The sequence below is a fragment of the Podarcis cretensis genome, assembly GCF_951804945.1.
Source record: "Podarcis cretensis genome assembly, chromosome: 7".
NCBI classification, from domain to species: domain Eukaryota; kingdom Metazoa; phylum Chordata; class Lepidosauria; order Squamata; family Lacertidae; genus Podarcis; species Podarcis cretensis.
In genome coordinates this window covers 21,116,758-21,405,115 of record NC_137176.1, presented here as the reverse complement: position 1 = coordinate 21,405,115, position 288,358 = coordinate 21,116,758, and the positions used below count along the sequence as shown (strand labels likewise).

The 288,358-nt window shown below is 43.5% G+C and overlaps 1 protein-coding gene and 2 long non-coding RNA genes across 4 annotated transcripts; 1 reads left to right on the top strand and 2 right to left on the bottom strand.

Moving 5' to 3' along the window:
• The first annotated feature begins 93,789 nt into the window (after positions 1 to 93,789).
• CDH9 (cadherin 9) lies at positions 93,790 to 237,213 on the top strand. Of its 2 annotated transcripts, XM_079984954.1 has the most exons (12): positions 93,793 to 94,208; positions 148,550 to 148,877; positions 179,347 to 179,641; positions 194,910 to 195,029; positions 198,359 to 198,526; positions 211,272 to 211,459; positions 216,080 to 216,333; positions 217,224 to 217,360; positions 219,072 to 219,193; positions 227,517 to 227,634; positions 227,731 to 227,982; positions 236,074 to 237,213. In XM_079984954.1, exons 2-12 carry the CDS (start codon positions 148,647 to 148,649, stop codon positions 236,562 to 236,564), a joined length of 2,376 nt encoding a protein of 791 aa, XP_079841080.1. In that variant the 5' UTR covers positions 93,793 to 94,208; positions 148,550 to 148,646; the 3' UTR covers positions 236,565 to 237,213. The 2 variants fall into 2 exon arrangements, with proteins under 2 accessions (XP_079841081.1, XP_079841080.1); XM_079984955.1 differs by lacking the exons at positions 227,517 to 227,634; positions 227,731 to 227,982; positions 236,074 to 237,213 and adding an exon at positions 223,940 to 225,564 and having other exon boundaries at positions 93,790 to 94,208.
• Positions 202,148 to 208,904, bottom strand: LOC307221025. The gene is made up of 2 exons (XR_013841292.1): positions 208,870 to 208,904; positions 202,148 to 202,337 (listed from the first exon to the last, which is right to left on the bottom strand). It is a non-coding gene; the product is annotated as an uncharacterized lncRNA (long non-coding RNA).
• LOC307220935 lies at positions 227,794 to 231,007 on the bottom strand. Its single transcript, XR_013841159.1, has 2 exons — positions 229,670 to 231,007; positions 227,794 to 228,016 (listed from the first exon to the last, which is right to left on the bottom strand). It is a non-coding gene; the product is annotated as an uncharacterized lncRNA (long non-coding RNA).
• Positions 237,214 to 288,358: the final 51,145 nt, after the last annotated feature.

Sequence of the window (288,358 nt, the reverse complement as noted above, 5' to 3'; positions counted from 1 at the left end):
GTTGGTTCAAAGAAAGAGTTTATTCTGCTCTCCGGATAGCAGAAGGCACTTGCGTCATCAAGTCCACAGCAAGTCCAAAGAAATGACAGGTTTCATCCAGTTTATATATCCTCCAGGCACCCTCTCACTCCTCCCCTAGGAGGCTAACCACGTCGGCCTACGTACGCAGGCTGACATCACATATGTTCCTGCTCTGGTACTCTCAACCATAAAAGGATCTTCCTTCCTGTACTTCTGACCATAAAAGGATCTTCCTCTTCTTACTCTTATCTGGGAGGCAGAGGTGACCATTTCCGAGAACACACTCTGGCGTTATTCCCAGACGTGGGTCTGCGCGTCTTTGTGGTCAGCACATAAGATAAGGCACACACGCATCATCCCTGCTGTACTGGAACTTGGCAAGGTCACTCATTGCCGCCACGGACTGATAAAGGAGAGAGCTTTGTTCTTGTTATGGATTTACTCAACGGCTTGAGTTTATGCATTTTAGCTAAGGAAAAATAGGAATTTTGGTGCAGTTTAAAACTGCCTGCACAGTCAGTTTTTGGGTTTTGGAAACCCATTCCTTCAGTCCAAATGGTAAAAAGTTCAATGCACATCTCAGTTGAGATCCCATCCCAAAAGATAAAATCTGAATTCAAAGTTTGGTTAAGAGGACAAAAACCCTGTTCCTCAGGCAGCTGTAATATTTTGTTTGTATGAAGATAGATTATATATAACTTCCCATCACATTAAAGTACTTTCTGTATTTATGTCACTATAAAAGTAATGCATGGCGAAACCTCATCAACTGGAGAGACGACACAGAATGTGACCTTTAGTTAACAGGATGATGTATATGTGTGTCTAAATATGTGACTATAAAATAATCCATAAAGCATATGGTAGAAGCACGGTTTCTGGGCAATGCGGCTGTATTCCACTGTGCTCAATTATATTGGGCCACAAACCACAGCTCATCTGAATGTGAATGATGATGCTACTTCAAATTAACAAATGGCAAACTCCTCACAAAGATCTTCCCAAACAGTTGAAAAGGGGTGTGCGAGATTCTTCTGCCCCTATAGATCAGCATTTAAAAAATCCCCAGGAATGCTAAAATTCCAAAACGCAGACAATGAATGCAGATGAAATGATGATGCTATGTTTTATTGCTATTATACGTCTAGATTCTGTCAAGTAAAATAGATGCAATTGTTATGTATAGTCTTAATTTTGTACAGCCAAAATTAGCATCACATATGGCTTCCAAAGGGCACTCTGGATCAGGAAATAATAATAATAATAATAATAATAATAATAATAATAATAATAATAATAATAATAATTTATTTCTACCCTGCCCATCTTTCTGGGTTTCCCCAGCCACTCTGGGCAGCTTCCAACAAAAGATTAAAAATACAATAAAACACCAGTCATTAAAAACTTCCCTAAACAGGGCTACCTTCAGATGTCTTCTAAATGTCAGATAGTTGTTTATTTCTTTGACATCTAAGGGGAGGGCGTTCCACAGGGTGGGAGCCACTACCAAGAAGGACCTCTACCTGGTTCCCTGTAACTTCACTTCTCGCAGTGAGGAAATTGCCAGAAGGCCCTCGGCACTGGACCTCAGTTTCCGGGCTGGAACAATGGGGTAGAGACGCTCCTTCAGGTATACTGGGAAATGATTTCATGTCACATTGATTTGCTAAACATGCCCCAAAAGAGAGTGACCCATTTGTAGATATCTAAGCAGTTCTCCAGCCTTCTCTTAAGCACCATTCAACAGGTATCACAACTACTTTGCTTATTATTAATGCATATCCGGGCAAGGAGAATTTAGATAGAAATCTCATAAATGATTTTATCATGCAAAAGGGCTCAGAAGCAGTGAGTGTGGATTTTCGAAGAACGATGGTACATAGTGACATTTGTTTATGAAGTTGATGCCATCAGCTGCATGGTCAGCTTTCAAGTGTAGCTGATGGACTAGAGTGAAAGAATCCACGTCACGGTCCACCATGAAGGCTCTGTCCACTCGGGTGCCCATGATTGGGAAATTTGAATTAGTGTATTTGGTGGGCAATTCTGCCCTGCAATAAGGCTGACTGGCTGGTGTTCAATGGCCGGCCGTGTACGAGAGTCCTGGCAGCTGGAAATGGTTGTCAGCCTGTGAGGGGCCACCACCGCTGCCCACTTGGGTAGGGTAAGCGGCCATTCTTTGGAACAGTATCATCTTCATGTTACAATTCATTGGGGGATAATGAATAATAATAATAATAAAATAATAATGCACCCCACCCATCTGACTGGCTTGCTCTAGCCACTCTGGGTAGCTTCCAACAAAACTCTAAACATTTAAAACTTCCCTGTACAGGAACTTCCCTATACCTTCAGAGGCCTTCTAAAAGTTGTGTAGTAATTTATCTCCTTGACATCTGATGGAAGGGCATTCCACAGAGTGGGCACAGCCACCAAGAAGGCCCTGTTCCTGGTTCCCTGTAACTTCACTTCTCACAGTGAGGAAACTGCCCAAAGCCCCTCTCTTCTGCATCTCACGCTCTGGGCAGAACAATGAAGAGTGGAGACGCTCCTTCAGGGATACAGGGCTGAAGCCATTTTGGGCTTTAAAAGTCAGCAGCACCAAAACTTTGAACTGTGCTCAAAAACGTACCGGGAGCCAGTGTACATTTTTTGGGACCGGTGTTATATGGTCCTATAGTTAACCTCTTCTGTGCAAAGAGATTTTTTTTCTGTTGTTCTTTCGTTCATTCTTCAATTTGATCAATCAGAACAATGAATCATTTATGAATCTAATTCAGTTGTGTTTGACTAAGGAATGCCTTTAAATGCCTAAGCTATGCACTCCCGGTAGTGTCTAAAACTCTATAAATAAAAGTGACCCGACACGTTTAATGGACTTCTGGTTGAGTTGCTGTTGGTCAAAAGGTGAGTGGAAGCTGCTGCTTGGCAAGCGGCAAGCCTTGTTTTCACTTCAGTAAAATCTCAAGAGAATTCCGAAAGGAGGACACATGGTTCAATCGAACTTCACTGGAGGGTTATGATCCTGCATAATATTGACACAATACTTGGTGTCTGTACAGAGCTGATCTAAGATGGCATTTGCAGAAACTTTGACCTTGAATCTGTGCAGTGATATTATGAATTCTGTGTACTTAAAAAGTTCGTTATCATTCATCGAGAAGACTGGGACTGTTTTTTACCTCTTGAATCTTTCAGTGTTGCTGGCTATTAACTCGTGCTTTGTTTTGTGTTTAATTAAGTTGTGCACAATATGCCCAAATCCACTGTGTGATGATTCTGAAGCAGCTTTGATGATAATGCAGAAGGATTCAATAATTATTTGAGGGCATATTTGTGTGTGTGTATATACATGCACACATACCCAAGCCTTCACATTTCTTGAGGGGCTGAGGAAAAGGATATTTGAGTATGGTTAAATAAGAAGAGGATCCTCATTAAGCGAGGCAAATGGTAAATGGCCCAAGGGGCTCCATAAATAGGAGGCTTGCTAATAAAAGAGAATACATTGAAGCCAAGGCAAATAACGTTAACAATGCTTTTGCAGATTTACTAATTGCCATCGCTTCCAGCAGTGACATATCAACCCGCAAATAACTTAAACCATCATTTGTTCTCTTTCCAAAAGTGCTTAGGCATAATTATATCATTTTACCATTGAAATTGCTCAACCTGCTTATTAAAGCGAAAATAAGTAGGAGAGCTGGGATCATTTTGCGGATTTCTTGCTGCTGGTGTATCAGACAAGTGGAACGTCCTTTTCTTGAAAGGACAGCACTGCAGCAAAATGAGAAGCATTCATATGCTTATGTTTTCTTCTAATTAACTCTCATTGTTAGCAAGTGCATTATTGTTCCAGCAAGATGGTTTTTATGTTATGAAAGTTGTCATGCAAGGAACAGTAATATTTATCAAGGGTGGTGGAGCCTTTACACTGGCAGTTCTGTTTTCCCCCCTCCCTTTTCTAATCTTTGTTCTGAATTGAATATCTTCATAGCCTCCAGAATTTCAAAGATGAAAACAGAGGCACTCAGAATGACCCCCATTCTTCCACCAAGGAGCGGTGCCTGAGCTCCACCCATTACTCATTGTTAGAGGCTATTTTCCACCGGATATGCAGTATATTTTTCAGTAGCCCGTCTTCTGAAGCAGGATGGTGAGCTAAATCTGAGTGATTTCTTTTTCTACAGAATGCTTAAGAATGTTTAATAGAATGTGTTATCTGCAAAGAGATCTGGCTGCAATAATGATAGCTACGTCTCAAACACATCCAATGATATTTTCTGGCTATTGGTGGCTATTTATAAAAAAAAATGTGGGGAGGGAGTAAACTGAATGGGATGAGAGAAGTGTTCTGACATTTTGTGTTTAGACGCCCAGGTATGAATCAACTGAGGCCACATTCACATCATACATTTAATGCACTCAAATCATTCTGAGTGCTGAGGGTTGTTAAAGGTAAAAAAGGTAAAGGTACCCCTGCCCGTACGGGCCAGTCTTGACAGACTCTGGGGTTGTGCGCCCATCTCACTTAAGAGGCCAGGGGCCAGCGCTGTCCGGAGACACTTCCGGGTCACGTGGCCAGCGTGACATCGCTGCTCTGGCGAGCCAGAGCCGCACACGGAAACGCCGTTTACCTTCCCACTGGTAAGCGGTCCCTATTTATCTACTTGCACCCGGAGGTGCTTTCGAACTGCTAGGTTAGCAGGCGCTGGGACTGAGCAGCGGGAGCGCACCCTGCCGCAGGGATTCGAACCGCCGACCTTTCGATCGGCAAGTCCTAGGCGCTGAGGCTTTAACCCACAGCGCCACCTGCGTCCCCTGAGGGTTGTTAAGGAGATCCCTATTCTCCTCAGAGAGCTATTCCCCTCAGAGAGCTACCATTCACAGACTTCCCTGGGAAGAGGAATTGATGGTCAAACCAATCTAGAAACTGTAGCTCTGGAGGGAAATAGGGTCTCTTAACAACTCTCGATACCCTAAAAAATCTTATACTGGCTCATTCAGGTGTGCCAGGCTTTGCCATTTGTAATTACACTAGAGGCGACAACTGATTTACGCATGTCCAATAGATGTGCAACCACGACTGTATGCTTTGCAGCTATCTGGAAGGAGCTAGAAAAGGGACCAGAACTGGGGTGGGTCAGGAACCAAATGGGGCAGAGTGGGCTGGTGTGTGCTCCACTGTCACACGTGATGACTCAGAGCGCAGCCCTCATGCAAATTGGGGCTTGCCTGTATTTGTAATTTAATTAATACCACTTATTGATTGAAATGTTATACTACCCCTCCTTTGAATGAGTGATAAAAAGGACTGTAATTGGTACTATAATATTCTTCCAAAATATTATATGGATGGATAAATATGGGTGGATAAATGCCAACATTCTCTGTCTTGCTTTTTAGGGTGAGGGTGGGGATTTAACCCCAAATACGTGAACAGTCTCAGCTCAGTGCAGACTGTTTTTCCTTTATATATTTGGTACAATATTCCTACCGAAGAAGGAGTGCTCTGTATAGCCCAATGGATGCTGGACATCTGTATAGCCCAATGGATGCATTTCCATGTACCGTACTTTTTTTTTTTTTTTGGTCACTTCAGTATACAGTGGTACCTTGGTTTAAGAACATCTTAGTTTATGGACAACTTGGATTAAGAATGCTGCAAACCTGGAAGTAGGTGTTTTGGTTTGTGAACTTTGCCTTGGAAGCAGAACATGTTCTGCTACTTGTTGAGGATGTTCCATTTGTAAATTGAATTTCCCGCTGCTATGGGAAAGCACGCCTTGGTTTAAGAATGCTTCAGTTTAAGAACAGACTTCCGGAACGGGTTAAGTTCGTAAACCAAGGTACCCCTGTAATATGAATCATCTTTAAACAAAAAAGATAATATGCATAAATGCAACATGCAATACTAAAATGCTTCTCGGGATTCCAGCAAAAACGGAAATGCCCTGAGATAATTTCCCACCACTGAATCTCTGCTTCATCCTAGCTACTGAGCCCCAGCCAAAACAATTAAGGTCTAACTGAGTCTGGAAAGGTGCTCAGATAACACTCAACAGTTCCTAAGCATGGAACAGCAATTAAAAATGTATATCTGTGTCTCAGTGTGCCGTCTGACATTTTATTAATGTCATTTCCATTCGCTTGACCAAAATTAAAAGGGAACAACTTCCTGGTTCCTGGCGAATTCTGCTCTGTGTAGCTTCCATGTGTCATCATGTGTCATGGGGGTGTTCAGATGCAACGTGTTTGGCCACGGCACATCTTACTTGGAGGAGTAATATCTCGCCAGCCATATCCCTTCTTTCAAAGCACTCTCTGTACACAATTAACTTGAGATACCATACGGACAAGTGAAAGGGCCTGCTATGACTCACTCAGTCGTCACTGGCTTCCAAGAGTTTGCTGTGGACACGTGTGAAATGCTGATAACCATTCTTCTGCTTCAAAACGGTCCAACCAGTCCTCTCAAGCAAGGTTCATGAGGGAACATGCATGCTGAAAAGCAAATAGGCAGGCTGTTTCTGGAGCCAGGCAACAACACAAACACAAAATCAGTTTTTGTTTTTGTTTTTCTGGACCCACCCTCTCAGGGTGTTTGTCCAAAAGCTCAGAGAAAGCCAACTGATGGTCACTAACTGAAATATACTCAGAGTCGCAAAGTGATTTCATGCTCTTTATTCAGCTCATAGTGGTAAGGAGGAATGAATGAAAGTCCCCTCAAAGTATCTGCTTTATATACATTATTTACACAATGGGCTGCACATGATTGGCTAATTCTGGAATTCTATTGTAAGCCAATCAGGTTGTGGAGTCACTTATATCTGGAGCATGATTGGGTGGTTCCTGCCAACCAATCATACTGCTGCATTGTTGTAGGACCAATCAGACTGCTGCATTCTGAATCCTATTGTTCTAGGACCAATCAGACTGCTGCAATTTGGATCCTATTGTTCTAGGACCAATCAGACTGCTGCAGATTGGATCCTATTCAACTCAGTACATAACACTAACTCAGAAAGAGGCCCTTCCATGTATGCTTTAGAGCCTGGCATTTTCCAGGCTATTAATTTCGCTGACCAAAATGTAAATGTTTACGGCTGATTAAAAAACAGCATTTTTAAAATGTTGCTGAAGAAAAGAGCAACAAAAGCCTTATTTAATTGTGAGATATACAGCCCTGCCTTGGTTGTCGAATGCCCTGGAACTCAGACGTTTTGGCTCCTGAACAATTGAAACCCGGAAGTGACTGTTCCGGTGTTCGAATGTTCTTTTAGAAACCGAATGTCCGACAGGGCTTCTGCAGCTTCCAAACTGGCTGCAGCAGCTTCCTGCAGCCAATCAGAAGCCGTGCTTTGGAAGTCACGTTTTGGAAGTCAAATGGACTTCCGGAACGGATTCTGTTCGACTTCCAAGGTACAACTTCCAAGGTACAACTGTACATCAAATCAGAAGGAGGGAAAGCATGGAATGGCTTCCAGGGGCTGTTTCCTATTTTACCTAAGTCCTTATTGACAAATCCACAAAAAATGAATAACAGCCCCACCACTTCTGAGATCCCCATCAAGCTCCCACATGCACTTTCAGAACTGACCTTCTGTCATTTTTGGACATCTGAGAAATAGAAATGCATATGCCTGCTTGCGTTTATCTGAAGGAAATACAAAGAAAGAGCTAATGATGTGGCTCATTCTCATACTGATTCACCTGATTCTCCATTGTCATGCTCTGTACAAATTCCCAAAATAGTGTGGAATTGCACCACTGACAAGTGCTTCCTGCACGTTTTCAGCTAAATGGGCATCAGCCCTCATGTTTTTATTAACATATTTTATATGCAGAACTTTCAAAATCGCTATAGTTTGGGGAACAATGAGATAATTGTATATCTTACCATAAGAAGGTAAAGGTAAAGGACCCCTGGATGATTAAGTCCCGTCAAAGGCGACTATGGGGTTGCAGCGCTCATCTCGCTTTCAGACCAAGGGAGCCAGCGTTTGTCTGTAGGCAGCTTTCCAGGTCATGCGGCCAGCATGACTAAACTGCTTCTGGTGCAATGGGACAGTTTTAATAAAACTGTAGCATCACGCTGGCCTTTCCTTTGAAACAGGTGTCTAAAACTCACAGGTTGGGAACCACTGCTTTTAAAGGAAAGGCCAGAATAAGAAGAATCACAGCCAACTATCTCAATGGGATAGAGTTTATCCCATTGAGATGATTAGCTGTGTGACTCTTTCTTCTTCATCCTCCTCTCAAGGGGAAAATGAGTAGCTTCGAGTTAGGCAATGGGTGCCCAGATCTCTGTGGAGCAGATGATTCATTGTTTAAAGAAAGGAAAGGGGCAACTGGCTGGTGGTGTGTGTGACGAGGAGAAGAAAGAAGTGAATGGGTTTCACTTGCACAAGTGTTCATACCTGTCTTTTGTGGGAATGTTCAAGGATGCAGGAGAGGATATATTGTTTGATTATATCCTTTCCAACTTGTGTGAACAAGTTCTACAATTTAGCAGAGTAACATTCCCCCTTTTAAACTGGCACAGCAGATGCGTTTGCTCAGGCTCGCTAAAGCCTCTAAAATAAGTTACCTGGTTATTTCCCCTTTAGTCCCTCATAAAAGAAATAGACATGACACAGTCTTCTATAAAAGTATAAGAAGAGTTTACTCACTCATTCTGTTCGCAAATGGATCCCAGAAGGCAGACTTAAGTTACAAAATATACCTAGAATCTATCCCATAAAGAGATAGTCCCTTTGTCCTCTCTTGGCTGGAAGCCAAGAGAGCATCTTAGGCTAAGCAGATGTCGCTTCTTCAATGAATGTAGTCAGAGAGAGAGAGAGAGAGAGAGAGAGAGAGAGAGAGAGATATGGTGGCCAGTCTTATGCTTTTGTTACCTGCACAGGTGAGGCCACGCCCACCTCTGGTCACATGCAGAGGAAGTCTGTCACAGCCTAGGAGGAAACAGGAAGTTCCGACTGGCTGGTCCAGACACCCCCTTTTTATGTACACTCTAGGGATGTTGTACTTGACTGCTTTGTGTTTCACATCCCACATCTTTCCCTTTGCCTTCTCCTCCCCATCAAATTGAAAGATGTGACCTCTATATGGTTTTACAACTATCTGACCCAGTGAGTGCCAAAGTTACTGCAGTGCAGGTGGCCATTCACTTTACTGCTATTGCTGTCATCGAAAGAAAGACCTGCACCTCATTTTCAAGAGATGGAGAAAGAGAGAGAAAACTTAGAGAGGGGGGGAGTCATGACCCCCCAATCCAAGTTGAAAAACTGCACGTTGGCCATTTGTTTTACTGTCGAATCTGAGAAAGGACGAGGTTCAAAAAGAGTTGGTTTTCTTCCTTCTCTATGAAAAGAACAAGAATCGTTAGAACACATAACAATGGGGGGAATGCATTAAATGCTAATTAGGAACAAATAACATATGATAGGGCAGAGTTCTACTTGTTTGCCTCCTACCACCAATTCAGAATTTTGAATCCAATCGAAGAGAGACTCCATGTTCTTGAAAGCAGGGATAAAGTCCCAAAGCCTGTCAGAAGGGGACGACACCACGCTCTCTTCATTTCACAGAAAGTCAGATTCAGAGCACGCCAAGAATACTGTGGATACAGCTGTCACAAGGCAGGATCTATTAAATCGTTTAAGAAATAAAAGACAAGGAAAGGCCGGAACATAATAGCTTGCAGTGCACCAAATAAATCCATTTGCTGACTAAAGTTGCAATCCCTATGCACATTTCCCCGAGAATCAAGTAAACCAAAATCAATGGGACTTAACTTCTCAGTTAATGTGCATGAAGGATCTGGCTGCAAAAGCCCTTTGTTGTGGAAATGACACATCCAGTAGTGGCTTCTACCTGGATTTAAGTACAGGAAACAAAAATTATACAGGTGGTGCCCATAAATATTTAGTAACATAATGTACAATTGCACACAGTGATTTAAAGGAGAGTGTCCACAGTTTTGCAGCAATGATAAAAGTTCTCTTAAATTGATCGAGGTTTTAATCTGCTCATGTTCAAGAAAATTGGAAACATTCACATGTAGGGAGTCTGCATTTTATTTTTTAAGGTTAAAAGGGGGTCCCTGGACTTGTACAAGTTGAGAACAGCTGTTTAAAAGGGAGCACAATTCCAAGCAGAACAAATTGCACACCACCATTGGATGAACTACCAATACTTACCAAAGGAGCCTTCATCTTATCTGCATTGGGCTGCAGTTTATTTTCCCTCTTGCAGTTCTTTATTGCATCTAGCCTAAGTCACCAGCTCTACTGCCTCACCTGAATTTGATGCAAAGGAGAAATAGATTTGGGTAAGCATCTCACTACATATCTCTGGAAGACCATCTCACACAACAATTTCATGAAGATATTTAAAAGCATGGGAGAGAAAACAGAACTCTTCAGGATCCAGCTAAATAATATACATGTAATATGGCTGAGGCATTAGTCTCCCAGGTGTGTCTCAGTGATCAGCCATCCTAATAGGAACCGAACCACAAAATACTGACCTCACAATCCAAAAGTAAGTCATGGTCACTAGTATAGAAAGATACCAAGAGATTCCAGGGATGTAGAAGAGTTTCGTGTCTCCTGTCCTTCTCTCCTCATAGGTCATTCATCATGGTGACCAAGGAAGCTTTTGTGTTACAACCAAGGACTCAGCTACATTAGCAACAGCAATTTGAATGCGCTATAAACATGTAACACTAGATGGCGGCAGAGAGGAAAAAATTTTAAAACACAGTTTCCCATAGGGATTTCTTTATTTTGTTATAATGTTGTAATTTCTGACTTACATATAGTGTGTGTTTTTTTCCTGTGTCTAGATCCATACCAAGTCTGAATCCAGAATGGAATGAATCTGGGTATATGGGAGCATAGATTGAATTGAATTTTGTTACTTTTATGTAAGCTTCCTTGACAATTTGTATGGACTAGTAGTTAGATGTCCTGATGCCTGAGAATGGTTTGGTGCGAGACTTCCAAAGAAGGATGTAAAAAATTCCAGAGTGACCAATTCTAGTGCTTTATTATGAAGAGGTAACAATTGACAATGAAATGCCGGAGACCTTGCTGCCTTTACAGACTTGAGGAGAACACCAAAACAGCAAGAGTATTGTCATGAGTGTCTGTGAGGGGTTAATATGTTAAGTGTTACTTAGACAAAAAAAAAATCTTGTATGTCAGCTGGCCAATTAAAGCCCACCTGTTTATGAAGACATAGGTGGCTGGCCTCCAAGTTGCACTGATAACTCTCTTCCCTAGGTCAATAGCCAAGCATACGTATATCAATGTAAGTGGATAAACATATATTAGCTCATACCTGCAGCAAATAACAATTAGTCCCAAGGTTGTCTTGTATCAAGATGGCATTTGCAGGCCTTCCTGGACGTTTGCTCCATTTGGTTCTACACAACGGAACAGAAACAAGTCCATTAAATAAATAATAATAAGTAATAAGTAAATTGCATCATTTAGAAATGTCCGACTTTGCTTGCCCTATGTAAGGTCACTAAAATCTAAACAATTGCTCTAGTGTTGTGTTCCAATTTTCAGAGCAATTATATTAGTCCTTTGATTTCAGAAAATTCTACTTGGGACTGAGCAAATCAAACTAAGTTAATCTCATCAACAACAACAACAATTAAAAAATGCTATTATGAAAAGGGACTGAGACTATCTTCTTTCAGCCCTTAGTTTGGGGCTTTGGTGATGTTGTTGTTTTTAATGAGAGGATAAGACTACACATGTCCTCATATTTGGCAATTGTATGCCCCCCCCATCAGTAGTGATGGCTAAGCTGTAGCTGATGATCATGCCTTTGAGCAGACTTTACAGTGTACTCTTTCTTCTGTACTCTCAGTGTTCATGCATACTTGTCACTGGGCAGAAGAATGACAATTTTGAAGCATAGAATGGTTTCATTTTAAGTTGCCTTTAGCACTCAAACAATCCTAGGAACATAGGAAGTTGGCTTGTACCAAGTCAGACCATTGATCTGCCTAACTCAGTATTGTCTGCACCGCGTGATCTGCCTAGCTCAGCATTGTCTGCACCGCGTGATCTGCCTAGCTCGGTATTGTCTGCGCTGCCTGATCTGCCCAGCTCGGTATTGTCTGCGCTGCCTGATCTGCCTAGCTCGGTATTGTCTGCGCTGCCTGATCTGCCTAGCTCAGTATTGTCTACTCCGCCTGATCTGCCTAGCTCGGTATTGTCTGCGCTGCCTGATCTGCCTAGCTCAGTATTGTCTACTCCGCCTGATCTGCCTAGCTCAGTATTGTCTGCGCTGCCTGATCTGCCTAGCTCGGTATTGTCTGCGCTGCCTGATCTGCCTAGCTCAGTATTGTCTGCGCCACCTGATCTGCCTAGCTCGGTATTGCCTGCGCTGCCTTATCTGCCTAGCTCGGTATTGTCTGCACTGCCTGATCTGCCTAGCTCGGTATTGTCTGCACCGCCTGATCTGCCTAGCTCGGTATTGCCTGCGCCGCCTGATCTGCCTAGCTCGGTATTGCCTGCGCCGCCTTATCTGCCTAGCTCGGTATTGCCTGCGCTGCCTGATCTGCCTAGCTCGGTATTGTCTGCGCTGCCTGATCTGCCTAGCTCGGTATTGTCTGCACCGCCTGATCTGCCTAGCTCGGTATTGCCTGCGCCGCCTGATCTGCCTAGCTCGGTATTGCCTGCGCCGCCTTATCTGCCTAGCTCGGTATTGCCTGCGCCGCCTGATCTGCCTAGCTCGGTATTGTCTGCGCCGCCTGATCTGCCTAGCTCGGTATTGTCTGCGCTGCCTGATCTGCCTAGCTCGGTATTGTCTGTGCTGCCTGATCTGCCTAGCTCGGTATTGTCTGCGCCGCCTGATCTGCCTAGCTCGGTATTGTCTGCGCTGCCTGATCTGCCTAGCTCGGTATTGTCTGCGCCGCCTGATCTGCCTAGCTCAGTATTGTCTACTCCGCCTGATCTGCCTAGCTCGGTATTGCCTGCACTGCCTGATCTGCCTAGCTCAGTATTGTCTACACCGCCTGATCTGCCTAGCTCAGTATTGTCTGCGCTGCCTGATCTGCCTAGCTCGGTATTGTCTGCGCTGCCTGATCTGCCTAGCTCGGTATTGCCTGCGCTGCCTGATCTGCCTAGCTCAGTATTGTCTACTCCGCCTGATCTGCCTAGCTCGGTATTGTCTGCGCTGCCTGATCTGCCTAGCTCAGTATTGTCTACACCGCCTGATCTGCCTAGCTCAGTATTGTCTGCGCTGCCTGATCTGCCTAGCTCGGTATTGCCTGCGCTGCCTGATCTGCCTAGCTCGGTATTGCCTGCACTGCCTGATCTGCCTAGCTCGGTATTGCCTGCGCTGCCTGATCTGCCTAGCTCAGTATTGTCTACACCGCCTGATCTGCCTAGCTCGGTATTGTCTGCCCTGCCTGATCTGCCTAGCTCGGTATTGTCTGCACTGCCTGATCTGCCTAGCTCGGTATTGTCTGCGCCACCTGATCTGCCTAGCTCGGTATTGTCTGCGCTACCTTATCTGCCTAGCTCGGTATTGTCTGCACTGCCTGATCTGCCTAGCTCGGTATTGTCTGCACCGCCTGATCTGCCTAGCTCGGTATTGCCTGCGCCGCCTGATCTGCCTAGCTCGGTATTGTCTGCGCTGCCTTATCTGCCTAGCTCGGTATTGCCTGCGCTGCCTGATCTGCCTAGCTCGGTATTGTCTGCCCTGCCTGATCTGCCTAGCTCGGTATTGTCTGCGCTGCCTGATCTGCCTAGCTCGGTATTGTCTGCGCCACCTGATCTGCCTAGCTCGGTATTGCCTGCGCTGCCTTATCTGCCTAGCTCGGTATTGTCTGCACTGCCTGATCTGCCTAGCTCGGTATTGTCTGCACCGCCTGATCTGCCTAGCTCGGTATTGCCTGCGCCGCCTGATCTGCCTAGCTCGGTATTGCCTGCGCCGCCTTATCTGCCTAGCTCGGTATTGCCTGCGCTGCCTGATCTGCCTAGCTCGGTATTGTCTGCGCTGCCTGATCTGCCTAGCTCGGTATTGTCTGCACCGCCTGATCTGCCTAGCTCGGTATTGCCTGCGCCGCCTGATCTGCCTAGCTCGGTATTGCCTGCGCCGCCTTATCTGCCTAGCTCGGTATTGCCTGCGCCGCCTGATCTGCCTAGCTCGGTATTGTCTGCGCCGCCTGATCTGCCTAGCTCGGTATTGTCTGCGCTGCCTGATCTGCCTAGCTCGGTATTGTCTGTGCTGCCTGATCTGCCTAGCTCGGTATTGTCTGCGCCGCCTGATCTGCCTAGCTCGGTATTGTCTGCGCTGCCTGATCTGCCTAGCTCGGTATTGTCTGCGCCGCCTGATCTGCCTAGCTCAGTATTGTCTACTCCGCCTGATCTGCCTAGCTCGGTATTGCCTGCACTGCCTGATCTGCCTAGCTCAGTATTGTCTACACCGCCTGATCTGCCTAGCTCAGTATTGTCTGCGCTGCCTGATCTGCCTAGCTCGGTATTGTCTGCGCTGCCTGATCTGCCTAGCTCGGTATTGCCTGCGCTGCCTGATCTGCCTAGCTCAGTATTGTCTACTCCGCCTGATCTGCCTAGCTCGGTATTGTCTGCGCTGCCTGATCTGCCTAGCTCAGTATTGTCTACACCGCCTGATCTGCCTAGCTCAGTATTGTCTGCGCTGCCTGATCTGCCTAGCTCGGTATTGCCTGCGCTGCCTGATCTGCCTAGCTCGGTATTGCCTGCACTGCCTGATCTGCCTAGCTCGGTATTGCCTGCGCTGCCTGATCTGCCTAGCTCAGTATTGTCTACACCGCCTGATCTGCCTAGCTCGGTATTGTCTGCCCTGCCTGATCTGCCTAGCTCGGTATTGTCTGCACTGCCTGATCTGCCTAGCTCGGTATTGTCTGCGCCACCTGATCTGCCTAGCTCGGTATTGTCTGCGCTACCTTATCTGCCTAGCTCGGTATTGTCTGCACTGCCTGATCTGCCTAGCTCGGTATTGTCTGCACCGCCTGATCTGCCTAGCTCGGTATTGCCTGCGCCGCCTGATCTGCCTAGCTCGGTATTGTCTGCGCTGCCTTATCTGCCTAGCTCGGTATTGCCTGCGCTGCCTGATCTGCCTAGCTCGGTATTGTCTGCCCTGCCTGATCTGCCTAGCTCGGTATTGTCTGCGCTGCCTGATCTGCCTAGCTCGGTATTGTCTGCGCTGCCTGATCTGCCTAGCTCGGTATTGTCTGCGCTGCCTGATCTGCCTAGCTCGGTATTGTCTGCGCCGCCTGATCTGCCTAGCTCGGTATTGCCTGCACCGCCTGATCTGCCTAGCTCGGTATTGCCTGCGCTGCCTGATCTGCCTAGCTCGGTATTGCCTGCACTGCCTGATCTGCCTAGCTCGGTATTGTCTGCGCTGCCTGATCTGCCTAGCTCAGTATTGTCTACACCGCCTGATCTGCCTAGCTCGGTATTGTCTGCCCTGCCTGATCTGCCTAGCTCGGTATTGTCTGCGCCACCTGATCTGCCTAGCTCGGTATTGCCTGCGCTGCCTTATCTGCCTAGCTCGGTATTGTCTGCACTGCCTGATCTGCCTAGCTCGGTATTGTCTGCACCGCCTGATCTGCCTAGCTCGGTATTGCCTGCGCCGCCTGATCTGCCTAGCTCGGTATTGCCTGCGCCGCCTTATCTGCCTAGCTCGGTATTGCCTGCGCTGCCTGATCTGCCTAGCTCGGTATTGTCTGCGCTGCCTGATCTGCCTAGCTCGGTATTGTCTGCACCGCCTGATCTGCCTAGCTCGGTATTGCCTGCGCCGCCTGATCTGCCTAGCTCGGTATTGCCTGCGCCGCCTTATCTGCCTAGCTCGGTATTGCCTGCGCCGCCTGATCTGCCTAGCTCGGTATTGTCTGCCCTGCCTGATCTGCCTAGCTCGGTATTGTCTGCGCTGCCTGATCTGCCTAGCTCGGTATTGTCTGCGCTGCCTGATCTGCCTAGCTCGGTATTGTCTGCGCCGCCTGATCTGCCTAGCTCGGTATTGCCTGCACCGCCTGATCTGCCTAGCTCGGTATTGCCTGCGCTGCCTGATCTGCCTAGCTCGGTATTGTCTGCACTGTCTGATCTGCCTAGCTCGGTATTGTCTGCACCGCCTGATCTGCCTAGCTCGGTATTGTCTGCGCTGCCTGATCTGCCTAGCTCGGTATTGTCTGCGCTGCCTGATCTGCCTAGCTCAGTATTGTCTCCCAGCCCCAGCTGGAGATGTCTGGGATTGAACCTGGGATCTTCTTCATGCAAAGCAGATACTCTACCACTGACCAACAGCCCTTCTGGTGGGCTAGGAACTATAAAATACTATGATTTGCTATGCAAATAGCCAACCCAGTTAAGAGGCTTACCCTCCCTTCTCTAGCTTAGTCTCAGTCCAAGATAAGAGCTAGCGCTCTGTGTGTTTGTATGGGAGGAGAGGAAGAGGTGATGATAAATGGCGGCAATTTGGAAACTTTTGTCACCCACATTGTTGCATATGGCGGCTGGCTGACAGTGATGAACTGAAGCAATTCCTGTAGTGGATTTATGCACAAAGTGCATCATTCATAAATTCCTGCATGTAAATAATTCTTGGTCTAATTTGCTGTCTTTTGCAAATTATCTTTTCCAATGAACCAGTTGCACAAATGGCAAAAGTGAGTTAACAGAAGGAAATGGCAATAAAGTCACTGACAGGCCTTCCATTTTCAGGTGATAAACTTTAATTTGGGTCTCCCAAGTTTATAAGTGAAATATATAAGTTCTGAGTTCATTATACATTTTATTGTCGTACCAACTGGAAGACTGTAACAAGAGCGCACATGTTCAGTTTATAGTGCTACTGAGCCATTGCTATATGTTATGCTTTGGTGCTGGGAATTTACTCCCAGCCTTGCAGAAAAAGGTAAAATTGGCTTTGTGGGATCTGGCTAATGATCTGCCTGTCTTTGATACCAGCGAGTTCTAAAAGTTCTAAAGGACTGTACAGGAAGTCAATGCACCACAACACTCTGATAACTCATTTCCTATCATTCAGTCTCAGTCTCAAGAACATCAATGCAATTTTCCAGGTCTTTCTTTCTGGTGCCCTTGCTTTCACCAAAGTACAACTTTGCTTTCACTAGAACATCTGGTTGAAACAGTGTCATTGAATCAAATCTATGTGGTTCAAAATATGTATCCTGATACTGCTGTCCAATCTTCTATATATTCATTTAATTGAGAGGAGGAAGGATGGAGGAGGAATTTGATTTTGTTTGCATTTTAACGAGACACTACATAATTTGCATTTCTCAAACCAATAAGTGAACCAAAACACAGCTTTCTTCAAAAGCTGCACTTCTCTGAATTTCTCCTCTCATGCTCTGTAGTGCTAAGGAACTTTCAGATCAAACATGAGCATTTCAGCACTCCAAGAAGATTTCTTAAGCTCAAAACACCAATCCCACAACCCAGTTTCCCTATTTTCCAGGGAGCAGTCCCAGATTTACAGAAGCCATTCCAGTTTCTGATTTGATCTCAGAATGTCCCGCTTTTCCTTAGGACATCCCTATTTTCATTGGAGAAATACTGGAGGCTTTGGAGTTAGGCAAACCCAAAGCCAAGGTTGTAACTATACAACCTTTGGAAGACATCTGAAGGCAATCCTATATAGGAAAGGTTTTTAAATTTTTTTTAAATGTTTTATGTTTTATTATGTTTTTATAAATGCTGGAAGCTGCCCATACTGGCAACCCAGACAGATGGGCAGGGTATTATTATTATTATTATTATTATTGAATAGGGCATCCATATTTTCATTGGAGAAATATTGGAGGGTATGCAGTTCCCCAGAACTCTAATCCTTCTCCCACAGGATACATTTAACTATAAGAAGGTCAATTCCCTTTTACCTTCTGCCCTCCATTTCCCCCTTTTTGTTTTCAGCTAGCCAACCTCACATTTCTTGTCTCAGTTGTTCACCAATAGACCTAAATGACAAAATTGCACAAGCCCTCTTTCACGCATTCTGCAAATGAAGGAACTCCGGGCCATCAAAGGAAGTGAGGTCACAGGTAGGCTTCCTCTCTTCTCATGTCCATGCTCAAGATTGGGGAAGGCGTACGATATCAGCATGGAGCCAGCGGTGCCGTTTCATGATTGTGTCAAAGCCACTGTCTCAGTTTCACTTCCATACCGACCGGCACTCCATCACCTAAGTTCACTCTTAGAGGGAATGATTGGATAAGAGCCTGCAGTCAGCTTGTCCTATGAGGGATGTGACATATGAAGAAATCTATTACTAGCAACCTTCTCTTCTGTTCCCAGGAGCAGCGGAATGGTCCTGCCTGTCACTCTGGAAAAAAGAAGATTTCATAGTCTTCTCTCCCCTCAGTTTCTCCTTTTCATTTCAGTGTCTTTATCTATTAGTGGTACAAGACAAGATTCACCCTGGAGGAAATATTACAGTTTTATCATGAGAAAAGGAAACTTCTCAACTTTAACTGCCTAATGCTTCCTAGCAGTAATGCTTGGTAACAGTAGAAAATTGGATAGAACCTGACCAGCAATGCATCTTGCATATTTAGTTTCAGATTTATACTCTGCTGTTCCTCCCAAAGGAGCTGAGGGTTGCAAACAACAGGTGATCAAACAATTAAAAAAAATTAAACATCTTTAAAAGAATCCCAATACAGATGCAGCCTGGGAAAGAGCTCAACTTTAAAAGACTTGTTGTATTTAGAAGACTTTTTTATTTTTTTAAAGAGGAAACTTAAAGCCTCAGTGACCTAATTTTCTGTCAAATTACATTGGACTTTAAGATACTGTAGAAGCCAATGAAAACAAGCTAATTGCTATTTCATAATTAGATTAAACAGATTAAATTTTATTGACAGTATAACAACATAAAGATGCTTGCTTAGGAATGTTCAGGTAATTAATTATCTGTAAAGAAATTAACGACTGTAAGGAAAGTTTGGAAAGAGGCAAAGTTATTAAACTTTTTTTCTTTTTTAAAGTTCACGAATGACATACCGATTTACAATCCAGACTCATTACAATCCAGATTTCTTAATGGTTGAAATCACAGGCATGCCATCATTTTAAACAGTATTCTGTGAATGTATATAACACAGTATTTTTGTGGCACTACTTTGAAAAATAATAGAGTGGAAGAGCATGATACAAGATCCTCTTATATACAGAAATAATGATTAATTAGAGGTTGCGTTATTAGAGGTTGCGTCATTATAACCTCAAGTGACTTGCTATCCAAAATCTTAACAGACAAAGCAAGCCTTTGTGAGGAAGTAGATGCAATCACATGTGGCTCAGCTATTGTGTAGGCAGATACACAGGCTCTACATATGGTAAACATAGTGTATGAGTGTTCTTGGGAACACAAATTGTACACTCATTGAATGTAACTTGTCAATGCCCAAAAAAGATTTGATTTCTCTCATCTTTATTGCTCCCACTTATTCCAGGAAAAAGTTGAGGGTGAACATTAGCAACTGCAGCTTTCTTCACTAGAGTGGGATCAAACAAAGTTTTCCTTTTGAAATTTAGAAAACACTTGATCTAAATCAGTTTTGGGTCTACAGCTGTTTTTGGACTTCAGTTCCCATAATCCTTGACCACTAGTATCACTAGCTAGGGATGATGGGATTTGTAGTGCAGAAACAGCTGGAGACCCAGGTTTGGGAAAACATTGCTCTAGATTAATGATGATTAGGCTCTCATCACATGGGCAGAACAACCACCATCTTGAGGAATTTGCTATCCTTATAAAAAACTTCAATGTACCTCCTGAACAGGAGCCTCAACAGTTGCCTGAAATGTTTGCTCCAGACATAAATTTATTATAATTGGAATCCAGAATCTTATCAATTTTGTCCACTGTGGGGAAAATTTATCACCAGCCTGAAACTGCCAGCAAGACAGCAAGCATTGCACTATGCATGTCCGTAGGTGGACGGGGAGGACAGGTGTCAAAACAAAACCTAACAACCTGCATTGATGTGTGGAATCCCTCCAAGAAATGTTGCTAGTATTATTTAAAGTCTTTTAATTCCCCTTGAAATTTCTCAGATGTTTCATTCAAACAGACACCCCCAAATTTACCACACACACAAATCACTTTATGGACAATTTTGTGACAGCTCTGTTTTATTTTTAGATGTAAGAGTAGTACTGGCCAGTGACTTGATAGTGGGCTCAATTCTTTCTCTGTTCTCCATCTTACATTCCTTCTACATAACTTGTTTGCACCAGCCAAATGAGATACACGGGGTCAGATTCAACTAGATTGTTCCAGAAAGAGAAGCCAGCACAATGAGTCCTGCTAGTGCAATGGAACTTTCCCTGCCTCTCCTCCCCACTCTGACCCCAAATCTTCCCAAAAGGGTCCGGATAAACCTCAGAACATGGCAGGGAACAGGGATAATTGTTTCATTGAGCAAGTATGAATGCTTGCAGTGATGGAATCATCAGTGCAACATTGAATTTCACCAACTACAGACTCAGCTACATTAGTAAAGAAAAGGCGTTTTATAGGCGTTATAACACTGTGACACCAGATGGCGCTGTGGAGTCCCGTCTTTCACCAACGTGATTTCCCATTATGAAGTTTACAATGCATTTTCCTGGAATGCTTTTCTTTATGTGTCTAAATCCAGTCTACATCTATTTCTACAGCAGGGGTGGAGGACCTGTGGGCCTCTGGATGTTTCTGGATACAGCTCCTATCATGTCAAACCAGTTGAGGTTGATAGAAGCTGGAATTCAACAGCATATGCAGAGCCACAGATTCCTCTTCCACTGCAAAGAAGGGACGTTCAACGTAATTCATGGGCACATCCATGTCTTTTTGTTTCTCTAGCCAGACATACTGGTATGAGCAGAAATGTTTCCCATCCTCCCCCTCATCTGCTTCCTGGTTTCCACTGAGCAATATATATATATATATATATATATATATATATATATATATATTAACATCTCATTCTGCATTATGCTTCCTTAAGGATATTTTGGTGCAATTGAATCACCCCACTTATTCACTGATATCTAATATCTATTTCCTTTTATTCCTGTATTTTATCCCTTGTGTCTGGCTAATGGATGGAATAACACTAATAATAGACATCAGTATAGAAATGGATCCATTATTGCATTTATTGTGGTACGTAAGACATTTGGCTGTGAGTTTCTAATAAATGCTTTTGTATGTTAAGACCAACTCTGCGTTAAAAAGATGTCTGCAAATGTAACATGAAGGCTGGCAGCATCAACCATGCCATGTGGAAATCCGTTGTAGACGACTGCAGTGCCTCGAGACTGACAGTCAGGTCATATATCCATAGCAGTGAGGAGAGGAGGAATGACCACTGGGAGGAGAGCAAGGAGAAGAAATCCCATGATGCATCTGAAGCAGCACAGCCGGATGCCTTCATCTGCCCCAGCTGCAACAAAACATGTCTCTCCTGTATCGATCTCTCCAGCCATAGCAAGCGCTGTAACTTTACAAAGATTTGATTTCACCCCCAAAGGTGCACTCCTCCATTGTCTCCCGAGACAGACAGATGCCTGAAAAATGCTAGATTAACAACTGTCATTTACTATGCCAAAAATGGCAAGGCAGATGGTGCTGTGGTCTAAACCACTGAGCCTCTTGGGCTTGCCGATCAGAAGGTTGGCAGTTCGAATCCCCGTGACGGGGTGAGCTCCCATTGCTCTGTCCCAGCTCCTCCCAACTTAGCAATTTGAAATCAAGCCAGTTCAAGTAGATAAACAGGTACCGCTGTGGTGGGAAGGTAAACAGCATTTCTGTGCACTCTGGTTTTAGTCACAGTGTTCCGTTGAGCCAGAAGCAGTTTAGACAACAGCTCCTGCTGTGGAGAACTGGGAGGCCAAAGTTTGTATGACACTGCAGTGATGTAAAAACAAATTCACTCAAAACCATATTTTTTTAATACAGAGGAAACTGCTCCTTAGTATACATAATAAGATTTTGGTGCGACAGCAGGCAAGCAGCCCAGGCAGGCAAGCAAGTGAGTGAGCAGATCAGGTGAGCCGCAGAGGAATAGACAGTGCAGAAAGGGCATCTCCCCAGGAATAATCTTGCTCTGCCATCAGTGTGCACCTCATACTGATGCTGCTGTTTTTGCCTCAACAATGTAAGAGTCTGAGGAGGAGGGAATACTGTATTGTAAAGTGTTGCAACCAACCCTGTGACCTGAGGTAAACAGCCACAAGGACGACAGATGATGGTCTCATGCCATCAACACGGAGGGGGTGGTAGGTAGTATTTGACCCTTTGTTGCTAAAAACTGGCACCTGAGGCTTGTATCCAGTGTAGCACTAATACGCTTCCTGTCAGTGATTTCCAATGTGCAATGAGACTTCCCCCACCACTTTTGATTCTGCAGCTCTCTAAATCTGCTCTGGGGGTTCTTGTAATCTTGTGTGCATGCAAGAGAAGGGAAAGCGCCCTGTTGCACAACTGGAAATCCTTGTGTTGATGAGACAAGAGAATGGGATACCTCCCTGAGTTTGCTTATTTCCTTGTGTCTCGCAAATGATTTTCCTTTTGTGTCTGTCTATTATTATTATTATTATTTAAAAAAAAAGTTTTGTAAATTTAGCAAGAAAAGGATGGGGAAATGTCTTTTTACATTGTAAGTCTGGCAAAGACTATCTTTTTATTATTGTTATTGATAAGGTGGCTGCCATGGGAGGCCTAAAATGGGTGGGTGGCATTGTGGTCTAAACCACTGAGCCTCTTGGGCTTGCCGATCAGAAGGTTGGTGATTCGAATCCCTGCAATGGGGTGAGCTCCTGTTGCTCTGTCCCAGCTCCTGCCAACCTAGCAGTTTGAAAGCAAGCCAGTGCAAGTAGATAAATAGGTACCACTGTGATGGGAAGGTAAACGGTGTTTCCTTTTTAAAAAATATTCTTTATTATGCATACATAAAGCTTAAACAAAACAATACATACAATATCCGCATACCCAGTATAAACACAACATACATGTTAAACTTCCAACTCTTCTCATTATACTATATTTTGTTCTTTAGCCTTAACGCATTTCATATTAGTTATTTACTTATCTGTTGTTGTTCTTTTTAATCTAGACCAATTTTCCCATATATTTTCTCTGTTTTCAATATTTATTCTATATCTGTCAGGAGATTTATATTATCCATGTAGTTTCCAAGATATTCTTTGAAAATTAACCATTCATTATTGACTTTTTGTGTAGTGTTTCCTCTTATTTCCCTTGTTAATTTTGCAAGATGAAAGTATTCTATCATTTTTCCTAACCAGTCTGTTTTTGTGGGAATTTTATTGCTTTTCCAGTTTTTGGCTATTAAGATCCTCGCCACAGTTGTTGCATACATAAATAAAGGTCTCCAAGTTTTTTTTTTATTTCCATAGACATGATACTGAGCAGGTGTTTCCATGCACTCTGGTTTCTGTCACGGTGTCCTGCTGTGCCAGAAGCGGTTTAGTCCTGCTGGCTACATGATCTGGAAAGCTGTCTGTGGACAAACGCCAGTTCCTTCGGCCTGAAGCGAGATGAGCGCTGAATCCCATAGTCAGCTTTGACTGGACCTAACCACCCAGGGGTCCTTTACCTTTATACCTTTACCATGGGGTGTGTGTGCTTTTGCCTGAAAAGCAGGATAAAAAGTATTTAAATAATAAAACAATGCCTTATGTCTCAGCTACTTATCTCCCACATATCTAGAAACTGAAAACACATAATGTGGTGTGATCACATTGCAAGTTTCCTTCTTTCAGCTGTATTTCATTGACTTCCAACACAATTAGGCCACATGCAGTTTTATTTTTTTAAAAAATACTACATGTTCAACATTTATTTTCTGCCCTTACCATAGAATTGTTGGTGTTTTCTGACCCACTTGTCTATTTTTGAAATGCCCAAGTCCTTTTTTATATTTAATGGCCTATTCTCAATGACCTTAAATAAAGGTGATAACCCTTGGCTGCTCTAGTCTTTAGCCACATGAAGTAGGCTGCAACACCCAAGAAAAATGAGGTCAACCTAAAACCACTGTTTAAAACCCTTTGTCCTTAATTATAACTCAGGAACAGAAAGCATTTGGAGGTCAATGCATTCTTCCCTTTACTACCAGCCCCTCACATTGGTGTTTCAATGTTATTTATTTCCAGTTCAAAATTCTACTACAAAAAAGCCCTCTTCCAAATACTGCTGCTCTAGAATCCACCCCATGCTCAGAATTTATCTTTTGATTTAAGGGGGAGGGATAGCAGAGGTTAATGGCAAAAGGAAATGTTGAACATGTCACATGTGGCTGGAACTCTTTGTGAATCTCTCTGTTGGCAACACTTTGTAATTTGTCCCCATGACTGTGGCAGACATATGCCTAGACAACTATCCTGCTGTGGTGTTAATCAGAAGACCCAGAACCTGCTGAGAGGTAGAGTAATTACACCAGGAGAGCTCATCTCTTCTTGAACTCTCCATGGTCCTTCATTTTTCTTAATAGCAAATGGGATACTATTTTTTTAAAAATAAAACATGCACACTCCCACCTTCAGATGTTACCAGTTTCATCTCCATCCACCTTTGATGTGCAAGTTCCCTGATAATGACCAATGAACGGGAATTCTGTCAGTGTCAAAGAAACTGCAGTTTTGCAACATTTTGCAACTTGCACCTAACTCTTGAAGGCAACCTTGCAGTTATCTCACTGTGATTTGGTGACAAAGAGATAAGCTGAATTATGGGTTCAAAACTATTCGCTCAGCTTGCTCCTATTTAACTCAGGCTTTTAAATAACCACTCACTTGGGGGTCTATGGGGAGCAGAAATTATCTCTAGGCAACCAGAGAGAAAAGTTTTTATAAATTGGTTTTTATCCCCTTTAGGACACCTGTGACCAAGATATTTAAGAACAGGTGAGCTAATATGATCTAATGCATGTTTGGGAACTAGAGTCATGTTTGATAAATTATTAGATTTAGTCTGTAACTCTATGACCCCTGGGAGGGTGTCTTGGGGGTGACAGGTTACATCAGATCTTTCTCCTAGGTTGCAGGGAGAGCCTATGATTCTGGTGAGGGAAAATTGATGTTGGAATTCTACTTCTTGTATACATGGCACCTCCACAGCCCTGGCCCCACTGACATTGGAGTTCTAATATTGGCAGAGGCAAAGGGGCCGTGTTAAAGATTGTTGAAGGTGCATCAGAAATGGACTGGGAAAGTCCAAAAATTACAGTGCCTTCCCCATCCACTATCAATCCCCCAAATGTGGGAGAAACGTATGTCAGCTCAGTTTTTAGCATCAGCGTTACTACTATTGTTCTGCTCAGTATCAAAAAAAAGGCCCCCAGGGTGGTTTACAGATATCAGTGAGAAGATAAATTGTAAGCCTAAAGGCAGGAACTAAGTGACACATTGCAAAAGGAAAGGGGACTGGGAGGGAGAAGGGAGACTGATGCAGCTGGTCTTTTAGCAGAGTTGACGAAGAGCCCCACTGTTATTTCTCTCTATCTTTCTCCTACTGCTTTGAGGATTGGCTTCTGATAACAGTGCGAAATATGCTAAGATGGGGGCAATAAGACTGCACTGGCAAGACTGTTTGTACTCCTGGGCTATCTGAACCGAGGATTTCTACCACTCATATACTTGACCATTATGCTACACCACAAGCTTTGTAGCACTTACTGTGTAGCAAAATGTAGGCAAGTGCGTGAGAGTTTTCTACACATTTTGAACTAGCTTTATAATATTCAAAAATATATTGCTCTCCATCTGTATATATTTGTTCTAAACTGTCATAACACATAACCACAAAATATACTATATGTATGTGTGTGAGAGAGAGATGGTGGATAAACACTGTATTTTCTATAGAAATAATGTGTAGAAATCTAGATAATTGCCTGAATGCAGATCCAAATCTATAAATAAAGGTAAAGTAAAGGTAAAGGTACCCCTGCCCATACGGGCCAGTCTTGACAGACTCTGGGGTTGTGCGCCCATCTCACTTAAGAGGCCAGGGGCCAGCGCTGTCCAGAGACACTTCCGGGTCATGTGGCCAGCGTGACAAAGCTGCATCTGGCGAGCCAGAGCCACACACGGAAACGCCGTTTACCTTCCCGCTGGTAAGCGGTCCCTATTTATCTACTTGCACCCGGAGGTGCTTTCGAACTGCTAGGTTGGCAGGCGCTGGGACCGAGCAGCGGGAGCGCACCCCACCGCAGGGATTCGAACCGCCGACCTTTCAATCGGCAAGTCCTAGGCGCTGAGGCTTTAACCCACAGCGCCACCTGTGTCTATAAATACAGACTCATAATTTGTAGAAATCTCCACAAGTCAGCTGCAACTCAGTGCAGCTAAATATCACATTATTACTGTGTGTCAGCACCTATTCAGTTAACGTGTCAGAGCTGCAAGTAAATCTTTGCCTGTAAAAAAGAGCCCAAACAGAAACCTGGGTTTCCCAGAAAGCGTCTGATCAGCAGCTAGCCACAGACTGTATCTCAGAATTGATTTGGCTGTTCTCTGAGAGAGCAAAAGTCTCATCTTGCTACAGTTTCTGCATGGCCACAAATCCCCGTATTGTCACATGGTAGGTTTCTCAACGTTTGCCAATAACTGGAAATTAAATTCCTCCAGCAAAACAGTACCTTTGTAACCCTTAGGAAGTTTGATTCACCAACTACCCTGTCCCCCTATAGCGACAGAGACAAGGGCTCTTCAGTGTATTCTGTATTATTTTGAAAGCAACTATGCTTGCATGTGTCCATCTCTCCCCTCTGCTAATACCTTGATAAAATGGTTCACCATTTGATTATGTAAGAATGGGGAAAATTGGATATGTCATATGTTTATTCAGTTATCTGGCATTGGTCTCTTCAGAGTGATCTTTACCTTATAGCTCAGTATTTCTTGAACCCAAAGCACAGCCATAGCAACCTAGTTACATATTTCACCTTCAGCTTATCAAAGCATTCCCCAGTTTTAAGGAAATTTATCGCTATGATTCACAGCTTTTGTGAGTCCCACTGTTTAATCAAAGTAAGTCTGATATTTGATCTAGTATTCTTCTTGTAGCCCAGGTGAACAAAGAATTTCTAGAGCCTAGAAGAAATTTGCTAGGTGAGATCTGCACTAAGATATTGTCTGCCCAGGACACTAGCTGTGTCTAAAATTGGATATTTCCCATCATTCATATAAACCTTTAGATGATAATTAAAATTCCCCTAGGTGGACAACTGGAAGATAACTTCCATCACAATCTACATGAGAAATTGACCACGGAAACATACAAAGAGAATGGCTGTCTATCATATTCTTAGAGGGGAAAACGTAGAAGAAAATGAGTTCTCCTTCATTAGACGAGTTACGCTGTTTCAGACCTACTGCAGAAACTGGGAGCTAACCAGAGTGCTGAAAATTCACATTTAACTTTGAGAGTGTTGAAATACGGTTTCAGTGGGTTTAAAGTTGCTTTGACCTATTTAGCAAATTTGCATTGCAAATTTGCTGACAATCAAGGATAGAAATTCATGTTTCCTGCTTCTGTTACCCACTTCTGTTACCCATTTAGTCCCACAAGATTAGCAGAACCTATTATGTTTTATTCTACTTGTTTGGAAACCAAGCCTTATGAGGAACGGTTGCGAGAGTTGAGTATGTTTAGCCTGGGAAAGAGGAGACTGTGACATGCAAGATGGAGAAAACTTGTTTTCTCCTGCTCTTAAGGGTAGGACCCATAACAATGAATTCAAGTTATAAGAAAGGAGATTTTGATAAACACCAGGGATAACTTTGTGGCAATGAGAGCTATTTTGCAGTGGAACAGACTCCCTCAGGAGGTGGTAAAAAAACTCCTTCTGTTGAGTTTTTTAAGCAGAAGTTGGATGGCCATCTGTCATGGATGCTTCCAACTCTACAATTCTATGATTCTTGGAGAGGATTTGAATACTAAGAGTTTGTCCTAGCAACAAGGGGTAGACTCCTTGCCCAAGCTACAAATCTTTACCTGGTTACAAGAAATTTTAGCTAACAAAATATAAGACACTAAAATTGCTTTTTTTCAGAAAATTGCCCTTCCTTTTTTAAATTTAAAAATACAATTTAATTGTATTCTGATCTGGTGAGCACTATCAGGGGGCTTTGGTTGATATTGCATAGGGAGATGCTCAACTAACAAAGAACCTGGTTGGTAACATAGCTATAGTTAAGGGGGGGGATGGGGATGAGGTTGCCACTGTTGTATGATCTAATAACCTCTGCAATGTGCTGGACATTGATTGCTCTTGAAGACAGTCTTGAAGTTTTGTTTTGTGCAGAATGTGGTAGCCAGTTTGGTGCCCTGTATTAAATCATATACTGAAGGTAAACACAGGCATTACAAATCCTACTGGTAACCAGTTTGTTTCCAGCCTAAACTCATGCTGCTGACCTTAGCCTTTAAAAGCCCTATTTGGTCCAGATCTGCGACATCTTGGAATGCACCTTATCTCATACGTATATCACCATTCATTAAGGTCTAGCAATGATGTCCTGTGATGGGTGCCACTTCCCTCAGAGTGATGAGGTTAACATCTATACACAATAGAATTTCTTTGTTTAAATCAATTTATGGGATCTTTACCAGTTGGTTGAGTGATTCAAGAAAGTAGTGAATACATTTTTTTTCCTTTTTTTAGATAGGCATTTCATCGTTAGATTTATAGGCATTTTTTATGGTCTGGTGTTGTTAAAATTTCATTTTTAATGGTTTAATTGTTGTTTTTATCTGTATGCTTTGTTCTTGTTCCCTGTGAAAAATTTGTAAATGGTGAAAAGTGAATTATAAATCTCTAAATAAAAACACCAAGCAAATAACTAAATTATTGTGTTCACCAGCAAAGTGATGACCTTTAAATAGTCAGTGATCTGGCGCTTCCATGAATCAGCATTAAAATTATGTAAGAATGCCACATACATTACTGGTATTAAGGAATCCAATCAAATTGTCAATTGGTCCCAAAGCAAAAACTTTTGCCTAGATTAATCCCAGATGCATTTCTCAATGGGTAAGTAGCATTACAAGACTGCTTAGAAGAATACATGCAGGTCACAAACATGCCTTTTCTATTTTTATGGATCCTTATAAATTTTTCCCATTGATGTCATTTCAGCATGTAGGAGCAGAACCCATGTCCTTTCATATTTCCAGGGACTGGTGACCATGCTTTCATCATTCTAGCCTTTATTATGATGCAGCTGCAGAAATATTTAATGCAAGTGCACCAGCTTTCTATAATTATATTTTCATTAAAGTTGTGAAGGACTATGATAAAAATGTATGATGGAAATTAAATCATAATGACCATACAAAAAACGAGAGAGGCTGATATGGAGCTATGGGTAGTTTTTGAAGAGGACAAGAGAATCCCTTATTCAGTCTATGTGGATAGGTCTTAGGAAACAAAATGGTAGTCTTGATGATGGACAACTGATATGATCCAGCAAAGCAGTCTCCATCCTGTTAGATAAATCAATGAAGTTTGGCTTCAGTATTAGGATAATAAACTTTGCTTCAGCCAACAGTCAAAGTGTGTATGTTTGCAGCCTCCTTTGTGCACACACCCCATGCTGATAAATGTTACTGTATCTTTAATTTGAATAGACTCTTAAGACCAAGCTTCCCAGTTCATTTGTTCAGTTAGAGAAGGTTAAGCTCAGTTGATTGATATTGTACCTATATGGGTGTTTGCTTGTTAATAAAACATCTCTTCTACATTACTACGTTGATTCTGGAACTTCATGTTGGAGACAACACATGGTACCAGAAGAGCAATACACAATTTTGTGAAGGTACTTTGGAATATTTGAAGCTAACACAACAAATCATTTCACAACTCACTACTTGCTGTACTTAAACCTTTTCCCAAACTGCATTTGCCCTCCCTCAGTGTCACCCCCTAATCCCTCTACTCACACATGTGCCATGGTTTGAAATCACCACATTTTCTCTCTGTGTTTATTTTATTCAAACTTCTGCTGTTTTTTTTTTTTTTTTTTAATGAATATCTGTCTCTTTCTTTTGCTCCCCTCCCCCACCCTGACTTCACGTAAATCCAGAATTGTGATGAGAACTGCAAATCCTCCAATGGGAGTCTGACAGTGATGACAGCCTTGCATGTTGATGTATATAGGAAGATAATAAGTGCTGCTCCATTTATTTTCCCTTACTGACATAGAAGTAGGAGATAACACATGCTATCTTGCCCTGAGGAGAAGAAACATATCTTAAAAAAGATTCACTCCAGCTTTTTGAGACGTATTCTTGGACTCCCTCTTATGATCAAATATGAAACAATGTGTGCAGAAATAGGCATACACACAATGGAATACTGGGCATGGTCCACCTCAATAAAGTATTGGTTACGCTGCCATTTTCGCTGCCCTCCATCAAGTCTGCTCGCTGATTTGCTCAAAGACCCTTATAAATCAAGATGGTATCAGCACCTTGAAAAAAAAATTGAATCTTTAGGCATCGAGCTGGAGCTCCTGTACAATTCTAATGAGCAATATATTCTCCATAATATCCTAACTAGACTAAAGGATGTCGAGAGACAAAATATTATGGCAGCTGTAAACAAAATTTGCTCCCCCAGATTCTACGATTTAAATATCTTAGATTGCAGAGCCAATTACGTCTCTAAATTAATAATCCCAGCCCAACGTAGGGCTTTTATGCTGGCCCGTTTGAATGTTTTTCCCTCAGCATTTGTCTGGGGAAGATATCAAAACATTCCCAGAAGCAAGAGATTCTGCAGATGTTCTATGAATGTCCCGGACACTGTAGAGCATATCCTCTTTCATTGCCCATTGTACAGTACGCTCCGTCAACGCGTGCTGTCCCCCCTTTCGGGTGGTCTGGAACCCCAGCAAGCTGAATGTGTGGGACTCTACCTATCCGACGCTGACCAAAGGGTAACGGCGGGGGTAGCCGAGTTTTTGGCAGCAGTCCTCCAAGGAGCAGGTTAACAAGGAAAACCACTGATTCTATATGTATATATTTATATTTGTATGTAGCCAACTCCTGCCTTTTTATATATATCTCAAGGCTTTTATATGTTATTTTCCTTTTATGGTTTTACCTGCATAATGCCTAATAAAGGTTTGATAAGTAAGTAAGAAACATATCTATCTTCTGAAACTGTAAAGATTCAGACCTAGGGAAGCTTTATCTCCCTGATAACTATCTCAACCTCCTTAGGGACAACCACATCATGCTGAGAAAGCTGTGCATCTAGATGATCCTTTAGCAACGCCTTTGCCATCTTGGTTCAACAACTCCCCAGCTGGGCTAGCTGGGGCTGATAAGAGTTGTTGTCCAAAAGATTTGGATGGCACCAGATTGGCAAAGGCTTCTTTATCAAAGAGTCTTTTGGTTTCTGCTTTGAAGAGCAACTGGTATTTATCCTGAATTTCTTAGAGTAAGCACTGTCATGTGTCTTTTAAGCCACTGGTTGCCTCGTCTGTTTATTCATAGCTTTCCATTTAGAACTCCTTTATTATTGCTCTCCATCTTAAAAAAAAGTAGTTTGCTTAATCTCCAAGATTTACAGCTGCTCCACAGTCAGAAGACTCTGCTTGCATCTGCTAATTGCACTGTCATTTCAGAGGCCTGGCAGCACATCTGGCTTGATGGATTGTATCTTCAGAGTCTTTCCCTCTCTTTGTCATTTGATAGAATGCAACCTGATTTCAAGCCAGCTCCCAGTACATGTACCACGTTCAGCTTTGCTTTCTTTTATGTATGACCAAATTTTCTACCGTACTTTGGAAATGATTTTTTTTTTACAGTCGACACAATCATCAGAGTTTTGATTTTGTTAGCTTATCCACAAAAGGAGAAATTTTGCTTTAAGGCTTATTCCTTTTTGAAATCACCAGGAAGCTCCTTAGTTAAGACCAGTAGATCAGCACAGTGGCATAGGAAGGGCGTGGGGGTGGGGTGGTCCACCCCGGGTTCCATCCCTGAGGGGGGGTGACATCGCCATGGCCAGCACCCCCATTGGGATGCTCACACGCGGGTGGCCACCGCCCCCATTGGGACACTTGTGTGGGTGACATCCCCCCCCCTCCAGGTGCCCAAACCTCTAGCTCTGCTACTGGATCAGCATAGCCAGAGAGCTTGTGAGTTCTCTTGGCAGTTGTCATCATATACAGTGTGTGCCTCCAACCCTGATAACCTCAGTGGGACTTCTGAATAAGCATGTATCAGATTGGTCCACAAGTCTCGTTCAGACCCAGAAATCAGTTAGCTGCAGCTAGTTCCAGTCCTCTTGGTTTCAGTAGGACATAGTGATAGCTAACCCTTTTATTCATTGGTTTTGTTAGGAGGTTGGGGGGTAGGTGTCAATCTGGATGGTGTCCTTGAATCTCTCCTAGGCCTGTATCCAGTGAGGACTAGAATCCAATAGAATAGCTTGTCTTTGTAGTTTCTTTGAAGTGACCATCTTGGGTGGCAGATAAGGCACCAAACTGGGTGGAATCCTTAGCTCAATTCTGAAATAAATTTTAATTTGATTTTCAAGAATATAAACATACAACAAAACCAATTCTGCATCCAAATATCAAGATTACTCTGAAGAAGAAGAAGAGTTTGGATTTGATATTCCACTTTATCACTACCCGAAGGAGTCTCAAAGCGGCTAACATTCTCCTTTCCCTTCCTCTCCCACAACAAACACTCTGTGAGGTGAGTGGGGCTGAGAGACTTCAGAGAAGTGTGACTGGCCCAAGGTCACCCAGCAGCTGCATGTGGAGGAGCTGAGACGTGAACCCGGTTCCCCAGATTATGAGTCTACCGCTCTTAACCACTACACCACACTGGCTCTCTGAATCTCCTGACTTCCCCCCATCCCTTCCATGAGCCCTTTTGATCCTATTTTCAACTACATATCAATAATTCTCCAATGTTTTTATCTAAGTTATCCATACATTCTTTTACATTACATGTGTGTTTAAAATCCTTCCAGTGTTTCAAAATGCTTCCAATAATCTTGTGTATACATTATAAACTTTTCCCATTCTTCTTAAAAGTTATTTGCTTCTTGATTTCTGAACTTCCCACTTAATTTTGCCATTTTAGCATAGTCCATCAACTTGGTTTGCCATTCTTCTCTGGTTGGGGTTGTCTCTTCCTTCCATCTCTGGGCTAGTAACGTCCGTGCGGCTGTTGTCGTGTACGTTTTTTTCTGGTCCTTTGGGATCTCGGTGCTTCTGGTTTTTTAACAAAAGTTACTTTGAGTACTCCTTGTCCCCATTTCATTATATATCGAATCCTTAGTCCAATTCTGGTTTGGGGTGAAGTGGTGCATCACTCCAACTTCAAGCAGGTGTGATCTCAGGGTACCCCATTAGAGGGGTCTAAGTGGAAGTCTTTGTCCAGAAGCCAAGTGTGGGGGAGACAGGCTATAGAGCTTTCAGTAACAGTGAAGGGGAGGGTTACCCCTGTAGACTCACATCTTGAGAAGGCCTCAATCCCAGCCACAACTCTGCTTCATCTTCTGCCCTTCATCTGGAGGTTGATAATGGATATACACCCAAGTGCCTAGGGCAAAGCCTACCTATGTCTGTTATCAATAAAAAGATGTGGCCAATTTTAAATCCCAGAACATTGCCTTGCTTAGTTTGCTGACACCTATTGTTGTCCTTGCCTTCACCCACAAGGGTGAGGTGCGCTGAGGGTGGGTCCACAATAGAACTCCTACATTTTTATTCCACTGGGAGCCAGTTCTTTCCCCAAACAAAATGTCACCACTTTGTAATCGGTGTTCTGGCACTTTTCAATTTAACACCAGCATCAGTGGATGCAAAGGCTGCATGATAAATTCTTCCTTCATTTAAATGCCATAATGAAACTAAGCATATATTCTCTTTGTATCTTCTGACACATGATCGAGTATCTCCCATGATTTTTTTATTTTATTTTTTTGGTCTGAAGATTAATAGGAATAAATGCAACTTTTTACAACAGTCAGCATTGTTATTGTCTTCTAATGGTCAAATTTTCCAAGCCACTGGTCCTCTAATCCAGTTTTAGTTGGCATATCCAGGTGAATGAAGCTAGTTGTTTTATGGCATTCCAATTTAATCCGTAATGGATTTTACTCAGAATGATTTCCACTGTGAAATAATTTAATTTCTTTTTTTCACTGTCAGCTACACTGGAGCAAATTCATAGGACGTCCTATGAATTCATTAGTCACAATCATACTGACAGTGATATAAATGAGTGTAGAATTTGAATCCTTGCCTGCGAAAGAAAAATTACATATTTGCACAGATTTGTTTTTCAAAGTCTAATAATAGTTCATTGCCTTTACTGGAAATATCATGTTTTTATTTTGAGCAAGGAAGAATAAATGGAATTCTGACCATCTCATTTCACTTCTGGCAGTTATATTCTGGTTACCTAGTAACTAATCTTGCAATGCCCATGCCTCTGTGTAGCTTTTATCCACTTATTTAGTTATGGTTGCTTCTGTTGCCTCTCCATAAAAGGCGGGGAAAGCTTAGGGTAGGAGACAGTTTCTGATAAAGCAATTAATCATTTGTTTTTGGAAAGGATGTTTTTCTTTGGTGGTGGATTTCAGAATTACTGGGCTGCTGATGCCGAACCTGATTTATAACGAGGGCTGCTTCTCTTGCTGCAAAATGGGACAAGAGACTACAAACTAAATCCACAGCCTCAGTGCAGGAAACATTTTGGGACCATCCTAGCAAGCATCAAACGCAGGTGTTTTAAATCTTCTTCACCCTAATTTAAATCTTTTTCTATCATAGCTGTAATCTCTGTGCCAATAGGTGCTATAAACAGACTAAGGCCATATGTGTGTACAAGCAGGTTTCTGCATGCGTACAGAGGGATTGTGCTCCCCAGACTGAAAAACTGCATCCATATCCTGGATTTCAGGGAAGGATGTTGTAAGGAAGGAAGAAGTCCAGCGGCCCTCTCAGGTGCAAGAGAGGGGAAAGACAGCAGTGCTAGCTGACCACATTTTGAAGTGAAGCATTGCAGGGGGTTGGACTGGATGACCCTCGGGGTCCCTTCCATCTCTACAGTTCTATCATTCTATTAACTCACCTTCCCATTTCTCACAAGCCCCGAGTCCAAGGTTACCTAACATCAGCACTGTTGATTGCACAGTGCCTGACTAGTCAGGTTGTGGTTGAAAGCATTGATCTCTTGGTAAGAGAAGATGACCTGAATCCAGACTTCCTCTACCTCCTACTGTCAAATCCAGATAATCAGAGCTGTTGCTGACATAACTTTATGACCACTGCTCCATAGCAATTGTGTTATACACTTCCATTCACCATATAGATGGGTTTATGAAGCATTTCTGTATCCTTCTGCTGTGCTGAAGAAGAATTTCACGAAACAGTGGGTATATCCGGAATCACTGTTCACTACGTCTGTTTGCGGACCATTTCGGCAGCGTTGGACATCATAAAACAAAGATTTATGGCTTGTTTTCACCAGATAAGAATCTGACCCATTGCTTCTTTCAGAGACTTGTAAGACTTATGTTTATTTGGTTCTATGTTTTCAAGAGAATCCATCAAGAGCGCATATTTTGTGATTTTCAGAGATTTATAAGATTTCTGTTTATTTGGTTTTTCAGAGAGTGCATATTTCAAATATTCATAGCTGTCAACATCTCCCTTTTTTTAAGGGAAATTCCCTTATTCCGAATAGGATTCCTCACAAGAAAAGGGAAAAGTTGACAGCTATGCATATATTTCATACGGTTCAATGTTCTGTATAGATTATATAAAGAGTTTATATTGACATCGCATTGTTGTACTTGGTCATCAAGTTGCCTTGGATATTACTGAGTCTGTCTGCAGCGGCAGAGGAAGCTGCTCGGGTGCCAGGGGTGGAGTGCCCAGGGGCGGAGCGAGCAGCCCATAGGGGCGGGGTGTACCACAGGACCTCCGGAGTCTGCCTGCCTCTTCACACTCAGCCGCCCTACATCTGGGGAGTGGGGAGGCAGTGGGCAAACAGTCTGGGCAGTGTGGAGCCTGCGCACACACAAGCCACCATGTCTCTCCCAGGAGAGATGTGTGGCTTGGGTGCACTGCAGGCCCCGTGGTGTTTGCCACCTGGCATTTTGTCACCTCCTTCAGTGGTGACACCCGAAGTGGCCCACAGCTGTCTGGCTCTGCCCCTGTCTGTCTGGATAATCTATACACATAGAACACAACCTTTCAGCATAAACTAGTGCATAGAAGGCTGATATCTGAATGGGAGCCATCATTCCTTAAAAGATGCAAATGCATGTACATTTCCTCTCACTCTCTTTATGTCTAATTATAATTAAAGTGCTCCTTCATTCTTCTTGCGTGTGCAGGCATTTGTCATAACCACACTATAGCCATTACTCAAGGTCTGTCATCTTCCTACATCTGGCCCACTGCCAGATCTAACAGATAAATTATTGTCATCACTTCTTTACCTCAAAACTACAGAATCCACACATACACTCTTTTTCATTATTCTGGTTTCTCAGCACTTGAGTTTATCTCCATTTTCCTTTGTAGGAAAATTTACTGTTTACTGTGCATCACATATATGTGGTTGGGTTATAAAACTTAACGTGCTGCAGGTGTTTCCAGTCAAACCAGTTTGATCCCTTTAATTAAGAGATTGTCAAAATGTGTTACTATGGCATTGGATCTACCTGCTATCCTGGCAAACATGCTTCCAACCTAGGAAGATGCTTCCAGAATGATCCCCATCTAAATTCCCCTCTAGAGTTTGGAGTTCCAAATCACATGCCATTGCTTCAGAAGTAGAACTCATGCAATAGGAACTCACTATCATTCTAATTTCTTGCTCTCTGTAAGGATGGCTATGGAATCTATCTGCAATCCTTCCTCTATTTTGGATTAACCAGAACCAACCCCCCTGGCAGGTTGCCAGGAATGGATACGACAAGGAAAAGTCCTTACCCAGTGGTGGAGCAAGCCAATTGGGCACCTGGGGCGGCATGTGTGCCCTGCGCCCGGTGGCAGGGCCAGCTGCCTGCGGGGCAGGGTGAACCAGGGCAGGATGCTCTGCAGGGTCTCTGAGAAGTCTGCCTGCCTCCTCCCACTGAGACTCCCTACAGCTGAGGGGGAGGCGGGCAGACTGGGGCAACACGGAGCCTGTGGACACCCAAGCCACGGCATTACTCCCAAGATAAACGCGTGGCTCGGGCACGCTGTAGGCCCCGCAGTGAGTGCCGCCCAGCATTTTGTCACCCCCCTCAGTGGTGACACCTGGGGTGACCCACTCCCACCGCACCCCCTTTCCTCCGCCCCAGTCCTTACCATCTGCTTTTTATTCAATATTCACAGAGAAAGGCTTGGGACTGTAGCCTCTCAGAATAATGGCATTGACCCAAGTAAATCTCCACCCCCTCTTCTGTCCCACTTCCTCATTCATCACTTCTACAGGTGCCGCTAAGTGCCCTCTGTCTTCGATTCCTTTGCTCTCCTACTTTTAAGGCGCGCAGGTTTCTGGGAGATGGTGGGTCTGAAATGCTTTCTAGTGATAACATGTCAGCTAGCTGCTCCAGCTCTGCCTCCTCCTCCTCTTTCCCCGTGATTTCCCAACTTTCCCCCTCATCATCCTCTGAGCTGTCACCTCTTCAAACCCCTGTTGTAATTCTGAACTGTCTTCTCCTCCTCCTCTTGAAGGGTCAGGCTAGGAAGGCGGTCTCCACCATTCTTCTTCTGCCCTGTCCCTGACAGTGTGTGTGTGTGTGTGTGTTTGTGTGTTGCAGAATCACACACACAAACAACAGAAAGGCACTCTAGTCTCTAGAAAAACTCCAGTGGGAGAGAAAATGGTTTCTTTATTTACTACAACAAATTGCACGTCAAAGTGCAAGTAGATAAATAGGTACCACTCCAGCGGGAAGGTAAACAGTGTTTCTGTGTGCTACTCTGGTTTGCAAGAAGCGGCTTAGTCATGCTGGCCACATGATCCAGAAGCTGTACACCGGCTCCCTTGGCTAATAAAGCGAGATGAGCGCCGCAACCCCAGAGTCAGCCACGACTGGACCTAATGGTCAGGGGTCCCTTTACCTTTACCTAGCACTTCAGTCTGTATGCAGTAATATCACAGAACATACAACAGAGATTTTTTTTTTTAATCAATTGAAATTAAACATAAAATCAGAATCTAGCAGCCATGCAGCACCAACATAGTCCATTATTGAAATTGGTAACATTTCAACTAGAGCTTAGGTCGCATTCACACCATGTATTTAATGCACATGGCTTCCCCCAAACGAGCCTGGGAACTGTAGTCTGTTAAGGAAGCAGGGCATTGTAGCTTGGTGAGGGGTAAACTACAGTTCCCATGATTCTTCAGGAAAAGGCATGTGCTTTAAATATGTTTTCTATTCATTGTTTGGAAGTGTACAAAGGAAGCTGACCCCCAGTATGGTTGCACTTTCTCTCGGCAGCCTCAATAAACAATGAAGGTTCCTTGTGTACAGCTGAGATCAGGCTGCCTTTTCTTCACTAAGATGTGTACCACTTATATATACCGTATTTTTCGCTCCATAAGGCACACCTGTCAAAAAGACGCACCTAGTTTTTGGAGGAGGAAAACAAGAAAAAAAATATTCTGAATCTCAGAAGACAGAACAGGAAGAGGGATCGCTGCGCAGTTAAAGCAGCAATCCCTCTTGCTGTTCTGGCTTTTGGGATAGCTGTGCAGCGTGCATTCGCTCCATAAGACGCACACACATTTCCCCTTACTTTTTAGGAGGAAAAAGGGAGTCTTATAGAGCAAAAAAATATGGCAATTGCATGGAAAATATGCACTATGACTGACCCCAAATCCTGTGTTTGTTTGTTTCTTTGTTTTGAGGGGAACCCTGCATTTAACAATGCATGTTAATTCCCCTGATTTCAATATGGCAATGGGTATGCCTAGTTTTTGTTGCATCTCAAATAAAGATAAACACACTGGATATAATGCTCATCCCTTAAATGTGTGTGCGTGTTTTAAAAGGAGAGTATTTACTTCCCCCAGCAACTGCTTGCGTCTCTGTAGGTTAATCCAACTCACATTTTGAGATCCTATGTTTTATTTCAGGAGGGGTAGTGGAATTTTTTTTTAAAAAAAATGCTTAGCTACTGCATGCCTTTGCAATGCCCTTCTACAGGAAATTGAGAACAGCAGAGTGACTGTATTTTCCAGTCAAAATTAAAAACCCATTCGTTCAGCTTGACTTATGCTTAGCAACAGAACTGTGTATTTCTCGCTGTGACATGAATACATGGAAGACCAGCTATGAAGCTATACAAAATTATGTTACATTGTATGGTGAAGTTGTCGTTGTCCACCTTTTTCCCTTAAAGCTATTATTACTCCAGTGGTTTAATGCAATTTTTGTTCAGGGTTATATTCTTAACTAAACATGAATGGCATAATATGAGATGGTAATATCCTAACATAAATAAAACATGAGTGGGTCCCCCCCCCCAACACTACAGGTGTAAAATGTCACTAATGAAGAATTAATGTGATGTTAATTACTTGGATTTGTTTAGGCGTAGAATATAAGAGGAAATGGGGAGGGGGTTTGACAGATGGGGGGGAAGCAATTTGACAATGCAATTGCTTTCGAGGCTATACTGCATCCGTTTCCAACTCTCTCTTTTTGTGCCCTGTAAAAATCGAACAGCATTTGTTGAAACCGTGAATAAAATGTGCAGGTCAAGAGGCAGAATTTCTTTTAAGCTTTTATGGAGTTGTAAAAGAGGTAGTTTAAAATGCATTTGTTTGAACCAAGCACAACCAATTCATGTGTAGTCTTGCTTGTCAGATTTCTGAAATATGCTGTCCTGGTATGTATGTCACCATACCAAAAATGAAATCCATTTTCAGTTCCTATCATAACGCTTCAAAGGTTAGTTTCAGATTTTTTAAAGGGCTGGGTCAGGCCTGGATCAGTAATGCAGTTTTAAAGGCATTGGCATTGGCATCTATCTGTCTCGAGAGACAATGGAGTGTGCCTCTGGGGGTGAAGTCAAACCGTTTGGTTAGCACAGGGGTCAGCAAACTTTTTCAGGAGGGGGCTGGTCCACTGTCCCTCAGACCTTGTGGGGGGCTGGACCCCCCCTCTCCCGAAAGACCCCCCTCCCAAAAGGACCCCCCTCTCCTGAAAGGACCCTTCCGCCGTCACTCATGCTGACGCCACCAACACCGCCTCGCCTTCAGCAGTGTCGTCAACCTGCAGGAGCTTCCTGCAGCCAATCCGAAGCTGCGCCAGTGCTGTGGAAGTCAGTCCCCATGTGGCAAGGCCTCTGCGCCATGCCGGTTTAGCATAGGGACTGACCAAGTGGGCGGCAGGGTCCGCAAGGTTCGCGGGCCAGATTAACGAGCCGGGTGGGCCACAGCCAGCCCCCATGCCTTAGTTTGCCAACCCCTGCATTAGCAGCACCTAAGTGACCTCCCTGGCGTGCAAGCCTGGGCAGCATGTATGGAGGTTCTGGGCTGCCTCAGTGACATGGTCCAAAGGAAAGCAGAACAATATATTTGGCACCAGCTTGGCTGCAGCAGTTGCTGGAAGGAGGCATACAAGGCAACATCCGACCATCTTAAGGACTTCACTCCGGATTTCTGTAGGGTTTACTCCTTAGCCTTTTCTTCTCCCAATGACATCCCTCAAGGCAGTGGAGGTTTACAATCAGACTTTTCCTTCTTCTATATGGCCTCCCTTTCCAGGTTGACAAGCTCCATCTCCCCCTTTAAGGGCTTCTATTGGGATATTAATAAGTAACAGGGCTAAACTGATTCTTCCTCAGGTTTGCTTTTAGGTTGAGAAATGCTATTGGGGGAGCAGAGCTAAAAACCCATTAATCCTGGTTGTCCGACACTGTTCACAGACACTCCCTGCCGACCTTGCTGCTTTGGCACCTTTACATTTACCCTGAATGATCCTAGACAAACAGGGATCATGTACTTGACATGATGATGCCATGACACTCTGCAATCACTCAGATTTGGTTACCTTCCGATGCCATTAACGACAAATGAAGCCCATTTAGAGAGAAGGCATGAGTCCTATTGTGGCTACATGAAGAAGCCTCACTCACTATATCATCACCTTGTCGTGGTGAGTGGGTTTGCATGTTCCCTTTCCCCCGCAATATTTATTAAAAATTTTAAGGTTACAGAAAGAAAAAGTAAAAAGACCACATTAAACAAAAACAAAGCAACACATCACAGTATAAAAAAACAGAAAAATAAAACCCATTAAACAAAAACAAAAATGCAAAGAAAAATACATCAGATCTCCTCATTACTAATCTTTCATTAGCTTATTTCCTGGACCTCCTCACACCTCCCTTTTTTGTATTCTAGGTCAATTATCCATTTCAGCAAATCCTTTCCCTCTTTTAAAATTTTTGTCCTGTAAATTGTCTTAATATAATGTAACTTTACTTTCCTCCTTTCACCAATTAACAGTCAGTTATTCCCAAATCCTTTATATCATTCCTGCTAAAATCATATAATATTATTCCAACATCCTTCTAACAGTTATTAATTTTACAATGTTTCTGTAAATAGTCTTTAAATTTCCTCCAATCTTCCTCCACCGACTCTTCTCCCTGGTCTCGGATTCTGCCAGTCATTTCCGCCAGTTCCATGTAGTCCATCACCTTCATTTGCCATTCTTCCCGGGTGGGTAAATCTTGTGTCTTCCAGTACTTTGCAATAAGTATTCTTGCTACTGTTGTACCATACATAAAGAAAGTTCTGTCCTTCTTTGGCACCAATTGGCCGACCATGCCCAGGAGAAAGACCTCTGGTTTCTTCAGAAAGGTATATTTAAATACCTTTTTCATTTCATTATAGATCATCTCCCAGAAGGTCTTAATCCTTGGGCACGTGGGTTTGCATGTTCCTGTGATCCTTGGGAGCGAAGCTGCTGGGAGTTTCGTACTCCCATCAGGGTCACCCAAGGCGGTAAGGTCAAAGGGGAGGAGCTAGAACAGGTGGAAGATAACATCGGCAGAACAGGTGGAAGATAACAAGTGGTATGTTACAACGGCTGTGAAGGTGGGTGAAGGCTGCATCCTTCATCTACTGGTCTAATCTACTCATGCCTTCAGAACAGAACCTTACTGCGAAGACTGTGCATTGGTCAGCGTGCACTGATCTCCACACATAAAACAAAGTCATGCACAGGCGTCTTCAAAAATGAAATGAAATGAAGAATTATAGACAACTATAAGTCATTCTATCAAAGCCAGCACCTATGCAGCATTTTCACAATATCCCAAAAAGATTACCCAGAGAGGGGGCCTATTTCAATTATGCAGAATATATTTTTTACGGAATAGAAATCCTCCCTTTGGCTCAGCCCTGGGGAAAAGTCCCAGGAGAGGTTTTCATTGAACACAATGCTGTCATGCTCAATAATCTTAATAGCAGCTCCTCTCCCCAAGTGGGGAGAAGTTCATAGCAGAGTTTGCACTGTTCAGAGCTTACATGATGCATGATGATCTTAAGAATCCCCTTAAAGGACCTGACACCTTAACCTGGCATTCAGAGAAACCTGTGGTTGTAGCATGCTAATTAACACTCCGTCAGACTTTGTTTGCATGGGCATTTCCTGCAAAATTTCCTGCAGGAGGCTCCCTTCTTCAGTGCTCGCCTGCACATGTCCTGCAGTGAAGTGCTCTCTGGAGAAAATTAAATGACTGTGGAAACTTCACACAGCAGAGTTTAATGTGCTGGGGCAGAACTTTATTGCAGGTCTTTTGCAGATGCACTTCTTAAGCTAAATAAATCCTGCCAAGGGAAGAGGCAGAAAGAAGGGAGCCTATCCTGGCAATAATTTTCCACCTGTCTTGCCTGCCAGGAGGCTGCAGTGGTTGCTTGGATAGTCCAGCAATGTGTAAAAAACCTCCACAAAAATGTACCTAGTCTTGCTGAATCCCTTTTCACTTCATTTAGGAATCCCTAGGTTAGCTTGCCCACAGAGGAGCCTAAAATTTTGGTTTAAGTAAAACCCAGTGGCAGCTGTGAGATGTGCAATGCTCTCCTAGGCTAGTTTGCTGGCCTTTAAAAAATCGTTTTTACTTCCTTTCAAATTTATCAAGATATTCCACCTGAGAAAAAAACTTAGAGCCAAGCTAACAAGCTAAAATCAGTATGAAACGTGGGGTTTGTGGGACACCAAATGCTCCCAAAATGTAAATGTCTATTTAATTTATTTCTTCTGAGGCTGTTTGCTCACTTTGCAGCTGTGGTGATCTGCCTCTCTGCTGGTACTCTGGGATAATTTGTCTTCGCCATCACTGTATTATCTTAGCTAATCAAAGATCACATAGTGTGCAAAATGATGGTGTGCTGCTATGTAGTCAGTCATCATGGAGAGCAAACATTGATGGCATGCATGGGGAAGTACATGATCCCTTTATTTTCCAGGCAAACAGGCTACATTTTTTATTCTTCCATGCTGTGTTGTGGTCACTGTAGTCCAGAACAGGGGGACAGAATGAGTTCCCCTGTTGCCTAAGAAAACAGGGCTGTTTCCCTGCATTCCAGCGTAGCACTGCAAGGCTTAGAAACTATTCTGCCTTGGTTAGACCACACCTGGAATACTGTGTCCAATTCTGGGCACCACAATTTAAGAAGGATGTTGACAAGCTGGAACATGTGCAGAGGAGGGCAGCCAAGATGATCAAGGGTCTGGAAACCAAGCCTTATGAGGAACAGTTGAAGGATCTGGGTATGCTTAGCCTGGAAATATGGAGACTGAGAAGAGATATGACAGTCATCTTCAAATATCTCATGAGTTGTCACATGCAAGAGGGAACGAGCTTGTTTTTTCCTGCTCAGGAGGGTAGGACTCGAACCAATAATTTCAATTTACAAGAAAGGAGATTCTGATTAAACTTTCTAACAGCTGTTCAACCGTGGAACAGTCTCCCTCGGGAGGTTGTGGGCTCTCCTTCATTGGAAGTTTTTAAGCAGAGGCTGGCTGGCCATCTGTCATGGATGCTTTAGCTGAGATTCCACTCGATGACCCTTGGGGTCCTTTCGAACTCTGCAATTCCACAGTTCTATGCTTTGCATTCTCTAGGCAATTAAACAAGGGTCACATTTCCTCATGAGCAACCTTTCAGGGGGCTCATGCCATTTGTGGGCGGAGTGAGAGGCAAAAATGGATTTGACAGGAGGCTACATTCTGGCCATACAAAAACCGCAGGTTGCTACTTATGCACACAGTTCAAGGGCACATTGTAGCCAAGCAACACAATTTGTTGAAGGCATGGATCAGGGCTGGTGAAGGGTGTGGCCTGGGGAGAGGGACGTGGCCTGAGGATAGTCTTGAGGGCTGTATAGTGAGGCCTAGAGAGTATACAATAAATGAGATGTGCTCTCATCTCCTTGTCCACCACAATGGCCAAACTTCACCAATCTTCCCATGGCTCTCTCCAGTGCATAAACAAAAGGGGAATTGTCTACTTTTGTAGATCCCAAGCAAGGCTGTAAAGTTAAGGTGTCTGTTTCACCTAGATTTAGTTTGTTTCTTTGTTATATTTGCACCATCCATTGAAAGCTGGTGTGGGACAAGGGGGTATCTATGCTGGGGGGACCCAATTTCACATTCCCACTCAGTCATGAAGTTGTGAGGATCAAATAGGATAAGTCTGGTATGATGCCGTGATTTCCTTGGAGGAAGGGGAGAATGACAATGTGATTATTAAAATAATGACAGTTTCCAAATATGAATCAAGTTAAGCATACATTGAATCTAGAAAGGAAAAGCACTCATGCTAGAAGCCTGCAATGTTTCTTTAAAGGGTAAACTTGCAATATAGCTGCATTTTCTTTGGAGTTAGCTTTTTTCTTACTGGAGTCCCTAAGGTAGAAACGTGCCATTGGATGTAAGTACCAAAAGAAAATTACATAGATGGTGGCTCTGAAACAGCTTCAGCTGAGATGATGAGTTGCAGATGCCTGTTCGTTCATTCATGCACTGATTCATAACTTCATCCAAGAGCACTGCCAGGACTTGGAACGATCACTCATCTCAAAAAGCTCTCCAAGGAGCAGAGGATGGTAACAAGCAAACACAATGCATCAAACAGCAATCAAGTACTTTCCACTAACTTGATATGGAGGCCATTCTTCAGTTTCCACTCCATCAAGTTATTTTCTAGTATTTGTATTTCCAGCACTTGCTCTGTTTAAGAAAGCACACAAATACTTCAGATATCATCACATGAATAGGGAGCCGCTTTTCATCCAGATATATTCTGTACTTTCAGCTTACTTTTCCTTCATTTGTTATGCTGGTATCGTGGCTTTCTTTTAGGAGCTCAGAATGGTACAGGAGGAGCTATCCCATGTTACCATCACGAAAACCCTGCAAGGATGGCTAAACTGAGTGACTTCCAAATGACCCAGTGCACAGTTTTCCTAGATAGGTCTTTGAACCCAAGTTGCTCCAGCTGCAGTCTACCTAATGGCAGCACAGGTTAGTTCTTCCTTAGGCAAATGCCCCTCATGATGGATCAGTTAATTGTTGGGATGCACCATTTGAGACAGTGGGGTGGGGTGGAGATAAGGTATCTGAATGCTCCCTCCACAAGGTACTTTCTACATACATGGTTTGCCCTCTCACCATTTGATCCTCACAATACCATTCTGAAGTAGGTTAGGCTTCTAGCTGGTGTATGGCAATAGGTCACCCAGTGAGCTTCATGGCCGAGTAATGATGTATCAGCTCACAGCTCTCATTTGAACCCTAGTCTTCCCATACACCACCCTACGTCTCTGTATGTGTAGGGAATATTTTAATTAAGAGAGCAGTGAAGCTCTCAATCCCAAATTTTCAATCTGAAATGATACAGCATAGCAACTGTCATAGGAATCTGCCCTATACTGCATCAGGTCATTGGTTCATCTACTACAGGGTTTCCCAAACTTGGGTCTCCAGCTGTTTTTGGATGACATTTCCCATCATCCCTGACCACTGGTCTCACTAGCTAGGGATGATGGGAGTTGGAGAAACCTGACTGGCAGCAGATCTCCAAGGTTTTAGGTCTCTCCCGGCCTAACCTGGAGATGCCACTGAGTTTCTACTTATCTGTGCCAACTCTCAGCTACAGCTTATTCTGGAAATCAGCATCTTGAGGTAAATGGTAGGCAGAGGTAGAATGTTACAGCACAAACACATTTTGAAGCCTCCATTACAAATAATCGCACCACACCAGTTTGCTGAGGAGATAAGAAGCTATGTTCTGCTATTGTGTCCATGCTTCTAAATCACAAGAGCCACCAGTAAGTCTTCAGGACAGCACAGAATCCTCTTCTGGGGCAGATGCAAAGGAGCTACATCAACCCCATTGCCCCCAGATTCAGAAAAAGAGGCAAGGACTCTTCCTATTGAAACCTGAAAGTAGGAAGAAATGCAAGCCAGTTGTTTGCATCCATCTTCATTAGCAGCCACAGTGAAGAACAGACTGCATCAGAGGGGCACAAACACCCTTTTCCTGAGACCCTAAAAGTGATGTACTGCAACGTTAACTAAGGGTATTGCTTGTGGGAAGCCATGAGACCATATAACTGCTGTAATAACCGATATTGTCTTTTAGTAGTGTAGTCTGCAACTGAAGAACCTCTCTCTGGAGCTCTTACCCCCAGTTTCTTGCAAATCATTTTAGGTCTTCTCTGGTTAACACCTCCTACCTGATTTTGGCAAACAATATGGGCGTGGGCAAATGTTTTCCATCCTTAATTTAGGCCTGCCATATGGATCAGCATATTGACACACAGTACAAAACAAGTTCATTAGTACTGGGAGATTTTTTTAAGAAAAGCTCCTTAGAATGAAGAAAGTCAAGCTGTAACCCAATTTCTCTATGCCCATGTAATTTTCATATGCACAGAGTTATCACCATAAAACACTTACTTTAATTTTACTTTAATTTACGCTTTGCACAGCTTCACCCTTCTTTCAGGTGCCAGCACAACTTATGGCGTTTAATTTGCTGCTTGCCTCTTGAAGTAAAACTGAGGCTCTAAATGCTGCAATTCTCCTCTCACCATACGACTTAACTATTCCATCTCCTCACCCCACCCCCTTTTTAAACATACTTTGTCAGCCTCGCAGTAAAGTTGGTGAAAGTGAGAGTGAAGGGAGAATTTCGCAGAGCTGTATTGGTACTTTCATGTGCTTCTGGAGAATGTGTGCGCACATTCCCTTAAAAGCTATCTCTCAATGAGCATGGTGGACATGTTGCAGGCGCATTTGGTGATGCATGAGATTGGTGAAATAACTGAGATAGGACTTCAGCGTTGGGTGAGCTCAGGCCAAATCTTTATTGATTACAGCATGTAAGCAGGGAGGGTTAACATGACAGTAGAGCAGGGATCATTTCCTCATTCTACTCAGCCGTTGTCAATGGAATGGCTGTCTGTTGGGGTCAGGAAACACCCCAAACTCCCTCCATAGCAGTTGTCCAGTGTTGAATCATGGCAAACCAGGAATAACAATAATAACAATATTTATACCGCGGCCATCTGGCTGGGTTTCCCCAGCCACTCTGGGAGGCTCCCAGCAGAATATTAAAAACATGATAAAACATCAAACAGTTTCCTAAACAGGGCTGCCTTCAGAAGTCTTCTAAAAATCAGATTGTTGTTTATTTCCTTGAAATCTGAAGGGAGGGCATTCCACAGGGAGGGTGCCACTACCAAGTAGGCCCTCTGCCTGGTTCCCTGTAACTTCACTTCTCGCAGTGAGGGAACCATCAGAAGACCCTCACAGAAGGACCTGAGTGTATGGACTGAATGATGGAAGTGGAGTCACTCCTTCATATCTCACTGGGCATCTGGGACAAGAGATTCCAGCCAGGCAGAGGCCCTAACCAAAACACAGGGTATGTGTTTTAACCAATTCTCTCCACTGAGTGTTTTTGTGGGGGCTCTTAACTATGCTGATCATGCCCAATGACATTGTCATATAATGTCATAGTAAATACTTGCTAATGCAAGAGGGGAAGGTGGGGAAAAAAACACACAACTAAGGGTCCACTTTAGGTTGGGAAGGAGAAAGGTAAATTTCTCCCCAACCCCATTCCAGCACTGGGGTGGATATGGAGCTTAGTGCTACATAACTGCCTGCTTGGACATAACTGCCTGCTCTCTAAGGGCTTATCTTCAATAGAATGATTAGATTCTAATCATTAGAATGTAATAGATGTTTCAATTGGGCCATTAGTCATGGGAAGGTGACGAGTAATGGTAAAGCCATAAAATGACAAAACAAGCAATAAAATAGCATAGGGTAATTGGCAAGTGTGAAGGGGCTCACTGAAACTGGCTTATTTATGTACTGGGGCAGAGACATTTTAATGAAGCAAATATACTGAGGTGCATTTATTTTGAGCACAGAGTTTCTGCTCGTCACACTATTGAGTGGGGCTGTGGGAGAGGCGGTTGGGCTTAAGCATCCCTGGCCAAATCCCAGGGGAAGGCAGAAGATGCTACTGAGTAAGGATTACAGAACACAGGGGGAATTATGCACTGCTTGATTTTCTATCTCAATCTCATGAATAGTATTATTTATTTATTTATTTATTTATTTAATAAGAAGGGGAAGAAATGGAGGCAGTGAGAGATTTTACTTTCTTGGGCTCCATGATCACTGCAGATGGTGACAGCAGCCACAAAATTAAAAGACTCCTGCTTCTTGGGAGAAAAGCAATGACAAACCTAGACAGCATCTTAAAAAGTAGAGACATCACCTTGCCAACAAAAGTCCGTATAGTTAAAGTTATGGTTTTCCCATAACCAGTAGTGATGTATGGAAGTCAGAGCTGGACCATAAAGAAGGCTGATCACCAAATAATTGATGCTTTTGAATTATGGTGCTGGAGGAGACTCTTGAGAGTCCCATGGACTGCAAGAAGATCAAACCTATCCATTCTGACGGAAATCAGCCCTGAGTGCTCACTGGAAGGACAGATCCTGAAGCTGAGGCTCCAATACTTTGGCCACCTCCTGAGAAGAGAAGACTCCCTGGAAAAGACCCTGATGTTGGGAAAGATGGAGGGCACAAGGAGAAGGGGACGACAGAGGATGAGATGGTTGGATAGTGTTCTCGAAGCTACCAGCATGAGTTTGACCAAACTGCAGGAGGCAGTGGAAGACAGGAGTGCCTGGCGTGCTCTGGTCCATGGGGACATGAAGAGTTGGACATGACTAAATGACTAAACAACAGCATTTATTTAATTTCTTAATCACTTCTGAAGAGACATCCCATGAGGCACAAGGGTGAAGTGGGAGCAGCGACAAGGGTGCAAAAAAAGCTGGAAGGGAAACCCTCATTTGTGGAAAGCAACATTGCATTAGAACAATGTGAATCCTATTAAGTATCCTTAGCCTGGAGAAGCAAGAGGAAGAGCTTGTTTTGCACACAGAAGGTGTACGTTCAATCCCCAAGATCTCCAGGGAAGGCTGGGTGGAGCTGTCCATTTTGGTTTCACTCATTTTCTCCCTTCTCCAGACTTCACTCCAGTTCCCTACATTTTCATATCCATTTGTGATTATGATTGGGTTGTTTTTTTGGGGGGGAGAATCCTCATAAGAATTCATCAGCATTTTAGCATACATTGGTTCTAATAGATACATTTCCCCGTGCAATTTTGCTTAATATCCACTTTTTTTTTTTTGCAAACCAATTTTCCTTACATAATACATTCAATCTCTTTATTCAGTCTCCAATATAACACATTTATGTATGTTATTTTCAGTAATTGAGGCATTTTAAAGCACATTTTACCCCATTATTTGCATTTTACTTGGCTGGCGAGCTCCATTGCAAAATCCAGAGATGTGTGGATTTTGAAAGAAGGCTATGTTACAGTTTATGCATTGCTTCAGAAAGTATGAATTAATTAGGTTCACCTTTAAATCAAAATGGAATCAAATTTCTCCCCTAGCTAGGAGACACACCTGCCTGAAATATTTGGAAACTGCTGCCATTCCGTGTAGACAGTACAGAGATAGTTGGGACAGGGCTGGTTCAATATATTTTGCTGCCTGAGGCAGAACTGCAGTTTCTTCCTCCTGCAAGTCAAGATGCAGAGAACCCTTGGCACCTGTGGCAGCCGCTCTAGCAGGAAAAATACATCAGATGACTAGCAATTTGCTGCCTTTACATGGAACTCAAAATGTGTTGCCTCTCCCTAATGCTAAAGCCAACCTTGAGTTGGTACAAGGGTTTGCATAAGGAAGCTTCCTCTGCATAAGGCATGGCTGGGATTTGTCTGTCAAAAAAGGCATCCAGAAGGAATTTTCAGAAATTGTTTAAAATGTCTGGGGAAACCTCGGCATATGTGGCAGCCCATATCAGAAGTGTTGTTTTTTTTTTGGGGGGGTGAATTTTCTAAAAATAATAAATACATAAAAATAAGCTGAAAAACTGTTTTGTGTCTGTATTTTCAGTTTTTGAAATATGGCAACAATATTCTATGTACCCTGCTCAAATCAATGGGATCATGGTTGTCTCAGTTTAGCAATTGTGAAGGGAAATCTTTTTTTCAAGAAGCGGAATGCAGCGGTTTACACCTCTTTATTAATTCCACATCAGAACAGAAGAGCCCTGCAGTACTTCTGTTTCTTTTTCATGATCCATCCATGGCCAGCTGGTATGCAAAGCATCATTAATGAAGCATGAGATTCGAGGCCGCTTGATCATCCAACTGGAGATATGAGATTCTGGTTCTTCCTGTTCCCCAGAGCCAGGAGCCTCTACATCAGAGCTTTCCAAACTTTTCATGACAGTGACACACTTTTTAGACATGCATTGTTTTGTATACAGTGGTACCTCTGGTTACGAACTTTATTTATTCCAGAGGTATGTTCTTAATCTGAAAATGTTCTTAACCTGAGGTACCACTTTAGCTAATGGGGCCTCCTGCTGCCGCCACGCTGCTGCCACGTGGTTTCTGTTCTCATCCTGAGGTAAAGTTCTTAACCTGAGGTACTACTTCCGGGTTAGCAGAGTCTGTAACCCGAAGTGTTTGTAACCCAAGGTGTTTGTAACCCAAGGTACCACTGTACTAGCAAACTGGAGGTTAAACTAACCCCTTTCCAGTTCCCAGAGGAGCTCAGAGAGCATTTGTGCAACACACTCTACACACTGCAGCCAACACAATAATGTGTTGCCACAGACAGTTTGGAAAGCTCTGCTCTACACGCGGGAAGCACATGAAATGTATGATATGGATATGACATTCTGTCTCCTTTGAATATCAAGCCAAATATACCGTATTAGCCCGAATATAAGCCGCACCCAAATATGAGCCACACCTTTAAAATTGGAGGGGGGGGGAGGAGAAAAAAGAAAGAAAAAGTACCCAAATATAAGCCGCTCCATTCCTCGCTGCTCCTGGCGCTGGTCGCGAATATAAGCCGAGTTTTAACTTTTCACGGTTGGAATTTGGGGGGAAAGCGAGGCTTATATTCAGGCCAATATGGTGTGTGTGTGTGTGTGTGTGTGTGTGTGTGTGTGTGTGTGTGTGTTACAGTTTGCAAGAGTGACAGTTTCCAGTGGAGCATTACCTTGTGAAATGGAGAACAAAGCCACACACTGTGAAGGGGAGGGGAGGAAATAATGTGAAATCAAGAGGTGTTTTTTTAAAAAAAACAACAACTATTATTCAGAAGGATTATAGACATTAGTAATAGCTAACCAGAATTTTCTCTCTCCCTCTCCGAAGAAGTCAACAGTGCAAACAATTATATTTTGTAACAAATTAGTGCCAGATGGCTTCATAAAGCATTATTTAAAAAATATCATGATACAGATTTATACATGAATATAGATGCACATGTTTGTTTGGTTTTTTTTTAAAAAAAGTTTTCAAGGGGGGCATGAATTGCATACATTTCAGCAAATAATCTAATTCCCTTTATTAGTAAGTACCTCTTGTTATTGTCCTACAGATATAATGTGATGATCAAGGCACTTTTATAGATGTTAACGTCTGACCAACAGCATTGTTGCTAGCCACAGTACTTCACTAGGGCAGAGTAAAGACTGAGCCTCAGCTTCAAATGAAAGGCACAACTGAGGGTTTCAGAGAATGGAATTCCAAAGCGAACAATGGAACCACTGCCCTATCCCTTTTGTTATTCAATTTGGCATTGATTCCTTCTTCTATACACTGCCTGCAAACTTACATTTTCATGGCAATGTGGAAATCACAATGGAAACTTTGTAACTGTGTAGCAAGAAGCAGAAAATGGAAATTGAGAGGGTTGGATAGTTAAGTAGCCCAACACAGCTGTCCATCAACTTGGAGCAGGGAGTCAGGATAGCTGTTGAAGGTGACTCGGAAACGGAAACTAATCCAGAATGTGACTGCCAGACTAGTGACTGGGAGTAGCTGCCAGGACCATATAACACCGGTCCTAAAAGAACTGCATCAGCTCCCGGTATGTTTCTGAGCACAATTCAAAGTGATGGTGCTGACCTTTAAAGCCCTAAACAGCTCCAGCCCCATATACCTGAGGGAGCATTTCCACCCCGAAGCCATGAAATAAATGCAGATACAAAGAAATAATTTGATTCCAGAGACACACAGATTTTTTTCAGTAGTCTTTTTTTAAAAAAATGGCATTATTGAAACATGGCGTAGACATAGTATGGGATACTCCACATTTTTTTCGGTCTCTCACCCATACATCTTTAAATTAGTTTTTCTACCTGGGGGTTAAAGCATTATCGAATTAAACAGAGAATAATTTATTAATTCCTTAATCACACTTTTAAGATGTACATTTTTAATCAGCTTTTAATCTAGGCTGTCCTCTGTGAAAAAGTGTACCATGATGATGACATTTGTTATGCATCAGGGTCCCCGCACGTCTAATGATTGTTTGCCACAGAAGATCACCTGCATTAAGGCTTATTTTAAATCAGATAACAGAAAAGCTAGTTGATCAATTAAATTCTGCTTAATTGGTTGGTTTTAATTTCGTCCAGCCTCACCACATTGCAGTGGTTTTAAACATCCTGTCTTCAAGGGAACCCATTTCTCATTGACTTGGGAAAGCTGGTATAGTGCAAAAGATTATTGGATGTGGACTCAGTTCATATGAGTCATTCACTGGCCAAGTCTGTTGAGTCTGCGTAATTTAGGCTGAAAATCACGCTCTTCGCAACTAGCTTTATGTCGCTGGGTGAAACTGACAGCATCTTTCAAGGAACTGTGAACACCATTATGGGTCTGTTCATGGAGAAGCCCCTGATACATTTTTTGGAGTAGCCCAGGATTCTTTTGAATACAATTTGAAACCAGTAAAATAGTGTATGATGTATAGTGTGAATGAGGAAGTGTGTGTGTGTTTTTTTGTGTGGAGAGGACTCTCACAGGAACTAAACACCTATGGGGGGAAATTGGAAATTGTAAGAGTTAGGTCCATTTAATCAGTTGTCTTTAGGGATGTGGGTGGTGCTGTGGTCTCAACCACTGAGCCTCTTGGGCTTGCCAGTCAGAAGGTCAGCGATTTGAATCCCCACGATGGGGTGAGCTCCTCTTACTTGGTCCCAGCTCCTGCCAACCTAGCAGTTTGAAAGCATGCCAAAAAGTGCAAGTAGATAAATAGGTACTGCTCCAGCAGGAAGGTAAATGGTGTTTCTGTGCGCTGCTCTGGTTTCGGTGTTCCGTTGTGCCGGGGGCAGCTTCGTCATGCTGGCCACATAACCCAGAAAATCTGTCTGTGGACAAAACACTGGCTCCCTCGGCCTGTAAAGCGAGATGAGTGCCACAATCCCAGAGTCGTCTGTGACTGGACTTAACTGCCAGGGGACCCATTACCTTTTTTTTAATCAGTTGTCATGCCAGCAGGGACCTCCACTTTGGTGCCATCCAAACCAATTCTGCACTAAATGGCAATTTGGTATGTAGTTGCTTCTAATACCAGCATTGTCCCTTCTTCAGGGCTGGCACCACTTGTGTGGGAAGTAACTGTGTCATGTACTCAGCCAGTATGGTTTCTATTTATAGGCATGTCAATACAGTGTAAGACTAGACCATGCAGAAGTAATGACAACACGTGAATCATACCTAAAAATATGTCTGTTGATATTCACTGAGTGCCACAAAGTGCTTTGTGTTCTTCACCATTTTTCTCTCCAAACAAATCTACGAGGAAAATCAACAGGCACCCTCAAGGAGTTGTGTCAATACAGAGGAGTCAGGAGAGCAAATTCTAGTGTTCTCACTAGAACAATTCAAAAGAATCAAGTTGTTTTTAAATAAAAATCAGGGTATCAGAGTGCTGAATAGCTTCTTTACCAGCAGTTTCAGTTGGAAAAACATTTAGAGGAAATGTCACCCACATCCATAGTTTCTCTCTCTCTCTGTGTGACCTCGGATAAGGCTATGCTGTAAGTTTCATGACTGCCAGCTGTGTGAAGCTGAATCTCCTTCAACCAACACCATACACAGAACTATATCCACAGTGTCTGCCCATTCCCTTAACAATGTTTACCATTATTATTATTATTGCATGTGTTTGCGGGAGATGAACATAGAAGGTAGCAGGGAAGGCATTCTTTCAAGCAGCTGGGTTCCATTATTCAGGACATCAAGTAATAATAGCAAACTTTGTATTATGTTTAGGTTAGGTCTGTGTGTGTGTGTGTGAGAGAGAGAGAGAGAGAGACAGAATTGTGGAGCTGGAGGGGACCCTTTGCATCATCTAGTCCAACAACTGCAATGCATAGAGGGATCAAACCTGCAATGTTGGCATTTTCAGCACCACTGTCCAGCCAATGGAGTTATCCTTATCCTTAAGTAATTTATAACCAAGTAGAAGGGACACAGGTGGCGCTGTGGGTTAAAGCCTCAGCGCCTAGGACTTGCCGATCGAAAGGTCGGCGGTTCGAATCCCTGCGGCGGGGTGCGCTCCCACTGCTCGGTCCCAGCGCCTGCCAACCTAGCAGTTCGAAAGCACCTCCAGGTGCAAGTAGATAAATAGGGACCGCTTACCAGCAGGAAGGTAAACGGCATTTCCGTGTGCGGCTCTGGCTCACCAGAGCAGCGATGTCACGCTGGCCACGTGACCCGGAAGTGTCTCCGGACAGCGCTGGCCCTTGGCCTCTTAAGTGAGATGGGCGCACAACCCCAGAGTCTGTCAAGACTGGCCCGTATGGGCAGGGGTACCTTTACCTTTACCTTTAGAAGGATGCAATGATCAAACCATATAAATGTTTTTTTTTTAAAAAAAAAAAAAAAAAACAGCTTCAACAATAGAATACCATATCCTGCTGCTGGCCATATGCTCAAGAAAAGAAAGAAAGAAAGAAAGAAAGAAAGAAAGAAAGAAAGAAAGAAAGAAAGAAAGAAAAGTAAAGTATTTAGCTGGCACCCAAAGGATTACAAAAAGTGGGTCCAGTAACACATCATCAGTGAATGCAGAACCTTCAGGAGTGGGGTGATATGATACCTCCTTGTTACGCACACACACACAAGGGGAGGGAGAGAGAGAGAGAGGGAGAGAGTGCAACCAGACTATGATATTCTACATGCTGATAAGGTGGCATTTGTGTATCACCACTTTAGCATAATTCAAGTTCTTCTCAATAACACAGTGTCTCAGAAATCCTTATAGCAACCCTAGACTGTGCTCCCGTTTAACAGATTGGGACAGAGCCAGAGGTAGGGTAAAGGGAAAGGTAAAAAAGGTAAAGGACCACTATACAGTTAAATCCAGTCAACAGTGACTATGGTGTTGCGGTGCTCGTCTCTCTTCAGGCCGAGGAAGCTGACGTTTGTCCACAGACAGCTCTCCGGGTCATGTGGTCATGTGACTAAACCGTTACAGGTGCACAGAGGACCAGGCCAAAGCACACGGAAATGCTATTTACCTTCCCGCCGCAGCGGTACCTATTTATCTACTTGCGCTGGCATGCTTTTGAACTGCTAGGTTGGCAGAAGCTGGGACAGAGCAACAGGAGCGCAACCTGTCATGGGGATTCGAACTGCCGACCTTCTGATCATCAAGCCCAACAGGCTCAGTGGTTTAGACCACAGCGCCACTCATTTCCCAGAGGCAGAGGACTAATGCGTTGTCAAAAAGCAGTGGGATTTCTTCCACAAATTCAACTGAAGGGGAAACAGGATCACACTTGCAGGTCTCCCCTTCATTCAAAAGGTGGGAGGGAGGTTGCATCTGTATTCTTGAATTTAGACCGTTTATGTGTGGGAAGGCACTTTCACAGCTTCTCCTGAATATGTGCACACAATGGAGGCGAGGCCAGTGATCTGGAGTAAGAGCAGTCCTATTCCCCGTGCACATACATTTAGCTGAACATGTGAAAGAAGCTCTAGCGAGTTCATCCATGCGGAGGCAAGATTTGAACCAGTAACTTCATTTCCCCATGTGCCAGAACTTGGACTGTTGCGCACTGCATGGCACCAGCTCTCTTTATACTAAATGAAATTTCTCCTGTAATAACTATGTTGCATCTAGAAATCCAGTTTGCAGAATTCCATTTGATGGGGCTTATAGGACTTCCCCCTGTAATACCATCTTTGAGGGAAGATAACATTAACACAACTGCCTTTGTATTATTTTCTCTGTCTATTAAGAAATCCTGAAAGACAGCATAAAATGAAGACTGGACAACACCTGCTTCACTATTCAGTTTAAGCGGTGCTTAAAATCTCAGGAGGTCTATTTCCACATTTCTTATATATTGTAACATTAGCCAAAATGCCATAGTGTATACTTTTGCTATCGCCCAGGAATGCAGTATTTATGAAAGCCACCGAAGTCATGGGACTTTTGCAAAGTCCTCAGTCTGTCACAATATTGATTTTGAAATATCATGGCTTTTGTATGTTCAGTCGAAGTAGTAAGTCTTGCCGCAGCAATTTCATTTTGTGATCCAGACATCAAGACTGTGAGGATGTGCACATTTGCAAGTACAGCTGATGAAAGGCAGAAGTATGAGAGACAAAACAGACATTTTGAAAAGAAGCTGCCCTTGAAAGATGGGGAGATGGCAGGCAACATATTCAACCTGTGGGTCAAAATGGGAGAATAAATGAGGTCAATGAAGAGGCCAGGAGTGGAAGGAAGTTGTTGGGCTGTGAGAGTCCTAGAAATTTTAGATAGCGGAAATAAATTCAGAAAGCAGAGCTGGCGCACCATGCAGCAGGGTGAAGCAATCTGCTTCAGACACCACAACGGGGTAGACTGAGGTGTGGAACATGTCTTGGCCTTAGGGGTCGCATACTATTCTATGCAACCTTCCAGGGGCCACATGACCACAGTGGACGAGGCCCGAATCAAAAGTGGGCTGAGCAACAAAGGTGAATTTTACCTTTGTACAATAGGATAGTCTCTAAACAAAATTGCATTGCCCTATCCTCCCCCCCCCGCCACCCAGCATGCAATGAGAATTAGCACAGTTGAAGAACACATTCAAGCCAAACAGAAGCAGTGCTGGTCTGGGGGTACGTGTGGATCGGAAGGAGTTGTGGCTCAGGCAGAGTCCCAAGAGCCAGGTAGGGATGTCTAGAAAGTGAAATCTGGGTCTCAGGCATAGCTGAAGTTCAGAATTGTGTTTGTTTGTTTGCTTATTATATCCCAAGAAGCTCAAAGTGACATCTATGCTTCTCCTTCTCCTTGGAAGGTAGATCAGGCTGAAAGATGGTGCCTGGATCAACATCACCCAGGGAACTTCATGGCTGAGTGGGGATTTGAACCCTGGTCCTTGTTCATTACTCTAACCACTACACCACACTAGCTCTCTATGAAGAGTAATGCAAACTACTTTAGGCCAGTGAATGCCTGCAAGTAGATATGCAGGACAGTGAACCCTTCTCCCCTCCCCTTCCCTTCTCTTTCTTTATTGCAATGGTGGTGAGGCTTCTGTGTCTTCCCAGATATTGTTGGACTCCCATCCCCATCAACTACAACTGGTATGGCCAATGGTCAAGGACATGGGTAGGCAAACCAAGGCCTGGGGGCTGGATGCGGCCCAGTTGCCTTCTAAACCCGGCCTGCGGACAATCTGAGAATCAGCGTGTTTTTACATGAGTAGAATGTGTGCTTTTATTTAAAATGCATCTCTGGGTTATTTGTGGGGCATAGGAATTCATTCATCCCCCCAAAAAAAAATAATATAGTCCGACCCCCACAGGGTCTGAAAGACAGTGGACCAGCCCCCTGCTGAAAAAGTGTGTTGACCCCCTGGTCAAGGATGACGGGCCATATAGTTCAACAAATTTTGGAGGCCACTGGTTTCCCTCCCCTTCTTTATTTCCTTCATTATTTCTTTACTAGATTATTTTTTAGTCTAAAATAGGAAGATGGGTGAGTGAAAACCTGGAGGAGAGGGCACTACATAGGCCACAGCTAGAGTATTGATTCAGGAAGCACAAATTAGGCAAAACCACATTAAAATGAAAATGGAACCAAATTTGTCCCTGATCCCTATGTAGCACCATGTCCCCAGGATATGGAATTTCCTGCTATTTAAAAACCACACCTGCTTGCTATTTCCACTCGCAATTCAACCTGGTTAAAAATCAGCTGCTAAATGTGCAGAGAGAGGCGCAACATCATGGAAACTGCTTCCAGATGGCATATATAGGGAGCACCATTCAAAGTAATTCAGTTCTTTGTTAGCTACTCTTGACATGCTGATCTTCTTTCTCCCGGGCTCTGAATCCATGTGCTATTCAAATATTTGGGTCAAAAGCAAAACTGCACCCAGACATGTGGGTTTGATGAAGCATGCAAAAGAAATTTGAGGGATGGAGAGAGATACAACTGGATGAATGGAGCAAAGATGCACAACTGGAATCTACGGAGCCTGAGGATGCTACCCAAAGAAGGAGCAGTAGAAAGATCTTCAGAGAACCCCAAAAAGCCTTGTCAAAGAAAGGAGAATGGAGGAAGGACTGCCATGAAGACCCTTGTTTCCTTTTCACACGTCAGTTTTGATTCCCCACACATCCTGTATTCAGTGACGCAAAGGACGAATCTCCTATAATAACTTTGAAGCTAATTATTAAGAAAACCTAACCTTTGCTTCAAACACTGTCAGAAGAGCAGCTGCTAAGTACTTATTTTGTATGGCACTCTGGGGTTTTCAGGCTAGGATTTTAATAACAAAACGAAGTTAAAAAGCAAAGCAAAGAAAAGAAAACTTCTATTTTAAGGACGGCATGGATTTGCTGTATCTGATTTTACATGCTTGTAACACAAAGGACTTGCCATTATAACAAGTTCTCCTTGTTCTCTGCTATTTCTGCCTGCCTCGCCAGTCTTGACATTGCTTGTTGATCTGCCACTGCTGCTGAGTTCTTGAGGCTGAAGTACATTCCCCCCACCTTCATGATTTGAAAAGGAAGAAAATAGGAAGGAAATAGTGTGCACACAGGTGAGCATGTTGTACGTGTATGAGTCTCCAAAGCTTTCCTCTTACCGGAAACCTTAGCACCCTCACACATTCATGCTTGATGTTTGCACACGACCTGAGGCTCAATTGAATTAATAGAGCAGGCCATGCATTTAATGACAAAAGAATGCGGTGAATAGGAATCTGAGGCCGAAGCTTTTTCTTTTTGTCTTGGAACTGCAGTCTAGTAAAACTTGCAACTGTTTTCAGCCTAACTGGCTGAAATGCTGGTTTTGATTGGTCCTTCCCCACTCCTCACCCTCTCTTGTGTGCTAAGGCCCTGTGACCTGTAGTCCCCTAAATAAAACACACAAACAAGCAGATTTTGGTTTATGGGTTCAAATTGGCCACAACTTTATTGTTTGCAGATGTGAGCAGTTTGGCTTAGTCATTGGGTGAAGCCAGATATCTCGACTCTCACCCATCTGCTGGTAGTCCAGCTAAGGGTAAACCACCAATAGGGGGAGGTCCTAAGACTTGAATCAAATAGGGCACCCCGAGGATTCAGTGTTGTGGTAGTGGCATGGCCCTAGCCCATGTCCATGCATTGGATAGCATCCATACCCCCAGATCCCTTTAACAGGATACCCTTAGTGAGGAGGGGCAGGCAGAGGCTACAACTTCACCTCCATCTAAACAAAGGCTTACCCAATGCCTAACCACATGAGAGGACAGCCTCCCCGCTGCACTGGAATTTATATTCCCTGTGGCACTGAATGGTTGGCAAGGCCCGCTTCTTGAGCGGGGCCCTGCCCAGCGCCGACAGCAATGTCAGTCTCCAGCCCTCAGCTGGGTCATGCAGGGACCAGGGCCTGGCCACAATGCCTCCCACCAGATAATGTAAGTGGATTTACCAGGAGTGGCCAGCAGTGATGGAGATGCAGCTTAATTGGCTTGCCAGCAATGGCACCAATGCCAGTTACCAGGAGGGAATAGAGCTGTGGCAACTAGCTAAAGCAGGGGCTGGAAACCTGTGGCCATCCATATGTTGTTAGATTCCCCACCAGCCCCAGCCAAAATTACCAATGGTCGGGGATGGTGGGAGTTGTGATCCAGCAACATCCAGGGACCAAAAGTTGTGGAAGGCTGCATGAACCCACTCTCAGACATTTAAAAGGGGGTGTTAAGCATAAATGACATACAGTGGTACCTCGGTTTACAAACGTAATCCATTCCGGAAGTCCGTTCTTAAACTGAAACCATTCTTAAACCGAGGCACACTTTCCCTAATGAGGCCTCCTGCCACCGGTGCCCTTACACCATTCAGATTCTGTTCTTAGACTGAGGTAAAGTTCGCAAACCGGAACACTACTTCCGGTTTTGCAGAGTTCGTAAACAGGACTGCTCTTAAACTGAGGTACGACTGTACTTTTCTTATGGCACAGAAAGCTAGGGAAATCTGCATTCACTTCCCTTGTAATCTATTTATCTAGCACTAGAAAATGTATGTGCCTTATGCCACCTGAACCATCTAAACTGTGTTTCATTACTGTATTCATGTATCACCAAAAAGCAAACACAAAACCAGAATCACACATCTACTGCTAATGAAACCAAGCTGTGACTCTCTATTTGTCGCCTGTATACTCTGATTCTGGAAACTAGTGGAAGAATAAGCCACAGAAAAGTGTCAGTGACAATCCCCTAATATAAAGCTAATAAAATCCATCTGGCTTCTCAAAGTATCAATTGTTTTGTTATACGTGCACAACCAAATAGATACACTAAAATCCCCAAATTAACATTATTCTACCAACAGTAAAGATATAATCCCCACCCCTAGATACATTAATGTCAATACATTTTCAGACTTGTTTACCTAAACTGGATAATTCTTTCAAATCATCCAGCCATGAGACAGCTAATCACTATTGGGGGGAATGGGGGGAGGGGGGAACTCAAAATACTTTCTAAAATAGGATTACTCTTACCTGGCTGGGTAGATAGATGAATCCATTATTTCATCACCTGGAACTTTATATACACTATTAGGTCAGAATCCTACTATTGTCAGATTTATGTGGCAAGATGTGAGGGGAATGAGGGGCACACTTCAAATAAATAAAAATTTATTTTTTTATAATTCAGTATATTTTTTTATTAAAAAACCCCCATAGTAACTGAGATGCTATTTAGACTACAGTCAAATCCATTTCTCTGATGTACAAATGTTGCTCCCAATTATTTCATTTCCCATTTTCTGTACTGGGTGGAAGGTGAATGTGTGAGGGCAGAGAGGAATCAAAAGCTGGCTTTAGGGATTAGCTCTGTTGAACAAACACACTTAAGACACAAATCCTCAGGCAGCGGGTATAGAGAAGGTTCTGGTTCATGTCAGCAGTAGCTGGAAGAGGGCAAAATCTGGTGCGAGACAATAGAGACAGTTAATAGAGGCTACATGTTGCATGCACAGGCTCCTTGCTGTAAGAAGCCAGTTTCGTGTGCAGAGAAGACTCCAAATTCTATGTCATCCCTTGCTCTGGAACCTTTATATTTTAAAATATAAATATAAATATATTTATAATTGGAATCTATGCCTAATAGGTAAAGGAGTTAGAAGCATAATATGGTAAATCCTATGGAACTAAGCCCTGTGCCAAGCGGTTGTGTCAGGGACTCAGCGGGAGCGCAGGGAGGAGAGGAGATGGAGAGCGAGGGAGAGCAATCTGAGGGCAGCGTAGGAGAATATGACAGCAGCCCGATAGATTCCATGAGCCTCTCCAGCGAATCGGAAGATTCACAGAAGGGGGCGCCGATGGGCAGGGCAAGGGGCGACCCAAGGGGGACACCCCAGAAGCAAGGGGCCAGCGGGGACTCCCAGAGCAGCAGTTGGAAATCAGGACCAGCTTCCCCACCAGAGCGTAGTGGGGGGGAGGAGTCCCAGGTGTCAGAGCCCACATATGCACCACCAGCGAGAGAAGATGAGTCAGGGTTGACCACGCCTCCATCGGAAAGCGAGTTAACGGTCAAGAGGAAAGTTGCAGGCTGGGCGCGCGCGCCAAATTCAAAGGTACAGGCGAGCGGCACAGAAGGTAGCCCGGATAGGGAACCAGGTCCTAAAGCCCGCCGGAAGGAGGGGCAAGAATCGTCAGGGTCAGCGTCAGAGGAGTCCAGGAAGGATGAGACCCTAGCGGGCAGGAGGGCCCAGAGGAGAAAGGAACTTAGGAAGAGGTGGAGCAAGGCGAGGGTCTTAAACTGGTGTGGAAGGGGAGGAGACTCAGACGGGACTTCGCCGGTCTAAGGTCGAGACGTAGAGCTGCACGCTGCGGCTTTAAAATGGAAACTGAATCTCAATAAAGACTTTTGTACATAACTACAGCCTAGCGTTGGTCCTCTGTGAGCTGGGACCTGGAGGCAGCTCTGACAGTAAGTCCCGTCTCTACTCAAAGAACCTTGCAACGTGAGAGGACGCAGCGAGGGGCGAAGATTGGTGCTTCGCGAGCTCACAAAAGCAGCACAAGATGACTACAGAAGAACGACTGGCAGCTTTGCAAGATGCCGTGGTACAATTTAACGCAGAAATACGAGCGGCAAGGAGGAGAGAAGAGGAATCAGATGCTGTCTGCAAGGATCTGCAAACCAGGTTGGAAATGTTGACTAAACAGGGGCCACCGGGAGCCAAATCAGAAGGGATCGGGCTCGGGAAGAGAGGGGGGAGCCTGGTGTCACATTTCGATGGGAGTCTGCAGCAATATCCTAACTTCAGAGCAGACGTAGTTTTTGCGCTAAAGTTGCTGGAGAAGGACTTTAGAGATGAGCAGGAGAAAGTAGGCTTCATACTAACGCATCTCCATGGAGAAGCTAAAGCGTGGTTGCGCAATCTGTGGAGAGATAATGATCCAGCCCTCCAAAACGCAAAAGCCTTCATTAAGGCAATGGACGATTGTTTTTTATCGGAGATAGATGTGGATGTCGCTAGAAAAGAGATTCACGGTTTGAAACAAGGCAGAGCCACTGTAAGGCAATATCATTCCCGCTTTTTTGCATTGGTCAACGCGCTGGGATGGGGAAAAGACTCAGCGTCCGTCAGGGACCTCTTCTGGGAGGGGCTGAACGGGGCTGTGAAAGACGAAATCGCAAGGGGGGAGAGACCACGGAGCACTCAAGAAGTGATCCAGAAGGCGCTGACGATTGGTGTGCGGCTAGAAGAACGTCCCTGGAGCAAAGATGAAGGGCGTTGGGGACGCACGCCAGCAAGGGCACCTCCTTTCTTTCCCAGAGACTCAGCGCGCGCTCAATCCACGCCTCCACTGGGAGGGGGAGAGGAGCCGATGGAGATAGGTGGTGCCAAGGCTCAGTCAGCAACCAGAGCCCTCACACCAGGAGCAGCCAAGGTGAAGCCTCCTAGAGGGAACAGGAAGTGTTACATCTGCGAAAGTGCTCAGCATATGGCAAAAGAGTGCCCCCAGAGGCTCCGCAAGCACAATGCAGCCTCAGCAAAAGTAACAGAAGCAGCTCAGCAGAGGGAACCGCAGCAGGGAAACGACGAAGTCTGGCTGGAAGCAGAGCCGCTGGGTCCCAGCCAGACGAGTCAGTGAAGCAGTCCCCAGGAATCTTACAGCCCACAGACCCCCTCCCGCCCAAACCAGTGGTGCAGCTCACCGCAACACTCCAGCTTCCCAATGGGCTCACCATGGAAGTCCCTATTACCATTGACTCTGGTAGCAATGCAGACTTTATAGGAGTGGATTTCATCAAGCAACATAGCATAGCGCTCCTGCCTGCCACGATGCCCCTGAAAGTAGTGATAGTCGATGGAAGAGAATTGCTGGGGGGACAGGTGGTACAGCAAACGCCGCCAATGGTGATGCGAATTGGAAATCACCGCGAAGTCATCAGCTTCAACGTCACCCAACTGTCAGACACGCCCATAGTGTTGGGTATGAGCTGGTTGGACAGGCACAGCCCGGCATTGGCATGGTACCAGCGTAAATTGACCTTCTGCTCCTCCTACTGCGCAGAACATTGCATCATGACTAACTAGGAGGACGAGGGGCAAGAGGATGACCCACAGCTACAACTGGGCATGCTGCAAGCGGTACCCGACAAGTACAAGGCGTTTTTGGAGGTCTTCTGCGAGAAGGAAGCGGACAAGCTGCCTCCCCACAGACCCTACGACTGCAAGATTGACCTCCTGCCGGGGGCAACGCTGCCGACCGGAAAACTGTACTCCATGTCTGAAGACGAACTGCAAGAGCTCAGGGAGTTCATAGATCACAATTTGAAGCGGGGCTTCATCCGAGAATCCAAAGCAGTGGGGGGCAGTCCTGTGTTCTTTGTGAAGAAAAAAGACACGCCCCAGAAGAGGCTAGTAGTTGATTTCAGAATTTTAAACTCGAAAACCAAGCCCACGGCTTTCCCGATGCCCAAGATCGACGACTTGCTCGCGACGGTGAGGAAGGGACGCATCTTCACCAAGTTGGATCTACGAGGGGCGTACAATCTTATACGCATGCGGGAGGGCGACGAGTGGAAGACGGCCATGTTCACGCCCTTGGGCACCTATGAGTATAGGGTTATGCCTTTCGGTTTACAAAATGGCTCCCACTGCTTCCAAGCCTTCATGCATCACGTGTTAGCGGGGCTCCTCTACAAGAAGTGCGTCTGCTTCCTGGACGACATTCTGATCTTCTCGGAATCGCAGGAGGCTCACGAGAGAGATGTCAAGGAAGTCCTGCAAAGACTACGGGAGCACAGGCTTTACGCCAAGCTGGAGAAATGCCAGTTCGACATGACGGAGGTGGATTTCCTGGGCTACAAGCTGTCCGACAAGGGAATCGCCATGGACAGCGCCAAGGTACGATCAGTACTGGACTGGAAGAGCCCGCGCAATCGGAAGGAGGTCCAGAGGTTTGTCGGCTTTGCTAACTTTTATCGCAAGTTCATCAAGGGTTTCGCTATGCAGACGGCGGCCATCACGGACACCCTCAGCTCCAAGAAGAAGAAGTTCATCTGGACGGAGCAGGCGGAGCAGTCCTTTCAGAAACTCAAGCGTCTTTTCGCTTCCGAGGAACAACTGCTGCATGTGAACCCCAGCAAACCCATGAGGGTGGAGACGGAAGCCTCCGACAGAGCCGTGGGGGCAGTCCTGTTGCAGCAAGACCCGCAAGGGGATTGGAGGCCGTGTGCTTTCTACTCCAGGAAACTCAGCAAGTTGGAGCAGAACTACACCATCTGGGACAGAGAGTTGCTGGCCATTCATGCAGCATTCAAGGCGTGGCGGCACTTCCTCATCGGAGCCAAACACACGGTGCAAGTTCACACGGACCATAAGAACCTGGAGTACTGGCGCACGGCGCGGTTCCTGAACCAGAGACACATCCGCTTGGCGGAGTTCTTTGCGGATTTCGACTTCAGGATAGAATATATCCCCGGAGACAACAACATCATGGCTGATGCGCTATCCAGGAAGCCGCAGTATCTGGAGGAAGCAGCACCGGTAGCGGCCAAACACATTTTCGCACCCAAGGCGTGGGCATGCGCTTCAGCCACCGTAGACCTGGAAGCGATACGGCGCGAGCTGCGAACAGATTCCTTCGCGTGCTCCAAGATGGAGGAGGTGCGCAGCGGCACGGCGAAGGACGACGAGTTCCAGATACGCGACGGACTGCTCCTCCGCAAGGGGGCCATCTACGTACCGGGAGATGAACTCCGCACGACACTACTGCAACAGCTACACGACGCACCCAGCGCCGGACATTTCGGCAAGGACAAGACGGTGGAATTAGTAGCCAGAGACTTTTGGTGGCCCAAGATGCGGGGAGAAGTCGCGGATTACGTCACGAGGTGCGACACCTGCCAAAGGGCCAAGCCAGTACACAGACCGCCGGCGGGACTGTTAGAACCGCTACAGACCCCGTCCGAACCGTGGGAGAGGGTAGCCTTGGACTTTGTCACTGACCTGCCCAGCTCGAGGGGCAAAACAGCAGTACTCGTGGTAGTCGACATGTTCACCAAGATGGCGCACTTCATTCCTTGCGCGAAGGTGGCCACAGCGGAACAGACAGCCAAGCTGTTCATAGACCACGTGTTCAAGGTACACGGCCTGCCACGGTCTATCCTGTCCGACCGGGGGCGCCAGTTCATCTCGAGTTTCTGGCGGAAGCTGATGGGCATCCTGAACGTCAAGGTCAACCTAGCGTCGGCAAGGCACCCGCAGACCAACGGACAAGCGGAGAGGGTCAACGCCGTCATGCAGCAGTACCTGAGATGTTACGCCAACCAGCAGCCCTCGACCTGGGTGGACTACCTGCCCCTGGCCGAGTTTGCCTACAACAACACACAACACGTGTCCACGGGGGTGACACCGTTTTTCGCCAACCACGGGCGACATCCCAGGACCTTCCCGGGCTTAGAGAAAGAGGGGGAAGGGGAGCCACAGGGAGCAGAGGCATTGGCAGAGGAGTTACAGGAGGTCCATGAACAGCTCCGTAGACAGTTAGACCTAGCAAAACACGTATACAAGATGCAAGCAGACAAACACAGAAGAGTGGGGGAGGACATACGGGTAGGGGACTGGGTCTGGTTAGCGGCCCAGGCAGTGCCGGCCAGATCCTTAGCTAAGAAGAAGCTAGGACACAAGCAGCTGGGCCCTTACCTAGTCGAGGCACAGATCAACCCAGTGGCCTTCCGTTTGACACTACCGGAGGGTTCCAGAATGCACCCGGTCTTTCATAGATCGGTGCTAACGCCCTACAAGGCACCTCACAGGTTTCAGGAGCCAGGGACAGCTCCCAGTCCGCTTAGAGACGCACCCGTGACAGGGGGGTCGCCGAGGGCGGGGCCACTCAACGAGGTGACGGAGATTTTGGACTCGAGATGGGGGAAGAGGGAGTCGAATATCTCATCGCAAGGGAAGGTGCCCCGGCCAGCGCCAACAGCTGGGTGCCGTACTATGCGGTGGAGGAGCACTACCTCAAAGACAAGTTCCACGCACTCTTCCCACACAGGCCCATGCCGGAGGATTATTTTGACGAATATCTTTTCACCCCCCCACACACATTTCAGGGGTTCTCCTCGGCTGAGGAGACGGTTCCAGAGACTACCTCGCCGGAGGGGTCAGTCTCAGACTTGGGTGCGGAACGCTCTTATTGGTGGGACACTCAACCCGAGGAGGAGTGGCACAGGAGACTGCTCAGAGGGCCCTGGCACGCAGACTCCCCAGAGGAAATGGGGGAACAAGGGGGCATGGACGGGTTGGGGGAGGATCCTGGGTTCGAGCACGCCGGCAACGAGATGGAAGCGGAGGAGAGCGACGTCGATGTACCCGTCACGGACTGGCAGCATGCCAGGGGGGAAGACCTGTATCCGGCATGCACCCCCACAGCATTGGAGCACCCGGAACCCACGCCAGAAGAGGGGGAGGGGGGAAGGGGGGGCTTCGAGGGGGGGATGGATGTCAGGGACTCAGCGGGAGCGCAGGGAGGAGTGGAGATGGAGAGCGAGGGAGAGCAATCTTAGGGCAGCGTAGGAGAATATGACAGCAGCCCGATAGATTCCATGAGCCTCTCCAGCGAATCGGAAGATTCACAGAAGGGGGCGCCGATGGGCAGGGCAAGGGGCGACCCAAGGGGGACACCCCAGAAGCAAGGGGCCAGCGGGGACTCCCAGAGCAGCAGTTGGAAATCAGGACCAGCTTCCCCACCAGAGCGTAGTGGGGGGGAGGAGTCCCAGGTGTCAGAGCCCACATATGCACCACCAGCGAGAGAAGATGAGTCAGGGTTGACCACGCCTCCATCGGAAAGCGAGTTAACGGTCAAGAGGAAAGTTGCAGGCTGGGCGCGCGCGCCAAATTCAAAGGTACAGGCGAGCGGCACAGAAGGTAGCCCGGATAGGGAACCAGGTCCTAAAGCCCGCCGGAAGGAGGGGCAAGAATCGTCAGGGTCAGCGTCAGAGGAGTCCAGGAAGGATGAGACCCTAGCGGGCAGGAGGGCCCAGAGGAGAAAGGAACTTAGGAAGAGGTGGAGCAAGGCGAGGGTCTTAAACTGGTGTGGAAGGGGAGGAGACTCAGACGGGACTTCGCCGGTCTAAGGTCGAGACGTAGAGCTGCACGCTGCGGCTTTAAAATGGAAACTGAATCTCAATAAAGACTTTTGTACATAACTACAGCCTAGCGTTGGTCCTCTGTGAGCTGGGACCTGGAGGCAGCTCTGACAGGTTGATAAAAGGAATTGTTATTCAGCAGAAATTCCAAAGTACTCACTGCTCAGATAGACTGTGCTATAAGGAGTCAGCTCTGAAGCAATTGCACAAAAGAACCCTGATGGTTGGTGCTGATGTCCAATTGCAAAGCAAATCCATGTGCAATCAGTCCTTCACAGATCGAATAATATGGAAGATCGGGAATGCTTGACTTCTGTATTTGTGTCTGCTTTTCTATTCTACATTATTCCGCAGACTGGAATTGCATTTTTGCCACACAACGGGAGTCTCTGATGCATGGAGAGCTGATCGTTCCTCCATCAACAACCACAAAATTGCAATAAAATTTAAATGAAGCTAACATTGTGACTCACTGCTTTGCCAAGTATCTCTATCAGGCAAGAGATACTTGGCAAAGCATCTCATACAAACACCCCAGAGAGATGTAACGAAGTATCACATAGGTGTCTCACACAAGTACTGAAAACAATATTCTTTTCTGGGCAGATTTTTAATGATGCCCTGATAAAAGTTTGCTACTGGGAGCCGAATGAATTTCTTTCGGAGCCTGATTAACTGGCTGACGGTTGGACAATCCTGAACTAGACCAAATTCAAAATCCTCAATGTATAAAAGATTTTGCCTTTCATGAAAAAAAACCCTTCAGCGCCAAATTGAAAGTCATAGCTCCACAGTGCAATGCTCCAGTTCCCAGGAAGCATTACATTTTATCTACATATTTGGGTCCTCTTCATTTGTTTGGGCTTCTCTCCACATATATCCCAAATGCACAGAATGTCAACAGTGGCAGGCTCTGTCTGTCAACATCTTGAAACACATGTCTGTAATGTGTGTGCATTTGATGGTATGTACTGTGCCATGTGATGATAGCTATATCTGAAATTTCATGCATATCAGTTAATATCTTGATACTCCTCCACAAAAATAGCTGTTTACTTGGCTGTTTTCCTATGTCATGAAGGCTGAAATTTCAATTCAGTGGAGCAGGGTCAAGGTATTAACTGATAAGCATGAAATTTCAGATATAGCTATATAATCCCTAGTTTAGTAAGAGGAGGAGGAGGAGGAGGAGGAGAAGAGGAGGAGGAGGAGGAGGAGGAGGAGGAGTTTGGATTTGATATCCCTCTTTATCACTACCCGAAGGAGTCTCAAAGTGGCTAACATTCTTCTTTCCCTTCCTCCCCCACAACAAACACTCTGTGAGGTGAGTGGGGCTGAGAGACTTCAAAGAAGTGTGACTAGCCCAAGGTCACCCAGCAGCTGCATGTGGAGGAGCGGAGACGCGAACCCGGTTCACCAGATTAGTAAACCAGACTACCACTCTTAACCACTACACCACACTGGCTCATAAGTCCTTTGGAGCAGGCATTTTCAAAAAAAGTTTTTTATGAACTACCCTAATATGATGGGAAATTCTGGGGGCAGGGGAGTCCAGCTACTGTGAATGAAATGGTACGTGTTTCAACACATGGAGAGTGAGGGTGAATATTGCCCGCCACTGCCCATGAATTCATTTCCCCCCCATGTGCAGGAGCATTAATGTCTGAAGAGCATTATGTGAAGTGTATACATCCCCTTTGTTTGAATGAACAAACATAGGAATGCTATAGGTCTTTTGAGGAGGTTGCATTGTCTTGGATGTGCAAGTCATGGCCCTGCTGAAAATGTCATCCATATTGCATCCCAATCTCTGAGCAGTGTGAGATTGCAGGGGTTCCAGATGCTTACCAGGGTTCATGCTTCCTATGGGAATGAGACACAGCAGAGACTGTGGTATATATTGTATATTTGAACATATACACAACCTGAGCCTGCTGGGGTCCGCTTATGATGGAGGAGTTCACAGCATTAACAGCTCAAGAGGGTCTTGCTTCTGCCAAAGCCACAGCTTTGGATCCCAGCAGAAATCAGCCATCTCTGTCTCTCTCTCTCTCTCTCTCTCTCTCTCTCTCTATCTCTCTGCAGTTTTTATTTCAGCTTCTGGCTCGCTTCCTGGGCATCTGCTGTGGAAGAGGGGGTGCAGGAGGAAAGGCCAGCGGAGGAAGAAGAAAATGCCTCAGAGGAAAGGAAATTACAGGTTGGAGGTGAACAACTGCCTTTTATAGAGCTCTTAATGCATGCCAGCAGTACAGGAGGAGATACAAGCGGTGGGTGTGCTTGAGCAAGAACTGGTAAAAGGTAAAGAGAGAGAGAAAGAGAGGTAAAGGACCTCTGGATGGTTAGGTTCAGACAAAGGCGACTATGGAGTTGCAGGACTCATCTTGCTTTCAAGCTGAGGGAGCCAGTGTTTGTTCACAGACAGCTTTCTGGGTCATGTGGCCAACATGACGAAACTGCTTCTGGCACAATGGAACACCACGAGCACATGGAAATGCCCTTTACCTTCCTACCTATTTAACTACTTGCACTGGTGTGCTTTCGAACTCCTAAGTTAGCAGGAGCAGGGACAGAGCAACGGGAGCTCACCCCGTCATGGGGATTCGAACCGCCAACCTTCCGATCGGCAAGCCCAAGAGGCTCAGTGCTTTAGACCACAGCGCCACCTGTGTCCCTGAGGAAGAGCAACCAGTGCCAGAGGAAATGCCAGTGGAAGATGTGCCGCAGGAAGAATTGGAAGTTTGTGTGAACCTGCAGGAGGAGCAGCCACAACCTGAGGAAATGGACTGGAGGAAAATGCATAGGAAAAGCTGGAAAGCTCGCGTGCACATGTGCCAGAGGAGTGGCCAGCCATGGCTGAATTGGGTGAAGTGAAACCATCAAATGGCTTTGTTCCTGGTGTGCCCCAATATGGCCTTGCAGGGGAGGATCAGTCTCTACACTGAATGTGGCCCTTAAGCGGTTCCCTGCAACAAGGGTGACCCAGGGTCCCTTGAGTTTTGAGAGGGTTACCTGCCTTTGTTTGGGCCCATGAGGCATTCAAGAGTCATTAAGAATAAGCAGAGCCCGTAGGGGCCAGACATGATCAGGGGTAACACTGAATTCACCTAGACAGCATCTTAAAAAGCAGATACATCACCTTGCCCAAAAAGGTCTGTATAGTTAAAGCTATGGTTTTCCCAGTAGTGATGTATGGAAGTGAGAGCTGGACCATAAAGAATGCTGATCGCCGAAGAATTGATGCTTTGGAATTATGGTGCTGGAGGAGATTCTTGAGAGTCCCATGGACTACAAGAAGATCAAACCTATCCATTCTGAAGGAAATCAGCCCTGAGTGCTCACTGGAAGGACAGATCCTGAAGCTGAGGCTCCAATACTTTGGCCACCTCATGAGAAGAGAAGACTCCCTGGAAAAGACCCTGATGTTGGGAAAGATGGAGGGCACAAGGGGATGACAGAGGACAAGATGGTTGGACAGTGTTCTCGAAGCTACCAACATGAGTTTGACCAAACTGCGGGAGGCAGTGGAAGACAGGAGTGCCCAGCGTGCTCTGGTCCATGGGGTCACAAAGAGTCGGACACAACTAAATGACTAAACAATAACAACAACACTGAATTGCTTGTTTTGAATTATACGTATGGATATTGCTCATTGCGTTAATGTGTTGCATGTAACCTGAGCATTCTACAGAAGCCTGGAAAGACAACACAGTAGCATTAGGATTTTTTTAATGTCAGGTTTTAGGCGTTTTATATTTGAATAGGTTTCTTTTAAAGTTTTTAAAATACTATCTGCCCCGGGCATGATTTGCGATGCTGATTGTGAAAAATGTTCTCTTAATAAACTATTGTTGCCTTTACTTTGGTATACTGTATCAGGGGGAGGGGAAAACAACTGTCTAAAACTTACAGAATAGCATACCAAATCCAATCCATTTTGTTTGCGCCGGTGAAAGAGAGACTTTTCCTTTGCTTGTTTTTGTTTTGGAAACAGCACTAACTCTACTACTGTCCTCAAGTAATCTGGTTTAATAACATGGTTCTTTTCACTAGGAAAGTTCAGATAAATGGAATTTCACACATTGTTGTGACAGAATGGGGTGAGAAGGAAGCAGAGAAAAGGCTCTTTTAGTGTCCACTGTTGCAATGGTAAGAGAAGGTAAAAGCCTATTATATCAAAGATGATGGTATTCATCAAAGGCCCCTTGCTGCAAAAGAGCAATCTGTTTCTCTCATTTGATCTGTCACCAGCTATCAGTAAACAACAAGGATCTGAGAGAATGACACAGACAGAGGGGGCTGCAGAGGCTTCAGAACACCAATGGCTCTGGACTGCATTTTCTCTGCGTCTCTCATGCTCTTTTCCTCTCTCACACAAGGAGGAGGAAGGCTCAGATCATCAGGCTGCCCACAGTTTTCCTGAGAGGAAGAACTCTCGAATTACGCAGTTGGAGAGAGTTATATAAAATCCCTATGCTTAGAGAGAATGGAAGGGTCTCGCATCCCATGGCATCAGATTATTATTATTTTTTTAAGGAACCTGTGAAGAAATTAGAGTCTAAATTCAAGGCGCTCACATGTGTTTGTAGTTTGTGTAGTTCCTGGCATTGGAGCTAATCCAATCATTTCTCCCCCTTCTCAAGTTGTTAACACATTATTTCGCATTAATCATTATTATTAGCAATAATTGAGCATACTTATGTTCTGAAGAGAGTTGTCACTGGATTTCAGATGGAACAAAAGCGAAGCCAAGTATGAAAAGTTTGGTTTGGGAGAAATAGATGTAGGAATGAAGGGAGATGTGTTTTGAGAGAGAGAAAATGCACTTGAGATCAGCTAAACTTATGAAAGGTTGGGGGGCGCAGGGGAAAGTGCTGTGTGCATATCAGATTCTGAAGATTGCAGTTTTGGCCATTTCCTCTTGTGTCTTAAAAGGAAGACAACCTCAGAACTGGTCCTTGGTCTAGGGCAGTTTCTGCCCACTTGGTGTCCTACAGATGTCGGACTCCAACTTCAGCCAGCAGAGTCACTGATCAGTGATAATGGCAGCTGTAGCTTAACATCTGGAGGCTGGGGGAGGATGGACTACAGCATGTGTGGGGAACCACTAGTCCTCCACATGTTGCTGAACTACAACTCCCATCCACCCCAGCAAGCATGACCAATGGCCAGGGTTGGGGGGAGCTCTAGCTGAGCAACATCTGGAATACCAACATTTCCCCACATGTGGTCAATGGAATCCTCTTTGAGGAAGGATATTACCAACATGTGCTAAACAAATTAGCTCATCAGACCCAAGTTCTACCTACAGACCTCTGATACATCTTTATTACGTTCCCTTTTTGCAAGCCTAACTTTTTTCCTTTTGCACTACTACCACCACACTTTCTCGTTTTCGTAAATCCACAGTCCCTGTACTTTGGACCTAAACAGAATATTTGCACATCCCCTTGGATACCTTCTTAAGGCAAGGACTGCTTATAAAACGTTAGAAGCAAATGAGTGCCTGTTTTCTGCCTGATTATATAGAAATTGATATATTATTTTATAGAATCAGGTTATTTAATATCTTATACTATATAATTTATTTCCAGTTGGTAGAGCATGAGGTTCTTAATCTCAGGATCATGGGTTTGAGCCCCACAGTGAGCAAAAGATTCCTGCATTGCAAAGAGTCGAACTAGATGATCCTTGTGGTCCCTTTCAACTCTGCAACTCTATGATTTATGATTCCATGGTTATTGACGTGCCTCAGATGAGGTGAGTGGATGGAGGTCACAAGAAAGGGGCCATAGCTTGGTGATAATAGCTCATGGGGTTGTTGTTTTTCAGGCAGATGATCCAAGGTTCAACCTCCTGATATATCCAGTAAAAAGAATGAAAGAAAATGACCTGGTTGTAGGTGATGGGAAGGATTTTTCCCCCAGATCCTGGATAGCTGCTGCCAGCCAGAGTAGACAATAAAGGACCAGCTGGACAAGAAGGTCTGATCTTGTTCTATAGCAACTTCCAAGGTGATCTACACACCATGTAACAAAGACTTCATGCAGTGGTCCATACACACAGAAGTATGATTCACACAACCCCCGCTGACCACCCCACTTCCAGGTTTCTGCATGAAGTGTGTGTGATACACACAGTACATAAGGTGTGTGGTAGAGGGAGGAAGCTGTGTACCTGCTTCTCCAACACAGGAATTGGCCCACCACTGGTAAGTATCTGAAGAGGGCCACACAGATTTTCTTTTGCACACAAAGCAAAACTGTAAGAGGGGGTAAAGTTGCGTTTGTGTTAAATTTAAAACTAAATGCTGGCGTCTTAATATAAATATGCATTTAACTGCCATGAAACGAGTGAGAGGAGAACTCCACAGAAAATAGTTCTAAACTCCTTAAGGTCATATTTAACGTCACAGCAGCTAGCTCTCCTTGTTAAGAGAAAAATGAGATTTTATGCCCCATTTTAAGACCCATTTTAGAAAGCTGTCAAGGTGCCCCCAGAATAGGCATTGCATATGTATCACTGAATGGTGGGGAAGGCTTTCATGTGCACCATTTTTTGATGAGATGCATGCAAGGGAAGAAAGAACAAAGTGCCACTTCTGATCTCTGCTAGTTAGATCACCCTATAAGCCAAGTAAATTGTGGAAGGGTAAAAATTAACAGGTAAAACTTCCACATAAATCATCTGATGTGGGATGGCAGGTGACTACAAATGGTCAACCAGCATCTAAACATGCATTAATCACACCCTTGTCTCCCATCAACCTATCTGCAGTGGCTTGGGAACTTGCCTCCATTGGTGCCCCAAAATACGAAGACCACCTGAAGAAGGGAGAATAACACAAGGGGAAGCAAAAACATGCAACTTCATGTGAGCTGTCACCATGTCTACAGCATGGATTGGCAGGTTAAAGGGTGAGCTTTCACCATGTCTACAGCATGGATTGGCAGGTTAAAGGGTGTTTTCCAATTACCAGCACCTATTGGGAAAGCTGGAACTGGAGCAGGAGAAAAGAGCTCTGGAGGAAGTGAGTAGATACTAAGACACTCAAGGATCTATAGGAGACTGGTGTGGCACAAACCTATAATGCTATTCCAAAGTATGTCCTACCAATTTCAATAGGTCTTCTTCAGTATTGGTTAGGTCATTGATTCCAGCTAAGTATTCTCCCAAGTATACCCTTCCTCCAGAGTAGACCCCTGGCTGTAGATCCTTCTGGCAGCCAAACAGTCATGACTATACCAATTTCAAGATTCCTATCACCTTTATTCTTGTGCCTCACGGAGCATAGCAGGAGAACAAGGACAGGGTTCATGATGTTTTCGGAGGGGTTATGAGGGTGACCAGGTGAAATGACCACAAGACAAGGCACTTCTGGGTGCCTTGGTACCACTGCAGGTTCCTCCAGGTCCTTAGTCATATTGGGGTTCTCCACAGAGTCCCACACCTCTTCCTCAGACAAGGTCTCATTGGGTCTGGGGCAGGCAGGATCCTGGCTGTAGCATAATAATGGAGCGCTTGCAATCTTTCAATGCATATGTGCTCATGGTGTAGAGAGTTTAACCTGCTTAGAGAATACAGATTGCATGTGCAAAAAGCACTGGGAAATATTGCTAAGCATATCAAAACTCTCTCCCTCAATATTTGCCTAGGAAAGAAGGAACCTCTAAATAAGCAGGCTTTACTTTTTGCTTAGGGCAAAATTCAGTGGTAACTGAGTGACATGGGTGGTCCACATAGGAAAAAGAAACATTCTTCCTTTTATCAGGAGTCTTTCAAACATCTAACACAATCCTGCAGAGGTTTTGTCCAAGTAGGAACCTCAAAAAACAGTTGTATCAGCGAAATAGTACTTTGTTTAGAAAATACACTGGTCACAATTTTGATCAAGATGCTAAGTTGATAAGCAGCCAGCAACCATCTCCTGCATTTTTGTAACTTCTACCAACAGATTTGTGGTTTGCGTCTTGTAATGTTTCACTGCCTTAGTAAGGCACATTGGTTCCATTTATGAAAGTAAGTTAAGGTATACATTCTAGAAAGAAAGAAAGAAAGAAAGAAAGAAAGAAAGAAAGAAAGAAGGAAGGAAGGAAGGAAGGAAGGAAGGAAGGAAGGAAGGAAGGAAGGGTCTGTTTCTCCAGTGCTTGTATCCCCAATCCTCATCAAAATTCCATTATCCCATTATCAGTCCTGGAATTTTAATAGTTCCCTGAATGGATGGGAAGTTTTCCAGTGACCTACTTTCACTGACCTGCATGAAAGAGTCTCTCTCTCTTTCTCTCCCATCCTCTCCAACTCACACCCATCTGTGTTCACCAGGCTGCTTGTAGTGCGGTAGTGGTATGTCTTCTGACTCATTTCAATTCTTTCATACAAATTTGTCATTCTTGAAGAATAGTGTCTGCCCGAAAGCTAAATCATGTAGCACATATCATACTGTGATGTCTTTGGATACATCCTCATATATGGTTTGAAGGATGCCGTCTGATTTGCAAAATAAAAATAAAAATCCCCCAATAGACTGAATTCTATTATTTATTCTTTTCTTTTTTAAAAAAGGAGGAGATGAATATTTCCAGAAAAAGATCAAGATTTTTGATATGTTAACTGTATCTTCCAGCCTTTCGTCCCTTTTGCTAGGATACAGTATTTCGTCTTTTGATGCTTGCAGCATGTAAAAGAAAAAAGAGGAAAAGGCTACTTTGTGCAAGAAGATATAATCATGTCTAATCTATTCCTGGGTGAGCAGAGGGCAATTGCAAATTAATTTGAATGAGAGATCAGCATGCCAGGCCCAGAAATGGCACCTTGAAGACTGCAGCATATTAAAGTGGTTCAATGAACATGAAGTAGGAGAAAAATCTGTAGATGGGATATTTTTGCGCTTAGCAGTCTAACCCTGTAGGCATTAATTTTACCTCACAATGAGGCCAGCATCCCAGTTCTATCCCAATACACATGGGATAGAAATATTCTGTGAGGTAGTTCCTTTCCTCTTTAGGTTTGGACTGAGGAAGAGATCACGTATGGTAGTTGCACAAAACACAGGATGAGTTTGGTTTTCTTCCTTTGCTTTCAGAAAGCATGTGGGTCACCAACACTGTCTCTTAGAATCCAGAATCCAGGAATGGATGATGGAGATAGAAAAAGAGGTGTGGAACTCACCATAAATGCCTCCCTTGTTCTCTTATAATGGCAATGGTGCACATCTGAGAGGTGCTGGAACTGAGTTCTGGTGACTTCTGGCTGAAAGCCCTGGGAGCAGGGTTGATTTTCAGTAACTGGCTTCACCAAGGTAACAAGGAGGTCTAATACCACCCTAAGAGTGGTGTTCCTGAGTGAATTACTTTATCTTATTTTTTTTTTTATTCTTTTCAGTCTTCAAAGGGAAAGTAGAGGGCTATGTTGTTGTTGTTGTTTAGTCGTTTAGTCATGTCCGACTCTTCGTGACCCCATGGACCAGAGCACACCAGGCACTCCTGTCTTCCACTGCCTCCCGCAGTTTGGTCAAACTCATGCTGGTAGCTTCAAAAACACTGTCCAACCATCTTGTCCTCTGTCGTTCCCTTCTCCTCGTGTCCTCCATCTTTCCCAACATCAGGGTCTTTTCTTTTTTCTTTTTTCTTTTTTTGAAAATATTTTTTATTAATTTTCCAACATACGTTTATAATATCCAATCTAAATTTCTCACATACTTTATCTTTTAGACTTCCATCAGCCTCTCTAACAATCATCCATTATTCAGTTTTTTAATTACGCATTTCCTAATTTTTATATTGCATTTTATATACCTTCACACTCTTATTTTTCTTCCATACAATATTCCTCATACTTTCACAGAACTTCTTGAAATCCCACTAGCGTTATTTGCTCATCACAAATACATTTCAAATAGTCTGAAAATTTTCCCCAATCTTCGATGAACTTTTGGTCTCAACGATATCTGATCTTCCCTGTTAATTTGTCCAATTCTGCATAGTCCATCAGTTTCATTCTCCATTCTTCTAACGTCGGCAATTGTTTCTGTTTCCATTTTTGGGCCAGTAATATTCTCGCTGCTGTTACTGCATATTGGAAAAGTTTACAATCCTTTCTGTTTATTTCATTTCCTACTATTCCTAAAAGAAAAGCCTCTGATTTACATCAGGGTCTTTTCCAGGGAGTCTTCTCTTCTCATGAGGTGGCCAAAGTATTGGAGCCTCAGCTTCAGGATCTGTCCTTCCAGTGAGCACTCAGGGCTGATTTCCTTAAGAATTGATAGGTTTGATCTTCTTGCAGTCCATGGGACTCTCAAGAGTCTCCTCCAGCACCACAATTCAAAAGCATCAATTCTTCGGCGATCAGCCTTCTTTATGGTCCAGCTCTCACTTCGATACATCACTACTGGGAAAACCATAGCTTTAACTATACGGACCTTTGTTGGCAATGTGATGTCTCTGCTTTTTAAGATGCTGTCTAGGTTGTCATTGCTTTTCTTCCAAGAAGCTTACAACAATAGGGGGGTTAACCCAATGTGCTACTCTCCTAACCGTGGGTAGGCTAGCCTTCATAAGTAGAGCACAGGAATATATCTATGAACTCATACTCTCCAACATTTCTCTGATGAAAATAGGAATGTCCCATTCCATAATTATAATTTTACTGTTTATACCCTACACATCTTGCTGGGTTGCCCCAGCCACTCTGGGCAGCTTCCAACATATATAAAAACATAATAAAACATTAAACACTTTTTAAAAATAAATAAATCCCTATACAGGATTGCCTTCAGATGGCTTGGGGGTTGCATAACTCCATACCCTCCCAACATTTCTCCAATGAAAATAGGGACATCCTACCATGCCCTCCAACATTATCCAGTGAAAATAGGGACATCCTAAGGAAAAGTGGGACATTCCTGGATCAATTCAGAAACCGGGATGGCTTCTCTAAATCAGGGACATCCTTGAAAAATTGGGACACTTGGAGGGTCTGTGAAGTGGCACCAGTTTCAAGGAAGAGGAACTGCTGCCCAATCTCTGTTGTCCCCCAGTAGGAGCCTGCTGGCTTCAGGCAGAGCTAGCGCCTCAGCTGAACAACTGGCAACACTAACCTTCCAACTTCCTGCCAGTCAACTTTCCTTCCCTCACTGGTTTTCTGCATCCAGGAAGAAGAGCCAGCAGCACCTTCAAATTCAGCCAGAGAGAAGGGAGAGGTGACTAGGGCTGGCTTTGGAAACAGCTGCAACACCAGTGCCTCTGGTGTGGAGGCAGCAAAGGGACTGGATGACTCTGCTGGTTGGGTGTGGTGGGATGGCATGGGGGCACTACACGAAGCCTTGCCTCCAGCTGCAGAAAAAAGCCTGGCTAAGCTGTGGGGATGAATGAAGGTGAGATATGGAAGTGAAAGGAGTGTCCTGCTAAGGAGCACAACACCTCTCAATCTTCTCCTCAAAGAGGGGAGGAAATCAGTTGTTGTAATAAAATTTCCAGACACATTTGTGATCGATTCTCCACCTCAGCCCTTTCTGGTAGCTGCAGACCCATCTAGCAATCATTTCTCTGTCTGAGATTGTGCATTGGAGGGTCTTGGATGAAATCTGTGTCCCTGCCCCTTGACTGTGGTGCTCACGGCATTCTCTCTGCATACATCCATGCCAACCCAGTGGCATGCCTGACCCTCTGCCAGGGAGGGGTGCCAACTTTAGGGTTGCCATATTTCAAAAAGAGAAAAAATATGGACACCAAAGCTACTGAGCTTATTCTGCTAAATCTCAAAAAAAGAAGTTTTGAGATTTTTTTGAGGAAATTCACCAAAATCTACACTTCTGACATGGGTTGCCATATATCTGGGTTTTCCTGGACATTTGAACAATTCCTATCCAGGCACTGTTTACAAGTGCCAAAGCCCAGCTATGTCTGGGAATTTCCAGATGTATGGCAGCCCTAGGCAGCTTGAATAAAATATTGTGGGTGGGGAGGGGCAAGTAAGCCCCACCCATTGTAATTGATCACAAGACGTGGCACACACACCACTTGAATGGCAATGCCCATCAACTTGTGGGGGAGGGCAGCCCCCTCAAATATTTTATTGCGGGGCCCAAAGGGACCTCAGCCCCTAGGAGTTGGCTCCTATGCCCTGTACAGCGCAAGCCCCCTCTGCAGTCATCACATGAACACATGTGATGCATGAAGATGGGGTTCATACATAATATATACACATGTAAAGGAGTGTGTGTGTGTTTTAACTGCATGCTCAAGTGAGGTTGACCATTTAACGTCAATCACTTTTGACATATTTCTATATTCAGGCTTCATGTGTGCCGGCTCCCAATGTTCTAATGCTCAACTTATTCATCGCAATTCACACTTTGAAAATAGTGATAAGCTCAGAGAGGAACATCTAGCAAAAATGAGCAGAACACTTTCTGCATAAGGACAGCAGGGAAGTAGCATTAAGGTATTTTGACTTCCTGCATCCCTTAAGAAAGACATCAACACATTAAGCACGGTAAGGGTAGGATTAGTTTAAATTTCAAAGTGGCATAAATATGTACTTCAAAAAAAATGACTTAAGTAAGCATTGCTGTTGTAGCTTCACTTTTGATAGAAAGCATAAAAAGATGGAACTTATTTTGAGCCAGAACACAGCCCCAGAACTCTATATGATTGCTAAACATGTGAAGCAAAGCAATAAAGCTTTGTGTGTGTTTGAATACAGATTTTCTCTTTTCACTGCCAATCAGAAGTTGCTGAAGCACTGAGAGAAAACAAGTGATCTGGACTCCTGACAGCCTGGTTTCAGGTTGTGGAACAACAACAAAGCCTTGATCACCTTTCTCCTTGATGACTTACTCTAGGATATAGACAGGGTTCGTGTGATCCTATTGATTCCCCTGGATCTCTCTTTAGCTTTGGTATCATCAAATGTGATGTGATACCGGACGGACTCAGTGGGAGATGGTGGTACCACTCCTTTCTGCAGGATCTATGCCAGAAAGTGGCAATGGGGGACTTCTTCTCTACTTCAGAGCTGCTGTGCTGTTGAATGTCCCCAGGATGTGTGTCCTGTGGGGGTGGAGCGTGGGTTGCCAGTGCCTGGGGCAGGGCATGTGTTGTGCCCCCCTGGTGGACTGGGTAGCGGTCAGTTCCTTCACCAGCTAATCAAACTAGCCATAACCTGGGAGCAAAGATAAAATAGAAGAATGTGAAGCCAGGTGTGGAGCTGTGTTGCTTTGCTCCTCTGTCCTTGCAGCAAGGCACTCTGGGCAACACACATGGCTCTTGCAATGCTTTCCTGTCTTCCTCTTCCTCCTTCCCTCTTCGATGGGTGGTGGCTGAGCCAGGGGCAAGGCATGCATGAGCATCCCTTCGCCGGCCACAAGCAGAAGGTGGCACTGTTGCGCCAGCCCCAAAGGTCCGACCTGGGCATGGCTTGCCTCCCCATGGCTCAGGCCTCAGTGAGGAAGCCTGTCATGCGGGCGCCTGGTTGTGCCCTGTCATACTACTACTAATAATAATAATTTTTTATTTGTACCCCGCCCTCCCCGGCCAGAGCCGGGCTTAGGGCGGCTAACATCATAAAACTAACACAGTATACAAAGAACATAAGAACATAAAAACAGGCACTCAAATAATTAAAATACATCTTAAAATTAGTTCAGAGCAAATTAAAATCTGGACATACATTTGCACCCAGGGCCATGGCCCCCAGCCCCCCACGCTACGCCACTGAGGTAAAGTCCTCTGCCCCCACAATAGGGTCCTATTCTACCTCAGCTCCCCCATTGCTAGCTATATTGTTGTTTTTAAGTCTGAACTTAAGGGCAGAGTTATGGGACTGATGATATATATAGTTTGGCTTTCTCTAGCATCATGCTGCGTCTGGAAACAAGGAAGTCCCATGAATAAGTGACCTTTATTTCCAGGAAAATGTGGTTAGGATACGGATGCAAATATATATACTAAAGCAGAAGAAGCCAATACAGTGGTACCTTGGGTTAAGCACTTAATTTGTTCCGGAGGTCCGTTCTTAACCTGAAACTGTCCTTAACCTGAAGCACCACTTTAGCTAATGGGGCCTTCCGCTGCTGCCGCGTCGCTAGAGCATGATTTCTGTTCTCGTCCTGAAGCAAAGTTCTTAACCCGAGGTACTATTTCTGGGTTAGTGGGGTCTGTAACCTGAAGCGTATGTAACCTGAAGCATATGTAACCCGAGGTACCACTGTATTCAGTCTTCCAAATGTTGTTGGGCTACAACTCACACTGTCTTTTACCACTGACCATGCAGGCTAGGGCTGATGGAAGTTGTAGTCTAACAACACATGGAGGGTCACAGATTATAGTCACCCCCATGCTAAAGTACACACAGATACATTAGCATTTCTTTATTTTTTCACTTTTTACTCAGGCTTTGCTTGCCAAATTAATCCAGATACAAATTCTGACATCTTAATAATCAAGAAAACCTTTCAGAAAGGAATCATGGAATGGACATTTTGATGAGGCTTTTTGTGATGGGAGTTCAAGTGACATCACCAAATGATCAGTTCTGATTGCTTTGTTTTCTGCAGGCCACTCGACTGCAGTATTACTGGGAAACTTCTTTTTGTGCAGCGGTTTTAGCTCTACGGTCGACTTGGCTTGAGTGGAGACAATAGAAAAGAAATCAGAGTATTAACAATCAGCGCACTAAATGGCTAAGTTTATGCCTGAGGCAATGGAACCATTCTTACATCCACATAATGAAGATGGTCTCCTGGTAACAAGCAAATTGGACAAAAGTCTCACACAAGCCTGGTGGCAAAACACCATTATTCAAATTTGGGAACCCCAAACTCCCTGTTGAAATATTTAGTATTTGTAACTATTTTCTTTGTTTTGGAAAGTATATGGTCTTAGTGGAAAGAAATGGGCAGGTCTGTTATGAGGTTGTGGAAACACTTGCCTCACTCTTTCTGGAAAATGCACAATAATAGCTGAGGAAATGTGGAAAATATTAATGGGGAGAGAATTGTAGCTAATTATTTCACCACTCAAGCACATCTTTGTAGGGCAGCAATATCTTAATAATGAAGATTGTTTTGCCGGGTGACTTGGGTTTTTAATTTGCCCTACAGCTCCAGCAGTTAGAACAGTAATTTAGCTATCTTCTTGCCAAATGTTTTTTGCCTTATTTTTCCTCTGATAATCACAACTTCTTTTCTTTTTGTTAAGGGTTGTTTACTGACACTGCAGGCTTATAGGGCCTGCAAACTAAATTATTATTATTATTAATAATAATAATAATAGAATGTAGAAAGCTTTGTAAAAGTGGCATATATTTTGGCTCTAAAGCAAAGCAAATACCACCAAAGCCTAGTATAGTTCCTGTTTCTTCATATACACTGCTTCTACTTCTCCATTTTCCAGTCTTCCTCAATAACTTAAACCATTCACCCACATTTCCCTTATTCTGGTGTTCATTTGGAACAGCAGCACAACTCTGTTGTTTTACTTCTTCTTTTTGTTGCCTTGATCCATGCTTATTGCCTTCATGGCATGTTGTTGTTGTTGTTTAGTCGTTTAGTCGTGTCTGACTCTTCGTGACCCCATGGACCAGAGAACGCCAGGCACTCCTGTCCTCCACTGCCTCCCGCAGCTTGGTCAGACTCATGCTGGTAACCTCGAAAACACTATCCAACCATCTCGTCCTCTGTCGCCCCCTTCTCCTTGTGCCCTCCATCTTTCCCAACATCAGGGTCTGCTCCAGGGAGTCTTCTCTTCTCATGAGGTGGCCAAAGTACTGGAGCCTCAGCTTCACAATCTGTCCTTCCAGTGAGCACTCAGGGCTGATTTCCTTCAGAATGGAGAGGTTGTATCTTCTTGCAGTCCATGGGACTCTCAAGAGTCTCCTCCAGCACCATAATTCAAAAGCATCAATTCTTCGGCGATCAGCCTTCTTTATGGTCCAGCTCTCACTTCCATACATCACTACTGGGAAAACCATAGCTTTAACTATACGGACCTTTGTTGGCAAGGTGATGTCTCTACTTCTCAAGATGCTGTCTAGGCCTGTCATTGCCCTTCTCCCAAGAAGCAGGTGTCTTTTAATTTCGTGGCTGCTGTCACCATCTGCAGTGATCATGGAGCCCAAGAAAGTAAAATCTCTCACTGCCTCCATTTCTTCCCCTTCTATTTGCTAGGAGGTGATGGGACCAGTAGCCATGATCTTCGTTTTTTTGATGTTGAGCTTCAGACCATATTTTGCACTCTCCTCTTTCACCCTCAATAAAAGGTTCTTTAATTCCTCCTCACTTTCTGCCATCAAGGTTGTGTCATCTGCATATCTGAGGTTGTTGATATTTCTTCCGGCAATCTTAATTCCGGCTAGGGATTCATCCAGCCCAGCCTTTCGCATGATGAATTCTGCATATAAGTTAAATAAGCAGGGAGACAAAATGCAGCCTTGTCGTACTCCTTTCCCAATTTTGAACCAGTCAGTTGTTCCATATCCAGTTCTAACTGTAGCTTCTTGTCCCACATAGAGATTTCTCAGGAGACAGATGAGGTGATCAGGCACTCCCATTTCTTTAAGAACTTGCCATAGTTTGCCATGGTCGACACAGTCAAAGGCTTTTGCATAGTCAATGAAGCAGAAGTAAATGTCTTTCTGGAACTCTCTAGCTTTCTCCATAATCCAGCGCATGTTTGCAATTTGGTCTCTGGTTCCTCTGCCTCTTCTAAATCCAGCTTGCACTTCTGGGAGTTCTCGGTCCACATACTGCTTGAGCCTTCCTTGTAGAATTTTAAGCATAACCTTGCTAGCGTGAGAAATTAGTGCAATTGTGCGATAGTTGGAGCATTCTTTGGCACTGCCCTTCTTTGGGATTGGGATGTAGACTGATCTTCTCCAATCTTCTGGCCACTGCTGAGTTTTCCAAACTTGCTGGCATATTGAGTGTAGCACCTTAACAGCATCATCTTTTAAAATTTTAAATAGTTCAGCTGGAATACCATCACTTCCACTGGCCTTGTTATTTGCAGTGCTTTCTAAGGCCCATTTGACTTCACTCTCCAGGATGTCTGGCTCAAGGTCAGCAACCACACTACCTGGGGTATATGAGACATCCGTTTCTTTCTGGTATAATTCCTCTGTGTATTCTTGCCACCTCTTCTTGATGTCTTCTGCTTCTGTTAGGTCCTTTCCACTTTTGTCCTTTATTATGGAAATCTTTGTACGAAATGTTCCTTTCATATTTCCAATTTTCTTGAACAGATTTCTGGTTCTTCCCATTCTATTGCTTTCCTCTATTTCTTTGCATTGCTTGTTTAAGAAGGTCTTCTTGTCTCTCCTTGCTATTCTTTGGAAATCTGCATTCAATTTCCTGTATGTTTCACGATCTCCCTTGCATTTTGCTTGCCTTCTCTCCCCCGCTATTTGTAAGGCCTCATTGGACAGCCACTTTGCTTTCTTGCATTTCCTTTTCATTGGGATGGTTTTCGTTGCTGCCTCCTGTATAATGTTACGAGCCTCCATCCATAGTTCTTCAGGCACTCTGTCCACCAAATCTAAATCCTTAAACCTGTTCCTCACTTCCACTGTGTATTCATAAGGGATTTGACTTAGATTGTATCTTACCGGCCCAGTGGTTTTTCCTACTTTCTTCAGTTTAAGCTTGAATTTTGCTATAAGAAGCTGATGATCTGAGCCACAGTCAGCTCCAGGTCTTGTTTTTGCTGACTGTATAGAGCTTCTCCATCTTTGGCTGCAGAGAATATAATCAATCTGATTTTGATGCTGCCCATCTGGTGATGTCCATGTGTAGAGTCGTCTCTTGTGTTGTTGGAAAAGCGTGTTTGTGATGACCAGCTTGTTCTCTTGACAGAACTCTATTAGCCTTTGCCCTGCTTCGTTTTGATCTCCAAGGCCAAACTTGCCAGTCGTTTCTTTTATCTCTTGACTCCCTACTTTAGCATTCCAATCCCCTATAATGAGAAGAACATCCTTCTTTGGTGTCACTTCTATAAGGTGTTGTAAGTCTTCATAGAATTGGTCAATTTCAGTTTCTTCAGCACCAGTAGTTGGTGCATAAACTTGGATTACTGTGATGTTAAAAGGTCTGCCTTGGATTCGTATCGAGATCATTCTATCATTTTTGAGATTGCATCCCAGTACAGCTTTTGCCACTCTTTTGTTGACTATGAGGGCCACTCCATTTCTTTTACGGGTTTCTTGCCCACAGTAGTAGATATGATGGTCATCCAAACTGAATTCACCCATTCCCGTCCATTTTAGTTCACTGATGCCCAGGATGTCAATATTTATTCTTGCCATCTCATTTTTGACCACCTCCAACTTACCCATGTTCATGGTTCTTACATTCCAGGTTCCTATGCAATATTTTTCTTTACAGCATTGGACTTTCCTTTCGTTTCCAGGCATATCCACAACTGAGCGTCCTTTCGGCTTTGGCCCAGCCGCTTCATCAGCTCTGGATCTACTTGTACTTGCCCTCTGCTCTTCCCCAGTAGCATGTTGGACGCCTTCCGACCTGAGGGGCTCATCTTCCAGCGTCATAACTTTTATATGCCTGTTGTCTTTGTCCATGGAGTTTTCTTGGCAGGGATACTGGAGTGGCTTGCTGGTTCCTCCTCCAGGTGGATCACGTTTGGTCAAAACTCTCCACTATGACCTGTTCATCTTGGGTGCCCTGCTCGGCATAGTTCATAGCTTCTCTGAGTTCTTCAAGCCCCTTCGCCACGGCAAGGCAGTGATCCATGAAGTGATCTTCATGGCATACAGAGTATCTTTTTTTAGACATCAAAGGAGGAGATATGCCATAAAATTGCCCTTATTTCCACAGGAGTAAAATACAACGTACAAGGCAATTTTTTTCCTTTCTCCCTATACAGTGGTTATTGTGATGTATATTTTAAAATACCATTATATATATATGAGAAGAAGCGGGCATGCTGACATCTAATACAAACACTATTTGTTTTACTCTTAAGATTTGTAAATCTCACCAATAGCCCTGACTGCTTTCTCCTGTTTATATGGTTCCTGTGCAACTTCATCTCGGGTCTTGGCTGAAAGCAGTGACTAATTTTAAAAGTAAGAGGTGTCAAGGTTTAAATCTGCCTGGAAGTCATGCATGCATCCTTACTACTCACCCACAATATGTGCTTCTACAGTAGTCAAATCTTAAATTAAAAATTTCTCATATCTTGGCAGGGAAGAACCTCAAATAGGTCCTAAGGTAGCCAAATGTTACAGGGTAGAGGTCCTGCACCTTTGATACTACATCATAGCTGTCAACTTTTCCCTTTTCTTGCGAGGAATCCTATTCAGAATAAGGGAATTTCCCCTAAAAAAAAAAAAGGAAAAAGTTGGCAGCTATGCACTACATTGCTACATGATACAGCACAACCAGATGTCTTCACTTGCCCCAGCTGCAACTAAACATATCTCTCCCATATCAGTCTCTACAACTGCAACAGGCACTGTAACCTTCCAACAATTTGACTTCACCCCCCAAAGACACACTCCTCCCTTTTCTCCTGAAACAGGTGGATGCCAACATTACTATTAAATGTGCAGAAGCTCAACCCTCTTTTGCACCTAGCTAGCAAAGCCAGTCTCTGTCATTTCAGACCTTGATTATTATCTACTGTTAGTTGGAGAAGACAGCACTGGGCACGATAAGCTAATGGGCTGATGCACTATGGCAGGTTAATAAGAACCCTTTGGATTGCATCAAAGAATACCTGTGCCATCATCAGGTTCCCATAGATGTCAACCAAATGCTTATGGGGAAATCTCATATGAACTTAACAGTGAATGAAACATATCCCTATGTTTTGAACCTGTTGTTTGTTCAACAGGTTCAAAACATTCACAGGCAAATGTGTTTTCCCCAGCAGTCACTTTATCTTTTTTAGGGTGTGTGTGAGAGAAGGGGTGTTTTAGAAGTACAGTGGTACCTCAGGTTACAGACGCTTCAGGTTACAGATGCTTCATGTTACAGACTCCGCTAACCCAGAAATAGTACCTCGGGTTAAGAACTTTGCTTCAGGATGAGAACAGAAATCGCGCAGCAGCAGGAGGCCCCATTAGCTAAAGTGATGCTTCAGATTAAGAACAGTTTCAGGTTAAGAACAGACCTCCAGAACGAATTAAGTTCTTAACCTGTGGTACCACTGTATGTAGTGAGAATCACCAAAAAGTCAGTATCATGTAGTGACACGATTCACAGGCTAACTGCCTAGTGAAATCAGGGAAGCAGAGAGCGTCTTTCAGTTCTTTTGTTTAAATCAACAGAATACACAGAGAGACCATGAATTATGCTCCCTCAGACATTGCTCAGAGTCTCTGCTACTTCCCCTTGCAGCACTTTCTAACTTCCAAACCCCTCCTTACTGCCTATGATGGCCAGCAAATGAATCTTTCTGTCTCTCTTTGGCTCTCTGCTCTAAGATACAAAGGGAGCGCCTGGTTCTCAGGGGAGGAGGAGGTCCTACCAGGCTTTCAAGTGATGTAGTGTCCACTGTCTGCTGTACTGTTTCTCCCATTTCTGAGTCCTGTCTCTGTTCGGGACTAGAACATCTGCTAGCTTGCTGTTGTTCCTCATCCTCCATTATTTCCCAGCTCTTGGTCAAAGGCCTGGAAACGATGCCTTATGAGGAACGGCTAAGGGAGCTGGGCATGTTTAGCCTGGAGAAGAGGAGGTTAAGGGGTGATATGATAGCCATGTTCAAATATATAAAAGGATGTCACATAGAGGAGGGAGAAAGGTTGTTTTCTGCTGCTCCAGAGAAGCGGACACGAAGCAATGGTTCCAAGCTACAAGAAAGAAGATTCCACCTAAACATTAGGAAGAACTTCCTGACAGTAAGAGCTGTTCGACAGTGGAATTTGCTGCCAAGGTGTGTGGTGGAGTCTCCTTCTTTGGAGGTCTTTAAGCAGAGGCTTGACAACCATATGTCAGGAGTGCTCTGATGGTGTTTCCTGCTTGGTAGGGGGTTGGACTCGATGGCCCTTGTGGTCTCCTACAACTCTATGATTCTATGATTCTTCTGGGGTGTGTCCTGTTCACCACCACCACCACCATGAACCTGGGTCCATACTATCATCATCTTCATCACATCCAGAAGCCTCTTGGGGTAAAGGTCTCCCACACTCCTCCTCATCTGCCCAGTCCATTTGAACCATGTAGTGGTTCAAATGACCCCATATCTATGAACCAATCACTATCTCCCAGCCTATTCTACCTGACCAGGGTGGAGGACTATGCCTTGAACTCCTCAGAAGAAGGTATGGTGGCCTGGTAGAAAAGAGGACAAGGTTCCTGCATCTTTAATAGATGCATGGTAAGTTATACTTCACAAAAGTCCTTCTTCTACACAAAGTTGTAGGATCATTAGCTTCTTTTGCATCTGGCAAAACAGTGACCATCACAAACAGTGGTTACTCCATCCATGACATGTTAGCCTTTATCTCCTCCAACTGTCATCGAGTGTAATGGCAGCCCTGCTTTTGTGATTGCCTTGAATACATCTCTGGGGGATTATCTTGCATTCTGACACAGTTTCAGGTGGCTTTTAAAGAGCCCTACGGCACAACTGACAACTAATAGGTTCTCCCTCATTTGAAAACACAATGAATGCCAGGCCCCCTTTTAACTGCTTCAGGTTTTAGCAGAAGTGCAATTATTTGTTTTTATTCCATGCCTCCCTAACTGCAGATTCTTAAATGAGAAACCAATACGTACTCTGCCTTACATATCAGCTGCAGAGGATTAAACAGAGTTGCACACAAGACCGGCTTCAAATGATTTGGAACTTCAAGCAAAACCAATGTTTCAATTGCAGGGAGAATAAAGGGAATTTGGCCCCTTACTTTCTGCACTGGTCCCCTAGGTTACTATGTTTAGAAAGCAATGGAGACATGATTTGGCAAAAACTGGGGTTGGAGGCTTGTGGGGGGCTCCCCAACCTTTCCCTGCATGAATCAAGAATCAGGCAAAATAGTAACATGACATTCTCCACCCAGTGAATGATATTGGAGCTATAGACCCTATTAGTAGGTACTTTGCTACTACATTGCCCTGTGCAGTTTTTGGTTCCCAAAGGATATCCTGCATTTGTCCAAAGTTCCATCACCACATCAGTCACCTCCCCCTGCTCTTTTCTCCCAAAGAAGCTCTGCTCAGATTGTGTGCATAATATTACAGGCAAAGTCAGGCAATTAGGCATGAATTATGCTTCTTTTGTATAATATCCATAGCTTTTACTGGTCTACCAGGACCAATAAAGCAACAAACTTCTAGGATGTTGTAAAGCAGTAGCTTTCAGAGTATGTTCTGGGGAACTCTCAGGTTCATTGCAGGTATATAATGACTTTTTGTGTGTGTGCTTAGATGATCAACAAGGGTGGGCAAGCTTCTCTGAGAGCAGCTTGCCTGTCATTATCTTATTTTACTTTGTTTTATGAAAATATTTGTACTCCAGGGAAAATATGTGCAGCTCCAGGGAAACTTTGGATGAAGAGAAGAAGAAGAAGAGTTTGGATTTGATATCCCGCCTTTCACTCCCCTTCAGGAGTCTCAAAATGGCTAACAATCTCCTTTCCCTTCCTCCCCCACAACAAACACTCTGTGAAGTGAGTGGGGCTGAGAGACTTCAAAGAAGTGTGACTAGCCCAAGGTCACCCAGCAGCTGCATGTGGAGGAGCAGAGACACAAACCCAGTTCCCCAGATTACGAGACTACCGCTCTTAACCACTACACCACACTGGCTCTCCACTTAGAACACACTGGATGTGTTCTAAGGTGTGCTTTTAGTTGAAGCAACACAATGATAGTACAACAGGCTGTGCTGAGTGGAATGAGTGCTCACCAAAGAACGTTCCAGAATCCTTTGCAATGTGCATGTAGTCGCCCGGGAATGGGAAGGCTCTTAAGCAGGTAAATTGATGGGGAAAGGGCTCCTGAAAGGTAGACACCATGCCAACAATCTGTATAATATCCTGCATTATCCTGTTATCACATACTGTCACTCAGACATTTACACACAAGCTTTGAAATGGACTCTTCACCCACATCTCTGAAATCTCAGGGGTCTCTTTGGGAACACACAGTACTCTAAAAACCTGTTGCAGTGGTAATATACCTTCAGTATCACTGTATGTTTAGAAAGAAATGCCAATAGTTTGTGGGTACAAGGGACGCAGGTGGCGCTGTGGGTTAAAGCCTCAGCGCCTAGGACTTGCCGATCGAAAGGTCGGCGGTTCGAATCCCTGCGGCGGGGTGTGCTCCCGCTGCTCAGTCCCAGCGCCTGCCAACCTAGCAGTTCGAAAGCACCTCCAGGTGCAAGTAGATAAATAGGGACCGCTTACCAGCGGGAAGGTAAACGGCGTTTCCGTGTGCGACTCTGGCTCGCCAGAGCAGCGATGTCACGCTGGCCACGTGACCCGGAAGTGTCTCCAGACAGCGCTGGCCCCTGGCCTCTTAAGTGAGATGGGCGCACAACCCCAGAGTCTGTCAAGACTGGCCCGTATGGGCAGGGGTACCTTTACCTTTACCTTTACAAGGAGAAAACTATAATATAGAAACGAAAATTCTCAAGATCCAAGTTTGGGGCAAGCACCCTCTGGTGAAAGAACCCCAGCACAGATTTAAAATAATAAAATATATGGCAAAGTAAAGCATGAAAATATAGGCTGTTAGAGCTTTAAAATATGCCCTTGTGAGTTCCAAAACTCCACCTAGCATAGGAAAAGATTGCACATTTGGTCAGCTAAAAATCAGTTTACTTACAAATTCTTCAAAGATCAGGTTCAAGATCAACTTGAAATTTCTTCACAGCCTGAGTTCATCAGGTAAACTGCAATACAGCAATAGGCTCAATAACCTTCTTCCCAAGGTGAGATTGAGTGACCTAGGCTAAGCCTAGCAGGACAGCTTACTTTATGGTCTTAACCCCTTCAAGTGTTAATTAGACTTAAGCATGTTAGCTATGTGAGACGGCTTGTCCTATGAAACTTTGTTGCAGATGAGGACTACACTTTGTATCTCCTTGATACATGGGATTCTGCTGCTGAGATAGGACGGGAGAAGAATAAAAAAGATAGGAAATGCTTGCCTATTTCTGGCCTAAAAGATCATAAAATTGTAGTGGTTGTGACTCGTACAGCATTCTTAATTAGGGGTGGAAGGATCTGTCAATTTGAACTCTCTCAGTTTCTCATTTTTCCGATCTTAAATTCAGTTATCCACATTTCTGTAGCTGTTTGCCATTTAAGTGCGGATTTCTCCTAATAAACACATTTTTATGAAGGGTTCTTTGTGTGTGCTAATGCACATGCTTTTTCAAGCTGGCTTCCCTAATGTAATGCCCTTTATATGCCAATTTCACTAATGTATGTGTTTTATACACATTGCCCCCTAATGCATGTATCTTTGTTAATGTTAGTTTATGGGACAACTGCATTGCAAAATTCAGGTAAGTGTGTTCCAGTTCTCATACTTTTCCAGAAATTGTGAGTTTGTTAGATTTGACTTTAAATGTGGACCAAATTGAATTTTCCCCTACCTCTACTCTTAATGGGCCACTTAGGATTAACTTAGCAGGAAGTTGTGGTAAGCAGACCAGGGTCACTGCCTACAAAAGCCTGTCTCAGCTCTAATGCCTGTCAGATGCCCCATGCAAAATTTGTGAACTGACCATACAAAACAGATGTATATGTGTTGGCTAGGACTAGGTACTACACAAAAGAAAGCCTCATGTACAGATGTAGAGCAGGACAAGTGAGTCACGGTTAGAGCCATAAGCCACAAATAGTGTCAAGACCACCCCGATCACTTGCCCCCGAGAGCATCTTTGGGAAGGATTTCCCCTCAGAAGCGCATGTCCATGTTGTCAAGTCTAATGCCTTTTTTAAGGTGGTGGTGGTGGTAGGAGCTAGGGTAAGTGAGGAGCCTCAACTTTACTTTTATGAAATGTGGAGGTCTCTCAACCCATCGGTTGCATAGGGCAATTCCAAGTTCCCACTTGGCACTAAATTGCAATGCAAGGTGGCCAGGGTAATAAAAATCTTGTGTCTGGCTGATTTACAGGCTGCAGACATGACTGCCTCTTGTTTCCCGGAAGAGGGCTGAACATACAAATTGGGACTGGGTGAGTGAGGCTTGAAGCACAGAGGCGCTTTCTTCTGTAAGGGGAGTCCTTGTCAGAGTTCTCCTCTCTGTGCCCTCCTCCTCCATTCACTTGCAAATCACTGTGTTTGGCACATCCAAATTTCACCCTCCCTCTCCAAACACTCGCATCTCGCCTCCACACCTTCCTGACTCGTTCACAAAGCCTTCTCACATTGAGCACTGGCTGCAGCCTCATCAGCAGCAATCTGCTCTCCATGTGTGAGGGACGTTTCTTATTAATCAGGGGGTGCTGAAAGGAAACCAATCAGATAGAGGGTACCTTTGGCTTCGGTTTCCAAGCTGCCTAAGTTAAAAGTGATGCAGAGGGAGAGAAAGCCCTGAGTACAGAGAGAGATCACTGGAGCTAACTGCTAACGTGCAGCAGAGACGAAGAAGGCACCAGAGAGGCTGCGGACCAGCACAGCGCTAAGCAAAGCTGCCGTCACTTTCACTGGAGAGAGAAAGGTGAGTTGTTTTGCTTCTATGATCTCTGGATTCACAAACATACTTTCACTGCAAGGGAGATTAGAGGGTATGTTTATAAATATAATGCTTGATTTCACCTTCCTCTTTTTGGGGGGAGTAGGGGGGGCAGGAGAGAAATAAAGATATATGAGTGAGAGACGCGAAGTAGATGGCAAACAGATATGTTGCTGAAAGTTGAAGTCAAAGGTGTGTTTCTATTCTCCCTCCCCCCCCCCCATGCTCGGGGTTCATTTGAATAGTAAGTTTGCAAACAGGAAGGTTGCTGTATTCAGAGTAGTTCTGCACAGCAGGGTACCCCCGCCCCCGCTTTCAATTAATTCACACACTTTATTTCTTGCATTCAGTATTTCTACATCAGAAACATTTGCTCTCCTCTTCAGGGAAGGAGAATTAAATCCCCATTCAGTGAAGCCTGTGTTGTTGTTTTTATCCCCTCTCCATTTTAAAAAGATCTGTGCAGAACTCAGGGAAAATGGATAGACAGTGAGTGGGTTGAAATCATTAATTTGTACAGCAGATGAATGCATTTCAAAGGGCAAAAAAGGAAAATCAGTATTTCACGCAATGTTGGAAGCATAGAGGTGAAACTGACACCCAGCTGATTTGCCTGCGAGGATTCTCATCTTGGTCACATAACAGAAAAGGCAAAATGCCTTTTATCAGCTTGAGTTGCATTGTTGATCAGGGTTGAAGCTTTCAAGCATCACAGAGCTCTTCTGCAGCCTTTCTGAGCATGGATAGGGTTATGTGCATTAAAGGTAAAGCCACAAAAGCTGGTGTGGGTGGAATACCCAGCCACAGTTCCCCAGCAAACTCCAACCTCATCCTTTTTCTGAACTGCAAAACAATTGAAAAGAATCAAGGATGCATGGGGACAATCTTAGTTATCTGAAAAGGCAATTAGTTGACCATTCTCCCACCAGCAGTTTTCATTTTCCTTTCCTTTTTTTATTTTCAATTACACATGCAAGAAACTACATGATGGCATCTCTCCAATTTCACAAAACATCCAGGTCTTGGGCAAAGAATGATGGATGTGAACTGTAAAGGAAATCAATATCCTCTGCAATTGTATGGGCAGTCTGTGTACCGTAGTCATTCATCCCCTGGCAGGCAGTTTTAAATAATGGCTCAGGATAGAATTGAACAAGGGACTCGGTTGGGATAATTTTCATTTGTGCCAGCAAAGTTTGGACAACAAGGGAAGGACCAGACTGCTGATGAAGTTGAGGAATGGGCTAAGATCACATCCCAAAGGTTTTTTTGCGCAGGATACAGGAATTTCAGGTCTTCATAACAGAACTTGGGAGGGGGAGGAGGAGCATAACTTATGCTGAAAGTTTAGGTGTATGATTCTAATAATATTTGCTAATTATTATTGACTGGCAAGGGTGGCAGATTTTGTGAGATGTCTTTGTGGAACGGGGGTTACAGGTTTGTTTTGTTGCTGCTCTTGTTTTTATTATGTATTTTGTGTTCTTGTTTTGTATTTTGGTGCTGTGAACCACCCCAAGATCTCCAGATGAGGAGTGGTATACAGGTCCAATAAATAAATTTTGCAACTTTATAAAACCTAAGCTAGTAAAATTATTAAGCATTCATGTAAATACAAATCTAACACATCACTTCCCAAGTCCACAGCTATGGCAAGATCTGCAAGTGTAGATCAGATGTGCATCTGAATATGGATGGTCTATATACACACTGCATTACTTTCAATTGGGTTCACATACTAAGGTATATTCTGTTCCACAGACAGATGATGATGGCCATTCCATTGAATAGACAACTTCTTCGTGATTTCTAAAGGTGATTTCTAAAGCAGATCACTTTCTCAGGATGTGGATGATATCCTACAGAAAGTTTTCTTTTCGTAGGTTGGGGGTTGGGAGGATACCCCCCCCCTTAAATAAGGAATTTTGTAATGATTCTGGAAAATACTCCTGTAGAGGTATGCACTGGGTTCGTATTGGAATTGACAACCAACCAATGTGGATTCAAGGATGAGACTGGTTACTGCTAAGTTTTGTTAGGAATAATCTGAAACTTTATATAGAAGTATGCATGCCATTTAGTCAGATGGCCATAATAACAGCAGCAAATTAGTCAAGGCTAGAATAAGCAGTCTTAATTTTAAAGAAGGCAGAATACATTAGAACAATGTGGCAACAGTATACAGAAAACAAGGTGTTGATGTTTTCCCCCTTCTCCCCTAGATATGTGTGCATCAAGGTAGTAAATCCGAATTTAGCCAAAGTGACAAAAGAGAGTGTAGAATTGTTTTATGTTGGCAAGAAGAGATGGTAGCCTGCACAAATTTAAGGAGGAGATAAAAGCAGAATAAATCCTCGATAGTTCTCATTTTAAGCCATATTTTCAAGGCAGAAAGTATGTATATTTCTTGCCAGCTTCATTGACCAATAAAATGCCAATGATTTCAGGATAACAGCTGGGTTACAGGGATTTGGATGCCCTCATCAGACTAAGTTACCAAAAGCAATGTAACATACTTAATTGGTTACTCAGGGAGGTGAGGAGGCAGAAATACAGGAGTAAATTAGATCAGCTTGTGGGTGAGAGAGAAAGAAATTTAGCATAATCTGGCATAGGAATGAAGAGTACACATCACTCATCCACCTAGTAGCTTGGTACGGAAAGCTATTCAGTTGCATCATGTATACCTGTACCCCGTAAGAATGTCTAGGGATGAATGGATCTGTCAATTTCAGATTCTTTCAGTTTCTCATTTTGCTGGTATTGAGTTCAGCTCCCTGCATTTTTGTGTCAGTTAAAAAAAATAAAGTTCTCATGAAAAAACATCAGCATGTTTGTGTGCACTTCTCCCAAGAGACACATTTTTGCAAGCAATTTTGCCCAATTTGCATCTTTGAATGTTAGGTCTACTAATATATGCATTTCTGTGCACTCTTCTCCCCAGTATGCACACATTTTTCTACACTTCTTTAAATTGGAGATCTGCATGACAAAATCTGAAGTAACTATTGAAGGTCAGCTGTGTTTTAGTTCACATACTATTTTGAGAAGTGCAAATTCACATTGATACTGAACCAAGCTGAACCCAAGACAGAATACTGACTATTCTATATTTAACAAATCTGTGGCAGATACCTGCCTAAAATTCTCCAAAAGAGATCCCACCATATCTCATTTTAGCATATTCTAAGTCATATTTGAAAGTACCCCATTTGCTATGTAGTATCATTATCATTTAAAATATTGTACTTTATGCCAGACAGTGAAACTTTGTGTTGAAAGTGGGCTGCATCCCTTGAAACAGACCAGATTGTTACCTTGGCTGGCCCTTCCAGTTCATATAAAGATAGCTTTGTGGTCACAAATGCTAATATCGCTATGAACTCAGGACGGTATTGATGCCGAGTATAATAAAATGAGATTCACCAACATTAATCAAAGCAATTAAGATCCGCTAGTCATGCTTCTTGATTCTCAGATTCTGCCAGATAAGAAGATTAATTAATTCATGAACATTAGATGCTTCTATATTGCAAATTTACCACCATTTTAGTGGTGAGCTATATCTGCCATAGAATTGTCTGTCATTCTTCTTACTCCTTTTCTGGATTTTTCAGAAAGCTTGACGGCGGAGATCACTTATTAGTATTCTGGTCCTCCCACTTTTGACCTGACTTATATGAAATAACTGAATAATATATAACCATTTAAATCATTTTGCATACGTTGGGTTGTTTCCAGTGCTAGTCATACACAGAACAGTCCCACTGAAATTAATGAGCATGATTAACATAGGTTAACATAAGTCCAATAAGTAGCACTTAGTTGGGTACAATCCATAGTCAGTAAGCTTTCAGACAACCTCTTTCAGGTTGCTCGGGACTATTCTCACATCATAGGCACATAACCTGAAGGCAGGGGTAGCCAACACTATACCATCAATATATTGTTGGACTACATATTCTATCATTCCTGACCATCAGCTGTGCTGGCTGGAGATGGTTGGAGTTGTACTGCAGTAGTATCTTGAAGGAATCAGATTACCTATGCCTGTCCTAAGACAATCTAAGGAAATCACAGCTGAAAAGAAAATTAACCCTGAGATTTCCTGGGTCATATCTCACATTGCTATTGTTAGTTGCCACACTTCAATAAACCAATAATTTCCTTTGTGGAGGGTGTAGGAAATGAGTAACTAATGAAAATCATATTACCTTTTAAGCTTTCCTACAAGTAACCTGGCATGGCCCATAACACATTTGACTACTGACATACTAAAACATAGGCTATTTGCTTTCATTGGTACATTATTTTATGTTCATATTTCTTTCTGATGAATTCCCCCAACCCCCATAAGTGGTGTTATACACTGGCAACATCTCAGTGGAAGGGAAAACATGGTTAGAGACATACACAAAAGGCAGAATATCAGAATTATCCCAGAACATGCAGGGCTAGGAGGAACTGGAGCTAACAGAAAATCAAGCTCTAATAAGCATAGAGGGGGATGCAATGCTACTGTCCTGACATTTATGAAAATGTGCACAGAGGAAGAAATACAGAAGGGAGAACTGCAGAGATGAACTATTGAAATCCACATGTGGGGTTTTTCTACCTATTCAAGAGCTTCTTTTGAAGTTATGTGACTTACAGCAGGTGCTTGGTGTAAATGCTGCCTAGAGATACACAAATATTTGATCATGAATAATGATATCTGGTGCTCACAAGTCATTTTTAGGAGACTAATGTTCAGATTCTTGCAAAAGGGGAATAGAAAAGGAAGCAAGGGGGAAATGACTCATAAATTTGAACAGACGGAACACTGGAATAATCAGTGGTTTAACAACATGTCAGCTTATGCTTCCACTTTTAAAACGAATGCCAATTTGAGAGCAAAATTGTGCTGTCTCATTGGATCTTTAAGATCTTCCCCTCTCCATGAAGTGGAAAATTCTAGGTAGCTTTTTACAGGATCCATCCAAACAGGATCCATCCAAACAGGCACACGGCACACCTATAACACAGCCTTAAAGTCCTTTGATAGACATTATTTCACCAAAGGAATGTTGGGAATCATTAGTGGAGCTAAGGATCTTCAACAGAAATCTCAACACCCATATCAAACCACTTGCCAGTTAATGACCCTCAAGCAAATTAGGTAGGCTCTTAAGGCGACTTTTCTAATATCCTACCCATGTGGAGGAAGTGCTGCAGAGATGCAAAGGCAAGCCTGGAGGGTAATACCCAACACATGACAATATCAATTATATATAAATTTTGCTTCTTCCCAGAAAACCCGAAGTTATTCTAAGTGACAACACCAATGACATGCTAATGGCACATACATAGGGCGGAATTCAATGAAGTCCCTAAGTGGGGTAGGTGTGCAAGAAATGAGGTATGAATGTGCAATGAGACTTCCCCCTCTATCTCCCCCACTATGTGGCCCTTACTTGTTCTGGAGGTGTGACCAGCCCTCCTGAACAGATTTTGGGAGTGTGTGGGGAGGTGAGGGAGGAAGTTCTGTTTTCTGAGTGGACCTCGCTCCACACAACTTAGTTGAATTCTGTCCTTAAGGTTTTTTCTTCTTGAAAGCTGTGTGAGAGAGAGAGTGTGTGCATGTGCATGCAGTCTTCTTCTTCTCTGTCAGACACACACACAGAGAGAGAAGCAAGCAGGTGTTACTTGCTACATGGCAAATTAGTTGTCAGGATGCTGTCAGCAGCCCCTGGCTGGTTGCCCAGGAAAGTATAAAGACAAGGAAAAGTTTCTTACAGTCCTTTTTTATTTCAGTCTTTACAGAGAGAGGCTATAGAACCCAGCCTCTTGGATAATGGTGTTGTCCCAAGTGAATCGCCACCACCTTTCTCCCCCACTTCCTCATTCACCATTATCATCATCTCCTCTACATGTGCTGCTACCTGTCCTCTGTCTTTGAGCTCTTTGCTCTCCTACCTTTAAGGCTTGCCAGGTTCTGGGAGATGGAGAGTCTGGAATGCTTTGTAGTGACAGCGTGTCAGCCAGCTGCTGCTCCATCTCTGCTTGCTCCTCCTTTCCCATTATTTCTCAACTTTTCCCATTTGTCTGCCTCTGAGCTGTGACCTCTCACTGTTGTAAGTTTATGCTGTCTTCCACTTCCTCTTCCCTGGAAGAGTCAGGATGGGAAGGTGGTCTCCATCATTCCTCCTTCTCTGCCCAGCCCCTGACAATAGTTGATCAGCCAAAGAGCCTATACTCATATGCCACATTGACTGTCTGTGGCTAAGCCACACCAATGTGACAGCTTGGTATAGGGCTGCATCATTACCACACAGCTTCCACTGCCATATTTCATTCATCTTTCAGGAATGGCCTCATAAATGGATTGATTTAAGGACCTCTGAAGACCAAAACAATGTTAGCTCAAGACAGACAAGAATTTGACGAGATTGCAGTTGAGCAGTAGTAAACAAAGTGGAGGCATTCTGTTAAATTAAAAGCTTGGGTCAAAAATACATACTTTTTAAAATATGTGTTCAGTGCCAAGATTTTAACAACTAACTGACCATCTAGCCATTTAAACAGCAACAATTTTTAAATATGCTTAAATTTGCTTTGGTCATTCAATCCAGCTACCACTAGACTTGTCAGAACCATTGGGAGGCCTTCAGAGAAATCAGTAAAGGTCCTGGTATCCTCTTCAGGGAAATAAGCAATTCACCACAGTTGCTAAGGTTATGGAAGTTCTTGCCTGCTGGATAGTGTATTCTGTGCTTCTGCCTTTTGGGTGGGAAGTTCACAGGCAGCACACAACAGCAACCCTTTTTACCCACCAGTATGCTGCCTGTAAATGTGAAGGTTTTGTTCAGCTATTAGTTATTGCTGTGACAGAAATTACTCATTTTTTTTTTGTTAATCAATCTCCATTAATTAATTGCGGGGGGGGGGAGAGAAATTACATTCAAAAATTATCCAAGAAGAGGAGATCATTTTTTTTAAAAAAAATGAAATTCTCGTGGGATGGGTGAAAGGGTTTGCCATCCCGACCTTACTTTTGTGCTGGATGATTGGCACTTGTGAGTGTCCTTTCTTTCGTTCTACAAATTGTCTCATCAGTGGTCTGAACAGTGCAGACTTTCTGGGTACCTTTGCTTTAATCAAAGTCCAGGGGAAGACATACTGAGGCAACTCATCCCACAGTGTGTGTCTGTGTTTAGATTAGTAAGCGTGAGCAGCCAGGGAGGCTGCAGAGTGTTTGAGGGATGTTTACTGGAAAGAAAAAAAACATGCATGCCATGTTCAGCTACCATCCCACATCCAACAAAATTCTAAAGTGCCCTGAGAACAAGGCATTAAGCAGAAGCCTGTTTTGCAAGGGAAGGAAAATGGAGGGCAAATGTTGGCACAGCACTCTCAGCTATCAAGACTAATAGCATTCCTCATTCAGAAATACTTTCAGTGAACATGTGAGAACCTTAATGTTTGAAGCAGCTCAAAGAAAAGAGTAGGAGAAACAAACGAACAAGGTAAGCCTTCAAGACTCCAACCATTTGCTATTTGTTTATTTATTTATTTATTTTTAAAAAAACTCACAAGAAACCAGATGTCATCGTTATATTATTAGCATTAGTATCATCACCATCAACAACAACTTTGAGAGTCACCTACACAACACAAGGCACTGAGTGACTTCAGATTCAAAGCTATAATTAATATAGGTTTGTTTACATGTTCAGATTATGATGGTGAGTACTATAGTCATTATTATTAACAACATTTATGATTCACCTACACATGGCAAGTCTCTAGGCAACTTAACCTAAAAAAATTATAGACAACATAGGTTTGCTTGCATGCTCAAAAGAGAAATGTATGAATTGATTTCTTCTGAGTCTGGCCATTGATCCATCTACAGTATTTAGAATCATAGAATCATAGAATCATAGAGTTGGAAGAGACCACAAGGGCCATCGAGTCCAACCCCCTGCCAAGCAGGAAACACCATCAGAGCACTCCTGACATATGGTTGTCATTTACTCTGTTTAACAGGTACTTCCCAAAGATCTCAAGCTGAGATCTTTCCCAACCCTACTACCTGAGATGCCTTTAATTAGAAATGCCAGGGATTGAGAATGAACCCTACAGCCAAGCTACTGGTCCAATGTTTCCAACACTCACAAGGCCTTCAGAAATGCTATAAAACACGTGCATTTTGGAGTGTTAAGACCAATTATTGAGGGTCCCTTTAACATGAAATTTGCAGTTTTGAGAGTAGAGCTGTTCCCTGTGGGAATCATTTATATTCTTCCTATTTGTCGCCATTGTTTCCCATACTGCTCAAAGACATGAGCCTCTAAGACGCATTTCAACTTGAACACCCTTCCATGTGGGGGGAATATTCCCTTCAGGAACTACCGATGACCCTAGTATTTAGGGAAACTCTTTCATCTGCAGCCCCTAGCTAATTTCAGTAAAGTGGAGCTGGCTCAGGAACTAAAAGAATTGCCAAATGAATGGGAGCACAGCGTGTATAACCTGGCATCCAGATACTGGAGCATTTCTGTAAGATTCCCAGGAATGGGAGGCTGAGCTGAGATTTGGGAACTTAACAACAATAAAAAGGAATTTAATAAGAGAAAATAACACATGACTTTACAGTCAATTTACTGTAGTCTGTTCAAGAGGAGAAGGGGGGAACTACTCATATTCAAGGGCACCTAAATAAGAGAGACTGCAGAGTGAAGGGAAAGGAGAAACAGTGGAGAGCAGTGAACAACAACAACAACAACCCAGAAATGATGAAAGAAGGCATGAGATATATACTTACTTAGCTTTAGTTTGCTAAAATGAAAGAAGAGGGGGGAGGGGGGAGATAAATAGTACAATGGTACTATTGTACTATTGTATAGAACTAGATGTACTATTGTACCCTGGTACAATGGGTCGGTATCTGGCTATTAACCAGAGGTTGGTGGTTCAAGCTGTGGGCAGGATTTCTGCATTGCAAGGTGAACAAGATGTCCCTCAGAGCCCCTTCCAACTCGACAATTCTATGAATCTATGAAATCTTCAATGGTAAATAATAAATAAATAAATAAATAAATAAATAAATAAATAAATAAATATTTTTTTATTTATATCCCGCCCTCCTCAGCTGAGGCCAGGCTCAGAGTGGCTAACAACAATAAAATAATACAACATTCTAAAATCATTTCATTAAAAAATTACTTCAAATCAAATTGATAGCAACCATTGGGCTAGAGTTCTGTGAAGATTACCAAAGGAGGGAGTCAGGCTGTGCCCTGGCCAAAGGCTTGGCGGAACCGCTCTGTCTTGCAGGCCCTGCGGAAAGATATCAATCCCACAGGGCCCTAATCTTTTGTGGCAGAGCATTCCACCAAATCGGAGCCACAGCCGAAAAAGCCCTGGCTCTGGTTGAGGCCAGCCGAACCTCTCTGTGGCCTGGGACCTCCATGATGTTTTTGTTTGAAGACCGTAAGTTCCTCTGTGGGACATACCCAGAGAAGTGGTCCCGTAGGTACAAGGGTCCTAGGCCGTATAGGGCTTTAAAGGTTAAAAACAGCACCTTAAACCTGATCCTGTACTCCGCCAGGAGCCAGTGCAGCTGGTATAGCACCGGGTGAATGTGATCTCGCAGCGAGGACCCCGTAAGGTAAATTAAACCAGAGTGAGAGAATAGGTATCCCAGGCCATGGTAGGACATCCACCAGGCAACAATAGAGGGACTTAGGAGTATAAAATATTCCAAGGCCACAGTAGAGCTTCTGCTGGGCAGGAACATACAATATGCAAAGACAAGCCAGCAGCCGAGAGACAGAGTGGTGAGCAACATAAACAAGACATTACAAAGAAGCAATTTGTTATTTTATTTTTAGAAAACAAACAAAAAAAAAATCTTTTTTTTTAAGAATTAAAAGAAAGATGCCTGCTGTTCAGGAACACAAATTGAGTGGTGAAACCAGTTAGAAGTTTCTGTGAAAACCGGTGTAGTAAACATTGGATGAATGTTTTTGGTATTGTTTCTGGAGTGCACCAAATCCTTAGAACTTTCAGTGTTGATAGATCAAGGGACTGGAATTTAATTTTTCTGCTACTAAGAGTGCAATTTTCTTAAACTCTTCAGCAAATGTTAAGGTGGGGAGTTAACTCTTCACCCTTCAAAGTTTATAATTGACTGCAATGGAGTGGGGAGAAGTTTCAACTTCACTCTTTTGCATGCCTATCAGATTTCCTATAGAAGACATTGCCTGAGTCATTTGGGCCCAATTTTCCAAAACTAAACCTACAACGTATTTCCCAAATCAAATTCAACCTCTAGATTCTGAGGATGTGGTAAGCCTCCTGCAACACAGGCTCACAGGAGCTATGTTAGGGGTGGGGAAAACAAAGAAAGGCCACCAACATTGTCTCATTTCCTTTTCCCCACTCCTAAACATAGCTTCTAGTTTGGGGAGAAAGGAAGTTCAGACCTAGTCACAACCCACCGACCCCAACCCGTAGTTGTCATAAGGAGAGGAAGGGACATGCTAAGCCTCTTATGGGATCTCCTCAGCCAAGTCACACTAGCTGGTGAACAGGTTTTCATCTGTGGTGACATCCCCCTAAAGTCATTGGTTCCCCAAAAAACAAGGAATGAAAACCTTTCACTCATTTGGGAGAAAGTAAAAAAAAAAAAAAAAAAAAAGATGTTATGGACACCATGGGAGGGGACATAAGGGTGGCAATTCAACTAATTTTTACTCAGCTTAAACCCAATGAAATTAATGAACTTAACTAAGTTAGGGCTGGGACGCGGGTGGCGCTGTGGTCTAAACCACTGAGCCTCTTGGGCTTGCAGATCAGAAGGTTGGCGGTTCGAATCCCCGTGGCGGGGTGAGCTCCCATTGTTCGGTCCCAGCTCCTGCCCACCTAGCAGTTAGAAAGTATGTCAAAGTGCAAGTAGATAAATAGGTACCACTCCGGCGGGAAGGTAAACGGTGTTTCCATGTGCTGCTCTGGTTCGCCAGAAGCAGTTTAGTCATGCTTGCTGCATGACCCGAAAGCTGTCTGTGGACAAACGCCGGCTCCCTCGGCCTATAGAGTGAGATGAGTGCACAACCCCAGAGTCGTCTGCGACTGGACCTAACGGTCAGGGGTACCTTTACCTTTAAGTTAGGGCTATTAATTTCAGTGGACCTAGTTGAGTACCACTCTAAATGTTCTTTCTTCCAACAGTCAGCCATCGATTGACAGTGTAGTCTACTCCTTTTTACATAGTTTCATTCTGAGTTCTATTACTTTGTTGCATTACAATATTATGGAAACTTGGGAAAGTAGGATGTTATGTTGGAACATTAAGATGTTATTGTATATCAAACCATCTTTGATGAGAGAAAAAGTCTAAGTATCCTATTATGATTAACAGGAAAAGCACTCCTCATTATGTATGCTACCAGACTTTCTGGCATTTCTATCGGTGATAAACAACAAATATGCATTTCTATTCATTTTGAAAATGGAAATCAATTGCACAGGTAACAAACCGCCAACAAGCCTGCATTTCCTACTCATGAATAATGCATCTTGTCATTCCGTGTCAATCTATGAGACGTAAATGTGCCTGATTGCTTTATTAGCGTTTGAAAATGAAAATAAAGTGACATTCATGTTGTCCTGTGCTCTAAAACCTGATGAGTATGGTTAATTCATTTCCTTAGTCCCTTCTGTACTCTACATGTGACAAATGGTAAATGTCTTAGACGAGGAAGACATGAGTTTAAAAAGAAGTAGTAAGAACAGGAAAAACAACAGCAAACATGGCAGTAAATTCTGCATTTTGGGGAAGATGGAAAAAAACTTCTTATAGAGCAAAAAACCATTGCAAGCATTATTTAAAAGCACACTAGTGAAATCATGGTTAAATTTAAATATTTTCCACCACTTTATGTAAACTGCTTGTAGATTTTTTATTTTTATTGTATTTATCACTCTATACATTTTGTTAAATAAATAACTTCTGAAATATTTCACTAAACCTTTGGGGGATGTTAATAAGGGCCTATTATTATTATTTTCATACACAGAATAATACCTATCAAGACCCCCAGCCTATTTACACCTGCCCAAAATTACTTCACCCACACCAATAATCCTACCTGTTTATCAGCATCCAGAGTCTACAACATATAGTTCAACCACACATACAGATTTTCAGCAAACAAAATATAATTCACAAGAATAAGCAAAAAGCAAAACAGAAAACCCTCATTCTCCACTACACATACACAGGAAAGGATACAAACAAATGCATGGATGTTGGAGAGAAGAAGGAAAGCCCACCTGTTTCTGAAACAGGGAGAACAGACTTCTCCCCCTTGGTTCACCAATTGACACTGACTGTGGATGTGTATTTACATCAAGCTAAAACATCATGAATGGATAACCTCCGTATGTATACATCCAAATATCATTGGTGCAATGCTTCTAATGGGATGAGCATGCATACTCCATGTATGTACATTCCATCCCATGTAAAGGTAAAGGTAAAGGGACCCCTGACCATTAGGTCTAGTTGTGACCGACTCTGGGGTTGTGGCGCTCATCTCATTTTACTGGCCAAGGGAGCCGGCGTACAGCTTTCGGGTCATGTGGCCAGCATGACTAAGCCGCTTCTGGCGAACCAGAGCAGTGCACGGAGCACCGTTTACCTTCCCAGTGGAGCGGTACCTATTTATCTACTTGCACTTTGACGTGCTTTCAAACTGCTAGGTGGGCAGGAGCAGGGACCAAGCAACGGGAGCTCACCCCGTCGCGGGGATTCGAATCGCTGACCTTCTGATCGGCAAGTCCTAGGCTCTGTGGTTTAACCCACAGCGCCACCCACATCCCTTCCATCCCATGTAGTCATGTGCAATTATGCATCCTGAGAGCTGGATTGGCATGAATATGCTGTTACACTGCACTGGCAGGCAGCAAAACCAGCAGTGTAGCAAAGCATGGGAGCCTGCTGCCTGGTCAACAAGGAGTTTTATTTATATTTATTTATTGTAAGATCCATTTCCAGTCCTTTCTTGTCCTTCACCCTGAAGATCCCAGGGTGGGTTGCAGCAATTTAACATACAATATATAAAAACCAGGAACATAGTTATCAAAAGCCAGTAGAACTGTGTCAGCCAGCTCAGAACAGTGTAGATTAGGAGTAGGCAAACTACGCCGCCTGGGCCGGATCAGGCCCGCCATGGTTCTAAATCCAGCCTGCCCGGCCATTTAAGAACCCGCCGTGAAGCCAAGACTCCTGGCGATGGCAACGGGGGGAGGAGGCTGAGCTCTGCCAATCAAACACCATGCCTGGTTTACCTCAGCGTGGGGATGTCTCTGCCAATCAAACACCACGCCTGGTTTACCTCAGCGTGGCACGGGGACATCTCTGCCAGCCAATCAAATGCTGTGCTGCACTGAGGTGAAGCAGGCGCGGTGTTTGATTGGCAGAGCTGCCACTGCTTGGCCTCTTCCTCCCGCCGCCGCCGCCCTGGTGCTCCTGTGGCTGCTGCCACTCTGTGTCCCCATGAGGGGGGCGGCAGCAGTATTCCTGGAAGAGGGCAGCTGGCCCAGGCTAGAGCTCAGCGGGGCTGCTGCCGTGCTTCCATTGGCGGCCAACGTGATGGTGGAGGACGATGAGGCCAGTGGCCAAGTGGCCCAGGCAGCATCCTTCACCTCCAGGGAGCAGGAGGACGAAGGGGCAGAAACACCTGCACAGGGTGGCAGCCGCAGGTGAGGCACCAGCTTGTCCTTGTCTCTGTCTCTGTACTCTTGAAGAGGTGCACAGGACAGTGTGTGCTGCTCTCGGCCAGCTCCTGCAGGGTCCTGGCTTCCAAGGTGCCTAGCTCCCACAAGCACGCCAGCCCACTCTCCAAAACTTCCCGTCCGGCCCCCGACAGTGTCTGAGGGACAGTGAACCGGCCCCCTGTTTAAAAAGTTTGAGGACACCTGGTATATATTCGCCAAAAGAGATAAGTCCCTGAGTGAGAGCAAAGGGAGGAAATAGCTTGGCCTCAGTGACATAATCATATAGCCAACTCTGATGTGGCACCATAAGAGCTTTGTGTTCACTATTTGACCCTGGGCTGGTTGGAATGACACACTGAAGAAGGCTTAAAGAGGCAGAATCATATCAGGTCATTTAATAGTAAAATTTCAAAATGAAAGACCTCAAAAATAGAGGGTGGGTTTTCAAACAGCCTTGAAAGCCTACTTTTTTGCATAGAGAAGCAAATCTTGTGAACATTTGGTGCAGCTCAAGTAAAATTGGTTCCTCCCCAAACTGGGGTTTCTTTTAGCTTTAGATAGCAGTACTTACTTCCTTAGAAAGATAATACATGATTCAATTTAGGGCTTATTTCCAGCAGCAAATAAAGAAAAGGAGTTCAGTGCTTATAAAATATGCTACACTACTTAATAATGTAGAGATTGTGTTATGGACTCCCTGTGCTAACATTTAAACCCCATGAACTATCCTTCCCTTTTCATGTTATAATCTCAAAACCGTGTGAGTTACTGTAATGCTATAAACTCCTCTCTGCTATTCACACCGTTTCATAACAATGGAACCTTTGGAGACATTGAAAATGAATCCAAAACCACACACAACCAAAAACCCAAATGAAAATAAGAAAGAAAGAAAAAACCCACATTGTTTCGAAATATATAGGCCACCTCTGGGAATACAACATTAGAATTACATCCCAGTATACTGTTCCCCCAAGGGACGCAGGTGGCGCTGTGGGTTAAAGCCTCAGCGCCTAGGGCTTGCCGATCGAAAGGTCGGCGGTTCGAATCCCTGCGATGGGGTGCGCTCCCGCTGCTCGGTCCCAGCGCCTGCCAACCTAGCAGTTCGAAAGCACCTCCGGGTGCAAGTAGATAAATAGGAACCGCTTACCAGCGGGAAGGTAAACGGCGTTTCCGTGTGCGGCTCTGGCTCTGGCTCTGGCTCTGGCCAGAGCAGCGATGTCACGCTGGCCACGTGACCCGGAAGTGTCTCCGGACAGCGCTGGCCCCTGGCCTCTTAAGTGAGATGGGCGCACAACCCCAGAGTCTGTCAAGACTGGCCCGTACGGGCAGGGGTACCTTTACCTATACTGTTCCCCCACCTTGCCCCATAATTATTGTAACAGACCAGATAAACCTTAGGTTTAGGAGCACATATATTAAAATAAAATCAAAGTATGTATGGAATGGATGACGGCATTTTCCCTAAATTCTACCTGTAGGAGAATGTGCCAGAACTATTCAGTTAGTTGCCCACCTTTCTGTGATAGGGTTTATTTATGTCCTGGTTTTTACTTTTAGAGATATGGCAACCCTAGATTTCTCAACCCTGATTTGATTCATCTCTAGCAGTGCACACACAATGTCTTGTCCATATATAACCTGGTGTCAACCTTCAGATCCTTCAGACCTTGGCTGTCCTTGCATTCTGCCCTTTAGCATCTTCTCCACTGTTTGCCTTTGGGACCTTCCTGCTATACCTTGATTTCCCATCACACCAGCTTTCTGACTTCATTTATTTTAATGTCAGAACACCTCAAACCTGCCATTGATGAAGTTCTCACTCCTGATGCCTCCAGACTTCTGATGTCAGCTTCATTTAAACATGGCAGCATTATGAAAATTGGTGGTGGTAAGGTTGCTAAGTTTCTGACCTCACTAAATTTAAACCCTGGTGACTTGGAACAGCTTTCAAAACTGTGAAGGGGAGACCCCTAATAAATAAACTGAGAAGGGGAAGAAATGGAGGCAGTGAGAGGTTTTACTTTCTTGGGCTCCATGATCACTACAGATGGTGACAACAGTCACAAAATTAAAAGACCCCTGCTTCTTGGGAGAAAAGAAGGCTGATCGCCAAAGAATTGATGCTTTTGAATTATGGTGCTGGAGGAGATTCTTAAGAGTCCCATGGACTGCAAGAAGATCAAACCTATCCATTCTTAAGGAAATCAGCCCTGAGTGCTCACTGGAAGGACAGATCCTGAAGCTGAGGCTCCAATACTTTGGCCATCTCATGAGAAGAGAAGACTCCCTGGAAAAGACCCTGATGTTAGGAAAGATTGAGGGCACAAGGAGAAGGGGATGTCAGAGGATGAGATGGTTGGACAGCGTTCTCAAAACTACTAACATGAGTTTGACCAAACTGTGGGAGGCAGTGGAAGACAGGAGTGCCTAGTGTGCTCTGGTCCTTGGGGTCACGAAGAGTCAGACACAGCTAAACGACTAAACAACAACAATCTTATGCACACTAAACAATGTGTGACTTACTCTAAAGTGAAAATGCATAAAATTGGATCTACTTTTGTGTGGATTTACACATTACTGCTATGTGCAAGATTTCTGGCACAGAAAACATGTGTATGTTTCAAAATGTGTATTTAAAAACAAAAACAAAAAAAATGGCAATAATTATGTTAATTCTATTTGGGCTACAGTTTGTGCACACAATTTATTCTTTTATGTTGGGCAGTATGGAGCTATCTAATCCCTGAGCCATCTGAAGACAATCCTGTATAGGGAAGGTTTTTAATGTTTTATTATCAAAACAAAATAAAAAGAAAAGAAAAGAAAAGAAAAGAAAAAAATTCCTTCCAGTAGCACCTTAAAGACCAACTAAGTTAGTTCTAGGTATGAGCTTTCGTGTGCATGCTCATACCTAGAACTAACTTAGTTGGTCTTTAAGGTGCTACTGGAAGGAATTTCTTTTCTTTTCTTTTCTTTTCTTTTCTTTTCTTTTCTTTTCTTTTCTTTTCTTTTCTTTTCTTTTTATTTTGTTTTGACTATGGCAGACCAACATGGCTACCTATCTGTAAATGTTTTATTATGTTTTTATATATGTTGGAAGCTGCCCAGAGTGGCTGAGGCAACCCAGTCAGATGGGTGGGGTATAAATAATAAAATTATTATTATTATTATTATTATTATTATTATTATTATTATTATTATTGAATAAGTCATCCCTATTTTCATTGGATAAATGTTGCCTACAACACTGACAGATTGTTACTTCCTGCAAGGCAAACCACAGATCAGAAATAATATGTTGTGGGATGACAGGCTAGCCTTCCAAGTGTTGTAATACAGTGCACAATTGTATACAACAATGCACAAAAAGGGAAGACATGGACCTGAGCTTTTATTCTTGCTGTTTCAGACTTGCCCTTTCCCATGTTAATGAGCACAATGGGGTCAGGGAAGTGCAATGGTCCTGCTGCATCTGTTAATGAAAACAGTTTGTGGTGCTTAGGGTAGAATTGAAAGGCGACATTGTTTTCAACTCAGCAGGGTGTACAAAAGATGACCCACACTTTCCCTGAATGTGCGGCCCTAATAAGGAAGACTCAGCCCCTTCCTTCTTCGTTTGAGGACATTCCTGCTGCAACTGGGCACCAAGGCTTGCTTTTCACTAAAGGACCAAGTAGGAGGGAGAACAGTTACAGAGTTCACAGGAAAGATACCGTCAATTCCAGATACAAAGAAATCGTCAGTGCTAGTCCTCCTCAGAGTTCATAGACAGGACTGAGGGAGCAATCCTGGGTGTCGCACAAATTTGGCCTACTTAAAGAGGACACAATGGACAATGCCCTCTTACTGTATGGTACCATGTAGCCATAGTGGGGGTGAGCACATGCAATTGCTATGCAAGCCAGGATCAACAGCCAAATTAGTGTATGACAGTCAGGACACAGAAAACAAAGTTTTCCCTCACAAAACACATGATAAAGTTCTGGAACCCACCGCCACAAAAGCAGACCCTCCAAGTGTCCCTATTTTCAAGGGATAGTCCCGGATTTACAGAAGACATTTCTGATTTGATCCCCTAATATCCCAGCTTTTCCTTAGGACATCCCAATGTTCACCAGAGAAATGTTGGAGGGTATGTTAGGACTAGTGGCGTAGCTAGCCGCTTGGGCACCTGGGACAGGGAGAGAAACAGTAGATCAGGTGTGCTGCGGGCCCAGCTCAGATTGTAGGGCCAGCGAGTGCCAGCTGCATCCTTTTCAGCTGCCCTCTGGCAGCTGGGGACGACGCAGCAGCTCAGTGCCCTGTAAGCACAGCCCCAGGTCGTGCTGCTTTGGGGAACAACATGCCATGTTCTGGGGCACCTGGACTTGGGCATCACCTTGGGCTCTGGCATGCTGCCCCCAAGGTAAGTGCAACCCCCCAGGTACACAACTGGATAGGACGTCCTTATTTCCGTCAGAAAATTTTTGGAGGGCATGCCATGGTGACTAACTCAGATACAGTGGTACCTCAGGTTAAGTACTTAATTCATTCTGGAGGTCCGTTCTTAACCTGAAACTGTTCTTAACCTGAAGCACCACTTTAGCTAATGGGGCCTCCTGCTGCTGCCGCGCCACCAGAGCCCAATTTCTGTTCTTATCCTGAAGCAAAGTTCTTAACCTGGAGCAATATTTTTGGGTTAGCAGAGTGTGTAACCTGAAGTGTATGTAACCTGAAGCATATGTAGCCCGAGGTACCACTGTAGTTTCTAAGCCATCTCTCTAAAAAAATAATATTTCTTTTAGAAGGGATATAGTAATAGGTTTTAGTTTTCGTAGTTGAATGCTCCTCCCTGTTCAGTGGTAATATAACCTGGACTTTGAAAGTCATCTAATCTTCCTTGCTGTATTATACGATATTGTTTTAATTAGTGTTTTTATAGTTGTTCTGATTTTGAGTGGAGTGCCCTACCTGGGTGGATGGAGCAGCCAAGTAATTTCGTTGTCCCCGAGAGGGGGCAATGACAATAAAGATATTATTATTATTATTATTATTATTATTATTATTATTATTATTATTATATACATTTGAATATCAGATGCAGGAGGAGACAAGCAACAGAAAAAGATTTTTGCTTCCATGTTCTGCTTGCTAGTTTCCCAAAGGTATTGAACTGCTAGCTGCTTGCGATGTAGTGATGAGCCAGAGGCAGTTTTGGTTTCATTTAGTAGGATTCTTTATGGTGTTTTTATTATTATTTAAAAAAGCAGGAACCAGGAGCATTTGAGGATGTTCCCTCCCACCAGTAAACACCTACAACTTTATGAGGTAAACAATGCTATAAATGCACTTGCAGCCGACTTAGGAAACAGAGCACTTCTCTCAGAGCTATCACTGGGAAGTGCAACAGCTATGTGGCTTTCTCCTCCACCGCACAATTAGTGTTTAAATTATGGGTTTGTGAAGTATAGAAAGGCTCCAATACAAAACATATTCTGTTTTATTAAGGGAAATAATTGGGGAGAGGTTGCTGTAAAAATGTAACATAAAATGAGACCCATTAATTTTCTGCTCCCCTCACCTCAAGTTGATTAGCACAAATTAAATTTCATGCTAGTCAGCCTGGGCACTTAGCAGGCAGTAAAAGGAATCCTGAATTTCAAAAGAGATTGTAGCAAAGCACACACATTGGAAGTGCTCGTTGTGACGGCATAAGAAATGTGCACATCTTAGCAACAATCAATGAAATGAGGGATTCGTTCCAGTGAGTATCCTATAATGGGCCAACCTTATTATTCTTTTCAATCAATACACCTATCACTTAATGGCAGAGAAGGCTGACGTTACACCCTGAGCACGATGTTCATATTTACTCACATTTTGATGTGCCTTTGAAAGATGGCATCACTCAGCTTAAGGATAGCACTCACTGCAGGGGGCTGGACTAGATGACTCTAGGAATCCCTTCCCTTCCAACTCTAATATTCTATGATTCTTTGAAACTACAAGAACTGTGATTCTCTCTCTCTCTCTCTCTCACACACACACACACACAACACAGAGAGTGATATCTACAAAACATTCCATATACCAGGGTGGCTAGTATATTTTAGCTTAACGGCTGCACCACATATACAGCACACAAATCTACACAAACATTTTATACACTCGTCAAGCATGCAGCCACACAACTTTCTCTTTCGCTCTCTCACACACAAATATGTTCCTAAGTCAGGAGAAATGGCAGGATATAAACTGAATCAATCAATCAATCAATCAATCAAATGCATGCATGCAGTTATATACTTGTATTCACTCACACTGTAGTGTGATACATATACCTCCCAAAGGGGGAGTGCATAGTGCTGTGGTCTAAACCACTGAGCCTCTCAGGCTTGCTGACTGGAAGGTTGACGGTTCAAATCCATGTGACAGGTTGAACTCCCGTTGCTCTGGCCCAGCTTCTGCCAACCTAGCAGTTCGAAAGCACACCAGTGCAAGTAGATAAATAGGTACTGCTACAGGGCAGAGGTAAATGGCGCTTCCTTGCGCTCTGGCAATCAGCATGGTGTCCTGTTGCGCCAGAAGCAGTTTAGTCATGCTGGCCACATGACCTGGAGAGCTGTCTGTGAACAAACACCGGCTCCCTCGGCCTGAAGTGAGATGGGTGTTGTAACCCCATTGTCACCGTTGACTGGACATAACAGTTCAGGGGTCCGTTACCTTTACCTTTTACCTATAACTTCCAAAGGTGCCACTTCCTGACCTTGTGCTCCTTTCTCTTCCTGGGCACCTCTGAACTAGCAGTGGCAATGCACAAGAAGAAAAGGAGCTTTTGCAAGGTCAGGAAGAGGTGCCTTTGGAAAGTACCAAATTGGCTCGGGGCTTCACAGATCACCTGAAAAAGCTTGGTAGGCCTGATCCAGTCTGTTGCCCACAGAGTCACCACCTTGCCATATAATTTTGCCTGCCAAACAACGGTAATAGAAGTATGTTTAAAAGCCACATGCACTGTCTGCATTTTGTTTAAAAGTGATGCTCATATTTTCATTTCTTTTCCAATGAATGGGCTCAGTTATCTTTATCTGCAAAAATGTATACAGGAAGAGTTTCAAGGAATTAATGGGTACTGACATACCTGTACAACACTTGTTTCAGTATTATTGTGGTAACTCTCACTGTTTGTCTATATTTCCTTCAGTAAACATGATGCCCATCAGTTGATAGGGCTAGTGATAGTTTCTGTGGATAGTGTTTTTGACACAGGACATGAACGACAAGGTTATAATAATTTACATAACAATGAGGGGTGGCTATTCCCTCTGATAAAATTTCTTAGCATGTAGCAAAGGAATCTGGAGAAAAGCTGCTCCAAAATTAAGCCGGAGAAAAAAATGTGCTTAAAGAATGGCAGAAGAGTATCATGTTTCATTCATTGGAACACACATGGAAAACATGGTGAATTAAATATCAGCGTATCTACTGATAGAGATATACACATCAATACTCTTTTAGCTCCATCTACTGTCAATATCAGTCTAGCCATCAATGGTGCTGACTTGCCTCCCACATTGCAGGTGCATCATGTGATGTGTCATGTTACATGTCACATGATGCGTCCCGTCCCCCACGAAGTGCACAAGTGTTCATGCACCAGGCCAGGGTGTGCAGGTGTCCTGCAGCCATGATGCTGTCACTCGTGCACAGGCTGGGGAATGGGAAACACGGAGGGCCTCCTTCTCCCCTTGTCACATTGGGAGGGAAGAAGGAGGCAGAGCGGAGCCCCAGGATTTGGGGGGTGCCCAGCCCCCCACTGAAAAATATGGTGTGTGTGTGTGTGAAGACTCTTAAGCCCCCGCCACTTGGCATGCCTGCTAGCCATTAATATTTGCACTGGGTTCTTGCATTCCACATTCGTAGCACAAAAAAATCTATGGCTGCATTGATCTTGACACTAAACATGACAAGGCCCATTTGCAAATGGGGAGAAGGGGAGGAACAAATTCTTTCATAATCAATCAATCAATCTGTAAAGGGGTGTGGATATATGTACACCACTGATGCAGAAAGCTAATAAAGATTAGATCTCCAGCAAAGTGAGTGTAGCTGGCAGCAAAACAGGACATAATCAGTGCATCCCAGACAAGTGTGGAATTGGTTGCTGTTATCACAAAATCAGTGTTGAGGGAGGGAGGAGCCAATAGGACGGCCTAAAATGGAGACTGTCACCATGGATTAGAAGCTGGAGTAATTGCATTTTGCAGCATTTTGCTTTCTTGAGCATTGTTACTCAAACAAACAAACAAACCTGATCTTTACTGAGAGCTAGCTGGTTGGTCACTGTGAGAAATGAAATGGTGAGCTTGAGATAGCTGATTCAGTGCAGCAAAACATGTTCTGTTGTGAGAACTGGGGGCATGGCTATGTTGGTCACCACTATATAGAGAACATCCTGGAGACATGAAAATAGAAGTCTGATGTTGCTACAGCAGCTATCTTCAAACTGAGCCTTAAATGGCAGCAAGCTCCACCTCCACTAAGAGTTACTACTGCATTTAGAAGGGCGCAGCCAGTTTTTAGTGGTTGTTAGCTCTGAAGGAGGAGGGGAACTGTCCTGGGTGTCAAATGTGGGAGAACATTATGTTCTTGAGCCAGAGGGGTACTCACCCCACAAACTCTTATTCCTGTCGGTTGGGTGTTGTGAGGGCCATTCCCTCTCCCACTCTGAATTGCCAGCTTCACCCTCTTTGGAAAGGGGGCATTTGACTTCAGAGTCAACACAAAACCACCACCAGCAGCATCACATGCAGGGCTTTTTTTCAGCTGGAATTCAGCTGGAACCAACATCTCAGTTGCTTGCCATTGCCATTATAAAAGAACAAGGGTTTATGGTGAGTTCTGGCACATCTTTTTCTAGAAAAATAGCACGGATCATATGTTCAGGGAAGTTTTTAATGTGTGACATTTTGATGTGTTTTTAATCTTTGTTGGAAGCTGCCCAGAGTGGCTGGGGGACAAATAATAATAATAATAATAATAATAATAATAATAATAATAATAATAATATTGCACCTACTCCAAGGGGCTAAGAGCAGCATATATGGATTGTTCCACTTTTTCCACACAACAATAACAGCCACTACTTCTGAGGAAGATTTTCAGGGTCTGACTTGATGTTGATAATGAAGGATAAATTGGATCAGTAGGCTTGCTTCTTCTGCAATTCATCTCTCTCTCTCTCTCTCTCTCTCTCTCACTTGACTTGGTCAGATTCTGACAACAACTTTGGAACTCTACTACCAGAATCTGTTTGGAAGATGTTCCACACTTTAGATCCCCACAAAAGAGCCTATTTACTGCAGCATGCTGAACAATTCAGAATGGTACAATAAACCAAAGTTAGATGATACCCATACTGATCTGTTCTGCGTAGCCTGCAGGAGTTTATAATCCGTAAGCAATATGTTAAGCAATAATGATATCCTGCACAAACATGCTTTTCTTAAACGGCACATTAAAAATATATGCTGAGGGAGTAGATTAAGGCAAAGAAAAGAAGAAAAACTGAAAATGACTGATCTGCATTAGATGCTGTGAACTCAATGGGAATCTTTCTAATAAGCCCACCTGGTGTTCCATGAATGCCTAAGGACTGGTTTTCAAAGGTGTCATAAGCATAAATAAAACAGTGCTGCTCCTATTTACCAGCCAACCGAACTGTTCTGTAAATGCGAGCAAAGGTGATTCAATTAAAACAACACTCACTGCTCAGCACTTTTGAGAGTCCAGCTCTCATATTGGATGCCAAAAACCTGGTCGTTTGCTCCAAGTCTTCTGATGTTGGAAAACATCAAAATACATCACAAGAAGAAGCCATAGCAAACCCTGGGAAAAACAAAGTCCAAAAACAACACAATGAGAGACAGTTTTGGCATTACTCATTCCAAATACTACCTGCAAGGAGGCCCTTACTTGCGGCTATACAGTCAGGGCCGTCTTTACCTGGGGGTGCAAGGGATGCGGGGCACCCGGGCGCCGAATTCTGGGGGGTGCCAGTCGCCTGCCGCTGAAGCCCCCTAAGCTCTTAACTATCTACCTCTTATGAAGTAATAAATAATTCTGATCAAGCTAGAAAAACAAAATACATATATATCTAGGTATTACCAAAATGTATACCTACTGTTTCACTAAAGGACTTTGTGAGCTCATGTACCAAAGATGTGCCATGCCAGCGGTAGCACTTGCCATTCACAGTGGTTGCACTTGTCAGACTCAACAACGGCGCTTGTCATTCACAATGGCACTGTGTATGCAAAATTAATTCTTACATCAAAATTTGTGGCGCTGGGTGGATCTTTGCTAAAGACAGTGCTGTATACAGTCCACATGGTCGGGATGAGAAGAAACATTTCAGAGATCTGAATCACATGCGCAGTCCCCAAGACTATGCATCCCACCAAGAACTGTGTGCAAATGGCGCCTCTAAATTCTCTACCTTATTTGTGGCCAGAGAAATTGGGGAAAACATTTCCTCTAATTTCTCCAGGGAGAGCAGCATTTCTCCAACAGTTTCTTCCAGAGAGGCTTGTAATTAGCAGTGGCACAGCAGTCCTTTCTTTCCTGCTGCTGCAAGAAACCTTTTTTGGGCATTGTGAGTAGGACTTATTTAACCCTGTGAGGAGTGGGGAGCATGCCCAAGTAGAATAACTCAACTCCCATCCCCGTAGCTCACTGCATGGTTCAGCTGAGAAGACTCCTGTACCTGTGAAAGCTTTTGCATGTTTGGGTTTTCCAGGATTTTGAAACACAAGGATCTTTCCCAGCCTTCCCCATTGCAGTGAGTCAGGGAATCATAGATTTGTAGAGTTGGAAGGGATCCCAAGGATCATCTAGTCCAACTCCCTGAAATGCAGGAATCTCAGCTAAATCATCCATGATGGAGGGCCATCCAACCTCTGCTTAAAAACCTCCAAGGAAGGAGAGTCCTCAATATAGGCCATCATTTTGCAATTTCCATAAGGTCTCAAATCTAGCATCATTCTGGAACATTGCGTGACCAGGTGTGACAGCCCCAGTCCCCAGGGATCACAAGAAAGCAATAAAGACTCTGACACGTGTTATGGAATTAAAATTTGGCCACAACTTTATTTAAACTTCCGAATGTAGGAAGACCTTGGCTTAGGCCTTGGGCATGTTTCCCTCCCAGCCCCCCAGCTGGGGGATCTGGGGCTCATCAGGGTAAATGGGATATGGGGGTGCTCTGCGAGACATTAGTGTAGCAGGCAGCCAAGCCCATATCCTCACACCCAGGGTAGTTCACTGACGACCTTTCAGTGTGTGGTCAGTGACACCCATATATATAACCCCTTTAAGAGGGGGACCCTGGAATCGCCGCAGCAGGGGGGTGAGTCACCACTTCATGCGCCTGCGCCTCCCCCCCCCCACACACACATAGGGAAGAAAAGACTAAAGGATTCCACTCAAAGCCATAACCGCCAAAGTTGTGATGAACTGCTATGGGGAAGACAAAACCTGCCAATGCAGGAAAATTTCTTCCCGGACCTTCAACAGCAACCAGTCAAAGACTGCAGCAGCACCCGCTAAACAGGAAGAAAAAAGTTAACCTGCAAACAAGAAACATTAAACAAAGGGAGAGTAGGGAGGGTGAATCTCCAGAGTCGACCCTCAGCCCCTAGCCAGCATTACCAATTGCCAATTCTAGAAGGAGGTGGAGGTCCCATGTTCCCCAGGCCTATTTAAGATTCTCTGCCACTCATCTTGAAGGTTGCTCCAGAGGTTGAGGAAGATAGGCATTTGGCCTTTCAGTTTCTTCTGCTTGCCTCATGTTGTGGTCTTTTTAGGCTATAAACCTGAAAACAAACTGCTAAAACTGCTCCCCCCCCAAAAAAAATAATAATTATATTTATAGCACCAAGCTGCTAAGCTGCTTTTTTATTGCCCGGGGTGGGGGTGGTTAAAAGTAGCAAAGGATCTACCACCCCAACATCACTGCTGCTTTCTGTTTTTGCACCACCCACCCATGGGATTTTAGAAGCACTGTAAGGGAATTCTCAATTCAATATCCTTGAGTTTTGGAAGGTAGCGGAGCCCGAAACCCCTTGCAAAGCTTTTGTGGTTTTATGCTTGATTTGAACTGATTTTATCTTTTGCATCTCTTTTGCAACTTTATGTGCTTCTTTATTTTTATTATTACAAATATAAAAAATGTAACAAACATATATATATATATAAGTTTCAGGAACCACGAGAAAAGCAACTGATGGTTCATTCTGTTAAGAGAATTAGAGCAGACAAGCTGGTATCTGCTTAGACCAGACCCTCCAAGTGTCCCTATTTTCCAGGGACGTCCCTGATTTACAGAAGGCATCCTGGTTTTTCATTTGATCCCAGAATGCCCTGCTTTTTCTTAGGACATTCCTATTTGCATTAGATAAATGTTGGAGGATATGGTAGAATGTCCCTATCTTCATCAGAGACATGCTGGAGGGTATGGAGTTATCTAACTCCCATATTGGGAAGGATTTTTAAAAAAATGTTTAATGTTTTACTAGGTTTTTCTAGATGCTGGAAGCCACCCAGAGTGGCAACCCAGTCATATGGGTGGGGTATAAATAGTGAAGTCCTTATTATTATTATGGAATAGGATGTCCCTATTTTCATCAGAGGGACGTGGGTGGCGCTGTGGGTGAAACCACAGAGCCTAGGACTTGCCGATCAGAAGGTCGGCAGTTCGAATCCCTGTGACGGGGTGAGCTCCCGTTGCTCAGTCCCTGCTCCTGCCAACCTACCAGTTCGAAAGCACGTCGAAGTTCAAGTAGATAAATAGGTACCACTCTGGTGGGAAGGTAAATGGTGTTTCCGTACGCTGCTCTGGTTCGCCAGAAGCGGCTTAGTCATCCTGGCCACATGACCCGGAAGCTGTACGCCGGCTTCCTCGGCCAATAAAGCGAGATGAGTGCCGCAACCCCAGAGTTGGCCACGACTGGACCTAATGGTCAGGGGTCCTTTACCTTTATTTTTATCAGAGATACCCTTATGGAGGGTATGATCAACATGTGAAATTCAGACACAAGAATAACTTGAGTCCTTAAACCAGTAGGTCTCTCCACAAGTTTACATGAGTTTGAAGTGGCCTTCTGATTTGGTCTTTGTGACACATAAATGAAACAAGTGGTTGCCATACAAGATCTTTTTGTAACTTTATTGTACACCTCATAGAAACCACAGGGTTGTGCATTGCTGAAATAAATGGAGCCTGGAGCCTTGCACTTATGCCAGCTTGGCACACTGCCACTTCGTTCTGCTGTATATGTAGATCCAGCTTTGATTCCTTGTAGGGACTGCAGCCGTAAGACAAATACAAGGTCAAAATCATGGCCTCTTAAAGCAAAGGCGGGAATGTGTACATTGCCCAAGCCTATAAATACAGGGAGAATCAGAAAGGGAAGGGATTCAGCCTCTCTTAAATGGGCTCTGTATTATTCAAAGGGAGATCAGAGAAAATTTATCGTTAAGCTAATATGAACATATGGATTATAGAATTATTTATGAAAAACATTCAGTCAGATGTATTGATCAGAGCAGCTTAAAGAACCACTGCCTTTTCAGCAAGCACTACAAAGCCCTGTGGTTTATGTTCTACAAGATTCCATCGGTAAACAATGATTTGTTGCAAATGTGAACATTTGCAACATGGAATGCCTAATCAAGTGTCTTCAGAATATTGGCTCTTTAGACGAACGTTGACACTTCAGAAGCAAATGACTACAAAGCAAAACAGCAATGCCGTTTCTCTTTCTGAATATTAATACCCAAGCGAGAATGTGGTGGGAGCAACAGAGAAATATATGAAAGGAAAATCCTCATAAGTCCTGATCAGAAAAAGCAGCCTCCCAAGACATACTAAACAGCCGCGTCAAATTTTAAGGAAGACAGAGAAATGTTCACTTGCCGTTGGTCTCCAAATTGAAGAATGAAAAGTAAGAACTTTATATTGCATACCCTCCAACATTTCTCTGATGAAAATAGGGACATCCTATTCCATGGGTGGTGATGATGATGATGAAAATAATAATAATAATAATAATAACAACAACAACAACAACAACAACAACAACAACAACAACATTACCCCATCTGACTGGGTTGCCCCAGCCAATCTAGTTAGCTTCCAACATATATAAAAAACACAATAAAACATTAAACATTTTTTAAAAAATAAAAATCCCTATACAGGTCTGCCTTCAGTTCTCTTCTAAAAGTTTTTTAGTTACTTATCTCCTTGGCTTGCGGGAGGGGGTGTCACATAATTCCATACCCTCCAACATTTTTCCAATGAAAATAGGGATGCCCCCAAGGAAAACAGAAAATTCCAGGATCAAATCAGAAATTGGGATGGTTTCTGTAAATCCGGGACTGTCCCTGGAAAATAGGGGCACTTTCAGGTTTAATGTTAGATGTAGATTGTTTGGCTTGGGCCTGAATGGGTTTTTATGCAGTTAGACTCCTTGCAAACATTCCACCAGCATGTGGGCTTTGCTGAGTTACCGGGGGGCGACAAGGATCTCTTATAGAGCACATAAAGGTAAAGGGACCCCTGACCATTAGGTCCAGTCGCAGATGACTCTGGGGTTGCGGCGCTCATCTCGCTTTATTGGCCGAGGGAGCCGGCATACAGCTTCTGGGTCATGTGGCCAGCATGACTAAGCCGCTTCTGGCGAACCAGAGCAGCGCACAGAAACGCTGTTTACCTTCCCGTTGGAGCGGTACCTATTTATCTACTTGCACTTTGACGTGCTTTCAAACTGCTAGGTTGGCAGGAGCAGGGACCGAGCAACAGGAGCTCACACTGTTGCGGGGATTCGAACCGCTGACCTTCTGACCAGCAACCCCTAGGCTCTGTGGTTTAACTCACAGTGCCACCCGCATCCCTTATGAGCACATAGGGACATCCTAAGGAAAAGCAGAAACTGGGATGGGTTCTGTAGATCCAGATTGTCCCTGGGAAATAGAGACACTTGGAGGGTCTGATCCTGCAATATGCATTCTCTTTATGTGGCTAAAATCAACTTGGGCCAGGTAGACATATCAAGCTGTTTTATGCTGACCACCTTACTGACAGAGGTTCTCCAAGACCTCAGAAAAAGGTCTGTCCATCTCTGCTAACTAAAAATGTGATGGATTCAGTCTGGGACTTTGCATGCAGAGATATCCCTCACTCCTGAACTGTGAGCCCTGTATGGTGCTCCTCCATGAGGCACCCCACAGGATTTGAATCCGTGCCTCATCACAAGGCACTGAGGCATGCCTTCATTCTGTCCCTTGCTGCCCAATTTTATACTGTCACTTTCTGTTCCACATCCATTTATTTATGTGTGATGCCGCAGGAGCAGCCACATATATGCCCAGTGTGTTCCTATTTCTCATGCCGTTAATTCTCAGCTTACAAGGGCAAGTGACACAAATGCAGGTCTGTGCACTAAAGATGGAGCAGAAATATTGGTTCATCTGGCTCTTGAATGATGTGGTCTACTTCATACCCCACAAGCTACTACACAGATTGGAATTTAATTATCCATCAGATTCTGAATTTCGTAATATAGTTCTTGGCTCAAAAAAGTATAACAACAACAACAACATGTTTATTTATTCCTCCCAATCTGGCTGGGTTCCCCCAGGCACTCTGAGCACCTTTGAATACATACAAAAACATAATAAAACATCAAACATTAATAGTAACAATCTGATCCAATGTAAAAAAATTCACAATAACTTTAAAATAAACAACTTATATAAAATAAAGCAATACCCAGTAATCGATTAAAATCCAACCGTGAACAGTAAAATTAAACAACAGCAAATGATAAAAAGTTTACAATTACAATAAAGAATTGCTAATCTGCTCTGGTTCGCCAGAAGCGGCTTAGTCCTGCTGGCCACATGACCCGGAAACTGTGCGCTGGCTCCCTCGGCCAATAAAGCGAGATGAGCGCCGCAACCCCAGAGTCGGTCACGACTGGACCTAATGGTCAGGGGTCCCTTCACCTTTACCTTTAATCAATAAAAATAGTAGCAAATGCATAAAATGTGGGGGCAGGGGGAGAGACACCACAATATATTAGTGTAAAATGCATTAATCAATGCATAACTCTGGTTGCCCAACAACAGTGGCCATTTTTTTGTTTTTCTCTTTCAAAGAAATATTTCTGTTTAGCTTAGTTTTTGCTCTGCTGCCACAGGCAGCTGTAGAATTCTCCTCAACAATTGTCTTAAAAAACACGCAAAAGCAAGCAAGGAAGCAAGCAAGCAAACAAACAAACAAACAAACAAACCAGAATGCCCTGGATGCAGAGAGAGAGAGAGAGAGAGAGAGAGAGAGAGAGAGAGAGAGAGAGAGAGAGAGAGAGACTGTCACTGCTTCCATCCATAAACTTTTAAGGAATTTTATCTCCCCCACCAAAAAAAGATTAAAAAATCACTCTAGACTGGAGAGACTTTAGCAATGCCAGACCCCACCTTTTTGAGCTGAAAATCCTCATTTGAGACCTCTCAACAATATATGGCTTAATATTGGAGCAAAGGCCAATTAAGGGTTTCAAAAAAACCCACCCCATTTTATTCACCTTCACTCCTAATTCCAACCTTAATATTTTTTCCCTCCAGTGTACAAACTAGGTTAAGGTTACTTACCTTTAACAGAAGGTTAAATATCTTCATACCAGCTCAGCACAATAATAAATAACAAAGTGCCCCAAACATTGGTTTTAGACATACGTCATTTTGCTCCTTCTTGCAGCAGAGCAATAGAAAACTCAACTGCATGTTCTTACAGTTACAAAGGGCATGGGATTAAAAAAGAAAATAAGTTATGGAAAGTAACCTAAAATGCAAGGTCTAGCAAAGTCCTGTGGCTCCCTCTTTTGGATTGCACATATTTTGAATCTAGCAAGAAAAAAAGAAAAGAAAAAAAGAAAAAAACCCCCGCACAAAAGTGACATATCCTTAGCATCGCAAAATGAGCTTCTGTTTGTCTAAAGTGGTAAACAGAGTGAATAAAACATGTTTTTCTATAACAGATTCTTGTAAAGTATAATCATTCTGTACACAGAAAATCTGTAGCCTGTATAAAAATAGACATTATTTTGCCATTTACTGTTGTGACAAGATTTTCCCAGGCAGGCAGGGTCTTGCGAGAGGAGTTCATTCCACATAAAGAACGCAGGATGCAGGGAGAAAGTAAAAGGGAGATTGTATTGGCTGACACCTTGTTTTTAAGCGGATCAGCACTAGCTTTTTTTAAAATGAGGCCGAAAGAAATTGCATATGCCCGGCACAAATTAAAAGCCACTTGAGTGTGGGCTGCTTTTCACACCTATCAAAAGAGGCATATTCTGGTCTCCCGATTGACTCATTCTGCATCTGTAAGGGGGGGGGGAGGGAGCTAAAATGGCCAAACTACTTTTGGAAAAGGAATGGAGGAAAGAGGATCAAAGGATTTCAGTGCATTCCTTTTGAAAAGCTATTAATAAATATTTGCATTCAGTACACAAGGATGGGTAGATCTGTCTATTTCAAGCTTGTGCTGGTTTCACAGGCATTCGTTTGTTTGGAAGTCTGTTCCATTCATTCCTGCATTAACTTGTGTTTTAAAAAATCCATGTGAAAATTCATATTTATGTACTGCTTTCAATACATATTTAATTGTGTGAAGCTTTTAGTACGCTCTTTTCAGCGAAGAACCGTAGTGCAAAAAGCAGATAAGTGTGAAATGTGAAGGGTAACATGCATTGTAATCTGTGCATTAGTCCAGGAGGTGCTGATCAGATCAGTGCACACGAATTCACAAAGGGGGCAGAACACATCTCTAGCATCTCTTAGACTTGCCTGCTACCCAATCTATTTGAATCTTGTTGTCTACTCTGACTCTCCAGAACCTACCCAGAGATGGGTTCCTTCCCATCACCTGCTACTTTTAAGCGAGGATGGCTTTAAAAGAGGATTAGACAAATTCAAGGAGGACAAGGATATGACTACTAGCCATAATGACTATCCCCTGCCTCCACAGTCTGGAGGCCACAATGCTTCTGAGTAGCAGCTGCTGGAAGCCATAGGAAGGGAGAATGCTCTTGTGCTCAGGTCCTGGCCTGATCCAGGGGTTTGGGGATTGAACCTAGGAGGAAGAAGAAGAAGAAGAAGAAGAAGAAGAAGAAGAAGAAGAAGAAGAAGCGGAGGAGGAGGAGGAGTTGGAGTTTGGATTTGATACCCCGCCTTTCACTCCCCTTAAGGAGTCTCAAAATGGCTAACAATCTCCTTTCCCTTCCTCCACCACAACAAACACTCTGTGAGGTGAGTGGGGCTGAGAGACTTCAGAGAAGTGTGACTAGCCAAGGGTCACCCAGCAGCTGCATGTGGAGGAACAGCGAAGCGAACCCGGCTCACCAGATTACAAGTCCACCACTCTTAGCCACTACAACACACTGCAGGACCTTCTAACTCCAAAGTGATTGATCTGCCCATCCTATAAACAGATAAATCATTTCACATTTCAGTGGGTGAGTGGAAAGAAAGTCTGCAGCAGTGCCCAAAGGTCTACGTATACATTCAAGCTTAAATGCCAATGCACTGATGCCTTTTAAGAGCCTTTGTTTTCATAGCTCTTTATATTTCATGATAATGATATGCTTACCAATAAACAACAAAGGCAATAGAAGGACTAGCTCTAAATGAAATTCAAAATCTGAATCTACAGTGATTCCTCTGAAGATCAAAAGCCCATGCCACAATAAATCTGTAGGTTCTTCAGATTGCATGACTCTTTTTTTTTTACTCTAGAGTCTAGACTAATGGATGTCAAAGAAACAAACTCCAAATGATATCCAACTGAGATTCACTTTGAGCTTTTATATACGGTAGTACTCTGTAATAATACAGAATGGTGGAATACTGGAGCCAAGGCTATAATTCACCGATGAACAACGAGCAATGCACACACAGAAAATATATAACCTTTGCTCATAAACCAAAAAGAAAAAAAATTCCACCCACAATAGAGAGAAGAGAAGCACTTGACATGATTGTCTTGAGATAAATGAGAGCACATCCTTAGAGGCAGATGACTTGCAGAACAAAGGTTTGGATGTGCTCTGAAAAGTTGATTTAAAACCCGCTCTTGTAAACTCAGCACGCTTCCGTAGCTTCTGTGCAGGATTAATTATTGAAAGGGATATTAGAACACACCAACAGGGCCAAATAAGATCAGTTAAGTTGACCAGTGTGATTGATAGTTCCAGCATTCAAAGTACCAAGGAGGTCTTAGCAACACTGAAATAATGCAGGTGTGCTGTTTAGGGAAGTTTTTAATGTTTGATGTTTTATTCTGTTTTTAATCTGTTGGGAGCTGCCCCGAGTGGCTGGGGAAACCCAGCTGGATGGGCGGCGTATAAATAATAAATTATTATTACTATTATTATTATTACCCTAGATAAATTGGGACTTCTTTCTGATTTTGCTTTAAGCAAGGCTGCCATGGGAAGCTCATTTGGGACTCCTCATATGTCACCTTCGACTCTTAGTGTTTGGGACTCATTGTAGCAGTCCCCATGTAACTAGAAGTAGCATTGGAAGGAGTTCTGCAAACTGCTCATTTCTCCCACAGTTCCCCACACTGCTGCTTGAACTGTTCTATTCATGGAAGCCACTGCTAGATCATAGACCCTTCTATGAACAGAAGGGCAACCCGGGTTACAGCCCAATGTCTTTCATATTTTGCTCTGTGTAAAGTTTACTCACAATTTCAACACTCCTGTGGTAGTAATGGCTTTGCATATTTTGAATAATTTCCCATTTGCTTTTCCTTCCAGCATCCTTCATTTTGCCTTTATGGGAATAAAGGAGAATGGAGAAGGATCCATTTGGTCCTATCCAATAAAGTTCATAGCACTTATGTAAGATTCTACATTTTGCACTGATTTCTTAATTTTAAGCACTGCCCTTTCCCCATTACAAAATCATCAGGGTGCCATTCAAGGACCAATCATTCAGAACATATCATCTGGTTAATTTAGCGGGGGGGGGGAATACTAGGTAAAATAAAATACGAGTTCTCTGGATGCCTAGATCCTGGTTTGAGCAAGTAATCTTTTGTGAGAAAGCCCAGCAGAGATTTAAAATCACAAAGCATGCAGCAAAGTAAAGCATGGAAATATAGGCTGTTAGGCTTTTACAATATCCCATTCGATGTTGCTTGCAAAGCTCCCCACTTCCCTTAGCAGAGAAAGAGACCACACATTTGGTAAGATAAAAATATGGTTTGCTTGCAAACTCTTCAAAGCTCAGGTTCATGTACTTTTCCATACAGCAGCAAGAAAAAACAGACAATGTAGCTTAGGATTCAAAATGGTAAATGCTTTTAAATTATTTGTATAGAAACACAAAGATGGCTTGCTTATGCCACGTGGTCTAAGCTGGGAAAATCCAGCTTAGACCTTCTTACTGGTAGGGTTCACATGTTGACTTGGAAGAACAAAAGCTTGATGGCTCTTCCTACCAAGGTGAGGGGGAGTGACCTAGCTAAGCCAGGCAGAACAGCTTACTCTAAGGTATTAACCCCTCCAAGCAATGCTGGTTTTATGAAGCTGGATATTCCACATATTCTTCATTACTAGCAAAATGTTGGTAATTAGGTGAATGTGGAACGACGACTTGTATATGGAGGGCTTATATATGGAGGAAGGGACTATAAATGGGACCCAGATTCAGTTTGTCTTTCACTTTCTCTACAGACAGACATTATTCCCCATTTATGCTAGACCCTTGCTTTCAGGAACAGACCATCAAACTGCTCTCACATCAGTGTTCTTCTCAGGTGCACTTATTTCATGGCTGTGGGAGAAATGTAATGGAAAATACTCGCTTTTAAGGACAGAATGGATGGGCTAAGGAAAAGGGATGTTAAATTTGTTACCAGCCCCTAGCAAAGCTAAGGATCAAGACATGAAAAGTTCCATCTCAGTTTCTCCATCTTGATCTCACTAGTGTGATGAAGGACATACACACATACACATTCCAAGCCCACTTAGACTCGGGGACAGATTATATGCATCAGAAGACATGAGGTTGTTACAACAATCTAAATTTCCCCAATGGTATTATTTCCCCACACACCCCAGCTCAAAGAAGACAAAATAAGCAACAAAGATCTATTATCTAGGAGAAGACACAGTGTTTTCCCTCTGGAGGAATTTCTTTGAACTATTCCTACTGCCATGTTGAACAGCAGATACAGACAGATACTGGTTTCCCAACGGATTTGCACCTGTAATTTAAAACAGTTGGAGAATGCATCCCACTTTGTATTGCAATGTTCTTTGTATGATGTCCCAAGGGAAAAATGCTTGAGAAATATTTTTTTTTTCTAGTTACCAACCTATTCTGACCAAGAAATTGTCTGTTTGTCTTAAAATATGTTTATTCATAGACTGGTTGTTCACATCCTTCTGTCTTAATAGACAATGGAGTGCGCCTCCAGAGGTGGACACTTGTACTGCATGCTTTAGGGACAAAGTAACTCCAAGCAGAAGTGAACTAGTGCAAAGTAGGCGGTTTTAAGAGTGTGCTCAGTTTAATTTTACTTTAAATTGGGTTTTACTCCATGGTATTACACGCGGGTGGCGCTGTGGGTAAAACCTCAGCTCCTAGGGCTTGCTGATCGCATGGTCGGCGGTTCAAATCCCCGCGGTGGGGTGAGCTCCCGTCTTTCAGTCCCAGCTCCTGCCCACCTAGCAGTTCGAAAGCACCCTTAAGTGCAAGTAGATAAATAGGTACCGCTTTACAGTGGGAAGATAAACGGCGTTTCCGTGTGCTGCGCTGGTGCTGGCTCGCCAGAGCAGCTTCGTCACGCTGGCCACGTGACCCAGAAGTGTCTGTGGACAGCGCTGGCTCCTGGCCTCTAGAGTGAGATGAGCGCACAACCCTAGAGTCTTGCAAGACTGGCCCGTACGGGCAGGGGTACCTTTACCTTTACCTATTACATGTTTCATATAATCATCTTATTGTTTATTCTTTAATGTATTGTGCTGTTTACTTCTATTGTCTTCTCTATATATTAGTAATTTTCAGATTGTGTACTAAAGGTACCACGGCCAATGGCTAGTACAAGAAAAATGATGATGATGAATAGAGAATGTGCAAAAATACCAGCCATCCTGTACATTCACTGGGAATTGCAGGGAATGTGCACAAATTAACAGCATCAATGGAGGGTTTTGCATTTTGCCAGTCAGGATGCATAGTCCCCATGTAATGTTTAGGAAAGATACACAATCTGACAGATGAATAAGGTTATTCTTGCATTGCACGGTCACTATTCATATTGTCTGTCAGGACATTTTGCACATGTGCTGGTCAGTGCATATATCCTACAGCCATAGCTGTCAACTTACAGATTTGAAAATAAGGGACCAGCAGCCTTGAAAATAAGGGACCAGCAGCCAAAATAAGGGACCTGCAGCCTCACCTGTTCCAGGCACTCCAGTCTTCCTGTCCTCCTGCAGTCTGGTCAAACTCATGCTGGGCAGCTTCGAGAACACTGTCCAACCAACTTTGTAACCAGAGGTTCAACTGAATAGAATCTGAATCACATGCACCACAAGGCCTATGCAGCCTCAACTTAAGATGGCTCCCTGGCCTGGCTTTGCACTGCAAAGTTTGCAGCAGCACGTGCAACAAAATGGCGTCCAGCATTCAAAAACCTCCTCAGCTTGCATTAACTAGCCACACACAAGGCATGCAAGCTCCACCCCCAGTCGTTCTTAGACTTATTATTGGGTGAGCAACACAGCCAAGCAACACAGTTGGAGCCTCCCTCCTCCCTGGCCGGCAGGGAGGGAGGGAGAGGAGCTGCTTCCTTTGAAATTTAAGGGACATCATTTAAGGGACATTTAAGGGACATCCATCAATAAGGGACAGCAGTGGGACATGGCGCTGGAATAAGGGACTGTCCCTTCAAATAAGGGACACTTGACAGCTATGCCTACAGCATTGCTTGGAGATTATTCACACTGACAAGGCAATGTGCAAAATCATGTCTTTGCTCTAAACTTGCGCACACTCAAATGTTGTCTCAAATGTAGTCAACAACCAGTTTTTTTATGCACAAGCTCTTTTCAACTCACATTAAAGCCAACATGTACTTATATTATATTGAGTGTGGCCCAGTCAAATTGTTCAAAGGGAGAGTTAAGCACCTCCCTTTTTAATTTAAATGATCTGCCACCGCAGTGTTATTGTATTTTTCTCCATTTTAAATTGATCAGCTTCCATCTGTTATTATTTTGGCATCATAATACTTTTAGAATGGTTGTCCTCAGATTACTGGCTGTCTGCAACAGTAACTGGTCAAGACAGCATTTGAGCATTCATAAAGAATTGAGGAATAAAGAAATTTAGTATCACCACCATGAGGCCTGATAAATTATATGTCACAATGTTGCTGGAGGTGACCCCCATCCATTTCATGGAGAGATGCTCATAATATCAGACAGTTGTGGAAAATAATGTTGCACACCCCTCTGTGCGGTTCTGTTTAGCATTTGGCAGACAGAAGGTTACAGCGTTTGTGAAACACCAAAATGCCTTAAATAATGCTGAGTATCAATATCGTACTTTAGACAAGCTGTTTATGAGTCAGAGGGCTTGTCACATTGGATAAAAGCAGCATTTCTACAAGGGAAATAAAAACATGCAGGAAGAAGAGGTGATACTCTTGTTGTTTATGAGCCAATTTGTTTTTTTTCCTCCCTCAGCCTCTTTTGGGAGCTTTGAGGAACTGAAAACCTCAACCAAGGGTAGGCAGAACTTCTAATGTATGCACAGTTCAGGCAATGGAAGAGCAACTATCCAGTTTGGGCAACTGAGCCAACCACTGCCAAATATCCCATCAGTCCCTGCCCCCCAAATACCATTACTGCTTCTGCTTTCTGCTCAAGATTTTGAGACAGGTGGTCTAGAAATGCAAAACAAGTAACTTTAGACAAACAAAACAAAACAAAAAACTACTCAGTTACCGTACATTATAATATAGCCCATTCACTGTTGCCAGTAAAAGGATTGGCTCACATCTGCAAGGCATCTCTATTCAATCTGCTTAAGAGCTTAGTTGTTTTTGGTTTTTTTTGTATATATCTTAAATAGCTGTTGCAGCAAAATCAACGGTTTCAAGTGGAACCCTTAAATTAATCTTTAAGGGCCTCAAGAAAATGTTTTGTTTTGTTTTGTTTTGCTTTGTTTTGTTTGAGAGTCTTTAGGGCACCACTGTCCTCTATAAGCTTATCCCCTTTCCTCAGTCCTATGGAGTAGTTTTTATTCTTTTCTTTTTATTCTTTTTTATTATTCTTTTAGCATGGCTTGATGGAAATTGAGTTCTTGAACCTAAGGTTTTTGTCAGTACTGAATAAAATAGATTCCTAGCTATATTGACTACCTCCCCCTTCCCAACCCCTCCTGATTTGCCAGCAGGCTACACCCAGAATCATAGAAGCATGGAATAGTAGAGTTGGAAAGGGCTCAGAGGGACAACTAGTCCAACCCACTACAATGCAGGAATCTCAACTAAAGCATCCATGACAGACAACCATCCAACGTCTGCTTAAAACTACCAAAAACTACCACCTTCTGAGGGAGTTTGTCCACTGTCAAAGTTCCCCCCCTGATGTTTAGTTAGAATCTCCCTTCTTGTAACTTGAACCCATTGTTTCAGGTCCTTGCCTGTGGAACAGGAGAAAACAAGTTTGCTCCATCTTACATGTGACAGCTCTTAAGATTTTTGGGAACCTAACTTCCTCAAATGCTGAGGAAGGGTTAAGGGAGTTGGGTATGTTTAGCCTGCAAAAGAGGCTTATGAGGATAAGACTTGGTTTCCAGACCCTTGGTTATTTTGGTCACCCTCATCTTAGTGTGCTCATCTTGGTAAGCTTCTTCTTAAATTCTGGTGCCCAGATTTGGACATAGTACTCTAACCAAGACAGAATAGAGAATTCCTATTACTTCCCTTGATTGGGACACCAAACTTCTGTTGATGCAGCCTAGAATACCATTAGCCACCCCCCCTTTTTTTTTGCTGCTGCTGCTGCTGCTGCATCACACTGTTGATTCATGTTAAACTTGTGCTCTGCTAAGATACCTAGATCTTTCTCACTTGTATTACTGGTAAGCCAGGTGTCCCCCATCTTATGTTTGTGCAGCTGGTCATTCCTGTCTAAGTGACTAACCCACAATGATAAATTCCCTTTCTCTACCTTAGAAGGCAGCAAGTGGGTTATCAGCAGGGCTTTTTTTCAGCCAGAACTCACCAGAACTCAGTTCTGGCACGTCTCAGGTGGGCCACATTGTCATTATAAGAGAACAAAAAGGTAAAGGTAAAGGACCCTTGACAGTTACGTCCAGTCGCACATGACTCTGGGGTTGCGGCACTCATCTCACTTTACTGGCCGAGGGAGCTGATGTTTGTCCGCAGACAGTTTTTCCGGGTCATGTGGCTGGCAATGACTAAGCCACTTCTGGCGAAACCAGAGCAGCGCACAGAAATGCCGTTTACCTTCCTGCCGGAGTGGTATCTATTTTTCTACTTGCACTTTGATGTGCTTTCGAACTGCTAGGTTGGCAGGAGCTGGGACCAAGTAACGGGAGCTCACCCCATCGTGGGGATTCGAACCTCCGACCTTCCAATCGGCAAGTCCTAGGCTCAGTGGTTTAGACCACACCACCACCTGCGTCACTCTATAAGAGAACAAGGAAGGTGTTAATGGCAATTCTGGCACCTCTTTGCCTAGAAAAATTGCACTGGTTATCAGCATACTCATTCACTATCAGTAGCCTTGGCTCTGAAGGGATTAGAGATTAGGATGGAAAACCACTCCTCCAAGTCCATCTCCTGAAGAGTCATATTGGAGTAAAGGCAGGTCAGTTCCAATCTTGATATGTGTCATTTAATTGTTTAGTTATTGAATTTAATAGAAAATTAGTGAGCTCTTGAAAAAGAACATTCTGGCATTGAAGCCTAGTTCCAGAGGTGGTTTTAGGGCATTGTCACCTGTGCAACCACTACACACTGGGCATTGCCCTGCAGGGGACACCAAAACAATGGAGTGGAAGAGGCTGAGGGGGCAGGGACATGACTGAATTTCATTTTTTTTTTTTTTTTTAGGACAGCAACTTTTATTTTTTATTTTTTTTATAATAATTTTTATTCGTTTTTCAAACAGATAACAAAAGTACCACAAAACAACATAATTTCCAACTGATCGTTTCATACCCTTCTTTCTTTTGACTTCCCCATACCTCCCCATCCCTGCATTCTTGTTTAGTGATTCTTTAGCAACCCTTAGGTCCATTATCTTAATTCCCTTTCATAAAAGTTCCTTTAGTTTTTTTTGATTACTGCTGCAATTTCTTTACCTCTTACCCCCTGACATCTTAACATTCGTCAATTTTACAATTGTTCTTGAGATATATTTTAAATTTCTTCCAGTCCTCTTCCACTGTCTCTTTCCCCTGGTCACGGATTCTGCCCGTCATCTCGGCCAGTCCCATAAAGTCAATCACCTTTGTTTGCCATTCTTCCAGAGTAGGTAGTTCTTGCGTCTTCCAATACTTTGCCAGTAGAATTCTTGCTGCTGTGGTGGCATACATAAAGAAAATCCTATCCTTCTTTAACACCAATTGGCCAACCATGCCCAAGAGAAAAGCCTCTGGTTTCTTAGGAAAAGTCCACCTAAGGACCTTCTTAATTTCATTATAGATCATTTCCCAGAAAGCTTTAATCTTTGGGCAGGTCCACCAAAGGTGGTAAAAAGTGCCTTCAGTCTCATTACATTTCCAACACTTATTGTTAGGCAAATGATAAATTTTTGCAAGCTTGACTGGGGTCATGTACCACCGATAGATCATTTTCATAATATTTTCTTTTAAAGCATTACATGCAGTAAATTTGATACCGGTGGTCCATAACTGTTCCCAGTCAGCAAACATAATATCATGACCGATATCTTGTGCCCATTTAATCATAGCTGATTTCACCGTTTCATCCTGTGTATTCCATTTCAACAGCAAGTTATACATTTTTGATAAATTCTTAGTATTGGGTTCCAACAGTTCTGTTTCTAATTTTGACTTCTCTTTCTGAAATCCTATTTTTCTGTCCTGTTTAAATGTCTCATTTATCTGATGATAATGCAACCAATCTCGAACCTTAGGCTTTAGTTTCTCATAACTCTGAAGTTTCACCCTTTCACCATCATATTCTAAAATTTCATGATATTTTGGCCATTTAGAGTCCATATTAAGCTTTTTTACTTCCCTAGCTTCCATTGGTGACACCCACCTAGGGGTTTTACTTTCCAGCAGATCTTTATATCTAATCCAAACGTTATACAATGCTTTCCTCACAATATGGTTTTTAAAACTTTTGTACACCTTTACCTTGTCATACCATAAATATGCATGCCAACCAAAACTATTATCGTACCCTTCCAGGTCCAAAATGTCAGTGTTCTCAAGAAGTAGCCAGTGTTTCAACCAGCAGAAAGCTGCCGATTCATAGTAAAGTCTTAAGTCCGGCAGGGCAAACCCCCCTCTATCCTTTGCATCAGTTAAAATCTTAAATTTAATTCTGGGCTTTTTGCCCTGCCAGACAAATTTTGATATGTCTTTCTGCCACTTCTTGAAACAATCCATCCTGTCCAAAATCTGTAACGTCTGAAATAAAAACAGCATTCTAGGCAATACATTCATCTTAATAGTAGCAATTCGGCCTAACAAGGAAAGTTTCAACCTTGACCATATTTCCAGATCTTTCTTAACCTCTGCCCAAGTTTTTTCATAATTATCCTTAAATAAATTCACATTCTTGGATGTTAAGTTTAACCCCAGGTATTTTACCCTTTTTGTTATTTCCAGGCCTGTTTCATTCTGAAAACTTTCTCTTTCTTCCATTGTTAAGTTTTTTTCCAACACTTTCGTTTTTTGTTTGTTCAATTTAAAACCTGCTACTCGACCAAATATTTCAATTAATTCTAATACTCTTTTAGTACTAGTGTCTGGCTGTTGCAAAGTCAATACTAGGTCATCTGCAAATGCTCTTAACTTGTAATGTCTAACTCCGACCTGAACTCCTTTAACCAACTGGTCCTTTCTAATCATGTTTAACAAAACCTCCAGGACTGATATAAAAAGCAAAGGGGATATTGGGCATCCCTGCCGTGTACCTTTTTCTATGGGTATTTCTTCTGTAACCACATTGTTTACAATTAGCTTGGCCTTTTGTTGAGAATATATTGCACCTATACCGTTTTCAAAACCTTGGCCTACCCCCATCCCTTGGAGATTTTTTTTCATAAAAGTCCAGCAGATATTGTCAAAGGCTTTCTCCGCGTCTACAAAAATCAGGACTGCTTTCCTGTTAATGTCAACATCTAGCAATTCTAAAATGTCTATAATGTTCCTCACATTGTCTGACATATATCTCCCTGGGAGAAAGCCTGTTTGGTCCTTATGAATCTCCTCTATCAACACTCTTTTCAATCTTTTTGCCAAAATGTCTGCAAAAATTTTGTAATCCACATTGAGCAAAGATATAGGGCGGTAGTTTCTAACCTGGTTCTTCTCAGCTTCTGTCTTCGGTATAAGTGAGATAAAAGCCTCTTTCCATGATTCAGGTGCCTTTTTCCCCTTCAGGATTTCATTGCAAACTTCCTTCAATGGTTGTATTAAACATTCTTTCAGCATCTTGTAGTATTTAGCCGTCAGGCCATCTGGTCCTGGTGATTTTCCCAATTTCATATTTTGAATGGCACCCTCTATTTCTTGTTCTGTTATTTCCTCATTTAGAGTCCTTTTACTTTGTTCTGGAATTTTTGGTAAGCCGTATTTTCTGATGAATTCTTCTATTTCTTGTTCATTAATTGGCCCTTGTGCATACAATTTCTTAAAAAAGCTTTGAAAGCAATTGTTTATCTCATTAGGTTTGTGGATAATTTTCCCATCCATTTCTAAACTGGTTACCGTGTTCATTTTCTGCCTTTTCTTCAATTGCCATGACAGAAGTTTCCCACACTTGTCCGCTGATTCGAAAGTTCTTTGTCTCATTTGCTTTATCTTCCATTCTATTTGTTGGTTCATGAGCTCCATGTACTGCATCTGATAAAACTTTATTTCTCTCAGAATCTCATGAGACTTTGGTTTGGACCTCAATTTCTTCTCTCCTTCTTTTATTTTTTCTAGGATTTTTTCCTTCCTCTCATTTTGTTGCTTCCTCTTTATAGAGTTCTGTTGAATTAGGAAACCTCGCATCACGGCTTTGCTTGCGTCCCAAATTATTCTTTTCTCCACATCTGTTTTCCTGTTAATCTCGAAATAATCTTTTAATGTTTTAAGGGCCTTCTTATGGATCTCTTCATCCTTAAATAGGGTGTCATTCATTCTCCATCTAAAGGATCCAGTTGTTGTTAGTTTCATCTCCATCTTCACCGCATTATGGTCGGAGCAAGTTTTTGGGCATATTTCTACTTTTTTTGTTCTTGACGCCAGACTACTAGAAATCCAAATTTGGTCTATTCTTGTCCATGTCATTTTTGCCTCAGAGAAGAAAGTTCCCTCTCTCTCTAGAGGATTCCTTGTTCTCCAAATATCAATCAAGTCCAGAGTTTCAGTCATTTCAAAAAAGATCTTTGGTAGTCTCCCTTCTTTTGAGATCACTTGTCTCTGTGCCTTATCCATGTTTGTTGAGACAACTCCATTCATATCCCCCATCATTACGATTTTATAGTCTATGAAATCAACTAGTGTCTCATGCAACTTCTTAAAGAATTCGGCCTTCCCCTCATTTGGGGCATATACTCCAACAATCAGGATTTTTTCTCCTTGAATTTGTATTTCAATTGCCAGGTATCTTCCTTGTTCATCTTTAAATATCAATTTTGGGGCCAATTTTTCCTTTGCATAGATCACCACACCTCTTTTCTTCACTTTGTCTGATGAAATAAATTCTTGACCAAGTCTCTTATTTGTCAATAATTTCCTGTTTATCCTGGCAATATGGGTTTCTTGCAAACATATTATATCTAATTGTTCTCTCTTCAAGATGTGAAAAACTTGTCGTCTTTTTCGAGGAAGGTTCAAGCCATTACAGTTCCAACTAAGAAGTTGCAGAGACATTTTGTGTTTAGGTAGCTGTTCCTCCAACTGCTCCAAGCTTCTGTTCTTCCTCCGATGGTGGTGGTAAAAGTCCAAATGATAGATTTGCTATATCAGGTGGTTCTTTCTCCTCCGCAGTTCCTTTCTGCAAATCCTCCAGGTATTTCTCCAGAAATTGTTCTTTGTCCTGAATTGTTTTTATTTTGATCTTTCTTCCTTTAAAGTTAAAGTGGGAACTCCCATCTGAATGGTATGGTATTTTTCTTCAGCAGGTCTGCTAGGTTCTTATAGTAGGTCCTCACCTCTAAAATATATTTGGGGATGTCCCTAAAAATCTGTATCTGACAGTTTTGGATCACCAGTGCCTTTTGATAATGCAAGTTCAATATTCTATCTCTTTCTTCTTTTGATCTCAGTGTAATTAGACAATCCCTTGGTTTCTTGTCCTGCCTCCTGCCCAGCCGAAAGGCTGTAGTTATCTCAAATTCTTCATCTTCCGCCCATTCCTCATGCCAAAAGGCTGCAAAATTCTCTGTAAGGAATTCCACAAGATTTTCCCCTTCCCCTTCAGGAACCAATCTAAGTTTTAGATTCTTCTCTTTCCTCTGGAGTTCCAATAAGGAGAGGGCTGCATCATGCTCATTAACTTTCTTAATAATAGGCCCAAACTTTTCCCTTGTCTCTTCAGCCGTAGTTTTTGCACTTTCTGCAATCTTTCGTGTTTCAGCACTCTCCTGGATTAATCTATTTATAGAATCTGTGTTAGATTTTACACTAGCTGTATTTAGCATCTAGTCTTGTTGTCAATTCTGTTAATTTTTTGGAGTTCTCTGTCGATAGCTTTGTCAGTGCTTCCAGAGATTGATTTATTTTAAGGAGTGCCTGTGTCATAGGATCCATAGAAGCTGCTGTTTTTTCCTGTGCAGCTGGTGCAGTTCCTGATATAGAGCCCCTTTTCTTCTGGAATTGTTTTGCTTTCTGCCTTGTTACTATCTCTTCTGTAGGGCCACTCATATCCTCAAGGTCGTTTTCACAGAGTTAGTTTCCAAGTGGAAAATCCCACTGTTGCTTCTCCTGATGCAACAGTTTCACTTAAGACCCTCTAGAGGGAGCATTCAATTGTATCCAAATGGCAGGGAAAAGAGAAAGAAGCAGGAAAGTATAACAGTAGCCATTAAACTCCAATGTCCAAACCACAAAGTCTCTGTCTTCTATGCAACCAAAATGCAACAGGGTGAAATCTAAGTTCCAGTAACTTTGTTACAAACAAGCCCCCACTTTAGAAAGTTTGACAGTTTGACAGTTCATCCCGGTGTCTTGTTTGGGCAGCCCGTCCTGGGGGGGGGGGGGGGTTTGACAGTGGAGGGTCTTATTTTCCCAGTAATTTTACAGCAGGTTAAGAATGTCTCAATCCCTTCCCCCCTTCTCCTGCCTGTCGGGGGGGAAATTTAGTCCGATGTCAGTTTGACAGCTTAAAAAAAAGGAAAGTTCCCTTCAAATGCAGCTTGATTTTTCGTTGCTTTGTTTCTCCTGCAGCTCCGGGGAGGCAGACTTCCTTAATTTATGCCTTTCCCATTTTCAGCCAAATTTCTTATTTTAATGTCCCGTCAATTTCCGATCTTACTCACGGGTGTTGTAGTCAATTTCCAGTTACAGGAAGGAATCGGCGCTCTCCGTTAATGGCGACGCGGCTTCACTCCGCTAGCTGGGTGACGACTCTCAGCACCGCGCTTACCCCGATGCCGCTCAGAAGCCTTTAAAAAGGCTCCTTCACAGTGCCGGGGGGCGCAAAAGGTGCCCACCGAATCTCCTTTGTTCACAGGCTCCGCGCCTGTGATTTTAGGGGTCCCCCGCTTGCCGTAGCGGGTAAGACCCGAACTAGCGAAGCAGTCCTGCCTCGGAGCTTGAGGCTCGGACCGCCATTAAGCGCTGGCGCCGACCGGAAGTCGGGACATGACTGAATTTCAGCACCATACAGGGCACCACTGAAATTTGAGAGCCCCAAGTTTGCCGCTACTAGTTCTCACTAAAGAGGTATTGTCTGGGTATAATTCATGCCCAGATAGATGGAGAAAGAGTCTTTTTTTAAAAAAAAACCAGATGTTTCAATGTCAGATATAACTTTGCAAAGCACATGTACCTAAACACAACCTACTGGGTGATCTTGAATGTCAACATCCCTCAGTCCTCTTTCCTTCAGCGGAATGCTTATGGTATAACAGCATTTTACAACGTGCAGTGAGCCCACAAAATGAAATAATCGAAACATCCAAATTAATAAATGGTATTTTTGTGGGGGATTTTGCTGTTTTCTAATAAAGTGTGGGCTGAGTTTTATTTTTTGCCAGCCTCATTAGAAAAGCAAGAGAACAGTTCAGCAAAATATAGGGAAACAGCTCAGTGGCTTCCCACAGTGACAAGATGCTGAGCTCTAAAGCATGCTGTAGAGTTAAACAACAGGAAGTAGAATGTGGTTCGTTTTCATTGTCAGCTGACTGTGAGGGCGACAAGGGATTGTGCATGCTCTGTTTTAAAGTTGCTAGAGGTTAGAGTGAACTCTGTATCATGCTTGTGTATGACTCTGCATAACAAATTAAACACATTACCCTGGTGATTGCTATAGTAACATTTAAACTGGCATAATTGCTAACAAATCCCCACCACTGATCTCAGCAGGGCTTGCTACATCTTGGTGCACCTCCAGAATCTGAAGAGAACCTTTTGCACTAAAATACCTTTGAAAGATGTAGCACAACAAATATTTACATATGCCTGACCCTAAGCAATCTTACTAGGCTGAAATCCACTCTTCCCTACTCAGAAAATAAATGATGAACTTATTCATTGTTAACATAATTACCCAATTTAAATCATCACTCCAGAATGACTGACACGTTAGAGTGATGGCTGATCTCCCAAAATTAAAGCAAAGCTTTACTCCTGCTATGACCCCTGGCAGTTGCCATCTTAGTTTCCTAAAAAATTCCATGACCTGGAAGTTTCATCATTCCATGATTGTGAGTTAAAATTTAAAATCCTTTCAAATGATTCTTGCCAGTAACACTTCTTCAAATAATCTCAATGACTAAACTGGGATTTAAGGCTTCAGGTAGCCCCAAAGGTACCATGAACCTAAATTGTTCAGGCTTTTGTAAATTAAAACAAGGACATTGAAACTGGCTCAGTAGTATATGGGCAGCCAGTGCAATATGCTGTTGGCCTTGTTCCCCCATCAGCAGTGTAGCTGCTACATTCTGCACCAGTGGAATAGCATGGACTGCCAATGCCTGGGGCCGTGCAGAGGGGGCGGGTTGGAGGGAGGGAAATGGACAGAGTACACATGAGCATCCAACTGTCTAATGACATCCATGTCACCCAGGAGATTGCAGCCACAGAAATAAGAAAATAAGAGTCATTCTGTTCTCTGGAGAGGTCACTTTCTGGTTTGCATGGAGAATCTGTTTTCAATAGAGCCCAGTGTCAGAAGCATGCAGCTGTATTGAGGCAGCACTGAGTGTTGAAATTTTGTGCCCCCTAACAATTTTGCGCCCGGGGCAACTGCCCCATGCCCCCCATGCTATGCCACTGTTCTGAACCAGCTGGAGCTTCTGAGCTAGGCCAAAATACAGCCCCATATAGAGTGCATTGTAGTAATCCAGCCTCAAGGTCTATTATGGTCAGACTGTCCCTGTTTAGGAATGATTGAAGTTTTTGGACCAGGCAAAGCTTGTAAAAGGCACTCCTAGCCAAAGAGAAAACATGGGTTTCTTGTGAGAAACATGAACTACACAATTATTTCTTTAAAGGGTACACAACCTCATCCAGAGCAGGTGACTTGCGTATTTTCTGGACATGAGAAACACCCACCGAAAGAGCCCCTGTCTTCCCAGATTGATTAAGCACGAGTTGGCCCTCCTTCAGTTCCCCACTGCATTCTTCATCCTCATTCTCAGGTGACATTAACAGTGCATGTAACCATTACACTCAAACATCATTTCTCTGATTAAAATAGGGATGTCCTATTCCATTCTTCTTCTTCTTCTTCTTCTTCTTCTTCTTCTTCTTCTTCTTCTTCTTCTTCTTCTTCTTCTTCCCCCCCACCCAACTGACTGGGTTGTCCCAGCTTCCAACATATATAAAAACACAATAAAGCATTGACATAAAAAACCCTTCTCTATACAGGGCTGCCTTCAGATGTCTTCTAAAGGTTGTATGCTTACTCATCTCCTTGGCTCAGGGGTCACATAACTCCATACCCTCCAACATTCCTCCGATGAAAACAGCAACATCCTAAGAAAAAACAGGACATTCCAGGATCAAATCAGAAACCAGAACAGCTTTTGTAAATCCAGGACTGTCCCTGGAAAAGAGGGAAACTTGTGTCTGGAAACCTGTCCAACTACAGTGTTTATGAAACCAAAGTTTACAATGGCTTGCTTGAGTGGATGCATTCAGAACATTTTCCTTTTTTCTTTTTTCCAGTTGTGTGCATTAAAATGCCTGTTCATGCTTGATATGAACTGAATGCACTATTGATAAACAGCGAAGAGGTAAAAAAAAAAAAATTGCCGTTGTAATGCTAAAACTTACGGATGGAAAAGAGAGATAAGAAAGCAAGCATGATGGCTTGACTATATCCTGCAGGATGGAATTTGATCCAGAGATTAAGAAGAAAAACACAAGACATCCACTATAAAAGTCTATTTCTTTTTAAGATTCACTAGGCCCAAGTTAAGTTGCATTAAGGATAAGTTGCTTGTATAATGCAGGTGACCTACATGTGGTGGGGTGAGGATGGAGTCTGAAGACTAGGATTATACTATTGCATTAAGTCCAGATACAATGGCTTCTAAAACAAAATAACAACAACAACAACAACAACAACAATTTATTATCTGTACCCCGCCCATCTGGCTGAGTTTCCCCAGCCACTCTGGGTGGCTTCCAACAAAGATTAAAAATACATTAAAATGTCACACATTACAAACTTCCCTGAACAGGGCTGCCTTTAGATGTCTTCTAAAAGTCTGGTAGTTGTTTATCTCTTTGACATCTGATGGGAGGGCGTTCCACAGGGTGGGCGCCACTACCGAGAAGGCCATCTGTCTGGTTCCCTGCAACCTCACTTCTCACAGTGAGGCAACCACCAAGAAGGCCCTCAGAGCTGGACCTCAGCGTCCGGGCTGAACAGTGGGGGTGGAGATGCTCCTTCAGGTATACTGGGCTGAGGCCATTTAGGGCTTTAAAGGTCAACACCAACACTTTGAATTGTGCTCGGAAACAAGGTTTAAACGGTCAATGAAACCCACTTCCCACTGCAGAATTTCTCCACATGATCAAATTAAGAGCCCTATTGGATGGGACCAAGACTCCATCCAGTTCAGCGTCCAGCATCCTGCATCCTACAGTGACCATTCAGGTGGCGCCTCCGAGAAATCCACTGGCAGGGCATGCAGGTGGCAGCCTACCCTACTGTTGCCGACAAGCAACTTGTAATCAGTGGCATGATATCTATTGTGAGTTGGAGAAAATACCAATCAGGTATTGCAGATTGACATTTGTTCCTATTCAGGGGTAAGCAGAGGGTTTTCCTAGGGAAAGCAGTGGCACAAAACCTATTAGAACCTACTGGACGAACGAGGAACCTATTGAAGTTGAGCCTAGAAGTCACAGACCTGTGATTGCAGGACAGAGAGAAGCATAGGTGAGCCCTTAGTCTCTCTGACTTTAGCCTCATCCAGGCATTCTTAAATTGCATCCATTGAAGGGTCTGCAGGGTTCCTTACAGCCCTTTGGTAGACCTAAAGGAAATACGGATGCTAGGCAGGAGGAAGAATCTGAATGGGATTGAAAAACTTTATGGGGCTGAATATGGGTGGCTGTTTCTTGTTTTCCTAAGAGCTGGAAGCGATATGATAGAGGTATTCTTTACTCTTCTTGAGCTCACTCATTCTGTTGTCTTCTTTTAAGTAAAACAGTTTTTTCAAGGCTGGGTAGTACTTTGATCAGGAACAACAGTGGGAGAAATTCTCCTTCTAATTTGAGTTCTTTGTTTATAGCTTTTTATATAGTAAAATAAGGTGCTGTTTGAAACTGCTATTTTATAGCCATAGATCTTTGTGTGTCATATATGTTCTTTTGGCCACGAAAAGGAAACTAGCATCTCTCAAATACTGCCGTCATGTAGAGGCACCGGTTGACGTACATTGCACTTCCTTTTTAAAAATAAATTAAAATAAAGCTGCAGCATGAACAGCCTTCACCTTACTGGCAGCTTCATACACTCTCAAGACACCAGCAAGCACCAGCTGGCTCCTTGACCATTATCACTGTTATTCCAGCAGTGACATAGAATGGTCACAGTCATCTATGGAAACGAACAAAACAAAGGACTTGGTATCATTTGATTCTGAAATGAAAGTTCCCTGAGTGAACTGTGCTCCCAACAAGTAAATAAAGAAAAAGGTCAGGAGATGGGTTGAGACTAGCAGTGCAATCCTAACCATGCCTAATGGAGGGGGGTGAGAGAGATTTATTTGATTCAATAGCATGGAGTGCTGTAGGCAACACTGTTTTTACAGCCTTGATGCTTGCACACATAGGGTGGAATGTGGGAACAGTGGCGGAGCTTCATACTCTGACACTGGGGGGCAGAGAGCATGCGGGGGAGGGGCTGGCATGCATCCTGGAGGCATAGTGTGCCTCCCGCAGGGGTGTGGCACATGTCCTGGGGGTGTGGATCTCCGCCTGCGGGGGCATGGTGCCCAGCGCCGGCAGGGGGGCAGCTGCAATGGCACCCCACCGGGATCACACTGCCGGGGTCCGTGCGCTCCCCCCGCATTCCTCTTCCTCCGTCACTGTGTGGGAATTGAGATTAGAATGCCTGTACACTGTGCCAGAGTTAGCAATTTCACACCTTCAATGCTGTATTTGTGATTGGTGTAAATTGCACGCCTTTCTGAGAAGAGTGTGGGAAACAGAAGACAGACATATCTCTTCCGCTGTATGTACTTTGTACAGTGGTACCTCGGGTTAAGTACTTAATTTGTTCCGGAGGTCCGTTCTTAACCTGAAATTGTTCTTAACCTGAAGCTCCACTTTAGCTAATGGGGCCTCCTGCTGCTGCCATGCCGCTGGAGCACAATTTCTGTTCTCATCCTGAAGCAAAGTTCTTAACCCAAGGTACCATTTCTGGGTTAGCGGAGTCTGTAACCTAAAGTGTCTGTAACCTGAAGCATCTGTAACCCGAGGTACAACTGTAATGTACTTGTGCCTGTTGTTCTCTCAGAGCTGGAGAGAAGGGACGCCATTAGCCTTTGGTCTGTACGTAGTGTGTAAATAAATAGTAGATTAGCTCTATGATGTCTCACTCTTCTTGCTGTGTTCTGCCAGAAGCTTAATGTGCATATATCATTATGATGTATGTCGCTAGAAGCACACTGGAAAAGAAGGGAGAGGCCTTTTCCAGAGCTGCGCATACTGGAGGATGCTTGCAGGCACCCCCAGGGCGTTTTCCAACAGCCAGTTCCTAAGCTATTTACACCAGGGTGGCACAACCGAAAAGACTTGGATTGGGCTCATTGCAATCATGTGCTGGCTTGACCCAACCATGCCTTCCAAACAACCCATTTTGGCAGTTTCTGTTGGCACCATTTGCAGAGGTGCATTGAGGTGTTCCTCTGCTGACAACTGAGCTCCCTAAATGATAGACGCCAGCAGAGCTGTCACCCCAGGCAAACCCCTTCCAGCATGGCAGGTCAAAGGTCTGGCTTACTCTGCATCAATCCATCCCCGATAATTATTCCTTGTTCAACCTTTAAGTCTCTTCCTCCATCTTTACCAAACCCTCATCCCGCACAATGTGTTTTCATCTGCTGGCATTGCTCATGTCAGACAAAAGCACATGAATTTACACCTGCAATCAGATGCACTGCTATCCAATACAATCTTTGCCTGTTGTACAGATTCTTTAGGGAGGAGTTTGAGCCACACATGGTCAAAATGTTGGAGACGGATATCTAGCAACCATCAAAGGAGGGATCCCCCCCCCCTCAATCTAAGTCATTTTGATTTAGCCCTGCACGGAAGACTTTTCTAGCTGTCACTCCTACAGAAGATAACACCCACGTTTAGGAAAAATAACTGCCTAACAGTTCAAGCCGGATAAGCAAACACAATCAGCATATGTTACGCTGTGTGGATTGTATAATACTGTAAAGTATGCAAACATGACTAAATTAATACTCTTCAGTGATCTCTAATTAAAGTCTTTGTGGTCTTTTTCTTTAACTCTGTGTATACATCCACATTCTTGTTTGCTATTGTCCCAACCTGCATTCTTTTACACAAAACATAACAGGATGCACAGATTTTGACATTTTCAGCAAACCATAAAATTCAACATGCAGAGAACCTTATTATAAGTGTTGTTGTTTTTTACCTCTCCATAGCACATTGTACTTTGATTTCTAAACAGGAATGCTAGTAGTATAACATCATTTACAGTGTAGCTTCTTATGTGCAAGAATCAATATGCATATTTATTTTTAAATAGTCCCCATGAGATTGTGGATTCATCGAGAACATGAACCGTTAGACTACACAATCTTCTTTTAATAACAAGAGGATTAACAACAGAAGGGCTACCTGGTTGAAATCGCAATTCTCTGAAGCAGGAAACACAACAGCTACTGGTTATTTAGTATAAAGCATCTAATATCTATGATTGCTAGGGTTTCCTAAACTTGGGTCTCCAGCTGTTTTTGGACCACAATTCCCATCATCCCTAGCTAGCAGAACCAATGGTCAGGGATGATGGGAACTGTAGTCCAAAAACAACTGGAGACCCACCATTGCTGTCCAAACTTGTGAGAGAAGACTGTGCTTAAGTTAGGAAACAGTCCATTGAGGTAGCATTATTATAGAATATCTCTGTGCATGTTAATTCTCAAAAGAATATACTTCTCAAAATAATTAACCATGTGCTCACGCTACAGTAATCAAACACAGCTTCTCTCTGTGCTACAGTTTTGAAGACTCATGTAGGCAATGCTTTTTTCCTGTGGGGATGCAGGGGTACGCCTACCCCTAAACATTTTGTGAATCTAAGTTTGACCTCACTGAGGAGCAGTATTTCAATATGAGTAGGAAAACGAGAGTACTCCTAAACATTTTTTTAGAAAAAGGCACAGCATGTAGGTATCTTTTCCTTCAAACAAGCCAGGAAATCACAATGCACACACCTACAACGTATTCACATCAGTTAATTAAATCAAAAATCAGCTTCCAGCAGAATATAAAAACATAATAAAACATCAAATGTTAAAAACTTTCCAACACAGGGCTACCTTCTGATGTCCTCTAAAAATTGTGTAGTTATTTATCTCCTTGGCGTCTGATAGGAGACATTCTACAGGGAGGCTGCTACAGCTGAGAAGGCCCTCTGCCTGGTTCCCTGTAACTTCACTTCTCACAGTGAGGGAACCACCAGAAGACCCTTAGAAGTGGACCTCAGTGTCCGGGCTGAATGATGGGGTGTGTGTGTGTGTGGAGATGCTCCTTTAGATATACTGGGCCTAGGATGTTTAGGGCTTTAAAGGTCAGCACCAACACTTTGAATTTCCATGAGGACCCTAGTTAATAGTGGTGGAAAGACATTATCGTTCCCTCCCCACCTGTGATCCTGATGAGAAGGGTTAAATCTTCCTCATACTACAGTCCCAATGGAAAATGGGGTGGGGGTGGGGCACACATATTTTTTAAAAATCCCCTGACATGGATGCCATCCATGCTAGGTACGGCTAACCTGTGGGCCTCTAAATGCTATTGGTCTACAACATCCATCAAAACCTGCCAGCATGGCCAATGGTCAAGGGTGATAGAAGCTGCCGTCCAGCATAATCTGTAGGTTAGCTACCCATGCCCTCGGCAACTGTATTACAAAGAGTTGTCATGCACAGACATCTTTATTTTGATTAGACTATATTTGTAAGACAGTGTTTTCCAAGCACTGATCTGTGAAACACAGGGATTTGGTGGAAACTTATTAGGAGCTTCTGTGTGAGAGAATCATTAACTGGTCCAGAAAGAACAAACTTGCCCTGCAAACTGAGCCACAGGAAAATGTTGCATTTTCATTCACTTTGTTCAATGGTGAGGCCTACATTTTGTATAAGAAGTTGCAGCATTGAAGATGAATCAGAATCCTCAGCAGCTCATTACATTTCTGGGGCAGATGCACTTTGGCCCATAAATCAATTTAGGAATGGTTCCCCGAAGAGAGACAAGTCTGAAAACAACTTAGGTTGTACATTTGGACTATTTCTTTTAAAAGTTGATCTTAAATTCACTCAAACTTTTTATCTATTTCACAGATCGTTTGAAAAAGGAATACAACATTATTTGCTCGGGGTTTTTCTGGCTAAAGCAAGAGACGTATTGAGCCTAGCGGACTCTTTGCAGAAGGAGCAAATGATGAGAACTAGCTACTGCTTGTCATTTCTAATCTGGACTTGTATGATTCACGAAGTCCACACTTCACCATCGCCGAAAAGGACTAACATGTATTTGCAAACTGAACGGATAATGGGCTTGTCTAAAGACCACGGAAAAGCACTTCATCGAACCAAGCGAGGATGGATGTGGAATCAGTTTTTTTTACTGGAAGAATACACCGGTCCAGATACTCAGTATGTAGGCAAGGTAAGCACTGTGATCAAAAAACGATTTGATGAGATGACAGAATTCTAGAATAAATGTAATAGATTTTTTGTTTCTCAGCAGCAGCATTGAAGCAAGGCACATTGAATGTAGCATTCTAGCGGAGGGAGAAAAGGAATTTACACCTCTGTTTATGGAATGTGCCTGATTTTTGGAAGAAGACAGATAACTTAGAGGCATTCCCCACAGAGGAGGGGGAAATGCTCCTCTGCGAAAGGTAAAGGTCCAGTCGTGACTGACTCTAGGGTTGCAGCACTCATCTTGCTTTATTAGCTGAGGGAGCCGGCGTACAGCTTCCAGGTCATGTGGCCAGCATGACTAAGCCGCTTCTGGCAAACCAGAGCAGCGCACAGAAACACCGTTTACCTTGCCACCAGAGCGGTACCTATTTATCTACTTGCACTTTGACATGCTTTCAAACTGCTAGGTTGGCAGGAGCAGGGACCGAGCAATGGGAGCTCACCCCGTCACAGGGATTCGAACTGCCGACCTAGGCTCTGTGGTTTAACCCACAGCGACATATTTGTAGGAGAGGACTATAACAGTCACATAACTTTTCCATCATTATAAAGAACAATCACACCAATTAGATTCTGAGCAAGCGGATGCTTAATTGAAGCACAGTATAGAATAAATCCTTCTCCATGCAAAAAGAGAGAGAGAGAGAAATCGTTTTACAAAAAACAGGAAAAGCTTAATCATGTTTTGAGAAAAGGAAAAGGATAGGTAGAAAATTTAATTGTGTATGGAATGATAATTGAGTATCCATGAGATAAGTGACAAATAGTAATTAACAACAGTATAATTTGAACACAATTATGAACAAGATGATAAACAATGTAACAAGATATAAAATAATGCCAAGATATAAATCCTTCTCCGTCAGGAGGATGGCTCACATGATCTTCCTGAGTTGGTGCTACATGTAGCATGGGGGGGCGGGGTTTGCAATGGATCTTCCTACAGTTCGCATAAGAAATCTCTGTCCTCCCTTGTAACTCAGCAAAGCCCACATGTTGGTGCAATGTTTGCAAAGAGCCTAACTGCATAAAACCCCATGCAGCCCCAAACCAAACAATCAACATCCAGCATTAAACCTGCCTGAGAAACAATTGCTGTGTTTGCAGACCTTCCAAGTGCCCCCGTTTCCCAGGGACAGTCCCAGATTTACAGAAGCTATCCCAGTTTTTGGTTTGATCCTGGAATGCCCTGCTTTTCCTTAGGGCATATCTATTTTCATTGGGGAAATGTTGGATGGTATGTCCCTATTTTCATGAGGAAATGAGCCAAGGAGATAAGTACTTATCCAACCTTTAGAAGACATCTGAAGGCAGCCCTGTATAGGGAAGGTTTAATGTTTAATGTTTTATTATGTTTTTATATATGTTGGAAGCCACCTAGAGTGGCTGGGCCAACCCAGTCAAATGGGTGGGGTATAAATAAAATCATTGTTATTTTTAAAGAATAGAATGTCCCTATTTTCATCGGAGAAATGTTGGAGGGTATGTGTTTGGTCCTATATGAAGTGAAATTTACATCTGTGGACATCCAGTAGCCTCAGGGATGTGATACATATATGTGGTGGGTGGGGCAGGAAAATATGATCTTGCCTTCACTCCAAGTAGTAGCCTCTACCAGTGGCATCTGCTGCCCACTGGGAATGGTAGGGAGAGACAGAACCAATGACAGGGAGAGCCAACTACTTCTACTTTTGTCCCCATCCTCGCTGAGTTCTACAAGGGCAATATTGAGGCCAAGGAGGAGAAGGGTTGCCATATGTCCTCTTTTTCCAGGACACGTCCTCTTTTTCATAGATAGATTCGTCATAGTTATCCATAGTCAAAAGCAGAAGTTTTTTGCTCTTCAAAATATGGCAAGCCTAAGAAAGAAAGCAGGGCAGGTTGTGAGATATGAGCTTCCAAAATGCTAAGTAAAAGGGTAATACACACAGGGGCTGCATCATTCTAAGAAATAATATTTTGAGGTAATATACATTGCTCCTGAAGCAGTTGTGTAAGTTGGCACAGTTAATAGCAGTCTTTTTGTACTTTAGTCTGTTTGGAGTAAGCTCAGCAGTTATAGTTTATAGCGAGAAGAATTTAAATTTTAAAATAGTTAGAAAAAAATAGAATATGCAGCCGGAATGGGAAACTTTAGGGAAGCATGGAAGGCTGGAGGCGAAGTTGATGGAATAGGATTATGGATTGATGTAATCAATGTATCTTTTTTATTTTGTTTCTTCCTTTTCTTTCACTTTCTTCTTTTATTTTTCAGTTCTGTATATTGTACGCTTATAAATTTATAAATATTTTTTTTAAAGAGTCTTTTTGTGTTGTCAGAGCAGCTGAGCGTAGGTCTGTTCAGTTCTGCTGCTGCCTGCCTCATAGAGTCTGTAAGAGTTTTAGTCTTAATGATAAATTTATGTAATACATTAGTAAGCTAAGTAATATCTGCCTGCCTTGTACATATATATTTAATCAAACAAGTGCAAGGGCGCTGTGAGTTAAAGTTATTCTTATTTAAACTTTAAAATGGTTTTTATAGGAGGGGAAAGGGCTCAAATAGAAGGGTTAAACAACCCAGCCTCAAGTTTCCGCATAAGCTCTGTTAATGGGAATTAAATATAATTGCTAAATAAACTAATATATATTAAGCTTTGCAAGTGTGAAACAGGAAAGATAATATTAAGCTAATTTATTTTCCCTAATTAAAACCTATGTCCCACACAGGTAAGGGCAGAGTGAGGTTGGTGGGGCAGAGTCTGTATTCTTCTCTGTGAGAAAATATTACAAACCAGTTGCATATGAACAAACTGGGGCAAATGACAGTATCGTCATACAGAAACTGTGCTCATCATACAATGTAGCCTTTTGCACAGACCAAGAGTCAGGTTTGGTTCTAAAGCAAATGGTTGTTGTTTTTTTGCCACTCTTGGTAAATGTATGGAGGAACATGGGCAGGGACAGCAGCAAAGGTATTTTCCACTAAGGAAGGACAACACTGGGGGGGGGGGAGTTACTGAAACACGAATATTGAGGGGTCCCTTCAAGGGTTTCAGCTTCTTAAGGAAGACTGGACCTTTGGAGCGAGCGTCCCTTTAAGGCTCAAACTGATCAGGAAATGAACAGAGACCATATAAAAGCAAAGCGGTTATAAGTCTGATCTTTATTAACTGTTGCAACAGGGTGCTCATGCCACACGCAGGAGGCAGGAGGGACCCAGGACAAAGGTGTGCAAGCCCTTATATAGACTTTTGAATTGCCCACCTTGGAGCCCAAGACCACCCTTCCATACATCATATGTACATCAGAGAAGGGGCGGACTACAACAGAAATCTGAGTGCATTGTTTTTATCCTGTCTGCCAGGTTACCTGATTGGATTACCTGGGCATCCTGGCCACTCTTTTGTTATGATAACTACTTGATTCCTGAATCCAGGTCACAGGTCACAGGCTCACACCCTATTCATATCTTAACTGTACCCCTGAGACAGGATTTGTGAGCAAAGAGACAATGGGGAGGCTCCCCATTTCCTTCGACCTCGCAGAGAAATATTTGAGGTCAATTTGGAAGAGACAAATGGTCTCAGGACTTTTTCTGTGGGTCTCAGACATGTGGTCTATACATTTATGTATGTGCTTGCTTGGTACAGTTATGAACGTCTACTTTATATATATAAGACCTTAAAATTCTTATTACATTACCATATTATTGGCCCAGTTCATGTCTCCTTCAGATATTACCCACCGTGCTGGGAGAAGGTACACCAACCATGTAGGAATCAGACCTTGAGGGGCATGTAAGAAGTATCCCAACCTCAAAGCCTTTAAGGAAAACAAGATATTTGAAAAAATAATAATTTGAAAACCAAGTCCAGGCACTGTAATTCATAGTTGTTCACCTTTCCGTTAATCAGCCTGGGGAGACAGAAAATGGGTTTTCCATTTTCCACCTAAAAAATATTGCATGCATTACATTTTTGCTTTTGCCGTTGTTGTTGTTGTTTGCTTTTCATTCTCCAAAGCACACATTTCCTTCTAGACCTCAGTGCTTGGTCCCTTTGATTAAGCTGTAGTTCAAGTTAGGGATGTTTTCAAAATTCCTCCCTGACCTTGGAATTACAAACCACATGGTCTTGTTTCCAAGTGTAAACGATGCATTCGGAATCACCCAGTGTGGGCTGATGTATCGTGAACCCCTTTTTACCCAGCTTTTGTTTACACATTATCTACAAAGAGCTGTGTGCATACAAACTTTCGCACATCTTTCAGTTCATTGGCATCTTCCCCTCCTACACACACATTGCCAAAGTGCACATGTGCATTGACAAAAAAAAAGTGATATTGATGAGATCACATTATTAGTTGCATCAATGCACTTTTTTCTTGGTGCTTTACTAATGTGCAGGAGTGCATGGGTACACTAGTGAAACATCACAAACACACAAACACACACTAGGACTTTGTGATAAATTGCCATATTGTTGAATACCGGTAGTATTGAAATAACATTGTGATAAGCGTTTCAACAAGGCAATATACCGGTGAACAAAAGGTGGAGACTTAACAGCTTCCCGAGGGGTAGCTCAGCTGAACGGATAATTTGCAGATAATTTGCAGATAATTTGCAGGCACCCTGTCTCCTGTTTTGTTTGTTCTCTTCCTCCTCCCTCCTAACCCATAAGAAATGATGATAAGCCCTCACACAAACCAGCAAACTCTTTCAGCTTCACGGATATCTTTCCACTTAGAGCACAGCTAACACTTATAGCCTGCTAACGATCCAGGAGGGACCCCCCCCTCCCCCAATATGGCAAGACAATCAAAGATCCAGTGGCAAAGTAAACAAAGAACAAAATCAAAGAATTGGAAAGTAATTCATTCTTCCCTCACACTGGTGTTTGTTGGTTCCCCCTAAATAGTTTTCCTCCATACTAAAAAGGAAGGTTATATATATATAAATAAATAAATAAATAAATAAATAAATAAATAAATAAATAAATAAAACATTTTTGCTTGCTTGTCCTCCCTCCTGCCCTGGTGATATATTGTGATGTTGAAAATCAGATATCACCCAGCCATAACACACGCACACTCATATCCTGATGCAACCATATGTATAAGCACATTATGCATGTGATTCCACCAGAATTTATTTCATATAGTATTTTACCAATACACCCATGCACTTCTACACATTTACTAAAATGTGAAGCAAAAATAATCTTGAAGCAACTATATGATTATGTGAACACTGAAAGCTATGGAAAATTGTACAAACCCCAGTTCTGAGATTAAATTTTCATTTTAGAAAATTTGCTAATTAACCCAGAATTCGGGGACTGTGGGATGCAGAGTGACCCACAGAACAATAGAGAAATGGATTGGGCTGGTGTAAATGGCAGGCACTGATGATGACTGTCACTCACATCAGAGAACAATGAATGATCAACTGACCTCTATTTTGCAGGCTGTTTCTAATAGATGTTCCCAAATGCCAATCTTTTATTAAATGGGAAGTACCAAAGAGTCATTTATTGAGTTCCTTTGGTTTAGGTAGTACTAGAGCAAAGGTTGTTCAGACACCTCTTCTGTAGTTTTAGCTCGTGGACCATTTTTGTTTTAATGATATTTTACTTTTGCTCTCTGGAAGGAGAAAGCTGTTTTCTAGGTATCTTGCTATTGAATAACTGTTTCATATGTGCCCATTTTATTTGCCTCCCCCCCCCCCAGTTTCAAATGTGTGATATTTTGCTAATTTAACTTTCTGCAATGGTATGTGACTAATAGTAATAAAAGTGAACTGCATTTACTTTCCTGGAAGGGAATTTTGAAGAGACAGTGAGAGTTATACACCTGAGGCCAATTGTCAGGGCTGGTGGGCATTGCAATCCGACAACATTGGAAGGCAACCAGGTCATCCATCCCTATGCTAGATCAAGACTCCTCAAATATCCACAAGTATTTCTTAATGCAATGCAGGGAAGCAAGGAACACAGAAATGCATGACTTATCCCCACTCCCAGGATTATGCAATGCCTTTTTGCTCTTCCACTTCATTGCAACAAATTGTATTTTGCTTGTAGAGGAAATAAAGAAAGCCCAACAACTTTTATGTGCTATAATACTGTTGAAAGTTTGGTTGGCTTCATCCGTGTAAATAAATGGTGATAGAAGAATGGCAATGTTCCTTAATGACTGCTGATGATTCACCCAAATCGGCAATTTAGCAGCAGGGTTTTTCTCTCAGACCAATGGTGAACATCACATGCGGTAGTGTGAGAGAGGAAAACATCAGCTTGAATGGAGAGAAATGAGAGTGTGTGTTGTGTGTGCACACACAGTGTCTCTAGCAATATAGGTGCAGTATAGGTGAGAGTGACTGCAAACGTTGTTCTCTTGGCTGAAGGAGTGCCTACTTTCAGTTCATTCTGCTTTTATATTTGTAAATAGAGCAAACGTTGCAAAGATGCCGTATGATTCCAGTCATGGGAGCCAGCTATAGGGGGCGGAAGGTGCTTCAGTCCCCTTAATATAGGTGGGCAGAGGGGTGAGCCCCCCCAATATTGAGGGGGCCAAAATCCCATGACACTGGTCACCTCCATGTGCCCCAGCCCAGGAGCCCAAGAGCAGGACAGGGGCTGGGACGAATGAGGACAGAGATGGACCTCCAGGTGTCCTGTCCCCACCCAGCACATGCTGGGTGCACACTGAGTGGCGTCACATGATGTGTCACGTTACATGGCTGGGCCCCCTCAATGTGGGACGCAAGTTTGTGCCCCTGACTCCAGTGTTGTCTAATCCAAAAGAAATCTAAAAACGATGGTCATGACCCTGGATCTTCTTGCTGTGCGGCAGCACATAACAGTATATACCATACTTTTCTGTGTATGACTAGATTTCTTTTACTCAAAAATAAGGTTTAAAATAAATTTAAGGTTAAAAATAAGGGACGCGGGTGGCGCTGTGGGTTAAACCACAGAGCCTAGGACTTGCCGATCAGAAGGTCGGAGGTTCAAATCCCTGCGACAGGGTGAGCTCCCGTTGCTCGGTCCCTGCTCCTGCCAACCTAGCAGTTCGAAAGCATGTCAAAGTGCAAGTAGATAAATACCTTCCAGAAGGAAGGTAAACGGTGTTTCCGTGCGCTGCTCTGGTTCGCCAGAAGTGGCTTAGTCATGCTGGCCACATCACCCGGAAGCTGTACGCTGGCTCCCTTGGCCAATAAAGCGAGATGAGCGCCGCAACCCCAGAGTCGTCTGCGACTGGACGTAATGGTCAGGGGTCCCTTTACCTTTACCTTTAAGGTTTAAAAACTGGGGGTGTCTTATACATGGGTAGTGGGTAGGGTGACAGGTGACTGGTTGCAGCCGCAAGCTGCAGATTGTCATTGGTGATAGGTAGTGTGATTGGTGGCTGTGGCAAGGGTTACTTTGTATTGGCTGTGGGAAATGGGTGTGTGATTGGTAGCTGAGTCAATAGCTACTGAGGATTGGCTGCTACCGTGGCAATTGTGCTTGCTGTTTACTTCTGCTGTTGGCAACCGGGCAGACGCTTGTAGCAGACACGAGCGATTGCAACCATCGGGTTAGTGATTAACTGCATTGGGCCATTTACTGAAATAGGAGTCCCCCAAAATAGGGGGCATCTTATTCAAGGGGGCGTGTTACACATGAAAAAGTACGGTACTTCTGCCTCCTGTATGTGTTTGCTGCACCAGCAGCACTGAAGTGACCTCTCCAGGGCACAAGCCTGGGCAGTTTTTATCAAAGTCCTAGCTGTCCAGAAAACAAGACCCTGCTCTTGGTCTCTCTGATTTGGAAAACAAAACAATATATCTGGCACCAACTTGGCTGCAGGAGTTGCTGGAAAGAAGCATACAAGATGCAGTCCAACTCTGGATTTGTGTAGGGCTTTCGCCTTGGCTTCTGCTGCTCCCGAAGATGTCCTGCAAGGCAACGGATAGATATTTCCCCTCAGGTTTTACTCCTGAAGCCTTTCCCATGAATGAGCATAGCTGCAAAGCAGTGGAGGTTTAAGGTCAGAGTTTTTGCTTCTCCTAGACGGGCTGCCTTTCCAGGTTAACAAGCCCCATCTGCCTCTCATTTCCCTCCACAGCATGTGTAGAAACTGCCTTCTTGGCTGTTGGACCCACTATTGGTCTCGTCTGCTCAGTGTACTGGACCCTGTCTTTGTGTGCAAGTGGTAGACAAATCCCTAACTCACTGAAGATTTAAGGCTCATCAGTTACCCTCACCTGCTTTAGCCAGCCACTCAAAGCCATTTCCTGCAGTGCCGACATGGTTGCATGGTGTCAGGGACCATGCTGAGGAGGGCTGCACTGAGGAAGAATGGTGGGAGCCACCCCTTCCCCCTGATCCTGAATCTTCCCAGGAACAGGAAGACAGTATAGATTTGGAAGAGGGGTTTGCAGAGGGGCATAGTTCAGAAAGGAAAAGCTGGGAAATACTGGATGGGGAACAGCTAGGAGAAGAAAGACTGGAAGAGAGAGGGTTTACAGATTCACTGTCTCTGGAAAGCATTAATCCGCTCTCCCCAAGGTCAAGAAGAGCTGAGAAAGTGGCAGAACAGAAAGCACAATGGGTACAAGCTCAGGTTACAAGACGTAGAAATGACATAGATTTAATAGGGAAGGAGGGAGGGAGCTATTATGGTGGCATATTATTTGCCAGTCCAATGCAAATCAGCTAATGGGAAGCTTGCAAGAGCAAATACATAACTGCCTTTGCAGAACCTTCTTCAGATGGTGCTTATTTTTTTTCCAGTGACTTGCTTGTCTAAGTAAGGCCTTCTGTTTCATCACCTTGAAGAGGAAAAAGAAACACTGTCAACAAGCAATTGTTACAAACATCTTTACAAATGCCTGGTACTTCTGATGTTGCTCTTTTACTGAGGACGGTTTTCATAAGAAATGCTATGGCAAAACTGAAAGACAAGTGCAGTTCATTCTCAATAGTAAAGAGCAAAATGCTATTATGTGTTTATCCATCTGTGTGTGTTGATCTGAGTCACTTTCACATACACTAAGTCCCTAAGCCTATTCCACTCCTTTTCTATAGTTCTCTCTCTCTCTCCCTCTCTCTCTCTCTTATATGAACATGCATACATATATACAAACTCCAAAATGTGCATTTAAATACCTATTTCATCACATGCTTTAAATAGATTCTCTCTTAAAACATGCATTTCCTTTTAAAATGCACATTTTTAAATGTTTTTGATGGGTTTTTTTTATAAAAACCCCAAACTGCACTGAAATGTTTGGGAACTGCTGACCCTCCAAGTGTCCCTATTTTCCAGGGACAGTCCCAGATTTACAGAAGTTGTCCCGGTTTCTGATTTGATCCTGGAATATCCCACTTTTCCTTAGGATGTCACTATTTTCTTCAGATAAATGTTGGAGGGTATGGAGTTATCTGACCTCTGAGTCATATGAAGGCATTCCTCTATAGGGAAGGTTTTCTTTAATGTTTATTGATGCTTTTGTGTATGCTGGAAGCAGCCAGAGTGGCTGGGGCAACCCAATTAGATGGACAGGTAATAATAATAATAATAATAATAATAATAATTGACTAGGACGTCCCTAATTGACTAGGATCGCTGAAGAGTTGATGCTTTTGAATTATGTTGCTAGAGGAGACTCTTGAGAGTCCCATGGACTGCAAGAAGATCAAACCTATCCATTCTTAAGGAAATGGAGCCCTGAGTGCTCACTGGAAGGACAGATCCACAGATCCTGAAGCTGAGGCTCCAATACTTTGGCCACCTCATGAGAAGAGAAGACTCCCTGGAAAAGACCCTGATGTTGGGAAAGATTGAAGGCACAAGGAAAAGGGGATGATAGAGGATGAGATGGTTGGACAATGTTCTCAAAGCTACTGACATGAGTTTGACCAAACTGCGGGAGGCAGTGGAAGACAGGAGTGCCTGGCATGCTCTGGTCCATGGGGTCAAAAAGAGTCGGACACGACTAAACAACTAAACAACAACAACAAAGGGCATACCTATTTTCATCAAAAAATATTGGAGGGTATGAAACTGCAAAAGACTATGGATTAGTTCCAACCTGCACATTAGTCCAGGAAGGATCAGGTCAGCTCATCTCAGAATTCACAAAGATTAAATTCCTCAGACATTCCAACTATGTTCATGAGCACATGCATGTGCCGGTTTTTAAGACTAAAAAAGATATTCTATTAAACACCTCATTGCAACAAATGTATCTTACAATGTATTGTACCAGAATTATTGCAACGATTGCATTGACCACCTTAAGTATGTTGTCATGCAGTTAAACAGATGGCCAAATCCTGACTTCAGTTGCACTTTTTAGACCAAAGATTTTGGCAATGGAGCCAGAACAAGAGCATTTCAAACATTTCAGAAGTTTTATTTCCAAAAATTTCCTTGGGCAGATGAGATGAAACAAAATCTACACGAAAAATTGGACTTAATTGGAGGGGAAATAAATTTAGGTGTCATTTTGAGGAGGGAGCTTGCTTCTTACCTAACCATGTGGCCAAATGTTTTGCACTTCTTTTTCAACTTCAGAAAAGCCCTATGCTTGGGATGGCTCCACAAATTCTTCCAGCTGTATTTCCTTATGAGAGTAAGTAAGCCAAGTGCCAATATTAGCGCCCTGCTCCAGATAGGTGATTAAGTTAGAGCAGAGGTGCCCAAACTTATTTGGCCTACCACCCCCTTTTTAGGGGCGGGGGAATTACTCAGCACCCCCCTGAAAATCTATCTTCTTAAAGCAAACAAACAGAAAAATGCAGTGACAAACTTGCTTTATGTATCTGTTATTTCTACATAAGTCCTACAACATAGTAAAGAAAGATTTTGCAAATAAGACAGCTTGAAGCTTGAAATTATAGAAAATTTATTAAAATAATTTCATACATATTGCCTGTTTATAATATTGTATTGTAAGCATGAATTTTCCTTCTGATGCATGCTAGCCTTCCCCACAATGCATGACATGCTCGCCTCCCAACACTTGCTTGTTAAGACCCGTCAGCGGACTTGACCACTGATCAATTATAACTTGCAGTTTGTGCATCTATTTGGAAAATAAGCACTATGACTTTAACTCTGTTACATTGTCAAGCGTCATTACACAACAGATGCAACATGTACAAATGGTTCTTATTAAAAAAAAATTCTTCTTTATGCTTCCACCACCACCACTGGATCGTTCCAGTGCCCCCCAGGGAAATTCTGAGAGCGATAGTGGCTGCCCCAAGGCCACCCAGTGACTTTTTGATAGTGGCAAGAATCCTTTCTCCCTGGCTCACAGTTCCAAGACCAGCTCCAAATTTGAGATACTCTTGGTGTCAGGATGCTGTCTGTGGCTCCCAGCTGGTTGCCCAGGAAAGTATAAAGACAAGGAAAAGCTTCTTACTGTCCTTTTTCATTTCAATCTTTACACAGAGAGGCTATAGAACCCAGCCTCTTGGAGAATGGTGTTGCCTCCACCCCACGTCCTCATTCGTCATTCTCATCATCTCCTCTACAGGTGCCCTCTGTCTTTGAGCTCTTTGCTCTCCTACTTTTAAGGCTCACCGGGTTCTGAGAGATGGAGGGCCTGGAATGCTTTCTAATGGCAACGTGTCAGCCAGATGTTGTTCTGACTCTCCCATGATTTCCCAGCTTTCCCCCTCATCTGCCTCTGAGCTGCTACCTCCTTCAAACCCCTGTTGTAAATCTATACTGTCTTCCTGTTCCTTCTCCCTGGAAGGGTCAGGATGGGGAGGAGGTATCCACGGTTCCTCCTCTGCCCAGTACCTGACAATTAGTTTTCTTTAATAGTGGAAGCAGATTTTCAGAATATACACAGCTTTTCTTCAGGCTTTGATTATGAGAGCAAAAAATGAACATCCAATAGTCTAGATAGAAACAACTCGGTAGTCAGGCTGATGGTTACTTGGTTGCAGAAGTTTACTGGCCATTGCTGTTGGCATGGAGATAGTCTAGGTTGAATGCAAACATGCCATTCTGATGTCATGTGTGATGTCACAAAGGGGATATGCTTTAAGTCTTGGTAAAGCCAAAAGCAGTTAACAGTCAGAATGCATCTCAGCACTGTCAAGATGGATCTCCATAACAGGTGATGAATAGTTTTATTTGAGGGATATATTAACTTTTACTATTGGGGAAAAGTTTTAGATTGCCAGTTTGTTAACCCATCAAGTTGAGGCCAATAGATATACATTCACAACCCTGTACCCATCAAATTATCGACTTTATGTGTGACTTTGGGACTGATTCATACAACCACATTTCCTTTCTCCACTCTATAGCATCTTTTTCTCTGTATTTGAAAAAACAACCAAGAAGTAGAAGATAAGGATCCAGGAATACATGCCCTCTGTCTTTGAGCTCTTTGCTCTCCTATTTTTAAGGCTCTCTGGGTTCTGGGAGATGGAGGGTCTGGAATGCTTTCTAATGACAATGTGTCAGCCAGGTGTTGTTCTGTCTCTCCCATGATTTCCCAACTTTCCCCCTCATCTGCCTCTGAGCTGCTACCTCCCTCAATCCCCTGTTGTAAATCTATACTGTCGTCTTCTTCTTCCTCCTCCCTGGAAGGATCAGGATGGGGAGGTGGTCTCTACCATTCCTCATCTGCCCAGTCCCTGACAATTAGTTTCCTTTAAAAGTGGAAGCAGATTTTCAGATTATACACAGTTCTTCAGACTTTGATTATGAGAGCAACAAATCCAGTAATCTAGATAGAAACAACTGGGTAGTCAGGTTGATGGTTACTTGGCTGCAGAAGTTTACTGGCCATTGCTGTTGGCATGGAAATAGTTTAAGTTGAATGCAAACATGCCATTCTGATGTCATGTGTGATGTCACAAAGGGGATATGCTTTAAGTCTTGGTAAAGTCAAAAACAGTTAAGAGTCAGACTGCATCTCAGTATTGTCAAGATGGATCTCCATAACAGGTGATGAATAGTTTTATTTGGGGGATATATTAACTTTTACGCAGGTGGCGCTGTGGGTAAAACCTCAGCACCTAGGACTTGCCGATCGCATGGTCGGCGGTTTGAATCCCCGCAGCGGGGTGAGCTCCCATCGTTCGGTCCCAGCACCTGCCAACCTAGCAGTTCGAAAGCACCTCTGGGTGCAAGTAGATAAATAGGGACCGCTTACCAACGGGAAGGTAAACGGCGTTCTGTGTGCTGCGCTGGCTTGCCAGATGCAGCTTGTCATGCTGGCCACGTGACCCAGAAGTGTCTGCGGACAGCGCTGGCTCCCGGCCTATAGAGTGAGATGAGCGCACAACCCTGGAGTCTGGCAAGACTGGCCCGTATGGGCAGGGGTACCTTTACCTTTTTTTATTAACTTTGACTATTGGGAAAAAGTTTTAGATTGCCAGTTTGTAATGCATCAAGTTGAGGCCAATAGATATACATTCACAACCCTGTACCCATCAAATTATCGACTTTATGTGTGATTTTGGGACTGATTCATACAACCACATTTCCTTTCTCCACTCTATAGCATATTTTTCTCTGTATTTGAAAAAAACAACCAAGAAGTAGAAGATAAGGATCCAGGAATATGTGCCCTCTGCCTTTGAGCTCTTTGCTCTCCTATTTTTAAGGCTCTCTGGGTTCTGGGAGATGGAGGGTCTGGAATGCTTTCTAATGACAATGTGTCAGCCAGGTGTTGTTCTGTCTCTCCCATGATTTCCCAGCTTTCCCCCTCAACTACCTCTAAGCTGTCACCTCCCGCAAACCACTGGTGAAAATCCATACTGTCTTCTTCTTCCACCCTGGAAGGGTCAGGATGGGGAGGGGGTCTCCACCATTCATCCTCTGCTCAGTCCCTGACACTTGGCAAAGTATCCTCTCATGGGACTCTTCCTCTTTTGGTTGGCCCCAGCCTGTCTCCCTTGAGAAGCAACAGCACTTCAATCAAGCATGAGGTGATACAGAACTGTATTTTATTTTATTTTTTACTTCTCAGTATGATACTACATCAGAGGCAGTGTAGGAAATTAAAATGGTATCTCTAAACCACCCAGAATGGAGGCGGGCAGGGCTGGCAGCAGTGCAACAGTGGGGTCCCAGCTGAGGAACTAGGGTCACAGGTCATGGTGTTAACCACTATGCTGCAACAGCTTTACAAAGTCAGCCTATGAATAAGGCCAAAGGCAATTCTAGTGTGGAGCAGTCAAATTAAGATATCTCGGGATCTTTATGGTTTTATATGTTGAACTTGGTGAGCATGAAATATTATTATTTATTTTTATTTATTTATTTATTTATTTATTTATACCCCGCCCATATGGCTGAGTTTCCCCAGCCACTCTGGGCGGCTCCCAATCAAAAGTTAAAAACAATACAGCATTAAATATTAAAAACTTCCCTGAACTGGGCTGCCTTAAGATGTCTTTTAAAGATAGGATAGCTGCTTATTTCCTTCACATCTGAAGGGAGGGTGTTCCACAGAGTGGGCGCCACTACCGAGAAGGCCCTCTGTCTGGTTCCCTGTAACCTCACTTCTCGCAATGAGGGAACTGCCAGAAGGCCCTCAGCGCTGGATCTCAGTGTCTGGGCTGAACGATGGTGGAAACGCTCCTTCAGGTATACTGGCCCGAGGCTGTTTAGGGTTTTAAAGGTCAGCACCAACACTTTGAACTGTGCTCGGAAATATACTGAATTACCAAAGCTGAATGCAGGACCTTTTCAAATACATTATGTGGAAGAAAATGGAGTGGCTGTTTTTTATTAATGCTGTAGCTTTCTACATTTTTATTTACTGACCTCAGCAAGCAATCCCATTTGAAACAGCTTCCAACTATATTGCGCCTGGAAGACTTTATCAGTTAAAAGAATTATCTTTCAGAACTTCATCAGTGCAACGATTAGTATTGGAACCATCCTACGGAGCTATTTAAAATGTTTCATACACAGGAGTAAGTCATAAAAATGATGCCTTACTGATAACAGCTATTTGATTCCTTTGACAGTTTACAAATGAATGTGGATTTTCTCCTGTTTCAAATTAGCATTTGTGATGGATAAACACTATAGAGCACCGGGTGGTAAAATGCCTTTAAAAGCTCTCATTTTCCCTGGGAGGGAACCTGTGATCATATGACCAAATTAGAAACTGAAAGAGAGAAGAAATGTACATGAATTTACCAGGAATGATTTTTATCACATCTTTCATGAAAATTAAAATGCTGGCACATATCAATAGAAGCCACAAGGCACAGAAAATAGACCAAGAGTTGATACCCATGCCTTTAACCATTCTCCAAAACCATGTGAGCATCTCCTATGCAGCTGGGAGAACATTTAAATGACCCAAGCACATGGGCATTTGTTTTACGGGGTTCTTTCGCACTAATGAACTCCTCCTTCATTTCCTAATAATGCAACAGTACCTCTGGATTGGGGTGTTTAGCATGGCCCCCTCTATTGTGAGCCCGGCTTTGGCTGGGGAGGGTGGGATATAAATAAAAAAATATTATTTATTAATTTATTATTGTGTGCTTCAAGCACTGCATCCTACACATGGCAGCTCTGTTTACACTGCAAAACTGAATGTGGGTGAGCAGTGATGCACAAAATCCTTGTTTCCAGAGCAGTCCCACTGACTTGGAAGGAGATTGAGAAGTTAATGGAAGCTTTAGCCTTTAAGGACCAGGGAATTTAATGTGCCCTTGAAAAAGTTATTTGGACATTTAGAATTTAACTTTCTGAAAGGAGAGAAAGGAGAGGCAAAGGTCCGTTAGCTTTAAATCAATGTCAAATAATATGATAGAAACAGACAAAGTAGCAACTCTCTTAAACCTTCTGCCCTTGCACTCCAAATCTGCTCCCAGAAGCTATAATTTTACCAGATGGGCCAACAGCAGATACTAATAGCTTCAAGGCCTAACTTGAAAGGACTGGACTTTTAAGTATTTGGACTAGTTCAGCTCCAGGTTCATTGTCATGCTTGACACCGTTGCCCTTTCCCTCAGATTTCATGAAAACAGTCAAAGGCTATTTAATTTCAGTTTGTTTTATCCCCACAACAACAAACTATTGAATAGTACAAATGCTACTGGTTACTCTTTCAGAAAAATATACTTCTTGCTGTAGGTACTCCATTTGCCAAGAAAGCAAAAAGGAGAGCGAGAGATTTCCATACGTCCTGTTCTAGGTTCCACTCACATGGCAGCTTTCACCACTTCCTGATCCTTATTTTCATGTAAATATTCATTACGTTTTATATCCTAAACCTTCTCCAAGGAGCCTCAGGTGGATATGAATGAAGTTATTTACATTTTCTCCTCGTAATAGCCCTGCAAAGTTCATTAGGCTGAGCTAGGTTATCAGCACTGTGTGGTGCTCTCTGAAAGGGAAAAGGACCTAGATTTCCCTCAGCACTGGGACAACTTCACAGTTTATTGACCTGGGGAAATTTAAAATTGGAAAACATGAGAAGCTGGGCCATAAACAAAAGGTAGTATCTGATAGCATGAGTCTGTGCAGATATCTCTCCCATGACTGGACTGCGCAATCTGCATGTCCCTCAGCAACCCCAAAATTCTGTGAGGAGGGCAGGGGATTGGCATAGGTTGTGTGAAAGTAGCTTGCAAGACCTAATGTACTGAATAAGAGAATGCTTCCCATTCCAAAGAGTGTAGGCACACCTTTTGCTGTTTATGCGGCTAAAAGACCTGTGAGGAGAATGACGCATGAAACAGCATGCCCTCATAAAGGCAACATCCGTTACAAACCCAGATAAACTACTTACTAACTCCTGATTGGAAATTTAATCCTAATCGACCGTTATGCTTTTCTTTAGAGAAATCCTCCCCAACCCCCCGGCCCCTGACAGAATGAAATGCCAATATTCTATGCCTCTGGTGTTATTTCACAGTCAATGTAAGCTTACCCGTCCATTAATAACTTTATACTTGGATAGATCTGAAAGCAAGAGTGGAATGTAAGACGGTCCAATTGTTGTTATCAGGGATGGTCCCTGCTGTTCTTGCCTTCAATCTCTGCTGGAGTTTTATATATATATTAGAAGCATCTTTCAGGTGGGCCACAAGGATTCAATCCATAGAGTGGATGTCTAGAGCAATTCCTAATCTTACGGCTCCTCCACTTCATGAAATTTGTCAGACTCCCCAAAGTGTGCACATGCACAGTATATTACACATTTATTTATTTTTATTGTTTTCATTTAACATGTTATCCTGCTTAATAACATGTCCCTGTTTACTAAGGACAGTCTTTCTTTGCCCCCCCCCTCCATTTTTTTGCCTCCTGAGGATGCATTTCTAAAATGATTTCGGTGAACACATGCTAGAGATGGTTGAGCTTCAAATCCTTCCCTAGGTCTCTGTAACAATAAAAATATCTGAAAGGGGTTGGAGGGCTAGATACATCTTGGCACCTGGCTATTAAATGCCACTGGGACGTCGGTGCTGCTGTGGTCTAAACCACTGAGCCGCTTGGGCTTGCTGATCAGAAGGTCAGTGGTTCGAATCCGCACGGTGGGGTGAGCTCTCATTGCTCCTGCCAACCCAGCAGTTCAAGAGCACGCCAGTGCAAGTAGATTAATAGGTACTGCTGCGGCGGGAAGGTAAACGGCGTTTCTGTGCGCTCTGGTTTCCCTCATGGTGTTCCATTGTGCCAGAAGTGGTTTAGTCATGCTGGCCACATGACCCAGAAAGCTGTCTGTTGACAAACGTCGTCTCCCTCAGCCTGAAAACGAGAAAGTTCTGTTTTTAGCAGCCACAGTGATGGGAGGAGAGCTCAGCTCTGGTTGTTTTTTCTCTCCATGATGGTCTTATCCAGGTTTTCCATCTGTGGAACGAAACTCACTTCACACTACAGATGGCATTTTCGATAACAAAAAAGAGGAGCTCTGTTACCACCACCACAAGCCAAGACCAATTTTGAATCCAAGAGGAAAAGGAAAATTTGCTGCCATTCAGCCAACTATACTTGCCTGTTAACATGCAATGTGGTTAACAATGGAAACTTCCCAATAAGTACTCTAACAGTGAATGGCAGTATAAAGTCAAATGCATTCCCTTACCAAGAATTTTTAAACACACACACATACACACACACACACACAGAGAGAGAGAGAGAGAGAGAGAGAGAGAGAGATGTGTTTGGTTATATTAAGCGGAAGAGAACTGCAGCCTCCAATGAGAAATTGGCAAGCATCCATAGCAAAATCATCTAAGGGCAATGGCAGGTGTATTCCCCTTCCAAACGATTTCCCTCCCTGAGTGCCTGAGTGTGTCTCTCACATTCCTCCCATATAAGTCATCATGGCTATTTATTCACATGGGGGGGGGGGATAACCACAACACTTTGAGGCAACGGTCCATAGCGAGGTAAGCTGCACACTGTCTAGGGCTTTGCTGCAATATACAAATTCTTCCCAACATATATTTTGTCATTTCCTCAATACAGTGGTACCTCGGGTTAAGAACTTAATTCATTCTGGAGGTCCGTTCTTAACATGAAACTGTTCTTAACCCGAGGTACCACTTTAGCTAATGGGGTCTCCCATTGCTGCCGTGCCGCCGCCGTGCGATTTATCTTCTCATCCTTAAGCAAAGTTCTTAACCTGAGGTACTATTTCTGGGTAAGTGGAGTCTGTTACCTGAAGCGTCTGTAACCCAAGGTACCACTGTATTATATAAAACACAAAGTCTACTGCATAGCAATAATGCAGGCTGATAAGTTTGCCTTTAGAACAGGAGTGCTAACTTGAGCCTGTGACCATGGTGCCTGGCCCCTTCTTGCGGAATTTTGTGGGTGCTCAGACACCCAGGACCCCATGGAGTTGGCACCTATGCCTCAGAACTATTCAGTCCAGCAAAGGAGACGCACACATCGAAGCAGATTTCTATGAACAGAACAGCTAAGGATATTTATCTGAATATGGACAGCCATGTGCTTCATGGATGAGTTCAGACATTGAGATGAACCCTTCCAAGACCAAGATTATTACTTTATTGCTAGTATCTATCAACACAGATCTATTCAAGTTAAAACAGCTGATAACTATTTTGCAATATATTTAGATATAAATCACCCCGACTGGTAAGAATCCTTAGCTCCACAATCTTTTAGAAATTTATGAAAATAATGAATGTTGCTATCTGCATAAGAATCCCCAAGTGCATAATTGTTTAGAAACTTATGGAAATAATGAATGTGATCAGTTTAATAAGGGGGAATCCAATGGCAAGGTCCACTGGGATGAGCAGATTAGGATGCAGCAGATCTCTGGCATAGTTGTCTGATTCCTGGTTCAGTCAAAGCTACATTTGCTGAGCCCAGTTTAGCTGGGTCAAGGACAGTGCAAGTCCAAAGAAGGAGCATTATGGAGGTGAGACCAGAGAAGAGGGATTTAAGATGGATCATAAACTCATCTAGCTCAGTCATGTGACCTGGCAATAAAACATAGAACGGTATTGTAAACACTATTACCATGTTCAGACAGAGCAGCAGCAGCCCTAAAGCTGAACAGGGTTTGCATCTGCTGTAACTTTAAAAGGTAAAGGTACCCCTGCCCGTACGGGCCAGTCTTGACAGACTCTGGGGTTGTGCGCCCATCTCACTTAAGAGGCCAGGGGCCAGCGCTGTCCGGAGACACTTCCGGGTCACGTGGCCAGCGTGACATCGCTGCTCTGGCGAGCCAGAGCCGCACACGGAAACGCCGTTTACCTTCCCACTGGTAAGCGGTCCCTATTTATCTACTTGCACCCGGAGGTGCTTTCGAACTGCTAGGTTGGCAGGCGCTGGGACCGAGCAGCGGGAGCGCACCCCGCCGCAGGGATTCGAACCGCCGACCTTTCGATCGGCAAGTCCTAGGCGCTGAGGCTTTAACCCACAGCGCCACCTGCGTCCCATGCTGTAACTTTATGTTGGGTTAATTTACACCTGCTTGCTTTACACCAGCTCCTCGTGCAGAGGATTGCTCCCTGAGCAGATGTCTAACCTGGTAATGGGAAAATGAATGGTGCCATAACTCCAAATGTCACCACCGTATGACCACTTTGCCCACTGTTAAGGACTCTTGCCTGTTGTGGGCCTTTCATTGCTTCCTTAATAACATTCATCCTCATTTGCCAGAAAATGTTCACCTTGAGTCAATTTAAAGTGAACTCTCTCTCTGTGTTAATCTCTTCTCAGGTAAACATCAGAGGAATTTTGAGGAGAGTCAAGAGTTTTGATAAAATTGATCACTTTTCTTACAGGGTGTCTGCAGCTCTCGAAACATGAGAGCCTTTTGTCCTTTCTTCATCCTTTGAGGTAGAATTATGTGCATTACGATGGCTCTGGAAATGGCAATTTCCTTTCATTTGCTGCAGTTGTAGAAATATGGCCCTGCACAAAACATTACCTGGGGCTGGCCTTGAGAGAAGTAAAATGGTATTCTCTGGGACTCGTTTTAGTTTAATGTAGTTTGCCATTTTACTCTCTCCTAAAGTTCATATGAAATAAAATATGGCCATCCTTTCCCGAGCCTGAAATCTGAGCTTTTTTTTCAGATTTGGTTAACAAACTTGAATGGCCCTAGTTATTTTATTTTTATTATGTGGAATGGGGTCTGATTAGGACTAGAAAAACTGTTCCTTGTTATATTATGGGTATTGTAAAGAACAACAAGATAGACTCATAGAGTCATAGAACTATAGAGTTGGAAGGAAAATGCATATAACTTAAGAAGAGTGAGGAAATCACCAAGCAGTCTCTGATGGTGCTCTTTATATAGTTTACTAAGGCTTAAATTATGAAACCACTTACCGACACATGGCTCCCTTGGAGCCAGCCAACTAAAAAAAGAAAGTAGTTAATTTGCAGCCTGCTTTCCAGTCAGTTCTGCTTCATCAAACCCTGACAAATACAGATCTGCAGCAGTATCACTAAAACTCCTTATTTGCCATGCAAGTTATTGCTTGGTGTGCAACAAAATAATTCATTGGGTTCAGCTTTTGGCTCCAGCAGTCTCTGAATTGCTGAATATAAAGTCTGAAAGCTTCATAACCAAAGTTGGATGGGAAGGTAACAACAAGGAGTTTCGACAGCTTGACTTCACACAGAGTGTTTGTTTCCTACATTGGCTTCTCACATACCACGGAACACCGCTTCAGAGCCCAGGTTGTAGTAATGGGCTGAGGTGGGATTTCAGGGCGGGATTAAACATAGGATAAGGTTTCATGCATGGGCACATGCACACATGTTGTCACCAAATGAGTTCATGACCATGAGGTTATTTAAGCTAGCATCTCCTACCTTCTGACCACTTCGTGTTTCTGGCAACAAAATAAAGGCAATGCATTTTGAGTCACACAGAGGGACAGATTTGTGTGTAGCCTGGATACCTGCAATACAATGTCAAGTTATTATGGGTCACAGTGTACATTAGGACAGTTGTTGTGGGAATCAGAATCAGAAAAGAAGAAGAATGGAGGACTCATCTTCATTGAAAGTTTTGATGAACCATCTCCATGAGGGGCCTTTGTACCCCCTTGTGCATTATGGGAATGGATTCATTCATGACAAAGTGTCAGTTGGAAGCAGGCTTCTTGCAACATGTTACTGGTCATAGAATAGGTAAAGGTAAGGGACCCCTGTATGGTTAAGTCCAGTCAAAGGAGACTGTGGGGTTGCAGCACTCATCTCACTTTCAGGCCGAGGGAGCCAGTGTTTGTCCACAGACAGCTTTCTGGGTCATGTGGCCAGCATGACTAAACTGCTTCTGGCACAACAAAACACTGTGGCAGAAACCAGAGTGCACGGAAATGCTGTTTACCTTCCCACTGGAGCGGTACCTATTTATCTACTTGCACTGGCATGCTTTCAAACTGCTAGGCTGGCAGGAGCTGCAACAGAGCAACAGGAGCTCACCCCGTCACAGGGATTCAAACCGCTGACCTTCTGATCAGCAAGCCCAAGAGGCTCAGTGGTTGAGACCACAGTGCCACCCACATCCTGGTTATAGCATACACAGGGATGCCTCCACAGCCAGGCTGATAAATAAGTTTCCCAGTTTCCCTACTGTCCTCTTGTGGACTGGTGTACAAAACACTGTGGAAGTATCCATCAGGACAGCAATAGCAGAACACAAATAAAAGAAGGCATTTCACAATAATTGCATGTACTCTGCAAGAAGGGGGAGAAATCAATTTGTATTAATATGCCATCGTCTCGTCCGTGGTGTGAAGCCTCATTAAACAAGAGTGCCACAAGTAGAACTAGTGACACCCTAGAGCCTGTTACAGTATATATGCAACTCCCCATGCCTTGTGGTAATTTTGCCTTGGAAAGCAATATCACAGCAAAGGGAAATATATGCCTGACTCTGAAACTAACTAGGCTGTGTCTCCTCCAAGTTTCCCCCAGGAAACCTGTGGCATTTGCATCACATTGTATGCTGGTCATCCAGTCTGATTCATTTCACTTTTAATTTGTACGCTACCTTTCTATATAACTATACACAAGCTGAAGAAGCAACAAAATAGACCACACACGTAATAACAATCTGATCCAATACAAAATAAATAAATAAATAAAAATTCACAAGTTGTCAGGGCTTCAGGGAATCCTATCCCTCCCATGGTGGGATGCCAAGAAGCAGAAAAACACGAAGTTCTTACCACGTGTCAAGCTTAGAGATTCCTCCCCTCCCTTTGGTAACTTCACAGGTAATAATTAACAAGCGATTTATAGTCCTTTTATTACAGCTATATGTTGTGATCACAAATGCACAGCTCTCCACAAGGAGGGCAGTTGGCCAGTCTAATCCTCCTTCCGACTTCTGCAGCAAAAAATGAGCCAACGGGGAGTTCCTCCCTCCCTCTGCCTCCTTTGTTCTCTGATACGTTCAGACCTCTGGGTCCAGGGAGAGGGGGGTCCCCCATAATCTCAATTGATGTCTCTTCTAGCTGTCCCCTCCTTTGTGGTTCTCCCATCATTATCTCATAGCTGAGTAACTCCCCTCTAAGCTTTTCAGCTTCTGTGTCTGCCTCCCTAACTGCTTCTGAAAAGGATGGAGGAGGGGGGGGAATTCTGAGAGAGGCTGATCTGCCTGCAACTGCACTCCCCAATCTTCAGATCCAGACCATTCCCTGACACCAAGTAGTTTATTCAATATTCACAGAGAGAGAGAGACGAAGGAATGTGGTCTCTCTTAGATAATGGTGTTGCTCCAAATAAAGTCCCACCCCCTCAGTCCCTCCTATTCTCCGTTGCCTCTGCTAATAAGTTCTTTCTGCCTTTGAGCTTTCTGTTCTACTACTCTCAAGGCATGCCTGGTTCTGGAAGGGGAAGGGAATGCTTTCAAGAGACACCGAGTCTGTTAGCTGTCTCTCCCTTGGTACTTCTTCTTCCTGCTACTCTCCCAATATTCCCCAGCTGCTCCCCTCTGCTGCCTCTGAACTATGACCTTCTGCAAACCACTGTTCTAAATCTATACTGTCTTCCTCTTCTCTAGAAGGTGCAGGAAGAGGGGGGTGGGTTCCCACCATTCCTCCTCAGTCCAGCCCCTGACACAAGAACTTTAAAACAAACAACTTATATATAATAATTAAACAGTTTACACTCCTAGGGATTGCCGATCAAAAGGTCAGCAGTTCGAATCCCCGTGACGCGGTGAGTTCCCATTGCTCGGTCCCTGCTCCTGCCAGCCCAGCAGTTCGAAAGCACGAAGTGCAAGTAGGTAAATAGGTACTGCTCCAGCGAGATGGTAAACAGCATTTCCGTGTGCTGTTCTAGTTCACCAGAAGCGGCTTAGTTATGCTGGCCACATGACCCGGAAGCTGTACTCCGGCTCCCTCGGCCAATAAAGCGAGACGAGCACCACAACCCCAGAGTCTCCTAGGGCTGGAGGGTGGGGCAAGGCAGGTGGAAAAAGTCATTGCCAGATGGACAGCAGAAAGTCTCTCTCCCTTATTCTCTTTTTACTATTTCAAAAGTACAGTGTTTAGAACATATATGAGCTTGACCTCGAGAGCAAAACTAAACTGTGAAATACTGTATGGGTGACCTTGAGGCTCACTAATTTGTTTGAGTGACTTGGGTGGACACTGGAAATTAAGGTTTGCACAATTAGAATGGATTAAAGGGACTCTGTCAACCTAGCACAACAAATCCACTTTCTGAGGTTAGAAAAGTGATGAGGAAACACATGGACAAGTGTGAAATGAAGGACTGACTAGTGGGAAGGTCTATAAATACTGCACAAGCAAATAAGGATGAATGCCGATTGTCATGTAACTGCCGCACAAACAGATCAGAACAAATTCTCAATAAAGACCGAATACACTCTAACCTCTACATGAACTTTGTGCAAATCAGGATGAATGCTGAATAAATAGGTCATCTGGAGAAGTCTTAAATCTGTTATCGCATAATCAATGCAGCTGTAAATACTGCTATAACGGTGTTACACAGAACTAGTTGTGAGCCAAAGTATGTATGTGTGTCATTAAGTAGTTAAGCCTACATCAGAATTGGAAGAAGACTGCTATCTCCCGTATGATTTGGAGGGTGGGGATCACTGCCAAATGGCCGAGATACAGCCCACCTCATCAGTACTGGAAGCATTTCTATCACTCTAACAACTTTAATATGTCCTCAGGATTGAGGCCAGTACATTATCCCTGATTGGCTGGGAACATTAGAAAAAGTAATGAATTAGAGAGCAAGCATCCCCAAACTCAGCCCTCCAGATGTTTTGGGACTACCATTGCCATCATCCTTGACCACTGGTCCTGTTAGCTAGGGTTGATGGGAGTTGTAGTCCCAAAACATCTGGAGGGCTGAGTTTGGAGATGCCTGAATTAGAGGGACAAAGTGATAAAAGCAACCATACATGTGGGAGCAGGAGCACAGTGGCTACTAATAACCACAGGATAGGATTGAGGGAATTTTCCTCAAGGACCGCCTCTTTCCATATGAATTTACTCATATCCTGAAATTATCTTCTGAGGCCCTTCTTTGTGTGCCTTCTTTGTGAGAGGTCTGGAGGGTGGCAACAGAGGAATGGGCCTTTCTGTAGTGGCTCCCGGTCTATGGAATGCTTTCCCCAGGGGAGTTCAGCTGGTGCCTTCATTATACACCTTTAGGCGCCAGGCAAAAAGGCTCCTCTTAACCAGGCCTTTGGCTGATTAACATTAAATGCCCTTTTAAAAATGTGATGAGTGGTTATTGGGTTGTTCTTGTTTTAATTTTGTGTTTTCATATTAAGAGTTTATCCAGTGAACTGCCCTGAGGCCTGCGGGTATAGAGTGCTGTACAAATTTAATGAATAATAATGATAAATAATATCCAGGAGTGTTTTCCTTTCCCAGAAATGAATACTTTTGTGGCAAAAATCAAAGCAGCTCAGCACACCAGCTGTAAATGTAGACAGTTCAGTATTTATTTCATTTACACCAGTCCATCTACCAGAACAAAAATAGCACTGGTGATGTTTTTAAAAATCAGTGTTTTATTTCAAGTAAAGCTGGCAAGATAAATGTATAAATTAAGGAAAATGATCCTGGATGACTGCTCAAACAAAACCAGGGTAGTGATACTTCCTCCTGAAAAACAAAGCTCAGTAAAATATGCTGAATGCTTGGCAGTACAATCACATACTTTAATTCAGGTATTTGTATTTCTAAAGTGAAAGCTGGCGGGGGGGGGATCTCACATCTGGTAGAAAGCAAAGGTATTGTCATATTACTATGATCGATTTTATGTTGAATGATTTTACTGCTACTGGAGGATAGAGATGGCTTGCATGACTAGGATCTCAGTGAAAATGAATGTTCAGATCATGGCATATTTAGAAATTCATACCTTGGATAGCAGGTGGTGCATGCTCTGTGCACTGACAATGCCACTGTTCTCCTTGATAGATGGGCACTGCTAAACCCGAAGCATCACAACTGCAATCCATCTTTTATCTTTGGGTGGAGTTTTAAAAGTGAGCTTAGAGATCACACATGCTTACTGAAGGAAGAACAGAAGGGAATCAGAAGGAATTAGGGTAGAGTGAGCACAGCTTTTCCTTGTAATGGTGTGGACATGACAACCAGACTTCCCCCAATATGGTCTTCTTTCATGAGAGCTGGCAGGGGTTAGGAAGTTCAAGGTGTTGTGTAGATAGGTAGGTAGGTGGATAGAGAGATGATAGATAGATAGATAGATAGATAGATAGATAGATAGATGATAGATAGACAGACACATAGATAGATAGACAGATGATAGATAGATAGATGATAGATAGATGACAGATGATAGATAGATATAGATAGATGATAGATATAGATAGATAGATAGATAGATAGATAGATAGATAGATATAGATGGACAGATGATAGATAGATAGATAGATGATAGATAGATAGATAGATAGATAGATAGATAGATAGATATAGATGGACAGATGATAGATAGAGAGATGATAGATAGATAGATAGATAGATAGATAGATAGATAGATAGATGATAGATAGATAGATAGATAGGCAGACAGATAATTTTTGATGATATGCAATGTCCAGACTCTTTATATTGAAAAGAACTTTGCGTTCATAAACATAACTGAGAAGAACATACCTACAATCTCACACTGATTCACTAGACAGCACAGGTTTCTCCATATTAACTTTTAGGGATCTTCCTCTGTCTGCTTCACCCCAGACAGACCCAACCGACACTGGTCTCAGCAGCATCCAGAGAAACAGAAAAACGGTTAAAAACAACAGTTACTTGACTAACAGTCACAACAGAATGGAAAACCTCTCTCATGTGACTCACAGTCAGCCAATCACATGAGAGAGCTACTGCAAAAAGGGGGGGGACCATACACAGCAGTTCAGCATAAGCAAATATCCCCATTTCAGGAAATCAAACCATTATCCTTAACACAGGGCCATCAGAGACACTGCATACTTTTAATGAGTGGAACAGATCCTTATAACAATCTTGTAAAGTGTATATTTATCCAGTTGAAACACACATTCAAAATGCAGGTGGTGGGGTCATTATGTTTGAATGTTCCTCCACGTGGGGTGGCAGGACTGCTTACACCCAAAATATAAGTTTTATGGAGCAAGTGCTAGGCTAAAGCTGATCTGGCTGTTGTTGTTTTTCCCACCTAGCCCTTCATGGGGTTTTTGATGGAAGTAGTAGTGGTCTGTGTGGTGAGATGGCATTATGGAGCCACATTCTGAACACCAGCATTCCTGCAACCTACCTGGATGGGGCTGGGATGGGACAGGGTGGTGGCAAGGTCAGGACTGCACAGGCACACCAACAAAATTAATCCAGCTTTCCCATCAATGCATCCATACAGCTGCAGTCTGGCTGCTGCCCTCCCTCATGCCAGCCCCACAGCTAAGCTGCAGCGAGGTCAGTCTTGTGAGGGCAACTCCATGACTCCTGCCTACCACATGGGCTGCTACTGGATGCAAACATTAAAGTTAAAAGGATTTTAAATACGCAGTCCCCACTTGCATTCTGAATTTGAGCAGTCCAGGAGGAGCTAAACCAATTGGCAATGCTATTGGTTTTAATGAGTGTATCTTGTGCTATGTGCCACTTAGCATTCTTTCTGACTGTCTCTTAAAAAGCCATATTTAGTTTTCTGCAAAGGGGCACTCCAGTCTGGCTCTCCTGTCAAATGTGGTCCATGGAAAATGGGCCAGTCCTCAATGGTAAACAGAGCAAGCAGTCGGGATAGGAAAAAAGTTGGCTGATGATGAAACCGTGGAGACTGTGTGTGGTTACAGTCCTGATATGGAATTTGGAAAAGGGGAGTAGATGTTCAAATGTAGCCTTTCTGACCTTTCCCATGGGTAGGATGAGCGTTGCTCCCGGCAGGGAGGAAGGAGTCAGTGGACACCGAGGGTTGGTTCAGAGAAAGAGTTTGTTTCTGCTTTCCGGATTAGCAGAAAGGCACTGTGTGATTGGTCACAGCAAGCACACTTAAAGAGTAGAAACATACAGCTTATATTCCCTTTAGGTCCCCTTTCCCCCTCCCCAGGAATCCAGCCTCATGAGTTTGTACACGTAAGTTTGCATCCTTGAGCATGAATAGAAATTGTTTCTGTACTCTTATCTGGCACTCCTGGCGCCATTCCCGGGTTCTGTGCGTCAGCGCGGTCAGGATAGTTACAACCGGTAAGATAAGTTGGATGCGCCATCCCGTCTCTACTCGGAACTGACAAGGCCATCTATTACGCCTTCATGGACTGATAAAGCAGAAGGCTTTGTTTATTCAGCTGGTTTGTGTTATACAGCTCAATCTAATGCATTTTAGATAACGGATCCTCAAAGAAAGAATTTGGGAAGTTTGGGGCCTAGTTGGGGTGACACAGTCAGGTTTGGGTAACCTGTCCCTTCACAAATAAGACTGTTGTATGGACAGGTGGATTCCCCCAAACCCTGGGCGGCCCCTGTGTGGAATAACGGCTCAAGACAATGTGCTATGGGATTAAAATTGGCCACAACTTTATTATGTTTCAGATGTGAGTAGACCTTGGCTCAGGCATTGGGCATTTATCCCTCCCAGTTCTCCTCAAGGGATCTGGGGAACATCAGGGTTATCCAGAGTGTGGAGGGGGGGATGGGCTGGGTCTGGAGAACATATGTTCAAGCAGAGAGAGCCGTCGCAGGGGAGAGCAATGACGCTGCCGTCGCAGGGGAGAGCAATGACAACCTCTAGGCGTACGGCCAAAGCCTCCCCTCAAACAACCCCTTTAACGGGGCACCCTGGGATCGCCACAGCAAAGAGAAAGGGGGTGTGGGTCACTGCTACATGCCCACCCCCATTTAGGGAAGATAGACTAAAGGATTCTGCCCAAGGCCTGATACCGCCAAAGTTGTGACGTTTTGCTATGGGAAAGGCAAACCTGCCAACACAGGAGAATTCCTTTCCGGCCCTTCAACAGTGACCTTCACGTAGCAGCACCTGCGTACCTGTGGAGAAAAGGTTAACCTACAAAAGAAGTCTTAACTGAGGGTGGGTAGGGTGGGAGAAGCTCTGGAGCCAACTGATGATTCCCAGGTGAGATCCTCGCCCTATTGTGTGGGCAGACTGGTCCCTCTCCCTACCTGGCCTGATCACCTGGACAACGCCTCCTCAGGCGGGATTGGGCAACTGGCTGAGGTAGGCGGAGACCTCCAGGTATCCCACCTGGGGAAGGTGAAGCCAGGCCTGTGCTAATGGTGCTGCATAGGGTCAAGGGGGCTGCACGCAACCATGCAAAGAGCGCCCCCCCCCATTTAATGTGGGGAGTGGTCATTGTGTGCTCTGCTGGTTTTGGGTGGCACCTTGCACAAGGGTTGTCACTTACTGCAGAAATAAGGAAAGCTTTTCAGCCTGAAGGTCACATTTCCTCACTGAGGAGGGGGAGGACATTCAAATGGTGGACAGGGATAGACCAGAAAGTGGGTGGAGACTGAGTTTACTATCTGAGAATGAGCATTTAATGCTCACATGGAGGTGACACCTGCACTGCTGGGAGTTGGACTAGATGATCCTCAGAGTATTTTCCAGCACTACAATTCTATTATTATAAAGCAGTTTACTTTTCAACCACACAAATGTCAGGGGTTCTAGGCATGCAGTGTGTTATCCAGGCAAGCAGGAGTTGGGTGGTTCAAGAACATACACCGGTCAGGCAAAAGGAGTCGAGGATGGTGCAGAACAAAGTCAGTGAGATCTGGGAAAAGGGGAGGCCTGGGGAGGGTACTTGAAGAAGGTTGGATAAAGTGGCTTGGATGGCTGAATTTGAATCCCCAACCCCCAGCCGGATCTGCTCACCACAATTTTTACTGTGAACATTCCAATCTGTAAATCGCACCCACTCATTACAATTCTACAGAAATGGGTCTCGGATTGAAAGCAAAACATTTGACTAATTCTGCCTGCCCAAGGGGGCTTTGAATTTGTGACGCTCAAACAGCAGCTTCCACTGTCAAATGACAAAGCCACTTTCCAAATTGAGGGGGAGTTTCGAAAACCCCCAGGTACACCTGAAGTAGCTCTTTGGATCCTGACCTAGATTTCATTTTAGGTTTTTAACTTAGCAAAAGCAAGTTGATAGCTTCCCACTTCCCAGAAGGCAATAGGTTTCAGAAATACTGTTGTGGGGCGGGAGCGTTATATTACAATTGCCATCATATTGTTTAAATGCTGCTGCCTTATCTTCTATATCCTTTTGTGTCCTTTATCAATTTGTTCGAGCTGCTTTGCATGTGTGACCAAAATCTTAGTTTTGTAATTTTTCCCTGCAACAGTGAGGCAAAAGATAACTATTGCTGACCTCAATTGCAGACAAGATTTGTAGAGACTTATTCATATGTGCTGAAAGATTTGGTCTGTAATAACAATGCATATATTTATAGAGTGTTTCTTTCTTTTCCCCATTTTTTTTTTTTAAAACATCCCTGAAGCTGCACACTGACCAAGATATGGGAGATGGAAATTTAAAATACATATTAACAGGAGAAGGAGCTGGCAGTCTATTCGTTATAGATGAAAATACAGGAGATATTCATGCAGCAAAAAAGCTGGACAGAGAAGAAAAGTCCCTGTATGTGCTACGTGCCAAGGCTATAGACCGAAAGACTGGAAGACAAGTGGAGCCTGAATCAGAATTTATCATTAAAATCCATGATATCAATGACAATGAACCTAAATTTACCAAGGACATTTACACGGCCAGTGTTCCTGAGAAGTCCAGCGTTGGTAAGTATAATTTATTATCATATAAAAAAATATTTTTTAAAAAAAAGAAAGAAAAAGATAGAAGGTTAAGCCACTTCACAACTATACTCTAGAGCTTATTTGTGGTTTTTAAGTAGTCATAAAAGCATCTGTAAATATCAGTTCACCAGCTTCTGTCTGCCATCAATATCTGTCTTTTCCCACCCCATAGGTTACCATATGGCTTCCATGAAGCTAGCAGCAGTCAAATGGAAACTTCTAATATGCTGTGTGATCGTAACTATTATTGCCATCCAGTAATGAACCACTGAAAACAATGCTTAACAGGCTCATCTGTGTGCATGATCAGCAATGGCAATTTGTTTGACACCTTTGTACTTTTGCATTCAAAGTTGTGGAATGACAAATTGTTGATTTTTCCCGTCCTTCTAGGTAAAAGAATTGGAAATAGTCTAACCTCTTGCATAATCTAGACTCATGTAGCAATTCATTGTCCTTCTTGAGGACAGTGTGTGAGATGTGTGTCTCAAATGGTGGTAGCAATATATTCTGTCTGGAAACATAAACAAGCTGGGCTTGTAGAATTCATTACTTCCAAGAAACAGTGTGCACCAAGAGGCTCATGAACTCATTCCCCTCCATATGCTTTTGAGTGATGTCACACAAATTCCCTTCTCTCTTCCATGGTTTGCTCTATCCATGGTGTTGTGTCACGTCCACATTGGTATTATGTATTGATAACAGTAGGCAGCTGCATTGCCCTTCTAACTGTACTTTGCAACCATGGTTCTAAGTGAGTTGGCAAACGATGGTTAGAAAGGTGATCTTCATTACAGTTAACCATGGCTACCAACCAACACGAGGGGGGAGTAAATGGAGGGAGTACACAATACATTGCCAGAATGTGTCAATTGGAGAGGATTAGTCCCTTGTCATGGTCAGATCACTTCCTGTTGAGATTTATGCTTTCAGCTCCTTTTGCCCTCTATAAGGATGGTCTGAGGCTGATGGATCCAATGGGTTTCCAGATGGCTCTGGGGGATATTTTGGTTGATATGACTGGAGCTCCTGTGGAAGCCCTATCCAACCTCTGGAACATCCCAATAGCTCAGATTGTTAACATGAGCACCCCTGAGTGTCCCCACTTGCACTCCACTGGGAACGTGTGTCTGATGTTACCGCAGATGAATCTCAAGGGGCACGCCTTGGCCTCGGCCCAGTATACCTAAAGGAGCGTCTCCACCACCGTTGTTCAGCCCAGACGCTAAAGTCCAGCTCTGAGGGCCTTCTGGCAGTTCCCTCACTGTGAGAAGTGAGGTTACAGGGAACCAGGCAGAGGGCCTTCTTGGTAGTGGCACCCGCCCTGTGGAATGTCCTCCCACCAGATGTCAAAGAAATGGACAATTATACCTGTGTGTGTGTGTGTGTTTAGAGGAGGCATGGGCAGGGGTAGAATGGAGAAGATTGAGGGGAGGAGGATCAAAGTCCTGGCAGAGGGCAAAGCCAGCTGCAGAAACTCCCATGTTGTTCAGCACGTGCTGATTAAACACATTCCATGGTGTTTAGGAGGGGGAACGGCATGAATGAATGGGGGAGGCAAAGAGGGAAAGGAACACAGTCGCCGCTCCTCACCTGCTTTGGTGCACAGGTTGAGGAGAATTAACAGGGACACATTTCACCTGCCTCTATCCCGACAGAGGTCATCATTCAGGGTGACCAAAGCTGTTTCTGTGCCAAAACCAGGCTAAACCCAGATTGAAATGAAACAAGAAAATCAGTTTCCTCAAGAGTGTGTGGATCTGGTTTGTGACCAGCCACTCAAGAACCTTGCCAAAGAAGGGCAGATTGGTGAGTGGCCGGGAGTTACTTAGATTTTCCAAATCCAGGGAGGGTTTCTTGAGCAACAGTTTTACCAGTGCATCCTTCATGCTGGAAGGGAGCACCCCTTCTCGCAAGCAGGCATTAATCAGTTCCCTAGCCCAGCCAGCTATCCCCTCCTTACTAGTTTTTATCAGCAAAGAGAGGTCTCTTACTAACTGAAACTCATTCAACACAACAATACAGTTCTCTGAATTATTATTATTATTATTAATAATAATAATAATAATAATAATACCCTGCCCATCTGGCTGGGTTTCGCCAGCCACTCTGGGTGGCTCCCAACAGAAATAATAATAATAATAATAATAATAATAATAATAATAATAAAGTGATAAAACACCAGACATTAAAAACTTCCCTAAACAGGGCTGCCTTCAGATATCTTCTAAAAGTCAGATAGTTGTTTATTTACTTGACATCTGATGGGAGGGCGTTCCACAGGATGGGCGCTACTACTGATAAATATTTGAATCAATAGTTGGGTCTCAAGCCCTGAATTATATTGCTAATGGTCAAGGTTCTACACACTACCTGGCATAGGTTCATACTGGTGATTTTTTTGGTATTGTACTGTAAAGGCAGCATAGCCGTGTATGAAAAGTATAGAGAAAAGCCAACCTCATAAGCATTTCATAAGCAATAGAAATGAGAAGCAAATATGCTACAGGTACCATTAGGCATGCAATTTTCAAGTAAATGCATAGAGTAATTATTTTTTCTCTTGGGTTTGACAATTAGTCTACAGATGCATGAAGGCCTTGGTGCTTTACTTTATATTAACTTGCTAAGTACTGAAATACTAAATACTCTGTGGACTTTAGCTTCAGATCAATGAACACAAGGTGCAGCTGCTGTATAGGGTCACATTAACTAGCATGGGGTAGTTCGATCATTAGGCAGATAGGCTTGAAGCATCTCTATCTCCTTGCAGAGGATGCAGTCCTATGTTAGAAGTGAGTAGTTGCAAAGTAGCTTTTTGACATTTTCGAGTAAGATCCGCTTGTATAACTCCTACTATTTCCATAAATGATATTTTTATAAGACACTTATGTGAATTGCTGAAACAGGCACACAGCCTGAAAGGTAAATATGTATATATTGCCATTTTCAGGGCAATTTCCTGTTTGCTTTGAGCCTTAATTCAAATCTCCGAATAGTTATTCTAAAATTCAGTTTACATTGCTAGACATCATGTGAGAGGAGTTTTTCAAAACTAAAATTAATCAAGAGTAATCTTAGGTCCACTATGAGTCAAGCTCGGCTCTCTGGCTTAGCAATCTTGTCAACTGAAAACAAAGTAGCGAAAGGAATTGATTTTGATAATGTGATTTCAAAATTTGCAGAGAACAAATTTAGGGAAAAAAAAGGTTTCAAGTGCTTATGCTCACAATGTTTAGTAAATAAACCAAAAAATAACACTTGCAACTGTAAGTATCTTATTTTTCCTTCTTTTAATAATTTCAATGGGGGGGGTGATAAGAAATTTTCCACACTGGGTACCACCTGACCTTGCTATGCCACTGCCCACAGGGCTGGGTGTCTGAACTGTTACCACAGCCATGGAGGAACTACTCACAGGAAGACAATTTTGTACACCACCCTAATCTCTGAGCACTGAGAGATTCAAGGGGTTCCAGATGCTTACCCAGGATTTGGTTTCCTTGGAATGGGGGACAGCAGAGACTGTGGTGTCTTTATGATATATGGTTTATTTACACATATATACAACCTGAGCCTAAAATGCAGCGGCTCACAGCATTAACACTCCAGAAAGTCTTGCTTCTCCCATAGTCACAGCCTTGGAATCAAGCAAAAATCAAGCATGGCTCTCTCCATAGGAGCCATCTCCTAGGGATCGATGGGTCTTTGGGCACCCCAATAGAATATTAGAGGGGGCTGAGCCACCGCCCCCAAGTTGATAGGCAATGTCATTCAAATGGCTTGTGTGCACTGCATCATGTGATTGATTATGTGGGGTGGGGCTTACCTGCCCCTCCCCCATGTTTTATTCAGGTTGGCACCCCTGGCTCTCTCCCAACATCTACCTGCTTCTAGCATGCTCTCAACTTGCAAGCTTGCAAGCCTTTCTCCCCACCAGCCAGGTAAGGGATGAGGTCCACCCATTTACCCTTTGGCACAAAACAACCCACTTTGTTATATTAACAACCATACTTAGGGTCATTAACTCACAAAGAAACTTGCTTGAATAGTTCAACAGTAGAATCCTCCACTAGATTTTAACCCATCAATTAACAGATTATCATTTGCATTTTATTTCCCATCATTTTAACATCAAAACTAAGAGAGTTGCCACAGCTGACTAGTTTAAGCTGAGAGTGACCTTTAAATCAACACTAAAAAGTGTTTTTATCATACTTGTGCCCTGCAATTATTTGACAGATCCATTTTCTTACCGATTTTTATTGGAGTATTCCCCCCCCCCATCAACTATAATTCTCTAATCTCTGGACAAAAAGAAGAAGAAGAAACATTACAGGCTCAAAGTCCATACCTCAGCACTTTTCACTCATACCTAATGCTGACACTGCAGTACAGTACTAAGGGATATGTTCTGCACAGTTAGAGATGTCCTTCAGATAAGACATTAAGTCAAGGTCCCTTCCCTTCCGCTCTGATATGGCTGCATAGGATAAAATGAAAAATCCCACTGGCATTCTGTGAAATATGTCAAGAACTGGAGAAACTGCCATGAGAAGAATTCCCTTTCTGAATGTAACAGTTTCTAATGTTAAAGTCTTTATGCATCTAGTGAGAATTAAATGGTGCAGTTCCCCAGCTAATCAATGGACAAATATGTGCAAATGTTTTCATATGGACACTCGTCAGTCTCAAGAGACAATGGAGGGCACCTCTGGGAGTGAAGTCCAACTGCTGGAGAATCACAGTACCTGCAGCAGCTGCAGAGACCAGTAACTCATAACTGCTGCATCCTGCATCATTTTTGCTGCATAGCAGGACTGAAGTGACCTCTCAAGGGGGAAAGCCTGGGCACTTTGTAGGGGTATTCACAGTTCGTATGGGTGCCGCTGATGTGACAACTGTACGGGCTGCTTCTCTCACACGCCGTCTGTATGGGCTGCCTCTCGCATGGCGACTGTATGGGCTGTTGCGCATGAGCAGCCCATACGGGATGCCGCTTGCGCGGCAGTCCATATGGCCACTGTGCATGAGTGGCAGCCTGTACAGACTACGCATGTGCGGCATCCTGTACGGTCGCCGCACATGTGCGGTCCATACGGGATCCTGCTCGTGCAGCAGCCTGTATGGTCACCATGCAAGTGGCAGCCCATACAGCCACCATGTGTAAGCGGCAGCCCATACGGCCGCTGTGCATGAGTGGCAACCTGTACAGACTGCGCATGTGTGGCATCCCGTATGGTCACCGCACATGTGCACTCCGTATGGGATGCTGCTTGTGCAGTAGCCCATACAGTCACCATGCATGCGGCAGCCCGTACGGAGTGCACATATGTGCCATTCCGTATGGAGTGTGCACATGTGGGATACCACACATGTGCAGTCCATACGGGCTGTGCCGCCCCGGGTGCCAGGGAGGGTTCCTCCACCACTGGATATCCTACAAAGTAGAAGATATGTGTTCTTGAGGTTTATTCCCAACACCATTCTCACAAATGAGTATAGCCTCAAGGCAACAGAGGTTTATGATCAGAGTTTTCCTTTTCCTACATGGGCTTCCTTCCCAGGTTGACGAGCTCTCTCTGCCCTCATGTTAGGAAAATAATGTTATATCAGAGCAATTCTCAGATGCTGGGAAATTCTTTCTACTGTACATTGGTTTGTCTGCTAATGAGCATGCACACATTGCTATGAAGATTCTGGATGGTATTTTTGGAGTGCAAACTCAGATCATGCAAGTGACTGGCTCAATATTTGTTGTTGTGTGAGAGCACAACCTACAGTACATACAATGGTTTCCTTCTGCTGAACACAACAGGGGAAGATGAATAATGGCAAGTGGATGAAATTACGAGAAAGCATATTTTCCTTCTCTTTGTGACTGAATAGCATAGTAGAAAGTCAGGGAATGAAGAAAGTAATCAATCAAGACTGGATACATTTTCCTTTCCTTTGCTGGCATTCCTATTTCCCGCTAGCAGTTTAAATTGTAACACTTCATTGCAAGATTCTTCAGATTTCTAATTGAAAGCTAAAGGCTGCATTTCATCTGGTTGAGTATATTTCATAAGAGCTCAGCATTTTATAAGTTGAATTTATACACCTGTTCTGTTAGCTGAATTTTGTGATGCAGCTCTGCGACCGAAACAATGTTACCAAAAAAGCATATAGTAGGAGAAAGTGTGCACAAAGACTTATATATTAGTGAAAATAATACATAGAAATGCATTATGTTAGCAAAAAATTCTTGCAAAAAATGTGCATGTCAAAACTGAACACAACAATGTGTTTTTTAGGAGAAATCCACACCAAAATTGCTGGTTAGTTTTTAGGAGGGTTTGTTTTTTTCCTAATGTAGATTGATTCAGAAATCCAGAAAACTGAATTTAAGATCAGACAAATGAGAAACCAAAACTGGCAGATCCTTCCTGCATGAGACCATTGAGACTAAGGAGGAAGGGGTTGCAGTGACGCCTCTTTGGACTGGTTGTAAGAAGGCAGGGTTGTGGGGACTTCTTACTGAGGTTAGTGGTGCTGTGTCACATTCACCCAAATGGGCCAGCCTCCACTGCCATAATGACTAGTAGTTGTGGGTAGCTCAACCCATATACAGTGGATTTTGGGACCTAGAACCTTTCTCAGAGGTATCATGAGCAGAAAATTTAGTCATTTGGGGCTTCAGAAGAAGGCAGAGAGCATGGTCTTCATATCTAATTATTATTTGGCCTTCAGCTACATCATTTTAATAGGCTTTCATGGAAATGGTGTACCTTTCAATTTTTGTTGGAGCAAGGGGGGAATGTAGAAAACAAAGAAATATATGCTATTACTAGGGGATGAGTCGCTGTTCGCTTCACTCATCAGACTCACCCATCCCATTCCTTTACACCTTGAAAAAACCTTCTCTCCCCTTAGACATTGTCAAACCTCTTTTTTATGGGTTGGGCCACCAGACCATTTGCTTACTTCTTTGGCAGCCACACAAAGTGCAGCTTGATGACATCCTAAGAAAAGTACATATTAGGACAGGCTTTCTCAACCTCGGCCCTCCAGATGTTTTGAGACTACAATTCCCATCATCCCTGACCACTGGTCCTGCTAGCTAGGGATCATGGGAGTTGTAGGCCAAAAACATCTGGAGGGCTGAGGCTGAGGACGCATGTATTAGAAGATACACAGAAACGACATTAAGGTAAAGGTAAAGGGACCCCTGACCATTAGGTCCAGTTATGGCTGACTCTGGGTTGCGGCACTCATCTCGCTCTACTGGTCGATAGAGCCGGCGTACAGCTTCCGGGTCATGTGGCCAGCATGACCAATCTGCTACTGGTGAACCAGAGCAGCACACGGAAACGCTGTTTACGTTTCCGCCGGAGTGGTACCTATTTATCTACTTGCTCTTTGACGTGCTTTCAAACTGCTAGGTTGGCAGGAGCAGGGACCGAGGAGTGGGAGCTCACCCCATCGCGAGGATTCAAACCGCCGACCTTCTGATCAGCAAGTCCTAGGCTCTGTGGTTTAACCCACAGCGCCACCCACATCCCTATAGAAACGACATTACTTATGTTTAAAAAGTAACATTATATATGTCCTTCATGAAGTCTGTAAATCAGGACAAAGTAGCATGGAAAGTTTCTAGAAATTTCCTTCCATCCCTTACCTGGTAGCTAACTTTATGCGTTCAACATTGAAAATGTCAGAAATATTCTCTAACTTGTGAAAAAAATAGAGGCATATCAAATAGGAGCTGTTTTGAAAGTAGAATGCAAAGACAATCTGTATTATGCAGACCCACTTCAGAAGCACAAAATATTTACAAAGTATGCAAATAGGGCTTCAGCATAGTCAGACAATGTGCTTCAGCATTTTATTTAAGACGACATAAATTATTGTGAAGTCTCTTTCACACACGTGGAACACGCAGGCAAAGAGTCTTTGAAAGTGGCTTCCAAAACTTCAAGAAGATAAAGGACACCACAAATAAAGTAATCAGGGCTTGGGAATGAAGGACCACATTCTGACACTCAAAGAAAAGGACAGTATCATCTGCACACAATGGAGCATCTCATTCTTCAATGTTGGGGCAATCTATATTTGTCCAGTACACATAAAATGAGTTGAGTTAGCACATGAGATCAATTTGTCAGCTGCTCAACAATTTGGAAAGCGGGGAGCAGCAATCTCTTGTTGACAAAAGTCTTACTGCTACACATGTATTTTGCTGCAACTGTATGGTTTGAGCTGCACCCAAATGTTTATACAGTCATACCTTGGGTTACAGATGCTTCAGGTTACGTTTTTTTCAGGTTATGGACCCACCGAAACCCAGAAGTATCAGAACAGGTTACTTCCGGGTTTCGGAGGTCGTGCATGCGCAGAAGCGCTAAAACATGCTTTGTGCATGAGCAGAAGTGCCGAATCGCAACCCGCATGTGCGCAGACGCACTGCTGCGGGTTGCGAACGCTGTGGGTTGCGAACCTGCATCCCACACGGATCACGTTCGCAACCCGAGCATCCACTGTAATGTCATGAACCAAGTGTGACATGTGGACTGGGGAGACCTGAATTTGATGCACCACACATCTAGCTCACTGCATGGCCAAGGATACAACAGGCTCTCAGTCTCACCTACTTCATAGGTTGAATGCTATGAAGACAAGATAGCATAAATCCATACCGTACATCACCCCAAGCTCTTCATGGGAAAGGCAGCATGCATATCTAAGATATTAATTGCATAGGAAGAGCCCTGGTGGGTCAGCTTAAAGACCCATCGTCCTGTATCCTATAGTGGCCACCCATATGCTGTTGAGAAGCCCACAAGCTGGACTTGAGGGCAACACCCCTTTCCTACTCTTCTTTCTCAGCAACTGGCATTCAGAGGCATGGTCCCAGTGATTATCTTGGCATTATAAAGTCTTATAGTGCCTGCTCTATAAGGAAACAAGAGCACACCCTACCCCAAAAGCCCACAATCTCAATTGCAGCCACTAGTGCTTATTACCCCAGCAGGAAATGGCATCTGAGACTGGACTAATGCTACTCAGGAAAGCAAAGAAGTTGCAAGCCCTCCAAGATTTTGCAAGTGTAAGTAGACAAAGATGCACTTGTGTGCTTATAACCCATTTAGTCTCACAACAAGGACTGCTGCCTTTACAGTTTGCTCTCCCATTTTGCGTCACATAATGCTCTTCTCCCCTGCTTTATGCTACATTTGTTTAGTCTTCAACGGCTTGTCCTTGAGCGAAGCAGGGTCTGTTAGTAAACTGGCACTTTTGCAGAAAAAAGAGGTTTAATAAAGTGTTTAACATTCACATGGATATGGTTATATTTGTTACAGAATAGCTGCAATGCACACAAATGTACTAACTTACTTCCTGGACAAATGGTTATGGGCTGGAGGAAACAGTGCACTTGAATATGCAGTGTACATGTAGGGATGAGGGTGGTGCTGTGGTCTAAACCACTGAGCCTCTTGGGCTTGCTGATCGGAAGGTCAGCAGTTCAAATCCACTCCATGGGGTGAGCTCCCGTTGCTCTGTCCCAGCTTCTGCCAACCTAGCAGTTCGAAAGCATACCAGTGCAAGTAGATAAATAGATACTGCTGTGACGGGAAGGTAAATGGCATTTCTGTGTGCTCTGGCTTCCGCCATTGTGTCCTATTGCGCTAGAAGTGGTTTAGACATGCTGGCCACATGACCAGGAAAACTGTCTGTGGACAAACAGATGAGCACCACACCCCTTAGTCGACTTTGACTAGACTTCACCACCCAGGGGTTTTTTTTATCTTTTTTTCAAAAATATATGAATGTGCATTTACAACATGGGTGTGGAACTTCTGGTCCTCCATATATTGTTGGACTACAACTCCCATTATCCATGACCATAGGTCACCTACACCTGATTTATACGCTGGTAGAGAATTGGAGTGCATTGGGACTGAAATCTAAAGAATTGAATCCTGCTGGTTTGGAATAAATGGGGTTAAATCCTGACTAAATGAGTCTGGATACAATCTATACAGCCATACAAAACAAACTTGCCTTCAAACACATAGAAAAGTTACTTAACATGGTTAATCCCAAAAAATCTGAACTGTTTCTAAATCCCTGCCTGGTAAACAGGGGACAATTGGAACAGACAATATTTTTTTTGTTGGGTATGAGTAATATAGCTACTGGGAACATAGGAACTTACTAATGCATTAATATATGTAAGTAAACATGTGGGAAAATAGTTAAAAGCAACACAATTTCTTCTATGCATAGGATACCAGCTTGAGAGGTTTTGTTACGATGCTAAATTGTTCATAGTTGGCAATTTCTGAACAAACAAATAATAAAAATCCTCCAAAGTTTATTTGAAAACTGCAACAAGCTTTCACTGGATGAATCCACACAGCAACAAAAAGGTGGCAGAAGGCATGCATTTCTGGGAACATGATGGCTGGGGGGGAGCAAATGGCCACATTTCAAGGTTATGGCTCCTCATTTCTGGAAAACCTTGAACATGGGTGTCGAGCCAGGATTGATAGTTATAGTGTGAATATGTATTCAGGAAATAGATAGGAACAGCCTTGCCCTGGCTTTCAAACTACAGATAGAAAAATAATTACCTCATCCTCCTCAGTTGGATTTTCAAAATGGTAGCATGAATCTCCTTTCCTTGTCCCCTTGTCCCCTCAAAATGGTGATGAGATGCTCTTGTCCAGCTTCATACCACCACACTTCCTTATAATAAAACACACACACACAAACTTCCTCACACACACATATTAGCCATAGTCACAAATATCCAATGCAGGTCAGCCCACTGAACTGAACACCATAGTCTCATGAGCAACTGTACGGGTGGGATGGGGAGGCAGTGAGCATTAAACAGAAAATATAAATTCTCAAAATGTACAAGAATAAGCCTCAAATTGGTTATGCTTCAGACTTCGGGTTTTCTGTTGAACCTACAGTCCTTTATTCTGCTGTCCAGAAACTGAGAGCCATAAAATATCTTAAGCATGAAAGCAGCCAGATGTTTCCGCCATGACTTCCTTGATAAATTACTGGGAGAAAAATCTTCCCCATTTGGAAATAATATCTTAATTTGACTGCAGTCACGACTATTTGGAACACTCATAGTAATGCTTTATCAACGAGCAAGCAGGAGTCCCCTTCACTGACTAAACACACCTCTAAATCAAATGCAATCCACAGCAAGGGCATTTCAGAGTAATAATAGCCCCATGTTGTACTCACGTCACCATGTCAGATCCAATTTTATACAGAGAGCACAAAGCACTGGAAGACTGAAAATATCTGTGCCTCTGTGTGTTGTGCTGTCTTTGTTACAGATTGAGCAATAATGAGCAACGGCTCTTCACGAACGAAACAGGCAAAAGTGAGAGGGGCCTCAGAGGAGATGGTATCCTCAAAACCGACAGGTTAAGAAGGAAGATGCCGAACTCAGAACTCACTTTCTTTTTTTTGGGGGGGGGGAGAGTGTGTCTCATACTCTAAATTGTGTTCATGAAAGTTCAGACACCCACATATCCAGCTGAAGAAAATGCAGACCCAAAGCAATTAAAATAAGAATACTGCTGGAAACTTTGCAAGTCTGAGGACTGGACGTGCATAGGATTTTCCTGTAAGTGCTTGAGGCATTTTGTTTCGGAAGGAGAAGGGTGACTGGAACTGCCATTGTAGAGGTTAATAACATTACTGTGTGGAAAGAATGAAGTGTTTATCTCTCATGACACCCCGTGGAAGCTGCAGTTGCTCTTCATTTAGACAGCACACCATACATTTTTAAAACATTTTCTTGCACTTTCACAGTTACCACCCGCCCCATCCCTTGAATCATGGGGCAATTCCCAACACCCTTAACAAACTACAGCTCCCAGAATTCTTTAGGGGAAGCCATGACTGTTGAAATTGTATAATAGTGCTTTAAGTGTATGGTGTGAGCCAGGGGCGCCAACTACCCCACCCCATTAAAGAGGTCTGGTGTCACGTGGCACATCCGGCCCCCACCTGGGGCATGAGCACTCCCATAGGTGGTGGGGAGAAGGGGGCACTGAGTGTGATCTTCGCCCTCCCTGTGTCCCACCCAGCTTTGGCCCCCTCCATATTTTGGGGCAGGGGGCTGAGCCCCCCCCCCCAAGTGCTTGCCCAGCGGTGTCAGGGGAAGGGGGCACAGAGAGTGATCTTCACCCTCCCTGTATCGCCCCTGCCCGGCACGTGACCGTCTCAATATTGGGGGCTCAGCCTGCCCACAAATATTGAGGAGGCCCAAGCCCCTCCTGCCCCCTATAATTGCTGCCCCTGGTTTGAGCAGAGACCTTTCACTTCATTTTGAGGTGAAACCAGAGATACAAGGAAATAATAAGAACAACCCATCTCTTGGTCTTGGAATGAAAGCTGCCCAAATAAACCAGTGATGACATCCAGGATTTTAGCATAGCTGTGATCTGGAAGCAATGTATCTTCCAACACCCACACCCCAATCCACAAAAAGCAACCCCAAAGACTTCATTGCCTTTCTAACTTGCCTTATTTTTGTGGATTTTTATTTTTAAAAGCTATTTAAACCTGGTTAAAATGGCCCCATCAATATCAACACTGCTGTCATCTTCCTTTGCCTCCTATTTTGAGGAAGGGAGACTTGTGGCTGTGAGGGAATAGCTGACATCAGAACTCTGCAGTGGATTGCTCTGCTACTATGGCAGGCTAGAAGGGGGGCTGAGGTTGGTTTCTGCAAGAAAATACGTCTTGTTATGGTAAATATTATTCTGAAACCTCCCTCACACCCTTTCTCAGTTCAAATCCGGGGCTCCTTCATATGCAGAAGGCTTGCATTCCATTTACATGCGTGTAGATGCCGTGCACATTTATATATTTTCAAAGCAACCCCTCCCTGCAAAAACCCACCCTCTCTTATCCATTTGAAGTAAGACCCAATTTAAAAAACAGTATGAATTCATGTCTTTACTGCTAACTTTGGTTTTGAAGGAGAGGTGTGCTACACAGCCCTATCAGAACTCAGCTAAAATCCTGGATTTCTTCATTAATTTCTATAGGCACTCCTGCCTCAGGGGAGGAAAAAACCCTGAGCAGCTCAGTGGGTGAAGTTGAGCCTTGTGGGTGAGTCTTTATGGGTGGGGCTGTGGAACTTTATTTCCCTGCTCAGTCAAGCCTTCCTACACAGTGCCACTTAGTAATTACAATCAATATTGTAATACAATCAGCTATAACAAAGGCGGCATTTTTTCATCTCCGCCAAGCTAAGCAGTTGGCCCCTTATCTCTCTCGCCCTGACCTAGCCACTGTGATCCATGCGACGGTCACCTCCAGACTGGATTATTGTAACTCGCTCTACGTGGGGCTGCCCTTGAGACTGACCCAGAAACTCCAGCGGGTGCAGAATGCCGTGGCGAGACTCCTTATGGGGTCTTCGCTGCGAGATCACATTCATCCGGTACTATACCAGCTGCACTGGCTCCCGGTGGAGTACAGGATCAGGTTTAAGGTGCTGGTTTTAACCTTTAAAGCCCTATACGGCCTAGGACCCTCGTACCTACGGGACCGCCTCTCCTGGTATGCCCCACAGAGAAACCTACGGTCTGCAAATAATAACATCCTCAAGGTCCCAGGCCTCAGAGAGGTTAGGCTGGCCTCAACTAGAGGCAGGGCCTTATCGGCTGCGGCTCCAATCTGGTGGAACGCTCTGTCACAAGAGACTAGGGCCCTGCAGGACCTGACATCTTTCTGCAAGGCCTGCAAGACAGAGTTGTTCCACCAGGCCTTTGGCCAGGGCACAGTCTGACTCCCTCCTCTGGCAACCTGCACAGAATCTTGCTTAATCAGTTGCCATTAATTTGATTTTAATTGATTTTTATAATGAAATGTTTTTAGAATGTGCGATTATCTGATTGTTTGATTGTTTGATTGTTGTTAGCCGCCCTGAGTCCGGCTTCGGCTGGGGAGGGTGGGATATAAATAAAATTTATTATTATTATTATTATTATTATTATTATTACTGCTCTTGAGAAATGACATACACTCCAACATTTCTCTGAGGAAAATAGGGACGTCCAGTGCTATTTTTCTAGAAAAAAGAAGTGCCACAACTCACCACGAACACCTCCGTCATTCTCTTAGAATGGCAATTACGCCCACCTAAGAGGTGAGTACTGGCTGAAAAAAGCCCTGGGGACGTCTTATTCCATACCCTCCAACATTTCTCCGATGAAAGTAGGGACGACCTAAGGAAAAGCGGGACATTCCAGGATTAAATCAGAAACCGGGACGGTTTCTGTAAATCCAGGCCTGCCCCTGGAAATTAGGGACAATTGGAGGATCTGATATTACTGTGATTTAATTATTCTGTCGATGCTATTAGTCACCTTGAGTTTCCTTTGTGGAGGAAAGGTGGGGGTATATCACTTGATTGAATAATATTAGAACGAAGTTCATTGGCGTGATTGCCAAGCTAAGGCCCAGCTCAAAGATAGGCTGACACTTTCGTTGGCTTCTGTCACTTTTCTCCCTCTTTCCCTTCTCCTCTCCTAGACCTCTTATTATTCTATATTCTCTTTTTCTCTCACACCTGATTTCTTAATATTTCCTCAGTTGCATGCTGTGCTGCGTGTATGTGATCTCTTGTCATACCAGTTTTTCTATTCAGTGATGTTTTAATGATTTGTTTAAATCCCTCTCCTAGTACTTCAGGGCGAGATCAGTGTTTCCTTTCCAACTGACTCTACTGACTAAATTGCAGCCTCTTGATTGTTTCCTTGGTAATTTTTTGAATCTGCAGCATTGACTAGCATCCTTTTGGCTGCTTTTGGGCAGGACAAGGTAGGGCCTACAGGCCTCTGGTGTCACAAAGGTGTCCTTAGAAGACCTGAAACAACATGATTCTGGTTTATTTCGGTTAGCCCAGACTGATGTCCAGCAGGAGCCAAGAACTAAATTCTATCTAATTATCTCACTTCTGATGAGTAAAATAATACCTTTTAAATTGTGTTTTTATGTATCCTACCTGTGCTCCGAGGTGCTCGAAGCAGCTTGCATGGGATTTCACCCTATTTCATCCCCATAGGTAGGTGATTGGACTAAAGCACTCAGTGGATTTTGCTATGGAGCAGGAATTTGTACCTGGGTTTTCCCAGTCGAGTGCTATGCCCAATATACATAACCTAATTTCACATTGTGGATTTTCACCACCCCATTGTTGCTCTTTTGCTCCTTATTTTAGGTACTTCTGTTATCCAAGTGACAGCCACAGATGCTGATGATGCTAACTATGGCAACAGTGCCAAAGTTGTTTACAGCATCCTTCAGGGCCAGCCGTACTTCGCAGTGGATCCAGAAACAGGTGAGCATGTCTATTGACTTGGCTTTCTTTTATTTATGCCAGCTTTGCTTTATTCTAATTATTTGGAGTTGTTGTCAGTCCTTTTAGTATTTCTTTCTAATATTTTCACCCAGTTTTCTTTGGCGTGTCGAGGTCCCCAAGACACCCTCCAAATAAAGCACAATTGACACATAATTTTTGTTTAAGGTTTTTGGCATAATTTTGGCCACAAATTAAAATACAAGCAATGTGAGTGGTTGCTTAGGCATTGGTTGCAATTATCTGACCCCGTACGGGGACAGACTGACATTTGCATGCCTGCGGTCAGAAAGGGAAAACATTTTGGGGAGAGAGACAGAGCTGGGTACTATGCCCTCAACTCTCCCCAAATGCTCTCAGGGGCTCTTGCATGGCCCTAGCCCCTTGACAAGGGTTCGGAGAAAAGCATGGCGAACCCCTGGATTCCATTAATGGAAAACCCTTGCAGCAGCAGCATTTGGAAGGGGAGGCACAGCCAATTCATACCCCTCCACCAACCAATTCATAAAACCAATTCCTAACCGCAACCTTACAAGTTGTGATGAATTGCTACGCAGTAGGCAAAAACCAAATGGCACCAGCCAATCAGCCAGATGGACAAAATTCCTACCAGGCACAACACTGCACACAGGGTATTTAAAGGCTATGGCTGTCAATCACAAAATGGCAACATATAAAACTCCCCAGCAACAAGAAGAGCTCAATGATAATGGTGGCCAACTCTTTTCCCGCCCAGCAACAGTGGGGTGCCTTGCTAGCCCCCACCGCAACACGTGCTCACCATGAGGGAGAACACGCTTTGTTTTTTCAAAGGTTTTTTTATTGATATATTCATATACTATTCATGTTCATCCTTTATTTTGTTGGAGCAGTTACTGCTGACTCCACCTTTGGGGGGGGCAGAGGGGTCCTTGGACAAGGCATGCTCTGTGACCCCTAGTAACCTGGAAGCGGCAGACTGAACAAAAAGAGCAGCACCGGCCCGAATTTAAGCCCTGGGTGTGGACCAGAGTGGAAACCTCAGCAGTGAGGGCCGTTCCCTGGCCTTGCCCCCCTAAGCCACCATGGATTGGCACAATTCAAACCAGAGCTTGGTGGGAACTCTGCAAGCATCGTGGAGGTCAGGGTAAAAGGTCAACAGCCCAAACAAACATGATGTGGCTCTGAGGGAAGGCAGGAGCCATTATGCCAGGTTGCAAGTGCTGCCCACCATTGGACCGGGTAAACGGGCATTCTTTGGTTGGAGAAGTTACTGCTGACTCCATCTTTGCAGGGGCACAGGGGTCCTTGGACAAGACGTGGAAGAGACAGGTTGAACAAACAGCAAATTTCCTCATAATGTCTCTTCTTGTGTGTGTCGCACAAAATAACAACAATGCTTTTTGGTTGGAGGGACATTTGCTGATTTCAATCCCCCATCAAATGCCCAGTTTGCATCCTCTTCTTTAGCTGGCTCTGTGACAAAGCCATACTGCAGCCACGCTGTGAACTATAGAAGGACAGCTGATTCGTAAACCTGGTTGTCTGGCTTCATTTGCATATCATTTACATGAGCGTGGCACATGCCAAGCCACAGCTGCTGGATGCTGCATCGGCTGTGTGATATTTTGGAATAGCTGATGCAAAATGAGAGCAAGAGGCAGGGAGTGGAACCTTCTGAGCCAGCTCAATAAAAAATCATGACCCACTTTCAGAAACCATACAATTTGAAAAGAAAAAAGAGGAAGGGGGAAAAATGCCCTGTGATTTCTAAATTGCGCAGAGCCCAATCAGCACAGAAATGATGAAATTGATAATGGGTGGAAAAAGTGCATTGAAATGAAGGAAGCTGCATGCTGTTTTCCTACCATCCCAAACCTCACCTTCTCATTCCATCCCAGCTGTTCTAAGAACCATCAAGGTTAGGCAGCCATCTTTTGGGGGCGGGGACTATTTCCCCTGGTTAGGTCTTCCCATATGTACTGAAAAATGACAAAGTACAGTGGTATCTCGGGTTAAGTACTTAATTCGTTCCGAAGGTCCTTAATTCGTTCTGAAGGCACCTTCCTGTCTTGCTGTGATCCCTGCCCATCTGTTGTGATGTAGGCCATTGTAGTGCCCAATGCTGTCTATTTCTGACACTGGCCCTGCCCTCACAAGTAGAGTGCAGATAAAGCCTGAGCCGGATGTTATACTGTGGTACCTCAGGTTAAGTACTTAATTCGTTCCGGAGGTCCGTAGTTAACCTGAAACTGTTCTTAACCTGAAGCACCACTTTAGCTAATGGGGCCTCCTGCTGCCGCTGCGCCGCCGGAGCACAATTTCTGTTCTCATCCTGAAGCAAAGTTCTTAACCTGAAGCACTATTTCTGGGCTAGCAGAGTCTGTAACCTGAAGCATATGTAACCTGAAGCATATGTAACCTGAAGCGTATGTAACCCGAGGTACCACTGTACAGCAAAATGGCTGGAAGAATGAACTGTATTGCTTCAGACTGTAGTTGGTGGGTACTGGTTTGGATTGCTGCCCCTCCCTGGTGTAACGATATGGCATGGCTGTGACGCTAATTTGTGTGTAGGAAAGTAGCACAACAAACAAACAAACAAACAAACAAACAAACAAACAAAAGCTTAGCATATCCTTTTCCTTGATGTGTGAATTTCCTATTTACATGCATTTATATATATTTTTTAAAAATGTGGTCCCTCCTTAGCTACAGTCTGAACTGTTGTTATTGTTGTTAGTGCTTTTAAAAAAAAGTTTAGGGGGAACTCTCATTTTCCTACTCCTATTGAAATACTGCCCCTAAGTGAGGCCAAACTTAGATTCACAAAATATTTAGGGGTATGTGTACCTCTGCGTCCCCCCAGAAAAAAGCACTGATTATTATTATTCCTCCACCATATTCAGCTGCATGTATAGTTTCAGTCCCTGCCATGATTTTGGAGAGGGCTGCAAACTCCTGTTCATTGCAGCCTTTCATCCTAAATGGAAAAATAACCACCAGTCAAAGTTGTTGTTGTTTTCAGAAAGCTTTCATTATGACAGATGTAACCATTTTTGTATTTTCCCCCCAGAAGGATAATTACATCAATTTAGTGCCAATTTAAAAACATTGAGTAATGGGAGCTTCTTGTTTCCCTCTTTTCTTGCTGTGACATTAAACTAGTCATGGACTGAAAGCCTTATTTCAGTGCATACACCTTCAATTTTGTTTATTTACTGTGGATTAACTGGCACAGCATATCTGACACAAATCCATTTTAATACTCTCCTTCGACCTACCCCCACCTTCAATCTCATATTTCCTCCCCCTCTTCTCTTCCCTATAAGGCATCATCAAGACTGCTTTGCCCGATATGAGCCGAGAAAACCGAGAGCAGTACCAAGTGGTCATCCAGGCAAAAGACATGGGCGGCCAGATGGGCGGATTATCAGGAACCACAACGGTGAACATCACGCTGACCGACGTCAATGACAATCCACCTCGATTCCCCCAGAGTATGAACCATTTAATACTTCAGATGTGTTCAAAAAGCCTCTTTAAACTCTGTAGTTCAAGCTTCACCATCTGGGGACATAAATGCAGATGCATTTCTGGTGTTGCAGCTATTTAAGGTCACACAGGAACATACATACATACATACATACATACATACATACATATATAATATTTCCAAAGGAAATAAAAAATGTTAACTCCCATAATAGTGTCAGGTCTACAAGCAAAAACAAACAAACCAACAAAAGCTAGAGGTGCACAAAGCTTTGCTGCTTGTAGAATTATAATAACCATCATCATCAGTTTATTATTTATACGCCACCCATCAGATTGGGTTGGCCCAGCCACTCTGAGCGGCTTCTAACAAAATATTAAAAACACAATAGAAAGTCAACTGTTAAAAACTTTCCTGAACATGGCTGCCCTCAGATGTCTTCTAAAAGTCAAATAGTTGTTTATCTGTTTGACATCTGGTGGGAGGGCATTCCACAGGGTGGGTGCCACTACAAAGAAGGCCCTTTGCCTGGTTCTCTGTAACCTTGCTTCTCTCAGTGAGGGAACCACCAGAAGGCCCTCGGAGTGTCTGGGCTGAATGATGGGGGTAGAGACGCCCCTTCAGGTATACTGGGCCAAGGCCATTTAGGGCTTTAAACGTCAGCACCAACACTTTGAACCACTACCAAGAAGGCCCTTTGCCTGGCTCCCTGTAGCTTCACATCTCACAGCGAGGGAATTTCTAGAAAGCCCTTGGAACTGGACCTCAGCGTCCGGACTGGACAATGTAAGAAAAGACACTCCTTCAGGGACACAGGGCTTTGAAGAGTCAGGTGATAGCTTTAAGCCTGATTCTGCACAGCTCATAAACCATGAAACAGAATGCAGCAACTCCAATATATTTTGACCTGCCAAATGTCCAATAATGTCCAGGACTTTTAGCCACTGACGGGCCACCTTACATGGGCAAAGGGTTGCATTCTGCTTGCTGGGAATCTAACTTGCGCACAATCTAGGTCACATCCCAGAGTCACATAACTAAATAGCCACCACTGTCCTTGTCTGTCCTATTGGTTCACAAACTGCACAGCACTTGATGGTGGTGCTGTGACAAAGGGGAAGTTGCTGCAACCGGCATGATGTGCTTGATCACTGCAGCACATGCTGCAACACATGTGCTCATACACACACGTGGATGATGCAAATCACAACAGCTCTCCTATTCGGGCACTTATTCTCACAAATGGAGCCACAGACAGTGTTGTTAGGCTGATCGGAAGGTCAGTGGTTCAAATCTGCGCTACGGAGTGAGCTCCCATTGCTCTGTCCCAGCTTCTGCCAACCCAGCAGTTCGAAAGCATGCCAGTGCAAGTAGATAAATAGGTACCACTGTGGTGGGAAGGTAAACAGAGTTTCTGTGCACTCTGGTTTCCATCACGGTGTTTAGTCCTGTTGGCCACATGACACGGAAAGCTGTCTGTGGACAAATGCCTGCTCCCTCGGCCTGAAAGCGAGATGAGTGTCGCAACCCCATGGTTGCCTTTGGCTGGACTTAACAGTCCAGGGGTCCTTTACCTTTTACCTTTTGCACCCCACCCTGGTGCTCTTCAAAAGCCACAAAGCCCAACTAAATTAAAACTTTGTAACCTATCAGCCGCTCTCTGCTTTCTACTATTTATCGGTTTTGTTCACTTTTTTTATCATGCTTGCAAAATATATGTATTCACTTCTCCTCATGACTTAGCTCAGAGGTCTGCTTAAAATGCAAGGGTGTGATAGAGTAATTAATCACATTGAAGTTGGCGAAGCCAAAGTAGGCTAGTATCACATATATTCTGCCATACTGTATGTCACTCAGTGACAGTCTCATAAAGAGGGTGAAGACTACATATTGGAAGGTACCCATAAAGAAGCTTTGATATCAAGGCTGCTGTTGTTGGGGGGGGGGGGTTTAGCTCTTAGTTTTCCCTGTGGCTTTTTCGTGAGCACAAAAGAAATAAGAGCCTATGGAGATTAGTGTGCCTTCTTTTTAAGGTCTTAGATTATTTTAGTTGCAGCCTCAAATAACAAGTAAGTGTGCCCTTTATTCACTGGCATATCAAATCACTAAGAGTCAACAAACTTATTGTGGCATAAGCTTTTGTGCACCCGACAGAGAGGGGTTTGACTCACGAAGGCTCATGTCATCATACAGTTGTTCCACTATATGAAAACTCATATCCTGACAGCTGCTTTTTTTGTGGAAAAACTGCCTTGGAAAGAGCGAATTTAGAGTGGAGACTGAAAATATGTGTTTTTAACTTTTTCTTGCCCAGCGTTACTGTTGCAAGGCACACATCCCACCCCGCAAGTTGCTGTCCCTACCAAGAGGTTCCAGGTTCTTGTGCACATTCAGATACATATGTTAGATACCCTGCACAAAGAGAAGTGACTCAAGGGAAGGATTTGTAGCAGAAATACTGTGGGTGGAGAAAGGGAAGCATACCCTCCTGCTACCACTTATTTGTCTAAATCACCCTGTACTAAAGTTTATTTTCTGAAAGGAGGGTGGCTCTCTGGATTTTGAATACAGTGGTACCTCGGGTAACATACGCTTCAGGTTACATACGCTTCAGATTACAGACTCCACTAACCCTGAAATTGTGCTTCAGGTTAAGAACTTTGCTTCAGGATGAGAACAGAAATTGTGCTCCGGCAGCGCGGCGGCAGCGGAAGGCCCATTAGCTAAAGTGGTGCTTCAGGTTAAGAACAGTTTCAGGTTAACTACGGACCTCCGGAACGAATTAAGTACTTAACCTGAGGTACCACAGTATAACATCCGGCTCAGGCTTTATCTGCACTCTACTTGTGAGGGCATGGCCAGTGTCAGAAATAGACAGCATTGGGCACTACAATGGCCTACATCACAACAGATGGGCAGGGATCACAGCAAGACAGGAAGGTGCCTTATACCAAGGTCACACACACCATATCTTTAAAGCACTGTTAAATCACTCTAACAGCCATGGCTTTTTGCAAAGAACCCTGGGAAGTGTAGTTTGTTAAGGGTGCCAAGAGTTGTCAGGAGACCACTTGCAGGGCTCCTGCACCCTTAACCAACTACACTTCCCAGGATTCTTTGGGAGAATGTGTGTCAGTTAAAGTGACACAAGGTTGCTTTAAAGTGATGGTGTGCTCTTGGTATAAGTCAGCTTCCTATGTTGCAGTGTATGGTGTGGCCATGACCACAGGCAATTTTTTTGGTCCCTCCAAATTAGTATTGTCGACACTGATCAGCAATGGCTCTCCACGGTTTCAGACAGGGCACATTCCCAGTGAAATCTGGAGCTGCCAGAGATTGGACCTGGGATCTTCTGCATGCAAAGCACATGCAATACCAGTGAGCCCTTAGCCCCTTCATTTTCTCCTCCTCCTCTCCTATCGTTGCTTGTTAACATGTCCTCTTTGAGCATGCCAGCAATGGCAAGACATAAGAGCAAGAGCATGATCTTCCACTTGACTTGAACTCTGTCAGTTATACGGATTGGGCAAAGTGCATGTATTGCATTGGCGGCAGGTGGGCCCATTCAGAGGAGGCGCCTAGCCTACCCCCCTTCCCCCCAAATGACTACACACTTGCACATATGTAACAGATCCAGGGGGTCATTTATCAAGCGCATCTTTGAAGACCTCAGTTCTAATCTTGACTGACCACCGAACAATAAATCTCAAGGGTTATATGTGGACTGCCCATCTTCCTCAGAGACCTATATCCAGGTGTGTTAATTATTTTTGTTGCTGAGTAGGCTAGCTGTACTTCTCCCCATTCTACTCCACCTGAGAAAAGAGAGGAGTAGGGATTATTTTAGAGTCAAGAAATTGGCTATTAAGAGTCAGGTAGGAGTTACTGAACTGGAATAACAATCAGAGTGTTAGTGGCAGATAATAGGCTCTCAGGAAGGACAGCTTTCTTACACATTCTGGAAAATGTGTTTGTACCCATCCCAGAAACACATCCCCCTATCATCATTACATATATCCGGGAGAAGAGTCAATTCCACCATTACTGTTCTTCCCGCACATTATAAAGCAGGTGAAAATTGTGGAAGTCAAAGGAATTCGTAACATCCAGCTATTCTGATACCGGTCCAATATTAGGGATTTGTGAACCAGCTTTTTGGAGCTAAATTTACAATTCCAATGCCTTCTTCCATTCTTATTCTTATTTACCCACTTTGTTACCCACAAAGTTAAGATGGATGTACGTAGGAGCAGAGTAAACTGCCTTATACTGAATTAAATCATTGGTCCAGATAGTCTATAGTGACTGGCAGAGATTCTTTCAGGATTCCAGACAGTATCTCCTCCCTGGAGATGCTGAGAACATAATCTGGGACCCAATGCATGCAAAACATATGTTCTACCACATGCACTCTGCATTCACATAGATTTCCTTCTTCAAATTTCCCTCTGTTTGCCTAAGAATTTAATTTTCTGAAACAAAGTTTCCTTGCGGGTTTATTTTAGTGATTTTGGAACAAATGTCTATGTACTAAAAAATGCAAAATCAGCACAGGGGATTGCCAGAGCATCTCTCATCATCTCAGATCAATAACGAACCACATCTGCTTCTAGCAATAATTTCTCCCATTCTGTCTGAGCAAAGCAGCACCCAGGTATAATATATGTGTGTGAGAGAGAGGGACAGGCAGACGGACAAAGATGGATATGCATTGTGATCAGAGAGTGGATTCACAGAGAACAGATATTTGGAGCCACCAAGTAGATGCAAGAACTACAGCTGCCTTAAAAACTGGAGAGGCTCGGCTGCTACTTGCTTTTTCCCTAGAAAAGTTCACATTTCCCTACTATCCCAGAAAATTTATTTACAAAAAGGAAAATTTCCCTCACCTTAATAATCCATATTTAAATTATATGTAATGAGCAATACCTCTTATGTTCACTTCTGGTTATTATGCTCATAGTTGCCTTACCTTTCAAAAGAGTGCACTGCTGACTTTAGACCAAAGTCTTCTTTCTGATTTTTTGTATGCTGAAGGCAGCTAATGGGCACCTTGTATGCTGACTTAATTGTAGATACAGATCCACATCTCCCCCTAAAGGGCCCTTTCCCCTTTTACTAAATCTTGGTTGGATGCTTTTACAGGACTGGTATAGTGCACTCAAGTTGCTTCCTTTAATTTTAAGAAAAGCAGTTATTTTAACATTCAAAATGTGTCCCTTCTTACACCGACGTTTTATCAGATTTCTTTTGTGCTGCTATGTATTTGCCTTCACTGATTTAGAGCTGTTTCAGCTTTGTCTCTTGCCAATTGAAATTCAAGCTCTTAACACCAAGTTGTGATTACATGGTATTGCTTCTGTTTATTGACTGTGTGAGCATGAGTTTAATTAGGTTCTTGGTGCAAATGCGGGTAGAAAAATACACCTTTCAAATCCCACTGTTTTTCAGTCGTCATGAAATTCCTTTGCTGCACCTGACATGATAAAAAAGGGCTGCGGCTGGACCCTCCCAGATGGTCATAAAACCGGATTAGATTTCTGTGTCAATCGCATTTGCTGCCATGCCCAAGCTGAGGTAATCAGCAAACAGCATCATCTCAAAAATAGTACTGCCATCATAGTTTAAAAAGCTGACAAAGAAGCAGCAGTGATCATTGTGAACATTTCAGATATGAGGCTGAGAGGCAACTTCACCATGACATTTTACAGGACCCAGTTATCAGATCCAACGGAGGAATACCAGAAAGATCTACACAATCTGATGGAGGAATTTCCTACCAAAGTGCAAATCAAAAGCCATACATCTCAGGAGCCTCAACTAGACATTTTCTATTTACTACCCAAACTACAGAAACCATGGCACTTTAGGTGCCCCATAAGTTTAGGCTTCCGATACCATCACAGATGGGGTGTTTGGATATACGGACTCTGTTTGCAGGCCATATGCCACCAGTACTCTCGCTTGGTTCGGAATACAACCGACTTTCTGAGGAAAAGACAATCTGGTGACAAGCTTCCAGTACACACTACCCTAGTCTACACCAATATTTGCACAAGGATGGGATATAAGCCATCAGTAATATCATCCTAGATGGAGTTCTGGCCACCAAACTTTGCCACTTGGTACTCACATTCATTTCAGATTTAGGGAGAACATTTATCTTCAGATCAATGGCTCTGCCATGGGCACTCTTGGATGGACCCAAAGTATGCCAGCATCTCATGGCTGATTTAGAATACCCCATTCTCATCACCTGTCTCCTAAAGCCTCTCCTCTCCTTGAAACACACTATACCTATGTCTATATCTATATCTATCTATCTATCTATCTATCTATCTATCGATCGATCGATCGATCGATCGATCTATCATCTATCTATCATCTATCTATATCTATCTATCTATCTATCTATCTATCTATCTATCATCTATCTATCTATCTATCTATCTATCATCTATCTATCTCTATCTATCTACCGTATATCTATATCTCTATATCTATCTCTATCTCTATCTCTATCTCTATCTCTATCTCTATCTCTATCTCTATCTCTATCTCTATCTCTATCTCTCTATCATCTCTATCTCTATCTCTATCTCTATCTCTATCTCTATCTCTATCTCTATCTCTATCTCTATATCTATCTCTGTCTCTATATCTCTATATCTCTATATCTATCTATATCTATATCTATCTATCTATCTATCATCTATCCTGCCCATCTGGCTGGGTTTCCCCAGCCACTCTAGGCAGCTAATATCATATATAAAAACACAACACAACAAAACATCAAACATTTTTAAAAAACAAAATATCATTTACAAGCAACAAACAAATAAATAAATCAATAGAAATCAACAGCAACAACAGACAGTTTACAGTTATGCCCAAATTAAAATAACCACCAACGCCAACTAGACATTTAACCAACACCAATCCAACAAAAACAAAATTGGAACCATTTAAAACATTTTAAAACATTTTAGCCAGTTGTCAGTTGCCACATTTATGACATCTTTATCATCTGGACTTATCAATAGAAGACAGTTTGAGCAGTTCTACCCAGATTTCAATAACCTTCAACCTGACATCAACTTGAGCCTTGACCTATTCAGATAGCAGGTTCACTTTCTTGAAACTACTGTAAAATTATACAATGGACATACAGTATAAGCATCACTATACATAGGAAACCAAATGTCTGCTACACCTCCTTACATGATTCCAAAGTGCATCCAGAACATGCACTACAAAAACTATCGTCTACACCCAATCTCTATGATATAATTGCATCAGCTCAGATTCATGACACTCACAAGATAGAAAAAAGTTGCATCAGGCATTCATCAAACCACAGCACCTCCCTCATCCATTGATGTGGGAGATCAACCAAGCCAGAATGGTACTACTACAGGACAAACCTTGAAGAGAAAATGACAGAAACCCACTTGTCATTATTTATAGTTCCCAACTGAAACCACTCAAACATAATCAGTGATCTATAGGCTATTATCAGCCAATAGACACCTCAATTTCACAGGCCTTGGGTGGTAGGTCTGTACTTACAGAAAGCCCCAGACAACTACCCCAAAGTAACCACTCATCAGCAACTACAGGCCACATAACAGAGATCTGGGGCCAGACCCTGCAGTAAACCCAGATGCCAAATCTGTCCCTCTTTCTACTCTGGCAACACTATTACACTATCTAATTGCGGATTGTGCCAGTCACACAATCAGTTGTTCATTCACTTGTTCATCTTCCAGAGTGATATATGTTATCTCCCAGCAGTGGCTTTCAGCATTCTGCATAGAACAAATAGCCCAGTCTCTACACAAAAGAACCAATTAATGTGTTCCAGGAAAGCTTATGAAATAATAAATATACTGTAATAAATATAGTGCCACAACACCCTTTCTTGTATCTGCTGCAACGTGCTACCATGACTACCACTCTGTAAACCTCGTAACTTCAGACTGCACATGGACACAGTATATTTTAAAATATGTATTTTAATATAAAAATAACCTTATAAATATTCCCATATATAAACACACAAACCCAAAGAAAACTAGAACATCCTCAGGAGTTAGTCAAGCCCTCTCCTTCATGTTCTCCTTTTGTACATAGAGGGAGGTTTGGGGTTTTATATGACGGACCACTAAGAAATAGACCCTCTTACATGCACAATGAACCAGCATGTTCCATACCTTTTCATCTCTCACTTTGCTCTGCACAAAGTGATCTTGACTTTATCAACATAGTTTGTTCTGAAAAGAAAAGAACAACCAATGCTTCGTTGGTGACATTCCAAAGTCTTCATTCATGACCTTTAGGACTGTGGCCCACAGACAGATCACAGAGTACTTCAGACCTCATGTACTCATGTAATCAGTGCCAGATTTATGCATAAGCTAAACAAGCTAGAGCTTAGGGCCCCACTCTCTTGGGGGCCCCAAAAAAATTTAAAGGAAACAAAACCTGAATGTACATTTCCAAAATATAAGATAAAAAACAAATAAAATAAAACCTACATACAGAAACAGTGTTTTGTGTTGTGTAGGCACCTATGATGTAAGTAATGGGCCCCACCTGCTAGCCTGCTCCCTAAAATATCACTGGTTTGCTCATTTCTATATATAGGGTATCTAAATTCTGCATGGACTGGTTGCATACTTCTTCTTAATTGGATTTCAGTTCAACAATCACTTCGATAAAATACATATTTTGTTATGTGCAAATGGCTTTCGATACCTATTAGGTCCATAAATTACCACATAGCATATATTCAACACAAAAAAACAGTGACAATTTGTTGTTGACAAAGGACAGCTGGACATATAAACGGCTGCATTACCTTTAGTAGCTTAGGGCCTCATCAAACCTAAACCCGGCCCTGCATGTAATGCATTTTTTTTCATGGCTCTGCCCTATATGACAGTGTTCAGGAACATCTCTGCAGTCATAGCTAGTATGAAACAGGAGCCTAACACTCTAAGATGGGCTGCTTCTCTGAAACAGGTGATTGTGTTGGTTGTGATCAACAGGGACATCTTTACCATTGGGTGTAGTGGCGTGGCGAACCATGGCACCAAGCAGTGGAGGGCACCAGGCGGAGAGTCCGGGTAGGGGAGAGCGGGGAAATAAGCGAGGCAGAGCAGGGACTTGGTGCCTGCGCACCTCCAGCGCCCATCGGATGTGGGACGGCTCCGGATGCTTTCCTGCAGTCCGGAGCTCTCTCCACTGGCTCTGCGACATACCACCCCCTTGGTTGTGTGATGTGTGCTTGCATCCCAAGCTCTGCGTATAATAAACATGACTCTACCACCTCTTCCCCCATCCACTCCACCTCAAAAGATACCTGCGCTCGAGGCTACACACTGCAACTGCTGCCCCCAGCGCCCCTCCCTCCTTCCCCTGCTTCTCCATACCTTGCACAGAGCCTGCCTTCTCCTGCTGCCCCCACCAACTCTGCACTCCATCACATGAGCCACGTTTCCATCCCCTGCCTGATCCCCTCCCACTCACACACTCTCTCCCCCCTTCCTCCCCAAGCAAGGACTGCGAGACTTCGACTGAGTGAGCGCACTTCTTAAAAAAGGTCAACAAGTCTGGGAAACGGGGGGGGGGGGGGGGCAGGCGCTGGAGGGATCTTTGCACCACAGCACCGGATATGCTTAAGACAGCCCTGGTGATCAACAAAGCATCTGCTGTAACACTGGGCTACAAACTTCAATGTCCACATGTGTAGAAGCTTCTTACTTTCTTCTCTGAAGGGAAATGCTTATTTGTCTGCATTGTAGGCCTTCTATATTACAGTGGTACCTCTAGATGCGAACGGGATCTGTTCCGGAACCCTGTTCACATCTAGAAGCAAATGTAACCAGTGACAGCACGTCTGTGCACGTGCACATCGCTTTTCACTGCTTCTGCGCATGTGCGTGACGTCATTTTGAGCATCTGTGCATGCGCAAGCGTCGAAACCCGGAAGTAACGCGCTCCGTTACTTCCAGGGTGCTGCGGAGCGCAACTTGAACATGCTCATCCTGAAGCACAACCTGAGGTATGACTGTATATTCTAAAACTATCTCCTGAACATGAAAGAAAATGAGGAACATCCTGGGCTTATAGACCCCTGTGCATGCATCTGAACTCCTGCATAACTGGCTGATTGCTATGTAGCATCCAGGACTGATTTATTCCCAGTGTCAGAAACATGACGCATCTCCTCAGTTCTGAGATTGGATTGAAAAAGAGAACTCAAAATAGAAAGAGAAATTGCCCCTTTGTTTCCATGCCTTTTGATCAGACATGATATATTCATTTGCTTAATTTTGAGCTCACCTTTCAGTTCAAAGAACATCTCCAGCATAGTTCCTAGAAAATAAAATTAGGCTTTCTAAACCATTCAATTATTAAAACAGCTAAAATATCCAATTACCATATGCAATTCAAATCACCAATCAGCCACAGCAAAAATAAACAGGAGCACAAAGATATTCATTATCAACTAACTTGAGACTTTAAGAAACAGAAATCTCTCCCCACCCCCCCATTCAGCTTCTTAATACAGAGATGAGTTACATTGGTAGATTTCCTTAGGCAGGGAGTTCCACGGGGAAGAGGCCAATACTGAAAAGACACTGATTTTTTTAAGTGCCTATGGGCACAAAAATCTGTAGGGCCGAATCTAATGACCTAATCATACAAGGAAGTTAATACAGGAACAAACATTCTCTTAACAGTGAAAGTCTATGCATGCTTATTCAGGAGCATGTCCAATATTATCCAATGGAACGTGGTCCCATATATGTGGGCACAGAATGTCAGCCTAGCAGAGCAATGCCAGGCTTGGGCTGTGTGGCTTGGACAGAGGTGCTGTCAGCGCTGTCTTACCCATAGATGCTAGGGGTGTGGGGCACCCAGGTGCCGGGCTCTCAGGGGCACCAGGCCGTGAATCTAGGGCCTGAGAGTTGAGTCTGGGGAAGAGCCCGCCCATCCGTCGGTCGGAGCGCCTCTGTGGGCTCTTCTGATGTGGGCGGCTCTGCGCTGCGGGTTCGGGGCTGACTGAGCCAGGAAGACAGTGAGGTGGCCGGCCTACTCCGCCCTCCTGCATGCCTGGGAATGGGCAACCTGGGTTGAGGGGCGCCGGGCAGATCTTTGTACCCTGGTGCCGCATATGCTTAAGACAGCCCTGGGTGCTGTCCCAGCCCCAGCTAAACCAGCCTCCTGCTAGCCATTACCAACATAGTGACGCAAGCCTCAGTACAGCATTCCCCTACTGCCTATCAAACAGGTAGGTGGCAGTGCCATCAGTGGGATTCCCACTCCAGAAAACAGCAGGTGGTCTTGAAATTAGGCCTTCTGGAGGCAGGGTGAGGCTGAGCTGGCCTGGGATCCATTGGATCCCAAGCTGAGCACACCGATGTCATGTGATGGCAGCGAGCCCAATCGCTGTCCCAGCTTGCAAACAATCATTCCATCATGAGCTGTAAAGGTGCATTAGCAGTGGCAAAATCCCACCCACTGGGGACAGAAGGTTTGGATTGTGCTATAAGAAATTTTGGGCTGCTGTGATGTTGTGCATCCTTCACTTTGTATGTGAGCACTCAGCTTTTCCTCAGAAGTCCTGAGTGACAACCTGCACTTTTACAAAGGATTATTTAGAATCATAGAATCATAGAATCATAGAGTTGGAAGAGACCACAAGGGCCATCGAGTCCAACCCCCTGCCAAGCAGGAAACACCATCAGAGCACTCCTGACATATGGTTGTCAAGCCTCTGCTTAAAGACCTCCAAAGAAGGAGACTCCACCACACACCTTGGCAGCAAATTCCACTGTCGAACAGCTCTTACTGTCAGGAAGTTCTTCCTAATGTTTAGGTGGAATCTTTTTTCTTGTAGTTTGGAACCATTGCTCCGTGTCCGCTTCTCTGGAAAACTTGATCTAGGCAAGTTTTCCAGATGTACTCAGATTTCCCCTACAACTCTGAAGGCAACCAACGTTAAAAGTGAGCAAACTGCTATACTCAGGTTTCTAATTAGAGCCCGCATACTGAATTTCCCACTGCTTGCTTGGAAAGCTGATCTTACTTTGAACTATGTAATATCCACACAGATCAGCTGAATGTTACCTGACTTTACCCCGTCCTTGAGCAGAAAGATGACAAACCCTACTGAGAAATTTGGGCTTATTTACATTAAAAAGAAAGGACTTCTTTTTAAAAGTCCAACACGTCTGTTGCCTGAACAGAGCCATCCAAAACCACCTCAGATTTTGCTTCGGGCAAAAGCCAGTGGCAGTTCGATTTTCAAGATCCACCAGTTTCTGAGGCTTTGTAAACTAAAGAAACCATTCTTGCTTTTAGATTTAATTTTCAAAATAGGAGGTGGAGATCATTAATGGCACTAGACAGTTAGTGCCGTAACAACTGCAGGGTTCCTATTTGCATTTGAATTTCTAAACATTTGCAAGAAAAGTAGCGGTAAGAGGCTTTTGAAGCAGCACAATCTTTTCCCACCACAAGAAAAAAAAATCTCTTGTCTCTGACAGGTACTCCTTACCACTGTGTTCAGATTAACTCTTGCCTTGTGGTGCTTTCCTCAACTCACCAGGCCACTGAGGAGCCTTCTCTGTTTCTTCTCATGCCATTTTAAAATTATGTATGCAGATGAAACACCTATGAATGTGCACGCTCACACTCTCTCTCACACAAGTTTCTTGCATTGTTGTTTTATTTCCCAGGCACATATCAGTTCAGCTCCCTGGAGTCTGCACCACTCGGAACTTCGCTTGGCAGGATAAAAGCCAATGACCCTGATATGGGTGAAAACGCTGAGATTGAGTACAGCATAGCTCCCGGCGATGGATCGGACGTCTTTGATATCATCACTGACAAGGACACACAGGAAGGGATTATAACTGTCAAAAAGGTTTATTTTTCCTCCTTCTCTTTTATTGGACTTAGCACTCCAGGTCTTAGGGTGTGTGTTTTCTCCCAGACAGAAGGGAGGAGAAGGTTCCCTGTGAGGTCAGCTGCAGAGAAGCTAGCATATTATGTCTGTTCTTCTTCTTTTCATTGCCAGGTAACCGTTAAACTTCAGAACTTGTGGTATGGGTTTTTTTGTTTTGTTTTGAGTATGTCAGTTCACCTATAGAGATATCCTTGGGAGCTCAGGCCTGTCAGATGCATTCAGACATCCCTGCATGACAACTTCTGAAGGATGGATATGTCAGGGTAAGGGAGGGTGGTTAGTTTCACAAAGCAGCCCACCAGGGTGAACTCTTGCGGTTTGGTTTGCAGTGATTGGAGACAGCCAAACTATGAAATCTGGTCCTAAAGATAGAGGTCTGAGGAATTCCAGCCTCTAATGAGCACATTCCATGGGCAGCTTTTGGTCTACTAATGAGACCTTCCCTGCTGCCTGGACTCTGTCAAACAGATTATATATATATATATATATATATATATATATATATATATATATATATATATAATATATATAATATATATAATATATATAATATATATATATATATATATATATATATATATATATATATATAATGTGAACACACATAAATTTAATATGGACTTATAGCTACTGCTTTCCTTTAAAGGAGATGGGCACAAATTAAAATTGTGTTAGCAATACTTGGGTTCTAAGGCTTCCTCTCGCCTTACTAATAAATATTTTGATGGGATCTTAACAGTCTCAAGCTTTTTGGGGGGATGCCTCATCCCTGTGTCCTTCCTGCATGCCTGTTGGCTGTCTTCTCCAGTCAAATAGATGAAGAAACACCTGCAGGTCAAGAAATTCTGTGGGCAAATTCCTGTAAGGAACTGCTGGCCCAGGGCATCGGCTTTCAGGTCTCTCTTGATCTCCCACTGACTAGCGTACAAATGGCTTCTACTCATAGTTTATATTAAAAGACAGAGAGAAAAATAATAATTTGTGTGTCAGAGCAAATCTATACCCTGTCTCTCCATAGTGCAAGGAGGTTGCAGGATAGACATATTATTTATCTTCAACAGTGTGGTATGTGCCTCTAAACTACAGTATGTGTTATAGCTCGCAGCTAGGCAGGAGTTAAATTGCATGCACATTAGTATATTTGGACAGCTTTCTGCTGTAGTGGGGACCACATGCCCTACAAACAATGGGATATATGTGTCCAATCAAGTTATCCCATTAGCACAAGGAATCCCACATGTGCAACAAGACTTCCTCTCTCTCCTCTCCCTGTGCACATCTGCGCCCCCCCCCAAGACTGTTCTAGGATTTCCACACACCCCAACCCTCCAGAGCTGATTGGGGGTTGGGCGGGTGAAGAGAAGAGGGAGATGAAGTCCTATTGCACAGGCAGAAGTCCTTACACTAACGGGATAACTTCATCAAATTTAACCCTTACAAGAGAGTAGTAACCCAAAGCACAGGTTACCCATAGACTTCTATAACTCTTCACTGGTTCATATATTGATCCAGAACAGCACTGCAGTACCTTGGTGGATCAATGCTCTCCACTATACAGATGGACCCTACTTGAACTGTGCCCTTCACACAAGCCAAATCCATCAAAATGGAAAGCCTAGAGGAGATCATGTGAGATGGAGCATGGTCTGCCTAATCCAAGTGCTCACCGGGCAGGCCCAGTTCATGTTGGAGGCTGTATGGAGAGTAGCTTGCACTGCTCCTTCACCTCTGACAATTCACCATCATCTCCCAAGAAATGTAAGAGCCATAGTAACAGTCACCCAAATAAATTCACAAGTTCAAGTGACAGCAAAGCAGGAACAGTTTTACTAAAATTCCAGTTGCCTTTCTGGATTTAGGTTTACTTTGTCACATAGTTTTACACTGTAATTCCAAGGGCCAAACTAAATGTTAATGAATGTGCCATTCAAAACTCCATATTCCCTTTGTAATATTATTATGGGGGATTGTCAGTGGCATTTTCTGGGTTAAGTGGGTGAATAGGAGGAGATCTGGGCAAAGCTAAACATCCTCTTTTCTTTCCTGATCTTCCCCTGATGAACGTTTTTTCTCTCTTTGCTGAGTTCAGCTTTAGTTAAAAATGAGCATCCTGAAGGTGCCAAGATTTATCCTAAATGAGAACAATTTCTGGCTCATATATATATATTCCACTGATTGTTACAGGACTATGTTTAGAATGGGTGTAATTTTGAGTCAACAGCAATTAGTCATTGATTTTGTGGATTGCAGCTAATGGTGCATGCAACATGCAGTGTGTTTTGGCAGATCTCAGAGAGATGAAACAGTGATTTGTATTGATGGATATATAAGAACCAACACACCCACCCCAAACAAAACTTTTAAAAAATGCCACAGTAGGCAAAATTAAGTTGACGAGGAGCCTTTATCAGAGCCATTATTATTTCAGAGATCATTATTGCAGCAATTAAGGCTCCAATCCCTAAGCCCATTCACTTGGGTAAGTAAGTTTCATTGATTTCAATGGAATGTACTCTGAAATAAATACCGGAATTTTGTATGAGTCTGGTGCATAGGTTTTGAAGATTGGTATAACAAATACATAATGATACTTCGCTCTCACAAATTCACGCTGAATGGATGAATCAAAATTGTGAGTGTACTTCCCCAAGATGACATTGAAAACTTGGTTCACGCATTGTCTAACATGTTCGGGTTATAAGAAAAGTCTGAAAATGGGATATTATTCACCTCTCTGCTTCAAAAGCTGGGACAAGAAATAGCAGCCAGCAACTGCAACACAGGCCAAGAGGAGATGGAAAGTTGCTTGGTGAGAGTTCCCTTTCACAAAATTTAAACTATGGAAGTACAGTGGTGCCTCGCAAGACGAAATTAATCTGTTCCGCGAGTCTCTTCGTCTTGCGTTTTTTTCATCTTGTGAAGCACGGCTATTAGCGGCTTAGCAGCTATTAACAGCTTAGCGGCTTTAAGAAAAAGGAAACAAACTCGCAAGAACTCGCAAGACGTTTTGTCTTGCAAAGCAAGCCCATAGGGAAATTCGTCTTGCGGAACGACTCAAAAAACAGAAAACTATTTCGTCTAGCGAGTTTTTCGTCTTGCGAGGCATTCGTCTTGCGGGGCACCACTGTATCTTCACAGTGGTAAATGGTATATCTGTTATTGTGGAAAGCAGGAACTAAAACTAAATGAGTCAAACATACTAGTACAGTAGTACCTTGGTTGTCGAACTTACTCAATTCCGGGAGTCCATTCGACTCCCAGAACCATTTGAAAACCAAGGCGCTCTTTCCTATTGGCTGCAGAAGCTTCCTGCATTCAATGGGAAGCCATGGAAACTGTGTCAGACGTTCGGCTTCCAAAAAATGTTCACAAACCAGAACACTCACTTCCAGGTTTGCGATGTTTGGGAGCCGATTTGTTTGGGAGCCAAGCCATTTGACAACCAAGGTACCACTGTACCTGGAAATGGGATGTCTCACGTAGGTCTTACAAGACTGAGGAAGGAGAATTTGCAGTGGGAGAACATACCTAGTATTGCATTATGACTGAGCAGACCCAAGTTCAACTCCCTACACAGTTAAGAAGCTCACTGGGTGACCTTAGGCCAATCCAAATCTGTCAACCTAACTAGCCTCACAAATTCATTGTGAGGATATAATTAGAGGAGGCAGGAGTAGGTGCACCATTTTGAAAAGTGGGACATTGTATTAGTAGCTAGCTCTATATCTTTTCCCCACTGCCTTTAAAAATTATCTAAGCACATTAACTCCTGCCAACCTAGCAGTTTGAAAGCACGTCAAAGTGCAAGTAGATAAATAGGTACCGCTCTGGCGGGAAGGTAAATGGCGCTTCTGTGCACTGCTCTGGTTCCCCAGAAGCGGCTTAGTCATGCTGGCCACATGACCTGGATGCTGTACACTGGCTCCCTCAGCCAATAAAGCGAGATGAGCAATAAAGCAATAAATAAAGCGAAATGAGCGCCGCAACCCCAGAGTCGGTCACGACTGGACCTAATGGTCAGGGGTCCCTTTACCTTTACCTAAGCACATTAAAGTAATAACAAATTTTTACTAAGAGTAAAAATGTGGCAAGATACTGCCTCATTTCTCGTCTTTCCCCCACAAAACACTGTCAGAAATTGAGAAAAGACCACCGAGAACATATTACCATGTCATCGTCGTCCCATCATTTTGTTGTGATGGAATAGAACAGTTGGAAAGCTGTCTTGGTGGATGATAGATAAGAACACAGTAATCTGCCTTATAGCAAGTCAGGCCATTGAGCCCATGTAGATCTGTATTATCTGCCCTGATTGGCAGCCACTCTTCACATTTCCAGTCTTACCTGGAGACGCAAGGACTGGAACCTGGGACCTTTTGCATGCAAAATAGGTGCTCTACCACTTAGTAGTATGACTGGGCACAGGACAGATAGAAATTTCGGAGTTAGCAAAAAGATTTATAAAAAGTGGTTTCCACTTCGTTATCCTTCTACTTCGTTATCCTTCTGAAATGTAGTTGTTTTTCTATGTGACATTCTTTTCCATTTCTTCTCCCCCACCCCACCTTTGACTGCCAGCAATTAGATTTCGAAAAGAAGAATCTATATGTCCTAAAAGTGGAGGCAAGCAACGTTCATCCTGACCCGCGATTTTTCTACCTGGGACCATTTAAGGACTCAGCCTTGGTCAAAATTTATGTGGAAGATATTGACGAACCGCCAGTGTTTAGCATACCTTCTAATTTACTAGAAGTAGATGAAGATGCCAGGGAAGGTAGTATCATTGGGCAAGTGGTAGCTCAGGACCCGGATGCAGCAAGGAACATAATAAAGTAAGTCAACTTCCACAAACAGTGCAAATAGGCATCAAGTGTGCAATGTCCTTGCATTTCTCTAATGAAAGAAAAAGAAAAAAAGGAGGCATAAAACCTTAAATCTTGCTTAACAGCCATTGTTGAAATCTCGTGATTTGAAGATATTATTGAAGTGCTTACTAATTTCAATAAGGATAGGTCCATATTACTATAATTATTGCTATTAATGTCGTTAGCATTTTATTATTATGTGTTACACTAAGGAGGTCAGAATGGATTATGTATGGTTCTTGTGTGCCACTTTGAGCATTATTTGGAAAAGTGACATATAAGTAAATTGGATGAAGGTAGCTCAAAAGTAATCTCTTATCAAGGCAACTTAAAAGGCCAAAATCTTCAGCAGTAAAACTGCAACATGTGATTTCCTACCATTTTTCTAGACCAGTCCAAATATCACTTCTTTTTGAATAGTTATGTTTACTTCAGTGGAAATTCACATAGCTGTTTTGTTGTTACAGAGTTGTGAATTTCATTATTTGATGCATAACTCAATAAGAATCTTGGTTCTTCACATAGAGTTTATATTTTAAATGATATGTTCAGTTCATAGATTCATCTATTTCAGTTATAATATTACAGAGCTTTTACATCTGGCATTCAGTTGTTTGGATGTTTGGATTCTGGTTTCTTCCCATCTTTTACTGTAAGGTTCAACTCCATTTTGATGTAAAAATATTTAGTAACGTATTTTGGGTAGCACAGCAGTTAGATTTTGTGTGTGTGTGTGTGTACTTATATACTGGTTATAAAGTGCACTATTTTAAACCTCTGTTAAATGTTCAAAAAAATTAATTAAAATCACAGTATGACTAGAAGACCAAGAGGCAGCCTGTGTTGTAATTTGACAGATATACTTTGGATCGGCACACTGATTTGGACAGAATATTCAACATCCACTCAGGAAATGGGTCCATATTTGTCTCAAAGACACTTGACCGAGAAGCGGCCCCATGGCACAATCTCACTGTCATAGCAACTGAAATCAGTAAGTGGCAGGTGCATCCTGTTGCATGGTTTTAAGTGTTTCCATATATATATATATATCTGCACAATATCACACCCAGTACTGCAACAATATATTCTGGGCAGTATCCAACTAAATAGCTATGATAGTGCAATAACTTTTAGCTGCACAATGTAACTTCCACACCACCCTAAATCTGCTCTGACTTTCCCCCCAACCCTCTGGAGAAGATTTAGTTGACATGTGGGGAGGTGTGGGGAGAGTAGCAGGTAGGGCAATTACTTCATACAGCTAAAAGTTGTTGGGCTAGTGTAAATGTTTTGTTAGACAATCCCCACGTGTCACATATAGTACTGTAACAATATATGTCGTTTTAAAATTTTACAGATCCATGCAAAATGTATTGTTACAGTTTAACACTTAGACTGCAATTCTATGTACACTTCTCTGGGTGTAAGCCAGCTGGGTATAAGTGGGACTTATTTCTGAGTAGACATGCATAGGGTTACATTGTAAATCATAAAAGAGAATATGCTGTTTATAGAACCACCCAGGGGTTGAAATGGTCTCTTGTGTGTTACTGTAGTTTTATCAGGGGGTTCAATAACAACACCTAATATATCCTCTTATGAGATGGTTCCCCAGTCAATATTTAGAGGCCGTTTTGTGTATCTTTCTTGAGAGGACTAATAGATCTATTGCCAAACTGGTAGCAAAATATGTGTATGTTGTCATGTCTCTTAGATTTGCTCAACACTCTCTCTCACTCTCACTCTCTCACTCTCTCAGTTCTATTCTAGCTGTGGGAGGTAGAGAAAGAGTGATGAGGTTCGTGTGGTGCTAATACATTGTCAGAGCCAATTTGGTATTCTCACAGATGTGTTTGCACTGCATCGACCTCGTTTCTGCCTTACCCACCCCCTCTGATTCTCAGTATGCAGCAGTCACATGAATGACCAGAGGTCATGTGAACAGTGGCTCCTCACCAAGCCACCCACAACTGGTAACAGCCCAAGAGTTTCAGCAATAAACTTAATTCCTTCTGAAAAATAAAGTCTCTGGAAGATGAAGATACAGGGGAAGGTTGGAACCCCAAACACCAGCCTTGCTCTGTTTTCAGATATAATGCACAAAACCTTGGTGACTTCATATATCTCCTTTCTTGGGAATGGGGGCTTCCCCAAGTGGGAAAGTCTTCTGATCTGTGAAGGTACACTTTGGGCCTTCAGGCAGGAGACTGCCCAGTCCCTGAGAAGGCAGAGCTTTGAACGAGGTAGTAGTGCAGTGAAAGTAAAGGGGGCAGGTTAGGGAAGCTCTGGTGGGCTAGCAGCTCAACGACTTGCTGGGGAGAGAGTAGGGATGGGCTGTGATCGTGTCATCATCTCTAGCTGAGATTCAGGTAACAGCCTTAATAAATAACAAGATGAAAGATTAAAAAAAACAAGGTAACAGCCTTGTTAGACTGCAATTCCATTCCCCTGCTCTGCATATGAATGTACACATACACCCTTTGTTCCTTGACCCGCCCCTCCAGGATTTGGGGAAAACTTGGGATGGCTTTTTAAAAATATAAATTATGTATTTCTGCAAACCTCGGGGTTCTGCCTGATATGCTGTTTCCTCCCTCTGGCAAGGTGGGTGGTTTTTGCTACATAAGGATCAGCACTCACACTGCAACATCAGAAATAGTGGGAATTATGGTATAAGATTGTGGCTATTGTTTCTGTTTCAGGCAACCCCAAGCAAAGTACCCAGGCTCCCATTTTCATCCGGATTTTAGATATAAATGACCACGCACCAGAATTTGCCAAGTACTATGAAACTTTTGTTTGTGAAAATGCAAAAGCGGGACAGGTAAATGCATATTTACTGTTACCAACAAACTTGTAGATGAAATCTCAACACTTTCTGCACTTAGATCAATCCATAGTGGCAGTCTGACCCATGCTTGATTGGTAGAGATGGGGGAAAGGGTCATATTTTTGAATCCCCCTAAGTCACACATTGGACGGAGGTGGCGCTGTGGGTTAAAGCCTCAGCGCCTAGGGCTTGCCGATCGAAAGGTCGGCGGTTCGAATCCCTGCGGCGGGGTGCGCTCCCGCTGCTCGGTCCCAGCGCCTGCCAACCTAGCAGTTCGAAAGCACCTCCAGGTGCAACTAGATAAATAGGGACCGCTTACCAGCGGGAAGGTAAACGGCGTTTCCGTGTGCGGCTCTGGCTCGCCAGAGCAGCGATGTCACGCTGGCCACGTGACCCGGAAGTGTCTCCGGACAGCGCTGGCCCCTGGCCTCTTAAGTGAGATGGGCGCACAACCCCAGAGTCTGTCAAGACTGGCCCGTACGGGCAGGGGTACCTTTACCTTTACCTTTAAGTCACACATTTTGTTTGTCTAAGCATTTTGATTCCATCTCTTTTATAGCTGGCCACACTGACTATTTGATAAAAAGGCAGTATGTAAAATTACGATAATAATTGAATATGTGTGCTCCTTTGAGAGGAAGAGTGGGATATAATTACTACTGCTGCTGCTGCTGCTGCTGCTGCTGCTGCTGCTGCTACTGCTACTACTACTACTACTACTACTAATAGACATAACAACATTTTACGACTGTGGAAAAAAAGTTACTGAATTAATTGTTCCATTCTATAAACCAGTGGTTCCCAATTAGCTAAGCACTGCAGGCCCCCTGTTTTCAAGGGCCAAACCATGGATCCCCTACTTTTCAAATTTTTGATATCTCTATGGTAGTTTTTGTTATGTATTATAAGAAATAATAATTATAATGTGAATGGTGCCATGGACTCCCTGGGGTCCGCAGACCACCAATTGGGAACTACTGCTCTAAACTGATATGTGTCTAAGGTAGGGGTAGTCAACCTTTTTATACCTACTGCCCACTAATGCATCTTTCTGGATGGTAAAATTTCCTTACCTCCCACCAGTGCTCGATGGAAGGAGGATTCAGCTTGTGCCATAGAACTCCCTACTACCCACCTAGAATCCGAAACTCCCACTAGTGGGCAGTAGGGACCAGGCTGACAACCCCTGGTCTAAGGACTATACAGTCATACTTTGGATTCCAAACACCTAGGTACTCAGATGTTTTGACTCCCAAACGCTGCAAACCCGGAAGTGAGTGTTCCAGTTTGTGAACGTTTTTTGGAACCTGAACATTCAACAGGGCTTCCACAGCTTCTGATTATTATTTTATTATTATTATTGGCTGCAGGAGCTTCCTGCAGCCAATCAGAAGCCGCACTTTGGTTTTTGAATGTTTTGGAAGTTGAATGGACTTCCAGAAGGGATTCCTTTCGACTTCCAAGGCACAACTGTATAGATTTTGACTATCATCTAACTAATGCAGACTGCTGTGGGGGTTTTTTGTCAGAAGCAAAAGCAAGAAGGCAATACTTCTTCTTTTTTAATAGGACTTCTACTTTCTTGATATTTCAATGTTACTGCATATGACACAAATCTGTATTCAAGACCCAAGCATTAATATCTGGGTCCATTTTGCCTACCCAAGATGCATCCACACCAAGACCGCTAAAGGGAAAATATTGCAGCTTGAAAGAGACCTAGGTCTGGTGAGGGGTTTCAAGGGGTGTATCCAACACCAGGCAGGTAATCAATATCTGCCTCAGGGTGAACAGGTAGAATTACATGCTTTGGCTAAAATTACTTTGATACTTCGTGTATATTTTTCAGGGTGAAGACCGCCAAAGGGTTAGTTAACGATAAGCATGGGAGAGGCTTTTGATTCAGTTCACATTTAAAGATGAACCAGCCTAGCTCTCTGAAACAAAGCACAAACCATAACACAGACACCCTTCAAAATTTGCACTTTTCCTAATTCTTGGATAACAAAACTGCATGGACAGTGTCTCCATCCTAATAAAGACACATGCACAATATCACTATTTAGACTTAGTTCCAAAAATGCACACCACCATAAATAAATGCCAATTTGCTGTGCATCAATGGTGCCCCAAATCCAACACCTCAGCTTGCCAAGTCACTGTACTGTGTGGTTAAAAAAAAAAGATAAAAGGTGTGGTATGAACAGTCCACATCCTTCTTTTTGTATCTCACGATATAGTAGTCAAATAAGATTCCTATGCTTTGCCTTTATTGTGGACATTCATTGTGAACTAACCAAATGCATCATCTTCACTTAATTATTAGTGGAAAGATTATGGTCTTCAAATCTTGGAAAAACTGAAAGGCAGGATACTGGCCTTTACATCTTCATAATAGCCCATGGTTATACTTGCTCAATTGCAGTGTTAGGCAACACAGAATATCAGACATTAAATAGACAGATGTTTAATGATACAGCATCGCCAAGTGACTTCTTATTTAACATGAGAGGTAGGGTTGCTGATATCCCTTGCTTCTATTTCGTGCTGCTCTGGGAATGCACAGAAGTGTAAAAACAACATGGAGTCCAAGGCTGGACGCAGGAGGTATGATTTGAGTGGTTTCCCCTATGGTTTATGTAATTGCAATGAAGGCAGGAAGCAGCAAACACACTGGCCCCATAAGCCTCAGACCTTTAACAGTGCAACAAATGTACAGGCCTGATGCACACAAAGTTTTTTGAAGTGTTGACTACAATAGATGCACCTCACTAGTATAGCTTTGTTTTTCCGTTAAGCATAAATTTGCACTGCCGCTGCTTCAGCAAGAAACAAACTTTTTTATTCTTAAATACTGAAGATGCAGATAATGAGACACCACACTAGAAAAACATCTTCGCAAGTAAAACGGATAAATCAGACATTCCCCCTCCCCAATATGTGTGTGTGTGTGTGTGTGTGTGTGTATATATATACTGGTGATGGCACTTAGCCACACAATGACATAGGAACTGCAAACTTCCATTAACATTCCCTACATTTTCATAGTGAAGGTGGAAATACTTGTAGCTCACTTACTTAAAGGTACAGTGGTACCTTGGGTTAAGTACTTAATTCATTCTGGAGGTCTGTTCTTAATCTGAAACTGTTCTTAACCTGAAGCACCACTTTAGCTAATGGGGCCTCCTGCTGCCGCCACGCCGCCGGAGCACGATTTCTGTTCTCATCCTGAAGCAAAGTTCTTAACCCAAGGTAATATTTCTGGTTTAGCAGAGTCTGTAACCTGAAGCGTATGTAACCTGAAGCTTATGTAACCCGAGGTACCATTGTACATGAAACAACATATATAGTGGTATGGCTACACTGGGGTGTTTTTTGGGGATGGTGGTGGTTGGAGTCTGACAAATAACATCATCATTCATCAGCTAGTATTCCAGAATATTGTACCAGCTCCACACGTTGCTTTTTTTTATACTGAGGGAAAAAAGCCTGAAAGAGCCAGAATCGATCCTCAATATTTACATTTGTGTGGCATCTGTATAAGCATTGTCCCAGATTGTGTGTGGAGGCAGTGGCATCGCAACGGGGGCGGGGGGCGGTGTGTCCCGGGTGCCATGTCTGGGGGATGACAAGAAGGCAGCCCGTGGGGGCTGCGCCGCCGCAATCACATGTGGAGGATCCTCCGTTCATGGATGCAGCCACAAGCAGAGGATCCCAGCACCAGCGGCAAACCGCTATGTACAGCACATGTGTGGCATCACACGCATGCGCTGTACATAACGACAATGCCCATGCGCTATACATAGCAGTTTGCCACCAACACCGCTCGAGCACCATACGGACAGCGGTGGGATCCCTCCATCGCTGCTACAGCCGCACAGGAGCACCGGCGGCGGCAAACTGCTATGTACAGTGCATGTGCGGCGTCGCTATGTACTGCGCATGCGTTGTACGTAGTGACACTGCACATGCGCCCTACGTAGCGATGGCCCACCCCGGGCATCACAGCGCCTTCGTTCACCCCTGTGTGGAGCGGTTAGAATGCGGTTCAGCTTTCATTTAAAGTTGATCTTACCTAATTCACACTTTCCAGAACCAGAGCTTTTTTTCAGCCGGAACTTGCCGGAACTCAATTCCTAATGGCTATTGCCATTCTAAGATAATGAGGGAGGTGTTAATTGTGAGTTCTGACACCTCTTTTCCCAGAAAAATAGCATTGTCCAAAACTATATGCGCAGTGAAACACAGGAATCCTTCAAAATCCCCACGTCATTAAATTTGACAATGCAGTCCCCAGCCATGTGTACAAAAATGCATAAAATAGGATAAAGAGTTTACAAAAAATGCACATATTCATGAAAATAACACAAACATATGCTAGGGGAAAATGCTTTGTGGAAATGTGTACATTAGACTACATTGCTTACTACTGTCTATATTGGGAGAAAATCATACAAAAACACAGATGAATTTCCATGAGGACCTTTAAATGATGGTTTCAAACTGATGTGGAAATGTGGAGAAATGAATTTAATATTGGGAACATGAGAAACTGAGAGAAACCATAACCAACAGATTCACCCATCCCACACTGGGGGGCCTAAGAGCCTTATGATAAATTGTTAGAATTTGTCTTCTACTTAGACATTTTCTCCTTGCATTCCTCAAGGCAGTAATTGCAGGGATCTAATTACATCCCTTTTTAATTAACTTGCTTATCTTAGTTTTGTTGTTTTGCAGGCCTCTACAAAGGGGAAGTTTTCTCTTGCTGTTTTGATGCTTATATGAGAAGACTTTTCCTGTATACTTCAAGAAAAATTGCAGGGCTTGATCATGACACAGAGGTTGAAAATGCTGACAGCTGTTTGACCCCCCACCCCCTCATCTAGCCCGTTGTACTTGCCATTTTTGCTGCAGGGGGAAATAAACAGGTAGCAGCAACTCTGGAAAAAAACAAAATCAACAATTCAAATAAAGGATCAGCTTTGACAATAAGGTTGTTTTATGAAGCATGGAGGATTGTGGAAACATATTCAAAATGTGTGTTGCCAAGTGCAATATATTTCTTCATGGTCCTGCCACAACTACATTATGTGGGTGGATGACTCACAGAGTTTTTTTTTTCCCCCCCACTCTTCTTCTTTCTCTCAATTGCAACAGGAAAGCCTTATCTACAAAAATAGAGTTATGCAGTGAGCAGGGAATGACACTTTCTGGTGATCTTCTATTAAGATTTATGAGAGAATTTTTGTTTTTTAAACTCACTAACTTGCCTAAAAATAGCCTGTTTATGAGAGATAGATAATTTCACCCAGAAACAATTTTTCATGCTTGCCTTGTGGACACTGTCCTAAGTTTTGGGTCATTTCTTGGCAAGAGGTGTCAGTGAAAATGCATTAACATCCCATTTCACCTGTTCTGCGGCTTACTCATAGAATACACAATTGCTGCAGCTAAACCCAGGTGACCGCTGACTCCAAAATGAAGATCTGTGTATTTATATCCAGAGCTGTTTATAGTCCATGCTGTTGTTACTTTTGGCTGTTGTTATTTTTTTAATGTGAAATGATGTGTAAAGTAATCCTAATTCAGCACCAAGGAAAGCTCAATTCTTCAATTTCCACATCAGATGAATTTGCATCTTTTATTCCACATAATTGCTTCTGCTTTTTGTTTTATTTTACTGTCTTGCATAATTGGCTTTGGGTTTGCTAGTCAGGCAGAGGAAGTGACAAGGAGCTATGCAGGGGACAGAAGCACCCCCTCCTTCGCCTAGAAACCTTTCTGAATATGCAAACCCTCTGATTCCCAAGATTTTAGCAAGCCTTGCCTTCCATGAGCAGCAGACAGCATGGCAGGTCTGTGCCACTCCTCTGGTCTTCCTCTGTTTGCATCACTGCCGTATGCTGGGAGCAGAAAGGTTGGTACAGTGAAAACGCACTGGCAGGTATGCTGGATTGGCATTCCTCTCCATCGCAGTATGCAACAATGACAGAAACAGAGGGAGTTCAGGTGAGCAGCTCAGCCCCATCAAGCCATCAACTACTGCCCTGCACATTTCCACATAGATCGTCACAGCCATGAAGACTGGAAACTTGCTCCTGTATTTTTAAATGGAACCTGATGCTCAGCAAACTGAATTCTAGACCCAATAAACACTCTTCAGGTTTCCTTCACTGAATTGCAGCATACACACAGTACTAAAGAGACTCTTATTTTCCCCCTTAGTTGGTCCTTCACCAGTTAAGAAGCTCTGTCTTTTGAACATCATTTAGTGCATGAGTGTCTATGTGTTGAATGAAGTCTTAAAGACTGCAAGGGCCCCTACACACAGATAATGGTTCTTACGCTTGTAGTATCATTGTTATTGTTATTTACGCCCCATCCTTATTGTTACTGTTATTTACGCCCCATCCTTCCTAATGCCTGTCAGCTGCTTCCTCCTCCTTCGTCTCAGTATTGCCCTTGTAGAACAGCAGGGAGGAAGGTGGGGGCAAAACTAGAATTACTTGGCTCCAACTGTCATTGTCTCGGTCTCCACCAACTGTTTGGGCTACCTGCATTGCATCCCACTAGACTTGAGGGGAAGCGGCCACCACTGAAAAGACCAATTTCATAGGCAGGAACATGAAAGGAGGACTATTTATTTATTCATGGGGGTGAATGCTTGCTAAAGGGGTTCTTGTAATGTGGTGGGTGTAGATTCTAGCTATTAAGAATCAAATCTGCTCCCATCTTGGGGCCAATGAATATGCGACGTTCTTAACCACACTACTTTTATTTGGGAGAAGCAGCTGTGGGGTTCCAATCTGGAACATGTTCCTGATCCAAAGCTGAGCCGCTCACTGGTTTTCTCATTTAGTCACTCTAAAGCAGTGTTTCCCAAAGTGAGTGGGCGATACCGCCCCCCCGGTGTGTGTGTGCTGGAACGATCCAGGGGGAGGTAGTAGCCTCGGGTGCAATTGGGGGGCATTGAATAAAAATGAGTGGGCAGAGGAAGCATAAAGAAAGAAGAGAATTTTGAACAACCGTTTGTACAGTTGTATGCTGTGTACTGATGCTTACCCCCAGGTCAGGCACCATTGCTGGATAGCAACAACACCTCCCCCAGATTCAACAGTTGTGCTAGTTTTCCTAGGCTTTGGTGAACCATTTTTGGCTTGAGCCAGGCCCCGGAAGTGGATTGCAACTTTACTATGTTGTAGGACGTAGGTAGAAATATAGAAACATAAAAAAAACACAAATTTGTCACTGCATCTTTCTGTTTGTTTGCTTAGAGAAGTTGAATTTCCAGGGGCACTGAGTTGTTGTTGTTTTGGAAAGGGGGCAGTAGGCCAAATGAGTTTGGGAACCTATGCTCTAAAGCATGGCAAAATATTGGGAACTTGTTCATATATGTACGTATGTATGCATAGACATACAGACACCAAGACATTTCAGTGCATGTTTGGTTTGTAGGATTTCCCCTCCCACTTCCCCATGCTCACTCTCGGCATTTTGTGTCAGCTCTTTTGTCTTTTCAGATAAAGATGAAGTGGACTAGCTTGTCTTTCTGAGTCTGCCAGTATCGCCCTTCAGCTAGCATTGCATAGGGCTTACTCCCCCCCCCCCTTTCCGTCCCCTCGCAGCTCCAGCTGAGCATTCTGCTTCATCCCTGTGACTTGAACAGGGACTTGAAATCTACTTGACAGTGGGTAGTGCATGTGGAGTAGCTGTAATTGTAATGTGAGGCATTAGAAGTGGCTGGAGATTCCAGAAGGTCGCTGTTGAACTTGCCAATCAGGGCTTTGAGTATTATACAGAGCACCAAGGGCTGCCTGCTGAAGCAAGCCATTGTTTGTGTGCTCTGAGGAGGATGCAAAGTCAAACAACCTGAATTGACATATGGGTGCCACAAAGAAATGCATGGGTGGAGGTGGTTTTGCACCCACTGCAGTGGAAAGTGGAAGGCAGGGATTTCCACGTGTGCAAAGACAGAGATCCTAAGCATCAGGAATACCATTTTGACATAGGAAGGAATTTACTGATCCTCTTATTGAGCGACTCCTTATAAACTTCCAACAAACCCCATGGTTTTCTACAACACAGTTTGAAAAGAACTGTGCTAAGGCAATAGATGGCAAGCAGCAAGAAACATTCCCTCACAGGTGTTGTGAGTTGTGCCTTATCCGTAAACCAATCTCCAGTATGAACTCCACACAACAGTAGTAAAATGCCATTGATCTGGTTCTTCTGAAGTCATTTCAGGTATTTCAGAATTAGAGCATGCAAAGGTGGTTTTAAGTTTCTCACAACATGTTCCCATGTTTCCTGGCAGCTCATACAAACCATTAGTGCTGTGGACAAGGATGAGCCACCACGTGGACACAAATTTTTTTTTGAGCTGGTGCCAGAATACACAGTCCATCCAAACTTCTCCATCGTGGACAACAAAGGTAGGCTCTAATTATTAGCTCTAGGTGTCCTGTTCTCATCCCTGCATGTAAAGATTCCTAATGTGAGTTTCCATTTCTCTTGGTCTTCTGGTTCAGATAACACAGCAGGTGTCATAACAAGAAGGAATGGATACAGCCGGAATAAAATGAGCACCTATGTCCTGCCAGTGGTAATATTTGACAATGACTATCCCATCCAAAGCAGCACTGGCACACTGACTATCCGGGTGTGCACCTGTGACAGCCGAGGGAACATGCAATCTTGCAATGCTGAAGCTTTGCTCCTTCCAGCGGGTCTTAGCACAGGAGCCCTCGTTGCCATTCTGCTCTGCATCGTGATTCTCCTGGGTAGGTGATTCAGTCCCCTTCTCTTGCTTTACATCTGAAAAATGATTAAAATGTCCAGACAAGGGGAAGAGGATATTTGCCCTAGGGGCCAACTTCTAGACATTCCTTTTTCCAGACCTGCACAAATCAAGTTAAGAGGTGCTTTAATATGGGGATAGGTTGGCTCAGTTCTGTAAGGTAAAGGACCCCTGGACAGTGAAGTCCAGTCGAATTTGACTATGGGGTGCGGCACTCATTTACGCTTTCAGGCCAAGGGAGCTAGTGTTTCTCTGCAGACAGTTTTTCTGGGTCATGTGGCCAGCAGGACTAAACTGCTTCTGGTGTAACAGAACACCATGATGAAAGCCAGAGCACACGGAAATGCTATTTACCTTCCCGCCGCAGCAGTACCTATCTATTTACTCACACTGGCATGCTTTTGAACTGCTAGGTTGACAGGAGCTGGGACAGCGAAATGGAAGCTCACCCTATCAAGAGGATTCGAACTGCTGACCTTACGATCGGCAAGCCCAAGAGGCTCGGTGGTTTAGACCACAGTGCCAGCTGCGTCCTAATGCTCAGTTGTGTAGGTCAGCTGTAACCAGCTGATAGTTTAGAGATGTTTTGATACTAGTGAGGGAACATGCAAAACATACTAGTGAGGGAACATGCAAAACATGATCTAGGAGTCTTGGTTGACCACAAACTTGACATGAGCCAACAGTGTGACGCGGCAGCTAAAAAAGCCAATGCAATTCTGGGCTGCATCAATAGGAGTATAGCATCTAGATCAAGGGAAGTAATAGTGCCACTGTATTCTGCTCTGGTCAGACCTCACCTGGAGTACTGTGTCCAGTTCTGGGCACCACAGTTCAAGAAGGACACTGACAAACTGGAACGTGTCCAGAGGAGGGCAACCAAAATGGTCAAAGGCCTGGAAACGATGCCTTATGAGGAACGGCTAAGGGAGCTGGGCATATTTAGCCTGGAGAAGAGGAGGTTAAGGGGTGATATGATAGCCATGTTCAAATATATAAAAGGATGTCACATAGAGAGGGAGAAACGTTGTTTTCTGCTGCTCCAGAGAAGCGGACACGGAGCAATGGTTCCAAGCTACAAGAAAGAAGATTCCACCTAAACATTAGGAAGAACTTCCTGACAGTAAGAGCTGTTTGACAGTGGAATTTGCTGCCAAGGAGTGTGGTGGAGTCTCCTTCTTTGGAGGTCTTTAAGCAGAGGCTTGACAACCATATGTCAGGAGTGCTCTGATGGTGTTTCCTGCTTGGCAGGGGGTTGGACTCGATGGCCCTTGTGGTCTCTTCCAACTCTATGATTCTATGATTCTATGAAAACAACATGTTGTACTTGCTGAGACTCAAAATTGCTGTTTTGGAAAAGTAACATAGATTACTCATCCAAAACATACATTGTACATGCTCATTCTTTAAATTGGCATTTTTGGAAAATGAAAATAGTTCATACATGGGTTCAACAGTACCTCTGTATAATCCACCAGGTGGTTGTGTGCCATCCTATGTCTCTGATCAAAGCTCATTGCAAAGAGATCAGGGGATTTCTGCCAGATTCCCATAGTTCAAATACCAGCTGAGATAGAAGGATAGTTATATTTAATAATATTGCATACTATCTAACATGCTGAGGCGATGAAAGTCATGATGTATGAGCAATTCTGCCAACATTGACATACCAATGAAGTGGGAATGGCCTATCTCAGGAATGATCTTTACTTTCTGAGAAACGGCCATGTCTCTGCTTTGCTTGTAGTGACTGTGGACAATGCTGCCTCTTAGCCATATGTCAGCCTGAAGAGCTGCATCCCATCATTCATTGTGATGTCACAAAGTTAGACTACAAATCTTTGTTTGTGTGAGACTTATCAACACTAAGATCAAAAGGAAGAAAGTTTCACCTAGTTGGGGTCACAAGTTGAAAAAAAAAAGTGCCAGAGGCATCTTAGTTTGATGTAGTTCTGTGCAGCATACAAATTAATCCAAGGTCCAATTCAGATGGCCTTCTCCCAATTAGTGGTTAATTAACAAAGCTAGAAAAATGAAGATCCTTGCAGTGTCTGAGATCTGTAGTATCAAATTAGGAATTGACACATCAGTCTATTTCTCGTACACATCACTTTCTCATGTCTTCACCCATAAGTCTACTTCATCCAGTTTCCGAATACATGCAGAATTCAAAAGAAAAACCGTAATAAAATGTGCATATAATACATATTTAAATACATATTTTCATACCTAATGGTCGGCACCCGATGAACTGGTTCCATTAGTACAAGGATGTATATTTGCACAATGGAACCTCCCCTCTTCTCTTCTCCCCATGCCCCCTTGTGCCCTCCTCAGATCTGCTCCAGAGGCTTGTGGGAACCCCAAAAGATATTTAGCAGGCAGATGGGGAGAGAAGATGGAGGGGAAAATTTGCATGGCGAGGCCCCGGGCTCCGCAGTTCCCTCAGAAATAAGCACACAGACACAAATATGTTGGGTTAATGGGATAAATTAGGCCACAACGTTATTGGTTACAGATGTGAACAGTCTGTCTTAGGCAATTGGTTGAGGCATGACTATATCCTGAATCCTGCCTGTCTGCAGGAGTCCTGTAAGGGTCAACCATCGATAGGGGGAGCCCTACAATATGCATCAATTGAGCACCCCAGGGTCACCGATGGGGTCGTGGCATGGCCCTAGCCCACGCCCAGGCTTTGGGCAGGAACCACACCCCCGGATCCCTTTAACGGGATACCCTTAACGTGGAAGGCCAGGCCAGAGGCAACAACTGCCCCTCCCATGACACGGCTTACCTAATGCCTAACCTTACAAAGTTGTGATGATTGCTATTAGGTAGGCGAAAACCAAATGGCTGGTGCCAATTTGCCTAGCGGAAAAATTCCTACCTTGTCCCAACAATCAGGTGACCGACATTATTCGTAGCAAGGCCATAGTCAAGCAACACAAGAAAAGAGGATGGGTGGGCTGCGAGATCCAAGGGAGGAGACAAATGGAGGCCGCCCTCCCCAGCCACACTGCGGTTTAAATACCGCATGACCACGCCCCCCGGCTAACCCGATTGGTCAGCCAGGGGGCGTGACGTGGTGGCTGGGAGTCCTAATGATGTGGGCAGCATCCCTCTGCCCACAGCCGGGTCAGTGGAAGGTCTTGGGTTGCCACCCGCAACGCAGTCCCCCCCCCAAAAAAGGGAGCCATTTTCTAAATTTATTTTCTTTCAAAATTTGCATTTTTAGACATACATTATATTTATTTGGGGGTGAGTACTGCTTCAGAACATCCAGGAATGATCTCATCAGGGAAGCATGTCTGGTGCCACCACAACTTTCAGACACCAAGAAACTCTTGCTTACCCATGCTTCTCCTCCCCAGCCCTCTGCACTTCTTCTGGGGCTTTTCCCAACTTCCCAGAATCAATTTAGGGGCAGGCATGGTGGGAAAGGAGAGGAAGGAAAGCCTTGTTGTGTTAGTAGGACTTGGCACTAGCACAACTGTGGCACTAACTTAGTCATGTTCATCAGTTTCAATGGATCTCCCCTTCAGTAAAAGTTCACTGACTACCACCCAATAATTATAACATTATAGTTTGTTTCGAAGGGCAGAAAGCAACCCATCACCAAAAGAATGTAAGTGCAGCTGAAGATGAACTAAAAGCACCCTGGCATGTTGTGTCGTTTCCTGCTGTTTAATGCAGCAATTAAATTTATGATGAGCTTTTACAAGTTCATAAAAAGTCCCAAATACAAATGCAGAAGAAGGCACTTCTCTAATAAGAGGGCACCTCCTCTAAGGATCACGCTTTTAACTGTTGAAGTATGAAACTTGATGTGTTGCCCATAACAACAACAAAGAAGAGTGCTAAAGGGGGATAACTGAATAGACTGAAGAGCCAGGGAGAGTATTCTTTGTAGTGAAAGCAAAAGGGAAGTGCCAAGGTTCTCTAAAACTTGTTTGTGAAAACAGCATGCGTAGAATAGACCATGCACATTTATTAGTCAACTTGCTTCAGCAACATCCTCACTACAATATAACTTGGTTGAGTCATTTGGTACCCATGGGCACCAAATGCATGCAGAGCGTTCTGAGAGCAGACCAGCTAGCTTTCCCTCCTAAATGCCAGCAAAGGTGCCACCCCACCCCACCTGATGATGCTCATAGGTGCATAGGAAGCTGCCTGATATTGAGTCAGACCATTGGTCTGTCTTGTTCAGTACAGTCTACACCGAGGACCAGAAGTTTCTCGTCCATGAGGCTAACTAGCCCCTTGAGGCCTCCACACTTGGCCCACAAGGCCATTTTGCCCGGACACTGAGATCCAGCACCGAGGGCCTTCTGGCGGTTCCCTCGCTACAAGAAGCCAAGTTGCAGGGAACCAGGCAGAGGGCCTTCTTGGTAGTGGCACCCGCCCTGTGGAACACCCTCCTACCAGATGTCAAAGAGAAAAATAACTACCAAACTTTTAGAAGACCTCTGAAGGCAGCCCTGTTTAGGGAAGCTTTTAATGTTTAATAGGTTATTGTATTTTAGTGTTTTGTTGGAAGCCGCCCAGAGTGGCTGGGGAAACCCAGCCAGATGGGCAGGGTATAAATAAATAAATTATTATTATTATTATTATTATTATTATTATTATTATTATTATTTTGACCAAGCCATGCCTACCTGACCTACAATGGGGCTCCTCTCCCTGCTTGTTCTACTTGCCGCTGAAGGAACACTGAGATCCAGCACCGAGGGCCTTCTGGCGGTTCCCTCGCTACAAGAAGCCAAGTTACAGGGAACCTGGCAGAGGGCCTTCTTGGTAGTGGCACCCGCCCTGTGGAACACCCTCCTACCAGATGTCAAAGAGAAAAATAACTACCAAACTTTTAGAAGACCTCTGAAGGCAGCCCTGTTTAGGGAAGCTTTTAATGTTTAATAGGTTATTGTATTTTAGTGTTTTGTTGGAAGCCGCCCAGAGTGGCTGGGGAAACCCAGCCAGATGGGCAGGGTATGTATAAATAAATAAATAAACAAACAAACAAACAAACAAACAAACAAACAAATAAATAAATAAATAAATAAATAAATAAATTATTATTATTATTATTATTATTATTATTATTATTATTATTATTATTTTGACCAAGCCATGCCTACCTGACCTACAATGGGGCTCCTCTCCCTGCTTGTTCTACTTGCCGCTGAAGGAAAATGGGCATAATGGTCACGAATCCAGGATTGGCACAGTCCATAAGAAATCCAGTTGCAGCAGGCTTATCTTAAACTTGACAATAACTTATAATAAGACTAAACCTTAACACTACAGCATACAGAACAGAACACCACACCAGAACATAGAGATAGAAAGTGTGAAACACAGGTTCCTCCTGACCTGACTATTATAGTCAGCATGACCTTGACAGAAAGGATAACAGGACCAGTTTAAACCAGCTGTACTCAGCTTCCCAGAAGGAATAACCGAAACATCAGAAAACTTCTGCCTGCATCCTTCTCATTGAAAGAAACCTTCCAGAACACTCTTGAACTAAGTAGAATAGGAAAGAAACATCGGACCAATACAGTCATACCTCGGGATAGCTTCGGAATAAGTATTTTCGGGTTGCATGCTGCGGCTACCCGGAAGTATTGGAGTGTGTTACTCCTGGGTTTCACTGCTCGTGCATGCACAGACAGTCAAAATGGCGTCGCGCACATGCGTGGAAGCGGTGAATTGCGACCCTCGCACACACAGACGCGGATTGCGTTCGCTTCTGGATGTGAACAGGGCTCCGGAATGGATCCCGTTCACATCCAGGGGTACCACTGTACTTTCTGTACCTGGAAATGCAAGCTGGCAGTACTCGCCATACCCTGTTCCATTTACACCTGACTAAACCCTTTACAGGGGACGCAGGTGGCGCTGTGGGTTAAAGCCTCAGTGCCTAGGGCTTGCCGATCGAAAGGTCGGCGGTTCGAATCCCTGTGGCGGGGTGCGCTCCCGCTGCTCGGTCCCAGTGCCTGCCAACCTAGCAGTTCGAAAGCACCTCCGGGTGCAAGTAGATAAATAGGGACCGCTTACCAGTGGGAAGGTAAACGGCGTTTCCGTGTGCGGCTCTGGCTCACCAGAGCAGCGATGTCACGCTGGCCACGTGACCCGGAAGTGTCTCCGGACAGCACTGGCCCCTGGCCTCTTAAGTGAGATGGGCGCACAACCCCAGAGTCTGTCAAGACTGGCCCGTACGGGCAGGGGTACCTTTACCTTTACCTTTAAACCCTTTACACATTACCCACCCCCTCAACTATCCCCGCACAGCTTGCCACAAACCCTTTTAAAGGAGGAGCAGGCACTCTGGAAAATGGTTTTCTGAATCATCGCCTTCCTCCATTAAGCCTCGCCGTATCAATGTTTAATAGAGGGAGAGAATCACCTCACAGAGCACTCTGCCAAACCATTCTGGGAAGTGCCTTCCCCCTCCATTGAACCTTGATGCAGCTGCATTTAACAACGGGTGGGAGGAGCTTCACAGAGCAGTTTGCCAAAGTGTGCTCTGCTTCCATGAAACCTCGCTGCGCACATGTGCAGTCAACTCTCCTCCACTAATCAGTTCCAACATGCTAGAGTTGGTGTGGCCACCAACTGGCAAACTACAGCATGATGTTTTCTGCTGCTCCAGAGAAGCGGACACGGAGCAATGGTTCCAAAGTACAAGAAAGAAGATTGCACCTAAACATTAGGAAGAACTTCCTGACAGTAAGAGCTGTTCGACAGTGGAATTTGCTGCCAAGGAGTGTGGTGGAGTCTCCTTCTTTGGAGGTCTTTAAGCAGAGGCTTGACAACCATATGTCAGGAGTGCTCTGATGGTGTTTCCTGCTTGGCAGGGGGTTGGACTCGATGGCCCTTGTGGTCTCTTCCAACTCTATGATTCTATGATTCTATGATTCTACATTTTTATGTATAGAGGGAAATAGAGGATGTTGAGTGTGATGCAGGTAAAAAAACCAAACTGGCTCAGTTCAAATAGCAATTGGAATTTTCCAAAGACCTACAATCTGCTGATTGTCAGATCATCATAAGACCCTTTCAAAGCACTGCGCAAGATGGCAATTTGAAGGGGGATTCTGTAGAAGGCAAAAAGGTCAACTGTCTCCTCCCACCTCTCAAACTTAGCTCGGACTAACACGTTTCTCCACCCCTTTCTATGCTGACGGGCAATGACTCTCCAGGATTTCAGACAAAAGTGTCCCCCAGTCCTCCCAACCCTGCTGGCGATTCAAGCTCGATTCTTCTGAATGAAAAGCAGTTGCTCTGTTACTAAGCTGCAGCACAAACAATATTAGCCTGAAGAGGGCACTGTGCATATGTAGATGTGCACCTATATGGCTCCTTCAAGGGGAAGGGGGACTTTTTTCAGTGTTATTGTCCCATGGAGGGAGTCTGTGCACACAAATTGACACCGATTGCACATCAATATCTAGTGAGACTCTCAGGACTCACTTCAGGACTTCAACAGATAAATCCTATGGTTGCATACTCATACGTCTGATTGAATTCAGTGAGCTTTACTCTTGATAAGCATGTACAGTTATACCTTGGAAGTCGAACAGAATCCATTCCAGAAGTCCGTTCGACTTCTGAAACGTTAGGAAACCAAGGCGTGGCTTCCAATTGGTTTCTGATTGCACAGATGCACCAGAAACAATAGTGGAAGCCAGACGTTTGGCTTCCAAAATATATATATAAAAAATAAAAATCGAAAACCGAAACACTCATTTTTGGTTTTTGATCGTTCGGAAGCCAGAACGTTCGAATCCCAAGGTGTTCAGGAGCCGAGGTACGACTGTATATGATTGAAGTCCTAGGTCCCATTAATTGTAATGGGAGAGTCAAGTGCACACCTATTGTGATCAATGAGGCTTTTGAACTGCTTTGTCTAGGTGATGCCCTTTTAATTTGCTTTTCAGTATCCAGCTGCTTATCTAGCCTGATATTTATTTATTTATTTATTTGTTTATTTAAAATTCTATACCACTTTTTATTTTTAATAAATATCTCAAAGCCGTTTGTCTGTTCCTTACTTTTCTTTGTTTGCTTCCAGTTTTAGTCGTGCTGTTTGCCGCAATGAAGCGGCAGAGGAAGAAAGAGCCCTTGATCATTTCCAAGGATGATGTCCGAGACAATATTGTGACCTATAATGATGAAGGAGGTGGCGAAGAAGATACTCAAGCCTTTGACATTGGCACGCTAAGAAATCCCGAAGCCAGAGAAGAAAGCAAAATGAGGAGAGATGTGATGCCAGAAACTATCTTCCAGATAAGGAGAACTGTGCCACTTTGGGAGAACATTGATGTCCAAGATTTTATCCATCGAAGGCTAAAGGAAAATGATTTGGATCCAACGGCACCTCCTTACGATTCTTTAGCAACATATGCATATGAAGGGAACGATTCTATAGCAAATTCGCTTAGCTCTTTGGAATCGCTCACTACAGATGGTGGCAACCAAGATTACGATTATCTCAGTGACTGGGGACCTCGGTTTAAAAAGTTGGCAGATATGTATGGCGGAGATGAGAGTGACCAAGACTGACATCCCGATCCAGGGATTCCAAGCGCAGATGAAAGGTTCCATGTGGTGAGCCAGATTTGCCCCATCCTTCTCAATGACAATGGCTCCGTGTGTCCAGCCCCAATAAATATCTGCAGAGCATTCCTCAAGGTTGTAGAGAATAGGAGCAGTCCTACATAGAAGGAAGGGGCTTGCGTGCTTACACTGGAGACTGGGCAGCCTTGGATCATGGTCTAATAATAGCATTTTGTGACTTGGTCAGTGTTGATGGGATTAATGCCTCTGTATCTAGATAAAAGTGGCCTACATTCTCTTACTTGGAAAAATACAAAAATAGGTGTTTGTCTTAGTAAGGGTTTGCTTAACAAGTCTACGTGAATGAAACTGGTTAGATTTTATAATTGCTATTTTAAGACAAAACTATATTTCACCCTCTCTGCCTAAGATGTTGGAAAGAAGATACTCAGCACTTATGAAAAAATACCTAAAAAGGCTTTTTGTGCCTTTAATAAACAAGTTGGAAAGTATAACTTTTTTTCTAAAGGAACACTTTGCTTCACTTTTCCTACGACTGTCTGGGACAATATGTACCCATCTTATAATCTGATTACACCTTAAAAATAAGAATGAATATTACTGCCATATTTATTGAGTAAAAGAATGTCTGTGTGTCGATTCATGATATTTTTATATATGTATATTTATATTTTTGTATTTTTATTAAATAAATTAGTATTGATAAATAGACGGCTGGTTTCATTTGCTCAGCATGTGGGATGCTTGAGTCAATGATAGGAAATGCATATTTTAGCCTTTCCCAACACAACCTGGTGCTCTTCACACGTATTGGACTATGACTCCCACAGCCCTAGCCGGCATGACAAATGGTCGGGGATGTTGGGAGTTAATCAACCAATTCCAAAATATCCAAAGGGCACCAAACTAGGCCAGTGTGTTGTAACCATTTATGGGAGGCAGGTTGCTTTGATTTTCAGAGGTATGAATTAATGTAAATAGTTCCTGTTCTCAGGACACCCCAAGAATGATTGGACTGTGTTGTGGAACTCTCCACTTTGAGGTTTGTTGCCTAGCAGAGACCAATAACAGGTAGCAAAGCAGAAAGGATTTATTCTTGCACAAGAATAGTGTTCCATCTACCTGGCTGTGCAGACAATTGAGCCTATCTGCAGGTTACATTTTTTTAAATACAGTGGTACCTCGGGTTACATATGCTTCAGGTTACATACGCTTCAGGTTACAGACTCCACTAATCCAGAAAAAGTGCTTCAGGTTAAGAACTTTGCTTCAGAATAAGAACAGAAATCGTGCTCCAGCAGCACGGCAGCAGCAGGAGACCCCATTAGCTAAAATGGTGCTTCTGGTTAAGAACAGTTTCAGGTTAAGAACAGACCTCCGGAACGAATTAAGTACTTAACCCGAGGTACCACTGTAGTTCCCCCCCCCCCAGTGCTTTTTTTCTGGGGGGGGGGGGGAATCATTACTGGCACTTTTTCTTTTCCTAGAAGAAAAGCACTGGTTTTCCCACAGTGTGATACACACATCTTTGATTCCAACAGACCCCTGTGTGTCACCTAATCACGTGTTCCCAATCCGGCTTGCCCCACTTTTGTGCAATTTTTATAGCCAACCTTAACTATGCATTTTGGAATCTATATCTCCCTGTCGCCCACTAAGTCCTCCCTAACTTCCTTTGTTCTTCTAACTGTCAGTTAACACATAGCTAAGCCACAAGCTTCATCCATTCATTACCTTGCATTTAAGAGAGTTTCCTGTTGTTGCCCGGAACAAGGTGTTCAGAGAAGCAACTGTTCGCTGCTTACAAGCAGGCCCTAGATTTAGCCTGGGGCATTTTCATCTCTATCTTAACTATTATTTCCTCTTTAGCTCATTTCTTTCTTTCCTCCTCTCTCTTTGATATTAATATTTTTTTTGGTTTCAAGATTCAAAATTACATTTTGACACTCAGTAATTGTAATTCTGTTCTGCAACACTAACGACTTCCCTCTCACCCATCTTCGATGTTTAGAAGTCATTTAGCTAATTTCTCTTGACCAGAGTGCCTCTATTTTCCAACACAATTTCAACCCACCTGTGAGGACAGAAGATCAGGTGACAATATCTTATCCTGCCTTTTCACCATGTAGTTCAGGACCATACATGACTCTCCCTCTTCACTCCCCACATACTTTTATTCTCACAACCAGAACCTCTTTACGATTGAAGGCCCCAGAAACTGAGAGTTGTATCCAATGTTGCTTCTACCTAGAGTAGACACATTGATATTAATGGACTTGACTGACTTAGGTCTATTAATTTCAGTGGATTTACTCTGAGTAGACTTTAGGGATACAACCCTTAATGTTCATTTGAGGCACATCTTTCCCCTCCTTTTCAGCTTGAGTGTCCCATTGGGCAATGTCGATCATAGCCTCTTCCAAGTGTGATATGTGAGACAATTGCCCATTTCCTTAAAAAAAGGTGTCATCCCTGTGAGGCAAATTGGACTGTGAGAATGTGATCAGTCCAAGGTCAAAAACTGGGCTTCAGTGTTTGAAAGTCACATGCTCTGAGACACATTCGATGGGAGCAGTCTACATAATTGCTCTACTTAATGAAGAGGATAAAATCCTCTGGCTCCACCTTCAGAGTGGGTGGAACACTTTATGTTATCTCATATAACAGCACACAGGCAGAATCAGAAGGCAGCAATGATCCTGCAGTAATCTTGCCATAAACATCTGGGGCACAGGTTGTCACAAGTGAAAATATTGGCCTAATAAAATACAGAAAACCCAACAGAAGCTTGGGAAAACATTACTGGTGGGCCAAAAAGAGGTGGGGGGCCATCAAAGTGTTAGAAATTATATTTATTCCAGGACTGGCACATTTAGGAAACAAGTCTTTCTTGGGGGAACATTTCCAGCAGCCATTCTCATAAATATATCTAATTTCTAGGACTTGGGAGTTTTTCCATTTCCCCTCTAACAAATTCTAGATCAGCCTTCCTCAGCTTAAACATGTGAGGAGGAGGAGGAGGAGGAGGAGGAGGAGAAGGAAGAAGAAGAAGAAGAAGAAGAAGAAGAAGAAGAAGAAGAAGCTGTTTAGAGAGTCAGTGGCATCGCAATGGGGCGGGGGGGGGGGGTCAGTGCTCCCTGGGTTCCATGTCATGCTGCCGCATGTGGAGTATCCTCCGTTCGCAGCTGCAGCCACAGGCTGAGGATCCCGCCACTGTCCATACAGCATTCGAGCATCGCCGGTGGCAAATCACTATGTACAATGCATGCGCAGTGTCACACGCATGTGCTGTACGTAGCGACGCCCCATATGTGCTGTACATAACGGTATGCCGCCGGTGCTGCCCAAGCACCATACGGACAGTGGTGGGATGCCTCCGTTGCCACTACAGTCGCAAGCAGAGGATCTCGCCACCGCTACTGCAGCCGTGAGTAGAGGATCCCGCCACCGTCCATACGGCTCTTGGGTGGTGCCAGCAGCAAACTGGTACGTACAATGCAGGAACCGCTTACGGTGACCCAGGGGCCTCCCTCTCAGCCTCCCTCCCTCCCTGGCTCGCTGTAAGCGGCTCCCGCTTTTCTGCTTTACAGTGAGCCAGGGAGGAGGGGGGAGAAGGACGGGCCCCAGCAAAGCGGCATAGCTTCCCCCAATGGCTCGGGGTACTTGGGAGTCGTGGGGGTGGGGGCACAGAGGCATAGGAAGGGGGCAGACATTCGGTGCCCACCTGTGACTCCCAAGCCTACCCTGAGCTGTCGATGTGAGGGGAGGGGTGATAAAAAAAATCTGCACCGGGTACCACCTGGGCTTGCTACGCCTCTGTAGGGAGTTAGAGACACGCACACTGTCTGAACCCAAGAATGCCAAGTGAACCTGTTCCATTTCCCATCCTTTGTGCATTGATAGGAAGGTCTCAGGTGGGCTGAACATGCTTAGAAGCTGTCTCATGATCAGAAACCTTGATAACTTGCTTGGGAGCCCCTTTTAAGACCTTTGAACTAAACATGCAAAAGTCAGGAATGGAGTTGATGGCATGTATTGGGAGGTTGGGGTCAGGTATATGGATGCCAGAAAATTCCAACAGAAATAGAAATGGTTGGTCTTTACTTATTTGTCCTTCATCCATAACAAAAATCAATTCAGTGAGTACAATGGATGTCTGTCGATGCATACATGACTATGCTTCTCCCACCCATTTGCACTGTGTTTCCTTTCCATTGAAATGCATAGGTTGTCATAAAGTAATGACAATGTAACTTACAAAGCTGAGTTATGGAAGTTATGCAATTTATCCACAGTGGACAGAAAGACAAGTAACATAGATTTTGGCAGAAGAACTGCAGCAGAATGGAAACAGTGCTGCGGGTGATGAATACAAGGCAGAACAAAATAATAATAATTGATGTCTTCTGATATCCCTAGTCAGGACACAACCTTTCATCCCTGTCTGTTCTGGCTCAATGCCGGAATAGGACTAATATCCATGGCATAGGCTGAGACACAGTTTATAGGTTGTGCATATGAAACATTCCTTTCTCCCATACGTAAGCCTTCAGCATGGGTTGTGAGAATGCTGATGTTCAGACAAGTGTAATTTTTCTTCTCCTCCGCCTCCATATATACTACCCAGATATCTTCATTCCTTTTCTCTGGAAGATCTGGAACCACACCCTGGAGAAAAATTAGCTGGAAATTGGAAAGCATGAGGTGACTTTATAGCAAATTAGGCTACTTGACCATCTAACCCTTCAGGTTGTTGTTCAGTAGGTGAAGCTAACTCCTGGCCCATGAAAGGAATGCTATGGGAAAATGTTCAAAATGGAATGTCTCTTTTTGTGGAGTCGAGTTGAGGAGAAACGGCATGATTTTTGTATGCCTGGCCATTGGGAAAAAGTTGGCCACGCTACCCATAATTGAAATAAATATAGCTAATGGAAGCCATTGTCTTTTCTGTACTGGGCTGTATGTCAAACTTCCCACCCCCTTCATTTCCATTCTGAAGCAATAAGCAAATGTCAGCAATCCAAGAACGTCTGCAGCAATCCAATCTAATACACTTTTAAAGACTATTAAGCAATTAAAGATTTGTCACTAATGGCTTTTAAAACGAAGGGGAAGCAAAACAGGGAAACAAAAGAAGCTTGATACTCTAAAAATAGGTTACATGGTGTATTCCTTCAAATAAAACATCTTGTTAACTTGCACAGAAACATTTTCCTTTCATGCTTTCAATGATTTGGTGCTAATGAGGGATGCATTTCCTTAAAAAAGAGAGAGATGATAATGTATATATTAAAATATGTACTGGGTTTATGAGATTATTAACCGTTCACTAACTTAGCAAGAATAGGATTTCACACATAATGGAATTAGTGATGCTATCCTCTTCATTCGGTATATTTGCTTGGTGGTGGCAAATGGATTAAAGCTGGCCATCAACAATTTATTATTATTATTATTATTATTATTATTATTATTATTACATTTATATCTGACTTTTCTTCCAAGGAGCTCAAGGTGGTGTTGATGGTTCTTCTTCTCACTGCATCCTTACAACACTGTGGGGTGAGTTAGGCTATGAGAATGACTGACTCACAGCCACCCAGTGACCTTCATGGCTAAGGCTGGATTTGAACTCTGGTCTCCCAACTCTATTCATTCAGTCTAACTTAGTTCCAATAGTGGTGGTTCTCAATCCATCTCTGACCACACAGAATGACTAGAGCAGCATTTTCAAATTGCTGATAACATCTGGACCACACTTCTAACCAAATTAAAATAATCATCCTCACCCTCTCTCCTTTGGTTTGTTTTGGAACACCCCCAGGAAGGATCCCACAGGGTGAGGGCATGTTTGGGAACATCTCTGCTTAAGGCAGCAGTACCCAGGTTCACCTCAGGCTTACACAAGAGTAAGCCAGCTGCTCCCATTGGGTCAAAGATGGGCTGCTGGTGGCAAAGGGTGCCACTGCTACTCTCTGGAGGCCTAGCCGCGTTCAGGGGATTCCTCCAAGCTGAAGCCACTTTCTCCCCATCCACTCTGAAGAGGTCTTCCCTCTGCCAGCAGATCCTTCGCTGGCACGTGTAAGAATCCCACCATTCTGCACAGAGGTCGCATAGATGCTTATGCCACCTTGTTTGTTCACAGGCGCTTTGGACTCATATATTTATTTGACTTGCTGATTACAGATAAGATCAATTTAGTGGGCAGGAATGGGGAATGTCTAGACCAGCGTTTCCCAACCTTGGGTCTCCAGCTGGTTTTGGACTACAACTCCCATCATCCCTAGCTCGCAAGACCAGTGGTAAGGGATGATGGGAACTGTAGTCCAAAAACAGCTGGAGACCCAAGGTTGGGAAACACTGGTCTAGACCAGCGGTTCTCAACCTGTGGGTCCCCAGATGTTGTTGGACTACAACTCCCATCATCCCTGAGCTCTGGCCTTGCTAGCTAGGGATGATGGGCATTGTAGTCCAACAACATCTGGGGACCCACAGGTTGAGAACCGCTGGTCTAGATGCTGTTGGATAACTACTGCCATCACCTGTCAGGCTGCCAGAAAAGCCCCTCCGTCTGTTGTCTGTAAGCAGAACCAGGCACAGAGCTTGCAGCAATCAGCTTTATTGCTCAGTAATCAGCACATGGCACATCAGATGAGCATTGCAGAAGCTAAAGTTCCCTCCTCTCTCCTCCTCATATACCTCCCTCATTTTTTCATCATGGCTCAGCTTTTCCTAATTGTTCTAGCCTTTTCTTGACCCTTCTTTCCTGTGCTGAGAGTGGGGAAGGGGAAGGAGCTGAATTGGGACTGTATTGGAGAGCAGGAGACACAGCCCCTTCTCCTTCTCTGTCAGCATCTGTGGCTACCTCAAGCTTCTCTCCTTCACTTCCACTCTCTGCTGATAATTCCTTCCTGTCCCACCAGTCTGAACCTGGTTCAAAGTCCCCTTCCCCCCTCAGGTGCCTCCTGGACTGCTGGTGGCCACCACTCTTCCTTGTCCAGCCAGTCCCTGATATCACCCCCTCACCATTGGCCATGCTGCCTGGGATGGATTGCACTTGGAGTTCAACAACTTCTGGAGCAACAAGGTTATCTATCCCTAACATTGGAAGAAGGACCATAGCTCAGAAGCAGAGAACATGTTTTGTATGCAAAAGACCTCAGCTCCGTTCCCTGGCATCTTCATGTGTGGCTTGGAAAGAATTCTTTCGATGAGTGACCTGAGCAGGTATAAGGAAATCTCCTGTGTTTTTTATAATATGGAATCCAGCCTCGTCGGTTATTAAAATGCACAACACTGTTCCAAGCATGTTTCTCCTTGTCCCCATCTCTTAATTGGGATCATCGGGTAGTGGCAGAAGTTTGGGGTGCAGGATGTTTCACCAAATCCATTAGGTTGCTTTCCCCTCCCTCTTCTGTTTGATGTTGACATGAAAAAAAGAAAATCACTATTCCTTGCCTTTGTAACTTCAAGACCTGGCTGTAATTCATTCTGAGTAGTACTACCTTTGAAGGCAGTTCAGAGGCTGCAGCTGCTGTAGAATGCAATGGCTCACCCGGAATATTTGTGATGGGATAAAGACCCTATACCTCTGGGCTCCTTTTGGAGGAAGAATGCAATATTATAGATTGATTGATTGATTGATTGATTGATCGATTGCAATAGTGTACCTAAATGCAAAGGACAGGGCTGCTATGCTTTAAATAACATGTTGATGTAAATATATGCTGCACTCCCTAGCTGTGATTCCTGTGATTGCTAAAGGTCTTTGGGTCCCTTTCAACTCTACGCTTCCATGATTATATTATTCCCCCTTTTAAAAAAAAGGCATTAGCTGGTATAAAACCTGAGTGTGGACTTTATTCAGCGATGACCTATATTCAGGTCAATACAATAACTGCATGGAATACACACACACACACACACACACACACACACACATGTCTTTTGCACAGCTATGAAAAGCATATGTGTGTTTTCTTTCCTGTATTATCTGCTCATCCAAGCACCCAATAATGCTTGGGTCTTATTTAAATATAAAACACTATGAATTCTTCTATAGTGATCAAATGGGACTGCTAGTTGTCCAATCAGTTCAATGGGTATCAGGGCTCTACAGGGGACAAGCATCAAGGAATCATGCCCATGGGAAGAGCCAGAGGGAAGCACCAAAATCCAAGGGAGTAAGGGCTAAACTGCCCTGAAGCCAAAATGATGGGGAAACAGATATTCGAACTTCTGTAACCTGAGTTGCTCAGATTGAGAAGAACCACCTGAAACAATAGAGCTTCATAGGGTCTGTTTGACAGGGATCGGCTCATGGAACTCAGCTGCTAGGCAACTAGGTGGCATATGCCTAAACTATAACTTTGAAGCACAGAGTTGAATCTCTTGAGTTTGAAGTTGGTGCAAGTTGTAAGGAACGGGGGCCAAGCCACTAGAAAGACTTGTTGTTGTTGTTTAGTTGTTTAGTCGTGTCCGACTCTTCATGACCCCATGGACCAGAGCATGCCAGGCACTCCTGTCTTCCACTGCCTCCCACAGTTTGGTCAAACTCAAGTTAGTAGCTTCGAGAACACTGTCCAACCATCTCGTCCTCTTCTGTCCCCTTCTCCTTGTGCCCTCAGTCTTTCCCAACATCAGGTTCTTTTCCAGGGAGTCTTCTCTTCTCAACAGGTGGCCAAAGTATTGGCGCCTCAGCTTCACGATCTGTCCTTCCAGTGAGCACTCAGGGCTGATTTCCTTAAGAATGGATAAGTTTGATCTTCTTGCAGTCCAGGGGACTCTCAAGAGTCTCCTCCAGCACCATAATTCAAAAGATCAATTCTTCGGCGATCAGCCTTCTTTATGGTCCAGCTCTCACTTCCATACATCACTACTGGGAAAACCATAGCTTTAACTATACAGACCTTTTTGGGCAAGGTGATGTCTCTGCTTTTTAAGATGCTGTCTAGGTTTGTCAAGACTAGCACGAGATAAAACAAACACACCAACACCTCACACTGAGTTAGGTATAGTATGCACCTTTGAGGTTCTCTTAACGGCAAGCTTCCATAGGTTCCCTTTCCAGTTGAGTTTCAGGAGAAACAGCCCCTCTTTGGGACACTTCAAACACTATGCAGGAACAAATATGGGTTGGGCAAGGTGCAAATTGTCGAGATTCACAGAATGCTGTGTGAGATAGTAAGTCTGCAGGCTTGAGTTTGTTAGCTGATGCAACTGGCTGATGCAATCAGCCTGCAATACTTTCTTATGGAAGTGCTGGGTCAGAAAGACTCAGCAGTAGTGTGCTGTCAGTTTATTGGCTGTCATCGGTTTAAAGGGGAAACCTGTCCAGCAGTAAGTGGGTGGTGTAGAAGAGTGTGGTCAGAGAGAGAGAGATAGAAAGGTCTTCCTATTTGCCTTAAGGTGCAGCCAGGTACTCTGTTTGACTGTATGAACTGGTTGTGTACTATAGCCTGTAGACTATTGTATATATAGCTCACAATAAATATACTGCACTGCACTGAAGAACCTGGAACTCTGAGCATTTCTGCCAAAGTGCCGCAGAGAATTCGCGACACAAATATGGATTTGGCAAGCAGCATGCACTCAACAGAGAGTTAAGATGTTATCATCCAGTTATGATGTTCTCAGCACCGCTGTGACCAGGAGGATGACCCTGCCTCCACCAACCAACATCCTGAGCCACTATTGTTTTCTGAAGGTGTCAAATGCACCTGTTCAGTAGCACCTTGGGTTACGAACTTAATTTGTTCTGGAAGTCTGTTCTTAGCCCGAAGTGTTCTTAACCTGAGGTGCACATTTCCTACATAGGCCTCCCATGGCCCCAGAAGCGGATTATGTTTGTATCCCGGGGCAAAGTTTGCAACCCGGAGCACCTACTTCCTCAGAGTTTGTAACCTGAAGCATTCATAACGTGAATTGTTCGTAACCCGAGGTACCACTGTATCACATTATTTTTTAAATGTACAATTAGAATATCTTAGGCATGTACCCCTAAAAAGTAGATGCCTGGCATCAGTGGACAGCCAGGTTGGGCACTAGTCAAGTCCTCTAACAGCTCAGAAGGGCCCCTTACTGTCAGGCCCCTTAGCAACCATTTTAAGATTTGGCAGTTAGCGGTACAGCTTTTGAACAGGAGCTGGCTCCCATCCACAGTTTTCATACCCATTGTTTAAATTTAAACACAATGTAATGCCCCAGTCCATAGACAATGAGTAGAGAAATGCACCCAGAAGAAGGAATATGTATCAGTATTTGTTTCTTCTTAGTTCGTATCAATGCTTTTCTGGTGTATTTTGTAGCATTTGTTGCTGTTTTGGTTTGCTGTATTAGAGATTTTTTAAATATATATATATTACGTAGTATAAAGGTAAATTATATATAGAAAAAATCCTTCCAGTAGCACCTTAAGGTAAAGGGACCCCTGACCATTAGGTCCAGTCATGACCTACTCTGGGGTTGTGGCGCTCATCTCGCTTTATTGGCCGAGGGAGCTGGTGTATAGCTTTTGGGTCATGTGGCCAGCATGACTAAGCTGCTTCTGGTGAACCAGAGCAGCGCACAGAAATGCCGTTTACCTTCCCGCTGGAGCAGTACCTATTTATCTACTTGCACTTTGACATGCTTTCAAATTGCTAGGTTGGCAGGAGCAGGGACTGAGCAACGGGAGCTCACCCCATCATGGGGATTCAAACCGCCGACCTTCTGATTGGCAAGCCCTAAGCTCTGTGGTTTAACTCACAGCGCCACCCGCATCCCATTAAGTAGTATAGAAATGTCCTAAATAATATAAATACATTTCTTGATGCTTTAAGCATGTTTTGAGTAGCATTTTTTTTTTAAAAAAAAAAATTGCTACTGGTGATGCCTTTTGGATAAGCCATGATGCTTCATGGCTGGGTGGGGATTAGAATTTGGGTATCCCCCATCCTAGTCCAGCACTCTAACCACACACTGGAACACAGGAAGCTGTCTTATATTGAATCAGACCATTGGTCCATCTGTTTGAGTGTTGTCAACCCTGATTGGCAAAAGCTCTCCAGGATTTCAAGCAGGGATTCTTAATTCCCAGCTCTGCCCAGGATTGAATCTGGGACCTTCTGCAAATATGCAGAAGGTGAGCTCCACCACTGAGCGAGGGCCCTTCTCCTTCCTGCCTCTCTGAATGTGCTTTTTCTCATTTAGCATGCTGCTTTTCCAAGCAAGAGGGAGCTCCAGTCCCATACAGAAAAAGCAGCAATGTGCTTTCCACAGCAAGATACCGCTGCCTGCTGCCCTGTGTTGCCAGTCTATTTCGTGTCACTGATGTACAGCCAGCTCCGCAAGGCTTTACAGCCAATCGCAATATTGGAGGCAGAATTTCACCTACCGTATTTCACTTCCAAGTACACTGATTCATTGCCAGAGCCTCCAGTGCCAGTGGAGAGCATTAGCTGTGATTTTGTCATAATACTCTGCCATGCAATTTGCTGGAAGAAACAATGACCCCATGCTGACACAGTCCTTTTTCACAGCTTGTGTATCCCAGCTTCGGAGGGAGCTTTCAGATTAGCTGTAAATATTAGCTCAGGCCTGGAAACCTGTTGCTCTGAAATTCTTTCCCTCCCTCCTTCCCCTTCTCATTGCAATAGGACACATATCTGAGTTTGGCCGTGAAAACTTTCAGTCTTGTAGAGAATCCTATACATTCTGTGCAAATTTTGAGGGTTTTTAAAACAAACTGCCACTCTCCATGAGCTGATATCATTCAATAGAAGGTGGCAGAATTCTCTTTAACTGGTTCTTCAGATATTAAATGGACTACTTCAGCTACAGAATGGTTGAAGATACTTTTCTCTATCAAGGTCCTCCTGTTCAAATATGAAAAGAGTTGATTCCTTCATAATAATGAAACAGCCTGTCACAGACCCTCCAAGGGTACCTATTTTCCAGGGACAGTCCTGGATTTACAAAAGCTGTCCTGGTTTCTTATTTGATCTCAGAATGTCCCACTTTTTCTTTGGCTATCCCTGATCTCATCAGAGAAATGTCTGCAGATATGGTAGGAAGTCCCTATTTCCATCGGAGAAATGTTGGTGTGCATGGAGTTACAGGACACCCAAGCCAACTATACAACCTTTAGAAGAAATCTGAAGGAAGCCCTGTATTGGGAAATTTTTTAATGTTTAATGTTTTATTATATTTTTATATATGTATCTGGAAGTCGCCCAGAGTGGCTGGGGCAACCTCTTCAGATGGGTGGGTTATAAGTAAACATTATTATTATTATTATTATTATTATTATTATTACTACTACTACTACTACTATTGAATAGGACATCACATCCCTATTTTCATCGGAGAAATGCTGGAGGATATACTCTCATACACAGCTCAAAAGGATTTATGGGAAGAAGGGTACTCAACTGATAGGATGGGAACTTGTATTTAAGCCACCTTGAACCTTGATGAAAGGCTAAGTGTAAATATTTTAAATAACCAAATAAATATTATTCATTTATCTCAGTGATGGTGAACCTTTTAGAGATCGAGTGCCCAAACTGCAACCCCAAACCCACTTATTTATCACAAAGTGCAAACACGGGAATTTAACCCGTATATCTCTTTTTCCCCGTGTGTTTCATGTTTCTTCTTTATGACTGCTGTTGTAATAAATAATCCTTCATAAAAGTTATTGCATTACATTCTTCATTAAATTATCTTTCCATTGATATGTAATTTTATGGTATAACTCAGTGCTTTTTTTTCCTTAAAAAAGTGTTTAGGGGTACTCTCATTTTGACTCAAGAAAATCACCACTGGTGGCGGGGGGGGGGGAATAAATACAGTTCAAATTGGGAAAAATAAATACAGTTCAAATTGGGAAACATAAATTCAGTAGTACCTGTTTTCAAACAGCTTAGCCCTCGAACTACTTGCAGTGGCGAAGCTGCATGCTCCACTACCAGGGGTGGAGAGCATAGAATTATAGAATCATAGAATCATAGAATCATAGAGTTGGAAGAGACCACAAGGGCCATTGAGTCCAACCCCCTGCCAAGCAGGAAACACCATCAGAGCACTCCTGACATATGGTTGTCAAGCCTCTGCTTTAAGACCTCCAAAGAAGGAGACTCCACCACACGCCTTGGCAGCAAATTCCACTGTTGAACAGCTCTTACTGTCAGGAAGTTCTTCCTAATGTTTAGGTGGAATCTTCTTTCTTGTAGTTTGGAACCATTGCTTCGTGTCCGCTTCTCTGGAGCAGCAGAAAACAACCTTTCTCCCTCCTCTATGTGACATCCTTTTATATATTTGAACATGGCTATCATATCACCCCTTAACCTCCTCTTCTCCAGGCTTAACATGCCCAGCTCCCTTAGCCGTTCCTCATAAGGCATCGTTTCCAGGCCTTTGACCATTTTGGTTGCCCTCCTCTGGACACGTTCCAGTTTGTCCGTGTCCTTCTTGAACTGTGGTGCCCAGAACTGGACACAGTACTCCAGGTGAGGTCTGACCAGAGCAGAATACAGTGACACTATTACTTCCCTTGATCTAGATGCTATACTCCTATTGATGCAGCCCAGAATTGCATTGGCTTTTTTAGCTGCCGCGTCACACTGTTGGCTCATGTCAAGTTTGTGGTCAACCAAGACTCCTAGATTCTTTTCACATGTACTGCTCTCAAGCAGTACATGTGAAAAGGATCTAGGAGTCTTGGTTGACCACAAGCTTGTACAAGATGTCACCCATCTTGTATTTGTGCCTCTCATTTTTTTTTTGCCCAAGTGCAATACTTAACATTTCTCCCTGTTAAAATTCATCTTGTTTGTTTTGGCCCAGTTCTCTAATCTGCCAAGGTCGTTTTGAAGTGTGATCCTGTCCTCTGGGGTGTTAGCCACCCCTCCCAGTTTGGTGTCATCTGCAAATTTGATCAGGATGCCCTTGAGTCCATCATCCAAGTCGTTGATAAAGATGTTGAATAAGACCGGGCCCAAGACAGAACCCTGTGGCACCCCACTAGTCACTCTTCTCCAGGATGAAGAGGAACCATTAATGAGCACCCTTTGGGCTCGGTCAGTCAGCCAGTTACAAATCCACTGAGTGGTAGCACAGTCAAGACCGCATTTTATCAGCTTCTTTACAAGAATATCATGGGGCACCTTGTCAAATGCCTTGCTGAAATCAAGGTAGGCTACTTCCACTGCGTTCCCTTCATCTACCAGGCTTGTAATTCTGTCAAAAAACGAGATCAGGTTAGTCTGACACGACTTATTTTTCAGAAATCCATGCTGACTATTGGTGATCACAGCATTCCTTTCTAGGTGCTCACAGACTGTTTGCTTAATGATCTGCTCCAGAATCTTCCCTGGTATTGATGTCAGACTGACTGGGCGGTAATTATTTGGGTCCTCTCTTTTCCCCTTTTTGAAAATAGGGACAACATTTGCCCTCCTCCAGTCTGCCGGGACTTCGCCTGTTCTCCAGGAATTCTCAAAGATGACTGCCAGTGGTTCTGAGATCACATCTGCCAGTTCTTTTAATACTCTTGGATGCAGTTCATCTGGCCCTGGAGACTTGAATACATCTAAACTAGCCAAGTATTCTTGTACTATCTCCTTAGTTATTCTGGGCTGTGTTTCCTCTGCTGAATCATTTGCTCCAAATTCTTCAGGTCGGGCATTGTTTTCTTTATCGGAGAAGACTGAGGCAAAGAAGGCATTGAGGAGTTCAGCCCTTTCTGTGTCCCCTGTTTGCATTTCACCATCTTCTCCTCTGAGGGACCCCACTGTTTCTTTGTTCTTCCTTTTGCTACGAACATACCCATAAAAGCCTTTTTTGTTGCTTTTAACCTCTCTAGCAAGCCTGAGTTCATTCTGTGCTTTAGCTTTCCTGACTTTGTGTCTACACGTGCTGGCTATTTGTTTGAATTCCTCTTTGGTGGTTTCCCCCCTTTTCCATTTTTTGTACACATCTTTTTTAAATCTTAACTCAGTTAAAAGTTCTTTAGATAGCCACCCTGGCTTCTTTAGGCACCTTCCATGTTTCCGTCTCATTGGTATTGCCTGAAGTTGTGCTTTTACTATCTCCCTCTTAACAAACTCCCAGCCATCATGAACTCCCTTTCCTTTTAGTATTACTGTCCATGGGATCTCACCCAGCACTTCCCTAAGTTTTATGAAGTCGGCTTTCTTAAAGTCAAGAAATTGAGTCCTAGTATGCTTGGCTGCTCCTTTCTGCTGTATAGGGGACGTGGCTGGTGCCATGGGGGGGTAGCCTTGATCCACAAGTCGCCCCCATCAAGCTAAAGCCACGCCGGGTTCCCTTTGCTCTCAAGGCTAAGGTGGACGAACAACTGTACAAGCTGATCGCCCAAGGAGTTTTTGAGCCGGTTGACCATGCCAAGTGGGAAACCCCCATCATCACGCCTGTCAAGCCAGACGGGTCGGTGAGAATCTGTGCTGACTACAAGTGCACGATCAACAAGGCACTTCAGCAGCACACTTATCCGGTTCCTGTTGTCCAACACCTGCTGCATTCCCTGGGTGAGGGTAAGGTCTTCGTTAAGCTGGACCTTGCCTAAGCCTATCAACAACTGCCCGTCGATGATGCCACTGCTGAAGCCCAGACAATCGTCATCCACCGAGAGGCATTCCGTTGCCGCCGGTTGCAGTTGGGGTGTTATGTATTGAAGTTCTCACCCTGGGCCTGCAGGGGGATACTGTAGATAGTTATGCAAATGAAGGATTGAAAAGTGACATTCAGTGATTGGATAGTTCTGTATGCAAATGAAAGATCGAAAAGTGACGCTCAGTGATTGGATAGTTTTAGAAAATGGCAACAGTTGCATTGTTCTGGAGCTCTATATAAGCAGGCTGACTGAGCTCCTCAGCCTAGTTCTGTTCTGGCATCTGAATAAAGAAGAGCTGTTTAAAGAATCGCTGTGTCGTCTGACATGTTCGCCCACAACTTAACACCTTGCAACCCCATGAAGGCAGCCAGGCTGAATAGTTGCTGGGGTGGGGGAAGGTGGAGGCAGCTCGGAAGCTGCATCTGAGAGCCCCTGTACCACCTGAAGGCAGCCAGGCGCTCCTCAGCTGAGCTGCCCGCTCCCGCTCCTATTTGCATGCAAGCAGGAGTGGAGGCGGGGATCTCTCCACTCCACTTCTGAGAGATCCCCGCCTCCACTCCTGCTTGCATGCAAGCCCTCCTTTCCTCCTTTCCCCACCCCCAACACAGAAGCTGGGGCAACAGCGCCAGTGCCCACAAAGAGAGGGCTTTGTTTGCCCTATCTGGCACACATGCCATAGGTTCGCCACCACTGGTTTATCTGAACATTTAATAAAGAATTTGATTTGAAATATTATTCAGTTCTTCTCTTGTTGGGTTCATTACTTAATTAATCCATTTATCTGAGCTCCCATTTCACACCATTGTGGAATTTCAGTTAGAATAACATTGCCTTTTAAAAATGAAGGGAATCGGAATGTTATTGAGTTCATTAATTAAATGTTTATAAAATGTTCATAAAGTGAAATCTCCAGACGTAAGCCCAAATTGACTTCAGTGTGTGCAATCTTTCAACTCAATAATCAGCTTCAGTGTTAATCTCCACCTGTTTGAAAAGATTTCGCAAATCCTAAAGATTGTTCCTTTCTCACTCTGACTTAACAGTGCTTAGGCTGTAGTGGGGGGCAATATCAGTTTCCCCACTAAAATGCAATGCAAATGACATTCTGCACCGTTTACCTAAGCAGAGGGAAATTCAGAGCACACATGTGGATTGGGGAGGAGCGAACCAGGGGAAAATTGAGAGTACATCTATTTATTATTTACAAATGTACAGATCCAATTATTATTGTGCTGGGTCCATAAGAGAACAATGCTCGATTCACAGTGACTTCAGTTACAAAGCAACAAGAGAACCCCTGAATCAGAGCTTTCCTACACAAATTTCTTCAGACCTCTGCACTGCTCAAAGCTGAAAGCCGCATGCAGACTGGCCAAGCCAGTTTCACAGTTTTCTGAGCAGGTCCATTCACCACAGAAACGAGGGAAGTTACTTTATGTGCTGGTTATTTTAGGACACCTGCACATATTTTTTACATGTATAATATTGCATATAATATGTAAGGATTGTTCATATTTATATATTTAAGGATTCTTGTTGAGTTCAAAAACAAGAGAGAAATTAAAACAAAAATCTCTGCAGATAAGCCTGGCACTGAGATTTTCAGAAATACGTACTTCAATGTGATATACTATATCGTTTCCCCAATGACTGGCACCTACTGTTAATAGCCACCCATTGTTAGACTTCCAATAATGCAACAGCTTGAATCGTAACAATAGACTTCAGGATTAATGTTGTCACTAAAATCAGAATAGTCATTTGATGTGAAGGCAATTAACTGAGAACCCATGACACATAGTTGTGGTTCGAGGACCCGACCCCCGCGAAGTAAAATGAAGACACAGGGACACGTGATATAAGGTTAATGGGCTAGAAAAGGCCACAACTTTATTGATTACAGCAATGAAAAGGTATTGGCTTAGGCATTGGATCGCGAAACAAGTGGGTTTATTCACCAGGGGTTCATCACCTGTTGATGCTAATTCAACTATAGGCTCACCCCTGATGTCACCGAGGGTCGTGCCATGGCCTCCCGCCAAGCAGGCTTCGGACGGAATACACGACCGCCAGATTCCATTAACGGAATACCCCTAGAAATTGAAGGCATAGGCGATGGCCACACCTAGCACTTCGACACACCACAACACATTATTCCAATGCCTAACCTACCCACCAATACCACCAAAAAGTTGTGACGATTGCTACGAGGTAGGCGAAAAAACCAAAAAGCCTAATGCCAAATGGAAAAACTCCTACCAGGCCCCCCGGGCAACCGGGGCGACCAACCTAAGGTCCATAGCAAGGCCAATGACCTAAGCCCTAACTCAAAGGGAGTGGAGGGTGGGTGACTCGCCCAGGACGACAAAGAGTAATGAGGCCAGGGGGGAGGCTGGCACTGCAGCATAAAGGCTGCTGGACACGCCCCCCATGGCACCTGGTTGGACAGCCACTGGGGGGGGGCGTGAGTGCCAGCCAGGTGTGCTGGAGGCAGGGGGCAACGCCCCCTGCTAGGAGCGGTGCTCGGGCTCCCGTCCACAACCACTCCCCTCTCTTTCAGGGAGGAGAGTCTTTATTGGGTCTACTCTTCTGTAGGCCTAACTCTACTCAGTAATGGCAGAAATTCATATCTGGATTTCCAAATATATCTTCCCATGAGCTGAAGAAGACCATAAAATTATTCATTTTTTCTTCTGCTTCCAACTCTACTTTCTCCTCTTTTCCTTGCATTGCTCCTTTTCTGTCTCATGTTTGGTTTGAGTTCCAAAAGATCTCATTACTGTGCCATTGTACTCTTAATTGTTTCCCAGAATCATAGTGCAGTGGTACCTCAGGTTACATACGCTTCAGGTTACATATGCTTCAGGTTACATACTCCGCTATCCCAGAAATAGTGCTTCAGGTTGAGAACAGAAATTGTGCTCTGGTGGCGCAGCAGCAGCAGGAGGCCCCATTAGCTAAAGTGGTGCTTCAGGTTAAGAACAGTTTAAGGTTAAGTACGGACATCTGGAATGAATTAATTACTTAACCCGAGGTACCACTGTATCGGAACAAGACATCATACTAACAGCACTGATGGAATGGGACATTTGCATTTGTGTTTTGTGTTAATTCTAGTTTCTTCAATGAGGATGCATTAGTATCTGCATCATAAACAAAAAAGCCATAGCCTTTCTGCATCTGGCTTTGAAACATCTGGCACTGATCTCCCTAATAAAGAACAGAGGGGAAGGCTGAAGAAGGCAAAATGCTTTGGCTGCTTTCATCCACCAATAATGGTTCTCCCTGCTACAAACTTTAAGTGGCTTCAGAGTATTGAAAGATCATTACACCTACAGTTGTGACATGCTCCTCTTTAGCCCTTTCCAGCAATCTAAGTTCCTAGGGTTGTGTATAATGTAGAACTAAGATGAATATTCCATTAGTGCAATGATTTATCCATGCACAACAGAACATCTCCTCCCTTCTCCCCTACAAGCCTACTAACTATGTTCTGTCATGGATTGACCTGCTGAAGTATTTGTGGATAACACAGGACATGCATGGAGGATGGTGTGTGGGGGAACTTCATTGCACTAGAGCTAATCCTTATCCTAGCAAACTATTTAGTTGTATTTTACCCCAAGAATTTTAACAGCATAAAGTCAGTCTGGGAAAGATACCTCTTCTGGAAACCCTGTGATGGAAAATTTTAAGACATCAGTTATGCTATGTCAGGTTCCCCCATCCTGGTGCCCTCCAGTTCTTGTCAAATCCAACCCTCATCAGCCCCAACAAGTGTAGCCAATGACAGGAAGGGATGCAGTGGTGCTGTGGTCTAAGCTACTGAGCCTCTTGGGCTTGCTGATCAGTAGGTCAGCAGTTTAAATCCCCACGATGGGATGAGCTCCTGTTGGTTCTTGCCAACCTAGCAGTTCAAAAGCACACCAGTGCAAGTAGATAAATAGGTGGCGGAAAGGTAACAGCATTTCCCTGCGCTCTGGTTTCCACCATGGTGTTCCATTGCACCAGAAGCAGTTTAGTCCTTCTGGCCCCATGACCCAGAAAGCTGTCTGTGGACAAATGATGGCTCCCTTGTCCTGGAAAGCAAGATGAGCTCTGCACCCCATAGTCACCTTTGACTGGACTTAACCATCTAGGGGTCCTTTACCTTTTACCTTACCTAGCCAATTTCAGGGATGATGGGAGTTGTAATCCCCCCCCCAAAAAAAAATCTGGTAGGCAGTGCTTTTTTCTGGGGGAATGCAGGGGTACGCATATCCCTAAACATTTTGTGAATCTAAGTTTGGCCTCAGTGAGGGGCAGTATTTCAATTTGAGTAGGAAAATGAGAGTACCCCTAAACAATTTTTTGAGGGGAAAAAGCACTGCTGGTAGGCATCAGGTTGGGGAAGGCAGCTTTACATCCTCAATGCCTTCTAAATAGCCTCAGTCCAGTATATCTGAAGGAGCGCCTCCACCTCCATCGTTCTATCCGGACACTGAAGTCCAGCACCGAGGGCCTTCTGGCGGTTCCCTCACTGAGAGAAGCCAAGTTACAGGGAACCAGGCAGAGGGCCTTCTCGGTAGTGGCACCCGCCCTGTGGAACACCCTTCCACAGATGTCAAAGAGAAAAACTACTACCAGACTTTTAGACGACATCTGAAAGCAGCCCTGTTTAGGGAAGCTTTTAATGTTTGATGCATTATTTTATTTTAATATTGTGTTGGAAGCTGCCCAGAGTGGCTGGGGAAACCCAGCCAGATGGGCGGGGTATAAATAATAAATTATTATTATTATTATTCTGTGCCTCTCGGGCTTCCAGCACTTGCTACAGAGCATTGTAATCGCCAGTCTTATAATTTAAGAGGCTGTTCTCCTGCACACCTGCCATGACAGTGAGCAGACAGTACAATTAACCACAAAAGCCTACATGTTTGATTTCCAGTTGCCTTTTCTTGAAGTCACACGGGCAATGCAGTGCCGTAGGATTGTGGCGTGTGGTGAGACTCTGCTAGTACTCGAATGGGTAAGAGTGAAGTTCACAAAATGCTAAATGAAAAGACAGTACTATCAGAAGGGGGTCTTTGTATCGAAACTTACTGCTTCCAAGTTTCCTGCATATTCAAGAGATGCTTAGTCTGTGCTTCAAAGCCTCCTGCAGTTTCTTTTAAGCTCCTCCTGCAAGCCTTGTGAAGCCACCGGGCTTCATCATTGAAAAACAGACAGCTGGTGATACCATACTAAATGATAATCCGGGTGAAAGCTACCTATGAGATTCTTTGCTGGATTTCCAGACTTTTCCCACAAGTGGATAAGGGAGGGCGAATGTCACCCTCATAAAGGTACACACACTTAGCCTGAAAAGGGACACAGACAAAGCTGCAGGCAGTAGGTGCCTCATCCATAGTTTTCCAGTCAAAACGTTCGATTTCAGTAGTACATTCACCACTTCATGATAATAATAAAAATAATTTTATCATTTGTACTCCTCCCATCTGGCTGGGTTGCCCCAGCCACTCTGGGCAGCTTCCAGCGCATAAAAACATAATTAAACACCAAACATTAAAAGCATCTCATTGCAGGAGTACCTTCAAATGCCTTCTAAAAGTTGTATAACTGTATATCTCCTTGACATCTGATGTGAGGGCATTCCACAACTCACACTGAGTTTTGAAGGAAGATTTTTGGTAAGACTACTGACACTTCTCAGTGGAGTTCAGTGCATGCATATGTGTGATACCACAAAAGGGGGAAGGACAAAAAAGCATTAATGACATTTTTTCAATACTGTGGATGTGGCATCTGCTTCATGCCAACACTGGCAGTTTTGATGGGATTTGAGGGAAGAAATCCTCCACTTAGCAGGCAAAGCTGGTAGGATCTGATGCTCAAAAGCGAATGGAAATTCACCCAAAAGGAAAATTCAGAGGTAAGCTTGGAGGCACCCACACAATAAGAGAAAGCCAAACAAACATGAGGTCAGAATACTCCTTAGAACAGAATTTGAGGGGTGCATAGCAGTCTGCAGGGGAGAAAAGAAGAAGCCATTTCCATTAACACGAGCAGAAGTCAATAACACAACATAGGATTCCACCTAATGTATTTTAAAAAGATACATTTACAAGAATTTTCATGCCAATTTCTCCCCCAAGGACACACAGGGAGAGAACAGGGTGGGGAGGTTACACTTTGCAGCTAAAAGTCATTGTGCTAGCATAGCTATTTAATTGGATACAACCCTTCTTATTTCCTGTTACAACAATAAACATTGACCAGATTATTATTATTATTATTATTATTATTATTATTATTATTATATTTATTGGCATTTTCATTTTCAATAAACACCATGTGATTTTACATATCTTTAGATTTCCTATATTCTGACTCTCTCAAGTAGCAACTTCCCCCTATCCCTACCAACTGACTTTCTAATGTCCAATTATAATTTCATCCGCATTTCACATTCCCCCCATCTACCTTTCCTTTCACTTTGAGATTCCTTATCATTGTAAACAAGTTTATAATTTTAACTGGCAAACCTTTAAGCCAGTCCTGTTAGTGTTGTTAAGTGTTTACAATGTTCTTTCAAATAAATAATAAATTTACTACAGTCTTTTTCAAACTGTTGGTCTCGCTGGTCTTGGATTTTCCCGGACAGTCTTGCCAGCTCTATATATTCAATCATCTTGTTCTGCCATTCTTCTGCTGTCGGAATTTCTTGCTGTTTCCACATCTGGACTAAAAGAATCCTTGCCACTGTTGTTGTGTATAAGAGTATAGTATGGTCTTTCTTAGGAATCTCATCTCCTAAAATACCTAAACTTTCTCCTAAAATACCTAAACTTTCTCCTAAAATACCTTTCTTAGGAATCTCTTCTCCTAAAAAACTTTGACCAGTTTAACAACCATAGGAATATTGGCCTTCTTGTCACATTGTCCATCTTCCTCTGAATTTATACTTCTGTTAGAAGGCATTAAAGGATTAATGAATCCACGACCACAAATCACTCTCCATAGTTCCCCATATGCCACATGCGCACAGCATCAATGTCAGGTATGTTAAGTTGCCCTTCTCTATGTATAGCCTCCCGGATGTGATTTTTGTTTTATTTATTTAAAAACACGGAGAGAAACATCCATGCGAACTCATGCCATTGTTTCAGCTCCAAATAATAGGAGTTATTTTGGAGGAGAAATTAAGTGTGCAGCGTCTCTGCAGCAGCAGCAACAGAGTCAGTACATTAGCAAAAGTCCTTCCTTCCTTGCTAATTCTCCTCAAAACCAGCATGGGGTCAGTCGCTCCTCAGACTCAGCATGGGAAGAAACACCATGCTGGGTAGCGTAATTTTTGGGGGGCTTGTGAATCACCAAAATTATCTCTGCCATTACAGTTTATGTTCTAACGCTATTACACTTTAAAGTGTTAAACATTTCTAACGTCCTTTGAATGTGTGTAATTGACAGGAATGTATTGCTTTATTATAGCACCATTCAGTTTTCCAAGAGGTTTCTATGAAGCCACTCAAAGGGAGTGGGATGATTTAAAAAGCAGAACTAAATTAACCTCACCTTCACAGGAAAAAAAAAAACAACCCACACACATCTGATTCACCTTAATCACCAATTTATGTCCTCTTCTGAGGAGGTTTTGTGGCCTCTTTGGAAGGTTTAGGTAGCGCTGGACAGAATCTGATTCATAGCGGCAAACATTTCAAAGGGATTTCATTAATCCTCAATCAATAGCAAAACACGTCATTAGCTGGAAAGCAGTAACTTCCTAATTATTGGTGGAACAAAGAATTTCCTTCTTCCCAAAATAGGTTGCACAGGCCTCTTTGACCGTCAACCATCCCTCAGAAAACTTGTTCCAGCTAGGAGCTAATGTCTGTCAAAGCAACAAATTGGCTGTGTATTTGAACTTCTTAGGCAGTGTATATCCACCAGAGAGTTTCAGTTAAGGTGCTCTTAATGTGCATACTCCAGTCTCTTCTTAGTTTACAGATGGGAGAATCTGTCAATTTTGGTTTTTCTCAGTTTTTTTTGCCCCTCCCCGTTCTTAAATTCACTTCTCCATATCAGTTTGCACTTTTTAAAATCCTGTTAAAAATTCATCAACATCCTAGTGCAAATTTCTCCTAATATACACATATTTGTATACACATTTTCCCAATATAACACATTTTTATATGTTATATACAACTGCATATACTGGAGTAACTTGCACATTATAAACACATATATTAGTGGAAATATGTGTTTTTAATGTGCGTGTTACTCCAGTCTATGCCTTTGTCTACCCATTTGTGCAAAAAATGTAAAGGTAAAGGAGCCTTGGATGGTTAAGTCCAGTCAAAAGCGACTATGGGGTTGAGGCACTCATCTCACTTTCAGGCCAAGGGAGCCAGCGTTTGTCCTCAGGCAGCTTTCCAGGTCATGTGGCCAGGATGGCTAACCCGCTTCTGGTGCAACAGAACACCATGATGGAAAGCAGAGTGCACGGAAACACCATTTACCTTCCTGCGGCAGCGGTACCTATTTATCTACTTGCACTGGTGTGCTTTTGAACTGCTAGGTTGGCAGGAGCTGGGACAGAGCAACGGAGCTCACCCCGTTGTGAGGATTCAAACTGCCAACCTTCCAATCAGCAAGCCCAAAAGGCTCAGTGGTTTGGACCACTGTGCCACCCACGTTCCATCCATTTGTGTACTGATTACTTGCAAAATTTGGAAGGGAAAAATAAATTGGTTCCCCTATTAATGTGAACTAAGCTGAATTTAGCACCAATCCCTACTCATGAGAAAAGGACATTATACTGCCCTCCCGTTAATGTGTTTTAAGGTCTTCAGAAAAGGACCTGTTTCAGGTGCCCCGCCATTGCAGGTTAGGTGAACGGCCACTAGAAGCCTCTCAGATACATGCCCTCCAACAATTCTCCAATGAAAATAGGGACATCCTATAAGTTAAAGAACTTGCAGCCCCTTCTTGACATTCCTAATCAGCTTCCTGAGGCAGCCTCTCACTCTTTCTCATGGTAGGGTTGGCCTAGCCCCAGTCATACAGCTGTCCTTTCATATACCTGAAGGCAGGTAGATTATTGCAGAATGATTGCAGGAGCAAAGTTAGGCAAACAAACTGCCAAGACAAATAAGTGAAATGCTCCTTGTTGGATGCAAACCTTAAAAAAACAGAAAGCACACACACACACAAACACACACAAAACCATAAAAGACAAACCCTCAAGTTTCTAAAATAGTTACTTGTATGCATGCAGAATTAACATACATATAATCTTCATTTTGATGTGGTCCACTGCAACCCCATGTTCTTTAGTGTGTTGTACCCTCAATTTACCAAATATATATTGCCCTCGAAAAAATAATAATTTCTCTTCCCTTTGGCACTGCAACGCCAAATTTACAAGCCTGCTGTGCTTCTTATGCATTTATTTTCAAAGGGAACTCTTTATGCTAATGTAGGGAAATGCTCGAATTGGCCCAGTATGTGGCATTTATGTGTTCTACTGCATTTCCAAGAAACATCAAAATATGGTGTTTTGTAGACCTTAATTTCAGTATTATACAGGGAACACTGCAAGAAAATACGAAACAATTTGATTATCTCAGGATATTATTAAACATGGCATTCAATGAATCTTCTCTTAACAGTGTACATTTAATGTGCCATTCCTCAGGATATAATCAAAGTACAACAAATCAGTTATGTGTCAGATATGGAAATTTTTAAATCTCAACAGTGTACACACACACTTTGCATTACTTATAGACACACACATATATAAATATTAGCACTTTCCCAGTAGACTTTTTCCCTTTTATTCTTTCTGAATATATTAGTATAATGTGCGTCTGATGCATATTTGATGTATTGCTACTATTGTGCTATGAAGTTTAGAGACTAACATAAACAGTGTAAAATAATAATAACACTTCTTCAAGAGAAAGGGAATAGCTAAGGCCTGCACGCTTTTGCTGTTTCACCTCTATAATAATGCTAGCCTCCTTGAGATTGGTTAAAAACAAACAAAATCCAAACTTACCAACATTGTCCAGAGTCATACCCTCTAATTTACTCTCATTAACTCTCCTATTTTGAATCTCAAGATCTGGCAAAATTAAGCATTTTAACTAGACTTATAATGCTTCCAGTGAGATCCTTCCCCACATGAGATCTTAGCTGAACAAGGATGGGGGATTGCTGCAAACTACTACTTTCATTGGCATCCATCTGTCTTAAGAGACAATGGAAGAGTGTGCCATTGCAAATAAAGTCAAACCATTGGAAGTTGCAGGACCTGCTGTGGCTGTAGAGACCAATATGGGAAAGACATGTTTTATTGTAGCTGGGGCAGATGATGGCAACTTGTTTCACTGTTACAGATGCACCATGGTGTTTTCTCTTTGTGTTCCTCCCAGCAGTCATTTCTCCTCTGGTCACTGTTATGGATACCTAACATGACTGTCTGTCAAATGTAAGTTACACTGTATAGTAAGGCTGTTCTGCTAAGCAAGGCTTGTTGCAGAACAAGTCTTATGCTGAGTGGAATAAAACCAAATTAAGGGACATGGGCAGTGCCAGCTTTACGTATAAGCTAAACAAGCTATAGCTTAAGGCCCCACTCTCTTGGGGGCCTCAAAAAAATCTTAAAGGGGAAAAAACTGGATGTACTTTTCCAAAATATAAGATAAAAAAACAAAATAAAACCTACATACAGCAACAGTGTTTTGTGTTGTGTAGGCTCCTATGATGTAAGTAATGGGCCCCGCCTGCTAGCCTGCTCCCTAAAATATCATTGGTTTGCTCATTTCTATTTATAGGGAATGTTGGGGAAGATTGATGGCACAAGGAGAAGGGGGCAACAGAGGACAAGATGGTTGGACAGTGTTCTCGAAGCTACTAACATGGATTTGACCAAACTTCGGGAGGCAGTGGAAGACAGGAGTGCCTGACATGCTCTGGTCCATTGGGTCACGAAGAGTCGGACATGGCTAAACGACTAAACAACAACATATATATGGTACCTACATTCTGCATGTGCAAATGGCTTTAGATACCTATTAGGTCCATAAATTACCATATAGCATATATTCAAGACAAAAAATAGTGACAATTTGTTGTTGACAAAGGACAGCTGGACATATAAAGGGCCCCATTGCCTTCAGTAGCTTAGGGCCCCATAAACCTAAATCTGGCCCTGGGCATGGGCATGGGGGAAGAGGCATGGAGGAGTGCTTAGGGTAGCTGAGATTCTATGCTCCACCAGGGATCAGTTAGGTACTCAACAATGGTAGTCATTACTATGTCATGTCTAGGGCTGGGTGATACATTGTTATATTATCCAAAACCAGTTTTGAAGTCCATATTGGTTTCATAATTTTTGACCTGGCAATATACCGTGAATCATGGTGTGTGCGTATACTATGCAAAAATCACAATGTGGGAAGAATTATGAAGCCAGCCGATGCCTCTACATAACTCAATCCTAATTTCACTCCCCTATCAACTGTTCTACACACTCTTCCACCCATCCCCAAGTCAATTTTGGGGACACAGAGGAAAGAGAGTGGGAGAACTCCAGTTTTGCAAGTGGAAGTCCTTGGACAGGGCTTCTGCTACCATGGCTAGTTAGGTGAATCCTGCCCCTATGGAGGGTCTCAAATGTTTCTCTGAACAAATACCACTACTGTTTATTTGTAGTGTTTTGAAGCTCTCAATTTTTTTTTCTAAGCTTAAGTTTTTGAAGGATCATATCCTACCAATGGATTTTATTCCAAAAATGGCTGGCACAATCAAGTTCTCCAATACTATAAAATATCACAAAATCAAAAGGACAGGGCTTCAGCTAAATAATAATAATAGTAAAAACAATTGACTTAGAGTTGTTAATATCACAGAAATATCTATAAATTTTGAGAAATGAATATTAATGGGCGGGTATATTTGACCAGAAAAAGTAGTAGAAGAAAGGAACTTTGTAGGGGTCCAGAACAGATGGATGTGAGATGAAGAGAAGCTGCCAGATCTGAAGACTGGAAAGTCATTGTTAAGAGAAACACAGATATAGAGGTGATTCAGTAGAATTGAGTGAGCAGTGCAGTGAGACACTGGACTGAGGTCAACATGTCTTCATTAAAAGAAAGAAGATGGCCACAATGACACTGTGAACAATGGTTGCCATGGGAGCCAGAGCAAAATCCAAACCAAAATGGGTCAAAAGTGCTTTAGTGATACAGGTAAGAGGACAAGTGGCTACCAGCTCTCTCAGTGATGAAGGAAAGGACAACAATGTTTGCCATCAAAAGCTGACATTTAATGACATGACGGTTACCTTTATGAAGTTCAGGCAAATTAGAGAAGCCGAGCACTCATGGGAAATGGCACCACTGAAAGAGCTAATAATTGGGACCCAGGACAGTATTTGTTGTCTGTGATAGCAAAAGAGTTGTAGATGCAGACTATTAGCATTAAAAAAAGTTGCTAGCAATAACCATCCAAGAAAGCAATATTGGGGTCATGGCAGAACCACTGTGCAATGGAAATCAAACAGCAGCACCATCTATGGATGTGATATGGCTGCATACCTCCCATGTTTTCCAATGAACATTGGCTTCAAGGTTTGATGAGACACTGCTGCATATCCACACATATTCCATATTTGTCTTCCTTCTGCTATGTTCCTCATGCAGTCAAAAGACAAACTAATCAAGACCAGCCGTTATTTTAGCACCTGAGGTAATTCCAGAAATGTTCCTCCTTTCCTCTGACTGGAAAAACACTGTAAGAATAAATTAACAAGTTGTTCCCCTTTGATATCCCAAATCAGCTACCTCATACAACCTAAAGGTAGAGCCCAACCCTGAGTGCCTCTCAGAATATCCATTCACCTGGGGCTCTGGGGTACAATGTTTGTCCCATGGCATAGCCATAGCCAGTTTTGGGAGGTCGTCATAGTCCTGTGCAGCTAGGAGAGGGCTGGTCACTTGGTGTCAACTTCCTCCTGCCATGCTGGACCCACCAAGCTGAGAGGTTATCACCCGCATGGCCAATCAGGACTGGTTGTTAAACCACTGTGGAAACTGTGACTCTGAGGGGAATAGGGGTCTCCTTAATAAATTTCAGTCCCCAGGATACTTTGTGAGGTGCCATGCCTGTTTAAAGTGGCATGCTTATCTTTTGAATATATAGTGAGGCTGGGGTATGTGGCTTCCTTGATTGGGAAAAGCATCTGTAAAATAATGCATAAATTGGGATCTTCTGTGCACATGCTGGTTGCTTTAGAAATCAAAATGGGAAACACAGGAAGAGTGAAGTGCTATTCAGATTTGCTAGCTGACCACAGAACAGGAATGTATAACAAAATGTAGAGATTCCCTTTCATTGTAATTGAAAGGACAAGAGTCTCAAGCAACTGTGGTAATTTTATTATTATATTCAAATGAAATCTCATCTCATCATAAAACTGCCTGAGCTATCCAGCAATATGACTTGTAGGTGTCTTCATGCAGAGAAGGCTTCAAATAAACATTAAAATATTTATCAAAATTGCAGAGCAAAATAAATGAAGTATAATGCTGGGTTTGTAGTCTATATTTAGGTTTGTTTGCGACTTTGTATTGAAAAGACATCAAAGTATTCAAAGGAGAAAAACATTAGAATATTCATCAAATTTGACTGGAAAATAAACAATAACAGTGCTGTATGTTATTCTCTCTTAGCTTTCTCAATTCATTATAATTTCTACAATGGGGTTTATATTTTATCGGACCAGTCCTACCTATTATGATTGAATTGTTCCCAGCCATGGCTGCAAAAAAGAAATGGTGCAGTGTCAATTTTCACATCTGACCAGAAGAGTACATCGAACAATTCTAGCCCAAAATTACCGTAATCTACTATTTCAAGCATGCCTAAGGCAGCAGCCAAGGGATTGATGTCTGTCAGCTGATGCTGGAGGAGAAGTTAGCAGCCAGCAGCAGTTCTATTTAGCTGACTGCAACCTCTGTGAGCTGGTGACCAGGACTTGTAAACAGAGGCATTTGTGAGGGTGTTTTGAGGGGGAGGCCCCAAGGGTTGTCTCATGGTCTACATAGGACCAAGAGACATGGACAGGGATGGAGCTGCTGCAGTGACCTGCAACAACTGTCCCATGTTTGTCTTCCTCCCTAAGAATGTGCAAAGTCATACCTACAGATGAGCAAAAACAGGTTGCCTTGCTGGAAGAGAAGGTACAGCAACTTGAGTCCCAACAATTCACACTTTGAGATACTGGGCAAGATGAGGAATTTCTCAATAGAGCAAAGCGAACTGTCCTGGAACAGAGGTGCAGGTGAGAGAAGGAGGAGAAGGGAGGAGGAAGATCTCCCATTGCAGGAGTGAACACCCAGAGGAACGTGGCATACAGAAGCAGAACTTTCAGGATCCATGCTGTGTCACCGGAGCTGTGAAATCAATTCCATGCCCTTACCTCACACACCGATTCTGGGCCAGAGGAGCAAGGACAGTAGCTGCATACCTCAGAATACACCAAAGTGGCTGTGGAAGGTACAGCGTACAGAACAATTCCAGCAAAGAAAGAAGTGGTGGCAGGTGACTCCTTACTGAAGTGGAAAGAGGCAATAGTGGTTGGAAGTAACAGGATGTTTCAAGAAGTTGTCAAGTCTAAAAGTCCACTGACCATAATCCCATCCTTCTGATTCATGTGCATACAAAAAAATGCTGCCAGACACAGTTTTTGACATATAGCAAAAGACTCAGCAGCAGGAAGAAGAAGATGAGGAGGAGGAGTCTGGATTTGATATCCCGCTTTCTCACTACCCTAGGAGTATCAAAGCAGCTCACAATCTCCTTTCCCTTCCTCCCCCACAACAAACACTCTGTGAGGTGAATGAGGCTGAGAGACTTCAGAGAAGTGTGACTAGCCCAAGGTCACCCAGCAGCTGCATGTGGAGGAGCGGAGACATGAACCCGGTTCACCAGATTACGAGTCCACCGCTCTTAACCACTACACCACACTGGAAGGTTGTGGCCAAGAAAGAGAGAAGGAAATACTGGAAGTAAAGCACTGGCTGTGTAGATGGTGGTGTCAGGAAAGATTTGGCTTCTTGGACCATGGTCTTCACTTTTTTTTGAGGAAAAACTTGTAGCAAGAGATGGGTTGTACCTCACAGCGGTTGGCAATAATGTGTTAGCTAAGAGTCTTGCAAACATGATCAGGAGAGCTTTAAACTAAATCCTAACTGGGAGGGAGACAATATTACAGATGGAAGGGGAACACCTCCCACTGGGCATAAAAGCTTCATTGATGTACAAGAAACAGAGGTGGTACTACAGAAACCTGCTAAAGGGCAGGAAGCTACAAGAAGAAAGCTGCTGGGGGGATTGGCTTGTGGCTTCACTTGTATCTATACTGATGCACATAGTATGGGAAACCAGCAAGACAATACAAGAGGACAAATATGACCTAATAAGCATTACTGAAACATGGTGAGATGACACTCATGACTGGAATGTAGAAATTGAAGGGTATAAGCCTGAAAAATTGGATCATGCATTCCTACAATAGATAAACATTCAGAAAGACACACAGAAAGAGAGAGAGAGAGAGAGAGAGAGAGAGAGAGAGAGAGAGAGAGAGAGAATAGTAATGGGAGATTTCAACTAACCCAATATCTGCTGGAACTCAAACCTTGCCAAGAATGTAAGGTCCAACAAATTTCTCCATTGCCTCACTGGCAATTTCATTTTCCAGAAGGTGGAAGAAGCAACAAGGGGGTCATGTACCTTGGACCTGGTCCTCACTAACAGGGAGAAATGGATTGACACTGTGGAAGTACTGGAAACTCTGGGAGGAAGTGATCACACACTTGGGTTTCATAATACAGAGGCAGGGGAAAGCTTGAGTGTAGTTGGACATGCACTCTGGAATTTAAGAAGGCTGTTTTCAAAAAGGGTGAGATGTTCAGAAATACTCAAAGAGAAGGGCGTCCCAGATGGATGGGAGTTTCTCAAAGGTGAATAATGAGAACACAAATGCAGACAATTCCAACATGAATGAAAAGTGGGAGGCATCTAAAGAAACCATGGTGGCTGCAAAATGAGCTTGCAGATGACCTGAAATTTAAGAAGGCCATATATAAGAAACGGAAAGGGGGGGATTTGTGAAGGAAGAGTATGCACAAGTAGCCAACACTTGCAAGGAGAAGATCAGTGGGTCAAAGCTTAGTATGAGCTCAGACTTGCAAGAGAGGTTAAAAATAATAACAGTGGCTATCAAAGGTTTTTAAATATTTTCCAAGGAGTTCCTTTTGCTGTATGCTGGGTGCATACTTGAGCACTTTTCATTCGGAATCATCTCCAGGAAATCTGTGTTTCTCCATTCACTCTTAACCTGTTCACATTCCCTGGTTGTATCTATCCACCTTGCTTGATGGGGCTGAACATGCTGGAATAAGGAAAATCAATGATAACACCCACCCAAATTCAACTCCCCACCCAAGTGGTGGAATAGCAGTGTGTTTTCCCCAAAATAGTGGTTTCCAAGTGTTCTTCTTCATAACAGGGTACTTTGGGGGGGGGGGAAAGGGGGGAATCATTGCTTTCATTCTGGTAAGAGCTAGAAGTGTCTTTTTCAGCAATGAGAAGTCCTAAAGAGAAACTGGACTTTAGCAGGGGTTGTGGAAAGACAGGGAGACGGTGGGAGGAGACCACCCTGTTTGCAGATCTGTGGATACTCTGAAGAGACCTTTTCATGGGTGATTCCAAAATCTGTTCATGAAGTGGGGCAAATTTATATTCGGATGTTCCCTCCACCAAGCGAGATTGCATTTTCACAAGGAAAACTATGCCACAGCAGTGGGACACCGTGAAAAGCTCCCACACATGGGGGAATTGCTGGGCATGAAAACTGGGTATAATCCATATTGAAAGAAAGGTATGGATAGGCCCTAACTGGTGAAGTCTTCAGTGACAATCTCCATGTGACTCTCCTTTGGAAACCTTTGGGCAATTAACCTGGACAATTTGGGCAATTAACTAGCCTGAACACTGTTGAAACTTTTGACTGTCACACTCTATCAAGTGTCTGTTAAAGGTACCCATCAACACCTTGCGATTGTATAATTCCACTCTGCTAAGCTTTCAGCACTCCCACCCACGGTATGCTAATTACAGGCATCTGAGCATCAGAATTGACACCTCTCCATTCCACATGATATAATGGTTTGTTTAGACACTTCTTTTGCTCTTCCACCTATCATTGCTTGAGACATAAATGTGGGGATGTCATCTCACACCTTATCCCTTTTCCCTTCTGCAGGGCTCCTTTCCTCCAACCTCAAATTTCTACTCCTACCCCCATTGCACCTCCCCCCCTGCAATGTACTGTTTCTCCAGTGAACTTTCCACACATACTTCTTATTTTGTTTTTGTTCAATCTATTTTTATAACACCTTTTAAAGGTTTTTTTTATAGTGATTTTAAAGCCTTTTACGGTTTAGCAAACTTGGGAGTTTTATATCTAAACAAGGGTCAGCACCTCCCATCTATCTTCAAGAAAGCTGAGAAAATGACCCTTCCCTGAGAGGAATTCCAGCAGGTGGGAAATATCTATTTCCACTGCTACCAGCCACAGTACTTTTATTCTTTAAAATACACACCCCAAAACACCTTCCTTTGTTCATCAAAGACTATTGGCTATTCATAACAGCCTTGATTCTGATAACCTTTGATGGTATTTGTGCAGTTTTGGTACAACTGAGTTGTCTTTTTCCAAAACCATCGGCAGCTTTGCTTTCTAAGCGTATATATGTACAAACAAATTTGTATATGGAGATGCAGTCTGTGCTCAATTATGAACATTTAAGTGCAATTTATTTTTAAAGTGATAATTGCAGTTTAATACCTCACTTGAAAACATATTTACTTAGATGTAAGCTTATTTTACTTTGGTAGAATGTCTTTCTGTGTAAGACCTGACTCAGAAGTGAGCAGAGTAAAGTTCATCCCATGATATTCTAGTAACATCTGAAGAAAGGAGCAGAGATTGCTACACAGCCTTCCCATGCTAGTGTTAACACTCCACGTGATCAGAACAGAAATGTTACCTTGCTAGACCCAACCAAAGTCCAATGAGTCCTGCATTATATTTACAACATGGAGGAACCAGAGACAGCAGCAGAGTACTGTACATGCTCCACATACAGAAGGCACCAGGTTCAATCAGTGGCATATGCTGTTAATATGTGCCAGTAGCAAATCATGAGATGAAGTTCTGCTTGAAACTCTGTAGAGCTTCTGCGTGTCACAATAGGGGAGAGGGTGGTACTGTGGTCTCAACCACTGAGCCTCTTGGGCTTGCTGATTGGGAAGGTCAATGGTTCGCAACCGCACGACGGGGTGAGCTCCTATTGCTCTGTCCCGGCTCCTGCCAACCTAGTAGTTTGAAAGCACACCAGCACTTGTAGATAAATACATTCGTCACAGTTTGCCATTGTGCCTGAAGTGATTTAGTCATGCTGGCCACATGGCCCAGAAAGCTGTCTGTGGAAAAACACCGGCTCCCTTGGCCTGAAAAGTGAGATGAGCGCTACAACCCTATTATTTATTTATTTACCAACCACCCTATACCAGTCGCCTTTGACTCGACTTAACCGGGGTCCTTTACCTTTACCTTTTTTACAATACGGGTGGGTTAGGTGAACAACCAGATACCATCAGAAGCACACACACAATGACAATTATGGGTTGGCAACTCTGGTGTGAGGAGGAAGCATGCCATTGAGTGAATTCACACAGTTCTTCTCTCCAGATGTTACCAGAGTAATGTGGGACTGGACCAAAGTCTTCCTGTGTTGCTCTTAGAGCATGTTAATCAGATCCCAGTCAATCATTGATAGTCCACTGTTGGAAAGTCTAGTACGAGACCCCCCCCCCCATGGTACCATCAGTTGGAAAGTTGTGTGGTAGCCATCTAAACTTATAGCCTTAACTTGTGCATGCGGATAAACAAAGCACACTTGTGTGAATAAATATCTGTTTGCCTTCATGCTCACTATGAGAGAATGTTGATTTTTCCAATCCCTAGAGGGGAAATTTGGCAAGAACCCCAACTTCAGTGTAATTGATGGTAATGGAATGTTCTAATGCAGAAAAACAGTGTCACATTAATTTCCACATGAATCAGTCAATCACCGGCTGCCATGATGTCTTGCATTTCTGCTTGCTAATGAACCAGATATTTGTTCATTGTAGGTGTGTAGAGCTAAAATAATGGTCTTCATGCAAATCAGCAAACATGATTGGTGATCTTGGCATCACAAAGCAATAGAGGAAAGCAAGCTGAAGTGACCAAAAACAAAATGGGAGAATCAATGGAGAAAACAATGTGTCATAGCAAATAAGGAGGTTGAGTCAAGGAGGACAGACCTAGCTACAGACATTAGCAGGAGTGGATGAATGAAATTATTGTTTCAGAGGCAATATAATTTAAGTGCCAGATTCAAGGGAATAATATTGCATTTGTGTTCCACTTGTGAGCTTTCAAAAGCATGTGACTGGATTCTGCTAGTACTATAAGATTGGGAATGTCCTGCCTGAAACCCCAGAGAGTCACTAGATGGAGCAGTGCTCTCATTCATTATAAGGCAGAATGAAGATTTTGGAACTCCATCTCGATGCCCTGTGGACTGTGATGCCAGCTATAATAATAATAATAATAATAATAATAATAATAATAATAATTTATTATTTATACCCCGACCATCTGGCTGGGTTTCCCCAGCCACTCTGGGCAGCTCCCAACAGAATATTAAAAACATGATAAATCATCAAACATTAAAATCTTCCCTAAACAGTGTTGCCTTCAGATGTCTTCTAAAAGTCAGATAGTTATTTATCTCCTTGACATCTGATGGGAGGGTATTCCACAGGGCGGGCACCACGACTAAGAAGGCCCTCTGCCTGATTCCCTGTAGCTTTGCTTCTCGCAGTGAGGAAACCACCAGAAGGCCCTCAGAGCTGGATCTTAGTGTCCGGGCTGAACAATGGGGGTGGAGACGCTCCTTCAGATTTACTGGACTGAGGCTGTTTAGGGCTTTAAAGGTCAGCACCAACACTTTGAATTGTGCTTTGAAATCTACCGGGAGCCAATGTAGGTCTTTCAGGAACAGTGTTATGTGGTCTTGGTGGCCGCTCCCAGTCACCAGTCTAGCTGCCACATTCTGGATTAGTTGTAGCTTCTGGGTCACCTTCAAAGGTAGCCCCACGTAGAGCACATTGCAGTAGTCCAAGCTGTTTGGAAAGTATCTGGTGTAAATGATATTTCTTCTATATTCTGCAGTTTCCCTGAAACATGTCATTAAGGGAGCAATCTAGTGCACAATAAGTTGGCACAAAGCAAGCCAGCGTAAATTAAACTGGTGTAAAGTTACTCCAAACCCAAACACCCTTTGGCAGTTGGGGTGCTGCTGATCTGCCTAAGCCTGACAGAGGGAAAGCAAGCCTTTAAAACAATGTTCTATGCTTGGCTGCCAAGACATGTGACTGAACTGAACAGGCTTAGGATCCAAACTAATTCTTCTCCTTCTGATCTTGCCACACACCCCAGAATGCCATTCTGGGGGATTTCCATGGGCCTCAGCTCAGCCAACTTTGGCTCAGCAGAAATGAGCAAATTATGCCGGCTGAGATGGAGTTGAGGACTTAATGCCAACTGAATCACTAATCCACAAGCTGACCCAGAGTGCACCTTAAGCTGTTCATCTGAGTCAATGTTGTCATAAGATTGCCCCTTCAGTAACAGAGATGGTAGCATCTGTGATAGGATTGCCGTATTTCAAACAGTGAAAATTCAGACAGAAAAATTGTTGACCTTTTTTTTGTCAAAGTTATGGAAAATTGGCAAAAATGGCACTGCTGAAATGGGTTACCATAGTTCTGGATTTTTCCGGACATTTTGGGCCAATTTCTGCCCAGACACTGCTGCCGACTGCAATATTCCAGATATGTCCAGAAAATTCCAGATGTCTGGCAACCCTGATCTCTGATAAACTTCTGGATAATTCAATGAAAATGTAATGGTTCTAGGGAGTTGCTCGTGCGTAAGTTGGTGCCACACCTGGCTGGGTTACCTGGGTGAACCCTTTCTGTCCGGACAGCCACCCATCCGTGGCTGTCTCAATTGCTGGCAGAATCCGTCAGTGGGTGTTTCTTGAACTTCTTCCAGCATAGAAGTTCTTTGACGCCCAGTCTCCTCCTACTCTCCCTGCGTGGAAGTCTTCTGGGCAGGGAGGGTGTGGGCAGCGGAGGACCCGTGCTCTCCCCGCTGGTCTCCTGCGAGGAGTCCTGGAGCCTGCTCTCCAATTCCCCCATCTGCCCCCCTCCTCTACTGGTGCTACGCTGATTTCCTTCCCCAGCGGATGGGCTGCCTCTCTCCCTACTGGGACCCTCTCCAGCATCCCTCTGGAGCCTTCCCTCCGCCTCTGGCTCCGATGGCAGTTCCCTGACAGAAAATGAGACCAGTTGGAATCTGAATCTCTAGAGGCCCTCATAGCAGAACAAAAGCAAAATTTATTATTTTAATGATGACCGATATAATTATCTTGTTTGAATTGTTCACTTGCATCTTTTATTTCACTTTTAACAAAAGACACCTAGCAAGGGCCCATTTGCCCTTTTAATGTAGCTTATAAATTTCTCAAACAAACAGAGTCAGGAAAGAAGAAACACTTAGTAAGATTACACAGAAAGAGTGACAGAATTAGTTTGATGAGCCACAAAGGAACAGTTTATACCCTGAAAATGCATTGGGCCACATTATTTATTGTTGGTTTGCTTCAAGAAAAGCATCCATTCACTTATGAGAAAAGCAGGAGGAAATTTCACAGAAGACATAGAATAGAAGCAAAAACTAAAGCTATTTAAATAAAATGCAGTGTTGCAATTCAAAATGGGGTAAATCCAAAGCCAAATGTTAGTTAATTTGAGGCTCATATTTGCAGGCGCTATTATTATTTTACAACAGAAAACAATTCCCTGTGTCTTTTCCTTCTATTTATAGTTGTTCAAAGTAGGCTTCTAAAAATGCCTCAAAGGATTAGGCAGTTTATATGCCCTTGTGATCACAACAGAGCTGGCTGCCAACTGGAGATGGACTGCTTCCATGTTCTGGCTGCTCCTGTGCACACATTGCACTCTATAGATAGAGACCATTTTCTATGGACATAGTTCCCTGAGGACCTATATATGTTTGGTTGGTGCATCGACTATTCTGGAAGACAACACACCAGGCTAGATAAATCACTGTTCTGTCGCAGTCAGGCAATTCCTGTGTTGCTTAAAGAGGCATTTATTGCGCAAATGCTTGACTGGTGACAAGCTTAGTTTTCTTCATTGCAAATTATATATGTGGATCTTGGGAAATTAAATTTGCTGGTAGGAGAGCTGAACCTTAGGTGATGTGGTGATGGAAAAATCTCTAGTGGGTCTCGTGAATCGAGAAAAGCAGACTTCACTATCCCAAAGCCTTCCTCCAGGGCTGCCAGGACACCAGTGAGAAACTGGAGTAAAGTAGTATTTCAGCTATGTACTCAATTGATATTGAAGACTGCGGTATGGAAATACTGCCTTCCAGGCATCTTAGTCTGGCTTCAGAACTCTCCTCTGAAGGCCAAGTCACTCAACTAACCCTGCTCCGTACCTGTTTTTGTCTGGCTGGGATATATCCTTGAGCTGTTATAATGCTCCTTGATTACTGGATGGAGGCGTCTGCCAAGTAACCAACTGATATTTCCATGCCCAACATGTAAAGGTAAAGGGACCCCTGACCATTAGGTCCAGTTGTGACCGACTCTGAGTTTGCAGCGCTCATCTTGCTTTATTGCCCGAGGGAGCCGGCGTACAGCTTCCGGGGCATGTGGCCAGCATGACTAAGCCGCTTCTGAAGAACCAGAGCAGCGCATGGAAACGCCGTTTACCTTCCCACCAGAGTGGTACCTATTTATCTACTTGCACTTTGATGTGCTTTCGAACTGCCAGGTTGGCAGGAGCAGGGACTGAGCAACAGGAGCTCACCCCGTCGCGGGGATTCGAACAGCTGACATTCTGACCGGCAAGTCCTAGGCTCTGCGGTTTAACCCACAGCGCCACCCACGTCCCACTTGCCCAACATGTAGGTGATTGTAAAAAGAATTGCATCCATTGAGTCCCCTGCTTTTGGCTCTGGCCCTGTCCACCACTGGCATGTGGTCCCCAGAAGGGACCACAAGGGCATGTGACACTTAGGATGAAAAAGGTTCCTCACCCCTGCCATAGATGGAAGACAGGTGAAACATGAAATGTCAAGACATACACTCCAAGTGTCCCGATTTTGCCTGGATGGTCACAAAATTCCCAAACCACCATGGACTTCTGACTTGATCACAGGGTGTCCTGATTTTCCCCACCAGTGGATAGGGCCTGTGGAAGCAGCTCCCGGGACAGCAGCAGCATTAGGAAGGAGCTGTTAGGGCTCCTTCCCAAAACCTAGTTAGCCCCATTTTGGTGACAATTCCATTGACATGTACAAGCTGAATTTGTTATTTGAAGGACTGATGTTATAGGGATATAAATTGGCAGAGATTTCTGCCTGGGGTTAATTACACATCAGTCATGCTTCTGTTCCACTGCAGTTCAGCTTCCACTAAAACCTGCATTATTCATCTCACTTTCTGCTGTCGCTGAAACATATGCAATTAAATATGTGATTAATTTCAATGGAAGAAAATAATGTAATTATTTGCATAACATATGCAGACTAAAGAAACATTGATAGTGAATATGTCTTCATTTGGGCAATTTCCATTTCTGAGTTCAGTTCATAGAAATGGTGGGAATTGCTGTTCCCATTTCCAACAAAATTCTCCAACATCCCTAAGTGAGCATACCGTTAACCGATATAAAATGTATCCCCCCCTCAAACGAACATTGTTTTGTTTTTAAAATTCAGTTTGATCTGAAATTGTTTCTATCCATCACTGCAACATTTAGATACTTTCCTACAACTAGAGAGCTGGGATGAATCTTTCGCTCCATTGTCTAAAAAACCTCAGATGACAGTCCCAATAGAAAAACAGAGGAGCTTATCAAACTTGGCAGCCTGACCTGTGTATATGGGCAACTTCCATTACAAAGACTTCTTTTAGAATGAGAAAACAGCCAACATCTGTCATTAGTAACAGAAACGAAGGTTGTCTCTTTGTTGGGAAACATAGAATGGTATATATTTGTTACCTTCGTAAGTGCAGTACTCCCACTAAAATCAATAAGCCTTAGGTGGAAACCAACAGTCAATTTAAGACCAGAATTCATTTTTTGTTGTTGATGATTTTGTGCAAGAGAAAGGAAAAGGAAAATGACAACACCCACATGTCTCTGTATTGAAGCTAGCGTCCCTCCCCACTCCCTTTGAAAAGATCCTGAGCAAATCATGAGCCAATTGTTAACGCTCATCTTGGCATGGGAAAAATCACCACGTGAAGCCATCATTTGACATTTTCCTTTTTTTGCTAAGAATACTGCTGAAAGCCTTGTTAAATATAAAGGGGAACGGCTCTCCTCTTTACAGTGTGTTAAGAGTTGACAGTATCCAGCATAAAAAAGGCACAATCCATCTGTGATTGTGCGTGCATCTCTACGCACGCATGGCTGCACATGTCTTCCTCACAAGATTCCAGATGACCTTAACAGATTGGAAAAATGGGCCAAAGCTAACAAAGCAAATTTTGATAGGTATAAATACACTTAGGCAGAGATACACAGATATAGGATGTGGGACACCTGGCTTGACAGCAGTACATTTGTAAATGTAGCCCTCTGACAGGGCCGGCATGAAACATCAGTGGTTCTTTGATATTATGCTGCAGATGGGCAGCCACCTGATACCAACTTGGGACCTTGTCCAGTGGAGTAAGAGCTGAACCACTGCTGGGCTCCAATTCATGGTGGCTGCTCTCCATGTGAGATTATACAAAATGTCTGACCTGCTGTTGGGTGGACACCACAGACTGGTGTAAAGCACCAGCTCGGTTTACATTAAAAATGTCAGTCACTGCTAAAACACATCTGGAGGTGTGGGTGGGAGGGACTGGACTGCAGAGAAATGGTGGAGACCACTGCCCCTCCTCCTGAACCTTCCAGAGCAGAGGAGGACAGTATAGATTTACAATGGTGGTTTGAAGAAGGTCATGAATCTGAGACTGAAGAAGGACAAAGCTGGGAGAGAATGGAAGGAGAGGAAGGGCGAGCAGAAGAGTCAGGACAGCTGGTTGACACATTATCATTAGAAAACATTCCCGATCCCCCTTCTCCTAGAACTAGGAGGGCTGTGAAAGTGGATGAACAGAAAGTGAATAGACAAAGGGCCCCACGCAGCTACTGTATAAGGGGTTGAGCTGCTGGCGACTGAGAGTAAAATGGGGAAGGAGATTACTTGGAGCAATGCCATCATCCTAGAGACAGCATCCTGAGTATTTCTCTGTGAATATTGAATAAAATACCTTGGTAAGAGCTTCTGGCATTTTCATTACTGGCAGCCTGCCATGAGGGAGGGGGATCAGACTCGCTGAAGCCCGACAGTGTGTGTTCATGTGTGCGTGTGTGGTGTCAATAGGAAAGTGACTGACAACTGGAGCAGGGGTGGACCAGTCAGTGAACTTTGGGGCCATCAGCAGATGCATGATTATGCTGAAGCCTGAGGCCTGATGCCAAGATTACCTATTGCCATCAGTTGTGGTGGAGGATGTTGTCCCATTGCAGCATTGAGGTAGGATTCAGCTGCAGGTCAAGATGACTTCTGTATGTGTAACAGGCTGGGTTGGTGGGTGGTGACTCTGGCAACAAAATGCCCTGCCTATGTCTTTCTCTGTTTCAGAAAGCAGACATGTGAAGAGAGAAGGGGAATTGGATCAGGAGCATGACGTCTGGAGGCAGCTCTAATCCCTTCCTCCTGCAAGGATTCCCTGACTGAAATCACCTCTATTAAACATGCAGGGAAATACATGGACATAAATTGTTTTCTCCTCCAGATTGGTGTGTGTGAAATTTGAAACCGGGCCTCAGCAAGTGTTGGACATGGACACATTCTTGAAAACAAGTAGATTTCACTAAGAGATGGCTGCAAAAATTGCCTCGCATTGGGGAGAAAGCACTCCCTGTTGGATCCGGGAGCATAACGTAATGCAGATTTGATTCTCATAAAGACCTAAGTACCATACACATCCCAGGAGCCTTTGCATTTTTCATGATACATTACTGTAAGACAAGGAGACAAGGTAAACCTTTAAAGCAGGAGGAGAACTCATACCTAAAGCAACAACTTTAAGTTCAAAAATAAGCTGCTGGGGAACATTTTACTGTAAACACGGCATTTAATTCAGGTAACTACTGGGATCACTTTAGAGGAAGGAGAAAACATTCTGGTTATTTCTGCAGCCTGTCTAAAAGGCTCAAGAGAGGTTCAGTGGGCTGTTCTGTGACAGTGCACTCTAGAAATATAGTGGCAGAGCGAAATGAATGAAGGGCAGATAATGCCACTGGCCATCTTAAAGGTGTTAGCTAGTACTACACTTGCAGTGAATGTCAGCCTGACTTTACTGCAGGCAGGTTATGGCATTTCTATTTATGATCATATTTCACCGGGAAGGGATAATACAGAGTGGAGGGGCAAACACTCTGTCACATGAGTCAAGAGGACTGACTCATTATAAACAGAAGCATGGTTGGACAGAACAAGTGCACCGCGAGTATACTGAGCAAGAGAACCTGGGGCAAAGGACTTCTTTTTTCCTTGCACACTTCATTCCTTACCCTCCCGTCCTCTTGCCTCCATCATTTTTTAATGTGGAGTGCATGTTATGCTTGTCAACCCGCCGCAATGCCACCAGAAAACAAAGCAGATATTTTGAAGATATTTCCATGAATCTTTCATCGGGCCACAGAAAGCACCCCAAGATCCAATAAATATTGACTCTTCTATAAACCTATATCCAATTAAACATCAAATTGGCATATACGGTGTTTTTATACATGGATTCTATCAGCGAAGTTAATGCAATGTAAACTCTCATTTTGCATAACCTGCCCCTAAAACCCAATAAAGAAGAGAAGGCGAGGGGGGTGTTAATAGAAAATCAAGAAAGGAAAAAGATGGGATAGAAAAGAAATAATAATGCACAATTACAATAGCTTCCCCTCATATTATTTTGTTTAATGGAAATAATTCACATAAAAATTAAGAGTTACAGCTAGGCACAATAAAATATTATGTAGGCTTGGTCTTCTAAATTTTATGCCTGATGTCAACAGGCAAGGAGTTCTAAAGTGTAGGTGTTGCTACAATAAACAATCAATTTCTAGCAACTGAAATAAGTACAACTGTAACAGTTATGTTATTGAAACATAACTTATAGCACAAGCTAAGCGTGTTTGCTTAGATGTACGTCCCACTGTGCTCAATGGAACTGACCCTTAGGTAAGTATGCATAGTATTTGCAGTCTAACAATGCCATCATATCTGTGTCGGTTCAGAACTAAGTCCTATTGAGTTCAAAGGGGTTTTTCTCTCCAGTGAATGTGGATTGCAGCCTTAATTGGCCACTGAAAGGAGGAAAGTGGTGGTTCATTTTTAGTAACCAGAGAAGGAAGAAGGGTTGCTATTCTGTCTTTGCTTTTTCCCTCTCCTCCTTCCCCACCATATGGGTGTAACTGCAAGACAGGATAAGCCAAGCATTAGACCTTTGATAACAGTCAGATAGCATGCAATAGCCTTCCCAGAGGCACATGTCAAAACAAAAAGAGATGAAATAAACATTTCTCTGACAGAAACACACTCTCACTCTGACGTTTTCCCTTTCCTCCCCGATACTAACTGTGTCAAAACAATAAACAGCACGATTTGCAAGGGACTTTTAAATGTTTTGTAGGTGAATAAATTTGACAATTCCAAGATTAAGAACATCCTGCATTCCCCTTTGAGCCAAGCAAGCTTCATCTATATATCCTGTGACATGAAAACAAGACAACAGCATAGGATTGTTCACAGGGTCCCCAAGTGACAGGATTGGTTGCTGGGAGCTCTTTTATAACTTTCTATCCTCTTTCACCCTCAGCCAATGAAATTACACCCAGTTTCCACAAATCTTAGTAGCTGGTGTTAGCAAACTTCGGATTCGTTCAGGATCTTGTCTTGGTTTTCCTCTGAGGAAATTTGGTTGATAATAATTAGACAGGAGTGCCATGTAGGGTTGCCATGTTTCAAAAAGTTGTCGAACTTTTGTTTTGCCCCAAATTGTTGAGCTTGTTTTGCGAGATCACCAACCCACATGGGCTGCCAGATTTTCTGCAGACATTTCAGTGATTTCTGCCAGGATGCTGTTTACGAGGGCTGAATACTGGCTATGTCTGAGAAATTATGGACAACCCTACTGCTGTAGGACTATGGCTCCAATGAGCGTGACCATGTGGGTTGGAACTTCTGGGAACTGACAAAATCAGGAGGCCCACATGTTCCCCAGCCCTCTATTGGACGCAGATATTTCCACTTTTCCAAGCAGGAAGTAGCATCTAATGTTAGGGCTAGAGGACTGCATTTCCTTTGGATGAGGCAGGATTGTAGACATAGATGCGTTGAAGATGATCTAGTTAAAAAGCATTCATCCTGATTTGTTTTGCAACAAAATTGTGGGGAGGTGGGACAATGACAGCTACTTATTATGATTGACTATCGGGTCAAACAATTTTCTAATAAATTTTTCTCATTGCTTATCACAGAAGGTCTGGGGTTTTTAGGAGGAGGAGAAAGTTTGTTGGACAAGAGCAGCAAATCAATATGCCCATTGCCTAATTTCACTTTTCTAGTATGTGAATGAATCGCTACCCCAAACAGTGACAATCTCTAACCAGCCTTAGAGTATCATCCTAGGTGTTTTGTTTACTAATATATAAGCAGGCCAGAGTTGTAGCACACAAACTTCTACAAGCAGGCAGAGATGCCACTGTTTCCATATTCTCCCCCCCCCCTCTATAAATATATATTAAGTTGGGAGTGGAATTGTTTGAAGGTAAAGCCAATGTTGTACCAGGCCTTTGGATTATGCAAACAGGGTGGAGTGGGGGGGGGGAAGCTGATGGGAGCTAACTGGGTTGGGCTGGATGACCGTTGGGGTCATAGAATCATAGTGTGAGTATCATTTAGTCCAACTCCCTGCAATGCAGGAATATGCAGCTATCTCATATGGGGATGAAATCTGCAACCTTAGCATTATCAGCACCACGTTTCAACCAAGTCTCTACAATTCCATGAGTCTATCAGTTTCCCCCAAGAGCACTTGCAACCTAATATACTTCATATTTATCCAACACCTCCCAACTGAACCTATATCTCTACCCTCTCTGCCTTAGGTCTAGGGTGTCTTCTTCCAAAGTGGGGAGTAAGAGTGGAGATTCACCATCCATCAATAGATACTTACATTCTTTTGCCTAGTTATTTTTTCTAGAATGCATGATCATTCTTTGCTTGATAAGGTCAATATAAACTGGGTTGTACATCACAAAGCCCAGAGCCAATTGTGCTTGTAGCTGTTGTTAAATGTGCAGCCATATCCGCTGGGATGCTGCCAGGTCCACCGTGTTTTCACACTAACCTTTCTTAAGATGGCAGAGGAGGATTGGAGCAACTCCTTAGGATTGGTACACAGCACAGAACACAAAAACAGGAGCTGGCTTCTCCCTCCCTCCCTCCCTCCCTCCCTCCCTCTTTCTTTCTTGGTACCTGCCAGTATTCAAAGCATCACATTTTTGTAAGTCTGCCAATTATGTGCTGTCACCAAAAAGGGAGTACAAAGTGTGTTTTATACACGGATAAGAATGCAGTGGTAATAAAGCCATAAGCGAGAAGACGCACTGTGTACACATAAAGAAGAATACCTTGCAAAACACACTTGACATTCATTCAACATTCCTCTCTGTATTGAGTTGCTGTATGTACTTCTCAATGAAGAGTAGAATCCTATGTGCAATTATGCCAAAGCAAGACCCAGTAGGTTGAATTGGGCTTTCTCCCATTTAAATGTCGGGCATACGGTTGCCGAGAGATTTTATTTATTTTATTTTTAATGGAAACTAAACCTTGCTGGGCGGCATAAGTGGGTTTGGCTTTGACTTCTTTGTGCTGTCAGTTCTTTGAAGACTCCCTGAGAGTTTAAAGTGTTTGTCATTAATTTAAAAGGACTTAGAGTAGCGACATGGGTTAATGGTTTTACCAGGAAATAATGTAGTGTCATTACAATACATGATCACAATTCCCAGTGTTCCTGTTCTGCTTCTTCATTGCAGTTGCTGGTGGCATTGATGTAATCTTTCATGATCCACACAGTTTTTTTACAGCATGGATGTGAATTCTAAATCAGAACTAAATGGTCACAGACAAAATGCTGGCAGATTTTCAAACAGGCATACAGTGACCATATACTTCCAATTGCTTGTCATTTTCTATTCTAAAATGAAGGCAGAGGAGAACAGCAGAAACGTTAGTGTCTCCCATGAGGAGACAACAAAACAAAGGGTGAAAAAAATCAGTATGTGTATCTGTCACACCACTGAAAATGGTAATAATTCACTATGAACACACACACACGCATTTTTGAATAATTCATACTAGGCGTGGAGAAAAACTCCCCTGGGTGCTTTTGCTGGGCTTATCTAAACTATTTTGCCTTCCCTCAGAATTCTTCAGTTATCTTACTTTGAAATTCACCTGAGGAAACTGCACACTCTCCCCTTTGAGAAATTTCCCCAGCTGTAATGAAAGTTCCCCTTCATGGATCACTGCCTTGCCGTGGCGAAGGGGCTTGAAGAACTCAGAGAAGCTATGAACTATGCTGAGCAGGGCACCCAAGATGAACAGGTCATAGTGGAGAGTTTTGACCAAGTGTGATCCACCTGGAGGAGGAACCGGCAAGCCACTCCAGTATCCCTGCCAAGAAAACTCCATGGACAAAGACAACAGGCATATAAAAGTTATGACGCTGGAAGATGAGCCCCTCAGGTCGGAAGGCGTCCAACATGCTACTGGGGAAGAGCGGAGGGCAAGTACAAGTAGATCCAGAGCTGATGAAGCGGCTGGGCCAAAGCCGAAAGGACGCTCAGTTGCGGATATGCCTAGAAGCGAAAGGAAAGTCCAATGCTGTAAAGAAAAATATTGCATAGGAACCTGGAATGTAAGAACCATGAACATGGGTAAGTTGGAGGTGGTCAAAAATGAGATGGCAAGAATAAATATTGACATCCTGGGCATCAGTGAACTAAAATGGACGGGAATGGGTGAATTCAGTTCGGATGACCATCATATCTACTACTGTGGGCAAGAAACCCGTAAAAGAAATGGAGTGGCCCTCATAGTCAACAAAAGAGTGGCAAAAGCTGTACTGGGATGCAATCTCAAAAATGATAGAATGATCTCGATACGAATCCAAGGCAGACCTTTTAACATCACAGTAATCCAAGTTTATGCACCAACTACTGGTGCTGAAGAAACTGAAATTGACCAATTTTATGAAGACTTACAACACCTTATAGAAGTGACATCAAAGAAGGATGTTCTTCTCATTATAGGGGATTGGAATGCTAAAGTAGGGAGTCAAGAGATAAAAGGAACAACTGGCAAGTTTGGCCTTGGAGATCAAAACAAAGCAGGGCAAAGGCTAATAGAGTTCTGTCAAGAGAACAAGCTGGTCATCACAAACACGCTTTTCCAACAACACAAGAGACGACTCTACACATGGACATCACTAGATGGGCAGCATCGAAATCAGATTGATTATATTCTCTGCAGCCAAAGATGGAGAAGCTCTATACAGTCAGCAAAAACAAGACCTGGAGCTGACTGTGGCTCAGATCATCAGCTTCTTATAGCAAAATTCAAGCTTAAACTGAGGAAAGTAGGAAAAACCACTGGGCCGGTAAGATACAATCTAAGTCAAATCCCTTATGAATACACAGTGGAAGTGAGGAACAGGTTTAAGGATTTAGATTTGGTGGACAGAGTGCCTGAAGAACTATGGATGGAGGCTCGTAACATTATACAGGAGGCAGCAACGAAAACCATCCCAATGAAAAGGAAATGCAAGAAAGCAAAGTGGCTGTCCAATGAGGCCTTACAAATAGCGGGGGAGAGAAGGCAAGCAAAATGCAAGGGAGATCGTGAAACATACAGGAAATTGAATGCAGATTTCCAAAGAATAGCAAGGAGAGACAAGAAGACCTTCTTAAACAAGCAATGCAAAGAAATAGAGAGAAGCAATAGAATGGGAAGAACCAGAGATCTGTTCAAGAAAATTGGAGATATGAAAGGAACATTTTGTACAAAGATTTCCATAATAAAGGACAAAAGTGGAAAGGACCTAACAGAAGCAGAAGACATCAAGAAGAGGTGGCAAGAATACACAGAGGAATTATACCAGAAAGAAACGGATGTCTCATATACCCCAGGTAGTGTGGTTGCTGACCTTGAGCCAGACATCCTGGAGAGTGAAGTCAAATGGGCCTTAGAAAGCACTGCAAATAACAAGGCCAGTGGAAGTGATGGTATTCCAGCTGAACTATTTAAAATTTTAAAAGATGATGCTGTTAAGGTGCTACACTCAATATGCCAGCAAGTTTGGAAAACTCAGCAGTGGCCAGAAGATTGGAGAAGATCAGTCTACATCCCAATCCCAAAGAAGGGCAGTGCCAAAGAATGCTCCAACTATCGCACAATTGCACTAATTTCTCACGCTAGCAAGGTTATGCTTAAAATTCTACAAGGAAGGCTCAAGCAGTATGTGGACCGAGAACTCCCAGAAGTGCAAGCTGGATTTAGAAGAGGCAGAGGAACCAGAGACCAAATTGCAAACATGTGCTGGATTATGGAGAAAGCTAGAGAGTTCCAGAAAGACATTTACTTCTGCTTCATTGACTATGCAAAAGCCTTTGACTGTGTCGACCATGGCAAACTATGGCAAGTTCTTAAAGAAATGGGAGTGCCTGATCACCTCATCTGTCTCCTGAGAAATCTCTATGTGGGACAAGAAGCTACAGTTAGAACTGGATATGGAACAACTGACTGGTTCAAAATTGGGAAAGGAGTACGACAAGGCTGCATTTTGTCTCCCTGCTTATTTAACTTATATGCAGAATTCATCATGCGAAAGGCTGGACTGGATGAATCCCTAGCCGGAATTAAGATTGCCGGAAGAAATATCAACAACCTCAGATATGCAGATGACACAACCTTGATGGCAGAAAGTGAGGAGGAATTAAAGAACCTTTTATTGAGGGTGAAAGAGGAGAGTGCAAAATATGGTCTGAAGCTCAACATCAAAAAAACGAAGATCATGGCTACTGGTCCCATCACCTCCTGGCAAATAGAAGGGGAAGAAATGGAGGCAGTGAGAGATTTTACTTTCTTGGGCTCCATGATCACTGCAGATGGTGACAGCAGCCACGAAATTAAAAGACGCCTGCTTCTTGGGAGAAGGGCAATGACAGGCCTAGACAGCATCTTGAGAAGTAGAGACATCACCTTGCCAACAAAGGTCCGTGTAGTTAAAGCTATGGTTTTCCCAGTAGTGATGTATGGAAGTGAGAGCTGGACCATAAAGAAGGCTGATCGCCGAAGAATTGATGCTTTTGAATTATGGTGCTGGAGGAGACTCTTGAGAGTCCCATGGACTGCAAGAAGATCAAACCTCTCCATTCTGAAGGAAATCAGCCCTGAGTGCTCACTGAAAGGACAGATTGTGAAGCTGAGGCTCCAGTACTTTGGCCACCTCCTGAGAAGAGAAGACTCCCTGGAGAAGACCCTGATGTTGGGAAAGATGGAGGGCACAAGGAGAAGGGGGCGACAGAGGACGAGATGGTTGGATAGTGTTTTCGAGGTTACCAGCATGAGTCTGACCAAGCTGCGGGGGGCAGTGGAGGACAGGAGTGCCTGGCGTTCTCTGGTCCATGGGGTCACGAAGAGTCGGACACGACTAAACGACTAAACAACAACAATGAAAGTTCGGTGGCTTCTTTGAAATTCTCATGTTTTGCCCAAGGAAAAGATTCTGAGTTCACCCTGTTAGGTAAACTACCATTCTACCCCCACTTTACAGAAGATGGAGGGATGTGGCTAAGAGCAATAAATGCAAGAATGAGCACACATTCTTTCGTTTTAGGTTCTTTATTTATTTAAAATAATTGTAGGTTACCTTTTCAGGGCAAACCCTCTCAAGGTGGCTTTCAATGTAGATAATCATCTGTAATATCAAATGGAATTGTGGCAATGTTTGTGGCCCCACAAAGCCTTGTTAGACTTTGCCAGATCTTTGTATTGGTCTCACCACAGCATCCTCATTTTGAATGAAGCATAGGATCAGGTATAGTGAGTGCTCCCTGCATTGCCAAGCCAACACTGTGGCTCAGTATGCTTATGCTTAGCCATGGTTATTCCTAATGTTGATTTGTCAACTGAACCTTGGTTAACATCCCAAACATGTGATCCCACCATGGTTTGCTCAGTTCAGATTCACATCTGAATGTTTAATGGCCAGAATACTGCAGACGGAAGCAGTGTCCAGGTGGAAATCACTATAATATCTGGGTAAATCTGGAGATATGGCAACCGATGTCAGCAGTATCGTTTTTGGAGATTTTCCTTCAAAATAGATGGTTTTTTATTTATTTTTTGCAATTTTGCCAAAGCGAAACACTTTCGTTTCTGGATTTTCACTTTTTCAAATATGGCAACCCTTATGTTTAATGAACACCATGGTTTTACAAAAGCATCTCAGTCATTAAGTATGGTTTATGTCTTCAGATGCAACATTCAGCAGTTGTTGAAAAAGCAACCAAGGCTTTGTCTTATGCCTGCTCCAGGCCATTGTCAGGAAGTCCAAACCTTGAATGAAGCCTAGCCTATTCAGTTGGGGCCGGAGGAGAGAGAGACAAGAACAAGAACACATTTACAATAGTGTTGTCTTATGACTGGAGGACTTTCCTTCTGTTTTTCTTCCTCCACTGTTTTAGAAGGCAACAACTTCTAAGCATCTGATGGAGCGCCAGCTGCACTTTTATTACAGGGTTCCTATCCCTTTCAAACTAGATCAGTGGGATTCAGGGCTCAAAGATCTTTGTGTTCCAGCTGGAACCAATTTACAAGCCATCATATTCTATTTGTTTCAACTTCTTTTGATTAAAGCAATTACTTTCACATAATTCAAAGACAGAGGCTTTGTCTGTTGAGGCTACAACAGCATTGTGAGGACCTGCTCTTTCGTTCCTATTTTATTTGCCCAATCTGTTATAGAAATCAATCACACATCTAACCTTGCTGTTGTGCCAAATTAATAGCAAGCAGCCGGGTTTTTTTACCTAGCACTGTGGGGTGGTGGAAAGAAGTCATTCGCATCTTTGAATCTTAAAAAGAAGAAAAGTGACAATAAACTACAGAAGACACCTCCTGATGTGATACCTTTATAACTGCTGACTTGTTGCCAGGGAAACAGAGCTCAATTTACTTTTTGCTTAATTAGTACTTAAATCATAATTAAACTTCACATCAATCGTAAATGGCCTGCAAATTGCATATGAGTTCTTTGAAATGGTTAGAAAACACAATGGAATAGAAATCCAAAGGGTCCTTTTACTCCTAGATCTATATGTCCTCCTGTTTTCCAGTGGTACCTCAGTGCATCCTGACAACAGTCCCATGGAGCAGGGTAGAGTAAGGATGTGAAGACACATATATTTAATGGCAACTATCTACCACACCATATCCAAACCTATTCTGTTCTTTTGCCTGTCAGCTAAAGGCACCCACATCAGCCACCACCATGTTCATGGAGAGACTTAGACTTAGCTGAGTGCAAATACCACGCTTTCTCCCACCAAAAAATAAAAATAAAAATGTAAGCCTCATTTAATTTTTAACGGTGTGTTTGGTTTCCCTAATGATATGCTGCTTCTATTCTTCAGGGGATGAGGCTCTAGTATGACTTATCAGAGTAGCATCCAGACTCACAAGTCATATCAAAAGTTGTGCATTGACCTTCCTGTGTCTTCAGTTCTTTAGAGGAGACATTTCTCCATGTTTTATTCCAGGAAAAGCACA

Excerpts from the sequence above, each read along its gene's own strand:
- CDH9 (XM_079984954.1), top strand. The coding sequence starts at position 148,647 with ATGATGAGAACTAGCTACTGCTTGTCATTTCTAATCTGGACTTGTATG. Across the intron at positions 179,642-194,909 it reads TCCTGAGAAGTCCAGCGTTG|GTACTTCTGTTATCCAAGTG; the intron begins GTAAGTATAATT and ends TCCTTATTTTAG. Across the intron at positions 217,361-219,071 it reads TGTCATAGCAACTGAAATCA|GCAACCCCAAGCAAAGTACC; the intron begins GTAAGTGGCAGG and ends TTTCTGTTTCAG.